The 207237-nt window shown below is 40.2% G+C and overlaps 2 protein-coding genes across 11 annotated transcripts; one reads left to right on the plus strand and one right to left on the minus strand.

The window, feature by feature from the left end:
* Positions 1-17793: 17793 nt before the first annotated feature.
* Positions 17794-59593, plus strand: LOC111218282 (collagen alpha-2(V) chain-like). The gene is made up of 54 exons (XM_022740505.1): positions 17794-18015; positions 37952-38167; positions 38729-38748; positions 38869-38901; positions 38989-39021; positions 39283-39336; positions 40349-40441; positions 40932-41003; positions 42877-42921; positions 43010-43063; positions 43253-43306; positions 44169-44222; positions 44357-44410; positions 44633-44686; positions 44871-44915; positions 45195-45248; positions 45451-45495; positions 45801-45854; positions 46084-46182; positions 46376-46420; positions 46515-46613; positions 46702-46755; positions 47393-47500; positions 48134-48187; positions 48309-48407; positions 48529-48582; positions 48694-48792; positions 48882-48935; positions 49240-49293; positions 49383-49436; positions 49610-49663; positions 49815-49859; positions 49954-50052; positions 50166-50273; positions 50585-50638; positions 50825-50878; positions 51179-51232; positions 51359-51412; positions 51517-51624; positions 51879-51932; positions 52102-52155; positions 52614-52775; positions 52946-53053; positions 53221-53328; positions 53433-53486; positions 53562-53669; positions 53938-53991; positions 54194-54301; positions 55026-55079; positions 55259-55366; positions 55509-55818; positions 56227-56408; positions 56715-56957; positions 58595-59593. Exons 1-54 carry the CDS (start codon positions 17925-17927, stop codon positions 58739-58741), a joined length of 4482 nt encoding a protein of 1493 aa, XP_022596226.1. The 5' UTR covers positions 17794-17924; the 3' UTR covers positions 58742-59593.
* A 1130-nt stretch (positions 59594-60723) lies between these two features.
* gulp1 (GULP, engulfment adaptor PTB domain containing 1) lies at positions 60724-148296 on the minus strand. Of its 10 annotated transcripts, none has more exons than XM_022741132.1 (14): positions 148108-148296; positions 122473-122516; positions 111427-111512; positions 91691-91771; positions 79614-79675; positions 73390-73461; positions 69777-69875; positions 69550-69687; positions 69224-69340; positions 67765-67851; positions 66842-67072; positions 66512-66650; positions 65448-65542; positions 60724-61568 (listed from the first exon to the last, which is right to left on the minus strand). In XM_022741132.1, exons 4-14 carry the CDS (start codon positions 91716-91718, stop codon positions 61497-61499), a joined length of 1140 nt encoding a protein of 379 aa, XP_022596853.1. In that variant the 5' UTR covers positions 91719-91771; positions 111427-111512; positions 122473-122516; positions 148108-148296; the 3' UTR covers positions 60724-61496. The 10 variants fall into 10 exon arrangements, with proteins under 10 accessions (XP_022596853.1, XP_022596852.1, XP_022596857.1 ...); XM_022741131.1 differs by lacking the exon at positions 122473-122516 and adding an exon at positions 146044-146157; XM_022741136.1 differs by lacking the exons at positions 91691-91771; positions 122473-122516 and adding an exon at positions 146044-146157.
* Positions 148297-207237: the final 58941 nt, after the last annotated feature.

The following is a 207237-nucleotide window of genomic DNA, read 5'->3' on the forward strand; positions in this document are numbered from 1 at the left end:
CGAACAATGGTTGGCTGCATAACATGAGCGTGTAATGAGAGTGGAGCTATAGAGGATAAGACTTGTATTTGCACAGGGGCTTTTTTATGTTGCGCATGAACACATGTATGTACGCGTATGTATTCATATACATGTGTAGATTACAGTGAGTGTATTGGGTGTGTTGATAGACATGGTGGCCAAATCACAACACGTGCAAACTAACTTTAGTATTAACTCACTGCAGCAGAACTCATATCACACTACAACAAAGCAACAATTCATATGTTGGCGTCATAACAAAATGACACTGAGGGTAATTTTTGTTGCAAAAGAGATATTAAATTATGAGTTAAGAATACACTATGGCCAGTAATACTGGCATAGAAAATAGTTCACTTCAGGAGAAATAAGTCAAATGAGGAGAAAACATTCACATTTAAAAGTATAAATCTAATTTATCTGCATACAAGATAAAACGACTCTCTCTCTTTTGTAGCTTTACAAGTCACTACAAGATGAGGAAGGTGTACGCCATGAATTATTGGCAAGGAAACTCAACACATCATCAGTGCCTCACAGTTAAAAGAAAAAAAATAGATGACAAGAGACACACAGATCAGGGTCGAGCAGCACTGCGAATGCTTCATACCTGTACCAACTGCCACCCGATACGGTTGAATAAATAACTTTTTTGAAGAGCTGTCATTACTCACCCATCAGCTATTTGTAACAGTACCTGCCTGAGGTTAGCTTTCCTTCTCCATCACTCAGCTCTGCAGCGAAGGAGAGTCATTCTGCTTTAAGGCCTCTGTATACATTAAGGGGTGTCTGCACAGGCATGCAGCAGGCATGCTGCAAAGAACATTTTAAGGCAAATAGATACTCTTTTTGTAGGAGTCAAGCGCGGCTGAAGTGATAACTTTTGTACCGCCACTATTCGGAGTAGCTTGCTGTCTTTTAAAGCCATGATTTACTAAGAGGCTGTGGCTGAAAAGTAGTTTCAAGTTTCCATTTACTTTTCTCTTGTTGATAAGTAGATAAGTAAGACTTGTTTTGCTTTGTTTTGATGGCATTTTTGTTATACAATAGTATCTTTAAAAACTTTTATTGTGAAATGCTACACATAGATTTCCTAAACCACATTTCTTTTTTTTCCTAAGAGAATGATCCTTCTTCTTTCCTCTTGACTCACAGACCTCAGAGTGATAAATTACTCTGGTACATTCCAGTTTGGGCTCGAGGAGACCCCCACTCACCAGACACACAGGGGTGGTTTACCCATCTGTAGAAGTAACTGGAATATGAGGGCCATGAATTTTTTTTCCCCTCTCGGCTGTGGAAAGAAAGGGCTCACACACCATCCTAATAAAAGCGTGACATCACCGGAGTACATGTATTTGTTTTATACCTAGTGATTATCCCTGTGTTGTGGATTATAACTTTCTTCCAAGAAAATAGGCTCCAGTTTCTTTCCTTTGCTTCTTTCTGTCTTGGATTCAGTGAAAATCACACTCACTTATTTTCATTTATTTCATTTCATGTCAATAGATTGTATATAGCTTACAGCAAAAAGTGTGCAGCACTTTATCTCTTTCTTCCATGCAACCACTAAAAGTGATGGAGGAGGGTTGTAATCAAATGAAAAGCTGTAGCCAGAGGTGTTATTTTTATTACACTTCAATACAATGTCCCATATTCTCATTCCCTGGGACTATGGGGTTCATTTGACCTCGTCCTCAGTGCATTGTAAGGAGAGAGGCTCAAGATTACCCCAGCTCTCTGAGGCCCGGATGGTTTCTGCCTCCGTATGCAGAATTGCTCCCCATCTTGTGGTCACATGGGCTTGGATGAAAACTACTTTCGCTATTACACCAAATTCTCCTAATTGGACCAGTGCTCTGTGCAATAGTTGGTTTGAAATGGAAGTGAAAGGTTCAAGTAGCTCGTATTGCTGAGATGAAATGGAATGTATGATCATGTAAAAACCAGTGCTGGTGGTTAAGAGGGTGGGTCCCACTATTTAATGTGTCAGGGTTGTGTTTTCTCTTTTTTTATGATTAGGAACTCTGCTGTAATTCTGCATCAAAGGGCATCATGCTGTGTCACCAGAGGCGGCACATCTCCAAAACCAAGTCTCTCTCAGTAAGTGGATGGCAGACATGAGACTGACAAAGGAGGAGGAGGACAAGACTAATCTTTCTACTAGTACTTCCTAGTATTTTAGGAAGACTGGAATACAGAAAAATTTAATTGATGCTTAGGAGAGGCTGGAAGCTTGTTCGTTTGTGGAGGACAACTGTTGTAGTTAGCTTGGATTTTACTGGCAACCCACTGTCATGAAAAAGAAAGAACTAAAATGTCCACTAAAAAACTCCTTCTCTGCTCCTTTCTGCTCAGTGTAAATCTTTTTATATCTTAAATAAACCTTTCCCAATGAATCACTTACAACGCTCAATAAAGAGTTTTTGAGTTAGAGGCAATAAGGAAGCAATAGTGTGATACGTGGCTTTAGCTATGGAGAAGAGTCTTTGGAACAGACTGAACTCATTGAGATCAATGGAGTAGATTAATATGAAAGATACGGCGCATGAGTGATTTAAGAAGTTTCACTGGATGTTTCCATACATTTTTTTGTGGTGAGTGTTTGTTTCAGGATTGGAGTCAAATCTAACTGTGGTAGTGACCAATAGAATGAGATCACATACAGAAGCAACCAAAATATATTTCCTTTGCAGGGTGTAGGAACAGGGTGAGGAGCTGTGACGTCCAGAGGGAGCCGGATGTGGAGCCGCTCCTCCTTCACATTGAAAAAAAGTGAGATTATGGCATCTGATTAGACGGAGGAGGAGCAAGTAGAAGTAGCCGAGAAGAGTCATCTGGGCTACTTTGTTTAGCAGAGCCACTGCAGCATATTTTTTAAAAAATGGATGGATTGATAAGATAGTACCGATACAGATGTGGGTGATGAACTCATGAAAAACCCTGGGTTGAATCTAACTAAGTGTTCCTTCACTTTTACTCTATCCTTAACCTGCATGCCTTTGTCAACTTTTTATCTCTCATCTTTCACACTCATGTAGACACAGTTTGACCCCATGTCCTTGCTTGCCATCTCTAGAGTCTTGTATCCTGAACCAGAAAAAAATAGAACCCCAGGAAGTCAGGCAGGTGATTCTTGGATTAACAGACATGAAATGTATACAACACATTACTCTGGAAAAATAGTGCAGCAAAAATAAAGATAATCAAAATAAAAAAAATGCACAAAGTACAATAAAGTAGCCTACTGTTTATGTACTGCTACAGCATGACATGTCTGCTAATGATATGCTTAAAGGTCCCATACAGTATAAAGGTAGATGTCCATGTGTTTGATTATAAAGCAGCTGTAGGTTCTATATTAGTACTGTGAAAGTATCACAGTGCTCAGTCCACAGAGAAATGCACACAGCCTGTATTCAGAAACTAAGCCTTAAAATGAAACTTTGTGATGTCACAATGAATCAGTCACCACTCTCAGCCATGTCCCAAGCACTGCCCACCCTGACCCACCATCTAACCTTGCAGGATTTGGTTTACCAAAGTGTTTACCTGAAATCTGCTATATTTTTATTGGATAACTCATTAAAAAGGCCAATCAGAAGAGAGGCTCAGAGCCTCCTCTCTTCTGATTGGCTCACTGACCTGTTGTTACTAGAGCTGCAGAGAGAAGCCTGAGAGAGGAGATGTAAAACTACATTGAGATGGATTCAGGTTCTTAAAACCACAAATATATTTCATTTTAGATATCAAAACTTAAAATAAAACGTACAAAAAGCGTAAAATATGGGATTTTTAAAACATTGTATTTTTTTAAATTTCAATCTGGTCATTGGTTTATTTTACAGAGATTTCTGTACTGGCTTGAGGATATTTCAACAGCTTGATCAACACAGCTGAACCAGATGTTATATGATCATATGAGTGCCTCTTAACCTGAAAACGATGATCTGAAGAAGTGCTTTGTTGCAAAGTGAAGTCACAGACTTTCCCTAATCTGCTGGTACCTTCCCGTCTCTCATTGTTTAAGCTCTCGCTGCATGGCTAACGTCTCAATGCCTCTGGGACATAGTGTGTCAGATTAAGCTCAGAAGTATGAACTCAAGTATTTCTTCTTCTCTTCAAGTCAAGTCTAAGGCCCCCATCAAACATCAGTACACATATAGCCGAGTTGCCTGCCAGTTTCCAAACAGTTTGACAACTGTGCTGCAAACCCTGAGGCCATGCAAAGTGCTTTAAGCCTATATAAAGCCTCTGCTGCGCTGACAAACACTCAAGTTCAGTCCTGTTCCATGTGAAATTCTTTTAGTGCGATACTTTGGCTGGAGAAGTTAAGCCTGTGAAATTTCTGATTTAGCTTCTGATATTTCTTAAGCTGGAGTGGAAATTTTGCAAGAGGAAAGTTTGGGAGGTCATGAAAAATAACTATTATTAAGTCTCTGTGGATCATGAAAATCCACATCAGATTTCATGGAAATCCAGCAAGTAGTCCCCAAGATATGTTGTCGTGGATGAAAGGTCAGATCTTAATCAATGGAAATCAGCCTCATATGATCATGAATATCTTTGCCATCCATCAATAGCAGGTCAGTAATATGTATTAAATTATAGTTGTTAAAGTGTTATCATGTGGAAAGAAAAAGTAAGTGAAGAGTTTGGAATTACCTGCATTTATGCACCATTGACAATAACAAACACACACAATTAAAAACACAATTCATTGTATTGTTCTTGTCCATACTGACTCCATCATTAAAATATTCTCAGTGTAGATTGGATAAAGTGAACCACTCAGCTAATGCCATCAACTAAAGATAATTGCAGTCAAGAGTTAGCAAATCTGGAGTCCAATCAATGAAACCGGATTGGAGGTTTTGTTGCTGCTGATGTGAACTATGCCTCACAAGAAAAAAGAGCTCCCAATCAAGAATTGTTCATTTGCATAAAGCTGAGAGGGTTCCAACACAGAACTATCAGTAACGTAAAAAAGAACCTCATAGTAACAGCTAAATGCTTAAAGGAATCACTGAAGCTGGTTAACATCTCTGTTCATGAGTCGACCATACACAGATCATGCTACATGTTTGTATGGAGCATGATGTCCATGGCAGGACACCAACAGCTGATACTTGCCAGAGAGCAGATTGACACTTCACAACACTACTGGGAAAAAGTTTTGTGGATTGGTGAAACTAAGCTTGAATTGTTTTGTGAAGAACATGTAGCTATATGTATGGTGTAAAAAGGGCACTGTGTACCAACATTAAAAGATCATCTCAACAGTAAAGTACAGTGGAGGGAGCGTCATGATTTGGGGCTTTGCTGCCTCTGGGTCTGGACAGCTCCACATCATCGAGGGGAGAATGAATTCCCAAGTTTATCAAGATTTCATACAGGATGATGTCAGGTTGGCTCCACCTGCTGAATCATTAGAAGCTGGTTGATGCAGGAGGACAATAATCCTAAAGTAAAACTAAAATCTACTGCAGAAGAAGAAAACCCACCTTCTGGAGTGGTCCAGTCAGAACGCAGACTTTAATCCAGTGGAGAGACTGTGGAACAACCAGAAGAGAGCCGCTCACAGCTGACATCCTGACACTATGTCTTAGCTGAAGGAGCTCCAAAATTCCTCCTGAACATTGACCAGGTCTGATCAGCAGCTACTGAGGAGCTGGTTTGAGGTTAATGGGGTTATAAAATCCAAGGGTTCACTTACTTTTCCCACCAGGATTGTGAATGGGTTCAGTAAAGACAGGGAAGATTGTTATCATTTGTGAATTATTAGATTGTGTTTTTCTATACTTGTAACTGAGATGAAAATCAGATCACATTTTATGACCAATTAAGGCAAAAAACAGAGGGTTCCAAAGGGTCTTAATGTTTTTTTCTTTCTTACCACTGTAACATGACTAAGAGTCTACAGCTATGCTAGCAGTTAGTAGTAAGGCACAGTGGTGCTTACAGCTAAGTGCCTACATCAGGGTGCTACAGCAACATGCTCACAGTGACAATGTTAGTATGCTCGTATTTACTGATTAGCACTAAACACAATCCTAGTACAGCTAAGGCTGCCGGGAGTGCCATTCATTTTGCAGGTATTTGGTGTTGGACAAATTAATCTTGGCGCTGGATGAAAAGTAAGAGGAAAACTAAACTAATGGGAACATATCGTCTCGGGACCTTGAACATCTGTAGCAAACATCACAACATCCCTTCAACTAACTGTCAAAGTGTTTCACTCAAAAGCAAAAATGTCAACCTCATAGTGTTGCTAGATGAAAAGTCACCAAAGTGAGGAGAATATATCCTGAGGGGAGTCTGACTGTCCGCACCAAATTTCTTGGTAATCAATCCAATAGATGTCGAAACATTTCACTCTGGAAAAAAAATGCTCTCATCATGGTAGTGATAAACAAAAGTCATGGGAATTGTTCCTCCACCCCCAGCAATTGATGGTTGCTGGTGGTGCTAAAAGTAAAGTCAGGTGATCACCAGAGTCAGCAGGCTCCATCCTCTGGGGACCATGAATGTCTGCACAAAACTTCATGGCAACTGACAGACCAACGAACCGATCGAACAGACTGCTATCATTGCTAAAAAATATCAACGACAACTATGTAGTTTAATCATTTACTGTTTCCTTATTAAAAAAAAAAAAATCAATTTTTAAACTTGAAGTGAAGCATCAGTTACATGATTAAACGTTAAGTAGAATCCAGATTTGGAAAAGGGGGAATACTTGGGTGGAGCTGAGAGGGAGACCAAGGATTGGTGTCAGACTCATAACAATCAAACAAACATATCACAAATCCCCCTCAATAGACAGGCCAACTGCTCATTCTCGTTGGGACTGACACTTTAAAACACAGTTTATAATCAAGAATAAGATTTAACGAATCACATGTAAAACTACACGTTTACCATTTGTCGCGTGCATGGTTCTAGTGAAGCTCCTTAATGTCTGATCCCAGTGGCAGTCCACACATCTCACCAAAGATTTGGATAAGCTATTGAGCAGTAGTCATAATTTCCCAGTCAGCTGCATCCTGCCTCTCTTTCAGACACCGAGATCCTCTGACTCGCCATGATCTCATGGGAACTCAATCCACAGCGGCAAACCACTGTTTGAAAAAATTGAAACCCCTTTGAGAGATGACCCACATCATAATTTTGTGATAAATGAGAAATTGACGGTTATGTAAATTTTGGTCTTGTGTTTCGCCCTCATTCGCACCTGAACTATTTACTTTAATTTCTGCCAGTTAATATCATCCATTAGGAAAACATCTGCAGCTGAAGCCAGCGTGAACCAAACCAGGTGATAATCACATACACACAGCCAAACCCTGCGATGTCTGAGATCATTTCAACAAGCTCTTTTATTGTAAGAATGTTGTATCAAAACCGTCACTTGTAACAGTGAAATGTGTTAAGTTGCATTTCTGCCCACCATTTTCCCCTTCTTGTGCCTCTCAACTCCTCTGTCTGGAAAGTAAACAAATGTCTGAGTCCGGCACTCAAAGGCAGGACTTCCATCCCCCTCAGAGATAGCTGGCCAATGACTCATGCTCATTCGCCTCAGTCCTCCTCACATTTTCCACAAGGTGCAAATCATTTCCCCACAACCATGTAAAACCAAATGTACATGTGGTTAGGCATCAGGCCACTGTGAAAACCGTTATACTGCTCGTTTGCTCTGGTTGTTCCAGTTCTCTGGTGGTTCCTGCTAATTTAAAGAATAGCTGAAGCCATTCAGGATCGGTGCAACCTCCCGTCCTGTTTGAAGCTAGTTTTAACAGAATAAGAAGATTTACATTGGTAGGAAGAAAGGAATTACGTGTAACTACTGTGTGTGACTTTATCAGGTTTTAGTCAGAGCCAACTAAAAGATACTGCCAAAATCACTTTTCACATTTAGAATAGATATAGAATAGTTATCCTCATCCACTTTGAAGACAATCAGGTCAGGATGTCAGGTTTTTTCATTATCTCTCAATGCAAGATCAAAAACATGTGGTTGCATTAATGATCTAGAGCACATCAAGGGATAGACTGATGCATACTGGGGAATGGATGGGTTTTTCTATAATACTCTCTGTTGAAGTGAATTTATGTTTTGCCTTAAATGAGATCTTCTGCTTACTTCACATTTTAGTCCTCCCACATAACTGAGGAAATCCCTTCCCCAGATTGCCTGTTATCCGCCTGCATGGAGGAGCTAGTCTGGGACTGTGACTGATGACTGTTGTGTTTTGGCTTTGTTTCCTCATTTGTCACCCGACATTCCTGTCGGACACTCTGTTCGAGAAGTTTGTGGCGACTTGTTCTGATAGCTCATCGACAGTCTATTTAGGAACATTCATCACCACTACGAAGTCAGCACCATTGTTGTCAGAGAGACATGGGCAGTGAAAGGTTAAATAGACACGTGCGCTTGGCTTGTTCAGCAACTTCGGAGGGGGAGTCAATCTACAAGAAGGATATAAACAATGCTGCCCACTCTCTTAAAGCTTTCTTTAACTCATTGCTTTCTTTCCCAATCTCAGCTCATCAACCGCGTTTCTAACCACAACAGGCAGCATTTTCACTGTACATGACCTGCCCAACAAAGTTAGCCACGGATGAGGTAATGGTGGAGTATCTAGAAAGGCAAACTGATTTAATGGGGGTCGGGGCAGATTAAAACAAGTTAAAAGGAGAATGCATAGGGACTTAAGTTCATCCAGTGGCCAGAAATACATGTGAATGGCAACGCTGCTCTGTGACGGCTGGATGTATAAAAAGGCACCTCTTTGCAAACACGTCTGTCAACAGAATTCTTATAAGGTGATAGGTTGTCAGTGTAAGCTTGATCCACTGCTAGAGTTGGCCAAAAAAATCAGTTGAGATTCTAGATTCAACAAGGAAAAACATTTAGCAGCTAAAGAGCCAGCATTTTCAGTTGGTGGAGACCAAAAACCAAGCTAAACCTGGCTCCATGTTAATGTTGCTCCATGTCTGCTGGATGTGTCCAGTAACACATTCGCTAAATGGATTTCATGGCTAATTCTGCTGTCCTGAAGTGGCCCAGAAACATCAGCTTCAGCTTTATTCTAATGTCGTGACAGGACATCGTGATGATTTTAATAAGTGAATATATATTGCATGAAATAACATAACTTTTTAAACGATATTTAACTTTTTGTGAAACTAGGAGATCATTCAGGACCATAATTCATTTCCTGTATTATATTTAACTGCTGGAATGAAGTGCAGATGCAGTAATTGGTGATTCACTTCATTGCTTTGGCCTGTTTTCCTCAGGATGCTGTACCCTTGCATCAAGAGTTCAGCAGGAAGACGGAGGAAACAATTCATTTCTCTTTGGGGTAAAGGAAGTTGACCCTGGGTTCACTGCAGCATACGGTGTTCACATGTGGGCATCAAGGAGGGCCCCTGGAGTAGGTTACAAACTTTCCTTCACTCATACTTGACGGAAATGTGCTTCGTGCTTAAAACAACATACCCCTGCAGACCAGATGACTCTTGGATTACATGATCAAAGAAGCTAATTAAGGTGAGAACAGTTTAATCCTCAATTGCAAGACTTTACAGGCAATTGTTGAGGCTGAAAGAGGAGAGGAGGACAAATTGGAAAAATTCATATTAAAAGTCCCAATGCAAAGGTTCATATTGTTTTAAAATAAGAGTATAATACAAATTTAGTAACACATTATTTACTAAGATATTGTGGCTCATTTATTCTGCTTGAAAACAGAGAATCTGTCCCAATCCGCTTGATAGAGATTACAACAAAGATATTATATCATTTCTGCAGACAGGCCCATGGCTGTAGTTTCTCCAAGGCTGATTTATAACAAAAAGAAAAAAAACTAAAAACATCTCAACATTGAAAATGTTTGTTTGTGTTGAACATTTTGTACCTTGGACGTGCATTTCTCTCTGTTAAGAAAATCAGATTTTCTTGTTTCAAGTTGTCTCTTGTTATTATCTCTGTTTTATTGGCCTCAAATGTCTTCTGGGTTAGGAGGGGGAGGGGGTTGGGGTGAGATGACTTTAGCAGATGAGCCAGGATCGTGAAACTACATGTTAGGAAGAGGGGAAAGTCATCACAGCCTTGGCAGGCAGAAACTCGGGCTTAGTTTCGTGTGGAGGGAGGGTTGTTGAAGTGCAAGTAGGAGATAACACAGGGGAGATTTTTCCTCTGTAGGAAGTCCACTCACAGCTTACATTGCCTGGGAGGATTCTGTCATAACGTTCTGCCTGTCCACTCTGCTCTTTCAGGAGTTTCACTTTCAGTCCTACAAGTTTTATGTGATTTTATGCAAATCTGGCACCTTCTGGATCAGAAAAAAATACAAACCTCAAGGTCAGAGGTATCCACAATTACATCTTTCCTCTGTTTTACAAACAACAAAAAGATATTTCATGCATTTATCTCATCCCTCTGCAACTGCCCCAGCTCTGTTTACTCTGGCATTAAATGAAAAACACCCCTGTTTACAAATGTCCCAAAACCCAGCAGCCAGGCTCTTATCAAAGGCCAAGGATAAACAGGTTTCCAGCTGAATTTGAAGTTGATTTTTCCAATCACATATATAGTGGTTAATGGCTCAGCTCCAACCTACATTTCGCACTCATTGCACTCTGGAATGTACCCATAAGTCTGCCAATAAGTTCCTCTTTGAACTTCCCAAACACTCACAGGGCAATCATGCATATGTAGTCAGAGCTTCCAGACTCTGGAACAGTCTGCCTGAATCAATACGAATACTCAATTCAGTGGTTTACTTTGTTATATAATTACTTATAGGACATTTTACACCTTTATTAGACAGCCAGCAGAAGAGAGATGAAGAGAGAGATGGTGAATAATATGCAACAAAGGTCTCTGGCCGGACACAACCTGGAGATGTTAGGGTTGGGTTATAGAACTGGGTCTTACGATGTGTCGCCCAACCACTTCAGTAACCAAAAGTGTTCAGCTGTTCCAAACAGGCACACTTGAAGGAGGTGTGGAAAACTTCTCATCATAGAGAGGGGGGAGGTGCGATATAGTTTAAATATGGAAAAATGAAAAACGAGAGCAAGAACCCTGGATCCTTTCTCACCTCCACACAGCTGACCAATCACGGCGTGCTGTGGGTGTGAATGCTGGATTGACAGTTTTGGAAACTTACAGAAATTGTTGGACATAAACCCCTCCCCCAATTTCAAAGTCGAGAGGGCATGGAGGAAGGAGGTGTCAGCAGCTATTTGACCATCTGACAACCAGTTCTGATGAGGCATGCTAGTGGCTTTCCAGTTCTAGTGATTGCAGCTCAGTATCCCAAGGAATTTTTCCATAACGGACAGTGGCATTGGACAAATAAACCAAAAACCATGATTAGCCGTACAGGCTTATGCTCCTTCTCAACCACTGCGTTCCTTCAAGGAATGTCATCTGGCATTGCCATCCCTGCACACACAGCAATCACAGTCCAGACTGTTCTTGTCTGAGGTTCCCTAATGGTGAAACAAGCTACTGAATGCTATCAGAGCAGGGCCGTCTCTCTGTCTTCAAGAATCTCTTTCAGACTCATCCCTTCAGAGCGCACCTCCTCTCCTAACACCCTAACATTCCTAATTAGCACTTACTATGCACTCTTGGTGGACGTCTTCACCTGATCTTCCACCTGTACTTACACAAAAGTTTCCTACTGCACTGAAGCTTTAGGGTTGTCCCTCACTTGTAAGTCGCTTTGGATAAAAGCGTTTGCTAAATCAGTAAATGTAAATGTAAATGTAAAACGCTGGCATTGAACATAATGAGGGATGAGGGGAGAGTTTGCAGAGTAGCCATATTGCCTGGCTACAGGGTTGATGGTCAGCACCTATCCGTTGACCACCAGGGCTCCCCCAGTGTTTACTTTTAAATCTCTCTTAAAACCTCACTTTATAAATGCCTTATATTATTTTCACTAGTTTTACTGTTTCTATTAATTCTTCTTATTTATGCTCTTTTATTCCTACTTTTATTTTGTTGTATGATAAACTGTGAAGCAGAGTGCTATATAATTAGTTATTATTTATATGATTATCATAGTGTAGTGGTGTCTGACAGGATCATGTATTCTCAGATACAACATGGAGGTCTGCATTTTACAATAGGCACCATGTGCGTTCCATCTGTTCCGACATTCTTCCTGTCCAATCCAATAGCTCAGTTTACAAGACAGCAACAGGAGTAGGAGGAAGTCCATCTTGTGGATTAAAATGGGATCTTTGAAAATCCTAGGTGGAAATGATGCTGGTTCTTGGTAATGGACAACTATTTTATGAGGAAGGTTGAGCTTTCTGGTGGTGTGTGAGAGCTCTGGCTACAGAGTCTGTTTATTGCAATGTTTTGGCAGGCGTAGCCCTGGTGACTTAGACACTGCTAATTATTTCCATTCCCTGGTTAAGTCCAAAGCTAAGGTTATTTGGGATTGTATGTAAGAGGCCCCCTACAGTATGTCTGTCAATACCGTCAGATCCATGTGCACCTACGATGTATGTAAAGGGAGCACAGATTATACCGTCATTGCAAGATTTGTCTTTTTGCAGAAAAACATGTAGCCCAGAGACAAAAATCATTTCAAAACAACTTTCAGAAATTGCATCATGCTCTTTTTTAAGAGCTTGGCCTCATTGTGCTTCAAATATTTAAAGTGTTTTTTGGTAGCTGAACTGGTGAAATGCTTATTCAGCATTGGTGTAGTAACTGCTACAGTCATCAAATTCCGCAACAGGGACAAATGAACATCATAATAGAGGAGGAGAACGTGTGACGTATGCTGTGATGCAGTTTAGGCACAATTATAGAACTTAGGGCTTTGGTTGGCAGTCATTGGATACCATCTTACTCTGCAGACAGTCCTCCACAATGCAATGAAATGAGAAAATCTTAATAGGAGGAGTTTATTACTCTGGGAGGAGACGATGGAGTGAAATGGAGGATGATGTCCCGTAGCAGAGTTTCTGTTAACTACTTCCTCCTACAGAAGCCTTATCAAAACAATATCCTTGGATCAAAATCAAATTCTGCCTCCTTGAAATGCTGCACACCCAATACAGTGCATTACAAACCCCAACCTGGACTCATACCAAGAACAACAGAAGTTGTGATGTCTAAATCTTGTCTGCATGGATTTTGTTTGGGACCAATGACTCACAGAAGTGTAACCGGTAGAAAGCACTATCAGTGTTTCATCTCACAGTCTAATGAACAATAAATCTTGTCTATTGTAATGGATGAGCAGCAGTTTCTATGCAATAGCTCTTGTGGGATGCCAGACATCTATTTGCTACCAGTCTCTGAAGAAATACTGCATGCAGAGCCCACAAGTAGGAAAAATGTGTTTGATGTCTGGTGGCTATTAAATATGTGCTTATTGCAGAAACTGCGTGTGAATGAATCCATGCATAAAAGCAAATATACAGTATAAAACCTGTGTAGCCACTCCTTCTGATATCTTGTAACTGTCAAGATCAAGTATCCTGAAGAAAACAATTATATGCGTTATATCAAAATCTATCAATCATGTTGTGTATTTTACCTTGAATATATTTTGGACTCAATAAAGGATCATATGAATTTCAAGCTGCGAGCTTGGCTACGGGAGCCTTCCCTCAGCACTAGTCGGACTGGACATGAAGAGTTACATCTGGAAGGATGAAAAACATGTTTACCTTCACTACAGCTGGTGTCAGGTTATGCCTCAGGTTGAAGTGAAGTCCCCCTCAACGCAGCTCTGACTTTCGCTATACCAAGACAGATTTACAAGCAAGTGAAAAAACACACACAGGAAAGGAAATACACTTCTGTATTACAGCCAAAATGCATTTTTTGCTTTGTTAGTGGTAATCCACAATATGTGTTTACCATTTGTTCAACACTAGGAAGAATTCTTATATCTTAGATACAATATTGTGGATTCAAATTAATTGTCAGGTATTGGTGGATGAATCCTATTTAGTAGCCGTGGTACCTGTCTCACTGTCACACTGCCATGCCTTACTGGAACACTTGAATATTACACAGCCATCGTTAATGTCGTTCATTAGTAACACCTGTGATATTCCTGCTATGACAAGCTGTGACAAAAGCCTATTTAGCTAGTTGCTGGTGTCGATTAGTGGTTGAAGCTCAGAAGCTGCAGCTGTACCGTAGGTAAAGTTAACAACCTTTCTTGTGGTAACGCTAACATAAAGTTAAACATAAATTTAGCTGTGGAAAACTTCTTCAAGGCAGACTGGATGCTACAGTGTTTTTGGCATCAATTTATGGTGGAAATGTTGTCAACAAATCAAATGCTACTGTTTGTTTTTTTGTTTGTTTTTTTTGGACTGTCTTTGGGCAGCTGCTGTGCAGCTACTGCTGGATTAGGTTCTCTGCTGCTGCCTTAGCTAGTTATACGGTACCTGAAGGAAATGGATCTTATCAATGCCTAGTCTCCATTCTGGCCACACTATTTATAACCCTGACCTGATACCCTGCAGCCTGTTCCAGCCTGCAGCCTTTCATTCAGCCTGATTAAAACAAAGGAGAGTTCTATTTCACAGTGCAGTCAAGGAAGGTCTCAAGTATTAAGGCAGGAAGCAGAGTTGGATAATAATCTCCAAAACCCCTCAAATCTGAATTGTAATAATCCTTCTCTTTTTTATATTACTATTAGTGATGACAGGATAATGATAGTACCTTACATTTGTTCATGACTCTGTGCCTTTATGTAAAAAGAAACGAGGACTGTGGAGTGATCTGCTGTCTGTCGGACAGATTAAAGGATCACCTACGAAGTAGATGAACACTGTGTGTGCAAAGTCCTCATATTATGAATTTCTTTTTATTTTCTTAAGTATCTACGATTAACTTGGCAGTTAAGTAAGTTTCAGAAATGAACCAAACCTTCATACCCTCTGCTGTTTAGCGCAATGAATGTACAATATACAGTGTTGTAGCGACAAACATAAAAGGATTTGTTACAGTGACATCAGTTTCCTGAAAACAAAGTCATCTGCATAGTGACAGAGCTACATTTGCCTTGGGAATAAGGCAAAAACAGAACACAATCTTCAGGAGGAATAGTGGCTTAATATTATTTTAAAAATACACACATGCCCGAGAGAAATCTTCCTCAAATTCCTGCAAAACCAATATCATGTTCCCTGTTCATGCAATCTTATTACAGGAAGAAATCCAAGCAAAGGGAACCATGCCATGAAGCAGCCTTTCATTCCACAGGAGTAGAGATCGTTGTCACCAAATATCACCAACAATTTATTATTGTAACCATTAGAAGCAAAGTCCAGCACGCCTGCCACCGTAGGGGCGCTACTTGAGGAGACACACCCATAGGTCGTATCAGAGGGTTGGAACAAATGACCCATATGGTTGTTAAGGTTGGAGCACTTGTTGAGGTATTAGTAATATTAGCACTTTTTTGTTTTGCTCTGAGAGTAGAGGCCAGTTGGTCAGTTGGTCTGATGCACTGAGTATCCTTGTTGTACTCCATTAGTGTTCAAATCAGCATTAAGATACTTTTTGTCCGCAGTTTCAAATTTAGGATAAGGCAAATGATAATCTATATTTTACTTACTGTAAATAAATTCCATGAAAAGACCAAAACCAACAAAGTATTGATCCTACTATCCAAATATAGCTATATATTTGTTTCTCTCTGCCACAGAGGACGACACGTTCTGTCATTAACACAAATATGTAGTTTATTTTGAGTCGGTCTTTCATACACCATCCTGCTGCCGTAAATACTTACTATGCAACCAAATGTGTATTCATCCGCAGCTGAAAATAGTCCTCAACAATTTTACTACTTACTTTGATTAATGTTTGCTAAAACCAACACTGCCCAGCTGGAAAGTTAAACTGTAAATACTTAAACTTTAAATAAATGTGAAGGCCCACACAGTAAGTGCAAGTAGCGAGGCACACTGACTCTGAAAGCAGAGTTAAGTTATCTCTAACAAATCAGTTGCAAAGTTATCTTGTATTCAGACCCTCGGGGACAAACCATGGTTTACACAAACTGAGTCCCAGAGCACCTACACTCCCTTTGGCAACAGTTCTCTACAATGACAAAATCTTTGGCAAACAGGCGGCAGCAGGCAGTGTTAGCAGTGCCCCGATGTTTCCTGTAGTCCTCAGTTTTCTCAGTTTTCAGAGAAAATACAACTGATGCTTCTTGTGAGTCCTGTAGCTGAGGGACTCTGAATTGGCCGACCTGGTTTGTGGGCAGGGCCGACACTAAAACAGCTGTCTTTGTCATTAGCTCTGCTCTAGTCTCTCGACCCCCCCCCCCCGTCTACACACACACACACACGGACTCACTCACACACTCTTGTCTGATGGAAAGCCGATCACCTGATGCTTTTAGCACCTTGTGAACATGGCACAGCTGTTTCCTGTCATACAGTTCAGGGTTAGTCGTGTGTGGCAAAATTCGGTGTCAGTTTAAGTAGTTGAGTGTAGATAAAGGTGATTTCAGTTAAATTGTTATTATCAATCACATGTTTGTACCCAAGATTCACTATAACTGCTGAGTCTCTCCACTGTTTTTTTTTCCCTCCTATGTCTCTAATTTTCCCACAGATGAATCAGTCCCTCCTTTACGAGCCACTTCAGTGACTTACAGAGCTGAACCACAACAGATTCCTCAATGTCTTTAGGGGGGAAAAAAGAATAGCTCATCATTCCAAGTAGTCCCTGACACATGGTCAAATATGTATCTGTCTAGGGCTCATATTCAAACTAGCTAGCTTGTATATAAACCGGCAGGCTCTGTATACAAGCTACACATTAGATGTATGCAGGGTTTACATGACATGTACGTTGCCAGCAGTGACAGAAAGATATTAGGCTGTGTTGAAAATTGCCTCTTCAGTATGTCCCTGTAGGTTAGGGTCAAGATTAGGGATTTAAAAAAACCTGATTGGTGCTACACACTGAAATGATATGAATTGAAAAATCCAACAGTTTGTATTATTCTTAGTTTAATGTTGCACTCTGATCAGATGTAAAACTTGAACTGGCTCTGTGGGCGGATTCCATGTTCTCACTATAAGTCAAGAGGTGTTGACCTCAGATTTCTCTCTAAATTTACACTCTGAGAATGACCACCTACAACCATGACCACCCAAAGTGACTGTCACACACAGTTCTGCACTTTTCTTTTTACTCAGGACAGTCTAATTAAAGAGATACCTGATTTTATAAGCAAACAAGTCGACAAGCAATCTTGTGTGCTCCAATTTCTTCACTTCAATTTCAATTCATCAGTAAAGAAAAGAGTTATAAAACTCTATTCTTACTTTTAATTACCCTGTAAAGTGGGTTTCTCAGTTCACTCCGTCTCTTGTTTGGTGTCCCACAGACTACAATAAAACAGCTCTTTTATGATCTTCCTTAGCAACCACCTCTGAAGAGAGGCAAAAAAAAATCAGTGACATCTTGAAACTAGCAAAGTCGTTTTTCCTTATCAGTTCACTGGCATCTCTTTTCTGGTGGTTCAGTTTTAAGACGATTAGATTTTGAGACAGCTACACTCACAGAAAGAATCACTGGAAAGTATGAGAACTTGTGAACATGGGTGTAGTTCTCCCACAGCCACAAAAGCCTGTGAGAGGATGGTTATGGGAGAGGGCTGACAAAAGGGGGAGGAAAATTAGGCTCGCCAGCATTCTTCTCATTTAAAGCTGTAACTACACGAAAAAGCACTCACGCAGTCTGGGCTGGGTCTGCTTGCTGCTTACAAGGAGAGGCACTCCTGTATTCATGGTGGTGCAGTGATAACCTGAGCATTTTTTTTTCTTTTCACCCCTTTTTTTCCCCTTTGCACACAAGGAAGTCTCATGTCTTTCTTATAGACATGATGAGCTTTGTGCATTTAAGGACTTTCCTTTTTCTGGTGGTCTCCGTAGCTCAGGTTTTGATTGTTACATGTCAAGATGGAAACAGTGGTAAGTGAACCCCTCTGCTGTTTATTTTAACACCTAATTGCTGTTGGTTATAATGTGTGAAGTTGGCTGACCTTCAAACATTACCTTTGACTTTTTTTGTTTGTGCTTGTTCAAGCTCTGAAGCAGAAGCTGGGTTTAGTCCAGTTCTTTCTTTCCCAGTGGTTTAAAGTAATTTACGACAGTGTGCTTTTGATTAAGGGAGAAGTTATTGTAGATAAGACAGATTTGTCAGATACTGTTAGTTTCTTACATTATGTGTTAGTTTTGCTGTGCCAAAGTAAATTCTCCTTGTACATGACGACTTATTTCCTTTTATTGCCTTTGTTAAGAATCACTGTTTACTGATGGATATGTGAAAAACAGCATGGAACATGTAAAGTTGCATCTCTGGTGGAGATGATTGAGACTTGGACATTGAAGAGTCTGTGTAGCTTAGAGAAGATTTAAAAGAGATGTTGAGTAGCTCTAGTGTGGATTATCTGCAATTGGCAAATGAGCCCTGTATGTCAGGAAACAGTCCTGTGGACATCTGTCAGTGATTGCAAGTGATGTCACCCTCAGGCACTGAAAATGTGCAGCGGAGGGAAATGAGCACCTTTGCGGTTTTGCATTACTCCAGCACCACTCCAGCACTTTGGAACATTCATTAAGTGTTACCACAACCGTTTTTCCCCTCTCTTCAGACTACATTGTACATCTGCAAAAAGAATTTCAGCACCAGAGCTCACGTGCCTCTGAGGGAACACAGACTGCATGTTAATTCAAGGCAGATGTGAGGAGACATGAGAAGCAGAGATGCTGTTGGATTCTCTGAGTCACTGAGACTGTGGGGCTGCTGATGTCTTCAGCTGGCAACACCCAGAGCTGGAACACCTGAGCGCTCTTGTTTTACTTGAACTGTGTTTCCCCCGTTTTTTTTTTTTTTTTTCAGCCGTGTGCGTGTTTGATCTCGTGTGTCGTCACAGGGGCTGTGTTGTCTCTACATATGATGTCGTCATGGCCCTCGCCGGGCGCTGGAAAGATCATTTGATGGGCCCCTGATGGAGTTTGGTGTTGAGCAGTGGAGTGCAGACAGTGTTGTTTGTTTTGTTTGGTTTTTTTTTTTTTTAAATCTGTCATTCCTGGATAGTTGAACTTTTTCTTTCATTATATCATTAAATGAAAGGAGCTGGATTTACTCTTTAAGTTCAGTTTCACACAAAGCAGAGACAGTTGTGTGATAGTGTGGTTCCAGATAGAGCGCCACCCTGTGGTGAATGCAGCACAGGGCCCAAAACATTTTCTCGAACCGTGGTAACAACTTTACCAACCTCTGTTGCTTTGCGCTTCTCTGACATGAGCAGGGAAAACGAGTATGAATTCATTTATGTTTGTCTTAAGTAGTGCACAAGTTGTTAGAGTTTCTGTTTCAGTCAGCTTCTCCGCCCTTGTTGGGGAACTGTCTCTGTCCATATTTGTTCATGTGAAACAGCACAGTGATCTTGCAGGCTTCTTTCCATGGAACAGTGGTGGGTGAGGTGATTGCATTTCGACCAAATAAAAACAGTGGAAAGTTCATGGTTTTTTGTGGACTAAGGGAAAATGTGGTTCACCAGCGTTTTTGAGACAATGTACTTGTGTGTGAGGGGGCGATGCAAGGCCTGTTCCACATGATGACCATTTGCATTTGTGTGGATTTCTGATGTGCAGTTTTCTTGGCTTTTCCATAGCTGCGTGAATAGATGTAAGATGCTGACCAACCTGGTGGGGCAGGAAGAGCTTTAGGCTCATTTGAAACACAGTTCATATCCAGAACAATCCAAAACAAGATGAAGTAAAACTTAAAGCACGTACAGTGTGAGAAACACTGATTTGAAGTGCGAAATTGTGCGTGACCACAGCTCTGATTGCCAGTGTTACCCATTTAATTGGAACTTTTATATGGAAAATTGTAAACTCAGTCAGGCTGAATGTTGATGAAAGAACATAATTGTAAGCAGACCCAGACTCTCAGAAAACTATTTTTCAGTCTGTTCAGAAAATAAAAAGAAGTCAGCAAAAGGACACTGAAATTATTGGAAAGATTTCTGAGGGACCTGACTTTGACTTTCAAATATGGTGCTTGAAGACTTAAGACTGAAAACATGTTTAAAGCAAATGTTGAAAACTTTCGTCAGTGCAGTTATACAGCTCTAGATGAAAGTCATATGCCTGCACATGTGCGGAAAGTTTGCTTGCAGAAGAACTTAAGTTGGCAAATCAGATCAAGGAGCAGACTTAAAGCTCACAATTGGAAATGGTGACGCCAGCATAGATTACCGGGATAAAAATACAGTACAGCCCTCATGCAAAAACCTACGACCTATATTAGAAGTGTTCAAATAATATTTGGAGTAAGGTTTAGGGATGTGAACACGGAAAAAGGAAAAAAAAAGCAGCAGTAGATCACTGACTCCAATAACAAAAAAACAAGAGTGTGTGCCCAGAGTTTAGCCAGAGAGTCATGCCTCCATGTGTGAGTGTATGTGTGTGTGTCTATGTTTGAGAGAGTTTGAACATTACTCCTCCCAGACACTGACATAGCTGTAAAATATCTTCAAAGATGCCACTTAGAGCCTTACATCAAAGAGGCTCAACACTCGGCCTTTCTTTAGTTTCTTAGCGGAGTCACATTCGTCTCATCACCACCAGGTTTTTGACGGTCATCACAGCCATGAACCAACAAATCAACTTTTCCCTCACTGAGAGAAACTCACATGCTGGGAGCAAAAAATCTGGTATTTCAAATCAACAAACCTACATTAGGTCACTTTGTCCTCTAAATTGGTTCCAGTTGTTGTTGCCACATCACTGACATCGCAACAAATGGGCTGTTTTCTACCAAAGCTGCAACAGCCAAACATGTGAATTCAACCAGGTCCACAGACGGCTTTGATTAGAAACACATGCTGCATTTTTGAGCTATGACTTGATTACACGCCTCTTTTCTTCCAGAGTTAAGGGGGGTCGGGTTCACAAGATTGTACATTGTCTTGGGTTTGAGGATACTTTATCAGTTATCTGATGTGTAGTGTCTGGCACTGAACCTGCGATGTCTTGGTTGCAGAGCTGATAGATTTCTAATGCAGCTTGTGCCTGTGAGGACGGCTTCATGGGAACTACTTATAAACCAAATTATTGCAGTCAGCAAATGGAGGCGTGGGGTGGGGTGGTGGTGGGGTGGGGTGGGGTGGGGGGGGGATGACTTCCAGATGTTAAAATACTCGCTTTGGCAGTATATGGAAAATATAAAGAAAAGTCTTAGCTTTAGAGATAGGTGGAAGGGGAGGACGTGAAACTACTGATGTACTGTAAGACATGACGTGTCAACATTGCTTTAGGGTGACTTGAGCATGGATAGATGTGGTGCTTATTGGCTCACGGTTTGCCCAAGCAGCCTGAGAGCATGTAATCTCTCTTATCTTTACACTGAACACCTCTGCAGGTTCAAGTTAAAGTAACTATTTGTTCAAAAGCCGTGCAATTATGGCTCCTCCTGTAGAGTTTCCTGGTGCTTGATTGGCACTTACTCACCAGTCTCCCCTGTGATCCTCAGCTTGTCCATGTGGGAGGATGACAGGTCAGGACATAAACACAGAATGGGCAGGGTTTTCCAAACACTGTAACTGTCTTCATTTCATTCTGATTAAAAATGTGCCAGCGCCGCTTCTCATACTATTAACAGAGCAAGAGGTCGGCCAGTAAATTTGCACGTGACGTGTTATAAGCGAATAAATAAAACAAATTTCAGTTGATACACAGGTGATTCACAGGCACAAGAGTTTATACTTTTTCCCACCAATGTAGAGAAAAAAGTTCAACATTTAAGGGGCATGTAAGGTTCAATTTACTTGTAAGGAATAGCTACTCAGCCTGTGAAAATGTCCCTGTGGATCTGGGGCTGTATTACAGAAACTTCCTACCTTGAGTCCTAAGTTAAGGAAGGAAGGATATAAGAATAATGTATAATTCCCAAATTGGAATTACAGAAGCAAATCCTAACTAACTTCAGGAATCCTATCCTCATTCTTACTTCATCCAACTTATCTCAGGTTAGGAAATCCTGAATACTCAATCCAACATCATTTATCAACTTTGATGTTTGTTACCTAGCGACCGATGCTACTTTTCTTATCTCATCTCGCTCAGGTATTTTTGCAACCCATTCCATTTCTCATTGAAATGTACAAATAATGAGCGTTTTGTCACCAAACCACAACACATGAATAAGTTAGCTAAGTGGTGGAAAAGTGAAAGTTAGGACAGCTTCACGGTTATCCTAAAGTTAGGAGAGTTTATTGAAGATTTTGGGAAGTGAGGAAGCTTGTGTGATACACTTCTCCTATCTACAGTTAGGATAGAAACATTAACTTAGGAACTATTCATCTCATCTGATTTTTATCTAATTCAGATCCTAACCCTATATGGTTACCATCAGTTAAGACAGGATCTTGGAGGAGCTTTCTTAAGTTTGAAAAAACACAACCCTGATGATGTCATCATGATCAAGACCTTTTTTTAATTTTTTTTTTAATTTTTAATTTTTTAAGTCTCTATTACAACTTGGAGATTTAGAGTTTTAAAGCAATCAGCGTTGACCAGGTAGGGAGGATCTAAAGAAAGATGCTATTCAGTTGCATTATGGGAAATGTAGGATCCAGTGTTTTTCTAGCTTGACCATTACTAAGGCCTAAAGGATATCTCATCCTCTGCTACTTCAGTTTTGACCCTTCTTTCCTTGCTCTGTCACTTTCCAGTTCTCCAACTTTATAGAAGGGCAAACTAAAGTGTTGGAATATCCCTTTAATCGTTCAGGAAAAAGTAATTATTGTTAATTGTCAGCCAATGTAAGCACACAATTAAAAAGTAATATTATCCATTCCTAAATGGCCGAGAAACAAACCCGACCGTCATGTTAATACTTCAGCCATGGCTAGTCACAGTGAAGTCTGCCTGAACACTGACTGTTTATACAGCTGGTTGTAGTTTTTACAGGAGATCAGGAGGACTTTTGCCCTCTGGAGCTTATCTTCTGTAGGTTGGCAGGTCTTAGTGTAATATAGCACTCCCCTCGAACATGTTCTCTGTCTCTCCCCTGCTGACAATTTCAGAGGTGCTGTAATTGCTTTAAATCCTCCAATTTTATGAGAAGTTATGTCCCAACTGGGAACCTCTCTCTCTCTGTGGTGAAGTGCTTTCTGACAGGTAATGACTCAATAAATTAGATTACAGTTGCTGTTGAGTAAATTTTCAAATTATGCAAATTGTCAGTAATTAAAAGTTTGGAATATAGGAAATGTGAGTATGATTTAGAGCTAAGCTTTTGAAAGACATTAAAATACAGTGGCAGAATACTTTGCCTTAAATTTAATGGCATTTTAATTAAGTAACAACCATATTTTTAGATGTCACCTTCTGAAGGCAACATTAACTCATAAATTCTTAAGCATGGGATGATATCGTCTGTCGGATTCTCAAACACCATGCTTACTTGTGTAAATGCCACAAAATGGTGACTGTCGGCCATAATTACACGCTGTGGTCCAGCCTAAATTCTACGTTGTAGCCATGTTGTGTATATTACAACTTCTGAGCGTGTACAAGTGGAGCTACATGGGTGACGGTGGGTGACAAGGGTTAGTAATGTGGCCTGAGATATGTTTAGGCCCTTAACAACTTGTTGGACAGCTGATTGACTTAACGGTGAAATGCCTCATATAAGTGGGGTGAAGTGCCCAGAGGTGCTTTTTGAATCCAGGTGGTCCTCCACCAGCCGGAATTACATTACTACAGTCTGTTAAATGCAATAATATTAAATGACGTGTTCTCACACAAATGATTACTTTAAAGTTTGGGGCTTAGTTACAGGAACAAAGAAAATAAACAGTGGATTTCTTTTACTTCATGCTGAATGTGTGTGATGGATGCCTTGACTGACTTGGACCCAGTAAGTTGGAATTCCTTGTACGCCTGGTCTTATGTGTTTAATATTTCTGCACCACATCAATGGAATAAGGTGTTAATGCAGAATGAATCAATACGTAATGAATGTACAACGGTCTTCCATAGTACAAACATGGATATTCACCAAGAGGCTCATGTTCAGAGGGAAAAATATTGGGCTTAGGAGAGATCCAACGCACATAGTGCTGGACTCCTCTCTATGCAACACTGCCAGGTCTCAGCAGAGGGTATGATGTTTCTCGAAATGTCATCTACAATCACATTCATATTGTGTGCAAGGATATTTGTATTATCTGGAAGCAGCGTCAGGTTGGAGGTTCCTGTGAACCACAGAGGAAATCAAATGTGATCAAAAGATCAATCTTTGGCTGCAGAGTTTATCTAGAAACCTTTTTTTTTTTTTTTCTTTTCTTTTTCATTAGATCATCGTCTGTTACATCAAAATGGCATTTCTCAGTGAGGTTTCTATGTGATGGATTTAAAACATGTCCAGTAAGGAAGTCAGTCATTCAGTAAAAAGAAGGGCGCATTCTTTCAACACAATGTGAGTCTGTGCTGCCCCTTACCCACTGGCTGCGGTGTCCAGTCAGTGTTCCCAAACAGACACTTCTCACATTGAGCCAGACCGACGATATGTGGAAATGTCTGCTTGTAGCCGGTGACTCATGGCTACCATTTAACCTCGATGATTTCACTGCTGCTGCAAAGAAGTGTCCCGAGGAGCTGGAGTTATTGAGAATGACTTAAACTGGCAAAGCTGACGTTAAATACGAGATGATTTAGTTCGACTTCGAATTGTCAGCCAGCGCTTACTCACCAGTCTTCGCAAGCGTCCTCACTGCTCAAGCTTTGTTGTTTACGTGACACTGTGGAGAGTTAGAGACATTTCGGTCAGGAGAGCAACAAATCCAAATGCTGGCTTTGTAATTTACAGTTTACCAGATTTAAAATTATATCCATATGAGTGACATCTAATGGTAGTACTTTGCATTTTTGTAAATATACTTCAGAATTAAAGCAAAGCCTCATAGGTTTGCCTAAAGAAACAGTATCTGGCAGAATAACCTTGTAATTGCTTTGGTGTATAGACATTTTCACTAAGGCTTCAGTTAATCAGCCACACCAGTAAATACCTGAGTCTTACACTGCTTGATCTGTGTTGTGCATCACGCCAGTATTTATTTACCTGAGCTAAATTAGAGCTCTACAAGCTCTGAGTGTTGATTTGTATTTCATCTTCTTCTCCTTCTTGTTTGTCAGTGTTTGACTGATGTGGCCTGGCCTTAACTTTAAATATGGGATAAGACTGGAAAGGAGAAAAAAATTCATCTCATCAAGAGAACGCACTGGCACAGTTGCAGATGAGAGTGGAAAGAACAGGGGATGTAAGAGAAAGGAGGAGGAGGAGGACAGAGAGGAGTCAAGGCAGGGACAGAGGATCAGAGCTAAAGCAAAACAGTGAGAATGTGAACGGATGGAAGAAGAGGCAATGTGAAGGAAACCCGGAGGATTGCTTGGTGCATGTCAACAAGGGCAAATGCCTCTGTGTACATCGCAACGGACTGGTCTAACTCCTGCACAGGAAGTCATGTCAAATTGGAATTTCCTCTGGAAGAGCACGTGTTTCAGCTCTGGTTATTGTTAATGATTCATGCTCACGATAAGACAGACATGAGATCAAAACAAGGTTTGCTTTTTTTTAAACATTTTTTTTTTGTTGACATTATAACTAGAAATGTTTGTCTTTTGCCTTTTTAATGCACCAATTGTGCACAAAATAAAATAACGTTATGGACAAAAAAAAAACATGCACCGTTGCCAACAAAGATGGCGCTCTGCATTCAGTGTAGAGACATGTTAACTTTGCAAAATGTCCTTTCACTTTTCTAACTTTTATCAAAAATTAGGTCAGCTGGCCATTTGTTAGCTCAAGAAAACTAAGATTAGAGCCATTTTCTGCCCTTTGGGAAGACATTTTGAAGACTCACACAGCTGTTTATGACATGTTGAATAAAGTATGCAACTGTTACTAAGAAAAGGGAGGAGTTAGAGCAAACAAACTGCTACAGATCTGCCAAGAAATAATCCACCACTTGGCACCGATGAAGACTCTCAAGATACAAGTAAAAAAGTGCTTCACTGGTTGTTGTTACACAGTCACGAGGACATGGTGGGAATATACCCCTCATACTTCTCTCATTAGAGAAATGTAGGTCTCTACGTGAGTGTGTGTGGGAGAGAGAGGGAGGTAGTTTACTTGTAAGAGGATTTAAGCACAATTAAATTTGGACATAATTTCCCTGAAAACATGAAATTGTATTAAGTAATACGGCATTTCATAATTTCATTTGTCCTTCTTAAAGTCACTAACAAGCGCCACAGACTCTGTCTATAACACAGTTTTTTACAGAATACATGAAAAATGTCTTTTGGGGAGACATTTATATGAGGCACACCTAAATTACATACAGCTGCATCCCAGCCCATTGATTTACACTCTGTTGATCCACCCTTAAAGAAATAAAATGACAGCAGCAAAATTAAATTCTAGAGGCTGGAGGTGTTAAAGTGATAAACTGAAGCTTAAGTGCAGCAATACGTCCTCCTAACCAGCAGCTCGGTGTGGGTGAGTAACCATGAGCGTACTACGGCCTGAATATCAACACTCTCCATTTTAATCATTTCAGGGAAGATAAAGGAAAGCTTTCTTTTCTCTTCCTTCGTTGACCTTATCTTTTTAGCTTTGGACTTCATTGCCATTGGTTATGATAATATTTAATTCACTACCGTCATTTGCTGAGATCTGATGACACTCTAACACCAGCTATACAACTGAGTCCAGTAACTCAGTTCAATGACAGCACAGTCATGCACAATTCTGTCAAAATCACTGCAGTATATCTATAGTAAAACAATGCAACCATCCCTTTAAGTACAGCTTCTTCTTCTTTCTTATATATAAAGTTTTCTGTTGTTGAGATTTTAAAAATCTTTGCTCAGTACTTTTTTTAAAATAAACACATCACATAAACATACAATTGTGACCATGATATGTGCTGAACAGAACATGTTACAGCTGAAAAATACATTTGTCAGTGCTCTCTAGTGGACAAATTATGTAATAGAGAACCTGTTTGTAAACTACTGCAAATATACAGTATATTTTACAATTTCATGTCATAATATGTCAAAATAGACACCTGTGTCATATGTCTTTGATAATTTAATATTTCTTCCAGTGAGTTTCTCAGGTGCAACCTCTTCAAAAGAGATACCTGTGGCCACCTCAGGCCACAGTGACCTCACTGAGCTAAACACTGCCCCTCTGACCTCGTCACCTCTCTCTCTCTCTGTCTCCAGCTTTTACAAAAATGCAGGCTGCAGTAAACTTCAAAGGCTCCATTTAGCAATAAAGGGAAAGTGATAAATTCTGGTGTGTCCCCCAGGGCTTCAGCCTAAGTGATATCTCCACAGGGAAGGGGCCCCACAGTGTGGGGACTTCCAGGCTCTTCTCTGTGCTCTGTTATCTATAGCCAACATTAACTACAGCTAATATGGCTACCGGCCAGCTGAGCTATGTGCCGTTTGGCTTTAAATGAGTCTTCTACTATGAACGAGGGTCCCAGGTGGTTTGTACCTGCAGAGAGTCCGTCACTGGAAACTACCCAAGCTGCTAATCCTGCCTGGTTTTAGCTAAACTAAAGGAATCATATACACTGCGTCTCTCGAAAAGTACAAAGAGAACACTTAATGTAGTTCACCTGGAATTAAGTCATGGTTTCCATTTTAGAGATGATACTGGACGTAGGCCAAATCAAGCATAACTCAAAATATTTTGTGGATTTTTTTGGCCTAAAAAACTGTGCTGACATTGTTTTCTTTTCAGATTCAGTGCCTGCTTCCAAAAGCCTCTCCGTAACACTGGCTTTGTGTTTGACTTTCAGGACTGTAACCCATTTGTGAAATTGTATTTGTGTAAATCATGTCACATAACTGTAAAACAAGAGTCTTCCAGTGCTGTTTTGGATTGGACTGTGACGCAATTTTCTGCATTGGAAAACTTTTGCACTTTTGTTTGTGTCATTGTGCATTCACTCACTTTCTTTTATACCCTCAAACCTCTTGTAATAGAGAATTTGTAAGGGGAAACGCTGAGGAACAAGTAATCGATTTTATTCTCTATGACAGTGAGCTTTTAAATGAATGAAAAAATGGGTCTAAAACTCTGAAGAATCTGAGAGCTATTATTAACCGGACCTGTAGATTATAGGATTAAGGTTTTTTGTTTTCAGTTGATTTAAGGGGAATTGGTCCCATAGTGGCACTGATTGCTTATAATCATGTCAGTCTGAATTGAACTTATCCTGCTGTATTATACATATATCATTTATTTTTCTGGATAAGAGAATTGGCTGAAGCTCACGAGCTAATGCAAATATAAATAATACCAAGCTTATGGCCTCACAATATGCAGTCCAGTTGAAAATGTAAATATTTATGGGAAACATCCTCTGCCTGAGGGGCTGGTCATATGATACAGAGTACGCTGGAGTCATGGCCGAACAGCTGCATCGTTTCTCTCAGCCTTTCAGGATAACAAAATGGAGACAGAGACTAAAAAAGATCAAGGGGTGGGGGGTGAGAGAGAAGTGCACACTTGAAATAGGTACAGTAGGAAAGGAAAAGAATAAGTAAGGAGAGTAGAAAAGGGAGAAAGAGTGCAGCATGAAGGTAAAGTCCAAAGGGAGATGGTGTGCTTTGATAGGGATTAGGAGAGGGAATGGAAGATTGGAGAGCTTGACGAGGATATGAGAAAACACAGGCTAATGCGAAAGAAAACGTGGGATTTAAAAAAAAGGAGCCTCAGGCAGCCATTTGGTTTGAGGAGAGGATGCAGCATCTTTAAACTGCTGTAGCTCTGAGGTCAGACAAAATGTGGAGGCAATAAATCTCTCTTGCCTTCGGGGTCGCTCCTCACCACCAATACAGGACGCCTCATAAAACAACTCTCAGTCCTTCCCCACCTTAAGCATGATAATGGTTGAACATGTGTCTTCCATCGTTTGTCTTTTACAGCATGTAGATGGTTGGGAAATGTTTCGGAATGCAAAGTGTCCGTAAACTTTAGGTTGTGACCAAATGCTGGACAGTGCCTCGTGTTGCATTTGCTGGACTTCTGTGGTTTCGATATGCAATTTTTTGAGAAAGCCACAAGTCTGCACCAAGGAAGTGATTCACAACACGTTAAGTTTATACAGCCCACTTAATCATCAGCCATATGCGATCATGTTCATGGACTCTCACATAATCGTAGTGAGATGCAGAGACAAGGGAGAATAAGAGAGAGAGAGAGACATTTTGTGCCAGCACCTCGGTCTGCGCTTGAGAAGGCGAACAGATGTGTTCAGCGTGTTTAACAGTGCAGAGTGATTTTAAGGATTTCAACTGTTGGTTGACCCAAAAAAACAGATTTTCTCACTTAAATCTAGTGCTAGAAAACCATGCAGATAATGTCACATTGCCTGCTAAAGTTTTGAACAATCTGTCTGTGAGATTTGTGCCACCACGCCAATAACATGAAAAGTTACGTGAACGTAGATTGTGGTTTTTACAGACGTGGGAAGGATGTATGAACATTTGAACATGTTTTTCTCTAGATAATCTACGGAGCAACACTGTCTCTGGAGCTTCTGATGTTAGAGATACGTCGAAGTTTCTGATCTGAAACCGTCTGATACCCCAAGGGTTAAATGACATCTCTTTTTTTTTTTTTTTTTTCATTTTTGTGACTGACCCTTTAACATTTTGCACCACACTGCCTGTCATCAAGCAACAAGATTACAGTTAGGCTATTTTTTTTTTTGTTCTTTTACAAATGGTAACCAATACCGCCTTAATGCCTACACCCATCTACTGATAACCTCATATAACGCAGTCTGCTCTCTCTCACGACTTTCTAAAACCCTAAACCCTCCATGGTAGTGATCACTTGATAGGCAGGTAAATGTACAGTGTACAGTGCATATTATAATCCGTGTTGAAACAGAGCTGACACATTCCTCAAAGAAAACCAGCACAACTTTCATCCATCGAGTTGGCAGCAAGAGGCCTGACTCGCCAGGAAAAGACTCATCCGACCCTTGAAGCTTCATTAAAACCTTGTAATCAGAGGTTTTTTATGCATTAATAGAATTTTAATGGAAATTTTCATAATCAACTTTTTGTCCACTAAATTTTGTTATAAACATATTCATACATTGCAGTAGTAGTAACAAATTCTCAGTGGATCAAAGCTAAGAATGTAGAAGATAAGACAACAAATACAAGCACAATAATGCTTGTACCATTTCACTCTCGTTACATCTACAGTGTCTTTGTATAGGCGACCATATTTCACTGACATTTGTGGTTTTAAATCTAAAACCTTTATTGTATCTCTCTGTGTTTCGATCATGCAGTTTGAGCACATTGTGCTGGAAACAGCTTTCCTCTGAGTTCCTCTGTGTACTGAGTCCACAGTTTATTCTTTCACATCTGGCTGTGTGTAAAACACCGGGGTGCTCCGACCCCTTGTATATGTTAACGCTCTGCTCTGGTAAACTGGAATGTCTGACGTCACCTATTTTCCTCTGCCGCATACCTGCTTTTCCATGAACCAGCCAAACGTAGTGTTGTTTATTCATATGAACCTATTTAACAGATGTATCAGATGAGCTGAGAGATTAGATGATTAGATGATGATGGTGTATGTGAAACAATATATTTCGCTACGCACTGATTATGTGTGTGGAGCATTTAGCAATTTTCCCCTTTTTGTCAGTAACACTCACATCACCTGTGTGTTATACAGTCGGCATCAACAGCAGGAAAGGTCAGTGTTTCGTGGGTTTGATCACAGTCTGTATCGACTGATGCGTAACTGCAGGTACATGCACCAGTTCACTTCACAAAGTAAAGGACAGTTGCGGCAGCACATTGTTCACATTTAGTAAAGTGTGTTAGTGTGTTTTATTTAGCTTGATCAATGATCGCTGCAGCCATCAGGAGAGGATATGAAAACCACATGTTTGACAGTTTACCAGGACTTTGTGTAAGATCTGGTTTCAAGTCAAACAGATCCACCTGGTAAAGTTAAATAGTCATTCAGGCACTTTGTCACGGACTCACACTAACACAAAGACTACAACTTCCCTTGCTTCATATAGTTGTAGAGTGTGTCAGTTTAGTTTATAGTGTTGCAACATGAGCCCTCTTTTTTTAATGTGTATTTTAAGTCTATTGGTTGGAATTGTATGAATTCATGTGTATGGATGGATTTAGCAGTAGCGAGTAGAGAGTGTGAGAGCACTTTTCAAGTGAGATCAGTGAGTGTATTTTACTGCCGTTGTTCAAGGGTTAAGAGCTGAAACATAAAGGATTGTGCAGGTTTACACATCAGTGTTTACATTCTCACCGATACTGTAAAATGGAATTCACGGTTGTTACTAAACAAAACTGCCTCTTGCAGTGAGACGTCTGCAACAAAACGAACCTGATGAACGTATGTGGTCATTATTGGACATAAAGCCACGGTGTTGGATGTAAAGGAGACCAGAAGAATAATCCTCTGTGTGGAAGCAGTGCGTGGACTTTACTTTACTTTACTCTGCAGCACAGAGTTTTTCTCATGCAGCGCTGCTATGCCGGACCAGGAAAAGACTGCCCTGGTTTTCAACTTTGACCCTGACTTTGGTGAGAGCCTCGTATTGAGCCAAAGAGGATTTGAACTTTGGCATTTTGTAGTGAGGAACATTGATTTAGTCGCTCACATTCCCATTTCCAACAGCTTGTGTTTTCTAATTCTCTAATTACAGCTAATTATTCATGTTAGAGCCTGCCATCTGTTGAGCAGCATATTTAGCTCATAATGAGCACACTCACATGCTGTAAATTTCATTTTTCCATACGGCGTGAAGACGAAGAACCTGTTTGATTGGTACAACTGTGAGGACTTTCAGTTATTGCTGTCACAATATTTCATGACAATAACAGTGAAGGATGCTTGAGAATGTGCGGCTACATGCTACATCTAAATTTTTCTGCCATGTTCCCCCTGCAGCTAATTTAATTAGACTCAGAAAATATTATTTTGTGGGCAACTCTAACATTCAGGTTTGTGCTGCAGTCACCAGCTCTTTTCCATCAGCAGAATAGATGGAGGCGAGGGGGGGTTGGGGCACAATCCTCCCATGGCTTAACATGGGATGAGGACAGCTCATAACTGTGGTTGCCTCTTTAAAGGAAGAGCCCACTGGAGATGGGGTCTGTTGATGGAAAAGCCCAGACATGTAATCAGCGAGCTACTTATTCATTGCAACTTTCCTGGCCTGAGCCTCCACCCCCCCCCTCTCCTCGCGATACTGAGCTTTGTTTGTGGAAGCCAAGGTGAAGAGCATGTTCAAACTAGAGCGCTCTTTTACATTTCAAGTCCTGTCAACATAATACTGCAAATCCTCCACGCTTCAGAATATCGAACAGACAGGATGCCTTTTCTTGACATATTAAAATCCTGATTAAAAAAAGCTAAGAGCGTGAGGGATAATCACAGGGTGTAGACTCACTTTGAAGCAAAACACCGTGTTAACATGTCAGCCAAAAGGTGGGCGTCCTTGTTTTTGACCTATTACACCTCAGGCTTTGGGCTAACATGGCAAAAGCCTTGGCTGACGTCTGTGGGACGGCTGTTTTTATGGACAGCTTTATCAGTGGACCAGCCACAGGTTGAGCTAAAGGTCCTTTACAGAGGGAAGATTTATGTTTGGCCGTGACACCGAGGGTTTTGGAGCAGGAAAGCGCAGCTGCTGCAGAGCCACCCCTCGGCAGCTGTAACTCATCTGCATCTGGACTAGGAATCAGGCTGGACTCCTCACGGTATTAACCATGTCATTTGGGGCAAGTTACTCTCACTGCAGTGAAGAAGTTGTTCAGAAGAATAATGGAAACTAATTTTTACATGAGGTTTGATTCCATAAACTTACCATCCAACGAGCACTATCTCTCTGAGAATCAGACAGTGTGACTGTCAGTTCTGGGTCTGCACATCTTTTTTTGCTAAAGGAAATGAGAGATCCAGTTTAAAATGACTCATTGTTTCCATAAGGTCATTTTCTAACCCCTCAACTTCTGGCTGCAATATATTCTCCCCAAACACAGTATGTTATGAGTATTTCCATATTAGCCAAGGAAAATCCATAAACTATCTGCTTTTTTTCCTTTTTTCTTTTTTTCTTTTTTGCGTCCTCACATCTGCCAGCGACATCACATTTGTGGCAAAGCAACCGTACATTTCCCCAGGTTTTTTCCTCACCGTTCAGCTCTCAATGACTTCCGAAGTTAGGTTCTTTTGTTATCTGGCTGATGTCTGACGGACTGTGCTAAACGATAGGTGCAGAGTAGACAGATGAGTCATGTTGAAGAGCCCGACTCCATGTTTTAAATCAGGAGAGGAAACTGTCTGCCCTCTTAGCTGACTAGTGGAAAAAACCAGATCAAGCAGTCACCAAAGGGGGGTGGGGTGGGTGGGGGTGGGGGGGTTGGGCGGGTACCAGGGGGCGGGGGGGCATGCCTTTTCACCATGGTCACGATTAAACTGTGCCTTTACAGCGTCGGTGGAAAAGTGTGGAACCTGCATTGAATTAGCTGAGAGGAGGGAAAAAGTGAACGTCCCCCCCCCCATCCTCCTCCTCCTCAAGGCTTGCGGTGGGGTTTTTAAGACTCCTCTGAAAAACCACACTTCTCTTCCAGTAAATTTCAAACTCTCCTAACGCACAGTGTTGAAAATCTCTCAAAACCCAACAGAATTGAAAAATTGTTGTCCAGCTACGTCTGAGCTCTGAAAAGGACTGAAGTTACACACATTTTAACTTTAAACTCTTCCAGCAAGGGACAATCCAGTTTGTTTGAGACTAAAGAAAAAATAAAAGGACAACAATAACAATCAAATCCTGTCAGTTATAGCTACTTAAAGTATTTCTAGAGAGCAGCTAAGCTTCTTCTTGTGGAAAAAAAAAAAAAAANCCCCTCAACTTCTGGCTGCAATATATTCTCCCCAAACACAGTATGTTATGAGTATTTCCATATTAGCCAAGGAAAATCCATAAACTATCTGCTTTTTTTCCTTTTTTCTTTTTTTTTTTTTGCGTCCTCACATCTGCCAGCGACATCACATTTGTGGCAAAGCAACCGTACATTTCCCCAGGTTTTTTCCTCACCGTTCAGCTCTCAATGACTTCAGAGAGGAAGTTAGGTTCTTTTGTTATCTGGCTGATGTCTGACGGACTGTGCTAAACGATAGGTGCAGAGTAGACAGATGAGTCATGTTGAAGAGCCCCAGACTCCATGTTTTAAATCAGGAGAGGAAACTGTCTGCCCTCTTAGCTGACTAGTGGAAAAACCAGATCAAGCAGTCACCAAAGGGGGGGTGGGGTTAGGGTTAGGGTTAGGGTTAGGGTTAGGGTTAGGGTTAGGGTTNTCCTCCTCAAGGCTTGCGGTGGGGTTTTTAAGACTCCTCTGAAAAACCACACTTCTCTTCCAGTAAATTTCAAACTCTCCTAACGCACAGTGTTGAAAATCTCTCAAAACCCAACAGAATTGAAAAATTGTTGTCCAGCTACGTCTGAGCTCTGAAAAGGACTGAAGCTACACACATTTTAACTTTAAACTCTTCCAGCAAGGGACAATCCAGTTTGTTTGAGACTAAAGAAAAAATAAAAGGACAACAATAACAATCAAATCCTGTCAGTTATAGCTACTTAAAGTATTTCTAGAGAGCAGCTAAGCTTCTTCTTGTGGAAAAAAAAAAAAAAACAGATCATTATAGTAAAAGAAATGTCTTCTTTCCAAAAATTTTGATTCATGCACTCTTGCGTTCTGTGGAGGACTGGTTTCCATTTTAAAAGGCCACAACTGAGACAGCGGGATGTTACTGGCTGTTAAAAGGCAACAAACTTCACTGCAGAAATATGTTGTGTTTTCGGTGTCGTCGATTAATTTGCGGCTGGCTGAACAGGGCTGACTGAGAAAGCACACCCTCAGGTTGTTAGAGTGTTGATCTTCTAAAATATACACGGATAAAAAGGTGTAGTCCTCAGCCAACACAGCTGCATGAGAGACGCATGACAATAAAGAGTCTATGTTAAATCCTGGCTGTTGTGTGTCAAGGGGTTATTTACAGTTGTAGCCTTCTGTGTGTGGGTGAATGTGACTTTGTGTTCATACGGATGTTAATGGGAGTCAGATCTAGGACAAATAGAGAAAAACAGGAAAGAAAAATGGACAAACGAAAAATGGTAGGAAAAAGAAATATTGTCTGTGGGTATTACCCAAATCACAACCACCCATTTTTGTGAGATTAGATGTAATGAGTTTAAGAGTGTCTGATTACATGGTGCATTTGTACAGCATCCAAGCCTTGAGTTTCCTTTAATTAGAGGAGTTTCAGGCGTCCCGATGATGTCTTGTAAAGGCAAGTTTAAATGTAATTTATGTCTATCTGTATATTAACTTTGTTTGATCTTGTACCAAGAGTCTCGATGCGTCTCAGGGGCCCTTGACTTCATCACTGTAGATAACACCTATGGATAATATGGAAATGAACGGCACAGGTGTCACTGGCTGATGTTTTATTGTGGAATGCCTCGCCATATGATCGTTCAACATCAGTCACTCAATGACCGTCTGCCATATGGCCGTGGTATTTGCTACTACTAAGTTGAAACTCTTTATGAAGTAAATGATAGAAAACGGTGTGTTTTATACAGTATATTGTTAATTATTATTGTTAAACCTCTAAATATTCTGCCTTAGTACATATTGTTGACTCTTTGATTACCAAGTTTGAGATTTTTCGACAGAACATTTAGTTTATGCGATGTGTTAATGGTGCATTTCAGACTTTTTCTTGTTTAAATCTATCGGTGCCAGTAAAATTCAAGACTAATCAGCCTTTAACCCACACAGGCTCTATTGTAGGAGAGAAGTATAATGGGGCATAGAGTACGCTTTGAACAGCCAGAGGAAGACATTAGTGTCAGTAAAGTTCAAGTGAATGTTACGTACAAATCACACGATCCGTACATAGTATCAATGAATGTCTATATGAATATCATTTGTCTGGTTGTACATCTTAATGCGTGTGTGTGAGTTCACTGAGAGCCACAGAAAAGTGGAATCAGATTTCTAAAGTCATAGTCAATAGTAGATTCTGATTCTGATCATCTCTCATACATGTTAAGGTTTGTTTGAGTTTTTTCTTTGACAGCTGGGTAAAGTTATGCTGGACAAAGTAAAGGTGATTTGGTAAATTTAGTACTTTCCTGTGACTGACATCTTTAACCCACTCGGAATGAGCATGTTGTAGTCAGGTCCTTTCATATTCCACTCACATGGAGTGTAAGCACCTCAAGTATTATTATCTACTTTCTCTCTCAGGCTTGTCTAACATCAATATAAATCTGGAGCTGGGTCATGTTACAACATGTAGTCTCGTTGCTTAAGGCCTCAGTATAAGCGGACCTGCACTCCTACCTGTTGTTGCTGCTCTTTGACTTCCACAGTGTAGAATGAGGTAGAATGAAGGCTGTTTTCTCAGGTTTCAAACGTTAAGTGGCTTAATGTGTTGTTAATGGGTCGTCTCTTGGGATAATGCATGATTATATTAACCTTCATCAGTTGTTAGGTTCCTCTCTCTAACTTCTTGGTTCCTGTAGCTTCCCAACCTGACTTACCTGCAGTCTGAAGCTCAGAGCTGCCACCTGCTGTTTACAGTAGAAACAGGTGAAGGCTTCTGCAGACCTGACAGATGTGAGCTCAGATCAGAGAACCGCTGCCGAACCCCCCCCCCCTCTGCGTTCTCCCCAAACACAGTATGTTATGAGTATTTCCATATTAGCCAAGGAAAATCCATAAACTATCTGCTTTTTTTCTTTCTGCGTTTTTTTTTCATGAACATATTTTCTGGAAAGAAAAAAATAAAGATGAACATTAGAAGTTATTAATATTTTTTAGGCTTGTTGTGGAGAAAATATTGTATTTAGTTGTTAATAATCAGCTGCAAGTGTAAATTACCATGTGCCACATTATTCAATGTTCAGATATGCTCAGTAGCCGCACATTAAAAGTATAAAGTCAACTTTCAAATCCAAGTGGTTAATGAGACGTCTTGGAGACACCGAGGCTTCATCATAGGTGGTTTGCAGGTTTTGTCTTTTGAACATGAGTCAAGTTTTTGAGACGCTGCCTCTGGAGGAAATGATCTCATGTCTAACGGCTGGAAACTTCACTACAACAAAGGCTTGCATTTTCCAGACCTGTTCTCTCTGAGTCTCTGTGCAGAATATTACATTCTGAAATATATGGTGCATTTGCTTACAGAAAGTATATGTTGTTGTTTGGCAGTATATGGCATTGCATTTTCTTCATGTTTTTTTTTTTTTAAGATTCTTATTTAGATTAATTGTTCCATATAGTTGAGACAGGCCTAAGATCATGGTTTTAGCATGTAAAATGAATTACGCATAATATTTATTAACTCACCAACTGATCCCCATGAGGCAGCTGCTCCAAGGACAAATTTCTGGAGGCTGTTGGGACAAGTTGGGACAGACTTCACCCCCCCCACTCCCACCCCTCAGCAGAAAATAGGGCTAATAGAAAATGGATGTTTGCCTTTTGTTTGTCCGTTTAAACATGTGCTTTCGTCCTTGTGATCTGATGACTATGAGCACTTGAACAAAAGTACATTTTGACCTGAAATCTCAGAAAAGAAGTTTATGTCTCAAAAGGATCATCGCTAAGAGCAGACGTGCTCGTGCTTTGCAAACCTTTTGTAGATTCACAAAACTTTCTTTTTTGCTTTTAATTGACCTGATACAAAGTTGATAAACTAAGACTCACTTCCGCCTCTGTGTTGTTCCAGGAGATGACATGAGCTGCACGGTAGATGGCCAGGTGTACACAAACAGGGACATCTGGAAGCCAGAGCCATGCCGGATTTGTGTTTGTGACAACGCTCAGGTCCTCTGCGATGAAATCCAGTGCGATGAGCTGAGTAACTGTGAGAAGGTGTACATCCCCGATGGCGAGTGCTGCCCAGTCTGTCAGTCTGATTCCGGCGGCGGAGGCGGCGGCGGCGGCGGGGCGACCATTCCTGGTGAGTGAGCCGTTGCTCTCCGTGCTTGTTCGTCAGCTTTAGATGTGACAAACGAGCCCAAGCGAGGGACTGACTTTTAATTTCTATTGTAGATGGAGGCCGCATTCATTCACACTCACTCCTTGTTTTAACACGAACTTTAACAGCCTCAAATGACGACAAGCATTAAGTTCCAATCAAGAATAATAACAACATCATGACCCTGAAAGATGTTTTAGTTTTGACAGGTTGTCAGTGAGCTGATCTATTTATCTGTCAGAGACAATGAACAAATTGCTCCCATTATCAGGCTGCTGCACTCGTGCTAAAGCTGAGTGACACGAGATTGATTGTGTTAATTGACTAGTTTGCCTTTGTTTACCTTGTCTGACCTGCATAATGATGACAAATGAATCTCTGTATAACCGCTTCAGCATGCACCCAGCACCCTCAGCTTCCACATTGATGATTTAATTAGGATTTTCCTACCTATCCCTGAAATAGTCATGGTGGAGATATGATAGGATGAAGAAATAATGTGATCTTTTATGATTTTTCCTACAGACGGGGGAAGGGTCTATAAGGTAGGCTGCAGTTTAATGACTTTGGACATTTGTGCTTTATCATTCTTAGTGATATTATCACCACCATGTAATATGTAAAAAAGTTTTAAAAGGTCTTGTCATTTCTGTCTGTTTATTCAGGGTCAGAAGGGTGAACCCGGGGATGTCCCACTTGTGAGTGTTTGCTAAAAATAAACTTAAACCAGAAAGGCTGGGTTTAAACGCAGGATCTAACTGGTGTTTTATATGATTTCCCTGCAGGTGACTGGTATTAGAGGCCGTCCTGGACCTATGGTGAGCATTTTTGTTGCTTGCAGTTTCAGTGTGAATGTTCAACCACCTGAATTGACACTAGATGGCATGAGAGGACAGTTACCTCCTGCATAACTTCACCTTAAAAGGATGTCTGCAAAACCTGAGTAGTCCTGCAATCGCCTGAGTCACTGTGACATTTTTAAGCACCACAGTATATTTAAAATACAGCACATTGTTGTGACGTGATTGCAGTGTTGTCGCTCTCAGATCTTTATTGTTTCTTTTTGTTAATTACAACAGGGACCTCCCGGCTCTCCAGGAGACAGAGGACCACGTGGAAACAAAGGAAGGCCTGTATGTCACATCCACATGTAGATTATAGTTACACCCTACACCGCCAAAGTAGGATGATCAGATTGTGATTTCACCCTTCTATCTCTTTTTGCCTGATGTCATTTTAATATTTATTCTGGAGTTTTTAGAGGACCTATGGTAGCACAGAGTGTGATAAACAATAACAGTAGTTAGTGGGTTAAAGTATACATTCATCATTTTAGAGATGCCAGAGCTTAATGAACTCAAATATAGTGCAATCATAAACTTGTGTCTAATTCTGCCACTTCAGCAGTAATATTATATATTGAGGTTCTTAGCCTATTTCATATGCAGATTAATATAATTAGTATACATTGTATAATGTTTTGAACATATTGCAAAATAATATATTTTTGACAAACAATTATGTCCATATAGTGTATTTGAACCTCTGCTGATTCTCTGAATGCAACATTTCACATGACGTCTGGTCTCTTTGATTACTGAGGTCATGAGAACGACCCTGTTACTCCTTATTCTGTCAAACTAGTCAAAGTGGTCAAACTAAAAAAAAAAAAAAAAAATACTGCTGTTTAAAAACATTTTTTCAGGTCAAGGGCAAGAGACTAACAGTCAAAACATAATGTAATGTGGAAAGTTGATGTATAATGTGCTTACCAAGCAGAAATGTAGCAGGTTGATAGATGAATGTGCCCCTCTTGGTGGAGTTGTAATCCAGTTGAGGGCAGCGTTTTGAGGGTGATTTATTAGTCCATAACCAATGGTTTCCCTCCTGCACACACTTTACAGCTCATAGTTCATAAACAAACAGAAATTAAGCTGCATCATGGGCAAAGTATCTCAGCAGCACTGACTGACTGATCAGTCTATATTTCAGTTTTTAAGTTCACAAGATAAATAAACACAATGAGAAAGTGAAGCAAAGTGCTTCCATAGACACAAAATGAATGAATCAGTCTCAGGCTGAGCAGAGTAATAAAATGCTTTTCAAACAAGTGAATCAGCATCTCTCTCTCTCTCTTCTTTCTAGGGACTGCGGGGTACTGCGGGTTATGATGGAGAGCCCGGTGTGCCAGGTCAGCCGGGTGAACCGGGACCTCCAGGACATCCAACACACCCAGGGGTGAGTTGTACAGGGAGCGTTCTCACATATCGGAAAACACATAACGTGCACCTACGTGCAAACACAAGACAAATGATCTCAAAGGATGTGTTGAAGCCTACACTGCACTTTAAACTTGGTGAAGACGTAATCCATGACGAGTGCTTACATGATGCCAGCCCCAGCCGCTGTGCATTTTGAGATTTTAGGTAAATCATATTTGAGCAGAAACAAAATACAAAATACAAAGGGCTAAGTTCATGCACAAGAGACCAGCGAAAACTTGCTACCTTGAAAGATTGACTCAGCTGTACATGTACTTGCACTGACTTCTTGTGCTCACACTGGTACAAATTAAATTCATTTTGCATACTTGTATTGTGTTTTGTTATATATCATTTGTACCCATATTTGCTGTGCATTTGCACCCATTTGCCACACTGATGAATGCTAAATACGTACTGATTAAACACAATTAACCTAATCTGAAGTGTGTCTGCTTCACCTGCAGGGTCTGGAATCTCAGATGGCCTCAGGGTTTGATGGAAAAACCGGACCCCAAGCGATGTTAAGTGGCTCAAGGGTAAGAGGATGTCAGCAAAACCTCTTCTTAAGCCGCTCATCCATAAAACCTGTCTGAAGCAGTATTTACATATCTGAGCTTTGGTTGTGTATTGGAAAATGAGTGTTTTTAGCTTTGGGAATGAACAGTGGTACGCTGGCAATTGAGAACAGCCTGGAGGTACAGTGTTATAGATCTGTGCACTGTGCTGCCAATACTTGTTTAATACGTTTTTTAAACGAGACTCCGGGGAGTCGTATGTTGTACAGATTGTAAAACACAATTTTTGAATTTTGGGTTGTATAAATAAACTTTATTTTATTCTTTAGTTGTCAAAGCAAAAAGAGGAAGACAAACACTAATCAAACCACATTCTCTCTAAGGTCTGATACTGGATATAATGATTTAGATTTAAAGTTGTACTCCATCTATTTAGTGTTGCACTTTCATAAAGTCTGGGGACTTGAGAGAGACATATAAAAAGAATGGTTCCTAGTCAAGCTCCAAAACTCACTGGATCCTACATGTCCCATGATGCATTTTGATGCGTCTTTCTTTGATATCTGTTAGATCATCCCTGTCTAATGAATACCCTATACAGGATGATACAAATGCCCCAGGTTGTTTCTATTATAAATCTGTACTCTACAAGTCTGAAAAAAAAGAACCCTGATGTTAATGTTTCAGACTCTAGAGCTCCAGAGCTCCAGAGACAACATACATATACTACATATACAACATTATGCAGCTTTCACTGTGTGAATGATACACGCCATGATAGTAAGAAGAAAGTAAAAGCACTTGATGTGTTTAATCAGTGGCGTTCTCCTTTAAACATGAATACTGTATGTTGTTCATCCAGAAGTAGCTCGCTGCAATAAAACCACTGGAATTTTGGACCAACTTACCACCACATGCACACGCACACAGGCACGCACACACACACACACACACACACACACACACACACACACACACACACACACACACACACACACACTCTGTCTCAGCAGACATGTTGGATCAAATACAGGAAGTGGCTGAATGTTGCATAAACATTGTCCTTGAACAATGTTATAAGAGCTGCATCATCAGGGTCTACAAGTATATTTAGCCTCAAATGAACTCTGTGTAATATCAAACTTTGGAAACTACAAATGAGAAACATTTTAAAGCATGTGATGATTGAACAGTCCCAAAACTGACAATAATTTTAGTTCATTGCTGAGGCGTAAAAGGAGCATTAAACATGTCGTTGTGAGTTTCATAGCCTGACAGCTACTGACTTCAGATTAGGATAAATTTACTCTTGTTTTAATTAGAAAGTGCATTTTACATTTTTATTAGCAAGTACACAACCACACTGCTTTGGCAGACTTCAATCACTTCAATCTATGTCTGTGTAACAGACCGCGAAGCAGAGGAATGGCTGTAAAGAGTAGAAGATGTATAATCTGGTTTTACTTTTTTTTTTTTATTGTTCATGAACAAGATTGAGCAAGTTCTTGTGAAGACGTAAATGTTTTGGTAACTTCTGTGATGTTTTACAGCAAATGAGCTTCATTTAAACTTTTACATAAGAAGCCTTTTATGGCATCTGTCTGAACTGTAGTCAGACTTCAGCACAGTTACAACCCACTGCGTTTTGTGTGTGTGAACATTGGTCAGGTTGGGAATGGACCACTAGTAAAAGTCTGTGCTTTGACAGCTGTTTTAATCATTGGTTCATAGAATCTCTCCATTAAAAATGAATCCACCAAATGAATCCATCCATCTCAGAAACTACAAATCATTTCAGTACTTCCCTGTATGTTTCCATGTTGTTGCTCAAACCCCAGAGAGCACATTCATTTTACATGATTTTACATCATGATTTTTTATTTTTTTTTGTTAGGGAGAGGCTGGAGCACGAGGACCTCCTGGGCCGAATGGTTCTCCTGTAAGTACACAACATCTCAACAAGCTTAGAGTGGCATTTTATTACTTTCATATGTTAAATGTTTGATTGTTTCCCTCCCTCATCTAAGGGTCAATCTGGACCACAAGGGCCTCCTGGAGATGTTGGAGATCCAGGACATATGGTATAACATTACTTTTCTGTAACTAATACACTTAGTGTGATTTGTATGTGATTTGCATGATGTTGCCCTCTGCTTGGAAGTGCAACAGCACGCCTGCCACCTTGACAGTTGTATTACCCTGAATATATTTAGATTTTACTGTGAGGGCAGGTGATTCCTGGATGTTTAAACTCTGACTGTGTGTTTCAGGGTCCATCCGGCCAGAGGGGACCTGAGGGTCCACAGGGGAAACCAGGTGAAGATGTAAGTCAGCTCTGGGCTCTTTGTCTGTTGTCACAAAATCATATTCCATCTTACTTTAAGCAAACTGCAGGATTTTTTATTAATAGTCAGTCTTACATTACAATCTTACATTTCCATTACACTTGCAAAGTTAGAAAAGACTCCAGCCTCGAGCAGCTGAATGTAAATCTGTAATGATTAATTAGTGTTTCCCACAGTTTGTCAAGCCCGGCTGGATTCATAACAAGTGGAGGATCCTGGAGCCGCTTGACAGTTAGAGACAGATAATACGCTCACGGACATTATCTGAACTGTCAAAGTTTAGAGTGTTGTTATAATTACGTACCATAATTGACCTGAAACCACTTTATTTTCCACCCCCGATTGACAGAAGGTTGAGTCTCCCTTAAATCCAGACGCATTATTTAAACATGTCGTACAGCATTTTCCTTTTTTTTTCTTTCCTTCATGAGTGAGTAAGAGAAAATAAGAGGCCACATGTTGGAAGCTGATAACGGTCTCTGTGTTTCTAAGCATATTGATAAGTAAAAAAGTCATGAAAAAAGCATAGGGAACAAAATATGGATATTAACAAACAACCTCAGATTACATTAAGGATGGAGTAGCGCTATCTTTGTATACCAGTCAGATCAGATATGGTTTTCCTGTGTTTTATACAAGAAGCCAAAAACCCACCACAGTATAACAAGGCTCCAGCTCTACACCTTCTCCAGAGTACCAAGTGCAGTACGTGGATGAGACGCTCCTTCACCATCACACAACTAGAGAGAAAAAATCTGATGCGTGATTAATTTCACTCTTACAGTGAAACCTTTTGCGGCCAAATACGTCTGTAACATGTGCATGTCATGTCCTCACACAGGGAGAAGCAGGCAAAGCAGGAAACAGTGGTGAAGTTGGATTCCCTGGATCAGCAGTAAGCTTCTCCACCTCAATACATGCAGCACTTAAACTGTGTCACTACACAGATGAAGCTGTAATCTCGTCTTTCTTGTTTATGAGTCCCGAGTAGATAAAACTGACAGCGCTGATCTCCGTCACATATTTTAGGGTTCCCGAGGTTTTCCTGGTACTCCTGGGCCTCCGGGACTGAAGGGTCACAGAGTGAGTATGAAGTTTCTCAAACATTCATGGACATGCTACTGAAATATAAAAGAAACTTTCATGGTTGCCCAAGTACTGAGAACTCTTCGGATAAAAGTGAATCTACTAATTTCGCTGGACAGTGGTCCATGTCAGGACATGTCAGTGCATTCAGCTCTGCACTCACAGCAAAAGGGAGCAGTGGAGTTTGTTAACAGTTTTTTTTTTTTCTTTTGCTAACAGGGTCATGGAGGACCACTTGGCCAAAAAGGTGAAACTGGAGCTCTTGGATCCAAGGTATACATTTCTATACTATATATTTTCAGTCAGTTTGTTTGACTGGTTGATTGGATGACTGTTTATTGGTTAAATAATACCTGTTTGACTCACCCGCCTTGCTGAAAGGCCTGTAAAATATCTTGTTATGTAGTAGTGTTATCTTAATGTAACTAAACAAATATGTTTTACTCTGGTTTTCTAGGGTGCTACAGGGCCCCCTGGTCCAATGGGAGGACCTGGACCCATGGTGAGTTATATTTTCAAATTTCCGTTTTAAGATGTCCATGGAGTTAGTGGATGGTTAAGAAAGTCTGACACTCATAAGTAGCCTGGGGTAACTGATACAGATTATAATGCTTATCAATGTATGTGGATTACAGTTCACTGACATTTCTGATTAAGCTCTTGTCTTGAATTACTCAAGGCTTTATCCAGACCATTATAAATAACCCTCGGAACTTCCTAACTTTAAACATACACAGTGAGTGGAGGACAGCTGTAATTTATTGGTCTGTGTGTATCACAGGGTCCTGCTGGGATGCCAGGGGAGAGAGGACGCTCTGGACCCGGCGGTATAGCAGTAAGGATGATATGACTATGCAACAGCAACATCTGCCACCATGTTAATGTTTCAATGTCACTAATATCCAACAATTTGGAATTTGATTTGGAATTAATGGGTATTTGTGTGTTACTAATAAAGTTTTGTGTTGGCTGTTTAAAACTGGCCTCTTACAAAGTGGTTTATGAGTCAAAGTGAAATGTCTGAATTTATCTTTTAGGGAAAACGTGGCTCACCTGGTAATGTTGGAAAACCTGGTCCAATGGTAAGTCAGAATCACCACTGTTGTGTATTTACATTACACTTCAATAACCAACATGGCATTTTTGACCAGTGTAGAATATATACACATGTAGAGGAGGTCCTGCTTACAGTGTGTTATTGAAAGTATTTGGTAAATAGTTTTTCTTAAATGTGAATGCTCATATTTTGTTGATGGGACTGGGCATGTAAACTCCACTGAAGGTAGTGATTTTGCAGCTGTATCTCCCATCAGTGGACTACCAGTATGCTTGTAGACTTTTTTTGTTTATCATCAAAGTCTCATTTTCATCGCTGTTTGTTTAACAGGGTCCCTTGGGTCTCAGTGGTCCACCTGGATATCCAGGAACCCCAGGAATGAAGGCAAGTACAGAAAAACACTTTGCCTACATTATATTCTCATACTAATAAGCTCTTTTGTGACTTTATAATAAATAGTCATTTATTCTCGTTTGCTCTTATTGTTATCTTTTATTATATGAACTGTTACCATTAATTGTTGTTGTTTAAAACTTATATAAAGACAATTCAAAACAAAATGAATCATTTTCACATTTCTGTCTGTTAACTGTACTTTGATTGTTTTCCAAAGGGACAACCTGGTCCCACAGGAGTCCGGGGTCCTGAGGGCCCACAGGGACAGAGAGGAGAGACCGGTCATCTGGGTAGAGCTGGACCAGTTGGCATCAGGGTTAATGTCTTGCTTTACTTATACTTACACATCACATACTGTACATCATGAGGAGGTTTTTAATGAAGAAAAGTTTTTGATCTGCTGTGATTGGCAGCATCCTCACAGTTGAATGGTATTATGTCACACTAGTTTGTCACATTACTAAACATCTACTCACATGATCATCTAACTGGAAGACTTGTGTTTAAAGGGACCCATGGGTACAGATGGTGGCCCAGGTACCAAAGGACCAGTGGTATGTGCACAGTTATTTTATTTAAACAACATACTGTGTATATTTATGATATGAATGCACGGAGGTCACATATAACATGACTGACTATTTACAGGGTCATCTTGGTCCACAAGGTCAAGGCGGCCATCCTGGACCTTCTGGCCCACCAGGACCTCAGGGAAGCACTGGCCAGCCTGGTATCAAAGGACAACTGGTAAACTGGATTTAAGTTTTGAAAATTCTTGCTTTTTATTGTTGGCTTTTAAAATCCTCACTAAACATGTTTAATGTTTGTGTTACAGGGAGATGTTGGTGTACCAGGATTTAAAGGAGAGGCTGGACCCAAAGGAGAATCTGTAAGTTCCAAATGTAGCTGCAGAAACAACTAAGTTTTAAAGGTCCCATATTTTACACTTTCTCTGCATTTTATTTGAAGCATTGGTCCATAAGAAGATATATTTGTGGTTTTAAGAACCAAAAAACATCTCAGTGTAGTTTACATCTCCTTTCTCTTTCTGGAGCTTTAGTCGGTGAGCCAATCAGAAGAGAGGAGGCTCTGAGTCTCTCTTGTGATTGGCTGACTGTTTTCTGAGTGATTGAATAAAAATATAGCAGATTTCAGGTAAATAATCAGAGAAACCAAATCCTGCAAGGTTGGATGGTAGGAGGGGCTTGGGGCATGGCTGGAAATGGTGACTGCTTTGTTGTGACATCACAAGGTTACGGAAGTCCTTACGGCTTGTTTTAAGGCTCAGTTTCTGAATACAGGCTGTGTCTATTTCTCTGTGGACTGAACACACTTCAGACCTGCTTTAAAACGAAAAAAAAAACATGTAAATCTCATTTTATACAATATGGGATTAATTCTGCTCTATCAGACATCCAGAAATATACACCTATATACAAGTAAAACTCAAAGGACATTTCATATAAGGAAGGTAACAGGTGAGACTTGGTTTCAAGCATATTCTGGCTTGTGTGTCAACTTTCTAGGGTCCCTCAGGTTCCCAGGGAGTGATTGGACCTCAGGGTGAGGAAGGAAAGCGAGGACAACGTGGAGACTCCGGGTCTGTCGGCCCTCCTGGTCCCGTTGGTGAGAGAGTGAGTCAGCATCCTGCCTCCTACTGTATCATTCATCAGACGTAGAGCTGCAGTTTGGGGTCATCAGGGGTCATTGCAGTAATGAATTCAATCCAGAAAAGTAATCACTCTGGGGAGAAGAAAAATGAGGGGCAACAGTGAAACATTTTAGCAAATTAGCGTGTGACATTGGAAATGCTGCCATTTATGCAGGCAATATACTGATTCTCGGATGAAGGCAAATATGGTGGTTAGCACCGTCGCCTCACCGCAAGAAGGTCCTGAGCTGAATCCCAGGCAGCTGTGGCCTCTCTGTGTGAATTCTGCATGGTCTCCTCATGTCTGTGTAGTTTCCTCCTGGTGCTCCGGTTTCCTGCCACAGCCCAAAAATTAGGTGAACCGGAGAATCTAAATTGACCATAGACTGGCGACTGCCCCCACAATGACCCTGCAGAGAATAAAGCCAGTGTAAATGATGGATGAGTTTTGGTGGTTTTCCATGTCACATTTGGTGGTACGGTTTTTGTAGACACATCTAGATGCAACATTTTCTGCTTCAGGAGTTTCTTAATACAAGGATGTGATCTTCACGCCACTAATCCTGTTATAAGTATAAAAATGATGTAGACTTTAACTCGTTGATGTGTTTCATAGGGAGCTCCTGGTAACAGAGGATTCCCTGGTGCTGATGGTCTGCCAGGACCTAAGGTATAGTATGTTTTAGACTCATTGTTTCTAGGAATTGGTCTCTACAGTACGCAACACCAACAAGTGATCAAATAGTGACATCAAATTAATTAATCATTTATATATTTTTTTTTGTCTAAAGGGTGCTCAAGGAGATCGTGGCACATCTGGACCACCAGGGCCCAAAGGTTCTCTAGGAGACCCTGGCCGTACAGGAGAACCTGGTCTACCAGGTGCAAGGGTAACGCAGAAGAGCTTGATATTTTAACTTTTCCCTTGATTACTTGTCAATTCATTCGCTGCATTTACTATGTTTATTTCCCCAATTTCCATTAATGACATTTTTGATCTGTTTTCCAAAGGGTCTTACTGGTACCCCTGGAGTCCAGGGGGCAGAGGGCAAACCAGGACCACTGGTAGGTCACAGTGCTCAATCACAGATTAGTCAATGGACATACAATGTGATTCAAGGTTATCATAAATTATCAGTGATAGTTAAGTCAAAGTCTGGTTTGCTTCTTATCAAGGGTGCCCCAGGTGAGGATGGTCGTCCAGGCCCTGCAGGCTCCATTGGAAACAGAGGCCCCGCAGGAACCATGGGAGTACCGGGTCCCAAGGGCTTCAATGTAAGGCTGCAGAGACAATAGAAACTTTTCATCAACAGTTTATCTTCAGCTGTGTTTCTCATTCTAAACTAAATGTTTTACCTTCAAAGGGTGACCCAGGAAAGACAGGTGAACAAGGATCAGCAGGAGTGCCAGGTCAAAGAGTGAGTACCATTTATGAATGAAAAGATGTGTGGTACACTTTATTTTGCTTATATACATCCAGTCATAGATCTGTCAGTAGTAAGCACAGCAAGAATCCAGTTTATATCTTAGCATCATGACCACACTGCATTGACTGACAGTATGATGTCTGTTGAACTGGCTTCAATAATGTTTGTATTATCTTTCCTTTACTTTGTCTCTTTACCACAGAGATCATTTGTGTCTTCTTAATCTAATTTCAGTTAAAGGATCTAAAGGATCAGGCAGAGCGGGACAGGTTTTTAATTGTCACTTTGTTTTCAGGGTCCTCCTGGAAAAGATGGAGAGGTTGGCCCTGCTGGTCCCCCTGGGCCACCTGTAAGTGTCTGCTTTCTCTTTTGTTACATTAATTGCATTTCCCCCCCTGCTATCAAAAGTGACTGAGACATTAACGTCTGCTCTCACAGGGTGTTGCAGGAGACAGAGGAGAGCAAGGACCTCCAGGTGTAAATGGATTCCAGGTACGTAATTGGTTTTGGCTTGTAGTAAAATGTGATGTGAATGTGAATGTGAAAGTTGTAAAACAGTCCATGAACACAGACTGGGGTAAAAAGTATTTTAAAATGATGCGACCTCAGCCTGTGCTGCAGTCTTGCTCTGATGGCCATGTTTAACTGTTCTTATGTGTTCTTAGGGCTTGCCTGGAAATCAAGGCCCCCCTGGAGAATCTGGAAAACCAGGAGATCAAGTGAGTGTGACAAAAGCTTTAACTCCACATATGGCTACATTGATACATTAATGTTGTTCAGTGTCCTAACACATGTGAAATCATTTGAAATGTCACACACGGATCTTGACAGTGATCAGGATTCAGTTTGGACTCTGTCTGTTATTTCCAGGGTATTCCTGGAGAGCTCGGTGCTGTGGGTCAGATTGGACCAAGGGTAGGTGACTTTCCCCATGATGAATAAATTCATTTCTGAGGTAGATAGTCACTCAGACGAGCTGAGACCAAAACTGATGATGTTTTTCCTCCAGGGTGAGCGTGGAATTCCTGGGGAGAGAGGAGAAATGGGCACAACTGGTCTGCAGGGACCTAAAGGAATCCCTGGTGCACCTGGTCCAGATGGGCCAAAGGTACTACTACAATGGCATAACCAATGTGTACAGCAAAAAATACTACCAAGTGTTAAACAGTTTACACCACTGACAGACAAAAAAAAAACTAACCCTGGTGTTTGTCACTGAAGGGTAGCCCCGGTCCCCCTGGTGCACTCGGTGATGCGGGTCCCCCAGGTCTTCAGGGAATGCCAGGAGAGAGGGGCATCTCTGGCCCTCCTGGGCCTAAAGGTGACAGAGTAAGTTTGTCATCATCTACTTTTTATATTAATTCTTCCTCTTGATATATGTTTCATAACAAACATACAGAATAACAACACTAATGTATCTTGACTGGAAAATGTTTATTTGTGGAAATATTATAACATTTTGATCCTGTAGAAAAGTGCTGTAGTAATCTGCCAGTTGTTCTAGAGTTACAATCGATGAGTCTGACTCTGACCTTTGCTCTCTCTCTCTCTCTCTCTCTCTCTCTCTCTCTCTCTCTCTCTCTCTCTCTCTACTGATGTTGAATAAAGGAGCCTTACAATTTTTATGTTTTGCTGTGTAGGGATCAGTTGGTGAGAAAGGATCAGAGGGTACACCTGGAAATGATGGCGCAAGAGTGAGTAAAACATCTTTCACTCAGTGCAAACACCTTTAGTCTCAGCTCATCCATGAACAAAAAAACGATGATTTATCAGTACGAGCTTGAGGCTTGTCGCAGCTTGTTCAGAGAAATGTGACTGTACAAGCTACTGGTAACAGCGATGAGCGGGTATCTCCAACCGGATTTCTTTTCTGTCAACAGGGGGCCCCAGGTCCTGTTGGCCCACTAGGACCTGCTGGACCCAGTGGTGAGAAGGTACAGTGTTTCTTTTCTTGCTTAACCATGTTAAAAAGCAGCTGCTCACGTCACAATGAGTCAAGGTTGCAGGAAGTGAAGTTGTTTTTAGTAAAGCGTCAGTTCTCAGGATGCTCAGTATACTGTTAATCCTCCTGCCTGTTGTCTTGTTTGTATCTGATAGCATCTGCCAGCTTGTGAAGAGAGAGTCTTTGGCTTGCATTGCTTTTACAGATATAAAAATACTGGATTTATGATACACGGCCTCAATAAATGATTTTAGAAATTATACTTGTTTAAATTAAACTTGTATCTTTGCAGGGTGAACCTGGACCCAAAGGACCATCAGGACCTCCGGGATCCAGAGGAATGCCTGTGAGTAGACCTGGCCAGTGTTTTCAACTTTTACATTAAGTCTATTTGGCCTTGTTTATTGTGCTGCAGTACATGAAATATAAGTTATTACATGGTGCTTTAGTAGTGATGTATCTTGTACCACAGGGAGCAAGAGGTGACCCTGGCCCAATCGGTGCAGTTGGATTTGCTGGACCCCCTGTAAGTAGATACAACAATCCTCTCAGCTTTGTCTACTAAAACTATTTATTTATGCAATTACCCGTTTTTGATCTATTTTTTCCATCATTACCTCCTCTCTACAGGGTCCAGATGGTCAACCTGGAGTCAAGGGAGAGCCTGGAGAGCCAGGTCAGAAGGGAGATGCTGGATCACCAGGACCTCAAGGCTTGGCTGGGGCTCATGGACCTCCTGTGAGTTGCATACATGGAGAATAAATTAAATCAATTTAAAAGTAGTTGTTCTCTCATATTTTCATGCAGGAAACCGCTTTACATCTAAACAGTGTCATCAGTCATGTGTGTACTTCATTTGGTCCAGTCTGGAAGTTTTGGCGTATTAATTAATCTCTTCACTGTATGTGTTCAAGGAGTCAGAGAAGTTAGCGCTCATGTTTTGCAGACATGCTGCTGATGAAAGCTTTTCTGATGAAGTGTTGTTTTTTCAGGGGCCAATTGGTGTTGCTGGACTGAAAGGCGGAAGAGGAACACAGGGTGCACCAGTAAGATCATTTAACAATTATAGTTATAGTAGGTGTTATTACATGGTGAAGCAGGAAGGGTATCACTCCTGATTGTTTAATTCATCTCATGCAAATTTGACTGCAAACACATTGTTATAAAACTTGTAAAGCAACATCTGAGCACCTTGTATGATTTTTCTACTCCCAGGGTCCCACTGGTTTCCCTGGATCTGCAGGAAGAGTCGGACCACCAGGCCCAACTGTAAGTAATATTCTCATTGTGAATGAAAACATTCAGGGAACCAGGTAGAAATAATGTTAGAATTGTAAATGACACCAGCAGCTGATCGCAAATAAAAGTTTGATAACATTCCTCCACACACCAAACGGTGAAACACATTTGCACCATCTCTGCTGTTTAACAGTATACCTGGACGGACAGTATCTTTTTGGGAGAAAGATGGATATGAAAATAAGTTTTGAATAGAAAGCAGACTTTACTGGAAAAACCAACATTTACCAACATGTGAATACTGACTTTAGTTTTCTTAAATTAACCTGAAAGAGACACCAACACTCAGCTCTGTTGTTAGTTTCACAAGTGGAGCAACAAATAACAGTTTCAGTTACTGTAGCTACTGTAAAGGGCAGTCTGTGAGCATCTTTAGCCACTAAAGCAATGAGCTGAGGTTATCTCATAACTGTAACCACTCCTGCCAGGGTCCAGTTGGAGAACCTGGACCCCTTGGACCTCCAGGGAAAGAGGGACCTCATGGCCTTCGTGGAGACCATGGACCCCCTGGAAGACAGGGAGAGCGTGGTCCAGCAGGACCACCTGGCAGCCCAGGAGACAAAGGAGACTCTGGAGAGGATGGACCCACGGTAAACTGATGTTCTAGTTCTGACAAGCATTCAGATTGATGTAAACTGAGAGTGTTCATTCATTTGAAATTGGGAGACGCAAGTTAACACAATCTAAAAAGCGTAACATTAAAAGTGGATTCTGTTTATATTTAATCTAAATGTTCTGTGTGTGGTGATCTGGGTTTTAGGGTCCTGATGGTCCTCCAGGTCCAGCTGGAACTACAGGACAGAGAGGCATCGTGGGTCTTCCTGGTCAGAGAGGAGAGCGTGGGATGCCAGGTCTTCCAGGACCAGCGGTCTGTGTCACTGACTCTACTGCACATGAGTTTGTTTCTTCACATCATTTGTAAAACTGAGTTCAACTTGTAGCTTAGCTGAACACTAATGTGTCTTTTGATTAGTGTGTGGTGGGTGCAATGGTCCTTTAAATGTCATATTGTGAGTTACCTGTTTCTTTTCTTAGGGCCCACCAGGAAAACAGGGAACCACAGGAACATCTGGAGATAAAGGCCCCCCAGGTCCAGTTGGTTCTCCTGGTGCTAATGGACCTCGTGGTGATCCTGGTCCTGATGTAAGTACAAGTTTTAAAATGATTATGGTTCTCAAGTTTTTTTTTACCTCAAGTGTTTCTCTGATGTTTACAGTTGTCTTGATGTGTTTTCCTGTGGTCTTCAGGGTCCTGCAGGATCTGATGGTCCACCAGGCAAGGATGGTGTTCTTGGACAAAGAGTAAGAGACAAAGAGAACTGTGAGCTTCATATTGTTTTGCATATTTCAAGAGACTAACAAGTTTTACTTCTCTAGGGAGACCGAGGAGATCATGGTCCAGAGGGCTTGGTTGGTCCACAGGGACTTCCTGGCACCCCGGGTCCTGTTGGTGCACCGGGTGATGCTGGAAAGAGAGGAGAGGCTGTAAGTGGACTTTGTCACCTCTGTCTCTCCTGTGTGTTAGTTTGTGTCTCCATCCAAGAGCGTAATAACAGATTGACACACTCACAGAACATGAGTACAGTCTGTAGGTGGACTGGATTTCACCCGTGAGAGCATGTTGGAATGTGAACAGACTTAATATGAAGTGATAGGAATGATGTGTTTGGGTATAATAAGGAGTTGGAGTTCTTCAGTGCTGGCAGAGGTCTGTGCTCCCTGAGGGCTGTGTAATGATTTGACTCATTTGCAGGGCTCCAGAGGACCTCTTGGTCCACCTGGCTCCGCCGGAAGGAGAGGATTAGTGGTGAGTCTCCAATATTCTACTTAGAACACCTTGACATTATGAAAAATATCACTATAAAAGAGCTCACATACTCCAGGTGATTGTAATTGACTTTTCTGATAGATTTAGATGAACATTACTGCTGATATTAGCCCAGAACCACTATGAGAACTTCCCCCTTTTAAAAACAAATATGAAATGTATTAAATCTTTCTTAATTCAGGGACCCCAAGGACCAAGAGGAGATAAGGGTGACCTGGGTGATCACGGAGAGAGAGGACAGAAGGGACATCGAGGTTTCACCGGTTTGCAGGGTCTTCCTGGACCTCCAGTAAGTCAGAGTGATGCTCAGTGATCAGAACATGTTGACTCATCTTTCCTGACACACCCAGAGTTTGTTTGTTTTCTCCATCATTCAGATTCACTTTGCCGACCGTGGCAGCGAGGCAGTGATTAAAAGCTCAAACGCATTCACTTCACTTTTGATTGCGTCTGGTTCTTGTAACAGTTTTCTATATTTTTCATACATTTAGTGCAGAGCACTAACACAAGAGCAGGAGCACTGCTCACAGTCTTCTGCCGACACTGTTCTCAGTCTTGCTCTCAATAAGAGAAATCTGTCTGTTCTGTTTTGGCTTCTTGATGTGAAAGATTAATTCACAGACAAAGGTAAAAAAAAACATAATGACTGTGAAGTCACATTTAAATGGACACACTAGACAGCCACCTGCTATATGCTGATTCATAAAAATGCAGGTATGTGGTTGTAAGGTGGGAAAATCTATTGGAGGACAACAGTCCTCAAATACTGTACCAGTATCATTCTTGAAAATGTGCTGCAGCTCAGGACAGGCTGTTGGCTGTAGTTGTCTGTCACCTTTTCCCATAACGTGGCCTTGTATAAAAAATATTCTCCACATTGTAATAGAGAGTAAAAACATCAACATATATCAGAGTCTTTTGTATTTATAGTAGGGAGTCTCTTATGGTGGAGTATCATCCATCAAGTGCAGGTGCATTAAAGAGACTAATGGACATTTATTTCTCTCTTTAAGGGCACAACAGGTGAGCAAGGTGCTCCAGGAATTGTTGGACCAGGCGGCGCGAGGGTAAATGTTACACTTTGATCGGTTTCAGGAGGCAAAACATGGATAATTAAAATATCATACTGTATTTTGTAATAATATGAGAATTGAATGGAACAAACATAATAGATATTTTAGTTTAGTTTTTTACTAACATTCATTTTGGAATCAAACTAACAATTCGTAACTGGAATATGTTGCAGGGGCCTCCTGGACCTATTGGACCCCCTGGTAAGGAAGGATACATTGGACAGCCGGGGCCGATGGGACCTCCTGGAACTCGTGGACTCAGTGGAGAAATTGGGCCAGAGGTATTATCTTGTTTTACAATACAGTGGAAGCTTTACTGTGTGTTTTCATAGTTTCTGTGAGTTAGTAAAAGCAGTAGAAAAAAAACTGAAAAATAACACACCCAAGAACCAAAATCCTCCCTAAATTAACCTAAATCCACAGGGCCCTCCAGGAGAGGCCGGACCCCCAGGTCCTCCCGGTCCCCCAGGACCTCCCATGGCTGCTATGGACGACCTCTTTGGCGGCCCTCAGGATTACGACTCCGGCCCTCCTCCTCCTCCTGAGTTCAGCGAGGACGAGGCAATGCCCAACAGCAACTCGTCCACCATATTGACCGTCGACCCCAGCGTCCAGGCCACGCTGAAGGCCCTCAGCAGCCAGATCAACAGCATGAAGAGCCCAGACGGCAGCAGGAAGCATCCTGCAAGGACCTGCGATGACCTGAAGAGATGCTACCCCCTGAAGAAGAGCGGTGAGTGTTTTGGGAGATTTTACACGGATCCAAAAGGTCTGTTTTCGTGTTTTTCTCACATTGATTTCTTTTAACAAAACAGAACATTGTAGAACATCTTGTTTTCTGACACTTGAATTGGTCTTAACAAAACTGCAGTACTCACAGAATGAGAGATACAGCTCACAGGGTGCGCAACATGAATCCCAGCCTTCCCTCTTTATCTTTGTTCCCCAGTTTATTATCTTCTCATCTCGTCAGCGCTTCTTCCTTTCATGATAAATGTAGAAAGGGAACAATTTCTCTGAACCATGGAATAAAACCACCAGCATGTAACACTTATGTATTTCACTACGGCAGCTGTAGAGTAAATCAACACTGTGACTGAAAGGTTTCTGCTACAATCATCCTGATCATTTTGTTCTGTAGGCGAGTACTGGGTGGATCCAAACCAAGGCAGTGCTGAGGACGCCATCAAAGTGCACTGCAACATGGACACCGGAGAGACCTGCATCTCCGCCAACCCATCCAGCATACCTCGTAAAGTGTGGTGGAGCTCTTCCAGGAACAAACCTGTGTGGTTCGGAGCTGACATCAACAGAGGAACACATGTGAGCGCTTTTACATTTCGATGGTGGGAGAGAGAGAGCGAGAGAGAGACAGTGAGAGAGAGAGAGAGACAGTGAGAGAGAGAGAGAGAGAGAAAGCGAGAGAGGGAAGCAGAGCTGTGAACGGAAAACGCTCAGTGAAGCTGTTAAAGACTTTATAGAGAAAGAGAAAGAGTCTTGTAAAGGATTTGCTGCTGTGATTGAAATAATGAGGCAGCTACAGACTGAGTGGGAAAGGAAAGAAAATAATGAAAAACTCATATATAGACTGTATTGATTGAGTATTGATTGCTGTTTCTGTTTCTCTAGTTTACTTATGGCAACAAAGATCAGTCAACAAACTCCGTCACAGTGCAGATGACCTTCATCCGCCTGCTGTCCAAAGAGGCTTCCCAGACCATCACCTACCACTGCAAGAACTCTGTGGGCTACAAAGATGAGAAGAATGGCAACTTGAAGAAAGCCGTCATCCTCAAAGGCTCCAACGATCTGGAGCTTAAAGCAGAGGGAAACAACCGCTTCAGATACACGGTGGTGGAGGACTCCTGCTCAGTAAGTTCCCACGTCGCAGTCATGATTCTGCTCTTCTTACATATTCATCAGTTATTAATTGAAGCAAAGGTGCTGCGAGGCTGGTCATACTCTGTATCTTTATTATCCTCATCCAAACTCGTGAAATGACCAAATCCAGCAATGAGATAGTCTGTCCTCAGTACCCTTTTTAAAACAGGTCATTAAAATACAATTTCATTTTAGAAAAAAAAAACAATTTTCTAAAATAGCTAGACATTAGTTTTACAGACTTTATTTAAAACCACTGTTATCAATATTTTAATAATAACAGCAGATGAAATGACTGTAATAAACCCACTGACAATTGCAGTTCCCCTCAGCTCAACAGAATATGTTCTAATAATAATAGCAATGATAATAACTTTAGTGTTAGTGTCTAGTGTAGCCAAACTTTCCTGTTGTGATTTAGTCTCCCCGCTCTCACAATGATAGTGTTCACACACATTGCTGAGACAAGTTGAGACATTTGCAGCAGTGAAAGAGATTTTACAGCGGTAGAGAAGTGAGCTGCTATCTCATCCTCCTGCTCTGAGGGGAACTTCACCGCGGTGTTTCGGCACACGGTCAGAGCGTTTTATGTGGCGTAAAACCGTACAGCTGCGGAAAGTAGAGGGATCCAACTCTAGACAGTCAGACAAACTATAAAGTGACTGCCAGTCAGAGCTGTAACGTAAAATCAACTCCTCATGGTTAAGGGTGTCTCCCAGTTGTGAAACGCTGCCATGTTGCAGTTAAGAGTCAGAGGTACCTTTTTAGTTTTTTTTTTCTTACTTTGTTTGCCAAGGTCTTTTGTGTAACAGTTATTCTGATGTTAAGTGAGTCCTTAAGTAAAAGACTTTAGTAAGGACAAATCCTTAAATACATAAGTGAACATTTTATGGAAACCTTGAGAAGAGGAAGACTCAAGGGTATTTTGTGTAACTGTTTGTATTTTAAGGAAACCTTAAATCAGACTTTACAAAAAATCTTAACTGAAGGTGTTTGGTGTAATCGGCCCCGGATGTTTTCCTCTGGAGTTAGTGGAGATCAAAACAGAGCTAAGAGTGAATATTAAATAAACAACTCCAAATATGCACGCTAATGTTGCTCAGAGTGTAAATAGCCAAGTGTAACACTGTTAGACACATCAGCTTGATGTGGTGATAATCTGTCTGTTGGGTTTACAGCTCGTTGTGCTGCCCCCTGTGGCCAAGGAAGTGATTGATTGGCTTTTTAGTCTTGGATAAATAAACAGTTGATGCATGAATGAGTATTTTTGGCAGCGGGGCGGTGTACATGGGATTGAATCAAAATAAATGAAAAGTGTGTGTGTGTGTTCATGGAAACAAAGGAGCATCAGATGTTCACTGATGGGTTTTCAATAATTTATCTGACACAGAGAGAGGAGGATTAATTCACTTCTGGTCCTTTCGTTGAATCTGTTGCCTTTTAAGGACTGAGGTTACTGGGCAAAGAAAACTAATCTGTAAAGTTGTTGCCCAGATGAGATGAATCTGATGCAGTAAAGCAGCATAAAAATTCTTCACCATGTTATTGAGATGTTTTATTCTTCACTGAAGGAAGCTGTAAAACTACTAAGGCACTGACTGAATTTCCGTTTTGTCTCCCTTTCACAGCGAGCAACTGGCAACTGGGGCAAGACAGTGTTTGAGTACAGGACACAGAAAACAGCAAGACTTCCTATTGTGGATATTGCCCCCGTGGACATTGGTGGCCCAGATCAAGAGTTCGGCGTCGATATCGGGCCCGTGTGCTTCTTGTAAGAGCGTTAGCAGGGATGCGTCGAGGACAATCCTGAGACTATTGAACTGACAGCTGACGCGATCAGCCACATTGTACATACGAGTACTGAGAACTATTCTGGCCCTGTGGCAAGATATTTATTGTGCCTTTTGACCCAGTTCAAGACATCGACGATTTGTAAGTTAGATGAATGTTTGGAATTTACATAAAAAAAAATTTGGTATAAAATCAGATCATTCCTCTGTCTTCTTGTGTATGTTTGACTTTAAGCTTCATGCATTTTGAGGCTCACTATGTTTGGTCCAAAGATCTCACCCTTTCATTTTATCCAAGAAAACATCATTACCAAAGATATATTAATATAAAAGCTTCAAAATATTAATTAAAACTGCTGTTTACAGGCTCAGAAAAACCCCACTGAAGCTACGCCCAATGTCCCGCCACTACTAATCTTTACAGATCTTTACTGTCTGTTCTTTTTTTTTTATTTTTTATTTTAAATGTCTGAATATTAAAACAACATTGTGGTGCTATTGAGGAAACAAATACAGCTGATGATGCGTTCACCAGCTCAGGTATTTTCTCAAGACAGTTTTGATGAACCAATGTCTGTATCCAGTTATGTCAAACTCTGTACCGATCATGTAGAACATTAAAGACACATTAAGACTGTCGATTTCCTCAGTGTTAGCTACCTCGTCACCGAAACTGAGAAAAACGACGACACTACATGTAAATCTTTTTTTTTTTTTCACAGGTGCTGTTTTGTAAGTAAGTGTGATCTTTGTGCACTTCTCCCGGCTTCGCGGTACAGGGCAGGGTTTGGGGATGCCAATAAAGATCTTTCTGTCAACGATGGAGAGATGAATGAGGATGTTGTGTGAGTGGTGTGTGGTGATTTGTGACATTTTTCTTTTCCTCACCTTTTAATATCCTACAGTAAAAAGGTAGCACAGAATATTCTATTTTTATGCATGTCAGTTCCCCCTTTTTGCAGTATCCTGGACTTATATGCTCTTGAAATCTTTTTTATAATCAGTTTTAATAGAATAAGGTGGCTGTGAGTGCCTGTTTGCTTTGTATGTCTTGCTATGCAACAAATTAAACAAAATGCTTGTTAATCCCCCCAAGCTCTTGTCATATTGATTCAGGTATAGTTAGGTCCTTTAAGTTTGTTATTTTGCACACACTTATTTTTGTAGTTTAGGGTTAAAACAAATGTACTTGACATAGATACCCAGTTGTTTCTAATGTAAGCTGGTTTGTTTTAATTCCATTGTGACCATTTGGTTCGTATTTTTTTTTTAAGTATTTATTCTAGATTTGTAAAACTTTGCAAAGCTTGAGTGCACTGCTAACACCCCAGAGGCAGAGAGGAGGAGGAGGAGGAGGAGGAGGAGGGAGCCTTCCATACTGGAAGCAGATGCGTTTCATCCTTTGAAAATAAATATTGAAAATATTTCTCTCTGCCTGTTCTTGTTTGAGGAGAGTTCATCTGGTCCTTTAAAAAAACTTAGAATAGAATCGTTTGAGCCTCAGGAGGAGTGAAATCAAGAATCTGTGATGAATGTAGGACAACGTGAAGCCAGACCACAGAATTAATACAGATGTAGGTGAAGCAGGAGAACTGTTACCGAAACTGAACATCCACACTATCAGCTGTGCTGCACAGCGGCGCTTTGAGCTAAATGCTAATGTAAGCATGCTAACATGCTCCCAGTGCTGATGTTTAAGGTTATATTTCCTTGTCCACCACTGCAGTGTAGCGTGTTAGCATGCCGATGGGAATGTCATTAGTTCTGCAGGTATTTGATCGTAGAGCAGGTATTGATCTGCACAAATTTTATCCATGCGATACTTTCTGAGGCATTTCAGTCTGAACCCGCCGGCCGATGTTGTCATGCTGCTGGAGATTGGCTCGCAATAAAAACACAAAAACTTTAAACAACAGCTAAATGAAGTCACCCAAGAAGAATATGAAATGATTAGCATTTTTGTTTTTGCAGTAAGATTTTCTTTAATAAGTGTAACAGCAAAGTCAATGCAACCAAAAGTAAAATAATGGGAATAGTACTGCAGGTATGGACAGAGTCTGTCCAAAAAAAGTGCCTTCTGGTGCAAGAAAAGAGGAGAGTAACATGATGACAAAGTAATAATATGAGATGTAAATACTGAAATGCCGATTCAAACTTGTGAAATGCAAAACAAAAAAACCCAACAACAAACAAGAAGAAACAACAACAAAAAACCTTCAATGTCAAAAAGAAAAGGTGGAAAAGTCAGTAAATAATATCCAACTGGATTAATTAACTACATAACGTGACTTGATGTTGAGTAAAATAAGCTACAGCATGTGATGTTGGGGACGAGCTGAAGGTTTGTGGTTCCATTTATTTTTCTTGCCAGCTTGTGTTCGGCGTACAAACAGGAATGTTTCAACGATACAGAATTCAAATGATGCATACACACAAACGGTCTCATATGAAAATTCTGCCACAGAGTGTACCATTCAACATATCATCGACTATTTACATCTCTCATCCCCTGTGCAAGCAAAGGTCATCAAAACTACTCCTTCCATATTTAGTTTTTTACAAAAATAGTTTTTTTTCTATAATGGATCTGAGTTTTTACCTTGAAAAAACCAATCTAAATGCAAATGCATATAAACCTCAAGATGAAAAGTGTGACATCTTGACTCAGCTGTGGAGTGGATTTTGGCACTTCTTCATACAAACGAGATAAAAGTACGCGACGAGGAGCATCTTCTTGGCATCAGCAGCGGCTGTCTAGCGGGTCCAGGGAGAAGACGGTGCCCTCTAAGGTTAGTCCCATTTTGAACCCCTCCTGGAAGACAAGCCAAGTCAACAGCTGTGACATGGTGTGACTGCACACACTGACATGCTGTCCGTGAGATTACATTACAATGTTGGGACTGAGTGATGCTTAGATTAGAGCCAGTGGGGAAACAAATGTCTATAAACTCTGAGGCTCAGAAAGAATGAAATGAAAGAATGAAATGCTAAACAAAACAGAAATTACCACACTGCTGCTCCGTCATGCTCCGTCATGCTCCGTCATGCGTTGTATACAAGATCATAAACTCAAGCAGAAACAACAAGGCATGCATCCTGATGCAGGAGGCGCCGGTGAAACTCATTTATATCAGTTGAAAAAGTTATATTTTATTTTGGAAAAAGTAAATGCAGCCAAACTGGGCTTGTAATTGTTTGAATGTGCTCTTTTATAATGCTTGATTTGATGCTGCTCACAATTGCAAAAGCATGTTCTTATTACCACAATAGAAAGCAAACTGATACATGATGCACCTCCAACATTTGTATTGGCAAAAAATAAACATTTCAGAGGACAGGAAGTCACATTTGTTGCCCATAAAAGAAACAATAGAAGCTAATCAGCTGCCGGGCCACAGAGCTGAGATGATAAATACTGCTAATTAATGACACAACCACAGATGCACGTCATTTTTTTTTTTTTTTTTAATGCGAGAACATGCAGCAGCTTTCGAAGCATGCGAGACAAAAACACAACCACAGTCACAGAGAGAGAGAGAGAGCAGAGTACAAACCATCTCTGACGCTACAAGTAGAAAGAAGAAGAGATGAAGTCAGCTGTTATTAGTTAAGGATTAGAAGAAGCTGAAGGAAAAGTTTGCAAAAGAAAAAATTAAAAAAAGTGTATCAGAACAACACTGCCTCCTACTGGCATCACACAGATAAAACTCAGCAGCAGAAGTTCAGTTCAGCAGAAGTCGTTATTTTCTAATCAGACTGTAATTCAAACCCTCAGAGAATGTTTGGCTGCTGTTGGTGTGACATAAACTACGACTGGAATAATCATGCGATCACATGACAATTCCTCATACTCACTGTGGAAGACGCTGAAATATGGGGCTACAACAGTGACATCATGTTTTGGCATTGAAAAAAAATTGTATTGGCATTTTTTCAGTGCCAATACACCGTTTTTCCAATGCAAGTGTTTCAATGCCATTGTTTCCTTTTTCAGTTCAGGTCTTGATTTCAATGCCAAATTTTATTGTTAATGCCAAAATGTCACTGTTCAAGCCACATGCTAAAAACACTGCAATCCACCTTCATTGTTCTCAACCATTAACAATCAGGGACATTCACACATGGAAAACATCATACAGGAATTGTGGAATCAACTTATTATGTCGGGTTCATTAAATTCAACGCAAGTCAACTTTAGAGTTTTATTTTTAATTTCCAGACTATTCTAGAACTTTAACTAACCAACATTAGCTCACATTTTTACTACAGTAGAAAAACTTAAGTTAAACCTGCCTAAGATATTTTAAAGATCCAATTTGAATATTATTTGATTGAAATAATATTATCATTAACAGGAACTGACTAATTCCATGACCAGGATGGGAAGTAGCTTTAGGCTTCTATTAGCTGAATACAGACATTTAATAAATGGTCTTAACTCACTATAATGTAGCCATATGCAGATGTAAGGACATATCGAAATGTTTACAGTATTTGTCACAACTGTGTTTTACTACATTGTCATTCATGACGTGTTTATACAGAGGCCTCCACGTACAGGAGTTTTAGTTGTTGACCTGTACATTAGATTTTCAGCTCTAGTTCTGCTTCTCATTTTTTTAATTCTGTCTGGCCTTTCTATACACTTCCTGTTTTATTTTGACTTCACTGACACTCCCTCTTGTTTTCGATTCACTTCCTGCCCTTGTGTGTTTCCCGCCACTGTGATTGCCCTAATGTGCTGCACCTGTGTCTCACTGCCTCCACTCCCTAGTGTATTTAGTCTGCGTCCTACTTTCTTCTTGTAGCAGTTTATCTTCATTCCTTTGTGACAAGCGTTCCAGCCTTATTTCCTGCTGTTTAGTCTTCAGTGCAAGACTTCTGCTTCAGCTCAGACATCACCTCAGCCTTCTCCTGTTGGACCAGTCTGCCTTGTGTGTTTTCCTGTGTACCGACCTTTTTCTATGTTCAGTGACGTTGATTTTTGGAAACCCTCATCTGTGTTGTGACTCGTGCATTTGAGTCTTTGAGTCATAGTCTTAGTCAGTTCTTGACATTAATATACACAAATCTGCTTATAACTCAATCCTAATGTGTTATTAACCATTTATCAAATGTTAAAGCACAAACCTTAAAAGCAATCCGTTTCATTACAATTTCTCGACTGTTTTCAAATAAATCATGATGATAAATCTTGAGCTTTGCTAGTGTGAAAAAACTTGTTTGTTTTCTCTGACCACATGAAGGAGATGATCAAACTTAAGATCCTTTCAGTGTTTCTCCAGGTTCCCTTGCAATGACTCTACACCGGGGGTTGGCAAGTAAGTTTGGCCTCTGGCCAGTTTTTTTTCTAATCCATTAGATGGTGGGCCAGAACATAATTAAAGGCTAATTTAAGAAAATTGATTGATTACAAAATGCTACTGGAATTTGCTTTGTTACTGTTCACATGTGACCGTGCACCACAGTCACAGTTAAGTTTGAATGATTTACTGAGCTGGTGTTTTTTTTTTTTTTATCATAGCACATATGTCATGGGCTATTTCACAGGTTTGTCAAGTGAGCAAAAGAACCTTTTGAACTTCAGTCACAACTTTTCAGAATAAAAGCTCTCGATAGCTTAAAATAAAGCATTGCTGCAAAACAAAAACTTTCTTGCTCTTTTATTTTGTAGGCAGAATTGCTAAAAAAGGAAGTGATCCTGTGGGCAGCTGTTGCTGCCTTGGCAGAGATCTATTTTAATACCTGGTGCTGTGCACTGACTACACTGACTACTAATGCAGGTCTGTTGTGACTTTCTGTGTCTGTCACTCTCAACAAGGATAAAAATGAATTTTATCAAAACAACCTGGTGTGCCAGTTTTGGCCCGTGGGCCGCCAGTTGCCAACCCCTCCTCTACACCTTGTGTCTGAGTGTCTGAGGGCCACTGATCTGCAGCATCAGCACTGATATCTGATGCCTCTGGTGGAACCGATAAAATATGGACGAGCCCTGTGCAAAGTGCCGTTAATGACTTTTTATTCCTGCCTCCAGACAGCTGGGGACTTTTTATTATTTCTGATTAATGAATTTGATGTTGAACTCAGCTGTTCATTTAATGCTCCACCAGACCACAAATACAGCCACATAAAAATGTTCCAGGTCACATCAAGACATTTCCACTGGAGCCTGAGAACATTTGAGCCTCTTCTCACAGTGAAATGCATGAAGGAACATGAAGCCAGGGCTGGGTGGTACAAAGAGGACTATGCGGTTATTTACGAAGGCTTAATTGGTTTCACGTCTCTAATTAATCGAGATGAAGAAGTGAGTTTCATTCACCGAGTCAGCTGAGGACTTCATTAGAATCTGATTGTGTTATTAGGCAGAATCTATTTCAATATTAAAAAACTTTGATAAAAAGCAAACTGCTCGCTTATGGTTCACAAAAGGCCAATTAACACCAAACAGTCATATATGATTCTGCAGCGCTGCCCGCCGCTGTTAGAAAACTGAGGGGAGTTTAGTGTTAAGCTCAGCCCATGATGCACAAAGCTTTTGATCATATGCACAAGAGAAATGTTTCAATCTTCAAAGTGCTGACACTGATAATTAGAGAGACGAGACACAGTCTTCACACTTCAACCAGCCTCCCTGTGGATCTTTACTTGAACAGAATGGTGGAGGAATCAGACGGAGACAGGCGCTCACCTGCATCTCATCCAGCTTTGACTGAATGTCTGGAGGGAAGTCAGCTGCCCCGCAGGTGAACGGATCAAATGGCTCAGCACCAAACAAGTCTTTCCCTACAGACACAGACAGCAGATAAACATCACACAGACTGCAAAGGAAAAATATCTTCAATAGACAGTGATTTTAGATGTTATGCATCACGCTCCAGATAATGTATTCAAACACAAAAACAAGTATATTTAAGTACGTAACTTCTGCCGCTATGGGTCTCACAAAACATTGGTGGTCATGAAATAGACTTGGTTGTTATCTTCTTCACCAGTGCCGTCAGTTTCTCCCAAAGTGAATTATCCACAGAGTTCTCCTCCCCTCCTCTCCAAAACAAACAGACCCGGTGATTCTAACCATCAAAAACACTGAATAAAGCAGTTTCACATTTAAAGTCAGTGTTTCGTTGACGCTGTGCGGAGGACAGAGACGTCAGAGAAGGGTTGGCAGCTGAGATTGCTGCTAATCTTTGTTTTGATTGTTTCTCTGATAATTTATGAACCAGGCGTTCAGGAGGTGTTTACCAGCAGATGAATTATTCACAGAGGTGTCCTCCTCTCCATAACAAACAGAGCAGGGCATTAAAAGCAAAGAATAAAACTTAAAAATCAATGATTCACTGATGCTGTTAGACGGACACAGGGCGTCTCGGAGCTGATCCAGATTATCCGATGACTGAAACCCTTCATCTGGTTAAACAGAGGTGAAAATGACCAAGGTGTAAAAAGCGTATCTTAAAAATGTGGCTTAAAACTGGATAAAGTCAATTTTGAGCTTCTGGCAGACAGCCACAACACTGACACATGTGCACAGAGGATATGACATCATTGACAGGCGACCAAATGACACGCAGCGTTACCATGATTAAAATCACATATCTCTCTAGGTTTTAGAATTGATAGAAACATCTGGGATAATGTTAGAACACAACTAGGTGTAGTCATTTTTAAACAGCTGCAATCCTTTAATTTCAGAAGCTGGAGAACGCATTAAATCTTATGAACAGAAAGTTTTTTTATTTTTTTATTACTCACTTATATCTGGTGGCAGTGTGGTTGGTGGTGGTGGTGGGCAGCCGTTACTGGCCAGTGTGGGCACCAGCGGCGACACAGGGGAGAAGGGAACCATGTCGAAAACGTCCGTGGACTGTGGTTTCATGGAGATGCTGCCTGCCTGTATCGAAAGTCACAGAAATGGAAGTGGATAAGGCAAAGTCGGACCTGTGAAAGCTTGCAGATACACAAACTACACAGCTATTTTTTGCACAAAAGCAAAAGAGGCAGCAGAAAAAGGAGACAAAGGCAGGCGATAACAAGACTTCAGGGACACAGAGCAGAAAGAAAGAAAAAGCATAGGAGGTTTACGCGAGGCCGTGGGATGCTGCATCCCTCGGTAGGCTTAGGAGGAAGGAGAGCAGGTTTGGCAGGCGGAGGAGTTAGTAGCCCGGCGGATAAGTTGGACTCTGGCGAGCTCATGGGAGTGAGTGTCACAGAGGAGATTTCCAGACAGGACAGCGACTTGATGCTGTGACACCAGAAGAGAGAGGAGGGCCTCTGCAGCATGTACGCTTCATTAGCTGCGTTTATGTGCAGCGGCTGAGGGAGAAAAAGATCGCAGACAGAGAATGACCAGAGAGGGACAATATTATTCAGTCTCGTAGAGTAAGGAGAGCTGTGGGTAATTGCATTCGCAGGAGGCTGCCATGAGTACTGGCACTTGCCCCAATGAGACGGTGAATGTATCGCATTCCTCATCAGACCAATCAGGTGTGTAATTGCTTTGCTTCACACACAGCTTAGACCCCCGCTGACTCCCTGCAGATCGGTTTGGTCATTCTGAAGCTGAGTCTGAGGCCGTGCGTTTAATCACAGAGGCAATATCAGCAAACCCAGCTGTCCTTAAAAATACTCTCAAAACTTGCTAGATTCAATTCACTCAACTTTTATAATTAAAGGTGGTTGTGGCTGTGTACTTTTGACTTGTGGGGATGAATTCCAAATGAACTGACATCAGACACTGCAGTTAAAGCCACACCATGAAACGTTTGAAACAGCCTTACTTGGTCTGGTATGACCGGAAGCTCATGGTGTCTAATGTTAGCTAACTTTATTAGCTACTCCACTTGCGTTACAGTTAGTCCACAATTTAGCATTTAATTGTCACTTGTGGCAACAGTGTCACAGCTGCCGTTCAGAAGAAGTTACATAGGCGCTTTAATATTTAGGATCTATATTTTGTTCAGTCTCTAAACAGAAGAGGTGTGTGTGTCCGTGCAGTTTGTCCTCACTGGTGGCACGTGAGCAATCATCAGCTGTTCTTCAAGATCTTGAAGCTGTTTCTTTAGCTCTGAGTTTTCTGTTTCCAGTTCTTGAATCTGCAAATTGACAAGAGCAGTTGAGTAACTGTTAGAAGCCACATTAAAGTCAGTTAAAGCACAAAATGAACCGTAGCAGTGATGTTGAAACAATGAGACTGTAAATCCAATTTAACTAGTAAGTTTTCCAGAAATTCTCATACGATCTTTATATATTGGGCAACATGGATAAACTCTCTTCATGATGTTGTCACTGTCCTGTGAAAACTAACAACACAAAATGTCAGGTTTTCATGTCCTGATACAAACAAATGTTTTTTTCAGCTTTGTGATAATACATTTAGATATTCCAAAGGGTTTTTAAATGTTTTACTAAGGAACTTTAAAAGTCAGAATTTCTTCTCCAGCCATGAAGAAACACTTAATCCTTCATTATTATGAATTTCAAATTAAGCACATCTGGGGATAACATGGCTGTCACTACACAAAATGTAATTTTGTATTGTGAATTCAACATATATTGTGATATTGTAAATGGTATAAATATTCAAACTCTTTACAATGTAGATAAAACAGCTAAGGGGAGTATCGTCTTTTTATAGAATTAAATAAGAAAAAAAAATTATGTTCTTCTTCACTTGGAAAAAAATCCTGAAACAATGAAGACAGAGAAACATTTACACTGTCTCTTGATATATCCTCCATCATCTCACCCACAGCTTTCCATAAAACTTTAAATATCTAATTTGACAAAAAACGATTGCAGCTCCAGAGTCACTTATGAGCTTTCCTCAGGGCTTTCAACTTCACAAAATAGTCTTCATCACATTTGTCAGTACTTATCTTCTGTGTTGGGAGTCCTAATAGTGCTTTGGATGAAACAGCAACAGCTACCGAGGGTTCATGTCAACAGTTTAATCTCCATGACAACTGAGGAAACTTTGTCCGCTGTTGAAGACTGTGTGATACAGCTGAAAGCTCTGGAGAAGCTAGTAAGTGAACCTTGAGTTGGGATTGTTCTGTACATTTCCCCTTTGATTATGTAAAGTTTGGATAAATGTTCAGTTAATGTTGAGTTCACATTGTTGATGTTGAGCTTTTGGCAAATAGCTAAACACAAAAATGTTATTAATGTCTTAATAAATCACCATTTAAACAAAACCAGTGGGTTGGCTCCACTTTTTCCGCCGGGTGCAGAGTAATTCAATTACAGAGCGAGTCTGTAACTACAGAGCGTTATCATTAACATTCATTACCGACATCTCTCATCAACACAGCTTAATCGTCCACATTGGATGATTTAAAACAATCAATAGAAACAAGCCTGGCATTAATTAATAAAAATATCAACGTGTCAGCGTGGCGGTGGAAGTTTTCAAAGTCAATGAAAGTGTGCGTGAGAGCAGACGAGCTCAACTAATGTGAGACACACCCGTTTCTGAAGGCTTCCAATCTGTTTCCTGGTTTCCACGTCTTTGCCTCCGGACTCAAGGAACTTCTTGTAGGCCAAGTCAAAGGCCTGACCGATGGTTAGAGTTATCTCCTCCGCCTGCAGCGTGACAGAAACAGAGATATTTACCTACATGGCAACGCAGCTTATTTACACCTGAACTGATACATGACACACGCTAACTACAAACTGTCAAAACACTGCATCGGGTTAGAGAGAGAGTGATGGAAACACAGGATCAAAATATGACACATATGCAATAAACATCTGTCAAGTGTGTTTCAATGAAGAGACAGGGAAACACTTACACACTTTTCACTGTCAAACACATAGCAAAGGTGTTTGTTGGACTCAGAGTCTTTGCAGATGAAAGTAAATATCCTTTTATCAGTTTTGTCATCGGCACAGAAAGATATCCTGTGTAACTGACAGTTGTGCTGCACATCCTGTAAAACATAAGATACATGTTTGTCATTTACTTTATTTAGCATCAGTGCGCCGGCATCAAACAATAAAACTCAATATGTGGACTCACTTTTGTCTTGGGATCTAGTATTTTCACACCATAAATGGAGATCTGCAATTCCACTTTGGGAATCTTCTGTCCCTCTGACTTCTTGATGTGCCTCTGAAACTGCAGATTAGAGAAGTCACAAACAGACAGAATTGATTAGTTCATCCTGTCAATGCCAAGGTATTTACAAGGAACACAAAGTACTTTTTTTCACAGGAAACAGCTGGAAATAATGTCTAATGAGAGCAGTGAGACTGAACCGCAGCAGTGAAGATGTGGACCATGAAAGCAAACCGACACATTCTTGAGAGTGGGAAAAAAAAAAAAAAACTTTGCCAGCATGTTATCGTTAAACATCAATTAAAATTTGTTTAGTAAAATTTAATCATTAAGGTGAAGTGTTAAATACGAATAAATATGCAAGAAATCCATCCTCGATCAAGCCTTGCCAAAAAACAGTTTAAATCTTTCACAGTTTTGTTGCCAAGTGGCATAAACACCGACACGACCTGGCAGCGAGTTCAGGTCAATAACCAGTGAAAATGTGTGTGCTGTCAGCTGAGACACTGTATCACTGCATGTAATGAAACTTACAGGAAGCTGATAATACCCTGTAATTATTTCCAAATTTAATATAAATCTTTAATAAAGTAGTCTCCACTGTAGCATTAAAAATCAAAGAAGACTGGTCTTATTGCTGTCCTCAGATTCCTCAGCTCATGATTTCCTGAAGCTGCAGTGGGAGCGTGACCTAACATTACATTATAACATTTAGTTATTGTGCAGATTGGATTTGTTATGGGAACTTCAAAATGTTCATCAGTTTCTATACATGAACCAAACTTCAAATTCTTTTACAGGAATTACTGCACACCCGTTTGCCTCCAGAAAACGCTCCGCAACACGCTCCCCTATGTCTGAGAGCCTCGTTTGTATGCGTTACTCTTTATCTGTTGATGGGTTGAGGTGGTATTTTTCAGTTTTGAAGGTATGTTTGTGCTTGTATGTGTATATGTGCAGGTATACACACACACACACACACACACACACACACACACACACACACACACACATATATATATATATATATATATATATATATGTATAATATATATAAATATATAAATAATATATAAAAAGATTTTCTTCTTTCTTTGATGGTTGTGCTTGTGTTTATGAGGTTTAAAAATTAATTAGAAAAAAACAAGATTAAACCTGCAGCACAAACCTTTGTCTGATTTTTCTTCACAGCTTGTGTGGACAGAGAGTGTGTGTTTCTGTGTGTGTGTGTGTGTGTGTGTGTGCGTGTGTGTGTGCGTGTGTGTGTGTGCGTGTGTGTGTGTGTGTGTGTGTGTGTGAGCTGCTGCAGTATTTGTACAGTCTGTACTATTACACTTTGTGATACAATGAAATGATATAATCAGCTGTAATGAGGCCCCTGTAAGGCTTTGAGTTAAGCTCATATGATTGGAGACAGTTACTCTTCAGGACCTGCAGATACAAACATGAACAGCCCCACAGAGAAAACAGGCTTTAGATGGAGATTGAGGACACACAGGCATCTATAACTTATATGTGATACAGTATCTGAACCTAAACCATGGACACATGTATGTTTTTTTTCCCCTCCACATGATCTGTTGGAAATATAATTCAGCCTGTCCTTACTGTCAGTGTATCTGGCAGAAGTAACCGTGGAGCCTTGGTCTCCAAACAGGATTTCAAGATTAAATGTATTGTAACAATAGAGGTATGGGTTTGGGAAAACAAGCCTCCCCTGCAAGTGGCCTCACAGATTCAACTCTTGGCAGGAGAAGACAGAGGGGAGGCCAGCAGGCAGCGAGCACAGCCACGTTACCAAGAAGCTGTTCCCATGCTCACAGGCTCACGCTGGCTGGTTTAGTTTCACTTTAACTGAGGTTACCTGTTATTACTGAGGAAGTTTAAACGAATTGTCCTGAGTAATGAGAAAACCAAAACAACAAATACAGCCGTTTGTCAGTGAAGTCCAACATGACCCACCCAGCATGTTCCTGGGCGTTGTGTGTGGCAACTATTTAGCAGAGGTGGACGAAGCACACAGCTCCATTACTCGAGTCAAAGTATAGATAGTCCTGGTCAAATATGACTCCAATACAAGTGAAAGTTGTTCAAGTACTGGAGATCTTGCTTTTAAAAAAACATTAGTATTCAAAAGTTTTTTTTTATGTCAACACATTGTTGTATCGTTCTGTATTGCTTTCTCAAGTTGGATGGCAAATTTTTTTAGGCAGTGATGAAGTCTGGTCGTGGTAAACACAGCAAACATTTAAAATGAAAGGAATCTTTCTTTAGTTGTAAACCTTCACACAGACCTCAGGTCAGACCGTGGTCTCTGGTGAAGAATGTTCTGCCTCATCTTTATCTGACGTCGCCATCGTTAGGACACTGACAGGTTCAAACATGACTGACAGCGGAGGAGTTGGCTGTGATTGGGTTTTCTTCTGTGATTAACACAGTGTATGGTCTATAGCATTTTCAATATAAAATAAAATTCATTCAGTGGAGTAAAAGTAATAAGTTTAAAAAAAAAATAGTCAAGTAAAGTACAGATACTCTAAAGATATATTTAAGTACAGTACTCAACTAAATGTACTTTATACTGTCCATCCCTGATACTTAGTCAAGGAAATCTCTGTCCAAACCAAAGAAAACCAATATCGACTATCGGTGATATAGAGAGACATGAACCCTGGTCTTTTTGTATGCCCACGCTCAGTCAGTTTGCGCTCATAATGACAAACCAACAGAGAATTATCATCAGTTCTACATCTCTGTTTTTGGTGCCTTTCAGCTTCTTGTTTTGGTTTTACAGCCTGAAACTTTATTCTTTGGATTCAGTCTCATCAGTGTCATCTCCAGACACAACAGGCGGCTGTTTCAGGCAAGCCAGCTCTGAAATAACCTGATTATAAATGGCAGATGATATAGTTAGCAACACATTCCACTTTACATTTAGCCATTTAAACCTCCATTTAAATGGTATATGATTAGCGCAGCTTTCATAAATACATTAATTAATATATATTTCTATAGCATACTTGGCTGGTATTAACAGTAACAGTTTAACACAGCATTAAGAGATTATATTGTGTTGTGCATTTTTTTTTCATTAATATGCAAATGTAGGCTGCAAGCATCTAATTACATCAGCTAATTCATACGAGGAGGTGTCAAGTGTTTTTATCACGTGTCACTGAGTTCTGACATTGTATGTTAAAGTACCTGAGCTTAAGAGATTTATTAAGTAAAAACACTGTGTTAGTATATGAATAAAAAAAAAAAATGTTACAGTTAAAGGATTTAAGCTCAGGGTCTTAAACAACAGGTTTCACGGCAGGTAAATATCTGTGTTATTGGATTTCACATCTACCTGAGGTTGACTGAGCAAAGTGTTGTGCTTATCAAGCAGTTTAAGGCATCCACACTCGCGGGCTGAAAAGCTCCAAGGGCACCTTTCTGGTGAGCAATAAGGGAGGGAAGCATTTGTCACTCACTTCCACCTCCTCTGCTCTGAGTCTCCCATCAAATCCACTCCCCTCAGACACACTGCTCTATCCTTTAGGCTACAGTTTAGTGTGAGGAGCAGCTTTACCTTCAGCTTCCTGACTGCATCCTTTACAACTTCTGTGCCTTTTGGGGCTTCAACCTCTGTGTTTCCAAGGAACTAGGGAGAGAAGAAAAATGTGGTACATTTATGATATGACAGTAACATAACACAGGAATGCAATATAGTGTATATGTGAGTGTGCTGTGCATTCAAAAGGTAGCAATGGGAAGAAGGAAAGGAAAACCAAGGAAGGCAAAGGAGTAATAAACTGTGGAATAGTCCTTTGGTCGTAAACAGCAGAGCAGATTGAGCTCTCTCTTTACGCAATCAGACCAATCACAGGAGACATTTGACTCTGTATCATCTGCTAATTTCTTATTTTTAGTTCAAATGAATGTAAACAACATTTGTATCACATTAGTCACGCTCACATCCTGCAGGGACATGAAATTGCCATTTTATATAATTTCATCTACTAAGGGACCAATGCATATGTCTTCTCCATGTGAGGAATGCATGTCAGTAACACACACACACACACACACACACACACACACACACACACACACACACATTAGACAGACACAGACACACTGGCGCAGCACTTCTGCTGTTCTCCAACAGATGGAGCCATTAACCTTTGCGCCTGAACATGGTGTTTTCCATCTGGCGGGATCGGCAGTAATTGTTCCAGTCACACATACTGCTTCAGCGCCTCCTGAGCCTAATGTGTGGAGCCTGTTCCAATATCAGACTTCATAAACACACCGGTGTCAACCCCTTCAAGGTTTGAGTGGGGGGGAGAAACAAAATAACAATGTGTCCCACTGGAACAGAGCAAACAGTGCAGACAGACATGGATTCTCTCTGCGACATGATAAAACCTGCGTGAAGCTTTCCATGACTTGGCTTCGCTAATGTCCATTTAACTTTGGAGTTTGTCTTGGAGACTATTGTCCTCCTGCTGCAAGTGGAACGATGCTAAAGTCTCTAAGTGATTTGTTTAGTTTTGTCTTGCAGGAAGCCTTTTATCTTCTGTTACCCTTAGTAACTATAACATTTAGGGCTTTTAATGAATTGAGCAATTAGTTACTATTATTCATTGTGACAGCAATAAAAATACTTTGCTGATGCCTGAGAACAATATATATAAAAAAAACAACAACAAACGATTAAGGCAGCGTTCAAATTATGCAAATACCAGTTATCAACAGAGCCAGAAAAACAGATCAGGGCTTTATACAAACGTGTCAGGTGCTTGTACCTGTGTGACAAATGTACTCTACGCACTTAAGGACATGTCTGCAAGCGCCGCTGACAGATGCCCAGAATAGAACGGAGAAGCAGTCGTTCCTGACCAGTGCATTCCTGGCTACGACTGGGGAGGTTTCACAAGGCAGACCGAGCTCAGAGGCTCATCCATCAACTAGTGCATGCAGCTGAAAAACGAAGCGACCTTGCCCCTCATTCCCCAGCAGTGAGGATTCACACTTCGGCTGTGTACTCTCAATGCCACAAAAGAACAAAAAAAAAAAAAAAAAAACAACAAAAAAAAAAACTATATACTAAATAATACCATTACTAACTAGATATCATATCATATCCAAAGAAGAAAAACACAGATTTCAACCTTGTGGCAGGTCTGAAAAGTTCATTGAAATGAAAAATGAAAAGCAAGTTTCACCTCATTGTCTATGCACAGCTTCCCTCCTCCTGATCCAAAGGTTCTCTGATTTTTTTTGACAAACTTTTAAAGAGGGCCGGATCTGTGTCAGCTGCGATTGGAAGTGAATTGTGGATGGGATGTGATTGTTGATGTCAGGTCTCAGCAGCTCAGATATTAACCTCTTTCTTTCTTCCTGTGGTCCAGAGGTCGCTAACACTTGTTGATTACAGGGGTCGGCAGAAACTCACCGGCGCTGTGCCCAAAAAGCACCGACAGCAGCTGTGCCTGTCTGACAGTCAACTGCACAGAGCCGTCTCAGAACAAAGGGCTGGCAGAGCATTGAAACAGATGCGATATAGATGTGCATGACAGCCTCTACTGTCACCACAAGACAACATAAAGCCAATTAAAGTCAAAACAAAAAGAGTGTTGCGACTTGCTGATGAAAGGATAACAGCTCAGAACAAACATGAAACTGCACATCTGTCTTGTTTTGGGAATGCAGAGGCGGGGGTGTTGGTGGGTTTTTTTTGATACATATGTGGCCCCTTAGTGTCCATCAGGGACAAAATGGCTGATGCTTGAAAAATGACTTAAAACTATCAATAAAAAATCAACACCGAGTACTTTTCTGTCAAAAATCGACTTCTAGTATCCATGCAGCATCGGAGAAACACAGCTGTACCCCTGGAGGGTTGTATTACAGAAACCTCCTGACTGGCAGATCCTTCCTTAACTGTTTGGTAACCATGGTAACTAGAGTTAGGACCTAATTTAGAAAATAAAGCCATTACAGATGAATAGTTCAATGTTCCTGTCCTAACTTCAGATAGGAAAAATTGTACTTCAGCTAAAGCTTTTTAACTTCCCCAAACCTTAAATAAACTTTCCTAACCTTCACTTTTCTGCCACTTAGCTAACGTGTCGAGTTCATATGGCTGGAACGGATTCATTGAGAGGCTCATGGCAGACGCTAATGATGTGTTAGATGACAAAACGCTCATTACTAGATACAGACCTTTTTTAGCCCGCTCTCTCTGTTTTACCTCCTGAGTTCGCTTTGCTGTAAATTTCTTTGGAGTTTTCCATTTTTCTGTACGTTTCGATGACAAAAGGGTTACAAAAATACCTCAGCGAGATGAGATGACAAAATAGCATCGGTTGCTAGGTAACAGACATAAAAGTTAATAACTGATGTATTGAGTATTCAGGATTTCCTAACCTGAGATAAGATAGGATGAACTGAGATAAGATATGATTCCAGTTAGAATTTGCTTCTGTAATATCTGCAATAATACCAAACTGGGGAAAATCCTCTTTTATACTCTTATACTCATCTTAATGTAAGACTGCGACTCCTGGACATCTATTCTTTGTGTAAGAGATCATTTCAAGGAGGGTTTAAGCTGGGTTTTAAAATCCTGAGGTAATGTTGACGTTCCCCAATCCCCCGACCCTCCAAAAGCTCTTGATAAAAAGATTTTTCAATATTTCATTTATTCAGTTACAAGTTCAATGACATTTTCTACAAGTTTGAATAAAAATAAAGAAGGAAATGCCACTTAAAATCAATATCTTCAATTAACTCAAATTACTTTGTCTCTATTCTCTTTATTATTAGTTGGTTCTTTCCAGGAAACTTCTATAAAGAATAAGGTATTATGAGCTGAAAAAATATATTTGATTTGCTGTCAGAAAATATAATTAGCAATTCTTTCACTCTCTGATTAATCAGTTCATTCGTTTCTTAAAGGTGTAATGTGTAAGATCTGGCCAGAATTTTAGCTTAAAATGTTCAAAAAATGAATTAACAGTTACACAATTATCAAAAGTGTGTGAAGGAGCCACAGTGATGATGTCATGACCAAGACCTCCATCTATTGTATTTCAGAGATATCTACTGAAATGAGGATGCTAACCAACTAGCTGCGTCCCGGACCGTGTTGTAATACCACCTAGACACACTAGATGCTGTGTGAGTCTGCAACTTTTCTGTTAGAATGATGAGTAACAATCTAACGTTGGTCCATAGCAAAAAGTATCTTAGTGCAAATGACAAACCGTAGTGACAAACACCTCAAGTGGCATAAATGTATGATGTTGATGGTTTAGCGATTTAGCAGAATTTAGCCTGTTCCTGCGGCTGTTGTCCAGCTAGATGGATACATTTTTTTTACAAGTAAGACAAAGAGACTATTTGATCCAGAGCCAGTGGGTTCAGGATCCACTGCCTAATACTGTATTTATTTTATCATAATCATATCTATCCTTACTATTTATTATACACACGCACAACAGACCTAACATGTTTGAATATAAAGAACTTGTATGATCTAAACTAATTGTCCTTATTTTCTGATTCTGCCTTTGTGATGATGTCATCATCCCTTCCTCATGCTGCTGTAGCCTGACACCCGTGTGTCATGCAGTATCCCCTTGCCTTCATATTTTCATAGGTAAATAAAAACATACTGTTTGTACTACAAGTATTCATAATTCATTTCAGTGCTATCAACAATTTTAACTATCAACAATAAATGCACATTTAGATAATAAATTATAAGGACCATGGGGAAAACAACACGATTCAATGGACAGGGGTGAAAGGTGAAACTCTGCCCCCTATGGAGGTGGAGCAAGTAGCGTGATCTTACACATTATACCTTTAAGCCCAAAGCCTTTCATGCATTGCTGGTTTACAGCTTCTTCAGTGTGAGGATTTGCTGTTCAGCTGTGCAGCTTTAGATTTATAAATGGTAGATTTAATATTTTTGTGTTTTCAGACAAAACAAGCAATTTAAAGACGTCGTCTCAGCCTTTAGAAAATCTTAATCACTCATCATTCATTCATTCATTTCTTGAAATTCCACAGCCCAAACAATTAATCAAGACAGTTATCAGTACAGTATTCAATAATGAAAGTAATCATAAATTGCAGTCCTAAAACCATTAACATTCAATTTCCAGCACTGAGGTCTAAACACTTTTAATAGGAATGAAATTATGGTTGAAAAAGTACTGAATCCTTTACTTCTTTCTTTCTTTTGTTGGTTTAGAAGTAGTTTAAGTTGAACATATTATGTATAAAAATACGGAAATGAACTTACAAATATTGACCACATGTCAGCTTTAACTGTGGACTGTAGACTTATTGCCAGAAAAATACAGAAAATATTTCACACTCATAGTTCTTCTTCAGTTTAGCTGCAGAAACATTTGAGTTCATAAGAGCTAAATAATGCAGGTCCTTGTGGTGGTTCCATCAACTTGACATCAAGCCACATAAGGAATTTATGACCTTGTTGAATCAATAGAGGAAAAAATTGAAAACTTCTTCTTGAGGCCAAGAGACAGCCCCATAATCACTTGCTAACCGAGCTTTTTAAACAGTTTTAAGGGCTTTAAACCTGGAGAGGAGGCTGAGCACTTTCTCAGCACTTTGGCTGCTTCACTCCCTCTAGTTCCCGGAGAGATGAGTGGTGAACTCAGATCTCAGCAAGTTCAGCCAGACAGAAAGCTGACAATGTGCACACACTATGGAAACTGACAAAATGTTTTGATTTTAGAGATGTGTCTTTTGCCAGTCACCCACCCACCCCCCCACCCCCCAACCCTCCAAAGTAAGGGCGTTTCAGCAGTTTGGGTGGATGTGGTAGTTTTGCGGTAGTTCCACTTCAGGTCTGTCGTAACATTTGTGTAGCATGGGATGTGAGCTGACAAGAGTCTGTGCCTCATGGGAGAGAAACTCTTTGTTCAAATGAAGCAGAAAACCAGTGTGATGGGGGAAACGCTCCCAAGTCAAACAGTCCTTCAAGATGTGTTCATTGTTGCTTTTTTTGAAAGTGTTTTGTAACAGTCATAAAGATCCAGTGTGACATTTCATTTCTAAGTTATTCTTGTGTCAGAATCTGGAGTTTTGCCTGGATTTGACTGAAGCATGAGTCACTTCACAAATTCCCCTGTCCGGGTCGCCCCCACCCCCCACCCCCCAACCCCCCACCCCCTGACACACTCATTAAAAAATAAACAAACAACAAGACGGCTGAAACACAGAGAGACTCTTTCAAATTAAAGTTTGACAAGGAAGATTTTCCCTCGTCAGCACGCGGGGAGAACAGCTGCTCTGGAAGATAAATAAGGGGAAATCAACTTTCTGACAGTTCAGACTGAAGGTGTGCTGGGAAGAAAATAAAATCTACCACCATTAAAAATCCGCATTAGCGCTGCCGAGTGTGTCAATTTGAAACGGGCTGTGCTGGTCATCATGCTCTCATTTGGAAAACTTTACGCAGCTTCAGCCTGTGATAACAAATCCACAGGCTGCCAAGCTCATTTGCTGGACATTGCCCCACACACCGTGAGCCGCTGTCCTCCATGAAAGGCCCCGTTGTCTCTGGAAAAATGCATCATGGAACACCTGGGCTAAAAGGTGTCGGTTTGACAGGCCTGGATTCAGTTTTGCTCCTGGATTTTATTTACTCTTATGTTTCCTTTCACTATAAAAGCCTCTAACCATTGTCTAACATCAGAATGCCCTCCAGACCTTTAGTGTTTAATGACAATACGGTTACAACGCTCACTACAATGAAACAGTGACACGTACCTTGGCATTGTAGGGTATGTAATGCTTGGCCAGTGCTTCCGGGGTGTGCATCCATGATTTATCTGAAACGACACAGCAGAGGTACAATCTGTGAGGAAGAACTTCATGCAACAAAGCACAACCGCAAAGCTTTAACATCAGAGAAAAAGGAGGAGGAGGAGAAGGAGTGCGGAATCAGGGAAGTTTCTCTGTTTTCTCTGGTAACTGTTTCTCTTCTGTCCTCCAGTCCACTATCGCAGATTTTCTCTGTCACTCAGCAGCTAGTTGAATTCAATGGTAAACCGATGGTGGCAATAAGGCAAAGCCAAATCCTGATACTTCGTTCCCATCCTGATTCTTCCTGTGACCTACCAGCCACAATCATTCTAAAGGTGAGCTCAGACTCAATGCACAGCACATTTTAGACACAGTGCACTGAATTCAGAGTAAATGGAAAGACCTGGGTGCGAACAGATGTGAAAGGACAAATTAAAGTGAAGATGTATCCTTTCTAAGTCGAGAACATTTCAGCCTTAGAGATGTGAGTTTGTAACTGAGGCTCTCAGGACGTTTAAAGACAAGATGAAAACGGAGACGGACTTTGGGTTTGGGGAATCGACAGAACTGGAGTTCCTAACAAATTTTGACATCAGTGAGAGTTTGAATTGTCGCACAGAGAGACAAACTCTGCGCACACATAGTCAGAGCAAACATTTATAGCTAATTACGTCTAAGATCTGTAAATTGGCTGTTTGTTGATGATAGCACACACTGCACAGAGACTCGTTTTCACATTTAAGCAGAAAAAACTTTGAAAAATACTTTGCATTCTCCTGAAGGAAACTCAAACCTCCGTGAAATATCGACTTTATTTATTGTCGTTTATTGAGTAGGACAGCTGTCTATTGTGCTCCAATAAAAAAAAGTATTCCACCATTTCTTGAAGCACAAATTTCTCAGAGTGTAAAATGTTAAGTTGATCCAACAAACAGCTGCTGGCCATTTTTGAATTAATAATATTCAGTGACAGTGAGTGTAAGTCAGTAAGTGTTGCTTTGGAGGCTTTTTAAGCAACGTTACGCTGGTGTGTTATGTTTTTAAAGTGCCACTGACATCAAGCTAAATGGAAATTTACTCGATTCATTTTAATATAGACCTATCAGATCAAGAGTCAGTGGCAGATACTCTGGGTAAAAAAACAAACAAACAAAATGTGGACATTCCTGGTATAAAACAGATAAAAATATTATAAGGGGACCTAAAAAGACATTTGCTTCTCCATAACTGGCATAACTGGGTTAACCTGACAGTTAACTGAACAAAAACTAAAAATGCAGTGACTATTTCTTACTATTCAAATCACGTCTCAGAATCACACTTTGGAAAACCAAAAAAAAAAAAAGAAAAAGAAAAAAAGATCTGCCATCAAATGAGTAGCAATAATCGCGGTTCAAACATTTGTGTTTTAGCACTAGTCTGATTTCAACACATTATCCCTCAGCATATACAGTTAATGACTTACTTAAAAACTGCCCTGCAGACAGTCTCTGAAGATTACTCCACCCCAAAATGAGCAGCGGTTCAGAGATCATTACAGGTCACTGCTGGCACGATCCAAAGCATCCCATAGTGCCGTTTTCAGCATTTCTTAATCATCTATTGATTAAAGATCCTTTTCTTTCTTCATTTCCCGTTCATACACGGCTTATCGCCCTGTTAAATAAATCTTGTGACAAAAGATGCACGACTGTGACCTTGGGCTACTCGATTCCTGTAGGTGGATTGTGTTAATCAAGACCTCGCCAATGACGTGAATCAACCTCACCGCGTCCTCTGCATAAGTCTGTAATGACTTTGTTTACATTGATGTTGTTGGCTAAGTGGCTTGATGAATTCTAAATCTATTCTAATTAGTGTTAATTTGGTGCCCCACATTTTCTTAATTGTGATTGCTTGTGTTTGCTGATCCACCATTTTATTTCCAAGGAAACCAAAGGAAGTGCTTTTTTTACTTTTCTGGGAATCATTTTCGATGGCGAGACTGCAGGTAAACAACCACTGACGCACGGAGACGGCGCTCTCTGCGAGTTTGTTTCACCTCGCAGACACTGCACGTTGAACTCGGAGCCTCTCCTCTTCTTAAAGTGTCCTCCTTTTAAGTTTTCTTCACAGCTGTGCAACCAGATTATCCCTGCATGCGCCCCCCGCGACAGCCTCATCCAAAGTGCAATCAATTTCCTAGTGGGACTCTTGAATGAAAGTTGATAGAGGGATGATGTATCTCATCCTTTCATGTCGAGCTAAGGGGGCTAAGAAACTGTAAATTCCAAGACAGAGTAAGGAGTAGAGTGGCGAGGGCTGACACAGCGGCGTGGCAGATAGGCAGACATTTTTTCAAGGCGTCAGCACACGCTGCTCTGATTAAAGGAAGGGAAGGTGTGTGTGTGTGTGTGTGTGTGTGTTACGGGGGGGGGTGCTTATTTTCTAGGTCTTTGCTGCATAAAATGGCAAACCAGACGAGGTTGCCAATAGTAGCAAAAGTTAGAAGTGCTGTCCGGGTTGCCAAGAAGGAAGATTAACTGTTAGGGTGCAAGGATGACTCAGAGTCTGAAGGTCACTGTGTGTGGTTGAGTTGTCAAGTGTTGGATGGAGATGAAGGGAAGATTCAAAGGGTGACAGCCTGAGAAAGTGTCGATGCTTCACTGTCTCACTGTAGTCGCCTTTCTCTAGAGACAGGGACGGCGTCGCTGCTCTCTTCTTCTTGCCTTCCTGCAGAGCCAGTTAGGATGTGTGAAAGCATAAAGGTCACAAATCCCTCATGCATGTTACACCCTAGCAACTACTGTTATTAGCAACAGCTGCCTTCGTGTTTCTGCTGTCACAGATTTCAGATCACAGATTTTGAAAATTATTTATTTTACAGTTTTACAACCCCTCTTGAGATGTGGTTATTACTGTACATATGTTGTTTAAATATCCATATTTTCCTCTTGTGTTTTATTTGAAGTGTTGATCCATAAGAAGATATATTTGTTGTTTTAAGAATCAAAAACCATCTCAATGTAGTTTTACATCTCCTCTCTTCTGATTGGCTGACTGTTTTCTGACAGATCTAATAAAAATATAGCAGATTTCAGGTAAACACTGACAGAAACCAAATCCAGCAAGGTTGAATGGTGGGTCTGGGTGGGCGTGGCTTGGGGCTTGGCTGAGAGCGGTGACTGTTTTGCTGTGACATCACAAAGTTACAGAAGTGCTTACAGCTGGTTTTAAGGCTCAGTTTCTGAATACAGGCTGTGTGCATTCATCTGCCTTCATACTATAGAGACCTTTAGTATACTGTATATATAAATTACTGTAAGCTTGTGCAACACTGAGAATCCTTTATCCATCCTGATGTGAGAGTTTTAAACTTTTCTTTAGTTAACTTCAAATGATTCAAGTTAGAAGATAAATAAAGGGTATTTAATATTTCCACTACAGTTTTGTTCTCCAGCAACGGCTGTTTAATCTTGCATTTGCCTTGTTTAAATCCTTCCTGATCTGCTGGCAAGTCTGAAGACAAGTGTCTGAACCCCTGCTCACAGATACCAGCTCTAATTAACCAGAGTAGACAGATATAAATGGTTAATCGTTTGGGCGTGGGGGTGGGGGGTGGGGGGGTCAAAGGAAACAGTGGGTGCCTTTAGCTAAAAATAAAAGCTCAATCCTAAGCAATACTAATGAAACAAACCTTTTGGGTAGTGATGACTTGTATCCGCCTCAACTACAGATTACACAAATGATGTAACACATGGTACTTCATTCACATGCATAGATGAGCCGTCCATACAAACAGCACTTTTCACTAAGTTTTGAATTGATTCAAGCACTGGCCATACGGCCCTCATGTGGATTATTTAATTTGCAAGAAAATCAGCAAAAACCTGCTTTATAGACCGAATGCACATATGTATTGTCACACACTGGAGGAAATAGTCCTTGCACGAAGAAGTCCTGCACACTGTGGCCATGTGGATTTATTGATGGTTGGATCTATTAGATCTTAATCACAATCTCCCCTTATCTACAAGCTAATAGCTGTATTTCACTTTATCTCACATTCTGCTGTGAATCCAGGCACTGTTCTGGGATATCCAGTCTTTGATGAGATATGCATTCAAAGACATCAAGTACTTCCAGTTTTCTTAACTCCTCCACTTAAACAAAATATTATTCATAATCACATCCTCATTCACTTAAATTATATCTCACTTAGAAAAGCAAATACAAGAAAATATGTACTATATATGTTTTACTATAAATTGGCAAGAACAAGAAGCTCTCACAGCCCAGATATACTGCAGGACAGCAGTTTGCTGTCTGTCTCCTCCAAATAGCCACCAAATTAACCAGATGAAAACTCCACTTCTCTGTCTACTGTCTTGTCTCTGTTCCTTTTATGTGTTTGCTTTCTTTGTGGCACTTTCATCTCACTAAGACAGGTGGAATACAGATAAAACGTACTATTATTGTAATAATGACACAACTGTTACTACTTCTGATGAAAACAACAATAACAATAGCCCTGCTGTGTGTAAAGCATTATCTTTAGTGATGCTTTATTATCGTGCGATCATTAGCATATTGTTGAGTGTTGTGGTCGCTCCTCTTTAACATTCTCTGAGTGTAGCCCGGAGCCTGAGTGCTGCGCTGTAAGTGCACAATTTTTCTATGGGGCCACAAGACGTGGGCAGGCAATAGCCTAATTCACTGCAGTGCTCAATCAATGACACACAATGAATTTGCTGGGTATGCACAGTTCTCCATCACGCAGAAGACAACCTCCATGCAGCGAGGACCTAAACCACACTTCGACCGAGGCCGGGTAGGACAGTTTTACTTTGAGATAAAGCATTTTAAACTGTGCGACTGTACCGGCACAAAAATCCAACCGACAAATGCCGTTTGATACAGAAAATGAAGCCGTAGTAAGATGCAAAACAGGCCATGCTTCACGTTGCAATTACATAGCCATATTGACAGTATCTCCTTTGAGAGGATCTCAAGGCCTCCACCATACAAGTATTTAGTGCTACAATTTAATGCAATTCAATACTGCAACGCTGCAATCTACATGCACAGCCTTTCTCTGAGGGTAACAACTGAAAATTATGAGGTTCATAGTGGTAGCTCTTGTTGCAGTGCTGCAGTACTGGACTAAATAACATTGTAGTGTTTGTGCTTTTGTATCAAGCCCCTGTAAATTCATGTGAATTCATGTCTTCTCTACTCTGCTCGGAAGGTTTTGAAAGAGTTCAGTCAATTTAAAGGAATAATAATTTAGATTATATAGAGCTAAAAAAGGAAATGACTATGGATCATATGCAATGTCAGATGGCACTACAAAAACAACATGGTTAGAGCAGGCAGTGGTCCATGCAGCTCTTGACTCTGATGTCCTCCCAGTACAAGGCAATCAGACATGTATCAATGCTTTTTGTTGATTCTATCATCGTGATGCATAGAGGACATCTGACCATAATAATGAAAAAAAAGAGCTTAAAAATAAGGGTGGTTGATCTTCCCAAATAATCATGTCATTATGTGTGTTTTCCCAGTAAACATTTAGCATTTATGCCATGAAGTTGCAATTACACGACTCTGCAGAGGGCTTTTAATTTGAAACCGGAGACGTGTTACAACATCCGACCGAGACGAGAGGGGGAGAGAGAAAGAAGAGAAACAGAAAGAGATGAGAGAGAAAGGCAGATGTGGGATAGAGTTTTTTATTAACTATTGATATTCACTCTGACTTTCAACATAGTATGTGTGCGCACAAGGAGCTCTCTGTGTGTCTGTCATTCAGGCCCCCCCCCCCCGTATCTCATCATGGAGTACATATGAGTGGGGTTGTGCTGACCTGAGTGAAACACTCTCTCCAGCTGCTTCCTCTTAAGGTGGTTGAATAGATTTGTCATATTAGCTCTGGAAGTGCCCACCGCTGCCCGACAAAGTTTACTGATCATTTTGCTTTGACAAATATCCCATAGTGCACAGCCAGTCCAGTCCTCTTTTTGGCACCAGCTCCTCATCCACCGTGCTGCTAGCTCACGCTGAACCTCATGGGTTCAAATCAAGTCAAGTCAATTTTCATTTGTATAGTGCCAATTCACAACAGAAGTTATCTCAAGACACTTTCAAAATAGAGCAGGTCTAGACCTTCTCTTTATAACATTATTTACAGAGACCCAACAATTCCCACCAAGAGCAAGCGCCAGGCGACAGTGGCGAGGAAAGACTTCTTTTTAAGAGGCTGAAACCTTTAGCGGAACTGGACTCAGGGTGGGCGGCCATCTGCCTCGACTGGCTGGGTAGTAGAGATAGATTAGGCATTAGGCAGCTTCAGTACTACTACTTAGGATGCTTTCAACTGCTGATGACATTGCAGACACAGTGTGTGTATCAAAACAACCTACCTACAGTATGTAAAAAAAAAAGACTTTTCTGATGATTTTCTGGGCTTCACACACAATCAGGGTAAACAGGCAAGCTGTAACCATGGTTACACCAACAGTGTGAGAGGGTAACAATAAATCAATGCTTTATCTTACATTAACTGCGTCGGAGAGAAGGACGCGGCCCGTGCAGCACTCTAATAGGGACATGTGATGGTATCTGGCCAATCAGCACAGCCGTATAGTAGGAAATCATTCTGTTGGTTTGTGAACACAGTGTTGATCCATGTTATTATTATTATTATTATTATTATATTATTAGGGTAGACAGTTGGTACATTGGTAAAATGTCATGATTCGCTTGAAGACTAGATCGTGGGCATCTTCAAAATCGATCCTGATATGAACGTGTCAGATAGCCCACCCTTACTTCTAAATGATGTGACTATCACAGTCCTGACAAATAAGTATCTCATGCTTGTCTGTGACCATACCAGCACACTCCATCCAACCACTGTGGTAGGTTTAGTTTCACCAGCTATCATTAGCTTCTGACACCATTTCCAAAAAAAAGTCACTGTTCAAGACAAAGTTTGAGAAAATAATCACAGAGAATCTGAGCTTTTATTTTGTTCCAGCAGCTGAAACAGGTGACCCTGACTGTGTCACCGGTACACCTCACAAGCTCTGGTTCCCACTGCTGCAGGAACATCCAGGGTAAACAGTGCACTGTCCTTGTCTCCTGTATAATCACAGAACACTGGACCAATATATTTGGGCTCCTCTTCTGCACCAACATCACTAATCTTCAGCAACCATCTGTTGGTTTGACACAACTGTAATATATTCATTCCTGCAGTCCATCAGCTCAGACACTCTGCAGCTCATTACAGTGACCTGCAATGACACTGACCTACATCTCTAAAGTTATGATACCAAACACACACACACACACACACACACACTGTGGATTCAGTGTGTGTTTCCAATCACGGAGAGAATTAACATGTGAGTTTCTTAATACATCACCAGCACAGTGTAACATTATAACTGGACAATCAACAACAATCATCACTTTAACTGTAAAAATAAAAAGCCAAAGCTAACCTTTGCATGACACTGTGAAGAAAAGTCGACAATTCTCTAAACTTACACTAAACCTTATATTGATAAATATGTCTTGAGTCCCCCGACAGCTCAAAAGTGTGTTTTGCTTATTGCGGGTTCACCTGGATGTTTGGCCTTGACTCTGAGGAATGATGTGTGTGTCTGTGCAGAGTTTGACATTACGCGGCTGTTTTCACATCCATCTGCTGAAGGGAAATATTCCTCTGTGCTCCCTTTAACTCTGGATTTAAGCTGTGTTGATTTGTTACTTATCACAACTGTTTTGGAAGCCAATCATTGACCACAGTCCAACAAAGTGTGATATGGAAACTTGAAACCACCGGTGCACGCACGCACATACACGCACACGCACACTGAGAATGAACTTCTCCGTAGGGTTGCTACCTTCTATGTGAAGAAATAAGTTCCGTCTCCCATTCAGCCCTGAATCTTGACGGCCTCGTACGTTTCACTTGCAGACTTTCAGACATCATTACCGACATCAACCACTGACATGTGACGTGTATTTTCTCCCAGCACACAGAGCTTGTCAAGTCTACTGCTCTCTGATAAACTTCTCCAATCCACTTGTAAGCTACTACAACTGGTTTGGTTTTACATGACATTATTCACAGCACTTTGAGGACATTATTTTAGTTTACATTTAGTTTATAAATGAAATGACGTGTACAAAAACACGGGACACATTGCGTCCCACTGCATTTTATTTCCAAATACAAGACAATCTCGTATTACATGGGACAAGTGGAGACCTAAAGTAGGAGACGTCTTGTGTCCTTGTGTTGAACTTTTACAAGAAAAATATCCAAAGATTCTGGATGCAAATTTAACTTTTTAAATAAGTAATTTAAATTTGTTGTGGAAAAACTTATCAGACACTAATTATTATTCAAAGTAGTGCTAGAAGTCTTAAAACAGAATTGGTAATATAACATAATAAGCATCTGGTGAGTGTTTTTCTCTTTCAGATTTCTGTATCAGACCATCATCAGCTGGCTACAAACCTCAGAGCAGGTTACACTGCTGGTACATAACATTCTGTTGAGTAATGTTTTCAAAACTGCTGCTCTGCAGCTCACCAAAAAGGTCCACATGACTTCTGTGGAGTCAAACTTTTCAGTGCGAGGCACGTCCAAGAGCATGGGGCAATAAACATAGGAGATAAAAATGATCAAGATCCCTGCTGGCATTACCTGCCAGACGTGATCAAGCCCAAAAACACTGCCAGACGCAGAGATAAAGCAGGAGGTAAATCAGTGGAGCAGATCTGTCATCAGTGCCAGCCTTCACTCTCTCAGCCAAAAGCAGCCAGGAGGAGGCAAGGTGCAAAAAATGATTGATAAATAAGAACCTTTGGACATTTATACACATATTTGCCTGTATGTCGACTATTCAGAGTTATTACCAGCTGAGGAGTGAACGAGAGCAATGACAGACAAGCTGAAAACCACCCCGTTGCTTTATTTCTTTGTGTGTAAAACAAATAAATCAAAAATATTCTTAACTAAACAAACAAAGAAAAACTAAATGGGAGGAAGTAATATTATCAGCAACAAAAACTCAAAGCAGAGAGTTCAGCAGAGACTGAATAATTCACTCTGTTGTGAAATCATTGGCAAATAAACCTTTGTTCAGCTCTTGTGGGAGGTTGTTAGCTGCAAATAAAATGCTGCACATCAGATGATATTTCCGACTGATGTGACTTTTATCAACAACTGTAGTTTGGTTAAGACTGAAAGAGTTGTGTTGCCAGAGGAATCAAATCACTGCATTATAAACAAGAAACAAATCTATTAAATCTATTCTAAAGCAGTTCAAAGTCCCTGCCCCCATCACTACCCCTCCCAGAGGAGCGACTGCACCATGCATCCGCTTATCTTCCTCATCATCCAGATAGCAACTCATTCAAACACCAATTTAAACCTCATATCAATGCCTTCATTCAGATTTGTACATCAAAATCTTTAGAGGATAAACATTCATCAACATTCAGTTTGATTTGCAACGGTAAACTTGGAATATCACGGTCCACTGAGCAGGCATGCAGTTAGCAAAATATACGGAGTATATTTTGAATGTCGAGGTTCATGCTCTCGAATAAAAAAAAACTAAAAAAACGCCTCATCTTTCTGGGAAGGAAAAAGCTTTTATTTTGCTACCTGTTGGGGACCTTTTGGCATCATTTGCTACAGACTGACTGTAACAGATGTTGCAGGAATTAAATCTAGAGAGAAGCCTAAGGGTCAGGCATCTGTTGGTGTTTCGACATATTAGTGCATGGTGGAGGTCAGGAAACCGCTGTCCTACTCTGAGTGGAAAAAGGCTTTAACGCACTATTATGGCAGATGGTTGAATGGATTCACCCGTGGCGGCTACCCTACAGCTGCAAAGAAAATGGACAATGTGTGCTATGGCCGCTCTGGGAGATTTTGATGAGGGAGCACTTTCCTGTCTTTGCTTTTTGCAGGGGCCCCTCATCATATGCCTGCTGCCAAAGCCAACTTTAAGACGGTGCCTTGTTCCAACTACATTTGTCTTTTTCCAACATGCCCTCACTATATAGCAGAGGTCACTAATAGGCGGACCGCGGTCCAGATCCAGACCAAGACGCCCTCCTATCTGACCCCGGACGTATAATCTATATATCATTCAGCAATATTAAGTTTTGACGGAGTGTTTCTATTTTACCCGGTGCAGCTTATCTATCCTTTACGGCACTGGTCACACGACGCTACTCGTACTAATCATTGCGTTATGAGTCAGTGAGTGAGAAACACACACAGGGGAAAGATGACGGCGGAGAGTGGAAAGTGGAATATAAGGAGGAATGAAAGAGAAAAGGACGTGTTGAAGCTGTTCAGTTGTTGAGATGTGTTAACAACAAAAACGAGTTAACCAACAAAAACTTAATGTCAAGCTACACTTTTTATTTCATTAAGCACTCTGTTATGTAGTTATTACTTATAACAGCTGTTATTTTCTTTGAAATGGTAAAAGAACATTTAGTTATTATTATTCTATTATATAAAGGGCTACACACACACACACACACACACACACACACACACATATATATAGAAAATTTGTCTGACTGGACCCCTTTGAATTTTAATTGAACACCCCTGCAATATGTGCACAGGCATGCGCAAATACATCAGCTGAAATTCACAGAAATCAAATCCCAGTTAAATATGAGAGGATGGAGCTGCATTTCCATTACACACAATCAGCGGGGAAATTTAATGCAAGGTGAGGAGGGGAGTGTCTGCCCTCCCTGATTACCATCTTTAGCTCCTAAAATAGAGGACCTAATGGGGGAAAGTGAATTATAACAGCAAAAAATCATTAAAGCCCGGTGCACCACCTGGGCCCCGGACACTTTTCCCATCACCGTCCGAGGTTTCTCCAGGTCTGTTGATTCACACCGGAGGGAGGTGGACAGATGGTGGTAAACACATCAAACTGTTTTGCAGACCGCAGTCCCACATCTCCCCCTCCTCTGCATTTGGGCAGGGTCACCTCAAGACTCTGTAGCGTGGCACAACCCTCTCCACTGCCTAACAGTCAGACAGGCACGGCAGGATGTGCAGTGTATGTTGTTATGACTCCTGTCATTTAATTTTACTGCCCGTATTAATAGGTTTGTTGTCCTTCATAGCTTTGTGGGATGAATCATTTTATGTTTGGGTTGTTTTATTGCAGCCTGTGTCGCTCAAACAGCCTTTGATGCTGCCCAGTGGCATGGGTTTTATTTAAAACATAAAATTATTTCACCAAACATATACATCACGCAGTTCTTTTGTTGTTGTTGTTTTTCATGAGAGCTTTAAAGTGCGAGGACTTCATGGTCCTGCCAAATGAAAGGACTGTACGGGGCTAAAATTGAGGAAACATTCAAATTCTCCATTTCAGACATTCACCAAAAACGTTTGTGTACATGATTCACAGGTGAGTTTCTAAATCTTGATGAGCATAAAATCAAAAGAGGAACATTGAGCACTTCATCTAGATGCAACTCTTTTATCTCACACTGTGACATGTAGAGAAATTCATTTGATTTCAGAGAAAAACATTTTAAAAAGGTTTTAAAAAATATCTTGAAGTATGCTGAGGATGTTCAGCATTAAAGGTCCCATATAGTCTAAAGGTAGATGTCCATGTCTTCTTTGATTATAAAGCAGGTCTAGGTTCTATATTAACACTGTGAAAGTATCAAAGTTCTCCCTGTATTCAGACACTGAGCCCATCCTCCGATTGGTTCACTGACTTGTTGTTCCTACATCTCCAAAGAGAAGCCTGAGAGAGGAGATGTAAAACTACATTGAGATGGTTTTTGATTCTTAAAATCATAAATATATCTTGAATGAATCAACACTTCAAATAAAACCCAGAAAACCCAGCAAAGAGTGGACAAACTGATAGAAACAACAATGTTTCCTCTGTCAGACCTCTGAGAGAAGACACTGTTGAAGCTAAAATAGGCTGAGCTGAATCCCACAAACTTGGGGAGAAGCGTCGGTTATTTTTGCTTACCTTTTTTCCTGTTGAAGGCGCGGTTCATAGTGGAAAATGTGCGTCTCTGAGGTCCCTCCTGAGTTGCTGCCAATATTCCACCTGGAAAAGCAGCAGGAAGAAGGGGGATAAAAATGGCATTGACCTCAAGACTTCACAATAAAAGGCAGAAAGAGTCTGACGTTTTCTTCAGGGAGTGAGGCAATGTTTAAGCTGTCAGAATGTGTTCAAATTAAAGTCTTAGTCTTCCTGAATTACCCTTTTGTTTACCTCTGGGCTACATCACACTCATCATCTATGGAGTCTGTAGCCCTGACCTTGTAGTGTTGATAATAAAGCCCTCAATGCCCTCACTGCTTCACAGCATAGGACAGTGATTTCTATCACAGGTGAGTCATCACGTTGCTCAGTAACATCCTTTCACATTCAGTGTCTTTATGTTCAATCCACTAATACACACTCAGCTACACACACACACACACACATTTACATGGCACACAACTTCATCCATTTCCCTGAAGTTCAGTGACCACAACAGATGCCAGCGTGTTGTTACTAATCATCTCCAGATTTATGACAGCAGTTAAATGGTCTCACACAAAAACAACACTGGTGTGCATTATTATTCTGCTTGTACTGACAAAGTCTGGATAAAGTGAGAGATGAATGCGGTGAGTTTCCCTTCTCCTTGCTGCAGTAGCAGCAGTGTAGCCTCGATATGCCCTAAACACACAAACTGATACAGTGGATCCACACTGTTTCTACGTTACAGGAAAGGCAGCAATCTCCCCTGCAGACGTAAATGTAAATGTCCGGCTCCACGGCGTCTCCAAAATGTGACTCTTTTGCTTTGACTGCTTTCAGGCCTTTGCATCAATTCCCCATGAGAGCTTAGCAATCTTGTGGACCACAAGGACAAAGTGTCCAGGACGAGGTATCTGTCAGCTCGCTGCACGATCAATATTCTATACTCTTTAACCGTGGGAAAATATGCAAGACTTGCTCCATAACAACTATTTCAATCTTTGCCTTTGCAAACAAATTAACTTGTGCCTGGGCAATTTACAAAGTGAATTGAAAATTTCCTTCTCTGGCATTTTCCATTTATCACGGAAAGTCAGAGTCATTATACATTTTTAATGGGGGGGTGGTGGTGGTGGTGCGGGGGGGGGGGGATCATGCTCATGCCTAACAACCAAACTGTCAACATGTTACATCCTCCAAAAACACCTGCTTTAATTTTAGGAAACTTTGCTTTATTTATAAAAAAAAAACAAAAAAAAAACATGTTAGCTCTCTACATGAACATCCTACAGGATCCACTGGCTCTGGGTAGTCCCATAAAAATGTAATTTTCTTTTCATGGCAAAAGACTCTGTCGTATGGAGATATTTCTGCAACCTTCAGCTGATGTAGGCTTGAGATTTTTTAACATAACTCTTTGCAAAAGTATGTGAAATTGAGATGTAAGAGAGATATAATCAAAGAGATTAATCATGCAACCCCCGTATCTCTCTTAAATCATGATAGCTTCACACAAAGGCCTTCATGTATTAGAGGTCTGCATGGGTTGAAAAAATACTGGATCTGATATGAAACACACCTGCATAAATTAATTTCAAAATAACTGGAGCCTCATCTGAAAGGGACCCAAGGACAGACAGACCTGATTCAAACACCTACAGATATTTAGACCTGATCCAAAATGCAGTGGGACTGAATGGACCCAGTATCATGAAATGATACAAGTCATTACAGTTCATTCATCTTGCATGAGAAAACACTTGTGATCAGACCTCATAATCTACTCATGTATTACAAATATTAATGCACAAACCTTAGATGTAAAGCAACACGATGACACCCTACAAGACCAGATTTGGATGAATATATTTTGGATCCAGCCCAACAAGGTTGTTATCATGAACTAAAACTAACAAAATAATGAAAACTAGATGTGAAAAAAAACATTTCTGTTAACTGAAATAAAACATTTTATTAACTTTGTCAATAAGCCTGGTATGTTGGGTGGATATTAAATCTATCTTCAAATTTTTTTCAGCTGTGCCAGATGGAGCAGTATCTTAGCAGCTGTCTGGCTCTCAGTGAACGACCAGTACATGTGCACTTTAAGTGTCCAAAACATTTCACTGTATTAACGATGTTAAGTACAACACATGAAGTATTTTCTTGTTAATTAACTGCAATCATGAGCCATAGAGCTGCAGCATCTACAACGAGTGCTGGGCAGTCAATGAGTTAATGTTGAGTTGGTTCATCTAAATGAATCAAACCTCTTTCTTTCATGTTTTTTTTCTCAGGTTGACTCTATCTGCATCTTACCTCAGAAGCACAGTTACACACATTTTGCACTAAAGGCTGCATCTTGTGTCGACTCTTTACATGTTTGTGCCCATTTCTATATTTTATGTTGTTGTTGTTGTTGTTGTTGTTGTTGTTGTGTCCAGTTGAAAACACTGACTAACACACATCTTTTATGGTTGTGTTTTGTGGTTGTTCATCTGTCCTCAGTGAATACAGTTTTAAAGTGCTTTGATGTTTTGTTGACTTTTTATTACACAATACTTTTCTGACCTTTTTGAATCTCGCCCCAGACAAATCCCCTATATTACAAAAAATAAAAACAAAAACCGACACTGAAACTAATAAACACTGAACTAAAACTAACAGACCTGCTTTCAAAATGAATTCAAACTAAACTGAAAACAGAAAGTCACAAACGAAATAAAAATAAGAACTATGGAAAAATCCAAAACTATTATCACCTTGCACCGTGCTCATGTAGCAGGTCAGAAGAAGAACACCTCTACCACGGATGACCTTCATGTATAGTACTTACTACCTCAGTGTCTTCTATGTGTTTTAGCTGCAGTAAAAAAAAAAATATATAAATGACTTCCATTATCAAATTTATTGGCTTACTTTGATTAAACTGCTCCTCCCTCTCACACAGTTGGTGCCTGTTTCATAACCTGACACTGCAACAAACACCGGTTATGAGTTTGACATAACTGACGCCATTCAGAAGATATGCTTTTATGTAAAAGGCATCATCAACCAATAGAGAGCGAAGATAAAAACTGAAGTATGCGAAAACAAGTTGATCGCTGTAACATAGGAGGTTAAGGGGTGATTAGTTTGGACTGAGTAGCAGTGAGGTGCCACTACAAAATGATGGTGAGTCAAATATCTTTATCGCTGCTGGGAGGAGCTGGTGACAACAACAAACCATCCATAAAGATAGAGCTCCACTCATTTCTGAATGTGGATTGAAGAGTCTCTGCATCGATAAACAACTGTCTCCTTAAACTGAAAAATGAAAAGCCCTTAGCTGTACATTATACATAATAAGGCACGAAATGATAAATGGCACATATAACTGAGGGTAATGTGGTTTGCAGATACAAATACGATGCGTGTCTGTGGGTTCTCACTGAGAGGGGATATTTTGCTGCAACACAGGCTCGGGAAAGGGCTGAAGAAAATCTAAATGGAACAAGCTTCAGGGTGGGGACTGGGACATTCCTCAGTCTGCCAAAACCGAATATCTCGGCTGCAGGAAAAAAAAAAAAGAAAAAAAAAGACAACTTGTGTTTCTTATTTACAGGTCAGGTCAACGTGCTGCTGCTGAAAGCATTGCATGGGCAGATGGACAAGGACACTAGTACTGTTTACATTTCACTAAAGACAGGGAGAGTGGATTCTGCAGATCTCAGCACCAAACTACTCCGCAGTATCTGGACTGCCAAATTCAGACCTTGGCAGTGGTGGCCTTGGTCCTCAGCACTGTTTTGGATTTAAGTGCACTGTTGCCTTCCTCCTCAAAGCAAGTTAGATATGCAGAGGGGTCCAAACGTCTGAGACCACTTTCCCATTCATGCTTCAAAAGAGCATTAGCAAAATACAGCTTCCCTTTAATGGTCTCTGGTTTTTATGTAGTGTCATAATGTTCTGTTTTCTTTTAATCAAATCTAGGGAGAGAGGAGTGTCAGTGTGGATCTTTTGTGACAGGAAGTATGGAGGGGATTTGGAGAGCCTCTCTTCATTTGCATCATGAACATTAAAAAAAGTATTTCCAACCGCAGGCAGCCCTCTCGTGGTGTGGTACACCTGAGAAATGCAGCCAAAATAGACATAAAAAAAAAAAATGAAATGAGCTCTTGCCAGAGCTGTGTTCTAGTGTGTTAAAAAAGGACTGCAAGGCATGCTGGGATTCTCAGAGTGAAATGGGTGACAACAAACAAAGGATTGTAAATTAATCAGGCTTTTTATTTTACTGAATCATTAGAAAAATGTGAATCGGCCCTTAAAAATCACCATTAAGAGCTTTAAATTCTTAAAGCAAAACTGGCCTCGGTTCAGCAACCACAGAGGAAAGGTCTGGCTAGCTTTCTGTTTGTTTGTGGCACACCTGACACCTGACTTTGATGTCACTCATGTTGATTGACAGCTGCTGTGTTCAGCCTGTTTTAATCGCTTCCTGTCTGGTGATTCAACGGCACCCCCTCGGGAGAACTGCCAACCCCAAGATACACACACACACACACACACACACACACACACACACACACACTCATACACAGTCTTTACACTGAGCTGCAAACTTCCTCTGTCTCCTTTCGATGTTTACCCGCTGGGGTGGAAGCACCAGGTTACGTCTGCTCAGTTCTTCACCAGAGGAGTGTGTGTGTGTGTGTGTGTATACAAGTACACATGCACACACTGCATGAAATGTGCTTAAAGTCTCTCCAGAACAGAGCCCGTACCGGGCTCAGAGTACACTCAGCTGACTTAACACATCACTTTTAGCCTCCATTATTATGAATGCAACATTATTCGGTTTAATCACAAACGGAAATGGACACACAAACCACAGTTAAATGGCAATTAAACAGGATACTGAAACACAGAAACACAAAATGAGAAAACACTTAAAAAAAAAAACGCTTAAAGAAACTTTATAATATACTTAAACACTTCCCCTTTAGGTATATAACCATTACATTTCCATAATATGAAGTCTGAATTGTGTTCCCGGAGTTTTAGACACAACAGGGGAAAACACAAGGCAGCACTTCATTTCACAACAACAATAACCATGTCCAGAGTCTGACAATTCACCTTCAGTGACTCAAACATTTGGAATTCAGTTCGGGAAAGAGTCTGTGTTGAAATGACCCTGCATGTGAAGTCGTCTCCCAAACCCAAACAACAGTCTAAGAAAGATAATGAATCTAAATGCAGAAGTTTGACAAAAGTTAATGTTTAAAAGGGCTTATTTAAAAACAAAAGGAAAGAAAAAAAAAAGGAAAGAAAGACAGCAAAGTTAATGTTCCATTTATAAATGCCTCTCAGCCACACACTAATCTGACCCATATGCACTAAAAAGGCAGCAGGCTTTTAACATGGGATAGAAGCGGCGCATGCACTGTGGTCCCAACATAATGCCTCAGAAAAGAAAATCAACAAAGATCCTTTGTTTTCTCCACTTTGCTCTCACCCCGGCTCTGGAATCTCGCTCGATAAATGCAGCACATAAAACATCGCGATTACAATGTTTTTTTTTTCTTTTTTTTTAAAAATAAATTTAGTCCCAGAATTCCTCAGTTGAAGCGACCGTGGTTGTCTTGGTGTCTGATCTAAAAGCCAGGCTTGCTCTCTCACAGCCCGGCACTTTAACTCCTGTGGATCAAATGCTGCACTCTGACACAGTTTACCCAGGAAAAGCACCGTTACCCTTTACAGGGAGAAAAATAAAAGATCTATGGAGAGAAACATGCAAACAACAAAAGAGCTTCAGATAAAAGCTACTTACTTGCCTTCAAACTGAGGAGGAATAGTGAAGAGGAAGTTCCAGCAGATCTTAATAGTTTTCAGCTGTGGGCCAGATGGTGGTACACTAAGGACTGCAGCAAGGAGAGATGATGGGGTTTGCAAACTCAACAAGAAGCTTTCGCCTAGACACATGATACTTGACATTCAAACTCAACTTCCTCCGCCCACAGTTTGTCCAAAGTGGATTCTTTAGGAGTTTTGCATGTGCAAAAAAGAGACCCCTTTCGACAGGAACTGTTTCTGTGGCATACCAGAGATGACCTATAAAAGCCAACGAGCCAGAGGTTGCAGTCTGACCCCCTTGCTGCAGTGTGTGATTCATCATCACACTGTGTGCACTGGCAACGGCCTTAGGTCAGCAAGTTGACATCAGTCAAAACAGCGGCATGGCCAAAACATTATGAAGTAAAAGTCACACTACTTCTCCAACACAAAGGCCCTGGAAGCCTCGCTGTGAGATTATGTCAACTTAATAACAGCCTTCCCTGTTCCACTGCAGTCCAGAAACACTGAGGGCTGGAAAGTGTGTCAGTGTGTGTGATACCGCGTTAAAATCTCACACTTTGTCGTGCTTTCTAATCACACGGAGATGAACTGTCTAGGACACCGTCATGATACCGGAACTCGACATTTTGTATCTCCTCTCCGCATCGTAAACTTCACGCAAATGTTTTCTCCCGGAGGTCTAATCAGGAAACTCTCTGTCTGACTCTACATCCTTCACAGCCTTTCAAGTGCGCCCGTGAAGCATGACTACTTAATGAACACTTTTATCAAGAGTTAAAAAAGAATTTTAAAAGAGTATATGTACCTTTTTAAACAAAGAAAGACAATACTGATGTTTACTGATGTTTAGTGACCTGGTTACTGTCAATCTGTTTGTTAATAAAATGTCAAATAATCAAATTATCAAATTTCATACAACATAACATACTCTTAATATATTTTCAGAACAAAATATTGTAACGAAATCGTAATTTACGGGAGCTCCAGAAGCGTCTGATGTCTGTGAAGTAGATCAGACAGCACACAGCCTCTGACTCAAGCTCTGGAGTGAATGTACAAAATATCACCGAGCACATATAATATAATAAAGTGTCCTCATAACTGTTGATAGTAAACTTTTTCTGGTGACACTGAAAAACAAAAACAAAGAAAACAAACTATGAAAGACAATACAGATGAACAAACTTGGGAGAAAAGTGAAGTTTTGTTAAGAAAGAATGAAGAGGAAGTTAAAATAAAGGGATCAGACCTCTTCATAAAAATGCTGGAGATGCACAGCTGCCTGTGGTCGAGAGCTGCAGTGGAATTTTAAATATTGGGCTTTAGCCGGTTTCCCAACAATAGAGACATTCATCCAAATATAATGGGCATACTTTGGACCTACAGCACATTTATTCATGTGTGCATTAGCATCGATGGGAATAAACATGACCAAAGTGCATTGTGTATTTTGCACATGAGCTTTAAAGAGCTGCAGTAAAATGTTTTGTGTGCGAAAGGGGAAAAATACCTTCGCCATCATTTTTGAAAGACACCCCAAAGGTCACGAACACTTGCCAGACAATTTATAAAGGACACTCCGAGCAAAAGGAGGGCACCTCTTGTTCTTGTTCTTTTTAAAAGCATCTGGTTAGAGGTTGAGCTTGGTTCGGGGCCTTGGGTGGTGGTGTGTTCTTGCCGGCCAGCAGAATTTTTTTTGGGTTTCTGCCTGAGAGAGCGTTTAAAAAAGGGAGGGGTCTCAGGATTTGAGCTGTTCACACTTTATTTTTCTAAGGTTTTTCTATGCTCTGCCCTGTATCATTTCATGTTTGCGTCTTGTATGAACAGCTGTGGTGGTGTAAGGAAAGTGGCTGGCCCAGACACTTTCCGGGAAAGTGGGGCCCTTTATGCTGCACACACACACACCCCCACCCCCAAACCAAACTAAAAAAAGTAAAGGAAAAAAAAAGCTTTATTTTACAGATGAAGTGAAAGAACTGAAGTTGATGATATATGTGACACTTTCCTTTCTCTCAGTATCTTAATGTTGGCTGCTTCTTCTACAGCACACAAAGATAAAACTTCATCCACTTTCTGACGTTCAAAACAGCAGCAGAGAAGCACAACAGGCACAACAACTCGAATGCATCTAGGTCAACAGTTGAAAACAATACAGATGAGTCATCTTTTCAGACTTTGTTTAGTAACTAGGCTACAGGCCTTATTTCATGTTCCTGTAGTAAAATGCAGAAGTAAAAGAATTGAGTTGGACACTACAGTCGACAAAATAACAAATAAATACTCTGAAGATTCATCCAGCACTAATGTTTACAGATTTATACAAGTTCAGGGTCCAATTATTTCATTTCTCACTGGGGATGTGTGTGTGTGTGCGTGTGTGGTTGTGGGAGTGCGGAGTGGGTGGAGAAGCAGGAATGTGCATCTCAATGAGAAGCATCTCAGAGGATTTTCATTGAGATTTGCAGCCTCCACATGATTTGTGCTCCGTCTAAGCAGCAATGCAAAATAGCAGCATGTGATACCTGCACTGTATTTCCGTTTGGCAGGGCGAGCAAGCGTCCCTGAACTGATCACCGTGCCAAGAAAATTATGATGACTACTGCTAAGAGTGAAAGGAGTCATTTCCATCCACTGCTGCCGCACAAGGCAAAATCTCAACAACATGAACACAAGCAAATGTTGATTTGAGAGGATTTATATTCAACCTGCCTTTGATTTGAAGCATACATTAAAAAAAAAAAAATATATATATATACAGTATATATATATATATATATATATATATTTTGGCAAAATTATTGGTTAATACATGAACTCAGCAGTTGTTAAAATTCATTTTCATTCATTTTGAGTATGACCTTAGGTTTTTGAAACCAGACTGAAAAGCTTCAGAAGCACCGTTCTCTGATATGAACCAACATCCACACTTGCTCTGTTGTTTTATAATAAGACAGCATCAAAAACAAGCATTGTAATCCCTGAGTATGTGTTCTCACAGGATTTGCAGTGAAATAATTCTGAAGGATTAAGTTAACTGCCAATCACACGCAACATATGCAAAGAGTAATGTATTGAAGATAAATATTACACACAACAATCTAAAGCTGTTCTGTCGGCTCTGAGAAGCTGTGGTTAGCACTAAAGACACAGTACAGCTGAGGCTGACGGGAATGTCATTAGTTATGCAGGTATTTGGTTATTAAACAAAGTACTGGATAATTTGAATTCTTGTGATGGCACTTAATGAAAAGCTAAGGGATCGCAGCATGAATATGTGAACCAATCCGATAACTGTTGATCCGTTTGCCTAAAACTTCAAGTGTCGCCCTGCTGGTGTGCCTAGAAGTAAAACAAAGTCTGTAGGGTTCATCTTCTGGGCGCCGTGAACAACTCTACTAAATGTAAAATGGCAAACCATCCAATAGTTGTTGAGATATTTCAGGACCAAAGTGATGCACCCAATGATTGAGAAATGATGTCATCCCTAGAGCCACGTGACCAGCATTGCTAAAAGTGCATCTATCATTTATGTTCTCCAGATGAGGAGAGTATTGCTTTGAGTCTGAATGAATATTGGATTTATTGAAAGTGTAAACAGTGATGCTTTAGCCAGCTTATAAAGTATGGCAGGACAAAAAGTCAAGGTAGCGTAACTAGATAAATATATAATAGGCTTATCTCTGCTGTATAATTTTGGCAGTGTGTCATCACTGCAGCTATGGTTTTCTCCTCACAGAGCTCATCCATGTTCCCCTGGGCAGCAGTAGTAGAAGAACACTGTATGTGCAGTTTACTGTAGCAGTCAGGCTCTATGGAAGTATTTAAGTTCACTAACTTTGCAGCAGTTTCTATACAGAATGTAACTTACATGAACAGAACTATAGAAACAAACCACTCACTCAGTTATTATCATTATCAGTTAATCAGCCAATAATTTTCTTGATTAACTAATATCAGTACATAAAACATCAGAAACTAGTGAAAAATGTCCATCACTATTGTCATTCATTAATGCTACAAAACCCTAATATATTCCACACAGCAACACATGCAGCAAATCCTCACAGTCGGGGAGCTGGAATGAGGGAATTGTTGGGCACATTTGCCTGAAAAAATAAACGAAATACATGGTTAACTAAAAATATCATAAATAATTGTAGTAGCTCAGGTTTCTTTCTTATTCTGTTTGTGCTTTTTTCAATGTGTTTTTCCATTTTATGCCAACTATAGAGGATTGACTCTGGCAGCACATGGGATGGGCCTCAACCAAAAACAGGAAGTGACAGCTTCACTCACTATTCATAAACAAATAAATAAATAGATCCAAATGCCAAGAAGTCATACAATGTATATGGCTGCTCATAAGGCTCAACCTCCTTTGGAAGCTGCTCCAGGAAGTGTAGACCCTCTGGCAGCCACTAGATGGCTACAACAAAACACAGATTGTAAGTGATTGGGAGAACACTCCATTTTTATCCTATAAAACAAAGTCAATAAAAAGTTTGTAAAACATATTCATCAACCACAATCAAGACCACAATATTCTATCAAGCAGGATTTTAAATATTTACTGCCCAATATTTTTAGGATTGGATACAAACCACAACAGCTACACAACTTTGCAACATGAGATGAGATAGGGCCATCCAGGGTTTGTCATGAAGTCTCAAAATCTACACATTGCTTGAATGCAATGATTCTTTTAACAGTGATTCATCGTCCTTTTTTTCAAATATAAACAGAAATATAACAAAAAATGACATTATAATTATAAAAACCATGCTGCACATGCATGTGATTTTGTTGACATCAGGTCACAAACACATTGACAACAGACCCGTCTTTCAGTCAGATTGGCCATTGGAAGCACCAGAAGAAATTCCACTGCACTGGCGAGCTGGTGGACCGTCAAAACATCCATAAGCCTCTCTGTGTGCCTGTCATTCAGGGGGCGCAGAGCATTCTCCCTACTGAATACCTATTTTGACATGTTATTTATTTGACAAATGTCATTGTTTACAAAAAGTTCTGCCATCACTTTCATAGCATCTTCAACCACACGGAGTGGTGCTGGACAAACACTAGCGTTTTGCATTGCACAACAGAATTTGTATCATGACAGTAATGAAACAGACACTGTTGCTATTTTCAAATATTAGTATTATTGCCTAACCCTACAACTTAAGCAGTTAGTCATATGGTAGGCAAATGCCACCCTCAAAGTGTATTAATATTAATTTTTTTCTTAAAAAAGAACACACCACACTGAAATCAATTTACCTGCACATTGTGCAACAGGAAAACTCAATAGGTCATGAACTATTTTTTTGCTGGTTCTACTCTTGGAAGGTAATTAAAAGAGACAAGCCATGCAATATCGTGGGGTACAAGGTTAAAGCAGGAGGGTGTCTACCGTTAATGTTCGGCTTGTCACTATGGAGCTAAACACTTGCTACTGACAGCTCAAAAGGTCATGTTGTGTCTGCTCGTATGCTGTACTATTGTGTGAATAAATTAACTTTCATTCCACTGTTTTCTTTATTCACCTGTAGTCTCTGTGCAGCAGGAATGTGGAAAAGACAAATTCCACTACATGCTGAGGAACAAAAGAGCCCTATCTGCCTCTAAAGTTGTCACCGACCCTGAAGTGTAGGTATTCATTTTGATTCTAAGGTGGTTTAATCTGTATCATTAGTAAAAGAGGTCTGAAACCTTTAAGCTGATATACCCAAAATATATCAGTATTTTCTATAGGAAGATAAATGTCCAGCATAAATTAACTGTATGGATTATGGATGTCTTTTTTAGTTATTAATAACTTAGTTGAAATAACTCAAAATGTGACTGGTAAATTTATTTGATACATTTGAGTTCATTTTACAACAGACAAAAGAAGTTCAAGCCACATTAACCAATGGATCAACTGACTGAAATCTGAAAGGCTGGTCACAAGCCAACAAAGAATCAATCTTTCATCTCATTGTTACCTGCCCAGAACAAGATAGCAGACAAAGTTAGTGATGAGCTTGTGAACCTTGTGGAGCATTTAGCAGATCCAGATATTTCTCTCAGGATTCCAAAATAAGGCTAAAATGAATAGTGGACATTCATCACGTGCCCACGACTCCAAACCAGAGTCCTGCACCTGGTTGGGTATACAATGGATGCAAAAACGATCTGTACTAATAATAATAATAATTAAAAAAAAAATATATATATATATATATCATATTATTCATATTAATTCATGGGTACAGGCATGAGAAAAATTCTGTATATGTAGCTAATTTCTGTGATTGGTAGTTTTTCTAAATTTGAAGCATGCCTGACCTGTCAGGACCCCTGAAAAAAAAAAGCCTTTAAATATCTTCTCCATAGAATGAGACAGAAACTATCTCTCAATATAGAGTATGCCAAGTTCGGAGTTTGAACTTCAAATTTCATCCTCCAAAAAAAAGGATTTTTTTTAATCATATAACAAAACACTACAGATAACAAAGCCAGTAAATTGCCAAAGGGCTCGCAGAGGTAACACTTTTTCTACTGGGACGGCGGCGCACACTGACTGGTCTGTCACCTCAGGAGCTGGGCAGCGAGCTGCTGATATGACTGCTGATCTCATCCGGTAGGACAGTCCTCACATCTCCAAAATCTCCAGAACAAATTTCCAAACGGACGTTATTTGGATAAACTGAGGATATATTTGCAGTTTTAATGGTCACTTTCTCACTTGAAAAAGCAAAAAAAAAAAAAATCAACTGATATAATAACAGGTGAAAATTGCCTCAGCTCTGAGCCTGGCTCAGAATCTCTGCCATTGTTGCTCTTTGGTGTGAAATGAAGCTTAGTGAGAGTTCAGGCAGGAAGACTATCTCCTTGCGCATGCCTTCTAAGTCACAAGCACCGTTTCTCACTATCTATAAGCTCCACTCACTCATTCACGTCTTACCCAATCACAACCTTACATGGCGGCCTTCAGTCGATCACCTGTAAGCTGTCAAAATTGTTTTCTCTCTCTGTTGTCATTCAGCTGTCATTTCAGCACCATGAAGAATCTGCGGCGAGTTGTAGTTGTAGTTGTAGCTCGACAGATTCCACATCTTAGATGAGATATAAATGCTGCTATGCTCCATAAATATAACACTCCCATCATAACTGCCACTGTGTTATTGAAGTGAGTCAAGTATAACTGACCTCAAGTACAATATATATACAAAGACTTCCGGTTTTTCTTATTTAAGTTTTCCACAGCTTTGGGAAGTATTTCAGCAGTGACCAGGTTTCTCTTGGCATTTCTTAGATAGACTTTCTATGTAGAGGAATAAACACATGTCTTTGTAGACTCCAAGAAAACCACAATGTCGTGCTTTCTTGGAACTGTGATCTACCAGATACACTGAGGGTTTCTGAATTCAACATCCTCTTTTCTTCAAGTCCTCCCACAGTTAACTTAAGTCAATAGATCAGAAACTCGGTTCAAGGCCTGTGCAGTTTGTGCTCGCTGGCTGACTCCATTTGTTTGTATAGAGCTGTGGGATAGAAATGAGTCGTTACAACCAATAACTCGAGTCAAATCCTGAATTTAGCTGAAAGCTTAGGAGATTTACTCACAACATTTTTTCTAACTTTTCAAATATCAATACTCAAGTTGGATGTTTCCTTTTCTGGAAACTGGACAAAATCTGCAGCAGGCAACAGTAGTCATTTCAGCTGACCAAACTGATGGTTACCGGCTAAAATGAGAACGTGAGTGATTCATATTGTTTCTGAGGCATTTGCACTAGACATGCCTGCATTTCCAAACACAGAAATGCATGCAGACTGACTTGACTAATTCACAGATCAATATATTAGTAATTGGTAAACCTAGCGTCACTTCAAAGATATTTACAACTCTTCATCAAGACTATAAATGTTTTCTATGACCTTTTCTTTTGGTCTGAGTTTTCATGCCACCATTCAGTCAGTTTTCACAAGCCTTGAACGTCAACAACATGATCACTTCATTGTTTATAGAGCAAATGCAGTCATTCAAAGGCAAAACTACCATGAGAATATATGTATTTCATTTTAATCACACCTTTCACTTTTATAGTATTAGATATAGTATAAACCCTTAAGTCCAATCAGTGTAGAGGTCAACACAGAGCTGAACTCAATTATTCCTACAAATTACATTAAGTTATTGTGTATCATTTAAGTATCATATATCTGAGTTACAAAATTTTGACCTTTTCTCATGGCGTCACTCTTAAGGCGGTTAGCTTATCTTTTAAAAGGTGGAACTGAGTCCAAAGATGCTTCATCCCTCCAGGTTTTGTTGAAATCAGAGCAGAGGTGAATTAGATTTTACTTAAGATACAATGTTGGATCAATGGGCGGCCAAAGCCATGATCCAAATCTTATCTTACAGTATGTTTCTACAGACCACAGGCAGACAGGACACACATGTTGTCGTACAGATGCAATCAGACACAAAGCATTTTAAGATGGCAATGAGTGAGGGAAAAGGTAGGGAACATTAGACTGAGAAGCTGCATGTGAAGTGTTATGACTCATGCTGTACCACACCTGTGCCATGAGGAAGAGGAGCGTCGCTCTTGGTTCAGCTCTGTTTGCACTACACTTGAAGCAATAATAATTCCAGAGGATCCCAATAGGGATCAGCAAAAGTCACGGAAAATTACACTGCACTCAATAATTTATGCTTTACTGTGCAAGTGAGGATATAATCCATACAACCAGTTATCTCTAAACTGCAAGCAGTTGGGAGGTTAATAAATTGCACCAAATAGCAAATGCTTTCTCTACCTGTGCAATCCAATTTGAAGGATGTTTGAGAAATGTGCCATTTTAAGCTGTTGCTGTTTGGGGGGGGGGGGGGCATCAGGTGGTGTGTGTTGAAGAACATCTTGTACAATATTATTTAATTATCATTTCATATTCTAAATATGCAGTTTAAGGACTAGAAACAATCTGCACACACTTTTTTAACAAGCTCTAAAAAACACTAATGAAAGGATCAGATGGTCTGGAGGAGGAAGGAGATATTCTGCCACATCATCATGGAAAAAAAGGTTGATATGCGATTAGAGGATGGAAAGTAATAAAGGAGGAAATAAGGAGCAGTAAAAAAGAATTTTGGCGAAACCTAGTTGGCAGTAAGCAAGTGGTTCACCTACATGACCCACACTGAAGGTGAAAGGCATTTCCAATTATTTGATACAACCCGTTGCTCTTAATCTAAGATTTCAAAAGGTATTGCCTGAGACATGCCTGTGGTTTTTCACTGAATCTGCTTTTGCACATTCAGTGGGTGGTTAAGTCATTTTAAACAGAGATCACACTTTTGTCTCAAGTGTTCGTGACTGCCGCTCCCTGGTTTTCTCTGATAAATGACAGATCTCTTCAGGATATGTGATGCAAGTCTGAAATTTTCAAAGACAGCAGCACTTTAGTGGATGCTTCAGTTGGTTCTCTCAATGCAAGGGACCTGGAGGGGTAAAAATATCCTTTGACTGCTCTGTATGAAATATGTTACTGCCCATTCTGACTCTAACACGTTTTCCTCTTTGAGACGTCTGTGTAAGAGCTGATGGTAGACGGTCACTTGTTTTTCCAGTCTTTGGTTACTTTTGTTTTATAAAACTGTACGTGATGTCTACCTAATGTCTACAGCTACTCCCCTTCCCTGTCACAGTGTTTCCTAACAAACTTTTATGTGAAACCAAGCCATGAACAACGTGTAAGAACTGTACAGTAGAATCATAACTTTCTTTGCCTTCGTCTTGCCTTACCAAATAAAAGAAAGAATTTGTTTAATGGGTAATTTTGCAATTACATTATAATTACACATCAATAAAAAAAATACCCTAAAAAATTTTAAAATAAAATTAAAAAATAACAACACCTTTTTAGAGCTGTTACTTTTTATTCCAAATTCCAACTTTCATTTGAATGTAGGGGGAAAACATTAACATTTGAACTTTAATGACCCCTTTGAATTCAAAATTTAGTCTATAAGCGCAACAGATTTTTTTACGTAGCTTCCCTTTTGATCCAGCAGAGGGCGCTGTAAAACTAGCGAGTGAAACCGTCCTGAGTGGAGAATCTCGGCACCAAGTCATCCAAGTGAGGCAGCGGAGCAACATCTCGTCCGACTGTCTGCTGTTCGACACACTGGGCTTCAGCAGGCCTCTGAGCAGCTAACCTGCTAGCCAAGGCTCAGGGTGAGAGACATGTAAGAGGAGGATTTCGGCGAATAAGATCCAGTATCACTTAAGACTGACCTGATGCAACGCCGTTACAGAGTCAGTAAAACCTTTATTTCTCAGCCTCTGAAGCAGATGAACATGAAATAAAAAAAAAAAAAACATTTGAGAGCTTAAACCTTTGTGTGGCCAGGTCTCCACTTTCAAAGCAACCTGCGTCTAATGAGTAGAACGTTAATGCTAAACCTTAATCTAACTTGGCAACAGCACTAAGTTGAAACTATTTCCTGACATTATTAATAGTATGCCCACCAAAACACTGAATTTCATGGCATGTGTTTTTTACAATCTTATCATGCGTGATAAGACTGAGTTTAGCCTCATTATCTTTGTGACCCAGAGGATTGAAAAACATGCAGGAACTATTTCTTGGCAAACTACAGCTGGGCGCAGTGCTTGTGCACAGCTTCCTGAAGGCTTGTCCTCACACTGATATTACAAGACTGAATAGCATTGTGCCTGTCCAGAAAAATAAAAGCTGCGGTCACTGGCATATCTGACAACCCAGGCTACAGCTGCACAGAGGTATTTGCTGGATGGATAAAGTGATTGTCAAGGAAATCGTTTCTAACACTTGACGACTCCCCCTAAAAACACAAAGTGTGTTTTTACATTTCTGTCGCTGCATGGGTCGTATGAATGAGGCCTTGCTAGGTGCACTTTCAAACATTTTTTTGGACAAAGCTAAGCTAGCTGTTTTCCCCCTGCTTGCAGCCTCTATGCGCTACACTAAGCTAACCACATCCTGACTCCAGCTCTGAAAACAGCTGACCCCGCACAGTATATGTGGAGGGGGCACGGCAGATCCTCCAGTGTGTTTGGATAAAGATTGTACAGATCTGTTAAGGGGCCATCATCTGAAGCCATGATGAATGGCTGCTTACACTCCCTCCCAGACAGGGATGAGTATGCCTTCTCAAAACCAACACCAGCGAATGATTTCTTGTTTAATCTCCATATAATACAGCGTTTATGACTCTGCGTGACTCTTTGAATAAAATGAGATTTCATGTTGTAAACAAGGTCACTTAGGGAGAGAAAGATCAAATCTGGTGAGAGTACAAACCAGTGCTGTGTAATACATCGCATGATAGCATGCAGCCATTACATTTGCAACTGCCTCAGGATTGTGGTTATGTTTCACAGAGAATTAAAATGGCGCTTTAACTGATGTGACACGCTCATAAATCTTAAAGAAGGATTTCAGTGGCCCATTTATGACCTAAATCTACCTCAATAATTTACTACTAATCTACACCCCTGTTTCTGCATGATAAGACATTCCCCAGCTTCTACATAAAAGTCATTTACGCACGGCCATATTTTACTGTCACTAACTGTTTTAAATGCACTGACTAGCAAGCTCTATTTTCAAATTATATTTGAAAAGATTTTTCGTGTTGTTTACTCTCAGCGACTCAAAAGTGCAAAAGAAGACAAGACACTCAATACGATCCAAAGGGTCCCCAGAAGTTCAGATAGGACTTACATAATAAAAGATCTGCTGCAACTCTACAAACTGTCCTCTTTCAAATGGTAAGCAAGGTGCTGCTACACAGGCACATTACTCATGTGATGTCTGGTGCTAAAAAAAAAATAAAAATAAAAATACTGTAATCACATTTTCTACAACACCACCATTCTCAGTGGAAGAAAACATCAAAAGCTTCAACTTTATAGCGTGCCACTCTCCTTTTCTCTGCTTTCTACATCACATCACTCTCTGTCCTGACTGCGCCTCTGAAATAATGCCTCAAATTGAAGACGACACACAGCACTTTTTTAGTTTGGACTTTTTCCCTGACAAAAGCTATGAACTGGGTGACAGGAAGCTAGGCTCTAACAGCGTCTATGATGTGTGATGTTTTCCTTTTCATGATTTATTTACTAATCAAATGCACATGTACAACCACGCTCTTCACATGTTTATTTATATATCTTAACATATTTTAACATAACTTTTGTCGATGTGCATCAAATCCTATATCTGCACAGCTCATCCGTGCCTAAATACTGGGTATTGATTACTCAGGCTTTTGAACTCCACTGTATATTTTTTTTTAATGTGCATACGGCAAATAGCAATGTTTCATCACATTAAACTTAATACTGACTGATGAAATAAGCAATAGGAACAGAAAATACCGTATTAAACTCTTGTTAAACATCTGCTAAAACCAAACTAAACAGCTAAATCTGGTCATGTCAGCTCGCAGCTGCTGGTTGTCGTAATAACAGAACATGCTTTAGCATAGCAGCTGTCAGACGCTGGAAAGATTTGTCACTAAGACATCTTAGTCCTGAACAGAGTCGGAGATGACTGAACCTGAGGTGCCGGTGAGAGCTGCTTGGCTTACTGTGAGGGAGCTGTCCAACACTGGAGTGCATCATCTGCAGGGTAAAGCTTATGTAATGCAAACTGAGAGACAGGTAAATGAATTTGATGAGTTAATGCACGATGCCATGTGTGAAAACGTAAGCTAATTATACTTTTGAAGAAAATGATAGATAGAAGATAGATTTTTTTATAATTATATTTGTATATCTATATTATATTTTATATGTATTTTATTAAATTTAGTCTTTATTTGGACAGTACAGTGAGAGACATAGAAATTCAGGGACAGAAAGAGAGGGGGTCACATGCAGCAAAGGTATGTGGGTCGGCCTCGAACCCATGGCCGCTGTGGTTAAGACTAAGCCTATGTGATAAGCGCTCGAGCAGATGAAGCACAGAGGCGCCCCCACATATAGATTTTTATTCATTCTTTATTTTAACTGGACTATTTATTTGGAATTGTGCACAGCAATCAAACAAACAGCTCCTGTATCTATTGACTTAAAGCAGGTCCATATTATTTTACTTAAAAGGGCTAATTGTAAGTTTTCTCTGCTGCCGAATGAGGTTTATTGCTGGAAGCAGGTGGTGGTGATTGTTGCTTGACAAGAGCTTCAGCCATCATTATGTTTACAAGACAAGAGGTTATAAAACGTCCTCTGAGCAGCGCTACGTCTTCAGGGCAGATCGGAGGCTACAGCGAGTTGCAATGGGAAAAAGTGGCGAGACGGGCCGGGGCTAGCTGGTTAGCATGCTAACTTCAGTAGAAGAAAAGACGTGACGGAGACAAGAGTTACTGGTGTTACTTTCTAGCTTTATACCAAGAGCAAAACTTACAAACAGCTCCTTTAACACTCATATGAATTCATATCATATGTTTCATTTGGGAACCACTGACTGAGTGTATACGTACACCGGTATAGAAGTGTCTATTTTATGGTGCAATATTTACCAGAACTGTATAAATTTGAATGTTGCTCTTAAAAGAAGAGAGTAGAAATGTCACTGCTGAGCATAAGCACATTTTCTACAGAAGATCAACAGGGTGGCATCAAAATGTCACCTCACCCCCGTCTATGTTATATCACGCAGCAAAGGAACCCTGAGGAGAATATACACATCGCAATAATGTGTCAGAGCTGTATGTGAGTGCTACCATGTGTCACTTGCGGTCTTTTGTTCCCACAACGACAGTGACACTGACGGATCAGAACCACAGACACGTGCATTACAATGACGATGATATATAATGATAACTTCTGAAGGTAGCAGGTAAGGAGACTTACTGTTACTGTGGACTCTTGATGTTCAGATGTCTTTGTTGTGCCTCACTCATCTAAAGGCTGCGGGATGCTCATTAGTGCTGCATCTTCTGCAGAGAGGAAGAAGCAAGAAAACGCAATTAAAAAACAAGCTTTCAGAGATGAACGAGCACCGCTGCAAGTCTGACTTCTGGAGTGATTGCATTAATGTATTTACTAAAATATATAGTTATTTATTTTTCTACAAGCTATTTATTAATTTCACTTAGAGTAAAAAGCAGATGGAAAGAAATAAGCGCATGTTTCAGCTGTAATTACGGCTGTCACACACACACATAATGAAAAGCTGTTTCTGTTTTTCTGCGTTTACACCGTCCAAGTGAAACTGAGATTTTTTTTTTTTTTTTTTTATGTCAAAGCTCAGAGTGACAAGTGGAAGAAGGACAAGCCTGAACTTACAAGGCCGTGAACATCCCACGTCAATCTGTCAACAGCCTTTAAGAAACACATAAAGATGGATCACACAACACACAGTACGAATGATCAGACGAGACACGCTCAACCATATTTATTATTTTTGTGTGTGCTTGATGACAGAGGTGCCGATTCGGCTCTTTCCAATGGAAGCACATGAGAAATGTTTTTTTTTTGTTTTTTGTTTTTTTTTTCTTTCAAGCACCAAAAGCTTTACCTTCTGCTCAACACTATAAAGCATTTTTATTCATTTAAGCTATTAAATTTACAGCACAGTGTCAGCTCTGCAGATTTGTGAGCTGTCAGTGTTTATTAATGGTTTAAAAGAAAGCGAACAAACACACTGATCAATCACTCTCAAAAAATGCAATGTTGAAAGACGGAAAATCTCGACAGCCAGGCGCGTTGACTAGAGGGATAAATCTGTTTTCCCTTTATTAGTCCTCCAGTCCTTCACGTTTCTTCCCACATGATTCCCCAGTTTAATATTTTAGAATCGAGGAGACTCTCCAAAACCCATCAGTGCATTTTGGCCTCGATGACACTTGAATATGTTCAAGTTCATATGAGCACTTTATAAAAAGGACGCACTCTTTTCAGGATTAAACTGGGTTGTCTATACGCTTGATAAATGAGGACCCAAAGCTTTCTATTACCTTCTGTTACCCTGCAGCATTGCATAGTCATCATGAACGTGCCTGTGTGTAATTTGTGAGGAATGACATTCAGAGACAGATGTAAAGGGCAGAGAGTGTGCATAAATATGGAAGGTCCTGCATCCATAAAAGAGGAGTGATTACTGAATGCAAGATTCTCCTGATATATGCTGCTGGAGAGATCATCTCTGCACACGCCGGTTTTTGAATTTTAAAAATGAGCACACACACAAAGTCATAAGTGGACTGTATTCACCAAGACTTTGAGTTCATAAAAACAAAAAAAAAACAAACAAACAAAAAAAAACATCTGACATCTGCATCCACAGAAAGAAAAACAACTTTTTGCTTCGGTGCAGTTGTCCACCATCAGTCCAACAACTGCACAGATAAGGAAAAAATGAATTTATTTTTAAGAAACAACAACAACGGGGACAACTCTGAAAAACACTGAACCCGCTTTTATGATTTAGAATGAATATCTGCTCAAAATCAAATCCTTTCCCTTCCCAATATTGTCGTTTCCATCGCAGCGAAAACAAAGCTGACAAGATAAAAATTTTCTACAATCTATTTCCAGGCAAGGAATAATGTAAAATGGATTTTCTGCAGCATTTCTCTCGGTGTTAGATGTGTTCATATGGGTGCCTTCTGGCGTCCCGCAGTATATTGTGCTGAATAATGGAGGGAAGTAGATAAATAAACAACTGACATTTCAATCTCCCCTAAAGCAATGATTTTATTTATCAGAAATGTGGTTTTACTTCATAGACATGTAAATTCTAACAGGAAAAAATGTTTAGGAAACTATTCATACTGTGAAACATGATGTCATTACACAATGAAGTTGTCACAGTTGGATTATTTAAATGAAAAGTATAAAAAAGAATAGAATAGTATTGTATAGGATATGGAGTGGGAACGCAGTCAGCTCCAGTGTAAAACATCAGAGCAACAAAAATGAATGGCTCCAGATGAGGATTTATTACTGGTCTTACTTGTCTCTTTAATAAGTACAGATGAAAGAACATGAAAGAAAAAGGCAGAAGTTCACAGCACCATTCAGCTGAAATTAATTTATCCAGTTCCTCGTCATTAAAAGCAAATCACCCAGAAATCATGACTGAGACGCGCTGCCAACGAGAAGTTTCAAGTCCAGAGGACAGGGCTGCTGACTTGTTATGAAGTAGAGAGGTCCCGTGGATTAATCCTTTTAGGCAAGTTTTGACAGCGAGTCAGAAAGTCGACTCCACAACAAACTTAAATAAAACAAGCCTTGATATAGTATTCCAAGTCAAGTTATTTTGTATGTTCTAATATTAAATGTGACTTGAAAAGATCAACTCGGCCCAAAGTCTCTCTAAAACAACAAAATAAATGAATGAATAAATGACCCACTCATCAGGCTGCAGCAGACAGAGGAGCACAAACTCTAATTATATAAAAGATATTTGTTGCGTAAAATTGGATTACATTCCAACAATAGGATTATATTAGGTCTAATACTAATATAGTAAATCCAATACAGTGTATGACATTAATAAAGTAAGGCCAGGACATACGTTCAGTGAAGTGAGTAATGAAAGTCCGATCAAATTCTTAAATAGAGTTCTTCACACTGCTCCAGGTCCAGTAGGATCGGTATGGGTAAGTGGACGGAGCAGTTGTGGAGGATGTGTTCATGGTGGGCAGCATCTTTCATCACATACTGCTATGCAATCATTCTCATTCCAAAAAAAAATAAAAAAAAAACTTTTATAAAGACCTTGAACCCTTTCCTTCCCTCTGGGCTCTGAAGCCTGAGTTTCCTGATAGCAGCACACCATCATGTGGGCAGGAGCACAGCAGATCCAGTCCATCAGTACATACAATGCTGGAAGTGGGAGATAAGAGACAGGGGACATACAGATAGCACCGTCTTGGCTCTAGCCCATCTGACTCCCTGAAAAGCAGGACTCCTGCCTGCACCGGGCAGATGTCAGGTTTTGTGTACAGATCGTAGAAGATGGCACGGCTCTCTCCAAACCTGCAGCGCTCTGACCTGCAGACAGAAACCGCAGCGGCTCTGACACATCTGAAAGAGGAGGCTCAAAAATAACGAGCAGAGACTTTGTGACTTTTAGGCTTTTTAAATAGCTCATCCTTCATGCTACATTAGTGCCCTCACAGCATTAAATGACAATGGGGAAAGATTGTGAATGTGTGCTTTAAATAAGACCACCGTGAAATATAAAGTATTTCAAGTGCGGCTTTAAAGGAATCTTGTAACGGAGATTTCAACATAATAATGATTTCAATTTTCAAAACTTTGACTACGAGATCATTGATAATCAGGGTAATAGAAAAGTCACTTATTTTTACAAAATGGAATTTATTTTTGTCAACTGGGCCATCATTCGATTTGGTTACGACACAATTTTATTTACCAGTTTTATTGCTGAGATCTTGGGACAAGTTGACTGGATGCAGTTGTAGGACAAAGTCCAGTAGAACAAGCGACAGAAATGTCCACACAATCAGATGTCTTCAGTCTGACTATATTATTTAAAATCACCTCAAATGACACAGATGCTCTGCGTGCAGAAGGCCAAAGTTTTTTTTTTCTTCTCTTCAACGAATGAGATTTCATAAGATTGGGTCGTATTAATGAGAAGACTTTAAAGTGCTCAGAAAAAAAAATAATGGAACTAGAAACAGGAAATTTCAGTCTGCTGATGAAAATGATGTGATATGACTGAAAGCTCAAGTACAATAGTTAATGGACTTTGTGGCATAGTCCACATAATGTAAAATGATAACACTCTTATGCATGTGTGTGTTTAGCAGCCATTTTTACACCTTGGTAATTATCTGCACTACAGTTCACCAGAGGTTTTCAAAGTGGGAGGCGGGCCTCACCGGGGGGCGGCCGGGAGGGCCTACAAACCGTTTGTCTTTTTTTTTTTTCACAAGTGATTACATTATCACAAGGAGTTCACGTAAATGAGCCTGAACGTGTGTGATTTGGTTAAAGAGAGTTCAGAGACACATACATCATTTTAGGGAAATTCTACTCTTTTTTTCCCAGAGTCAGAAACGAATAAAAGCCTGAGGACAGACCTTTTCTATATATTTGGTTTAGTCTCATTAGGCCATCTTGGCTCAATTGTTGAGCGTCTGTGGGATCAAATAATATAATCATGATCCCATAGGCATCCAGGAACTGAGCAAAACAAAGCAAGTAAACTAAGGTGGGGTGAGGGGGCGCCTTTTTCCAAGGTTTGTCTGAGGAGAGTCCCACAGTCTCAGACTTTGACCCCTGCACTTCACCAGATAAACTAAAAACCCCAAAGACATACATAGCGAACATTCCTCCATGCACTTGGATGTTCATGTGTGTGTACATGCATTAGTGGTTGACATGAACCCATATTCAATATGTAGTCTGAGAGGAGAATCATGCATCAGAAGCATACTATAGTATGCTATATATATAGATATATGTTGACTATATATGTTGAATTTCACTTTTCTTATATCACTGTGTTGTAGTTTTCAATGATTTCTGTTGTTTCTGTAATTTGACCACATCCCCAAATCTCAGGATTAAACTTGTGACCACAATGTTACCAGAAAGATTGAAAAAAAAAAAAAAAACTTCAAAAATAAGATCCAAGAGGTAAAAAAAAGATCAGACAGGAGGAGAACATTGAGTTGGACATCGAATGAATAATATTGAAAAGCAAAGAAATACGCCATAGGTGCAAACACAGCTTATGCTCATGTCATGTACTTCATCTCACAAGACCAGAGAGTTCACCACCAACACTCACAAACACACACACACACACACACACACACACACACACACACAAACACACACACACAAACATGTTCACACACTCCACAGAGAGTTGTGGAGAAAGGCAGCTTACAGCAGCTTTAATGTACAACCTGACCCAGTTAAAACAATAACTGATATTTCATGTCAGCTTCGGTCAAGCCAGGTTGAACTGCAATTCCACGTGTGCACACGGCAGGACCACTGGCTCACAAGCAAACGCAACAAGAGGATTTGTATTATTGATAAAACATTAGCAGTACACCTACTCCACTTTAACTAAATATAGAAGCACTCCCCATCTGTGCTTCCGCTGCGACGGGCTAACAGGCGCGCTACACTTGTTTTTTTTTCTAAATGTGTAAGTGAATTCAACTGTTTCCTGGTGTGGTTTCAGGCTCTCAAAAGACAACAAATACCCCCCCGCTGAGCCTCACACTAAGAGCTGAGGAGAGCTTTTCTTTTTTCTCTCTTTGTCACAGTGTTGACATTTACTCACGCAGCTACCTGAGCAAGTTAAAACCAGCAAACAATGCATGTTTGTCACCTGAATATTAAGTTAAGGTTTTTTTTTTTATCAGCTTTCAACCTTTAGATATTTATATTGAAAAATTGAAAAAACAACATAGACAAACATAGAGAGAAATGTGACTCGCAGCTCAGCTTGCTTCTGATTGGCCAGTGAAGTAATATGTGTTACACGTAGTCATGTCTGACATCAAAACAAACAACACAACATCATGCCCAAACCCAGAGTGCGATGTCACTAGCATCAAGTCTGAGCTTTTATCCAGTAAAATATCAACTTGTAAAGACTACAGCATTATTACACTTATGGTTCAGACTCTCACAGCGCTTTGGTGAAGGTTCGTGAAAGATCGTGGTCTGGTTTAATATAGAAAATGTTCAGAGTGACTTCAAGACACAATGTATTCATTTAAATGTAACCAAAAACACCATCTTTCATTAACCTTCATTAAAGTTGTTATGTTGCCTAAACCTAACCACAGACCTCTGGACGTGAACCCCAGTCACTGGTGTGAGAGTCGTACACTTTGTACTCACACCATCCACCGAAACTTCCTCCTTGCAATTCCACTGCCGTTAATGAATGTAGCACTTCATTAGAAAAACACAAATTTCCAAATGAAATATTCATTTGGAAGTTGTGCTGAGTGTCACGAAAACAATGGAAAATGAGGGTCCTTGAACACAAATCAATTGATTAAATTTTGTGAATATTTCATAGCCTGCCATGAGAGTGGGTTGCATGTACAGCGAGGACAAACAATGAACAACAACTCCTCCATGATGGAGACTCTGTCCTCAGATCTGTTAAAGCTCCCAATGGGATGTGTACATTAAAATCTTGGATGTGGTTGAACTTTTTCCAGTTCTCAAAGACGTCCTAGCTTGGTTCTTCTCCTCTGAATCACTGACTTTATTTCCTTTTCTTTCAGAGATTGAAATAGGTGTCATGATGTGCTCATTGTCAGCCGTTTATCTTGTCAGAGAAACATTTTGCAGCTGGGATTAAGAACAGATACATTGGCCACAAACACGACACAAAGCTTTGATGGGATCTACGCAGCAATACAGGTCGACTTGCAGGAATGACAACTCTGAAATCGACATATTTCTTCCATCAACACAAGAAATGCTGGTTTCTCTAAACTGCCACCGCCGTTAATCATTCACAGCAAATGACATCGACCGACACTCGACTGATTGGTTGGGGCACAATGAGCTGCTGCTACAATGTCAGACTGAAAGGTTAAGTGAAAATGAAACAGCAAGTCAGTCTGATTATCAGGCTAATAACAGCCATAATTGAATTGTCCATGTGGATAGAAACAACTACAGCGTGAGGCAAATCAGGTGAGCTCCAGCAAACTGGCTGAGACGCTACTTTACCTTGCCCAGTTCTTACTTAGACCAGTGGCTGGGAGACGTTCTTTCCAGCAGAGGAAAAAGTGAATGAAGAGTTAATTCAGAATGCCACTGCCAGGGTTTTAACAGGAAGGAAAATTTTGCATCTGAGGACAGATCGCTGCGCCGGCTGCCAGGTGGTCTAAGAATTGATTGAAACATTGGACTTATTGTCCAAAAAGCCCTGGACACTAACCCTGACAGACGTCTGAGAAATGAGTCAGACCTATTAGGTATTCTGGTACAAGATTTTTGGAGGGTTATGACAAAGGTGAGTGATGCTACTGGTAGTTTTTATGGCCCTAGTTGTTGGCACACTCTGCTTGATTAGATGAGAATTACATTCATCATGTGTAGCAGACGTTCTCCAATGTTACCATAGTTTCAAAGTAAACCAAAAATAAAACTAAATTTAAAACTTTCTTATTTTTTCTCCAACACATTTGATTAATTATGTTTGTTGGTGGATGAGTTTTCCTTTTTTTTTTTTTATTGCGTTTGTTGTTCTAATTGGCACCGAAAAGCGCGAGCTGTCTGCACTTTATGTAATTGTGTTCCCCTTGAAACAAAATGTGCTACATAAGTAAAAGTTATGCTCGCCTGCTTTTGGTCACGGTCATATACAAAGTGCAGTTAAACACATTGCGTTATGGTACGCTCACTCTGCCGTTTGACTTTGTATTCCTTTAAGTCAAAATATCTCTGTTTACCCACACGTCTCCTGGGGCCCAGTTGCCAATCCAGAACAACAGGGGTTGGACTCCGGTCATCCTGCCCCCTGACTGTGCAGCGAGCACCATGAAAACTCTCTCATCTCAACTCACAAACATCGCTCTGCAGCTCCCAGCCTCAGAAATGTGTTTTTAAAGTTGTTTCACTTCAGACTCATTGGATGATTTTCCTCTTCTTTTTTTCCAAACGGCCTACACTCAATGACATAAACGGGGTAGATAACATAATAAAAAAAAATACCCCCGTCTATATAACGCAATACCACTCCAAAATGACCGTAGAGCTCTCTGAAAGTTTCAACACAAGGTTGAATGTTAAAACCATCATGCAGGTAGGATTTACGGCAGGACTGCTGTATTAGACTGCATTAGATTTAGCTATATGTACCTCATAAACTACCAGCTGAGTGTATATACATTGCAGTCCAAAAGTCTGAGACCACTTCCCCAAAGGAAAAGTGGTGTCAGACTTTTGGAAAGCACTGCATATATAAATATATTCATTCTTTGCTCTTCAAGAAATCAAAAATGAGTTCCTAAGGCTCAATTCAAGGCTATAAACTCGACAGGAAAGTGAAAAACATTCCCTTCAGAGAGTGAATCAGCACAGTGTCACAGAGAGGCTAAGCTGCATTTTTAACACCTTCACATTATTCACTCAGGAGACTTGCCTTTACGTTTACTGGCTCTTGTTGAGGTTAAACTCAGCAGTGACTTTTACTCTGGATGGGTCTAAATCTATTCTGGGAAAAGTGACCTTTTCAAACTGTTGACCTTTGTAAGTATCACAGCAGCTGTGATGTGTTGACAGCCGACGTCAGGTTTGATTTTGAATTTGACAGGAACGTGGTAAATGATAGGTCTGAGCCACTGTGATGGGGAATCATCAGTTACTATTATCTTTATTGTCGCCTCTGGAAAGGCGTGCAGGACGTGACCACTGTAAAGACGGCTGGTGATGGGAAACTTTAGGCTGAGAAACTTTCATTGTGTAAAAAAACACAGGTGACTCAAGTGTCTGGAAACTCAAAAGTGGGACATAACAAGATTTCTTGTATTTTTGTGAACCATTTACTGAAAAGATACAGATAGGCAACAAATTAAAGGTCCCACATTTTATACTTTTCCTGTGTTTTATTTGAAGTGTTGATCCATAAAAAGATATATTTGCGGTTTGAAGTATCAAGAACCATCTCTATGTAGTTTTACATCTCCTCTCTCAGGCTTCTCTCTGGAGCTCTAGTCACAACAGGTTGAAGAGAGGACGCTCTGAGCCTCTCTTCTGATTGGCTGACTGTTTTCTGAGTGATCCATTAAAAATACAGGTAAACACTCAGAAAAACCAAATCATGCAAGGTTGGATGGTGGTTCCAAGTGGGCGGGGCTTGGGGCATGGGTGAGGGCAATGACTGCTTTGTTCTGTTTTAAGGCTCAGTGTCTGAATACAGGCTGTGTGCCTTTCTCTGTGGACTGAGGCTTTGATACTTTCACAGTATTAATATAGAACCTAGACCTGCTTTATAATCACACAACACATGGACATCACATGGACACATGGACTCCTCAAATCACACTCATGGGTGCATCGTCATCCTGTTTCTCCACTAATTTTTAGGGTTTTCCCTTAATTTGTCACCCGTCTGTAGTTTCCAATGGAGACACTGCTTGGAAATGGGGCTGGGAGATATTACATTTTTAAAGCCAATTTAATTTTGAAAGTCACCTGTGCACAAGATTCCTTGTGTTTGCAGAGATAAATCATTGATTGTAAAACCGTGTGACATTTACTTCACATATTCAGTAATAACCCTGAGCTAAAATAAGAAAATATATGTAAAATAGGCTGTTCCCCATCTCTTTCAAATACAAAAATATGTCATACACTAAATTATTCAAAACTTAAAAAAAAAATTTCAAAAGCATATTAATGGCTTCCATTATCTCATTTCATCTGGGGGGCATTTAAAGCTATGGAGTGTCATTAGCATTATTGCCTGTGCAGTTGAATGCTGAATTGTTGCTTTTTAATTCTTCTTCTTGGCCATGCACTCGTGATACTGTATGACATGGTTCTGATTCATGCAATTATTTTTAGACATTTTCAGTTCATTCAGTGCTGTACTGCAAAATCTGCCGACAACTGACCATCTTTTTTTTTTTCTGTGCCAGCTCTTCTTCATCTGCAACTTGTCCAACGTCTGACTCATCTTTTCTATTCCCGTTGCACTGTGATGGTCGATTACACTCAACTGCAGGTGGAACAATGCCGACTCAACCTCACTTTGAATGATCGCACACAAAGGACACAAGCGCGCTCTGATTGACAGGGATAGCAGTTCGCACGTTGGGTTAGATGTGACTCATTGCTTCGTGCTTCGGTGCGTTGAAAGGGTGGAAGGACAAACGACAGCCTCTTCTGAAGGAGTTTGCTGAACGTAATGACATGATTTAAATCACACAGGTGAGACGTTCATGTCATCGGCTTCGGCATATTTCTGCCCGGCCCTAAATGTTAGAGACATGAACCGAACTTCACCGGAGCGAATTCCACTCACACAGAAGAAAGACAGATGTCATGCCAACTTTAAAGTTCAACGCATGCACTGGCCAGTGGCCAAAACAATCTCCAGAGGGGCTATCCTTCTCTGTCAGTGTGCAGAATAGCTGTGACAGGAAATAGCCTTGAGGGTAACTAAAGCAAGCGAAACACATCTTCAGATTTCTCCCAGCTCATCTTGATTTAGCGGTTCAACTCAGAGGTCAGGATTCCTCAGTTCTTACACTCAGCTCAAACTCCCCGTGGAGCTGGATAAGAGCATGAAAACCAAGTCAAAATGTTCTTTTTTCTGATGCTCAATGTTCCCACAAATTGTTATTTCTTGCACGTCTATAAACTGCATTACCATAATTAATTAATTATGGTATGTAGTATTTACCACACACTGTATATAAAGAACAACTGACTAAAAGTGTAGCTGGGATCAGCAGAACAGAAAAAATACATAAATATATATGTTGCGTCCTTGCACAAAGTGTAACCTCCCTGCTGGGCTTTTCAGGTGAGCAGCTTATTTAAATGTGCTTATCAATCAGCAACATCACAGCACACCCAACACCAAAAGCACTGACACATTTTTCTGTATAAGCACACAATCTCTGAGCCTAATGAGAGACAACACTGGAAACACAGCCCCTTAACTTCTCTCATGAGGAGGTCTGAGTCAGCCTGCCCTGTTATTTTCACGCTGGTGCTGGGTATGTGCTAGATAGAGATGATACAGATAACTGAGTGTGTTTCTAAGAATAAAGGTTTTCTGCATGTCAAACCTGTCTCTTCTAAAAGTTCCTGTCCATATATTGTTTAAACTATGTGGAAATATTTTGTTTAACGTGGTTTCACCACATAAAAAGTGAAAAAAAAAAAAAGCAAAACTGGGGCTGGAAGCACATCTACACTTACTTCTTGGATCAGGCTTTATGCCCCGCTCACCACTGCTGCTTGCGCTAGATTGATAAGAGAAAGAGAAGAGAGTATCAAGATGGTTAGCGTTAGAGGAAACATCAGAGAGACTCAGACTCAGATGAGGAGTCTGTTGGGACCAGAATCAGAGACTAGCAGACGTATCAGAACAGTTACCGTAATTAGCATCTTTTATTTGTTTATGTTGTTTGTTAGCGGTTGTGCTAATGCAAACTCTCTCTCTCTGTACTGACAAGGTCTCAGGTTCATTTAGCCCTGCCCCCAGCCCCACAATATGAGTTCTATAAAAAAAACAGCACATGGATGTTAACATGGTTAAACACAGTTTTAACAGTGGTCTAAACCAGTGCATATACTGTAGGAGGATGTTTTGGTTCACAGCAGCATTATCCAAACACTGCTGTGCTCTGTGACAGTATCTGTTCCACAATCCATATTCATCACCTGTCATTTAGAGGTGAGGATGCATCAGCCTTGAGAAATCGTACAGTGGCATTTTTCCATGAGGGTGGTGCCTACTGAATCAATTCAAAGCTCTCCTCCAGTGTAAGTTTCAGGTCAATACACTTGACTGGCCAGTAAACCTGGTCATTACCAGACCGAATGAGCTCCGGATTTGCTATCTCAGGGCTCCTGCAGAAAGACAAGGTTTTGTGACAGTGACATAGTTCACGGACTGCATCATCCACATCTATAAACTACTACTAATACATCATAACTGACCCAAACTTCAGGCTCCAGAGAATGTGGCCTTCGTTTGTCTGAATGTGGGGGACATAATAACGGTCTACTTCACACTCCTCAATATCCCATAATCCACTGAGGGCAGGTAACTTTTTCAGGAAACTTAACTTTTCAAAAGGCAAAGCTCTGTTTTGGAGAACTTTATCATTCTCAGTTTCTCCAACAAAACAAAAAAAGAAAAAAAAAAATTACAATTACAACATATTAGAAAAATGTGAAAAAATAGCACTCAGTAGAGATTTTCACCACACTGTATAAACTCATGAATCTCATATATGTCTGATTTTTTTTTTACATCAAAATCCAAACATTAGTTATAGATACGTTCACAAACATGTCGAAAAAATTCCCTGGTCCACGCTCCGTCCCTCCACCAACTTTGGTGCAAATCGGTTCAGTACTTTTTGTGTAATCCTGCTGACAAACAAACAAATGTGAAAACATAACCTCCTTGGCAGAGGTAATAATCATTTCCCTCCAGAGATCACAAAAAACAACTCTCAGGCCAGATGTTGTGATTTGGCCCACAGCTGCCACGAAAGTTCTTGAGCTTACAATTCCATGGGAGGAGGGGACACAAGCAGCACATGAGTTCAAGCGGCTCAAGTATTCCAAACTGGCAGCCGAGAGTGCAAAGAGGCGGGCTGGACGGCATCGATTCACCCAGCAGAAGTTGGATGCAGAGGCTTTATGGGCAAATCCACAATCCGACTTTGAGCGGGGGAGAAGCTGCAGAGACCTGTCGGGCAAGGCAGAGTTTTCCAGCTGCTGGTTGTGGATACAAAGGAGGGACAGTTTTTCCGGGGCTCGACTCCCCATTAAGGGCTGCTGCAGGGGTTGGCGGGGAGAAGTCTCCAAAACGCCACTCCCACCCCCCGCCGGGAGTTGTACCGGGCAGAGGGTGAAACATCAGCACAGCTGTCACAGTGTGCACTGGCGGAGGTGCAGCAGGCGGAGATGACAAGCAGGAAGAACACCACCTGCACAACAAAGTGGTTTCCAACTGTTTTTCACTAGTTTTCATTATGTTCCTCTGGTTCTTTCCTATGTAGGAAACAATGCTCATTTAGTCATTGACTATCCATGCTGCAGTGCATCTTGTGTGTATGTAAAGAAGTGAAACTGAATTTGATAAATAGATTACTTAACTGACAGAAAGTTAATTAACAATTATTTTGATTATCTTTAGGTCATTTAAGTCATTTTCTCCGGGTAAAATGCGAAATTTTCGAGCTTCCAAATGGCAACAATTTGCTGCTTTTATTGTCTTATGTGATGGTAAAGAAAAAATGTTTGGGTTTTGGGCCGTTGGGTTGACAAAAGAAGCCATTCGAAGACGTGATCTTCGGCTTAGGCATTTTTTTTCCCCTATTCCTGGAAAATATAGAACAAAAGATGAATGAATTAATAGAGAAAATGAGAATGAAAATGATCGGCAGAATTGTTTAATAATGAAAATAATCTTCAGCTGCAGCCCTGCGTTTTTATATTTAGGTTCAGGAAATAAATAAACCCAAAACAGAGAAGGCAAAGAGGCTGGGAACTCACCAGCACTCAGGGGAATTGACTTTGTCTTTCAGACTGAGAACACAAATCCAGCCGCCTTGGACTTTTACACACGACATATTTAAATATTTCCACCAAGTTTCTGGAAGACTGTAGCAATCAGTCATCATTAGCGGGCTGATGTTCTCTTTCAAATACTGCCATGTGAGTGATTTCCATCAATATTTAATTGCTTGAAATGTTTTCTGACAAAGGAAGTCAGCAGCTCATTACTGAAAATGGATTTCAGGATTCCAAACCCAGACTGCAGAGAAACACTCATTAAACACAACGTATTGTTGAGGAGTGTGAAACATGCCTGCCTCTATTCTTGATTTAACCACAATGTATTAAACCACAAAGCTAATACTGAATTTAATTTTTAAGTTACAAAAAAATGATTCAATCAGTGAAAACATCAAAAAATCATGTTTATTAATCAAGAAAATACACAGATCGTGTTACAAGAGGCTTCGTGACTCGGGGTGGGGTGAAGCCAAGACTGATAGTTTGTGCAACATGAATTTTAAATAGACATCCAGAAATATGTCAAGCCATTATCATAAACAACAAACCACAGTAATAAACACAACAAAGCCATCTGTGCAGACAAACACAACATAAGGCCTGCCAAGATCAAAGTGGTTATTCCGAGAGAGCTTTATCAAAAGACCTCTCCTAGCCAGCACTTTGTCTTTTAGCCATGTAAATAGATGGTTTTGGGGGCCGCAGAAATATCAATATTGGATATTTTTGACTGTTTCCTGCACTTTATGAACGGCAGAGCAAATTGGAGGCCAGAGAATGTTCACTTTTCATTTCACATCAGAGAGAAAAACAAAGTTTTCGATATGTATTTTTAGCTTGCAGTATTGATTTAGAACAATGTTGCGTGCTCAAACTTTTGCAGCAAAGAGTCCAGCTGGCCAGGAATGGAACTGAGGTCTCACCGCTGAGTGCATTACCTCCCATGTGGTACCTAACCACTCAGCTATCTGGTTGCCTCTGAAATAGAGTTTGACTTATATCGATAACCCGTGCACCTCACGCACTGCACGGCAACAAGCTGTGCTATTTCCTTGTCTGCTGGGTCCATATGTCAGAAATTTCATTCGATTTTCCTTTAATTGACACGGTCTTAAGCCTCCGCTCCGTGATCTTGTCTGTTGTCTGTCTTTTATTGTTAACAGGCTAACTGTTAGCTTCATGCACTCAGTATATGCTTTGTGGTCACTCGCAGACAGTTTGAGGAACACTCAAATTAAAACGTGATATTTTAACTAATTTACTCGCAGACCAAAGGTAGAGAAAAAGTAGAAATACACACATCTCTTGTCTTTTATCCATATCCAAATGTGTGTATTATTCTTAATATCAAGCAGCAGTGACTACTGCATCTGTCTGGAGTCAACTATAATAAGTACAGGTACATTACTAACAGTGACAGTGGTTTTAGAAATGAGGAGAGCGGCTCATTTATTCAGAGGCGAGAAAAGGTGTGGGGGGGGGGGGGGGGTGGCTGTGGAGAGGATGGGCACACAGGAAAAGTGATTAGCATCCATCACTGTCTGCTCCTCTCAGACAGCGAGAGGGCCGTGACAGATGAAGGGGACACAATCAGGGGGTGAAACAGCAAAAGTACGGCGGAGGACAGAAGCCTGGGAGGGAAGAGGACTGGCCCCGGTCCGCCGAAAACGAATGACAAAGTTGGAACATCGGCTTTTAAAGGTCGAGATAAGGATGGAGAAAAGAATGCGCTTTGTGAGGATGACAGAAGTCTGAATAGCCATTGTTTGTAGGGTGGAGATGAGGCATTAGTAAAACCTGTAAACTGTACACTACAGGTAGAATATTAATACCGACCTATTATGAGAAACTGTCAGTGAAGACAAATATCAGTCTGTGGGGGATTCCCACAGTTTAGCGAGGGCTGCACTGCATCTGACGCTGACAGGGAAACAACAGCACGGTCAGCAGAGTTATCAAAAAATACGCCAATGCAAATGTAGAGTGTTTGCACTTGCCGAGCATGACCACTCCCTCACATTTTGCCCCCCCCTCACACACACACACACTCCTTTGGTCACACTGGTGTGACTAAAGACCGCGGCTAAGTGTCTGAACTGTCTTGACTCCTAATTTTCCTCATGAGAAGGGAAGTTTGAAAGTAGTGTTTCGAGTTTCTAAAGTGATTAAAGAACAGGACGCTTCTGGTAAATGACAGTCCATTATAAAAAAAGACAAGGCTGCAAGAGCTCCATTTGTTCCTGCAGGGATTTTTTCATTCCCTGAAACCTACTGCTCTGCCAGTATGTCATCGATAATTCAAATTCAAATTCAAAACGGTAAATCAATGTCTACCAGGTGCCATAATAAAAAAACTTTACTTAATTGTTTATTATAGTTTATTCTGGGCAAAATATTCCTGACATATGTTATCACCTCTGTCACTACAAGATGAATCTAATCATGTTTTTGCTGCCATTTAAGTTTATTTTCAACTCATTCTTTTCACCAGTTCTGTTTCAGCGGCTGTTGTAAAACTATCTTTTTCCTCTTTGATGTGAGGAGCGGTTCTGTTGCCCTCCTCTCCAGTCCACTGCCAAACATTTCTCTCTTCATCTGCGGAATCATGAGAAACGTACCGTGTGTATTCGCTGTCATGCTGTGGTGTCCAGTCAGCAGAGTGTGGCGCAGAATTAGCTTCACTTGGATGCGACACAATTTTCTCAAATGGCGGTTAAGTGGTAATGTCAATCCAAAAAAAAAATCAAATGACGTTAGTGAGCAGCGCACCTCACTCATATTCACAACCCACGCTCTAAACAGACGAGTTCATATGACGTGTCATTAACTTCGTCTGAAGGTGTTTATAGTTGTTCTGAATGGCCGATTCAAGGCGGGGTGAAAAGCCAATCACACTGTCAGAAAGTGTTTCCCCAAATGAATTCATAGTGCTACAGTCATTTATACAGGGGCTGAGCAATGAATTGAAATATTACTGAAATCGCAATATGGTCAACTGCAATAACCAAATATCCATATCAGTTGTGGTGCTACAGAGACGCCCCCCGGCCTGTAAATCATATTCTCCAGATGTAAAGGAACATGTTTGTTCCTACAAAAATCACCTCATCATCATTTTTATATTTTAAATGCAAAACTGAACCATCCAGTTGAAATCATGACTCGTATCGCAATATCTGCCAAAATAATTTCAACATGATTTTCTTTGCATATCGTTCAGCCCTGATATATACGCAAAGTGCTGGATATTAATATGGGAAAAATGAAAAGAAGAGAGCTCACGAGAGAAGCCCCTGTCACTGCCATTCTGAGAGTAACGTCGGCTACTTGCGATTTGTGAAGATACAGAAATGGTCAAATCCAGTCCGTCCAGTCCGCCCAATTCTAATGTCGCAAAGATAAGGTGGAAGATTTCAGACACTCTGTTTGAGACATACTGAAAACTTATATATATATATATATATATGTGTGTGTGTGTGTGTGTGTGTGCTGTGTATGATTGTCAGAAATGAATGTTAGTGAAAGTTCAGTCAGGAAGAAACTCCTTGGTCATGTTTTCTAAGTCACAAGCACGTTTCCCCCCGTCTCTAAACTCTACCAGCTGATTCTCGTCTTCATCCAATCACAACCTGACACACTCTCCCTCTCTGCTGTCATTTCAGCTTCGGGAAGATTTGGTGACCCACCTCCACCCCTTCACCACCTCAGCTGTGGATGCCTGACTACCACCAATCAAACCATCTGATCAGAGGTTTCCCTCCTACCAAGACTTTCCCATCCTCATCACCACCACCAGTGTCTTTGCTCCAGGGGAAGTTTCCTCTAATTGGAGGCACCTTACTCCTATGGACCGCTTCCCCATGGTCATCCACTTCCTGCTGGGGTCAAAGTCTATTCCTCCTGTTCACAATAAATCCCATTTTACTTCAAATTTCTCATTCTCTTTTGTTCCTCTTACTAGTCTCTGCTGATAGAAATATATTATTCACTCCTCCGCCCAGTTACAGTCCAGTCCAGCACGCCTGCAGAGCAGCCACCCTGTGCTAAACCTCTACAATAGTCTCATGTTTTACATGTAAAACTCACATTTTATTGCTTTTGTTCATTATCAACACTCTTGTCTGTATTATATACATTCAGAGAAAAAAACCTCCTGGTCGTAGCCCAGTTATAAAATCCTGGCGCACACTGCACTGGAGCGTCTCTCCTGTGTTGCTGCTGAAAGTGCTGACGGGTGAAAAGCAGTCACGTTGAACAGTAGTGGAAGATAAAGGTAGTATCACCTTTCTCTCCATCCATAAATACAAACTGACTCTATCATAGTCGAATACATCGACCCAACAGAATAGAATTTAGGACTTGAGCGCTGAACTCTTCAGACAGCTCTTCGTGGAGCTCTAGATTTTCACACTGTGCCTCAAAGTAAACATGTTAGTGACCTGGAGCTTCTCAGAGCCAGCTGAAAATAGTTTGTATTGATATGTAAATATCAATTTCCCCCCTATGATCTTAGCTTTTCTTAAAAGAATTCCAGCTGTAAAATTATCAGGAAAGCAATGATGTGCACAATCTGATCCAAATGTAAGTGAAATATTTCTCCTACTGTGTAGCCAAGTCATCTAGATAGAGTTATCAAAAGGTTCCAAGTAAGAGTTAGTTACTAGATACTCAGTAGCTTGAGTTTGAGTACTGACTAAGATGGAGTCAGAGCAGGTACAGAGTCGAGCGGGAGAGAGAAGTCATGCTATCTAGAGTCGAGAGCGTGAGGGAAACACTGCATATAATACAGCAACAATTTCATCGTATTATTCTTCCTGGACAATTATCTTAGCGGCTGTGGCAGAGGGCCACAGAGACTCTACAGCAGTTGGCCGAGCTTGCATCAACAGTCTCTGAGGATTCACCCTCCAGGTCTGTATCTCAGCTCCGGCACAAAGAGTGAACCCGGACTGCTGTTAGTGCTGCAATTACACACTAGATTTCCTCACTGGCCTCATTTTTGGCCGTACCGCAAGACAAGCTTTCCAAGCAACCACCAACCAAGCTGTTGAGCTGGACAGAGCAAAGAAACAACTAACAAGAGACAACAATGAACAATCTGCATTTCAACCAGCTCTGAAAATTTGACAAGGTGTCTTGTTTTCTAACAATCTGGAGATCTGACAGGAATTCAAAGAGGTCTGCAGCACTGACACGTGAAAGTTCAGTTATTTTGTTTCTCTGGACAAAACACATATTAGTTTGTTCTATAAATAAAAGTGTTTATCAGGATTATTTTTGCATTACTGTGCTTCATGACAATGTTTCTAATCAAAATATTACTTTTTAAATATTAATAGTTTTTCTTTTATTCTTATTAAATTACATATTGAATTGCATTTATGATTAGAGACTTAAACTGCTGCTAACAGGGTAATGAGAGGTAATGTTGTTTTATTTTGTTACAGGGAACAAACTGTTGCTACCCATTTTCATGCTGTTTTTGATTGTATTGATATAATAATAATAATAATAATAATAATAATAATAATAATAATAATAATAATAATATGGTATATTGTTGTATTGTATGGCGTTTACAGCTATAAAATACAATGCAGAAGTGCAAGAACATCAGAGATGTCATCAGAAATGTCCAGAACAGTATAAAGTGTCTGGAAATATTTTATCAACATCTTTTAATTGACAATGGATCTAATGGCTGTGTATCATCAACTCTATAGAGCTTAAAGGTGTGTTTCAGCTCATTCTTTAAGTTTCACATGCGACAATTTTACTCTTTTAGCTAATTCCCACCGCTCTCATCAGTGTGGTTTTCAGCTGCAGAAGGCAGCTGTTTAAAATGGAAAAAAAACTCTTTATTAACCCACTGGACACCACCGGTCCAGCACCAGACAGCAGACAGACAGAGCGACACATTTAGCAGCTTAAGAGCCAGACAGTCCCCTCGGTGGAGACAAACACCAAGAAAAAGGAGGATGAACTTTGGACTTAAATACATCAGATGAACTGAAAACTCCAAATGAATATTTATGTTGCTCAGTGTCAGCTGCAAGTGGAAGTAAAAGTGTTTGCTAACGAGTTATATCCACTATAAAAGTGAGAATGTCCAGTGTCCAGTGTTATGTTTGCAATTTATTTCTGTTGCCGGTTACTGCAGGTTTAACCCTCACATACTGCTCATAGTCTGACCCCCCTTCTCAGTACGGAGCAGGTCTTATGTTACCTAAAACTAAATAACTCAAGAGCCTGAATGATTTAATAGACTGTGAGGAACAACAGCATTTCTGAATGTTGGGTGTCATTAAAACCACCGATCAGCACTGCCCACGTTCGGCCTGGACAATATGCAAAGAAAATCGGATTGTGATTATTTTGGAAAAAAATAAATAAAAATGGTGACGATGTGATTTTTGTTGGGTCTTGTACCAAACACACATGTTCCCTTGCATCTGGAGAAGATGATTTATAGACCTGGAGGCGTCTCTGTAGCACCACAATGCTTCATTTATGTTCTGCTGTGACACATTTGACCATATTTGAAAAAAAGGGTTGCAGCTCCTGCAATTTGGATATTGCAATTGGCCGTGTTGCGATTCCGACAATATTTTGATTATTCAGCCCTAGCCAACATTATTAATAACTACATTCCTTTTCTATCAGACTACACAATCAATACAGCACTGACTGAATTAGTAGAACAGAACATTAAACTGGTTTGAAAATAAAAACAAACTGCAATAATCATCAGTCTTACATAAGGGTTCTGCAGCCAGTTGTGTTTGTTTTGCAGTGCTTTTTCTTTTTTCTTTTTTTTTTTCTTGGCCAAAGTTGCATCTCCTTTTCTTCTGCTCCCCATGTCAGCCGACTGTGGGTCTGCAGATTGATCAAGCCCAGATCCAGACTGCAGCACTGTCCTGACAAGTGCCGCTGTGGCCGGTGTGTGGGGAAGGTGGCCTTGTATCTGCATGAGAGGAGTCACAAGGGTGTTTCCAAACGCCTCCAAAAAAAAGAGTTTCCTGCAGTGTCGTATAGTTGCTTGGCCTCAAAGTGGAGTTCAGCTCCCTCCATATCACTTAGGCACTATAGCTGGAGACAGCAGTGGTGTTGTGGAATATGGCACAAGGCCAGCATCTCTGGGGAGCCATTAAAACCATTGCAGAGGAAGAGGGTGTAACAGTGACACACGTAAAAGAGCTTGAATCAAACTTCACTTAAAAACATATAATGGAAGTACAGCATTTATGTTTCTTTCATGTATTAATTTAAAGAACGTAACGGCCTCATTATCGCTCCGCACAGCTGTTTTCAGGCTCCTCAGTGGAGCTGAAGCTTCAGTGAACACTTAGGTCACATGCCTCATGTACAGACAGGTCACTTTCCCATTCAAGTTAAATGCCAAAGTGCTCCCTATTGTGGGTCATGATTAATTCAGTCCGTTTTCTATCGCACTCTGTTGCATTTTGCTTTTGTCGATTCACCAGCCTCAGCTAAACATCTTCCATTCCTGTCCACGCTGTTGCATGCCCTCCGTGTGTGTCACGTAATGTTTTTCATCGGATGGAGAGAAGAAGAGTTGGAAAGTTGACAAAATGTCAGATGTATGGGCTCTTGTGTCCCTTGCCTTCTGCTTTTCCTCAGATTCCTCTTCATCTTCATCATCACTTGAGGGGCTGTAATCAGAGTTTCCCTCCATGTTGTCCTCTTCTGACTCACTGCCTCATTGCTCATCTCTGAATAACAGATCAATGGTCTCCTGGACACTGGAGTCTTGCACTGAGTCATGGCTTGCTGCCATAACGCCACCAAATCAGTGACAGGTCCTCTTTACAGTCCCTCCAAACACCATCACTTCAGCTTCAGTAGACATAATTAAAAAGAAAGTGAAACTTGTAGGTTTGGATTTAAACAAAATGGCACATAAAAAGTGCACAGTCCACATTAAAGTGGTAATCTCAAAGATTTTAATTCAAATAAACTGAGTTAGGTCACTATTTATTGCCATAGGTAGAGGTAACACAATGGTGACTAAGCCTACGGCCCACTGATGAACTTACATGTAAAGTCCATGCATTCACAGCTGTATGAACTGGGTGTCTGGGACGACTCCACAGCGCAAAATCACCAGTGTCGCACAGTCAGTGACGCCTATTCCATCACCCAGGAGTTACCTTCTGCCACAGAGGGTCGGTGCAGCTAACACAACAGACTCTCTCTCCAGCTCTCCGACTCACCCATGTGTGAAGCAGAATTCAGTTTTTTCCTTGCTGCAAGTAAACGTTTCAGCAGCCAAACAAAGAAAGACTGATGACAACGGCCAATGAAAGTTATTAAACCAGTTAAAATCTGAGGAAATGGAAAGTGATTTGACTTTCAGAAGAAGGAAAACATCCAAGATGACCGTGAGCGAGGAAAAACCAGGGCTGCAATCAGCATAAATAAAATATTTAACTACACTTTTGTCATTAGATAATGTTTTCCCTCCCCTCTTCTACATTTTGGATCGCGTTTTTGAAAATCACTTTTTCTTTCAGTGCTCTGTGTAAACCCTGTAAAGGCGTAAGTATGTTATCCCCTTAATAACCATCTGAATTGGGGCAGAAGTAACGTTTTTATTGACAGGAGAGTGAACATTAGTTGTGTCTGTAAACTGTTAAAAGGGAATACCATCCACTTTAACAATTCACATGTTCTTGTTTCTGCACCCCAGGAACATTCAGACAGCATTCATGAACATGCACTTCCCCTAAAGCTAGAAACCAGGGAGAGAACCCTCCATGTGGTGAAGTAACTCAAACGTAAAGTCTGGAGCTTCCGCAGACAGTGAACCGGCCTCTGACTTTACGAGTCCATAAAATGTTTGTGTGCACTCTTACATCCAAATGAGGTTAATGTTCTAGCATTGCTAGAAGATCTGAACCACAATTAAGTCCTCATTTGGGTGTGATAGCTCAAACCAAAAATGTTATGGCCTCGTGAAGTTGGAGCCCTTCCCAGCACTGAAGAAACATATTTTTGAATTTTTAAAGTGTGTGGGACTGAAGGATGTTTCCACCAGAATAGAGTATGACAAACAAACTCGAGCGGAACTCAGTAAAACCGCATACCTCCTCCAAGACCAAACATTTTCTCTCACCAAAGCTTCGTTATTATCTGGATCTGCACAAAACTGTACAAACCCATATGTCTCTACATCATTACGTTGAGATTCATACATTATTACATGCACTGTGTATATATATATATATATGTATGCTGATTGCAGCCCTGGTTTTTCCTCGCTCACGGTCATCTTGGATGTTTTCCTTCTTCTGAAAGTCAAATTACTTTCCATTTCCTCAGATTTTAACTGGTTTAATAACTTTCATTGGCCGTTGTCATCAGTCTTTCTTTGTTTGGCTGCTGAAACGTTTACTTGCAGCAAGGAAAAAACTGAATTCCGCTTCACACATGGGTGAGTCGGAGAGCTGCTGGAGAGAGAAGTCTGTTGTGTTAGCTGCACCGACCCTCTGTGGCAGAAGGTAACTCCTGGGTGATGGAATAGGCGTCACTGACTGTGCAACATTTTTGGTTTGAGCTATCACACACATATATATATATATATATATATATATATATATATGTACAGTATATTTCTATAAAAAGTTGTATTTCAATATTTTTTCAATGTTCAAATATAAGTGAATTCTGACAACTTTGACTGCTGTCATTTGGGAGTATACAGTATAAAAATGTATAAATAATGCATGTATGAACAAAATTGTGATAGCAGCAACGTAACGGTCTACTTAAAGTACTTCCTAAAGGAAAACCAAATTCCTGTAAACATCACCCGTCTGTATAAACCACAAACTTTTAAAATGCTGAGGCTAAACCAACGAACTAATGAAAGTTAGAGTGCAGTGTTTTACAGTCGGTTTGGGATGAAGCCTATGTGGTTATTTAGGTCTGGATACTTTTCACAGATAAGCTACACCGGCAGTTGAGACAGGTGCATCACCTCGGCTGTCCATTACCTGGGAAACCTGTAGCCTCTGGTGTTCCCTCCTCAGTGCCCACACATCAAATATAACCCCAGGCAGACGAATAAGGACCTTTTCAAGGATTTTGTCCTTCTCCTTGGTCGTCATGGCATCTTTTGCAGCGTGTGTGTGTGTGTGCAGGACTATGAAGAGTGTTTGTCAGGGGAGGAAATTGATGTTATGTAAAGACCTCACTGTCTGGCGAAAACTCAAATCAGTCAGGCATGTCCCCTTTTTTTTTTTTTTCCTTTAAACAGACCTTATGAATGAATTATGACTGAATAGACTCCTGCCAGATCAGTAATGAAAGGAGCCTAAGACTAATACTAATGAGCCAGGTACAGCCAAAATTTACTGCATTGGGCTCAAGGCTTTTGTTAATTACACACCACCTTTGTTGTTAAAAAAATCCATCTCTGACAGATAGTTAGTGCATACGTCATAGTGTGTAGTCTTTGACAAGTAAACCTATCTTGGCCTTATTTTAGCCTCTCTGAGTTGCCTCACTCTGTCTTGATCCTTCTCCACCACTTCCTCTTCTACCCCTGCCTCTATCTCTACCTCTGCCTCCACCCTGTCCAGGTCCCCAGGCTCTGCTTCCTGCAGTGTTTGATGGGGGAATTTCAGATCATCCAAAGTAGGACAGTCTAAATCAAAACACATGATTTGATAGATTTGATATTACATTTGATGACAATGTACTGTACGTTGCAACGACGTGGTAGCTATTTGCACAGCATGACCCGCAGACAGACCCTACAGCTAGTGTAACTAATATAATAAATGGTAAATAAAAAATAATAGCACAGTAGAGTAACCAGTTCTGAAGACTCCAGCCTTTCAGGGTATGCAAGTTTAATCATATTTTAGCAACAACTGCCGCTTTAAGTTCTCATTTATCTCCCTACAACACAGGGTTTTATTGGGGAGTGTGGAGGATGAATTGAGCAGGAAAGAAGTCGCTCTGCAGTCTGGTGGCACGGCACCGGAAACTCTTTTTGTATTGCCAGACAGACAGCAGTAGGGGGTATATTATTGTCTCTAATGCTGGCTAACAATTAGAAAAAAAATGATTTCACAACCCTCTCGGCGGACTAGAGGAATGCTACTTGTGACATTACAATGTAGCAAACAAATGGCAGCATTACTTACATTACCATCAAGTGTATCAATATTTTATAAGGATCAGAAAAAGTGATCCCAATATAAAAAAAAATGAAAGCATGCAACTAATACTACTTTTATAACAATTGTATTTTATTCAGTAAATATTAAGTGTCATAATTAACATCTCAGAGGACATTATTCCTTTGTCGCTGTCAAGTTTGGTGAGCTTGAATTGCTATGGAGGCATCTGGAATTCTGGAATTCTGGGAAGTGTGGTTCAGAAGCAAACCCGCGATTACCGCTTATCGCCACAGAGCAAAATGGAGATTGCTACTTTCAGTCTCAACTCAGGTTGAATTTCTGCTGGAGATTTGTGTTGAAATTATCTCACTTTTTTTTTTTTTGTTTGTGCTTCTTGGCTTGGGGTACATGCCAGATTATGCACAGATGAGAAAAGTAGTGTCTGACCAGGATGGATTTCATCAAAAATATCAGGTAGATGGATCCTGATGGTTTTTATTCTTATTCTTCTGACTGAAAATGTACAACTGACGAGGATGAAGAGGAAAAACAGAACTCAGGAAGTATCTTCCAACACAGAATGAGTTCTGTTTTTGTTCACTGGTTATTTCATTGCAGTCAAGGGAAAACTTTCCATAATTCTGATTTTGTAAAACCATTATTTGTGTTTTTATGGTGTGATTAAATTTTGTTTAACTACATAAATGTGGAAAGTGACTTAAATGATACCAACTTTATGTCGAAGTGATAAAAAAGGTTTGTGTTGCAGTCAGCGTGGAGCATAAACAACAGTGATAGAACAACACTGAAATCCTCACTGTGTTTGCACAGGGAGGTGGCACTGTAATGAGCCCAAATAAATCTAATTAGTTTTAATGTGAATGATTTTTATGGTGGAAGCTTCCAGGCTGATAGTGTAGAAGAGAATAAATAATGCACTTTAGAAGTCTAAGTATTTACTCCAGACTGCAGCCCTGGCAAAACAGCTATAACACATAAATAGCCATTCAGGCCTGTGAGGATTAGATATGCAGTCTACTCAGAGAATGAACAGAGAAATCAGCCTCCCAACTAAAGTGCTAAACAATACCAATAAAAGACACATAACTCCTGCCAATTCATTACCAGAAGGAGGATAATGCAGTCATGTTGTCCCGAGCGGATTAAAAACTGCCAGCTGCAAAGCACTGAGGCCTGCCCCTTGAAATTAATGGTACTCATCAAGAAATAAAAGCGCCATAAAGAGCAGTCTGTTTTTTTGCTCACAACGGGATGACTTCTTGAATTAACTGTGGAACGCCTTGGACAGGCGTTAGCCACTGATTTCTTTGGAGGTGTCGGATCAAGAGGACATGCCTCAGCCAAATTGGAGCCCCAGTGGCAACAGTGTTAGCGTGTCTCCCCCCGTCTGATTTGCTCAAAGCCATCGGCTCTAAAGCTGCTTGTCAGCTCCATAACTGCTGAACACAATCAGTGATGGTATGATGAAATGCAAAGCCTTCATGTGCAGTGCACAGTGATTTTCAGTAATGTGACTAAACAAGCACTGAAGCCATGGCGGTACATGGAGGGGTCTGTTTGTGCCAAATGGTTGGGATGCCCAGGCCATTTGCCCAAATTCTCCTCCATAAAAATAAAAATGTCACATAATGTAATTTGTGCACAAATTGCATGATGTGCTTGTCACCAGCACCTCTTCATCTTAACCAGCTCCCTGTGGCTGCATCTTCTCTTGCATCCCTACCACGCAATATTTAAAACTGGTTCACTGAGAGCAGGAAATACACATATTTTAATGTAGATTATTTTCATTAATTAGGAGTTTGTAGACGGTAACTAACCTCAGTGATGAAAGCTGCCCTAACACAGTTTTAGATGCATGAAGCTGAAAGCCTTCCAGAAATACACCTATGCTTTTATTGCTTTTCAATACAGCCTGACCAATACTGGATTTTTGATACTGATATTTGAAAAAAATGTTTTCCCATTTTTAAGATAAATCTACAAATAAAATCCCTTACATTTGTTTATACATAGATCTTTCTTCCAAGATATTTGAAATAAGAACTTTTTCTTGTTTCTACAAACGTACCATCGTCGCTATTCTCGCTACTTAAAAGCCAACGTTCTCCATACGCCCATAACAGTAGCCTACACCTGCCACGCCGATACGTCGGTCAAGCTCTACTTTTCATGTGAGAAGCAGCAGGCGTTTGGTTTGCGTTGCAGCTCACACACAGCAACAGAATTTATCACATTTCCAACTACATAGCAAAGGAAAGGAAAACAATGAAGCTGCTGTCTGGTAGATGAAGGTGAGAACAGAAGCGCAGCAGTGGGAGAAACTTTAAAGCACAGCTACTCTTTTGTTAAACTTCTGAAAGCTGGACATAGTCAGCAGTCTCATGCTTTTTTTTCACTAATTGTCTGATTACCACACATGTTGACCCAGTCAGACTGAATTGAAGACACAGTTAAGGACAAAACACTGTCCTGGCTTGGCTCCTATACTGGACGACAGTTTCAGGGGTGAGCAGTGAGACCCTGCCGCAGTGTTGCAATGCAGTCTTCAGACAGAGCAACCTTTGTACTTCCGCTTGAATAGTTTCGGGATTGGATGGACAGTTTTTAACATGAGTCTTTAACATTTAAAATTTTAATATTTAAGTAATATAGCTACCTTTATTTAGTACCACCCTGGTGCCGTCCCCAGTCAAGTGGATGGGATGGATACTACTGTCCACATAGGGGAGGGCGATCGGGCAAAGAGCAGAACAAAGGCTAGCTGTTTAACATTTAACAATGGGCTGGTTAGCGGAGAATGAACTTTTAAAATGAAATATCTAAATATAGCATCTTTTAATGACGCAATCTGTGCGGTTCGTCTGAAATGTAGATCATAAGCCGAAGTCAGATCATCATGTACAGCATTGATGTTATAGTGTAAGCCTTGCTCCTCCTCAACCCTATGTATCGCTGCCTGCCTCCATATTCCATATACAAAGTAACAATGAAATGTTGTCTTCAGTTCTCAGTGGATGTCTCACAGTCGTCCTTCAGATGTTTTGTGCAGCCCTTCTGTTTTAGTTCTTTCCATTGCCTTGCTTGGAAGTGCATTTTATTTTTTCATTGAATGTTTGAGCAAAGTGAAAGAGTGAAGTGAGGCTTTCATGTCTGAGTGGGTAGCTTATTCTGCACTACAGTTATGGGTATGCCATGAGTCAAATAAGCTGCCACGGGGTCTTGATCATGCACAGAGCTACAGGAATACAAATTTACTCCTGAGTGAACAACATGCATCACCCTGTGGAAGTGGACTTTTCAAATATTTTTGACCACAAACAGGCAGATAGAGAGTTTAACAGCTTTGATTTCCACAGCAAATTAAAGGTCATCTCCTGTAAATATGGGCGCAGAGCTCGCTGTCATGATAAAGACAGAGACCGCAAAAAACTTCAAACTGATTTAGCATTCAGTCCACATGTCTGCTGTGTCTATTTTTGTCACCATCACTATCAAACTTTGATAGCTATGAGCGCTAATTGTGAGAAGCCATGTTTCTCATCCCATTAGCTTATCTCTCACAAAGGCAGAAGCACATTCATCAGGAAATTACATTGCAGAGAGACTTTCATTAATCAAAATGTATAACCTTATCCACGCCCAAATTATGACAAGCAATCCTCAGTGACATTCAGCTGTGACCCGGCTTTCAATAACACCAACACATGCCCGTGTCAAAGGTTGACCACTTCTTAGAAATAAACAGGAAAGTGACAAACTGAAGGGATGAAGAAAAGAAAGTCAAATATCTGAAGCTCTACGACTAATTTAAAGTTTTCCGGGTGTTTAGATTTACAAATGTCGTACACTGGGTTCAGACGAGAAATTATAAGCGAGAGAGACAGAGCGCAGCATGCAGCGGCGCACATAGAGCCGTGTCTGCAGACGACACTAAATCAAATCAGTGGCTGTTATTTGCCTCAAATCAGAGGAATTCTAAAGTCACATTTTGAAAGCAATAACATAATGAGGCTGATGGGAGCTTTCCTCTCATCAGCTCGCTCATGCTCTCATTTTCCTCCGTCACCGGCTTCCCTCGTCTCAGCTGTGATTTACTTACAAGATCAATCTGACCTATCCCGCAGACAGTCAAGACATTTCCTCCAAATGCCAATAGGCAACAGATGGTTGTGAATACAACAGCACCTATTCATGCACCTTTTCTTGTCTGCTTTAGCAAATAAGCTCTGAAGGGCTACGGTTAGAGATAACAGACACATAGACCTATGTTAGTTTTTTGGGGAAATTTTGCCTTTATTGTGATAGTCAGCGTGGAGAGAGACACGTGAGCTACTGCTACACTGACATTTAACACTTTTTTTAAGAGAGCTGTACAAATATTGCTGAAAATTTGTTTCAAGTGATGTATTCGAAATAAGCAAACGCAAGTTTGAGGTATCCCATCAAAACAAACACTGTTTGAGAGCTGAAATGTTTAGGGTAAAATAAATGAGACAATTAATTGATTTCCAGATTCATCTGAACCAAGACCAGATTTCAAACAGAAGGTACAAACATTCACCTTTGTTTCTTTCTTTTGTTTCATTGGATTTGAAGCTGAATGTATTTGGGTTTTTGAGTGTTGATTAGACAAAACAAGGAATGTGAAGACGTCATCTTGGGCTATAAGACCTTGTGGTGGATATTTATTATTTTATGAAATTTTAAAAACCAACTTAGAAATTGTAAAAAATAATCAGATCTATAATAAGAATAACATTAGTTCTGTTGTGCAAAATGATTCGCCAGTGATCAGTTGACCAATAGCATTGTGTTTGAAATGCCATTGTCTACATCTATTAACATTAAATTTTATCACTTTGGTTTCTGACCAAAAAGTCATTTAGCATTTGTCTTTATTTTTGATAGTTTTAAATAAACTGCTTGTTGATTAAAAAGTAAAATAATTTACAGATTAATCCTAAATCAAAATAATGAAGTGAAATCTTGGTCAACTGTACATTTCACATTTGACATTTTGACAAAAACTCATTTTCAAGAGCTTTGAGCCACATCTCGTTGATATTGATCAGTTGGTATCACTGTGGTCTGACTCAGTGGATGTGGGCTGTGGTTGTGAGGCTGAAACTGAACGCCTATTTCATTCTCCTCCCTTTCTGGATCCACTGCCTGTTACCGTTTTAAAAAAAATCCCCTTCACTACAGGAAACAACAACAAACTCTGAGCTAGCGGCCTCCACGCTGAAAATAACAAGTTTTTTTATCAAGATTCGCACAGTCAATGTACGTCCTTACTGGTTTTCTTTGCCATTTTAATGACAGTTCTCACCCCCCGCCATGCAAATGTTCTCCCAAAACAAGTTCCCCTCTGACATTTTGCCGGGGCACCATCACTGCATCCTGGGCTCAGCAGCACCCCAGATGATTGTGATTGTTTTAAAAAAAAAAATGCTAACAGGCAATGTTCTATCCCCTGTAGCAGAATGATGATGGATGCAGCCAGACCATTTTCTCCAGCGCTGACACATCACTGTGGAGACTTGGTTGGTGGTTTTGAGGCCACTATCACTTTATGAGAGTTTGAAAACCGAATGTTCGTTCGTTGTTTGTTTGGGCTTTTGCTGTTGTTGTTTATTAACAGCTTTATTAATTAATGCATGAGAAAAACATTTTTAAATCAGGATCACTTAAGTTTGGTTTTAAGGAATTGAAGAGACTATCTAGAGAGCAGAGCGTTTTGCAGGTGATAACTATTTGCTAATTTGGATGTATTGACTATGAACTAATATTGGACAATATTAACATTTATTCTCCAAACAATAATAGCACATATTGTTCAAGTGGAATCCACTCTGCAGGCAAGAGTGCTATACAAATCTATTATAAAAAAAACAAAAACAAAGGCAATATAGCTATTCCAACTCAATGAGCTTTATTCCTGCTGACGTTGCTGTATATAACATGTACTTTCCAACTCGGGTGTTTACGGGCGCCGACATGACTCGCGCTGAGACTGAGCTGGAAATGGCTTTACATATGATTTCTGGTTATTCTTGTGAGGCCTCAGAATGATGTCGTTCACCAGGCTTTCTCCTCCACTGGCAGAGAACACCAACAAAAAAAAAAAAGTGATTTCTTGTGTCACTGAGCATAGTTCATAAAAGCTCTACTACATCACTGGGAATAACAGTAAAATCCCGAGGGTTTGGCAACGAGCCAAGCTTCCACAGAAGCCATGTTCAAACGTCTTGCATGATGATTGCCTCTGTATCTTTATGTAGACCCTATTATTACTTAAATATATTACGACCATTAGGTTACAAGATGCTGTGGGTTATATAAGCATACACAGACGATCTGTTAATATCTGTCTGGCATTAGAGGGTCATTCTGGCAGTAAGATTTTAAATACACAGCTTTGTTAAAAGCAATGGAAAAACCAGAAGATATTATTCATCAATCATACATGAAGGCTTTGACACATTATCAATGACAAACTAGGTCTGCACTGACTGAGCTGTTGTTTTTCTATTGCATATTCCTAATGTCAGCACTACCCTTGAAAAGTCAGTTTGCCCCGCAGCACATTTCAACTTTGACCATATTTGAAGCTGACCTTTCAAAGAACTACCGATGAGACTGAAGCTTTAGACTGCATAAGTTAAAAAATCCATATATTCATCCTGTGCTTTTTTTTTTTTTTTAAACTTCATCAGATCGTCAAACGAAAAACATATTGCAGCCTTGGGAGAAATGCTGCACAGCAAGTTGTCAGACTGCACAGACTGAGGCACTAAATGCTGATCCTGTACAGACACCTTAAGGCACAACTGTGAGAAGCATTTTCCGGAAAAGCCCATTTCCATTCTGGTCCATAATGTGGCATCCAAGGAGCGAGGCCAATAAGATGGTTCATTTATCACACTGAAAGTTTTCATTAGGACCAGCACCTTGTTTCGTTCACTTATTTGGCAGATTTATTTACCCTTGACTCTTCTGGCTTTTTAAGGAGGAAAGTCCAACTGCTGTAACAGTCTGTCCAAGAAAATGTCCATGATGCAGGCTTTTTTTTTTTCATTCTGTCTTTGGTTTTAAGTTTGCTTTTTTTTTCTTATGTAGTACCACTTCCTGTTATTAGACATGATTCTATTACACCTTTTATTGATTTAAAGGAAAGCGGTCGGGATCCAGGCAAACCCAACTATGTTTATAGTGTCCCATGTAAAAACAAAATGTTTTAATAGACCATCCAGAAGCACTGTCACCTTTAGTAGTGCCATCCCGGGGCTGCACTTTGTCTAATACAATCATGTCCATGACTAAGATTTGGACTGGTCGATTCTGAACTGGCAGCCCAAGTCAGTGATAGACACATCTAAAAAAAACTATACCAAGTACAGACTATACTGGGTTTTAAACATTTTACTTCATTTGGTCCAAAAACACAATGCTATTCAGTTTAGTATTAAATAAATAAATAGACAAAGCAAATCGAAACAATTTAAAATCTTGTCTGTTTGATTGAATTAAAACAACTTTCCAGTAATGTTTCCACCCTCATACACTACCTCTTTGCATTAGCTGTGTGGATCCTTGAAAACGATTTATGCAGCAGAAAGCGGCATAAAAGTGTTATTTTCAGCTCAAACATCAAAGCAATGAATTTAAAAAAAATACCTTTCTTTTAAATGCCTGACACTTTAGCTAATTTATTTTTTTCTCTTTGTGCGTCTTAATATTCCTCCAGAGTGGCACATCATATTAAAAACAAAGAAGATCCATTAGCACTGGAAAGGAGGCTCAATTTAACAAAACAATACGGTCTCATCCAAGAAAAAAATGAGACAAAAGAAAGAGGACATGAGTATGGAACAGGCAGTAGCATGAACAGACCCAGGGCTCCCTCAGCTGTCTCATTTGTAAAAGCCTGTGATTAATTGAGATGTATGATAACTGCTGAGGGTATTAATTCAATCACACAGATGGTGAGACTGAAGGCTTTGACATTTGTAACCGTCAACACCTTAACCCAGCGAGATCAAAATATCAATTATCTTGACTTTGGCAGGTCACTGCTGTGGTTTTAGCCTATGAGTTGGATCTTCTTTTGACGTAGACATGATGAGGATGAAAAAACTGAGCTGGTAATAAGAAGCTCTGTAATCTTTCTGCTCAATTTTGATTCCAGAGGGTAAGAGCTGCGACAGTGATAGTGGATGAAGAGCTGTTAATGTTTCTGATTGTGTATGAGGCTGAAGTCACTTCAGCTTTCCAATGATCTGACAACAAACAGCTCCAGGTGAAAAGATGAACTTGTCGTAATGGAGTTTTTGCTGACAGTGAGCAATGGGGAGCAAGGGCTGAGTTTAATGATGTTATCAGTCACTGTGTGATCTTGCACTGATAGATGAAGTGTCTGCTGGACCTTCTGAAGGCGGGCAGTGAGTGGTAAACATGAGAGCTGTCAACATTACAGTAGCAACACACACTCTTAACTGCCTATCTAATGTGCACAGATGTGGCCATTTCTCAGAAATGTTAAAGCGATATATGAACACCAATCAGAATCATTATATTCTGATCAAATTGTCTCAGATATGCTGCACTCTGACACACTGGGGTCAGCCTACAGACTGTAGGTTAAAGGCAGCTTCATTCCTACTATGTTAAACAATTACTCCAAAAATCAAACGTGCATAGCAAAGGCTATTTAAAGCAAAACATGTGAATTCTTCCATGTCAACCGAAAAACACTTAATAATGTCTTCACCTTGCAAACCAAACACAGTGCCAAATAATACGCCACATTTGTCTTCACTGCCTTTAAGAAACGCAAAAGTCATTCAGGTGTGTGTGTGAACCACACAGAGCATTTTACAGTGGAGGCCCCCCAGCCTCGCCTGGAAAAGTGAGCGCTGTCAGTGTCTGAAGAAAGTTATACTTGAATATTACTAATGTAACTGGGTTAGTAATGACTAATTTTCAATTTTGTTTTATTCTGCTGATTTTTTTATTATTTTATTGAGTGAATAATTGTTAGAAATAGTGACAGGTGATGTCTTTAAAATTATTTTTTTGGTTAACCAACAATCCAAAACCCCAAAGATATTCAGCGTACAATGATGAATGACAAAGAAAAGCAGCAAGTCAATTTAAGAGGCAGATTTTACATGATTTTTCTATTCTAGTTTGAAAAATGGCTGAAACAATGAATCAATCATCAAAACAGATGCAGATTACATTTAAACTCATAATTTCTCCTCTAAATACTGGGCTTATTAGGCTTCGGGACAAAAACAAGCAGAGGCACTATGTCACACAGTTTAAGCTGTCACATAGGACCTACACTGGTAACAAGACGTGTCAGGATAAGTCTGACTCGGCTCAGCGGGTGACTGATTGTGCTCCCCATCTCCACCAACCAATTTCCTCACAAAAATTCTGCTGCAAGTAACTTGGAGCCAGTGTCTGACTACATGGTTGCCAGTGTGAAATGAAGTAACAAAATTTAACCCGCTAAACCCTGCTGCATGTTATTTGCATCGTAACCCGCACGAGTCACACCAATACTACAGGAATCAGGCAGGACTCACTCTCTTACTGCCTGCAGTTCCAGCTCTGGTGTCCACTGAGGATACACTCCATGAATCTGATTAGAAGTGACATAACATACGCTCCATATAGCTTCAGATCCTGCATCATAATAATCAATTTAGATACCTTCCTAAGCATCAAAAGTAACCCAGCTTATTCTACATTCATGACAACAGTATAAACACGAACCACGACAATGTCTGATCAAAACATAAAGAGACACAGCTAAAAAAAAAACAAACTCCAAGACTCCATACTTCCTGTGTACATCAGCCAAAGCATACAGTCCAAAAGAAAAACAACAGCAGTGAGATAAAAAATAAAACAGAGAGGGCATCAAAATATTCATACTTTTATCATGTGTTGGACATAAGACAAAAACAATCTAAAGAATTTAAAACTATGGTTTTAGAAGATTTTTTATGAGAAAAATGTTGGATTGATTCTATGAAAAAGAATTGCCCACCGACATGACAAATGATTGTACTGATGAGTATCCTGGCTTTGAAACCATGGATGTTTTCCTCTTTGAACAATATATGACGTGTCAAGCTCAGACATGTCTTGACTTGCCAAATGCCTGTAAATAAAGAGAGATAAACATGAGGAATAATAGCTGAGGGTTAACAATCATTTCACACCACAGGGACCAGAGATGGACTAAAAATGTGTCCTTTCTCATTTGCATGTTCTCCACTGGTATGTTTTTTTTCATAGAGACATGTTGTGTTAAATCTGTATTGCCTGTGTTTATTATATTCTCAGCTAAATGTGAACTAAAAACATTCTTTTTTTTTTGTTATGTTTGTACATTTGCAACTTTGCAGCATCAGCTGCAGTTGTGTCACCTGAATTGATGGCATATGAACACAAGTGGCAGCAATCTTGTTTACAAAAGACAATATCACACTGCATATTTCAACCACTCTCTACCACTCTACTTCCACTCGATACTTTGTGGTGGGCAAAAGCTGATCCAACTCAATTAAGCAAAGGGTGGCAACACACTGGGTGCCCAGACTGTTCAGGTTTAATAAGACTTTATCATTTTAATTTATACTGCATGACCTTTATGTAACTCTCCTTAAAATCAGATCTCTATGACCGCTTTGTTTCAGTACGGGAAGACTAGCAACCTGAAAACTCTCCTGAATTGCAATTTGTGGAAGCCCACAGGCTAATTTATGCTGATTTCCACAGTATTCAAAATGAGCCACTTGGAGAGCAGCTATTCAATTACTGCCACCAGTGGCTGAAGAAAAAAACCCCACAGCTTACTTTATGGATGTTCCACCATCAACCTGTGCAGAGGCAGACTGGAGATTGAAAATGTACATTTGTGAAACAATGATTACTGCTGACTCCAACAGGTTTTTTTCCCCCCAAAAAAATTTCACAACCACAGAAAACGGTGACTCCTCAACCATGAAATGAGAACTATGACACAGAAACCAGAAGTACTGCTCTGACAGATGCTTAGCACATCCATCCTCAAAGTATTGGGTGTATCCATTACTTAAGTTATTAATACCTCACAGCACACAATGGTAAGACACCATGCTCAATCCTTTGTTCTCTATTGCAAACAATTACGTAGGCAGAATATCTGGCAAGTGAAGATGAAAGGTAAATGCCATTTAATTGATCCTTGTTCATTTTGAAGGTTGAGTGCCACTCATCTCAGTATTCCTGTGCTGCCTGAGGAAATAACAAAGGCGATGCTCTCAACATCCCAAATCTTATCCCACACACACACACACACACACACACACACACACACACACACACACAATCCGTATGGAGGCTACACACACTCACAGCACATTTTAGAGCAAGTGCCTCATTAGATGATTTATGTTTTCAGAAGAGAATAGATGTGTTTGAAGTATTGCAGATTTAACCGGATTCGTGCTTTCTCGTTTATATTTAGACACAGACACTGCAGGAAGTAAATATTTCTTATTGTTTTTCAATAAATAGCCTTTCTCCATCATTAACTACAGTGATACAATAGCCTATATCTAACGTCAACGCTAATGCCAAATGACAGCCAATGTTTTTTTTGTTTTTTTTTTTGCGACAAAATAGTCAAACGTCTAAAATAGGGTCAAAATGAAGAGAAGACGCAAATATATTCACTGTGTTGTTACGTAAAAGTGACAAGTAAGAAGGTGAAAAGATTTCCGAGCGAGAAACTCGACATGTTAGCTTTGAGTCCACCTTGCACGGACTTGCGCAACAAAGTTTCCCGTTAGGGTCAGGAGTTAATTTAATTCAGAAACACACACTGTAGCGTATTCCCTGACAACATATGCAGTTAAAAGTGGTCCACGGGAACAACAAGTATCAACTTCGAGCTCTGACGGCAGACAACATATTCACACAAGCGAAAGTGTGCAGCAATAAACAAAAGATTGTTGCCAGCAGCAGCCGAGAAACTCGACAGCTAAAACTCCGAGCAGCAGGGAAGAAATCTCACTTCTCACAGACAAGAGGAGGGTAAAGGGGAAAAGGAGAGTGCTTTACTTACTCTGAAGCGTAGAAGAAGTCCGAACAGTCCCGTAGAAGAAGGAAATAAAAGCCCACGGTCCTCGGCGCTCCACAGTCCGAGCTCCACATCCAGCAGTCTCATTCCCTCTCCTCCTCTGCTCGCCGCTACAGCTGCTGGACAAGTTTGGTGACGTCAACAAGCAGTCGGTCTCAGCCGGCAAAGCTCTTTGGTCGCAACTTGAATAATACATGGAAAAGGAGGGGAAAGACGCGACCGGAAAGAATCGGGGAGGCAGGCTCCACATGAGAGGCTACCCTTTCACGACAATGGCCATATTCACTAAACAAAAAAAAAAAAAAAAAACTCAGCTGTGAAAAGGTGAATGAAGTCCACATAATGCCTGGATTTACATTAATATTTTAAAGAACACATCAAGTAGATTTCTATGAATTGCTACTTTCATGCCTTGCTAAAGATTGTTATGAAGACTTTTTGCCTGTATAGAAAAGCAGGTGCTTGTAGGATTTGTGCATCAGCATTTGGAGATGAAAATATCAAATAAAAATATTCATCAAAACCAAAACTTTGACACAAATAGCAAAGTTATGTAGCTAAGCTAATATGAAAGTAATTTAAATATAATGTGAGATATGGCAAAGTTTTAACATGACTATCATATCAGATTAATCTAGGTAAATAGCCTAAGTAGTCTTCTGCTATAAATTAGCTAGCTGTTAGCCAATAAGATCTTATTTTTAAAGGAAGCTCATCATGTAGATTAGCTTTGTAGTTGGCCAATACTGCAGGGTAACTGTGTGGGTTAAGCCAGTAATGTTAGCTAGCATAATGCTAGTTTACAGAGTGGTATTTCTTATCTCAAACATTTCAAATATTTTGTGTATATTTGTGTTAGTCAAGTAATTGGGCACCTGTCCTAAACATGTGTATTGGTGAGGGAGCCCTTTCATTTGTTACAAGCATCATCATGATTAGGAGACATTTTTGTTAATTTGGTATTGGTGCATAGCCTACATTTTATATTAAATTATGAATTAAACCACTGGGAACTCAGAGAAGTGGAGCATATATTCCCATTTATCATTTCTATTTTTGCTGCCAAGTTGCTGTTTCCACACAAGATTGGAATTAGAGTGCACAAATCAACAGGGTTAAATAAGTTCTGTAAAATGGAAAATTTTACCTCTGTTAATATTGGCTCCGAATCAGACAGACATCATAGTTGTTAAGGCCAGTGTCTTACACTGGGAGGTTATGAGAGACATAAACTGAAGCCCAGAATGTCTTCATTGTATAATTTGCTGATCATTTTTTATTTATAGTCTTTGTGTAGAATTTGAAAGTTTCTGAACAGTGACTCCAAGCAGAGGTATCATAAAAGACAGTGGCAGACAGCAATACACACTGCGTTTAGTTCTTAGCACAGTATAAGCAATGGGTTTTAATGTTATATCAGGAGAAAGGGAAGAGACACCTTGCCTGTGCATTATACATTTTTGACATTCATTACTGTTGTCACCACTTTAATTAAGAAAGCTGTTGCCAACTAATTAGACCTTTGTCTGTAAAGCTAATGATTTGAGGGGAAAAGATATTCTGAAAGATGCATGGCTTTTATTTAACTTTACTGGCTTCAAGTGGGATGAGAAATAATATTGACTCTAGAAGAATAAAGATCTGATTGTGGCCTGAAAGTGAGACGACATCCACAATAAGGAAATCTTTCCATTCTGTTCTCTGTGATCACATATTAAAGTTAAACTCACAGTAAAGATGTTCTTATTTTTATATTTCCCTATTTATTCCACAGTATGGCAACATGCAATGGAACAAGTAACAGTACTTGTGAAAAAATAAGTTATTCAGTCGTGATCGAATCATTATTTTATGATCGCAATGATGTGTTGTATAAAAGTGAGTGACAACAGCTGGCTTAAAGGGCAATTCCACCAATTTTACAGAGTTGACAGGGTTTGAGGAGTATGACTGCATATGTGGAAAAAAGCAAAAGAAAAAAAAAAAAAAGGTTACATGTGCGACTCCAGAGGGAGCTGTGCGGAGCCGCATAAATTGCCTCAAGTGATTTCACTTGAATCAGCGTTGGTTGGGTCTGAAGACTATAAGTTTGAAAATGAAAAATAAATCTCCTCATCTCTGCTTGAGGCCAGGGGCTCGAGGCTGAAGCTCCCACCACCCACGATCATACAGAGTTGCATTGTGGGTAATGTAGGTGCCAGGTTTTGACATGGAAGAAGAAAGTGTGGAAAGAAAAAAAAAAAGCAGTATCTCTGGTTCTGCTGCATTCATTTTGATCCTTAAAAAAACAACAAAACAAAACTGAAGTGCAATGCAAAAATAGTGGAATACTTTATTAATGCAGACATAGAACACTATCAGTTCCCTACAACTTCACAATGGTTATTTAGTATAGTATATTTTATGGTATATATTTTTTATTTTTGTTATAGATTAATATTTATGACGTGAATATTATAAATATGTCAAATAAATATGTGGGAGTTCAACTGACAACGGAGATGTGACAAAGAGGGAGCAGCTTTCACTGCACCTCTGTGCATGGTTACTTTTATAATACTATTTTATAGTTAAATTGTTAGTAAATTGAAAACTGAAGCACAGGGCTTTTGCATATGCCTGGCTGTAAAAAAAAACCAAAACAAAAACATACCGAGCATTGTATTAGGAATACCTGTACACCTGTTTATTCATGCAATTATCCAATCATGACACAAAAACAAACAAAAAAACATCCAGTGAGCACCAGTTCTGCATACAGAAAAGCCTTGTTGAGGAGAGAGGTCAGAAGATTGGTTCAAGCTGACAGAAAGGCTACAGCAACTCAAATAAGGCAGATGGTCGACAGCATGAATCCACCGGTTTTCTTGGCACAACAGTACATAGTATACAGTATACTGTATATAACCAGTAGGACATAAAAGTCTGACCACCTTCATATTCAAGTGAATGAGAAAAGTGGCTTTGGATCCCACTGGAACAGTACATAAATATAGAATATAATATGTAGAATACTTCATAATGATGATAATAATCGATATCTTCAAGTCTTGAGGGAAGCAAAAACTCAGCTTCCTACAAGGATGAGTGACATATTACATCACATTAAACTATAAATCCATCTCAACAGACTGATTCTCAAAGCACAATCCAAATAGGTCAGTCGCTGTATCCATGATGCCAGAGAGATGTGCTTTGCACAGGCAAATGTAGGCCTCTTGTTTAAAGCATTTACAAGAAAATTAAGTTTATTTCATGGCTGCCCAAGTCTGGCTTAGATATTTCACAGAGGATTATAGACCCTGGTCTCAAAGGAGCTGGCAGACAGCTTCAAATGGCTTTCCCTCGTCTACAGTTTGCTAAAAATGTATCAATATCACAGGAAAATCACCGGAGGTGCTGTCACAGTATTTATACTCTCTCCCTCTGACCAACTTCAGACATTCTTTTGATAACATTGCAGATACAGTGCGTGACTTCACTTCTAGATATGAAGTGAGGACAAACACTGTTTTCCAATGATGATTTGATTTGATGGATTAAAGTGTCAGTGATGATAAATAATATGAACATCTGAATTATATCATATGGATAACACTCTATCTTGATTAGCATTCCTATCTTGCATGATTTTATTTACACAAATCTGTCTCCTAGATCTTACATTTATATTACACTAATTTGTTTTGCCTTTTTTGTTTCCAAGGAAACTTAATTGCTATCTGGATTACATTCAGGGGAAACATTTTCACAATGACGCAGGTTTAGGCAATAAAAGTACACTGATTAAAGAGTCTGTCTTAGTCTTGTAATAGTCTCTAATCCACCAATGAAAATAGTCCCCAAACACTGCACTATTCCCTACTAAAAACTACAGTGCTCAGCTGAAATTACATGTGGAAATATGAACAAGAGTGAAAATATTGCAGAACACAACACAATACAAATTACAATAACACCAGTAACACTGCAGCACCACAGATAAAACTATGACAACAATGATAATTCCACTGTCCCTTCAGTGCATGCTCCACATGATGTTGAAGTTCTCTGACAACACCAGACAACTAATTTATCTGGAACTTTGTTTCAGCCAAGCAGCAACCTCCAGGGCTGAAAGATGAAGCCAACACAGGAATGCTAAAAGCTGCAGTTCCTCTAATGACCACTAGAGGTTGGCTCCAAAAGTGAGCCTGGTATAAAAACAGTTTTGGTCTCTATGGCTAATTTCTTCATTTCTTCATGACAACTGTACGAGGGGTGAATCTTTTTATAACTCACCTGTTTGAATTTTATTAAGGCTTAAAGTTATGCATAATTGAGGGTGTGGCCTCTTTGAGTGACAGGTGGGTGAGTATATGCTCCACCTCTTCTCCATTAGCTGGGAGTTGGGCAGAGTCAGGCGCTGCCAAGATGGCAACGGTTCAGAAACCTATGGGTGACGTGACGGAGGCCACGTCCATCTTTTATTTAGAGGCTATGGTTTCAGCTGGTCCTCGGCTCATTTTGACTCAGCAGTCAGATCCAGTTTAGCACGCAGCTACAGTTTAAACCCCTCAATGTTTCCAAACCTCTGCTAAGCCAGTCAGATACTAAGTGACAGCACAACAGGCCTGTAGCAACTCGGCAGTTACATTCAATCATACCGGTTAACTGGCGACTCTAATGTGCACATAGGTGTGAATGGTTGTTTGTCTCTATGTGTCAGCCCTGTGATAGACTGGTGACCTGTACAGGGCGTACCCTGCCCTCACCCAATGTCAGCCCCTCCGCGACCCTAAAAGGATAAATGGTAAGACTAATGAATAGAAAAAAAACATACACCAGGTGGCACAATGTGTCATTCTGAATATATTTGCTGTTCCAGATTAGTAGCATATAAACATAATTTCTGTAAACTAAGTTGGCTTTATTACTTTTTTTAAGTGTCTTTGAGCAAGACACACAGAATCCCATACTGATCTGAAGTTTACCTGCTCCTTTCCACATGGAGGCCATTAGGTGTAAGACAATTTTTCCTATTTTGTCATTAACACTTTGACACTGTGTTTCAACATGGTAAAATATAATTTCCTCATTGTAAGATGTGATCCTGCGGTTCAATAATTTACCTTTTGCCTCTGACTGTGTATTCCTGGAACAAACCCCTGAGGCAGGCGAATACCCAGAATATGCTATATTAGGCATGTAAATTTAAAAATATTATTTATAAATTTTAAAGGCTCCTTGCACTTGTGGCCATGCTAATTTACTGCTGCAGATATATGGATGTAAAAAACCCTGTGCTGCATCCTCTTTTTTCCCAAATTCACTGTTCTTTTTGTCAACTAGTGTTTCACAGTGTAAAATATGCTTTCTCAGAAGAGCATTAGAGATGCTGTCTCCTCTGTATAATGTCAAAGCCGGCTGATTTTAACTGCGAGCTCAACCCGTCTCGTTGATCGCTTTCGACGTGTTTTAGTGTATAGTCAGCACCCTAGCTACAGATATTACAAATTCACTGCATCTCCATCCTGCTCATTAATTCCAATGTAGAAAACAGACACGAGAGTGCATTTTCCAGTTGCAGCTTGTTTGAGCTACCTCTGTGTCACACTGTTATTTCCAATCCCATTCTGAGTCCATAATCGGGGCTCCTTTTTTTCACAAAATACTCATCTCCAGCACCCCAGATCTATCCATTTCCATCTGGTGCATTAAGAGCAGAGCTAAAGACAGATCTACATATCCATCATTGTTGCAGCTCATCAGCACGGCTGCCAGCAGAGATCATCACTGCAATGATTAATGTAGAAATGTGCACAAGCAGAGAATTGCATTTTTTTTTTTACCCCCTATACTCCTTAAACAGAGATGATAAGAAAATGTTTTTTTGGAATTAAACTGAGAAAACGAGACCCGTAACTGCCAATATCCACACTGCTATCAGCTACTGCGACTTCCGTGGCACAGCACAACACTTAAAGTTTTTATGGCTTCAATTCTATCGAGCATGCAGCTTCTATTTCTGCCTCACATTTGTGTCTTTGTAGAAGGAGCACACTTTACTGTTTACTGTGTTTCTATATTGCTTAGATCCTTAAGTGTATATACTTTTTTCCCCCCATGACTTAAAAGTATTTCTTTTAAGTCCTTCAAAGTGTTTCCTTAAACTCCTCTGTGGAAAGTGGGATGGTGGGTGTTTCACTACCGAAGAGTCAAACAACATAGAAATGTGTGGTATTAACCCTTTAAGAATCATTAAAGGGAGCAAAAGGTATTTGAAGTGGATGCACGGTCTATCTTTGTTCTAAGGTGTATAGCTCCAGTACATCAACTCCACTTTTTTATGCACAGGGTTATTTCAAATTCAGCAGTCCTGTGATCTGCTGCTGCAGTAATTGGATTTGAAATCCATGCGGCAGCATTGTGAGCGAGGGGTTGTTTCAAAAGTAGAGCATTATACCCTGTATATCCAATCTCATGAGAAGATGAGAGCATTGATGTCACATAAAGCAGCCATTAGGGGACTACAATTTAGCAGTTCTCACCCGCTTTGTGTGATGGTATTGGTTTAAAAAATTTCACCATGATTGCATGCATTGTCATGCCTTCCTCCCATCAATTACTCCTCTCCTCTCGTCTCCCTCACTAGGTGTTCAGGATCCTGACAGAAGGGGTGAGTCTGACAACGAATCTGACACTGAAATAGAAGCAAGCGCTCAGCAGGAGCGTTTTTAAAATATGTCTCTAAATATAAATCATTGTTGTGTAGCGCAGGCTGCAGGTTACGCCTCACTCTGCGTTTTAAATTTGCTGATCTGGGTTATTAAAACTAAAGCTGGTATTATGTCTTTAAAGAGAGCAAGACAAGTACAGAGCTACACGCGCAGCCCGGTGGCAAGATCCTAATAGCTTCACTATAGGCGAAGAAACAGCCCCTCATGAATCATTGAAGGATGGAGAGTTACAGCAGCTGCAAAACAGAAAACTGAGGAGCTTTGACGGAAGCAAGACACTAGAATATACAATCATCAGGATAAACAACATCATTAAGCTCTTCAGCCAGCAGGCCTCCTTCAATGTCTGTCACATTAGTCTCAGTACATGCTGCGGCCCCCGTGTTTGTGACGCAATGCCGTCCTGAGGTTCAGTCATTATCAGCAGTTTTCACTTCTGCTTTTTTAAAGAGTGTGAACTCTAGTCATTGTTTTTTTTTTTTTTTCTCATATTAAGGCCTATCATTCTGATAAGCCAACGACAGTCACTTTTATGTTGCCACCGGCCGGACCAAGAGTCAAGAGACAAATTGTGAATCAACAAGTGATCTCCCCTCAAAAAACAAAAATTGAGCTTCCCCTGCTTTCCATTCAATCCTGAATGTTCCACTGTTATCATTAGATAAAAAGTGCTCTGAGAAGTCATTATTCTGCCTTCTTATTGTTACGGGGTCAGATGTGTGCCACTAACATTTTCAAGAGGCCCATGAGTTGCAAAAGGGGAACCACTGGTGGCAACTACTTGGTTAAAGTTAAGGAACAAAAATGAATTAACGTTGACTGACGGTTGGAAACAGGAAACAGTCTGTGTCCTCTCCTCTCAGCTGAGGCTCTATAACAACCAGTGAAGTTGCTCTGGTAGCGTTAAAAGATTGTGATTTTTCTACCGTATGTGCAATAAATTGTGTCCCTGAATTGTAATAATCAGACACAGTTTCCACCAGTTGTTTTCCATCTCGGATCATCGTCAGCCAGAGCACTTATGAAAGAGTGGAGGCAGCTCTACAGTTTGAATGAACTGCATTTTTATCGGCTATAATAAACTTGTAACAGGCCCATCTCTCTCTTTGTCTCTCTCTGTCTCACTTGTCTCAGTTTTTTTTCTTTGTCTGGCGTGAGGCTGCACTGAAATCCACAATGCTTATTGCTACGCGTTACGTAAAACACAAGTGGGTCTAGTGAATAGTAATTCAGAAAATGATTATGATAGAGCAGCTTTTATTCAAACTCACACTGTGACTTTTTTTTTTTGGTTGGACTTATTTTCTCACTGCCGCCAAAAGTTTCTTGGGTGTTTTACCGTGACAAATGACTTTGACACATGACCACAGAAGTCATCTTCTCCGGCCACTTTATCAAGTACACCTTACTAGTGCCAGTTGGACCCCCTTTTGCCTTCAGAAAACATTCCTCAGAGGTTTTGGTCCATATTGATATCATAGCATCACGCAGTTGCAGCACATCCATGATGCGAGTTTCCCGTTCCACCACATCAAAGCGCTCTATTGGATTGAGATCTGGTGACTAGAGGCAATTTGAGTACAGTGAACTCATTGTCAAGAAACCAGTTTGAGATGATTTGAGCTTTGTGACATGACGCGTTATCCTGTTGGAAGTAGCCGTCAGAAGACGGGTGCACTGTGGTCATAAAGGGATGGACATGGTCAGCAACAATACTCAGGTAGGCTGTGGCGTTTAAACCATGCTCAGTTGGTACTAAGGGGCCCAAAGTGTGCCAAGAAAATATCCCCCACACCATTACACCACCACCAGCAGCCTGAACCGCTGCTACAAGACAGGATGGATCCATGCTTTCATGCTGTTCACGCCAAATTCTCACCCTGCCATCTGAATGTCGCAGTAGAAATCGAGACTCATCAGACCAGGCAATGTTTTTCCAATCTTCTATTGTCCAGTTTCGGTGAGCCCGCGCAAATTGTAGCCTCAGTTTCCTGTTCTTAGCTGACAGGAGGGGCACCCGGTGTGGTCTTCTTCTGCTGTAGCCCATCTGCTTCAAGGTTGCACCTGTTGTGTGTTCAGAGATGCTCTTCTGCATACCTTGGTTGTAACGAGTGGTTATTTGAATCACTGTTGCCTTTCTATCAGCTCGAACCACTCTGGCCATCCTCCTCTGACCTCTGGCATCAACAAGGCATTTGCGCCCAGGGAACTGCTGCTCGATGGATATTTTCTCTTTTTCGTACCATTCTCTGTAAACCCTAGAGATGGTTGTGCTTGAAAATCCCAATGTATATGCCAAGGTATACGTGCCCAAAGGCACTGAATTGCTGCCCTGTGATTAGATAGATTAGCTATTTGTATTAACGAGCAGTTGAACAGGTGTATCTAATAAAGTGACCGGCGAGTGTATTTTCAAGTTCCTCTTAATATCTTAAAAATGAGCCAGTTACTCTTATTGACACGTCATAAATAAATACTCCTTATGTTCCCCCTGTGCCGGCAAAGAATTGCTCTCCCTCTATGTATTCTGCACGTTATATCCAGCAGCTGAAATTTATAGCCAATCAAAAAGCACACAGTAAAACACAAAAAGAGATATGAGCAGCTATTTGGAGCGGAGCGCAAAAGCTTTGAGTGTGAATGCGGCCTCAGGCAACTCAGACCCAGAGGGCAGCTACAAGTAAATCAAATCTCCATTACCGAGCTAAGGAGTCCGTGTGTTGCAGATGTTATTACCCTCATTATTGTGATCCTTGGTGGTACACAAAAGAGAATGAGCTGGAGCTTGTGAGTGTTCGGGATGAGGTAATGGCCAAAGACAATGTGTTAGATGTGGTAAACTTGCCCTGTGCCCAAAACAGACAAGAAGGGAAGGAACGCCTTAGACTTCAATTTGAAATCATAAGAGGCGGTTCCACCTCCCGCTATCCTAATTATATCTAACCTTGTTAACTTTTGTTTTTTAGAAGATATCAGACAGGCAGACAGGTTTGTGCTTATCTCCAACTATTCCTCGCGCTTTAATTCTGTCAATTTAAAGAACAGACGTCACTGATCATATTTTCCTGCTTTCTTCAGCATGGATACTCTTTGTTACTCCTTAGATGCCAGATTAGGTCTGCATAAACGAGACCTCATCATTACACATTCAGCAAAAAAAAGCCATCAATCAAGTTACAAACCATCTCTCAGAGACCGTTCAGAACACCCGTCGATTCAATTTTAATTGGCTCTCTGTAAAGACATTGCCAATTAGTGTTCTTGTTATCAGTGGCCTGCAGGCCCCAGGATTCCCTGCGCAAAGTAACACCGTCCGCTGTCAGCTGGCATCATGATTGTGGGACTAAAAGCTTGCATGTAATAAGTACATCTAAGACCATCCCAGACATGCAATGCATTCAGAGCAGAGATTACGTTAGCGTATAGAAAACAGATTTACTCCCCCGTGTATTCTGTACTGCATAGGAACAAAAGGAGATGGGGGGTGAGAAAACTAACTTAATCACTGGCTTTGAGACTTAATAATTTTATTAGCTTATTACTTCACGTTAAAATATGAATTGCATTTTGTGACCTGTATATTAATGCATAAAGTCTTTATGGAGTGAAAGCTGCGAACATAAACATTTTCTTTTACCACAGAGAGAATTCCGCAGAAAATATCAGAGATATGATAAACAGTTTAACGCTGCCAAAAATGGCTCACAAAGCCGTCACTGAATACAGTGCATATCTGCAAATTCCTGGACCCAGTTTTCCTTCTTTTTTATTATCACATTATGAAAATAGGATGTTCTTCCAATTGTATACTGTAGATTTCAACCATTTGGCTACTGTGCCTGCTGAATCAGGTGTTCTGGCGAGTGATGTAGCTCTTGCTAAAAGCGGGCAAGTTGCCTTTAGTAGAGGTGGATTAGAGCAGTGGCTTAGAGGAGCTCACTGTCATTTAGCTTCAGTGCATATACCCAGGTTCTGTTCTCAATCCCAACAACAGCAGCTTTGAGTCCTTGCAGCTCTGTGGCCACGTGACGCCACTCCAGTGTTGAACTAAGCCATCCAGCTGTGACTGTAACCTTTAAGAGTGTGTTTGGAGAAACCTTTGTGCATAAACTCTAGAGCAGTATGGTGACAAAAATAAGGTAATTGCTGGCCAGTAAATCTGCTGATTACTGAGAAACTTGCAATGTCAATTAAAAGTCATAAAACCCCTGTGGTGAAATATATGCTGTGCTCCAGTGTCTTCTAAATCAGTCCTGACCTTGAGGTTGTTTCTCTTGACCTTTCTATGTCTGACATGCTTTTGCTATGATCGGATGACATTAAATCAGCGTTACAAATAATTCCATGATAACTTGCAACAATGATTCCCCATCAGTTTTAGCTGTTTCAATGGCAAACTTGAACAATGTATTCATATAAGATGCTGCAGATGGCTTTAGGTACAACATTTGCACTTGATTTTTTTAGGTCCACAGTTTCAGTAGGCTGTTAGTGCAACCATTAACACAATTAAACAATGAATGTTAATATAATAAATGGTTATTCATATCACATATTTCTCTGCCGCCGACCATGGTTTCTTGCCTGGAGCTGGTGGTGGTGATTGTCCCTTGACAAGAGCTTCAGTCATCGCTGTATTTATAAGACAAGAGGTTATAATACGTCCTCTAAGCAGCGCTACATCTTCAGGGCAGGTTGGAGGCTACAGTGAGTCAATATCGGTAAGTAGCTAGCTGGTTAGCATGCTAACTTCAGTAGAATATAAGACGTCATAACATTGGTGTTACTTTCCACCTCTGGAGACAGCTCTTGGTAAAGGAATGAAGTTTGATGCTGAACTCACAACCTTTCTTCTAGACTGTTAAGTAAACAGCTGTTAATGCTAATGTTGACTATGTAGCAATAGCAATATTTACAAATAGCTCCCTTAAATGTTCATTTGTTTTCTAACCAAGAGATATGAGAAGATCAATATCGCTCTCATGTCTGTGCATTACGTGTTGTACCAGGAGATGATAAGCTAAGTTTAGCATAAATACTAAAAGCAAAGGGAAACAGCTAGCCTGGTTCTGTTTGAAGCCCAATAATACAACTTCTAACTCATCTGTTGAACTTTACAAAGTCAGACATGAAAAAAGAAAATATATATATTAATATTGTATTAGCACTAGATAAATAGCCTAAAATAGCCAATGTTGTTGTGTTATGTATTTGTGGAGTAAGACGGTCCCTGAGGTAGGAACTCCCCATGATAATAAAGTTGAAATAATATTTTTAAACTAATCTAATCTACCTAATCAAACTGTTGTAAAAACAATCAGAAGTAGTTTCTGTATGTTATACAACTTTTTGGTTGCAGTTCAAGTACAAGCAACATCAAAAGGTGAAAATAAAGTTAATCTTATGCATAAATACCAAGTCTGTATAAATCAAAATGACTCATAAAGCAAGATGCCCCCTGTTATTACATTTACATTTAGTTTTATAATAACAAAGTTGTAGATTGTTATGATTTAATTACCCTCTAGTTGTGTTTACTTAAGCATACTTCTTCCTACATATTATACTGATATTAAAAACAGCATATATGTAGCCTATTTTAAAGTTTATCCATATAGCGCCTGTAAAATGAGCTAAATCAATTGTATTAGAAGTGTATTAAATAATGGATTTTATTTTGATGTAACTGCCAATGACGGTGAATTTGCAACAATTTTCTACAGTCGACAGTCTGTTGACATGTCTGCACTTCTTTTCACCAAGTTGATGTCAGAACTCCCAATTTCTCTGACTCAGAAATACAAGTCGGAGGCTGAGATGAATGTTATTTCCCACTTGGCTGCTCGTAATTACAGTTCAAACGATTATGACGTGACATAAACTTATAGACAAGAGAGCGATATCGATTGAAAGAAGATGAGTATGAAAGCAAATATGTCAATTTCTTTGAAAAATACAGTAAATTTTTTTCACAACAAGTTATGGAAAGGACTTGGTGGGTAAATATAAGAGCAAAAAGAGCATAAAAACTTGAAATGAAAGGATCAAAAATGCATGTATGTTTGTAGGTGTCTGTGTGTCTGCTCGTTACAGCCTGTCCCTTGTGTTATTCAGATGTGAGCTGTGTTATTTCCTTTGACTCTCAGCGTGTTGGTAAAACTCATGGCAGCTGGGTAATAACTGCTGTGGCTACTGTCAGAGAAATCAAAATAAAACCTTGCTCCAGACCTTTCAGGGATTCAAGGTAACTTTGATACATATTTTGATACTGGCTCTTGTTAAAGCGAGCAGACCCATAATGACTTGGCGAACGCATTGTATAAATATTACATGATTCAGTTTTGTGTTATTTTATCTTTTCTCAGGAACTTCAGTCTCAAAGGTCTTGATTCATAATCCAACTGCACTGGAGGGACCGTGAGGGCATTTGCCTTTTTTTACTCTAATGTGGAAAATGTGAAGGATGAAAAAAAAACCTTTGCTCTACCTCTCTGCCCCTTTCCTGCTATACCATGCTACTTCTCTCTGGTGTACTGCTCATTCCAGAGAATGGAGAACTCCACTGAGATATCCCTGAAGGGCATCATGGTTCGTTGCCTTATGACATGAGCCAGCAGCGCACCGCTCAGTCTATCAGTGGCCGCTTAATGTCGTTTTACGGCATCACTCTTTATGTACACAGGGATTTTAACACCGCAGTGACCGTGACTTACTCAGTAAACTGAATTATCTCAACCGTAATGAATAAAATGCGCTTCAGCGTGGCTTGATTCCACTAACAAGGTCATATGCGGAGCCTAGTAGTGACACTGAAGTTGATTTACAGTAACAGATCCATTGGTCAGATCTCTTGTCTTGTTTCTGCTCAACTGCTGCAACTTGTTGCCTAAATGTGACAAGTCCAAAACCTCGCTTTGAAATAAAATTACTGAATCCATGCAGGGATACATTATTCAGGAGCGCTGACGCTGATTCATTATCCAGCTCTGTGCACCAACAGGATGTAGAGAAACAGAAGATCAAAGGCCACAAAGAGATGACTTCTCATCTTGGAAATGATGAATAGCTGCTACACATTCACTGTGTGTGTGTGTGTGTGTGTGTGTGTGTGTGTGTGTGTGTGTGTGTGAGCATGCGCACTGCAGACTCCTGTGTGGTTTATGTTTGCCCTGGAAAAGTTTGAATAAAAAATAAGAGAAAGGAGCTTATAGACGGAGGCAACCATAGGATCAAAGATTTAAAATGCAACATTTAACACTTAGCTCAACGGTATATCACAGAAGAGAGGTTTACATGTGTATAATTGCTGCATGATCAATTAATTTCAAATTCAATTTGAAATTAATTGATATCCATTTTGATTGTGCAGTTTTTGCCATGGATGTAATCTTCTTGCACGCAATCAGACTGAAATAGCAAACAAGTATATGATTCGGTCCAGCTGGCGACACCAGAAAAGTTCCTATCATTGGCTTATCACAAGAAAAAAAAAAAAAAGGATTGAAAGGAGTTTTCCAACATTTTTTGTATTTTTAAAGATCAATTTGTTTTAAAACATTTAAAAACATTAGTCATATTTTTATTTTTATTTTTTATTATTAAAGTTTGGGTTGAATTCATGATGAAAATTCATAACTTCTATGTCTGCTATTGAGATAATATTTGATAAATTGTTACATAACTGCAGGGGAACTGTTTTGCCCTGCTGAACATTAAGTCCCTGGACACAACTTAAAAACACTTGACTTAGGAGTGGTGTGTAGTTTTACCTTTCATCTAGTGAACTGATCCCCAAATCCTTACACTAACTGAAAACCCACATTAAATACAACTAGAAAAGAATGTTTGACGCTGTATACCCCTTTAAATTTGAGCTGTGACCTTTGACTCACTTGAACATCATCCATGCTGTGCAGATCGTGCAGCAGTCCGTCGCTCATACTGGGATCTGGTCCCGGATGAGCGATGGATGAGTGCAGCAGCATGTCAGGCTGCCGCACGCCATCATAGTCCCGCAGAGAGTCCAGCCTTCGCAGCTGAGGCAGCTAGGCCTGAGGCTGCACCAGCAGCACGCCGTTCTCCATCTGCTCCCTGATGGCCTCTTGCCATGCCCCCCAGTCCAAATGCATTCTTGCTGTTAGCCTAACATTAAGGGTTGCTACAACAAACTAACTGTTGAATTGGCTAATGCAGGTAGCTGGCTAATTGCTCAATAAGAAAAAGCAAAACAAAAAAAAACAAACATAAATCTGAAAAAAGTTATTTCGTTGTGCTGAAAAGCCTAAATAAGTTTTTAGTGATGTGTTTAAAAGTAGTTAGCAATATATCGCTTTAGCACCAGTTCGTCCCACTCACATAAAATACATTGTTTGAGAACTGAAGTTAACGTTTACTAATTATTTGTGGCCCAATGTGATGTCTATATTGTAAGTTTACGTGTTTTGGCCAGTAACAGATTAGCCTAAAAAAAAGAAGTACATTTAATTGAAATTGCCCCCCCCCCCCCCCCAATCACCACTTCACACACTGTCCTTTCCCCCTCTTGCTTGCCGTGCAGGTGTCGCTGCTGAAGTATTTTTGTCAGAATGTCCATTATAGATTTTTCCAAAGAGGAGAGAAAATTCATTTTATAAATGCTACTGAGATTTGGTAATGGGTTCTTTCAACCAATGACTCTTTTTTTTATATTTTGATCTCCCTCTTTCCTCCTCGGCCTCCATGGACCAGCCTTCTCTACATACAACACAAAATTAGCATGACTTACGATCATGTTACGCACAAATCTAAAACATGACACAGGACAAAAATATTACATGTCACCATTTCTTTTGTGCTCCTGTCTCAGTTTATGACAGCAGACAAAGACTCTGAGGCTTAAGATGGCATTATTTAACCAATTTATTCTTAATAAATAAAGTATTAATGCACATAAAGAAAAGTGGTTGGCATAGTTTTTCATTACAATGAAAATGACCCATGTAGTTTACACTGGAACAACTCTCCAACTACACTTTTGATCTTGTCCTGTAACTCTGTGTCCGACAGACATCTCTGAGGATGCTCAGGATCGCAGTTCCTCATTTACAGTGTTGGTAGTTTGCAAGGATAATAAAACGCTGGCCAGGTTAATTGTAGTGACAATATGCTGCAGTCAGATAATGGGAATTGGTGCAATAATGAAAAAATAAATGTCACTAGTGGTGCTTGTAAACCAAAGATATAACATGGCAATAAAGAAAGGTATTCCTTTGCATTAAAACATTGCATGCATTCATAAGAGACGTGGATTGAAATGTAATTTGTGTGTGTGTGTGTGTGTGTGTGTGTGTGTGTGTGTGTGTTTCATTCTCATCCATCTTAGGCATATAATGAAAATTTGCAACAGGCACATTTATAAATTTTCTTGTGTTTCTGAGTGTTAAAGGAAATAAATACCTAGTGTGCGTGTCTATAGGTGTATTTGTGTTTTTATCTATACACATGCATGCTGTAAATGAATGTGTATGTGTGGATGAAAGGCTGATGGGAGCCTTAATTCTCTCCCTCAGTGGGCGATGACCAAATGTGTTCACCACACAAGATGGCACCCATAAGCACGAAACACACGGAACTTGAAATCCCATTAAAAATGGGTCAGCTGATAAGAGAGACGAGTACATAGCGCTCCGAGTGATTCCCAATTTCACACCTCAACATTTTCCTCCTTTTGTGGCAAGGATGGGGGTGCAGTTTTGGAAAGTGAAGAGAACCGCGTACGCAATGCAACAAATCCTATTTCGTTAAACAAACTGCATGTGCTGAAACTCTGCAGATGGCTGCACAAATATTGCAGTAAAATAAAACTAAACCTCCTACCGTCTAATGCCGTTTCAGGTCCATGATCTGCAAAGTGGGAGCAGATTGCAAATGGTTTGTTCCTCCATTATTATTGTTCTCAACAAACTGTCCCAACCCCACTTTCACAGCCAAGACACACCACTGTGTAAATGGCTTCTTGCGTGGTGATGCTGCCTGCTGTTTGGCTTCTGTCCTGTGGACACACTGTGAGCCAGGTTATCACGCTTTGAATTATTCAGTATTTTAATACTACAGTCACAGCTGACTGATATTCAAATTCTATCAGCAGGATATTTAATTTGTGTGTCTTAAACATTCTGTTCACACCTGTTTATGCAAAACTATAGATTATATTCAACTACAACTGCAATACCTACACGTGGCGTCTAAAAACATCACAGTCTGAAAGTTACCCTGTGTAAACCAGAGCCAACAAAAAAAACAATCTAGCCCCAACCATTAACCCACGCTAGCATTCCCGCGATATGCTCCACGGCAAGGCTATCGGTAAGCCAACTAACGGTAGCAACATTTGCTGAACACACACACAATATGGGTAACAGCGTGATCGTGCTTTCTGTAGCTGGTCACTAAGGAAAACAGACTTACAACATCATGTAGCCATCGAGTTAACTTACACATCGGGAAGAAGCCGGAGCTTCTTCCCGCTCGAAATTCGACTTTGGATTTATCTGCTGGGACCAGGTCACATGACTGACACTGACAGAGCTGGTAATGACACTGACACAGCTGGTAAACACTTTATGGATGTTTATATGGTCCACCGGCAGACTGGGATTTGAGCCAGTAGTCCCCATAGCCAGTCCGCCTGTCCGGTCTCATCTCTTATTGTCTCTTCGACTGAGGCCTTTTTAGACAAAAATAAACGTGGTTTCTTCTGTGGAGGAAATTCTGGAAGTTCGTTTTCACCTAAACACTGTGTATTGCACTGTGCCACCTCACCTGTGGACGCTCCCCTGTGTCTTTACAAATGTAGGGAGGACCAACGGTTTAATACGATACTCTTGTGTTGTTCCTGTTCTGTTGTTCATTCTGAGCTCTGTGCTGTGAAGACTGGTGTCTCTGTTGATAACTGACCAGATTTTCTTTACTGTGATATTAATCTGTTTGAGGTATGACTGAGTGAGGGACACATGTTTATGTGGATACCGTGTTTGATGAAGATCCTACTTTTTTTCAATAACTATCAGCTACTTGAAAAAAAAATCTCAAGTGGTTGCCAGATTTGTTACAAGAGTTAAGAATAACTTACTTGCAGTTTTATCACATAAATGGTGCAACAGTGAGGAAAACAAGCTTCATGCTTTAAATGCACTTTAATAATATATATGATGACAAAATTCACCTCAACGCTTTCTAGTTTTCTAGTTTTGCCAATCCCTCATGGAAAACAGATAAACTAAACAAAGCAGCACAAAAACAGCAGCTGAGGATCTATCATAGAAAATAATATGTTCCTTTTGTCAGTTATGACTCCCCCCCCCCCCCCCCCCCCACACATGTTCACACACCCATACAGAGGAAATGATGTATTGCTGTGTGTAACAAAAAAAAAAAAAAAAAAAAATTATTTGTCCTGAACCAAATGAGGAGGCAGTAGGCAGGAGGAGCAGGCTGTATTGATAAGGATGTCACGGTGGGAGCGGTCTTTAAAGGCTGAATTATGGCCCATCTGTGAAGAGTGAAACTGTTTCCCAGCACATTATTTGGAGCCTCTATTTGGAGACCCCCACTACCAAGGGATGCACAGCTGGCAGTGCCAGCGTGCTCGACGCTCCAGGCCGGGAGGAATTCATTACTTAGCCATTGATTTTCCTCCTGCCTAGAAAGATGCGCAAGAGAAAAATATGAACAGCTTTCAAGATAGGCTGCCAGCATTTGGAGGGAACTTGAAGGGCGTTTTATCACAGCAAAGGGAGTTGGCTCTTTCCTGTCTCCAAACACAAACACTGCTGGCCTTAATATGCTGCACTACTGGTCTTTGCTCATGTCAAAAGGAACTGAAAGCAAATGTTGAGTGTTTTTGCTAAGATTGTAAACAGTGCAATAAATATTACGGTATTTCTTTCAATGATTTTGTTCTTTTCAAAAAGCTCACATCTCATAGGAAATTCTGTACTTTAAGAATCTATCAGCATATAGAGCCAGATTTCAAAATATATTGCAGCTTAATCAATCACAACCCGAACCTGAACAGAATCCGGAGGAGCCACGTCATCAGCTGAGCGAACAGAACCATATACATCAAGGCTCCAGCAGGAGGTCTCTAACTACACGAGAGGAGATATGGTCCATATTACTACACATTAACACTATCATGAGCAAGATTTTACAGCAGGGTGCCAGCGGATTGGCTCATTAAGGGTAATCACACCATGTAAGACTTCATCAAAAAGAAATTTGCACTCAGACCATTAAGAATCCCTCTGGAGGAAAGTGCACAAAAAACACATAAAGCGGATTTCCAATGAACACTATTTACAGTCAGAGCTGTTGGTGGATGCTGCCATTAGACGTGCTTGATAGGAAATGAAATCAGCACAATAAACTAATATTACACCTCCCATCTGTCACCCGGTGTGTGAAGAGTGACGGCCAAAATGTTTACTTGATGCATATTAATTCAGGTCAATGAGCATGAGAGGTATGTGCGCTGTAGTGTAGTTGTGAGGTTGTTGTGTTTGTGTCGTAATGAATTACTTGAGCACATTTAAAGCACTCTCAGGAGAGAGGGGGCGACCATAGTGGCAAAATGGGGTATTTTCTCTGCCAAATGTTGTTGAAATATAAGTGCTGCTATGTTGGCCACACAGCGCTCTGGTCAGTCTAAGCTCCATTAACAGTGACAACTTCATGAGAGCTCATCAGCTTGCTGGAAAGCCAACACAAGCTGTTCATTGTGTGTGGGAATGGCTTGCAGAAATATAATTTTGGCCAGCAGAAACGGGAGTGCAGGGGATGAAGAAATGCATCCGTAGATGTTTCCTCACCGAGGCTTTTCCACCTTATGGCTATTCTCACTCTAAATGCCAGCCGAAAGTGGGAAAAAATGGTGAACAAACAAACACAAAAAAAACCCACCTATCACAGCTGTCGAGTCCTCCTGGATTTGGCCCTCTGTTTACCCTTTCATATGCCCTGAGTCCTAAAGCGTTTAGATTTTTTTTTTTTATCAGGAGGTAAAGGCTGAGACTTCCAAAAGGAGAGTGTCAGGTCGATGCCTGCCCAGTGTGGTAAGCTGCTAAGTAGAGCCTCTGTGGCAGCGATGGAGGTATATCACCATGGCTATCTAATTTCCCAGCCTCACTTAAGGGACCAACAAGGGCAATTTTCTGCTCTATCAACACTTCCTTCACTTTCCAGTGTGCCGAGGCCACATCCTTTGGCCCAGGTGTCACAGAGCATGCTAGCTGCAAAGAGACACAGAGCGTCAGAAAGACAGAAGGGGATAAAAAGACAGAGGGAAAAAAATTGCAAAGCAACACAACAAAGCTGTTAACATCCAAAAGACTGAGCAAGAATGTGGAGCAGGGCTTTAATGAATCTTGGCAACGCACCAGGGGAGCATGTTCCCAGTGGAACAACCTACTAACAAAACAAAAGAAGTGAAGATTTGTCCATTTCCTCCTCCCCAAAGCCAAATGGCCCGGTGTCGGCCCAGTTTTGAGGCCAACATGGTTTATGTGAATGGAGCATTCAGGGTTTTAGCATGAGCCAGCAATCAGCCCCGCTCTCCACGCCTCAAGTGAAAAGCACAGTACTTATTATTGGTGTGCATGGCTGGAAATGATACACAGTGCGAAGCATTCTCAGCAGGGCCACAGTGGGAGGCTACTCATTAGGGGCTGTACGTGGAGAAGAGATTCATCTCCTCGCTTTGCAGGACATGATTAATGTGATTCAAAATGCACATTCGATAATCCTTTTATTATCACACTGCTTGATTAAATCTTAGATTGCTCTTTAGCTCCATCAAATGAGACATCTGAATTTATTTTGAATTCTTATGCAATTGAAGTTAGATAAAAAATATTCTGGAAAAGTGCAAGTTTTGTGGTATGTTTGTCAATAAAATCCACTATTATTGTGATGATAAAATAACCAAGACTCTGAGGTATACTTTGTTTGTTGCCTCTGTGGCAGCAGTTGCTGGGCCAAGTATAAAAGGCGGAACACTGACTGACCCGCTCTGTTCCACTGAGAACATAATTACTGTCCTCAGGGTAGCTGATACGCAAATTATTTTTGGAAGTGAGAGAATTGAAAATGGCCATAAATGACTAATGACTGTTTCATCGCCTTTGCTAAGGAGAACTGACGCTTACTTTGTACCATTCCCCAAAATCTCCTGTCCTTTCCCGCAGTCGAGCCAACCTACATTACCAGCTCCAGCCTCTGGTCCAGGGGGGCTGGGCCAAACGGCAACCTCTGGGACTGGAAAATGAAGCCAACACAGAAATGCCAAAAAGCGTAGTTCCTCAAATGGCAGCAGAAAAGTTTTTTTTTTTTGGTACAAAAAACGGTTTTGGTCTCTAGAGCTGCTTTCCCCCTTCATGACTACTATATGTGTAACTCACTTCTGCCACGTTTTCTCTGCCACTGAATGTGGTTTCTTGCCGGAAGCGTGTGGTGGTGATTTTTGCTTGACAAGAGCTTCGGCTGTATTGCATTTATCGAGACAAGACAGTATAATACGCCCTTCTGAGCAGCGCTATGTCTGTAGGGCAGATTGGAGGCTTCAGAAACCTATGGGTGACGTCCATCTTTATACAGTCTGTCGCCTGGACTCAGCCAGGGGTTCAAACTGTTGGCCTCATCGACCTCATGGCTCCTTTTCCATTATTGTCAGAGTGGGTGGACTCCAGTAGAGATTGGTCCTCCACTTCGAAAGATCTTTCCATGGTGAAAGTAATCAGAGAATTGTCACTATCCATATTAACTAAAAGTGGCTGCTGTGATTGTTATGGTCTGTGTTTCAGTCTGTCTCTGCAAAGCCTCAGCACTGTTTTCCCCTACCTGAGCCCACTCCTCACATTGCATATTTGGATTGTAAAACAATTTGTAATGCAAAACATATAATTGCCTACAAGTGTAAATAATTTTGCACTGTGATTCCCCTACTACTGCAATGTTTAAACAGAAAAAAACACTTTTAAATGCTGTTTATTTTTGAATGTTTTGTTTTCACAAATCAGTTTTTAATGGTTTTTAGTTCCTTCCCTCCCTAGTTTCCTTTTTCCTATTGATGTGTAAAATATGGTCTAAATTATTTGATTTGATGAATCTAATCTTTTGAGAAAATTATACATGACAAAATGCAAAATATATATTTAGTGTACTGTGCAGTATCAAGAAGTATTCAACAGTATGTTTCCTTAGATTACATTTGCAATACGTTATGCGGTATATTTATGGGGTATTCTTGCAGTGTAACAAAATCCATCTAAAGCCGAGGAGAATAGTATATTACCAGACTGCAGTCAAATCACTTGATACACACTACTATATAAATAAATATATATATATAGTATAAAACAATGCCTCCCTGCACCCTGCATACAGTGCTGACTGACACTTGCCCACAGTGCCAGAGCATCTGGTAAGATTTCCATGCCAAGTCTGTTTCTCCTCCTCTTCCCTCTGCATCACTATCTTGCCCTGGGCAGCAGGTTTGTTGGCGTACTGTACTACACACACAGAGACTCTATGCTGTGACATCCTCTATTGTTTGTCTCTGTGACAAGAGTGCATTGTGTCCCGAGCTGACATGCAGGCATCAGGAACCACTTGGGGCACACCTTGGTTCCAAACAGATCCTTCTGAGGGAATAAGGTCTGCTTTGTTGCTGGGATTCTGTTGTTTGTTGTCTGGATTTGTGATGAATAAATGAAACATGTCATATAGCAAATAAATATATTTGTAGAAACCCTTCAGTTTCAATGCTTGGGATTTCAAAGACACACATACTGTATGTACACGGGGCACTTTGCTGCCATGTACACTCAAAGACAAGTGACAGCATTTTGTGCGTTTTAAAAGAGCGATCTTATGACTGTCTTTGATGTTATACTGACGTGCAGCTCACCGTGAAGCTAACTGACACAAACTGCAGAGAAACTGGCCTGAGTGTGTGGGCTGGCTGGACACATCAGGATTTAATAATTGAACTATGAGACTCTGGCGGCTGCATCAAATGAGTGGTGATGGTCTGTGTAGTGCCTCCATTCTTCTTTTCTTTTCAGCACGCACGCACGCACGCACGCACGCACACAAACACAGCTATTGACACAGCAATTCCAAATAAGAAGGACAAAAAAATCCACTCAGAGGTTGACTGGAATAAACCACAGTTGTGTGTTGTGTTAGTTGTGAGGTACGAAGTGAAAACCTCACAAGTTGTGCAATTCTATCTTTATAAATGTTAAAGAAAATAGACAAAACCGTTGCAGATTTCAGCTGATTTTATTAAAAATCAAGTATAGTCATAATATTTCTTTTGCGTCTCTATGGTTGGGTGTGTTAAATTAAGTCAAAAGTCTTACTTGGATTTAAAAATTTCAAAATAAATAAATAAACCCGATACCTTGTCAGTACAAAGGGGGAGCATTTGCATTAGCACAACTGCTAACACTGTCTTAATTCTTTGTTTCTTAGTTTCTTGTATTGTGTAGTTGTGTTGTCTTTGTTGTTGATTGTGTCTCTGTGATTGCTTCGAGTTCAGGGTTCAGTTGAAAAAGATATTTTAATCTCAATGAGACTGCCTGATTAAATAAAATTGGATTAAAATAAATAAAAAGAAAATAAAAAGTGCTATAATCACATACAATTTCTACACAAAGTAGCTCAATGCCCATGATACACTTCCACTGACATCTAGTCAACTGACTGCAATGTGAAAGAGCTTCACAACTGTGACACCACATTCTCAGTCGTCTTTGATGTGAATGGGATGAAACTTATAGATCACAGTTTTAAAATGATAATAATGTACAACATACATATAAATAGTTCTCTAATCGTTGGGTTAAGGCTGGGAAGCTTTTGATTGGTTTAATTGATTAATATTGTGACAACCTGTAGATGTTGTGGAGTAAGGGAAGCAACATTTAGCCGATGTCATCAGGCAAGTTCTGCCTTTTATTGTTTATTGACATATATTACAGAATGTTATTAATGCTGCTTCCTTACATGAAATGTTGATAATCTTTATATGCGTATTCCCCACAATGTTGGAATATGCCTTTAATCCAGATGTTCCTCCCCACAATAAACTACCCATGAAGGAAATACCCTGTCAGGTGTAGCAGGCAACCAGTTTTCTTAGAGGTGACAGTAACGAAGGGGATGACTTCTTTTCACCTGTTGCTGCTACATCTGCGAGCAGATGAGACATTGTCTGTGTTTGAGGTAACTTTTCACCCTGCTTCACCCGCAAGCAGTGAGATGATTGGTTGAAATCACAGCTCGTATCTCCCATTGTGAAACAACGCTGCGAGGGGCCGTGCCAGGCTACATGCCCACCGTGTCAGTAGAATCCAACGCTTGGAAAACACATCTGTACTGCTCATTGTAGCACTGTGTTGTTGCAGCCCATGCAAATTTGACCTTTTTTATATGTACTGTAATTTAGCAAATAGACATTTCGTGTCCTTTATCTTGACCTTAATCTGTAATCACATTCACCGTTGTTGAAGGTCAAATTGTGAAGTAGGGAGGGGGGGTGTGTGAGGGGGATACTTGTTTCACCAATTAAGCCTCAAATCGTTCATCACACGTCATGAATTAAAAGGAATGAGACTCAAGGAAATGAATGAGTAGGGAGCACTGAACTTTTTAATGGAGCCTCTACATTGATTTGTCTGGGGCATCAAGTAGGGTTGGTTATAGTTCATGTCCAGAGTGTCAAGGTGAGACGGAGCTACAGACGATCTGTGTTTCATTTACACTGCAAATCAATATATTTCACTCCATGTTTTACTTTTGCTGTCCCTGAATAGCTCTTTGATTCGTGGTTTTCTTCAGCATATTTTTCTATAGACTCAAAGCTTCTTCTCCTTCAGAGTTCTATTATCGTATGTTCAAATGCCGCCAACTGAAAATGAGTCATGCCCATCTTCATTAAAGGACAAACCATGTGATATTCAATATATTTATTTTTGTCAACATGAAAAGTTGGCATGAAAACCAATAATGAATCAATCCTGCTGACAGGTCCTTGCCTCTGTCATCAAAGCCTGATATACTGTAGCTAATGTGGTGGCATATTGTGAATCAATTCCCCTGCTGCTGTAAAAACTCACAAGCTCGCAAAATGGATGGATTTTTTTGGATGGATGGAAGGATGGATGGAAGGATGGATGGATGGATGGTTGGTTGGTTGGTTGGTTTGTACATTGGTTGGTTGGATGGATGGATGTTTTTTTTTGGGTGGATGGCTGGATGGATCAAGAAATCACAGGACTGTCACACAGGAGATTGGTGTTGGATCCCCATGTGAAACCATCACTTTATGATGTTTCTTTTATCCATGACCGTTCCACAACCTTAACCGTGATGTTATTATGGTAACAATGACAACAACCATCACCTAATCTAAAGAAGTACTTGTTTTTACTCAAATCACAATCTTTTCTGAAACCCAACCAAACCATGAGCGTTCCATAAAGTCAGCTGCGTGTTTATTATTGTAACCATCACCCAGGTCTTGTATGCCTGGTGCTGTAGGGACACTATTTCAGAAAACACCCCCATGGGTCATATCAGAGGGTTGGATCAAATGACCTATATGTTTGATCAGGTTGGAGGACTTGTTGCGCTAAATGTGTATTAATCCACACCTAAAAAAAGTCCCCAATATATGCACCATTTCCTCCTGTTTGAGTGACATTAGTTAAAATGTACAGTGCCCAGATGTTTTAGAAAATTACAGAACCTATAAAATTATATATTTGTGACTTGATTCTTTAAGAAGAACACGGGGGGTTGGGTTGGGTGTCACAGACAGGTTAGGGCGAGTTGCAAAGTATTGAGAGACAAACTGAGTCAGTGTTGGGTTTGGTAAATTAATGGGATTTGTTAACAATAAGAAAAATGTAGATTACCACTAAGGAATCTACACATTTTGTATGAAATAACTATTAGAAATTTAGACTTCTCTTAATCTCTAAATATTATTTCATAAGTGACTTGAAATAAAATAGCACTGGCTCCAACAGAAATGAGGTCAGTTAGTGAGTTGCAAAAGGAAAATAAATCCAGAGTTTACTGCAATAAAAGTGGAATATAAAATGTGTCGACTACATTTAGAGTGTCACTGGAGGCATCAACACTGTCAGGCTGTTGCTGCTGAGCTACAGCTACAGATCCCCTGTTGCTCTTAATAAAACATATGAAAAAATACAGTTTTGAAATATAACACAGTGCAACAGCAAGTGAAACTCTCTTTGTTGGAGGGACAAGTGAAGAACCTGTTAAGTACTCACGCTGCGCAAGAACTTGTGGAATTTTAAATTACACATAGTTAATGCCATCCTCAACTACTCAACCAGCAGCTATGAAGACCCCACGGTTCAGTCATCAGGAACCTTTTGACAAATCTCCACTGGGTGCAAAGTGAATGTTTTCCAAGGTCGAAACGCTTGGCAGCGTGCATTCACACCGCTGAGTGTCAGGGAGCCTGAGAAAAGCAATTTATACTTTAAGTGACAGCTATCAGTTCTCTGCCACGCTCGGAATTACCTCTGTACTCGAAGGATGATGAAGCACGACGGAAACTGAGACACAGGTTGGAGCAGATGAGGGAGGAGTCCGAGTGCGAGCAGGTGCGGGGCGGCAGCTTTAGTCGCATGAGAGATTTCTAACATTGGTGTACAGTAAGACCTGAGCTGGGGTTCAACAATCAGCAGACTTTGTAAAGCCCACTGTAGCATGCTACCATGTGAAGTGTGTAGTGTATATAATTGGAAAAGGTTACACTTACTGAACTAACAGCTCAGGCTGAGTAAACAGGCTGGAAATTAAAGCGTGTGCTCAGAGGAGATTGGCTGTGGTTAATTTATGTCCACATCTATTACCAGGGTTACTCAATAAAGAAGAATTTCTCTCGCAGAAGGTATATGAGTATGGAAAATATTAAAAGCCAACAGCTGCTTTTTCACTTTAACTCTGACAAGCACTCATCATTTTCCTTGAAGCTGAGTGATGAGGCTGCCACATGATAGATACATAGGTAGAAGAAAATACATGTATACATTAGATACCTGTGGGAAAAAAACGTCATGGACAGGGATGGTTGATAGCTACAGAAACTGATTTGATTCTAAGACGGTGCTGATGCAGCAACTATAGCTCATAGATTTCTTCCAAGTGGTCTCCTACTCAGTCCCATATTTTCACTTTACGTTAATCATGTTTTTATTGAGCTCACTGTGAAAGGGAAACTCAGTTTTAGCATTGCTATATTGGACAATCACACAGTGCACCATTGTGTCCAGTGCCAGTAGTAGCGTACTCTAGTGTAGTAGCAGTACTCTCCTCTACCCTGGTTAATTTGCCATAATCATCATCTTTAACGAACCTTAAAGCTGGAGTGTCAGACTTTTACAGTTACATTCAAGCTCTTGCCAGACAAGTTCACACAATGCAGTATACTGGAGCCCACCGGTAGCAAAGCTCTTTAGGTTAACCGGCGAACGACTGGTTTGCCAGAGCTGAAGAAGTGAGCAGCCATAGCGACAGAGATGCAGCAGGCTACAGCAACGAGAAGTATGGCAGAAAAACAAAGAAGCGTCCAAGAAAAGTTTCAGATCCTCCAATTAAAAAAAAAAAAGAAACTCTGCCTTCAGAGGATTATTGTCTAAAAAAGAAAGCTATTGACGGCGAGGCCAAATAGGGATCACTGTTGGTATTTTCTATTTGTATAGTTACTCTCAGTGCCAGAAGGGGGAGACAAAAGTTCTGCACTGCAGGTTCAAGTATGATTTAACTTTGGTTGTCATAATAGAGAGTCCTTATTTGGATACAGCCAATCAAAGCTAGCAGAAAGCAGTAACCTGCTCCCATTGTTGTGTCATGGAACAAACAGACAGCCACACTGAGTCACACAGCAGCTGCTATACAACACAAAGACACACGCTCTCAACAGAAACTCACTTTATTTCCCATACAGAAATGTAATATATGACATTTATGTCGCTATATCAAGAGTGATGTTGCCATATACAGTATGTCTATTTTATTATGCTTATATATGTTTTTCTTTCTTATTGATTTAATTATTTTATCTTCCCTCCTGTATATAATATCAGCAGATATTGACAGGCTTTGGGCTGGATATATATTTACATATGTCTACAATATAGTCATATATACATACATATTTGTATGGGCTAGACATACATGTCAATATATGAAATTGTTCCAATTTCTAATAGGTTTCATACATAATTTTTACACAGCCTATATGTTTTTATTTTATATGTATATACAGTATATTTCATTACATTTGCGTATGGGTCGTCCTGCTAACGTCTCCTTCTTATCTAACATACAAACATGAACACACATCTCGTCCTGCATCGAGCCACCGAAACACACACTCACCAGGGAAAAGAGCCAGCTCCTCCAGCTGGCTGAGACAAGATGGAACAATTCTCATTTCTCCAAAGACCTTTTTTCTTCCTTTTAATAATAATATCAATAAAAAAAACATTAACAATACATTTTTAAAAAACACGTTGACATTATTTATACATATATATACACTGTTGCCCATATATATACACTGTTGCCCATAAAGTTGGAATAATTTTGTTTTCAGACACAATCCTCAGTTTATTCCTATTTAAATGCATCAGTAATCACTTTGGAAGAGAGAGAGTGTATATGTATATATACTACAAAAAGTGAGGACTAAATGTAATTTCAGTTTAACTTTTAACATTTTGGCTGGATTAAAGTTAAGAAAGTAGATTGTTGTCATGCATTACCTTGCATGCCATAATCTGCACTTCAAACCATGGCTGAACTATTAATGTGTATTACTGCTAACTGCTTATTTACCTATGTATTATATTGATTTTTTATTAGCACTATTTTGTGTTTCTTCTATACTACGTTGCTCAGGGAGCTGCTTCACTGTCTTGTTGTATAAAAAATACTTGCCTTGACTCTAATAACTATTGCATTTCAATGAAATGGATCATGGGACGTGCTTTCCTTTTAGCCAGATCACTTAACCACAGTCTGTGGTTCTGTGACCCTGCAGTGTTTCTCAGCACCTCAATTAGTAGAGTGACATATTTACATGAGGTTTTACATTTTGGACATTTACATTTAGGCAAATAAGAAATGGAAAGAGCAGCGTGTTGTTAAATGATTTCTCTGGGATATTCATGTGAAAACTAAAATTCAGATGGAAACTCAATAACAAGTCTCCCCCTCTGCTTTGAGCTCATTATTTACCGCGGTCCAAAACACTTCATTATCTCCATATTTACCCAGGGATGAAACGGTTGCACCAGAAAATCATAGGAGGGCTCATTTCTGGTATGACTTCTTCACTGTCTCTAAAGCATGAGAATAAATAAATAAAAAGGGATTGCATCAGGTACTTGAAGCAGTAAGAAGTATATTTTTTCTTGGTTACCAGCACAGTTTTTTCCCTAAATATTTCATTAAAATAAGGTTAAGTTTTAATTTGTGCTAATGATACAAAATGTGTCTCAAACTCTATCCAGAATGCATCGTGGAGTGTAACTATGGATTTTATATAAGCGTGGCTCTCTAATAAAAATGCAAAGTGTGGCTGCAACCTGGCAGATCAAGAGCATGTTTTTATTATTTCAGCAACACGCTGACATTTGAATGTGCACTCACTCAATTTTGGTTGAAGTGCACGGCAGAGGTGGAGGGAAAAATCAAAGAGTTGGGGCTTGGCACTGTCGGCAGCAATAATGTTGATGTCACAGTTGGAGCGCTGAAGGGGGAAACTGGCTTTGTAGACGCCCAGGTGCTCATCAACATACGTGGGGTTTCAGGGAGACTGGAGACATCAATCTACACAAAGCAGTTTTTGACTGTTCGCTGTCGGTGGTGCTTTTAATCCTAGAATACAGAGGCAGACGCAGCCCCTGGAAAGCACAATTCAGGTCAAAACTGACGTGGTTCTACAGGCTTCGTGGGTCTCATGTGAGTTTCTAGCCTATAAAAAAAAAATTGTGTTTATTTATTTCATCCTAACACCTTTTTAACTTGTTTGCATTTACAGGATGAAAAAAAAAAGAACACAAGCATCAAGCAAATTCATATTATTCCCACCAAATTAAAGTTATAATGTGAAATTTTGCCACATTGAAATGTCTAAAAATGAGAAGACCTGTGTACCTACATTATCCCAAATGTTTTCATCATTTCTCGAACCAGAGAAATACATGATTTTAATCATGGTCATTGGTCGCCTGTCAATGATGTCATGTCCACCATGCGTGTGCCTCGAGTTGTGGCTGTCTGCAAGAAGCTCAAGATTGACTTTTTAGCATGAAACACCAGCAACCAGAAATGAGACAATAAGCTTACTGCAGTACAGCATTAACAGCCCAGTTAAGAAATAAAGGGTTTCTATCCACTGAATCCAGTGTTAAGTTTGTATTAACGCGTAATGCAGTAGATTTAACATGACAGATGGGAGTGACTGAAGACGAGGCTTCCTACTAAAATAAGGTGTAACCAACTCTACATATCAAACAGAGGGAGTTAGACATTAAGACCTGCCTCTAATAACAGTCTGTTACTTTCTGGAGTTGAAGTAAATAAAGGCTAAAGGCTAAACTTTCTCTGTGAGCGATCATTCTACAAGTAAATATAGCAGATATCACAGCTCAGTCTTTATCTTTAATTTATGTGTTTGGTGATTTTCTCAAACGACGTCGAGGTTATAAAATTAGGATTTCCAGGTCCAGACATACACTAAGTTTTGACCTAACCTTGTTTTATTTTCAATTTTTCAATTTTTTACTTTAATTTCTGCACTGTTAAATCTGTGAGCATGAATCACGTGTGGATTACATGTGTGAGTGGGGTTTTGAGCGTCATAGGCAGAGTCTGCATTGACTCCCTGTTTATTACATATTGCACTATATTTCTTCCTCCGTGCATGTTTTATGCCAGCTTCTGAATTATAAGTGTGAAATTCATGCGTCTAATGTGTAGGACTTTGATGTAAATGTAGTCGTGCAGCTCTACAGCTGTCAGTGATGATGCAAAAATACTGATGAATAGTGAGGCTTTCCATTTGCTGCTCACTGTTCAGGAAACTGGTGAGTGTCTGGGGAGAAGTGAATGAGTGAACAAGCAAGTGGTTTTGGATCGAGGCGAAGCACCCTTTGAATTCGTGTTGCGTTTAGGTGCTGATAGAAATGACATGCAGCTTTTGAGTGCATTCATTTAGACTGTGCTTGAAGAGTCATTCTTGACCTTGGAAATAAAAAGCTTGAAAACCTTGAAAAAAGAATAAAAAATCGTGAGACAAGCTTTTACATCTTGCAGCCTTCCACAGTCAATGGAGTAGCACCATCCTTTCTCTGTCCGCCTCTTCACTGACACGTCCTGCTTTGTTTACTTTGTTTTTATAATAACAATGAATCGAATCACAGTTTGAAAACAGTGACTGATATCAGGTTGTGTATAATGCTAGTGTGAAACGGGAACAAAGACACCAAACTTTAAAGATTCACGTACTAGCTACAGAGCCACTGAAAGCTGCAAATAATGTTATTAATAGAAATAATAATAATATAAAATAAATAAGAGTGTTTCTCTCTTATTGCCTGCACATCTGCAAACCATCAGGGGCTTATTGTAAATAAACACTTTCTGATCATAAGTAAAGCTCATGATATTCAGCTCATTGTTTTGGTTTAGTTGCCTGCAACTTTACTGTTTTGGTTCACTCTCATAATGTCAGCGAAAAAGCTCAAAAAAGCTGACTGTGCAGCACCAAACACAGATACAGTTAGCGACTAGCTGATGAACATAGTGAAGCTTTTGGCAGCTAAAGAATCAGATGTTTCCTCCAGGAGTTGAAAGTGACCAAAAAGAGAGCTAAATGTTAAGGGATGCTGGACTTAAATACATTAGGTGGGACATAAACAATGAATCCAAAAAGAATGATAATGTTCCTTCACAACTACTGGATGTGTAAAGAAGCAACTGCATCTGTTGAGGAAGGCCACAAGAAAAACACAATAAGTCGAGATCATCAACATCTGATCAGTCAATAGAGGTCTAATAAAATACTTTCATTCGGCTTTAAATTCGCAGTTTCGTTCACTTTCCTGTTTTTGTCAGATCAAGCGTGAAGATGCTGTGTCTCCTCACCCACCCTTTTCCTAAACCCTGCCGTGTCAGAGATATTCTCACCTTTGTCTGAGCACAGTCACATTTTAAAACCTCTCTGACACTGCAACAGCTCTGCGCTCTTTTCATAGTTGAATTCACCTCTTTAGCAAGTCTCTTAGGATAATAACAAAACCAAAGTGCTTTATTAGCCTCCAGAGTCCAGGCAAAATGTGGGAGGTGTGAGTAAAAGGTGAACTGCTGATAGTCTCATAATGTGCATGATTTTGGATATAAACCTCAGCTAGCTAATGTTGTCTTCACTAGGCCTTTAATATCACTCTGTTGTACAACAGTAACACAGCGGCCATGTTATAGTAGAGATGTGTTGTTTGTAGAATCATTTCAATTATTCTGTTCATTTTGAGGTATTTATTTTATTTATGTTTATTGCTTTATTATGTTTTAAAAAACACATTTGTCAGTATTGAAACTTACAGTTTAAACTACACAGTGTACTATTCGCTGACTGTGTGTTGTTCTTACTCTGTTTATGGATTAGCACCGCTCTGTGTTCATATTGTTCATCTTGGCTTCACTGATTTGTTTTCGGTGCGTTGTGAAGACGTTTGTAACACGTGTTAAATGCTCAGTAATAACGTTTATCGTTATTAATTGAACATTTCCACAGTACAGAGATTTTTCTAAACATTTTGACTTGTCATAGAAGCAAACGTATACAATGTCTCCACTCCACTCGCTTTGTGCACATAGGCAGCGACAGTGACCCACCACAGCAGAGCCCTGAATGTAAAACACAGCACATTATTAGCTTCAGTAGTCACACCTGTGTTTGACAGGACCAAATCTCCAAAAGTTTAAAAGTTCCCAAAGTGCAGCATTAAGCTGCCTAATACTGATCCCCAAAAACACTGTTTTTACAAGCGCGGCTTCAAGCTGTCAATTATCTACACACCAGTGAAAGACTCTGTCAGGCAGAATCACAGCAAAGCCGAGCTGCCGGTGTCGTCGCTGGAGTAACAGTTGTCAGTCACTTGAAACAACCAATCATACTGCCTGCAAGCCATCAGCCCCCGCGCACACACACACACACACACACACGCCCAAGTGAGATGTGGGAATACGCTGCTGACACGCCCACAAACATGAACAATAAAGATCCAACACAGGATTGTCACAACTGTTATGTAACATTTTTTTTTTTTTTCTCCCATAAAACTCTTATAAAGTAGAAATAAATGAAAAAAAAAAGGAAAAGAGTTGAGTGTGCAGTGTCCTGACTGAGTCATACATATGGAACAGTATTTCCATGCATACAGATGGTGTGCTTCCCTCTGGGGACAGAATGAGTTCAGGGTAGGGCTGTAGATATAGGAAATCGATACGGGTGAGACGCTGCCTCCTGCTGATGCGTTAGAAAGGTCTGCATTTACATACTGTACAACAATGTATGGATCTTGATGTGAATCTTCCATGTCCAGATTTTTATGTCCAAGCAGTCATTGTTTGCATTTCTATCGCTTAGACCACAGACTGTGTGGCTTAGATACAGGGCATGGAAGAGAAGTAATGAATATTTGAAATATAAATAAATGAATTAGGAAATAAAATTATGTAAAACATTCAGTTTTGTGTTAGTAAATATTAGATGATGGCGCAACTTTTTCCCTGTTTGGTGGTCAGCCACTTGTGCGTTGCTCTTTATTTGCACAGCGGTGTGATGCAGCTTCTCCTCAAAGGTGAATTAAGTAAGTTCAGATGTAAGTGCGGCTTGGCCCCTGTTTAGAAAGGCCAGCGCAAATCTGCGGTGACCCAGGAGATTTACATAATGAAGAGAGAGCCCTTTCAACAGTCGCCATCAACAGTCATATGTACGGCAGCGAGGGAGAGTGCACTTGTTATTCAAAGGAAGTACACTATTGGACACAGATGTAAAACAGCGCAGCATCTGCCTGCCAAATCCAACACTCAGTGTGACACTAAAAGCAACAAAGGGGCCTTATTTTATTTGCACACTGTCATGTGGCGTTGCGACATATTTGTGATGGTAGGAAGCAAAAGGCTCCAGATTTCCCCCGTCATAGCAATTCAGGGCCAACACACTCATGAGAAACCTGCTGTTGATTTAAGAAATTCAATGAATGAATTCTTTGCCAAGAACAAACTCTTCAGAACAAACTGCATTAGTCATTTATGACCTCCTGGAATAACAATAGGAAACAAGGAAGCATGAGAATTATTATCAATTTCTGTGCAACTCTGATTAAATGTGTATTTTGTGTGGGTTTAGCCTCAATTATTCCATCCTGATTTTGCTTAAAAAATGAATATATAATGCCTCATGTCTGAGACACTGTGTTGGAAACCTAATTTGCTGCTTGTGTACTAAGAGCTGAGTGAATGAAAGCTGGTGTGTAATTGAATGAAGCCCTGCTGCTTTGTGGGAAAGAGCGACAACATTTTAATAAAACGTCCTCACACTGGAAATGCATGCTGACATTTATTGAGACATCAAAAGAGAAAGTATTCTGATATATGACTCGCACATTATCTATTATTGAATGTCAGTGAAAGCATGCCATAAGATGAGACCTCCTGCAGTCTAGACACAGATACTGGTGGAGAGAAACAGGATGATCTGAAGGTCATGGTGGTAATGAGAAAATGGTAGGATGCACAATAGTAGGTCTGAAACACAATAAAAATATGATATGACAACCGACTGGTTCATTGAACATGGGCAGAAAGATGACTGGCCAGGTGAGACTTTGTGAAAGAGTCAGTGTGGCTACATGGAAGAGACGGAGAATTTGGGTTTCTAAAGTCAGAGCAGGAAGAAATATGATACAAAAAGATGAGATATTAAAGTTAAGTCATTTTTCTCTTCGGTAGTTATGTTTTATTGGGACTGAAAATGAAATCCTGCTACACAGTGAATACCATTATTTGAGTAGTGGGAGGCACAGCCACTTTCCCCATTGTAAATTTCCATTTCAAAATTTTTCTTTGAATAATATCCTTAATTTTCCTGAACATAAAAAATGGAAATATACTGTAGGTTTCCTGGGTATTAACAGTAGTATTGATTTATGTTACATCATCATTATTAATTATTTAACCTCAAGGTGCTTAGATTCATGTTTTAACATCTACAGTTCCATGGCGGCTCAATATGCTGATAAGAACCATGTGATATGGTCAAAAGCTGGAGGACAAGCAAATAAGTGGACCTTGAGTTGAGATTTATTTTTGTCCATTATTTCATTATGCTTTTTTTAAGAAATAGAGATTTTTCTGCCACCGTTGGAAAGCTCTAAATACTCATTAATGACCCTCAGCCGATGTTGCCATGGTGAAGAAGCTGTAGTAAATTCAGAGGAATTCATTGTGCAATTGGGAACAAAACACATTGCCACATCTGCTTAAAGTTACAATATGTAACTTTTCCACATTAAAATGTCTGAAATAACAATTAGACCTATGTTTTATATTTTGTCAAATTGTGTAATTTGGTCTCCTGTCAATGACATTATATCTCCTATGTGCATGTGTCACTTTTATCCAGTCATAAGACACATTTTTAAAATATAGTTTTTACACCTTGGTCGTTTTCAACTCTATTTCAATCAGATGAAGGATTCTAGTCATTCTAGGATTCTAATCATCACAGAAAAATGCCAGGCAGCTCAGTTTCCAGCCACTGACAGATTTTTTTAAGTGAAACTTCTTTATTGTGTTTGTACCGGTCTTAATCCCCTGGTCTGTTTGTTATGGAGAGGAGGACACCTCTGTGGATAATTCAGCTGCTGGTAAAAACCTCCTGAACATCTGCTTCATATGTTATCAGAGAACCAATCAAAACTAAGGTGAGCAGCGATCTCAGCTCCCAACTCTTCCCTCCCGCACAGCGTCGGCTGAACACTGACTTTAAATGTGAAACTGCTTTATTCAGTGTTTTACTGGTTATAATCACCTGGTCTGTTTGTTTTGGAGAAGAGGACACCTCTGTGGATAATTTGGCTCTAAGTAAAAAATCTCCTGAACCACTGACAATGAAGGAATCCAAACCAGGAGAAGCTTACAGCACTGGTGGTAGAGACAACAACTCCCATGATCCCATGCTGTTTCATGATGTCGCCCAACGCCATTGTTTTAATCCAGAGACCCTAGAGGCAGAAGTTACATACTGTGCGTTAAATTAACTTAAACTCGAACTGTCGTGTATGTATTTTATTTTTTTATTTATACTAAAACAAACTGTGATCCAGAACTTTCTATGCTGAAAAAGAACGGGACTTTTACTTTAGGACTGAACTGAAACATCTGTTTGTTTGCAACTACATTATACACTTCTCATCCTAACAGTCTCGTAAAGATGTTTTTGAATGATGACAGATAAACTGACTGATCACTGTACTGTATGTTGTGCAAGTGTAAAAATAAGTTGAATAAAAATCCAGTCTGGATCCCAGGACAGATTATAGATACCTCTTATGTCTCAGTACAAACCACTTTAATTAAATACATGAGATAAGGCTGATAAACAACATCTAACTACAGCTGCTAGCCCGGCATCAGTTCAGATATTTGAACAAGGAGATGACTATAGATCAGGTCTTTCTGGTCATGTGTTATTCACATGCATTATCTCAGACACTGCTGACCAGACTTAAAACCCATTACACATGTTAGAGATGTTATTCTGTCCATTAGTTTGCTCATGTCATCTGTATTCAGTCAGATACCTCTGTCTGAAATCCAACATGAATAAAAAGTACGACTCCTCTCTTTGTCACACTCCAGTTGTTTCAAAATTATAACATGGTGATTTAAGGAGTCGCCACAATTACAGGGTGAAGTTAGAGGAATTTGTTACTGACCTGCTATGATGGGGATCACATCATTCATGGACCACGAGTATCCTGCTGCCTCTTACTATTATTTCAACAATGTATTTCCTAAACGTTAAAAAGGGAGTCAGAAGGAGCTATCTAATGTGAATTTAACTGTTGGCTGTTTGGACAAACCAATGGTGCTATTGTGCTGTCTGTTTGTCTTTGATACCAGTCTTCTAATTATGAGAACTTGCTGTGTAAAATCCCATTAGTGCATTTTTAATGCCAGTGTTTTAAATGGATGAATTTTGTACCATTTCACAAAGATCCACCAAGATAAATTTCACTGTCAAATTATTTCTTTTCCTCAATTGTCTAACTGTTTCATATTATTGGAGGATGTTTCTGGCTCAATAAAATCTTGGTTTTATTTTGCTTCTTTGCCCATCATTTCTGTCTGTTCATCTCTTCACCCCCAGACAATCAATCACTATTGGACAAATCCATACTTAATGATTACATCCAATGCCAACATTCAGCAAAAAATCTGCATTTTTTGTGTTGAAACAGAATGTACGGATCTGCAAGTAATGTTTACCTTTTTTTATTAAACCATATCCACACTCTTTTCTAAACTTTAACCAAGTGTTTTAGTTGTCTAACTTTAACAATACTTTTTAGCATAGTTTATTTTCCATAACCATAATGTTTACATAACCTTAACCTTACTTACTGTAGTTGGCCAATGCTGATACTGTAGAAAGTGGGATATAAAAATATAATCAAATATTATCCAGGGTTTTGCAGAAATACCAAATATCAACATTTTGTCTTGTGATAGGTGACTTATTTGTAAAGGACAACAAAGATAAATGGTACAATTATAACCCAAAAGCCTCTTGTAAAATTCCATCATGGTTTTCACACTGATTTCCTGGTTCAGCTTTGACCTAATGTACCGGCTGTTTTTGTGCACACAGTTTTCCTCCTGTGCAAAGAGGGATAATTACCTTATCTCAAGATAGACTGTCTTACATTAACTAAACTGATGGCTTATTTACAACCTGGCTGATCCTCTTCATTGCAGCGATTTAAATGCATCCCCTGATCTCAAAACTTACTTAAACTTTGAGCAATGACACAACAGTGTAGAACTTCAATAAACTTTTAAGTGTTGCTATTCCTACATAGCTAACATTAGCATTAACAGCTTTTTACTTACCAGTCAGAAAGAACCGCAAGCTATACGTTTAGCGTTTTATCGGCTCACCTGGTTTTGTTGTGATGTCTTCCTCGTCCATCTCTCCACCCAAGGCTTCTTTTTTTTTTTTTTTTTTTTTTTTGTTGCTAACACTCTTGTTTGGACCTGCCTCAGTCCTCTCCACCTGAATTCATTTTAGTTGCCTTTATTTGATAGGATAGTAGAGATTGACAAAAAATGCACGGACAGAGAGAGTCCGAACCAGTAACTCACTCACTTGGCCACTTGGTATGCACCCAAACCACTCTGCTTCTGGGTCGCCCAGTATGTGGGGTTCTGGATGTCCATGTGTGGCAGTTGCTAGGTAATAAAGTAAATTGGACACTGTTGTACCCGTTTTCATACATGCATGGACACATGATTGGACATAATTAGGAAGAAAACAGAAAAGCAGTAGAAGGAAACAAATGAGGTTTTATTTTAAACTATGAAATTCTAAATTAGACATGTATTTTCACAAAAACCAGGACAATTCATGCCCCAGGAGAGAATATTAATTTTCTGGGACAGTAACTTCAAAAAAGAGAACAATGCCGGGAAAACCGGGACAGGTGGCAAACCTATTGGTAAACAGCTGTCAATGCTATTGTTGGCTATGCAGCAATAGCAAAACTTAGAAATAGCTCCTTTAAGAGAACCGGGCACGCCTCTCAACAACAGTCTGAGCGGAGGGCTGAAACAAGCATTTTGATTCATTTTCTGTAGTATTATTGGTAAACACATTTTCTGACTATTTGCTTTTTGCTTTTTCAATTTGCAAATGACAACAGATGCTTTTACTGGTTAACGAGGTTACGTACTGACCATCTTATTTTTGCATATTTTTCCCATCCTGGCTAAGATGCAACTTTGCTGCGGATACATTCATGTAAAAATCAAAAGCAAATGTCTCACAAAAGAGATGCAGTCGTCGAGAAAAAATATTTGAAAACACGTTGAAAACAGCATGACAATCACTGGGAGGTGACGGCAGCATTGTGCCACACAGAACACCATGTGCTTGTGCTGTATTCCTCACAGAGCTATTAAACTCTTTTAATTGTTCTAGATTTAATGTGCTGTCAAACACATTAATTACACACTGCACACAAAATGTTCCAGCCCCTCTAGCCTCAGCATCAGGCTAGTAATGTCAAGACGTGTGCAAGGCAACAGCTGAGGTGAGCTCGTGTCAGAGGTGTTCGGAGGTTAACACAGAGGCACTGGCCCTGCATTAATCACTGAAAGGTCAGGCAGGGAAAGGCCACACAGAGCAAATTACTCCTGGCTGGACTTCATGTGATCTGAATACCCATGAACCTGAGCACCACATCAATGGCAAAATGCAATCACTGTGATGAGCAATCTGAAACTATGCATTCGTTAGATTGTTCACACATTGATTTAATGATGGGTTACGATTAGGGCAAGTTTGTTTAATTATATCATAGATTTTTATGGTGTAAGAATCTCCTCAGACAAATGACAGCCTTGGTTGTTGGTTCAAACGCTGAGAATGATTTCTGTTTATATTTTCAAATCAAGATGCTTGTTCAAGGTAAAAGAAAGGCGGTTGGTTGAATCAGATCATCACTGAATCATCAAGTCAGAGGCAGGACATTTAGTTTTTAAACTAAACCACAAATTTACCCTAACTTGACCAAATTGTAGCCTAACCATTTGTAGGATGCAGGATGCAAAAGAAAAAAAGAAGTCCTGTGGTACAACAACGTAGCAGTTTCTGGACTGGAAAAAACATTGCCATAAACACAATACTGGTAGTATTAATGTTTCCTCCAACACGTTTGTCCAAATGAGTCGTATATAAACATAAGTTCTAAGAGATAGGGTTGACATTAAAGCAGCAATTTTATTACAGTTACTCCTCTTAATGGCTTATTGTAGCAACCTTGACTAGCACTAGCATCAATAGGCTGTTCCCTAAGCCCCGCCTCCCTTATTTTCTGTTGCTACAGCTTTAACGCTTTCTGTTCACTTATGTGGTTCATGGTTCAACAGTGGCTGACTTTGAGAAGTAATTTGAAGAAACAACAAGTGCAAAACTGGTCAAATTGTACCAGTAGTAAGACCTAGAAAAAGCAGTGTTTGAACCTTTCTCATCGAACTCCATTCCAAAGAACTTCACAGTCGACACTGCACTTCCGTGATCCCTCAGCAATTTACCCGCAAGTTTGAAGTCGATCAGATGAGCGGTTGTCGAGAAAATTGAAATACAGCCAGACAGCTGGTCAGAGATTACTCCATTTATAGTTAGATGGGTTCTTGATTTCAGACACAAACAGGCTTCTAGGTTTTAGCTGGCAAGCATTAATTTTGCCAGCTGTAATCACAGCTGTCACTTGACGATTTAGTAGCTGTAGCTAATTAAGCTAACTTTAGCTGTAAGCTGTCTGAAAATGCTTTGACAACCTAAAGATATCTTGCTAGAAGACTGAGGCTAAATTTACTTATCTATGGCAAGAAAATGATGATTCATGCTCACGTGCTAAGTAGTAAAGGCAACCCAACAAAACAATGTAGGTGGCAAATGATGTGCTCACCCTTGGCATTGGAAGTAAGGCTAGTAGGGTGCTACTGTAGGTAGTAAGCCAGTTTTCCTGGACATGCAAATGTTTGCAGCTCATGTTAAGCATTTAATCCATTCCTTAAACATTTGCTCTTGTGCTTATGTTTTTAGAAAGGCTTAAAAAAGACACCACACTTCAAATTCTTAATACCATTCTTAACACAGCCCTGTGCACACTGCTTCAATATGTGGAGAAAGCCACAAGAAAGCTTGACAAGCCTGCTGCAGGTGCTAAAGTCTGATTGTAAAATCCCTGTTCAGAGGAGGAGGATGTGAGAATGTTAAATTGATGTGTATCAAGTAAAGCAGCGTCACAAGACACAAGCTTTGTGTTGCACGTTAGAGAAGAGATCTGGTGGTCAGGCACAAAAAGCAGATTACTTCACCATGAGGGACTGCAGTTCATGTCCCATCACCTATTCTCTTTTCACCATGAACATGATCTTTTCCTCACTTTGACCAAGCAATTTCATTAATGAGTCGCTTCTCGCACAGCCAAATTCCCTATTTTCTCCCATTTGAGGCCTTGTTGTTCTGGGGCGTTGTTCAATGGTTTCTGTTAAAGGATCCAAAGCATTCAAAAATCCTTAAATGGATTTAGAGACCCTTCAATTCAGCACACACGGTAAAAGCCTGCACTTTAATCAGTTTGAATCCACGAGGACAAACATGTCAATCAACCTCATGAAAAGAGTATGTGGAGAAGAAAATCGTTCAAATTACTGAAAAACAAAGCTGTAAGATTTAGTACCAGGTAATATCTAATATCGACCACACACCCATTCAAAGCTTTTTGTGTTTGAAGTTTAACCTAAAAGTAAAACTACAAAGAAAAACACCTTCTGTTAATTAGAAAAACAAGATCTTATTGAGAGGGGAAATGATTCCTCTGGGAAACAGAGCAGATGCGCTGATTCAGTCCCTAAATAAGAAACCTGAAGGTACTTCTCCCTCTGAAAATGAACTTCCCAAGTGTGACTAAGGTACAGCAGCATGTAGGTTCCAAGAAAAGTAAAACAAAGTAAAAGTGCAGCTCATCATTAGTCTGACATTTAGATGTTCTTCCACCATACCTTTTATTGATGATTGAAGCTGTTCACAAGTCTACACCTCACATAAGAAATCTCTGGTAATGTTAACTGTTGTGAACGGCTTACAAGGAGATGTATATTTGGAAGTAATCTTTTTCATATTGCTCTAAAATGTCACTGAGAAATGATGAAAAACAACTGGTAACTGAGAACATTGCCATAAGGTAGAAAAAAACCTGTCCATACCAGTCACCTGAGGAGAGGGAGGTGCACCGTCAGGAGAGGCAAAGCAGGCAAATGTTTGGGCCCCTCCAAGGGCAAACGGGCCCCCAATGGCCCTTCATAATGGCCCATTTTGCAATGACAACTATAAACCCCCTTAAACCTCCCATAAAGTCAAGTGGGGCCCCTGATGATGTGTGCTGTAGCTAGTGTCTGCCTGCATATTGGACCAGAGGCCTGTACTACGAAGCAAGTTCAACATATCCAGGATCATTTTTAGTTATCTGGGTTAACTGGACCCTAACATTGGCCATCCTGGATAACCTGTACTATGCAGCGGGCTACCAACTGGCTCAGTTAACCCTGGGTTTACCTGTCCGGTTAGGAGCATGTTCATGTGAAAGAGTTAGAGTTGTGCAACATCGTCAGAACCATTAATGAAGTACTTAATATGATATTATGAGAAGACACGCTGATACTTGCCAGTAAGTTGGGTTAAAGCAACGTCCAAAAGTGATGTTCAACAAGGTGAAATGTAAACAATATGATCATGACTGGAGTAAAGAAATATTATTTCCATGTCTAAATATAATTTCTAGTAAAGTCAGACTGAAGATATATTGTGAATAAGTGCATGAATTATCATTACGTTTGAGTATTTTTGTCCGATGATGAACAAACTGTTATGAACATGAAATGCAGATAAAACAGTTAAAGTTAATGTCAGACTGCTTCTGCTGCAGAGGAGGGAAAGAAAAGAGGAGAGAAGTAGTTGATGTCTGATGAATCAGACCGACTGAAATGTTCATTTATAATCATGGAAATAATTAACAGTATGTGGCTAATTTTTCTAATCAAAGCGGTTTAGTTTTTATTTCCAGTTGTGGTCACTGAGTCTCTGCATGTTATTCTAAGCTGCAGTGATGAAGAAGAGAGTAAAAGCTTCTTAACTGTCAGGAATTCAGTCGGATTAAAGAATATCTGTTCAATTAAAATGAAGCTAGAATAGTTAATATATAGGCTGTTTATTTAGCATGATAAACTCTGCATTTTTTAGAAGCTTTGTTTTAAAACCAGAGTGGACACATGGGAAGACTCAAACAGGAAAACTATTCCACTGATTATTGATCACTTTAATGTTAAACCCTTTCATCCCTGTCAGGATCCTGTAGGATGGTGACTCCGTTTTTCCAGTGATTTGATTGGTCAGTAGTTTGGCTGTTGACAGGTTTTTAAACGATCCTCTGAAGTTAACCTGCGGTTAGGAGGAGTTCAGCGTAAGTTACCATGGTGATTTACCCCTTGTAACAGGTGAACCACCCTCGTAGGACTGAAAACCCAGAGTTAAACCTGAAGTTACCTCGATAACTTCAAATCTGGCTTCGTAGTACAGGCCTCTGGCAAGACTGGTCTGTAAACAAATACAAATGGATAAAAAGCACTACGACGTTTACGTTTCTCAACTGGTTTTAAGGGTGTATGATCTATGTGGAGTGGGAAAAAGGTTTTATTTTCAGTTACTTGGAATCGCGATAGAGGAGAGAGAGTGTATCAATGTTAGGCTGACATGATTGAACTACTTACATGGTGGAATCCACCATGTAAGTACTTCAGTATAGGATATAGGATCACCACTGTGAGGAGGCGAAAGGAAACGTCTTTTCCTGGCTCGTATATATTTTTTAATTCCTATCACTTTCGTTTTGTTCCTTCATATGTCGTGCTTCTGTGTGAAGATAAAGGCTCATCACGAGGGACTACGGTCACCAAACTGTCTGAAGGCCAAATGTGTTTCACATTGCTTTCCCACAAAACCGATACAAGAAAGAAGCATCACTAATCATTGTGGACAGATGATACTATCTCTCTAACTGCCTTGCTGTCTGTTTGTGTGTCTCTATCTGTGTTTGTGTTTCGGTCTGCGTCTCCTGTGTTTACCTCGCTGCCTGAGACTTGGTTTTTGGTTTTGTTTTTTTGTTTCAAAATGACCTGCGTTTAAAATGCCCCCCCCCCACTGTCGGAGACATTGATGTCAGATGAGACATCCCAGCCAAGGAGATAAATGGATTTCTACTGCATGGAAGTTTTTCCTGTGTTCACATTATGTAATCTTTGATCAGCTCAAGGACAAATCTTGGAACAAAGTGTGAGCTCACAAGGCACTGAATCACATCAGAAAATGACTCTTTCAGTTCACCCTGAGGGGACTGCTATTTCCAGTTCAGATCTTATTGTTAAGATGTTAACTCCTCTGCATCAAATAACTGTTTCCCTCTAAAAAACCTGCAATTATCGTTGCCAAAGAGGCTATTTTTACACACTGTGTATTTGATAGTAGGATTGTGACATCCCGTGAAGTTAATGACATGTCTTCTTTCCTGTTTTATTCTGAAATACCTCCCTTGTTGTTTCAGTTCCTGCCCCTGTGATCATCCAAACCTGTTCCCAATCAACTTACCTGCATTAAAACCCTGCAGGTGACTCCTATAAATCAGGGAAGCAACAACTGCCAATGTGGTCTGGCAAGCAAAGCTGCTTTTTGTTTAGAGGTGCAACAAGTTTAAGATACAAATATACAAGCGCCACATCCAACAATTATATACACAGAAGAGTTTGGTGAGGCGAGGAACAATGGGAAGGACTGCGGGTGGCGCCAAATCAGAAAAACAAACAAAGCAAAGTCTACTTCCTTCCCAACCCACTGAGACACCACTGACTCACTGAAACAAAACAAAAGTAATGCACAGCGTGGGTGAACTAAACTTACTTATCAATATAAAAACACACTTGGGCTGCCACCAGTAACCTAGTGTTCAGCAGACGGACGAAGCAATTACATGCGGTGTTGAGAGGGAGAAACCCCCCTGCCTAAAAAAAACAAAGCCTAATGTTAGTATCTCAGCCGCCACTGGAAGTTTCAAAAAGCACCTTTTATCAGCTTGCCATCCAAGGCAAAACAGGCTTGTGATTGGTGGGTAGAGAGGAGGGTCCAGCCAAAGACGGGGAAGACTGGCTTTCAACACATGGGGGCGGACCAGCGCACTGACCAGGGAGGAATCCCCCTGGAGGAGCAGGGGATGTGTTGATCAGGCCTTATTGGCAAAGGAAAACCTGCATCACAGTTAAACAATGAAACATAAAATAGTCACCGTTACACCTGCTTCTGCTGTTCCCTGTCAGCCCCACCCTGTTTATATACTTCCTTTGTCCCTTGCCAGATTTGTAACCGTCGTTTTCATGTTAGTTTCTGTGGTTTGTGACTTTTCCTTTTTGTTTTTTGTTTTTTGATTTCTGCCTGCTCCCTGCCTGTCATCATTCGCCTTCCTAAAGGCAGAGCAAAGACACCAAAGAGTAAAGAAACTGCCTTTTCGAATTTTACAACACCCTCTGTGAGTTTCTCTGCTTCTGAGTTCTCAGTTCAACGCCACCACTTCACCGTCTACCGAAGAATCTTGGTGAAAGCTTAAGCGGGAACTAATTAGTGTCTGGTCTTTATATGTTTGGGGTCATGATAGGGGGTTAGTTTTAATTGTGCTACTGCAGAGAAAAAGAACCAACACATGCACCCTGTAAGTGGGATCATCACATCCCAGTGAGACTGAGGTTCACATTAGATTATCCCACAGTGCACTATTTACATCCCTCACTCCTGCTGTGTGCCAATAAAGGGAGGGTGCATCATTGTGTGTCACAATCTCAGTATTGCACCAGCGAAGTGGTGTTTACTAAGTTTAGCTCCTGCACTGCACTGGACTAATATCTTAGGTCAACCTTTGTGCTCATCTTTCCACTTTTACTCGCTATTTTTCAGCCAGTTTACATTCGATCACGCAGAGTAAAAACTTTGGCTCTGATTATGACATTAATGCTAAACAGATAGAATAAAGAGCATTGAGTGATTTTGAGCAGCTCTGTAACGCACAACAATTAGCAGTCTCTATACTGAAGGCCTTTCATTTACACTGGTGCTTCTTTACAGCCATTTGAAAGCAGCAGGTATGCGTTTGCTCTTCGACAGTGTGCAACATCACTCCACTTTCTAAGTGGAGTGATGTTGCACACTGTCGAGGCACAGTTACATACGGCAGATCTGCTGGTGAAATTTTGTTCCACATACAACAACGTAACAACATAACGAGCAACATTCAAAATAACAGAAAGCCTCAGTGTTTGGACAGATTGCTCTGCAGTTTCTCCTGTAAATCAGCCGGCATGCTGGACACTGACGCACTGACAACACTCCACACAGTTAATCAGTTCACAGACCACCCGTTCCGATCAGTCCTCACGCCCCGTGTCTCCATCCAAAACATGAGGTAACCAGGGCAACGGCTGCACATTCCATCTTCTTTTTAACGAGTCTGGCCAAAGTATTACCAGCAGCTCGGCATTATTAAATAGAAAGCATGTAGACGTGCGGCTGTGATGACCATTGAGACTGTTGAGGCTATCTGTTGATGATTTCCAGGATCACATTCCTGTCACAGTATGAAGATTAAGCAGGCAATTATTTTGTTCACAGATTATGAGCAATTATTTTTTGTTAAATGTAACATAGTCAAATCTAACTGGACAGAATGAAACTTTAAAAATACATTCAGAAATGCAGAAACATTAAAGAAATCTACACAGCATTTTATGGCAATATAGTGGTATTTAACTGCAGCTCTTTTATATTTGAGCTGCTGCATTCACATTTTAAACTCTGCACGCCTCAGACAAACAATGCATTTGCCCAGAGAAAAACTCTCCAAGATTCACAACAGGTCATTATGGCAGCAAGAGCCCTGTGTTTTAAGGAAGTGAAAGTAGTGAATGTGATTGGCTGTGATTGTTACAACCTCTAACACACACCCAAACATTGTAATGAAGTAAGTAAGTTGGGCCACGCCATGGCTGACGTTTGCTTCCTAAAAACTATGCAGCCTTCTGTGTCACAATAAAATGTCAGTGAGATATGAATATGACTCTAGTCTTCTCCCTTTCAGTCAAAGTCCACAAACCCTGGGCAGCAGCTACTTCTCTGGCATGTAAACACAACTGCTTCGGCTTTTGATTGTGCAACAATAGTCCAGTCGCGCTATATATATGTGAGTGAATGCAAACAAAACCGGAGACCATCTTGTGATGGGATCACGCCAACCTCGACGACCGTCAACATGTTGATGATCCAACGCATGAGTCCAAGACATGATGACTGATGTAATAACGTAGTTATTAAAACATTATTACGTAAGTACTCATGGGTTGGACCACACCCATCTTCGAACGCAGCCTTCATTTTGATCTCAAGCGCGTTGTGATCACACTGATAAAATCTGAGAGATTCAACCTGCCAGTGTTTAAGTTCTCAAAACCTCCTCTCCAGTGGTTCTCGCTACAGTAGCTTTCTCCAGGAGTACACTTTGCCATGATGACACACACACACACGTGCGCTCACACACACACACGCACACACAGGGTGAAAACAATACCAGCCAGGCTGTTGAAACGGCTAATTACTGTGGGGTAGGCCTTTATAAATAATGCTCAAACCTGATTATGAGCATTACATCCATATATTGTATTAATGAGACTGTCCTCCTGTAGAAAAACAGCCCACAGGTTGTTTGTTCAGCAGGTTATTATCACCCATAGTTACGTTTTGTTATTAGTAAGTGACATCTAGTAATTATGACAGGAGCAAAGGGAAAAGTGTGGTGGCGTCATATAAAGAGCGACACTTCAGTCCATGTCAGGAGGACGTTGTGGTGGATGGATGGGTGAACAAAACACCAGAATATGACACAGGAAAGCATTGTTCGATTCCCATGTGAAACCAGCAGTTTATGTTGTTTCATTTATCTATGAATGTTCCACAAAGTTAACCACATTGTTATTATTGGAACCATGACGACAAAGATCATCTGTTGACGAAGTACTTCCTTCAACCCAAATTGCCCTAACCAAGCCATGACCTAACGATGGTGACGATCGGTATGCCAGTACGGTTGCATGTTTAGTATGGTAACCATGACAACTGTGTATGCATCCTGCCGTAGGGGCACTATTTCAGGAGACACTATGGGTCGAATCAGAAGGTTGAATAAAAACGACCTGTGTGGTTGTTTAGGTTGGAGGACTGGTTGGTATTGGAACTATTAACAGGTGAAATCTGACTCAGTACAACTCAAAACAACATATTCATTAAAACCTACTTTGCTGACATGGTATGAATCTGTAGGAGGATTGCTATAGCCACCGCTGTAACCTGTTGAATCAAGCATAAGCAACAAGTAATAAACTGTGTGGTCTTAAAGCTTCTTGGATTTTTCGGCCCCTGCTGTTCGCTTTAATTTGCATAGAATAGCACAACTCCAAGATGATTTTCCAAAATGCATTCATACAAATGAAATGGCAGACTTTTAGTTTTAGAGTCAATTCATTGCAACAACTGAAATAAATATACATAACAAACTATCTAAAGCCTCTTCTATAAAGGTTACACCCAGCACTCCAGCAATGACCTTTTCACCATGCTGCCATCCAGCAGGAAGTGTTGCCAGGCTGTCAGCCAGCCCCAAAAGCAAAAAAAAAAAAGAGAAGAAAAAAAGTATGCACCAGGTAGCAGTGCTCACTAAACACATTTTTCCACTTTCTTCTTCTTCCATTTCTAATGAAAATTTGGGGAAAAAAATGAAAGCTGCGACAGATAATGAGCTATTTAAAGGGCCTATCATCCATACGTTACCATGCGAAGAACATTTATAAACGTAATCCCCTGCTCCCTCAATGCTATTTAGTGCTGCTGATGTGTATGAGAGACAGGGCCCTGAGAATCTCATTACGTCTGCTGTCACGTCCCTCAGGTGTCGTGAATAACGACACCTCACCCACTGACACTGCAGAATCCACTGCTGCCGATTAAAACCGGCCCGAGTTAGAAAATTGATTCCTTAGCTCGGGTTTGGAGCCGTTCCTGCCCTAATTGAGTTACAGGGCGACGCATCAGTATCCTGTCTCGTGGCATCGCTGATACATGAACTCAGCGGCTTGTTGAAGTTGAAACTCTCCTCTCCTTTAGCGATGAGAGGCGAAGGCGGGTCTGTCAGCCAGAGAGGCGCTAAGGTGAGATGGCTCATGTGACGATGCTCTGTCGTGGTACATATAAGTTCCACAGTTTCATAAGATTGTCTCACTGTGACCCAGATGACTAACAGGTTTTTTTTTTTTTATTGTTTTGTTATTAGCTGTTATTTTTATACTATTAATAATAAAGAATAAAGGGATATATTTTGTGTGCCTGCTAATTTGTGTGGGAAGGCAATTATTCCTTAGATGTAGCAAATATACCATGACAACTTTAATTCCCTGGAAAAGCTTCATATCTTAAATATGATTCATGTGATGTGATGATGTAATATCATTTAGATGAATTCATTAACCGGCTTCATGTTGCCAATCCACCTTCCCTTTTGCTACAATGCAGAACACTTTGCCTCTTGCTAAAGCTTTCACTCGCTCAGATATAGCTGCTGTGCATTTCAAGTTATTTTCATTAAAGTTTAATGCGAACAGTTTACAATGACAGTTTCGTCGCACCAATAGGAAAATTGGCCACGGACCTGGAGACTCCTCCCCTCCTGTCACAGGATCTACGCAGCCTGATTTGCATACTCACAAAATTGCAAACCAGTGGTATGCTTTTATTGTGAAAGAGTTATAGGCTATGCAAAGTGTTTATCACTGAGTTATTGCAGCATTTGTCATTGTTTCATATAAACAACTTTACCATACTGTGCAGTGCAGTGGACAAAAAACCATCACCATGCCAGCACACCTCAAGTGTTCGCCACTGTTCACTGAATGGCTCACGACTAACAAACACTCCAAAATGTAAAAACCTCATATAATGGCCCAACTGCTCTGAATCTACAGAGACAGCCCATTTCACACAGTATGAATGTAAAGGACATGCACTATTGCAAGGTCGCTACTGCAGAAGACCCAGAACACACAGTGCTCTACAATAATGAGAGACATTTATTCCAAACAGAACTCTACAAGGTTAAAGTCACTAAGTGTTTCGCAGTGAAGGAAAACAGAATGCTATAATGCTATTTGAGAAATCAAGAAATATGCTTAAAGTTTTCTTCACACTGTGCCCTGAATATGAATTCATATTTCACTGAAATTTGTGTTTTTTTGGGGAGTTTTTTTGTTTGTTTTTTTTTGGCTCAACCTGCTTTTGTTTGCCGGCTTGCCTGGAGAGCAGCTTGGCTAGGTGGAAGTGGTGGCAGTGTTGAAGGGCTCGGGGTTAATCCTCAGTGCCACTGGGAAAGTGAGAAGTGGGCGTGAGCCACCAAACTGCAGGCCTGCTGCATGTGATACAGGATGCCAGCTACTGGCCCCATGAGCGGCATTTTAACCCTGTGCTCCAGCTCCTGCACAGCTGCTGACCTAAGGCTCTGATCCCAGCTCTGTGTGTGTGTGTGTGTGTGTGTGTGTGTGTGTGTGTGTGAGTTTTAAAACAGAGACAGAGAGAATGAAAAGTAGGGAATATTTGGTATGCTGTCTTTGGGGATATCACTGTATTAAAAAGATGAAAAGACTTCCTTTGCAAATGGGCAATTGCTTTTCAGTTAAACATGTTTGCACAAGCTGACTGATGGGGAAAATGTTTAAAAATTCAAACGGTGCGTTGCATCATACTCTCAAGTTGCTAAGAAATGTGAATAAATGTGATAATGTAGGGAAACCCGGGCAGCTAATTAGCAGGAACAAAGAAAGCTTTGGCAAATGCCACAATTCAATCAACTTCACATTTTCAACGGCTCTTTGATGTTGATACTTGAAGGGCCTGGTGCGCTTCTCACATAATATTCCTCACAAGAACAAACCTATCTGAAATGAAAATGTGCCTCTTTCATTCTGAATGTGATTTGTTTAAAAGTCTAAATCTGTATGCAAACACAAACAAAGGGATCAGTCTCATCCCAAGTGCACAGAAGGTGAAGCCAAAAGTCAAATATCAAACTAAGGTGGATTTTTTTTTTTTTTTTTTTTTTTTTTTTTTTTTCATTTTATTTATTTATTCATTTTTTGCTAATTGGTTCAAGAGGATTATGGAGTTTTGAGATTGCAGTCCTGAAGTGTAGCAACATGGAAATGATAAAATGGTTAAATAAACAGGTGGATTCAAATAATAGTTGCTTGGGACAGAGAGGCTAATTTGAATTTTATGCATTGTGGACTAAAAGTTAAATATGAAGTGCAGGAAGAGACATGAAAAAAAAATCATTTTGATGTGAGAAAAAAAAAAACTGCACAATCAGCAAACAACTACTTTTTTGTTCAATTGGAAAACTTTCTCTCAGCAGCAAATTGAAGGAAACGTAACATGTGGATCAAATTTACGACAGCACAAAAATATTGATACTGAATGAATCGGTTAAAATGTTCACTGGCAAAGTATTTCACATGTTTTCCGACAGAATATCCAATCCTGCAGTACAATGTCAGCTTCTAGTTAGCGGTGGGGGATCTGGCCAAAAGATCATATAACTCGCAATCCACAATCTGAATCACGATCTGCATCTTGTTTCTGCTCTGATTTCATTCTGAAAGTCATGAGTGGAAGTTGTGATTCATATCTTTCCACCGCTTTAACGATTCTTTTGGATGTTTGTGAACTTAAAAAACTAGCACCTCTCAATGGTGCGATCTGTATAATTCATCTGAAAAGTAGATCATATGCCAGTGACTACGGCTTTATTAAATTGGTGAGCAGCACTTGGCTAAGGTTAGGGGGAAGAATGTGGTCTGGTTTAATACAGAAAAAGTTCACAGTGACATAATTCATTAGAGAAAATGTGTTCATTTATATTTAAAACCATAATCTGTCATTAATTGTGGCTAAGTGCTTTTGTTGCCTTGGCCTAATCTCTGGGGTCCCAGTCCTGCACCTTGAAAGCTCACCATCCATCCCAACCAACTCTGGTGCAGTAACTACACAAAACAACATAACCCAGGCTACAATTCAGACATCATAATAAAACATATATAACATGAGATGCATAGTCTAGAATAATTCACTGTGCAAAGGAGCACCCCCAGGGTTGAGTGTTGACAGCTCCGCAGTGTGTTCACAGTTACAAAGACTTTTGTCTTGTCCTTGTTGCTGCACTCCTGCTGGCAGCAAGCAGTGGCGTTCATTGCTGGCAGGTGATCAGAAGTGACAGATGATAGTGTATGACAGTGGTATATAGCTGCAGCAGGACAACGGCAGAGCTAGCAGCGAGGAGGAAAGCAGTGCATCGACAACAGGGCAATCCAAACAGGAAGAAATAAGAATAATTCTTTCTCATGTATTCCGTGGTGTTTAGGGGTGTGTAATGTTACCACCTGACTCAGGGCTGGCAACAATTAGGGAGGCCACACAGATATGTCACTCAAAAAGTAATTTAGTTAACTCAAATTTACCAAAATGCAAATGAAATGGTTTAGTGTGTAAGTAAGACAGATATCAGTTGTGTTAGTGTATGGAGGAGTGAAGATAAGCCGGGAGGTACTGTATGTTGGATGGTGCAGGAAACCAAACAAAGAAAGGAGGCTGAGGACGATGCAGCAGGCCAGGCTGAGAGAGAGAGAGAGAGAGAGAGAGAGAGAGAGAGAGAGAGAGAGAGAGAGACTGCCACAAGGGGCGGCCCCTCATGCCTTCTGCAAGCCCCGCCCAGGGGCTTCCTGCCCAGATGGGCAAGTAGAGCAGACAGCCCTCCCAGCTCTACCTACCAGCCAACCCCCAGTAACTGCAAAACAAGTAGCAGAACAGAACAAACAGGCAGGCAGAGAGGGAGGGCTCGTCACAGTATCACTTTCTCTCATACCTCTCTCCACCAAAATCTGCAGGTATAAGCAGGTTTGTTAAACGCAGGTAAACCCGCTAATAAAAGCTTGTCTTTCTGCTTGGACTGAGGACACACGCAACTGCCAGGAGCGATGTCATCACATGCACTTAAAGCACACACCCACACACCCACACTGCAGAGTCATTTGACCCTGGTGTGAATGCCCTTTTCCATTGCTGACAAAAGCCTGATGTTATCGGGTCTCAGTAGGTTTTTTGACCAGTGGAAGAGGGGCTTTAGACAACTGAGTATGTGTCTAGATACTCAAGCCGAAATCAATCAATTTCCTTAAAGTTTATTTCAAAAACTGTTAGCATTACGTTAGCATTACTTTTGTGGTGACTGCTCCACTTGGTAGCTTTACAGTTGGTGCACAAATTGGTCATATGAGTGACGAGGCAGACGACTGGGTGTAACATTACGTCTGACGACCAATTTAAAGTTATGACTAGTGCACCACTTAGACTTAAGCCCTGTATGTGTTGCACCTGAGTGTAACTTTTACGTCTAGTATGGAGCAGGTGTAAGTCGAAAAGTCAGACTATACAAGGTAATAACGACAGGAAAAATATTGATCACACAACCGGGAGGAAAAACAATGATGGCAACGCATCAGAATAAAAAAGGGCATTAAGACAATAACTGGATGTTTGTTCGGAAAGTGTGCTGATAGAGAGGTTTCGCTTTGGTATTCGAGCTCTGTCTGAGCTGATGGAGGAGCTCTCACTTCAACTACAGCATGCAATCGGCCCCCGAAGATGCTGGTGGCGCTCAGATTTTATGCCAATGGAGCTTTTCAAAATACTGTGGGAGACATGATCAATGGACGTCGGACAAATGCATGTATCCGTAAGATCCTTTTTCCTTTTCTTTGGTTTTCTTTATCCACATCTTCCGGGTTGTTTGAAGGTAGAGGTTACAGTGAAGTGTGTTGCTAGGGGCAACAATCAACAGGTCCAGCCTGACCACAGTCAGTCAGATTTCGGTGCACTCGGTGTAAATTCAAATGACAAATTCGGGCCTAGCTAAGCATAAGAGTTAAGACCTACTTTTTTTTACGGCCGGCTGGTGCACTCTGCTCCAGGGGCACAGGAGTGCACAGAGAGAGCGAGTTAGTTGGAGAGATAGTTTATTGATTGACAAACGTGATGCAGAACCTGGTCAGATTTGTGGTCGTGAATAGTAGCTGAAAGTCTTCAGATACGCATCAGTTAATCTTTGGCATTAACTCCACTCTGTAACCGAACAAGAGGAAAGAGAAGTGAAGAGGAAAATTCAATAAAAAAGAAACACAATTCATGATTATCATCCAAAAAAATATAGGCTATAATTATTCTACTATGCACCTCCTTGCATCCATTGCCTGTTATGCTTTATCCCATCTGTAAACAGGCGGCAGGGAGATGCCTTCATCCTCCCCCATCCTTCATCACCACTTAAACAGCAGTGATAGCAGTACATTTATCTACACTGCCTTCAGTGTGTTTGTCTATCACTTCAGTTTTCCTACAGTTTGTTGCGCAACCAAATCAAATTCATTCATAAATTACTCCTCTGTATAGTGTTTTCTGTTATATGTAAGTAATAAAAGAAATTTCTGTTGATTTTATGAATATATTTTATTGATTTGAGTGAATTCTAATAAGTGTATATAGGGTACAAAGTACTAGTAGGTCATAACCACAGGTTTGGTCATTTATTTACAATTCATACATCACCGGCATTTCCCTTTTACCCAGTAAAAACTAATGAAACACATGAAATTTTATTTGATTTTATCATGAATCATAATCATGAATGGCTTTGTGGTCCAGCTTTATAAAATGTCAGAAAATACAAATGCTACATATTAATGTCTTTTTTTTAATAGCTATTCAATTGAATCTGTTCTGGGCTGCATCTGTAAAGATACAGAGAAAGAGACGACGGGATTCATTTGTGTCTGTCCCTCTGTTTCATTGTTTTCTGATGGAAATTGTTTTTGCAGATTTCTGCAGCCGTTGTCAAAGTCACTGTGTCTCCTTGTCCTTGATGTAAAAATACATTGTTCATCTCCAGGGCACACAGATGCTGTCTGCTTTCAAAAATCAAACATAGTTGTCAATTTGAACATGCTAACAATTTCCAAATTAATATCACTCGTTATGCACAATTATGTTAATGAAGTCCAGCGCAACAATAATCCCTTGCCCAGTGGCAACGTGGTGTTCACACACACAGAAAGGTGTGTGTGTGTGTGTGTGTGTACATCAGCAACTGGGTATTTATTGATTTGCTAAATGCAGCTCTTTTATTTTCATATACAATTATAGGTGGATATTGTCTTTGACAGTCTGCACTTTACTGACAGAGGTAACTGTTGTCAGCAAAATGTATCTAAAGTGTCAATGTTAAAGTACTCGTCAAGCAAAAATGCTGTTTTGTGAGGAGCTGGTTGGTCAGTGAAGATGAATGATCTTTGTTATTCTAACAACCTCATCCAAGGACATTTTGTCAGATTTGAGCAGGAACCCATCTGAGCAAATTAAAATATGTATTTTTAAGAATTTTGCATGGTGGCCCTGAGAAATCAACACACTGCAACTTAAGACTAGAATTACCACCTTGCTGCTGAATGCTTCTGCCACTCAGACTAGTTTCAGGTTACATCCCTGTTTATCCAGAGTTGTATAAAATATGAACCATTTGTGTGAAATTTGTCAGAATTGCTGTGTGAAGTCTTGAGCAATGGCTAAAAAGTGTTTTCTGAGGTCACCGTGACCTTGAACTTTGACCTTTTAACTACCAAAGTGTAATCAGCGGACATTTTATGCCAGCAGTTACTTCAAGGCATTACTGTGATATTGAGTTCACAAGGCTAAACCAGCGTTTTGTGAGGTCACCACGCCCTTGACCTTTGACCCCCAAAATCGACATTAGTTCATCCCTGAGTCCTAGTGAACGTTTGTGCCAAATTTGTAGAATTTCCCTCAAGGCGTTATTGAAATATCGTGTCCCAAAGAATGGGACGGACGTACAACCTGAAAAACACATGCAGATACACAAACGTGCTGCACATTCAGAAATCACAACGGAAGTGTTTCCAGCTGGGGATATAAAAAGTGAGAGAGAGAGAGAGAGAGAGAGAGAGAATGATATGGTGCAAAGGGCCACAGGTTGGACTTGAACCTGGGCCGATGCGGTTAGGACTGCACCTTCATGGTACCCCCCCCCACACGCTTGTGTCCGCTGGAAAAAACTTCCGTTGTGTTGCAGGACTGAATTTGCAGCACGTTTGTTTATTTGCATGTGCTTTCTTTAGTTGGAGTGCGTCGTGGTCTCAGGGCCACCATCATTTTGTGATAAAATACATTTTCAACAGGTTTAGTATTGAGGTTATTGGCAGGAAAATGTTGTGTGTGAAAGGTATGGATGGGCGGTGGCTCAGTTGTTGGAACTGTCGCCTCTCATCAGTTGAGACAAGGCAAACAGCCTCTGTTTGAAGTGACTGCTCATACTTCTTTTTGGACAGTCAGTCAAACGGCTACAAAGAGACATGAAACAACCGCAAAGAGATGCATTCTGACTATGAAGAAAGACAAAATGACCACAAAGACATACAAAAAGATTACAAAGACAGACAGAATGACCACAAAGAGAAACAATACAACTACAAAAAGAGACAGCATGATTACAAAGAGAGACAGCATGATTACAAGGAGAGACAAAGTAACTATAAAGAAAGACAAAACAACCACAAAGAGACACAAAATGACTGAAAAAAGAGACAAAAGAATTCTTATAACTCCATTCACATTCACTCATGCCTCATGGTTTGTAGTGGTTTTGTGTCTCTTTTAGTCGAGGTGTCTTGTTCCTGTGTAAGAAGGATTCTCAGGCCTGTCACATGTACATGGAAAGGTATGACCATACAAAACAAATGAAAATATCCAGCCGAAAATATTGTCATTAGCCTGTAGCACATAACTGCCCCATGATGTTTTGGATGCTGTTGCCATAGAAACAAACAGTTCGGGGGCACTCCTAAATAATGGACAACAGAGGTAAAGCACAAAGATCTTGCTCCAGTCATTTGATCTTAAATCTGTTCATGCGCACTGTGTGTCACTTGCTGAACAGTACACACTAAGCACATTACATTAGTCTATAGTGATATTATCTAGAATGTCCGTAACCACTGAAATAAAAATGATCAAAGATTTCCACCAGGACGTGGAATGAATCAATGAGTATAATATATGGTATGGATGCATCCTGCCATGGCCAGTTCCATATATATTAGGTTAGTTATGGCAGCCGTCATGCTCAAACACCATTTATCCTAGAAATGAGGTGCCTTTCATACTCTGCATTGATTATAAGAGAAGGTCTCCCTCTCCCTCCCGAGCGCTGCTGTTCCCTTGCAAATGCTTCTTGATGAGGCTTGGCAGATGTATCAAGGAAGCGTAACCTCAAAATGGATCTCGCAGCAGCTGAGCAGCTTTTCATTTAGCTGAAAGGATGGGGGTGAGTTTAAAAGAGGAGGGGAGAGGTTTATTTATTTACTTCATTAGTCATGTTGTTGAAGGTTGTGACAGGTAGAAAACGAAGGATCTAGCAGAATATTGACAGCACATGTGCATAAGGTCCCAACAGAATACGTTCAGAGGAAATACAAGAAACATGTCAAAAAGAAAAAAGGATGCAACCCAAGGAGGATATACAAGTTTTATAGAGTTCAATTAAGGATGTAATACCGTATACTGTAAATGATGCATGCATTCTGCAACTTTCTAAATCTAAATCCTGTGCTGATAAATGATTTACTGAAGATTTTCTTGTCTTTTCTTGTCTCTGTTGACTTGATGTCTGTTATTGACATTTCCCCAAAATTGTCTCAGGTCTTGAAAATGCTTCCTGCTCACACTTCATGTGTTTATTTATTTTCTGCCTCCCCCTGGTATGAACTGTCAGGATGGACAGCAGGGAGCAGAGGTTATTATTTGTAGCTTACCATGAGGATACTCAGTCTGTGCTTCAGATCCCACTATTGGATGTGTTGTTTGATTTAATAAAAGATAGCCCTCAAAGGCAAAGTCCACAATACGGAGTAATGTTCTTCCTGACTACTCCACACATTATTGATATACAACAAGCCCAACATATGAATGCTCTCCGAGTAATATAAAAGTTTTTTTTTTTTTTTTTTTAAATAACGGCTCACCTACGAGGCTGGAAATAGAAATATGTTTGATTGATTTGCTCTGCCTGCAGTACCTTTACCATAGAGGAGCTAAAGAGAGAATTATTGATCATATAGGACAATCTAACAGATTGAAACATCAGACGTCTCTCCAAAACACTATTGAGAAAAACACTTTGAAATTCATCATTCAGTGTCCTGAAATCTATAGAATATATTAATGTCATCATTCAGTCATTCTGACAACTGAAGAACTGAACATATCTGTTACCATCTATAAGTACTGCCATCTGTTTGAAAGAAGGTTATTATGTAGGTTTATTTGTAAAGTGACAAGTAAATAGCATGAACCAATGCCACATTATACAGCATTAATAGCCAGCACAGCAAGTCTTCCAAACTAAAAGTTGCTAGTCCCTACCATCAGATACCAGTGGCAGATGAACACAACTATTATCGTCATGGTGACAACAATAAACACACCATTAAGGTTTTTGAACTGTCATGGTTTCGTTTAGATTTAGATACAAAAACTATTTGGGTAGGTTTATGAAAAGATTGTGCTTTGTGTTAAAATAACTTCCTTATGGTTAAAGGAACTCCATTGTCATGGTTACAATAATAAACACATGGTTAAGGTTATTGAACGGTCATGGTTCGGTTTAGATTTAGGCACAAAAACAATTTGCTTAGGGTTATGAAAAAATTGTGATTTGGATTAAAATAATTTGCTTATGGTTAGAGGACCTTCATCGTCATGGTTACAATAATAAAAACCTGCTTAAGGTTGTGGAAGGGTCATAGATAACATTATGCAACAGTTAGTTCCAAGCAAGTAATTTGATTGGAAGAGTCATTCCATGAGTGCTGCTGCCCCAGCAGACTGCAGCATTAAAGAGTACACTGACCACCGCTGACTGATAAAACATGTGCAGCATTTCACTGCAGACGGCAAACCTGAGGCTCCTGAGGAAAAACAGCCGGCTCTGCCCCTTCAGGTAGATGGCATCCATGTTTAGGAACCAGTCCAGTTTACTGTCCAGGTGCACACCTAGGTATTTATAAGTATGCACCACTTGTCCTCCCCTGGAATGTTGACTAGCTGAAGGGTGGGCCTGGACCTCCGAAAGTGAATGACCATCTCCTTGGTCTTGGAGGTGTTCGGAAGGAGGCAGTTCTTGTCGCTCCATTCACTGAAGGC

This window comes from Seriola dumerili, unplaced genomic scaffold, assembly GCF_002260705.1.
Source record: "Seriola dumerili isolate Sdu_G_001 unplaced genomic scaffold, Sdu_1.0 BDQW01000052.1, whole genome shotgun sequence".
Classification (NCBI taxonomy): Eukaryota; Metazoa; Chordata; class Actinopteri; order Carangiformes; family Carangidae; genus Seriola; species Seriola dumerili.

Coding starts and splice junctions, on each gene's coding strand:
- LOC111218282 (XM_022740505.1), top strand. CDS start 17,925: ATGATGAGCTTTGTGCATTTAAGGACTTTCCTTTTTCTGGTGGTCTCC. Junction 46,183..46,375: donor CTGGACCAGTTGGCATCAGG/GTTAATGTCTTG, acceptor TTGTGTTTAAAG/GGACCCATGGGTACAGATGG. Junction 51,625..51,878: donor CTGGGGCTCATGGACCTCCT/GTGAGTTGCATA, acceptor TTGTTTTTTCAG/GGGCCAATTGGTGTTGCTGG.
- gulp1 (XM_022741129.1), bottom strand. CDS start 97,669: ATGTCAAGTATCATGTGTCTAGGCGAAAGCTTCTTGTTGAGTTTGCAA. Junction 69,341..69,549: donor TGTTTGACAGTGAAAAGTGT/GTAAGTGTTTCC, acceptor GTCACGCTGCAG/GCGGAGGAGATAACTCTAAC. Junction 67,073..67,764: donor TGATTGCTCACGTGCCACCA/GTGAGGACAAAC, acceptor TTTCTCCCTCAG/CCGCTGCACATAAACGCAGC.